At 39.8% G+C, this 249,083-nt stretch overlaps 6 protein-coding genes across 15 annotated transcripts in view; all 6 read left to right on the top strand.

Annotated features, from left to right (window-relative positions):
• Nucleotides 1–4,726: 4,726 nt before the first annotated feature.
• On the top strand, nucleotides 4,727–64,017 carry kif21a (kinesin family member 21A). 9 transcript variants are annotated; one of them, XM_035157979.2, is made up of 36 exons: nucleotides 4,727–5,117; nucleotides 31,890–32,112; nucleotides 34,636–34,818; nucleotides 36,219–36,359; nucleotides 36,718–36,849; nucleotides 37,350–37,520; nucleotides 38,080–38,195; nucleotides 38,649–38,844; nucleotides 38,978–39,167; nucleotides 39,328–39,394; nucleotides 39,782–39,985; nucleotides 41,479–41,550; nucleotides 42,724–42,811; nucleotides 42,908–43,022; nucleotides 44,746–44,934; nucleotides 45,426–45,625; nucleotides 45,825–45,932; nucleotides 46,023–46,091; nucleotides 46,668–46,801; nucleotides 47,162–47,306; nucleotides 48,207–48,401; nucleotides 48,767–48,868; nucleotides 49,624–49,789; nucleotides 50,165–50,185; nucleotides 50,957–51,014; nucleotides 51,125–51,179; nucleotides 51,271–51,467; nucleotides 52,102–52,227; nucleotides 53,794–53,925; nucleotides 56,151–56,287; nucleotides 56,770–56,944; nucleotides 57,223–57,387; nucleotides 58,157–58,274; nucleotides 58,439–58,609; nucleotides 59,301–59,500; nucleotides 61,895–64,017. In XM_035157979.2, exons 1-36 carry the CDS (start codon nucleotides 5,074–5,076, stop codon nucleotides 61,983–61,985), a joined length of 4,896 nt encoding a protein of 1,631 aa, XP_035013870.1. In that variant the 5' UTR covers nucleotides 4,727–5,073; the 3' UTR covers nucleotides 61,986–64,017. The 9 variants fall into 9 exon arrangements, with proteins under 9 accessions (XP_035013870.1, XP_035013871.1, XP_035013872.1 ...); XM_035157980.2 differs by lacking the exon at nucleotides 50,165–50,185; XM_035157981.2 differs by lacking the exon at nucleotides 41,479–41,550 and having other exon boundaries at nucleotides 4,728–5,117.
• A 15,176-nt stretch (nucleotides 64,018–79,193) lies between these two features.
• Nucleotides 79,194–150,344, top strand: LOC118109002 (copine-8). Its single transcript, XM_035155781.2, has 20 exons — nucleotides 79,194–79,420; nucleotides 94,312–94,352; nucleotides 101,961–102,007; nucleotides 103,915–104,018; nucleotides 110,100–110,139; nucleotides 114,887–114,963; nucleotides 119,932–119,995; nucleotides 122,445–122,548; nucleotides 123,260–123,364; nucleotides 125,214–125,255; nucleotides 126,066–126,141; nucleotides 128,157–128,213; nucleotides 129,054–129,115; nucleotides 129,386–129,432; nucleotides 131,074–131,255; nucleotides 135,450–135,577; nucleotides 138,621–138,723; nucleotides 140,600–140,657; nucleotides 141,455–141,528; nucleotides 142,669–150,344. The coding sequence occupies exons 1-20, from the start codon at nucleotides 79,338–79,340 to the stop codon at nucleotides 142,879–142,881; spliced, it is 1,707 nt and encodes a 568-aa protein (XP_035011672.1). The 5' UTR covers nucleotides 79,194–79,337; the 3' UTR covers nucleotides 142,882–150,344.
• Nucleotides 150,345–157,275: 6,931 nt separating this feature from the next.
• Nucleotides 157,276–168,278, top strand: cpa4 (carboxypeptidase A4). The gene is made up of 12 exons (XM_035157718.2): nucleotides 157,276–157,382; nucleotides 160,577–160,775; nucleotides 161,769–161,850; nucleotides 162,627–162,761; nucleotides 162,879–162,977; nucleotides 163,443–163,544; nucleotides 163,950–164,051; nucleotides 164,627–164,737; nucleotides 164,978–165,068; nucleotides 166,116–166,315; nucleotides 167,144–167,228; nucleotides 167,983–168,278. Exons 2-12 carry the CDS (start codon nucleotides 160,711–160,713, stop codon nucleotides 168,168–168,170), a joined length of 1,260 nt encoding a protein of 419 aa, XP_035013609.2. The 5' UTR covers nucleotides 157,276–157,382; nucleotides 160,577–160,710; the 3' UTR covers nucleotides 168,171–168,278.
• Nucleotides 168,279–170,738: 2,460 nt separating this feature from the next.
• Nucleotides 170,739–187,137, top strand: smc1b (structural maintenance of chromosomes 1B). Of its 2 annotated transcripts, XM_035157716.2 has the most exons (25): nucleotides 170,739–170,911; nucleotides 171,306–171,494; nucleotides 172,974–173,086; nucleotides 174,379–174,582; nucleotides 175,258–175,496; nucleotides 175,671–175,929; nucleotides 176,373–176,513; nucleotides 176,667–176,749; nucleotides 176,935–177,142; nucleotides 177,339–177,524; nucleotides 178,330–178,521; nucleotides 178,621–178,767; nucleotides 179,017–179,154; nucleotides 179,668–179,784; nucleotides 179,995–180,101; nucleotides 181,401–181,542; nucleotides 181,757–181,902; nucleotides 182,653–182,806; nucleotides 182,963–183,061; nucleotides 183,187–183,343; nucleotides 183,565–183,719; nucleotides 184,816–184,967; nucleotides 185,350–185,419; nucleotides 186,220–186,330; nucleotides 186,412–187,137. In XM_035157716.2, exons 1-25 carry the CDS (start codon nucleotides 170,803–170,805, stop codon nucleotides 186,553–186,555), a joined length of 3,762 nt encoding a protein of 1,253 aa, XP_035013607.1. In that variant the 5' UTR covers nucleotides 170,739–170,802; the 3' UTR covers nucleotides 186,556–187,137. The 2 variants fall into 2 exon arrangements, with proteins under 2 accessions (XP_035013607.1, XP_035013608.1); XM_035157717.2 differs by lacking the exon at nucleotides 179,017–179,154.
• Nucleotides 187,138–188,332: 1,195 nt separating this feature from the next.
• Nucleotides 188,333–193,505, top strand: borcs5 (BLOC-1 related complex subunit 5). The gene is made up of 4 exons (XM_035157656.2): nucleotides 188,333–188,824; nucleotides 189,702–189,845; nucleotides 191,213–191,370; nucleotides 192,268–193,505. Exons 1-4 carry the CDS (start codon nucleotides 188,767–188,769, stop codon nucleotides 192,499–192,501), a joined length of 594 nt encoding a protein of 197 aa, XP_035013547.1. The 5' UTR covers nucleotides 188,333–188,766; the 3' UTR covers nucleotides 192,502–193,505.
• Nucleotides 193,506–214,668: 21,163 nt separating this feature from the next.
• The window catches only part of LOC118109797 (alpha-1,3-mannosyl-glycoprotein 4-beta-N-acetylglucosaminyltransferase C), a 41,664-nt gene continuing 7,249 nt past the window's right edge, over nucleotides 214,669–249,083 (top strand). Inside the window, exons 1-2 of the mRNA XM_035157185.2 lie at nucleotides 214,669–215,057; nucleotides 218,723–218,814. The gene's annotated coding sequence lies outside the window, so the exon portion shown is untranslated. The remainder of the gene's footprint in view (nucleotides 215,058–218,722; nucleotides 218,815–249,083) is intronic.

Raw genomic sequence — 249,083 nt, 5'->3', positions numbered from 1 at the left:
AGATAATCATGGGCTCTTAATTAACTGATACATTTTTTTCTCTTTAAATGTCAGGAAGCAGCCAAATATTTAAACTATATTTTTCCAAAGCCAAGTACAGTGTGTCTTGTTTTATCTGACCAGCAGTCCAAAACTTAAAGACATTTTGTTTTAATGTTGTAAATGTTTGCAGGAAAGCACCAGATCTGCAGATGTAAGTGGCAGAAACGTGAAAAAGTTTTTCTTGAAAAATAACTTCAACATTGAATCAATGAATAATTGCAAAACATTTTCTCTCCCACCTCTAGTTGTATCACGTCCTTCTGCTATTTTTCTTTTGACCCAATTTTTATTATTTTATAATTTTCCACTTTTGCATTGGTAAAGAACACAAAAAATTATTTAGATATAGTTGACTAGGTCTATCTATCTATCTATTTATCTATCTATAGATATATCTATCTATATCTATAAATCTATATATACATGCATTTAAATACAAATGCGCAACCTTGTGAAAAATGCCACATTATGAGGATATTGAATATGTACAAACATGTATATAGTCATTCGTACAGATACAGTAAGTATCCAGAAATAACCCAACATAAGTGTATCGTGTGGTCAGACTATTTAAAGAAAATTCTGTTGGCATTTTATTACATGCACATATATTTCTTTGGAATTGTGCAATTTTAAAGATTGTAATACAATGGAGGCGAATGGAATTTAATTTGTTGCATTAAACCTGGACTAAGACCTTGTTAACCAAGTGAAGCTGCAATGGTATTTCTGACCACAAGGAGACCCTCAGCCACACATTGTCCACTTAATTGGGTCAGTCTGTGTTTTCTGGCCCAGAGTGAGGTCGAACTAGTTTGGACATAAATGTTTCTCATATTCAGTAGTGCAGCCACCATGCAGTCTGTGGCTTCCCTTCACTGTACTACACACTGACGTGTCTAGTCATTAATAGAGCTAGTAATTTGCCAAGCCTTCCAGTCCTAGTTACTTGATAGGTCTGTCACAGGACACCTGTATTGATGTTATAATTACCCATGAGGATGTGGTACAGGGTGTGGTGCTGCAGGGTTACTGAGTCGTGTCATGCAGTTTTGTCCTGATTCATGTCCAGTAGTGTTCAGATTAGACAGAGATTGAAATACATCAGGGTGATTCTGTAAAGCTACAATATACACTCCACTTACACTTCATTAGGTTACCAATACAATATAATGCAATTCAGTCACATAAGTGTGATTTAATATGATTATAGTAAAAGGGTGGAAAACCTGAATATGTATTTAAGAGGAAAGAATAAAGATTGTGTGTGTGTGTGTGTGTGTGTGTGTGTGTGTGTGTGTGTGTGTGTGTGTGTGTGTGTGTGTGTGTGTGTGTGTGTGTGTGTGTGTGTGTGTGTGTGTGTGTGTGTGTGCGTCCTAATTAAAACATAAATCCAGTTCAATAGCTCTACCACCCCCTCTAAACGATTTTAGTTGAAACTTTCTAAGAGATGTTTCCCTATATATGATTATTACTGAGGTCACAGTTAGTGGTAGTGTGTTTTATTAAAATATGTTTCCAATATTATTCTTACTTTAAATGTTGGAGCAAAATATTAGAAAACACATCAGTGTTATCCAATATAGTCCAGTTCAACACCACTGCAAACTATAATCACAGCATTAAACATATAATTAAATGAATACCTCTCTGAATTTCAAAAGCGCATTTGGCTGAGATTACATTAACTTTTACAGGTGTACCTAATAAAGTGAACACAATGTATTTGTGTTGTACGCAATCAAACAAGTAATTCTGTGTCAGCTCCTAACAAACGTCCTAAAAATACAGTTAAGTTCCTTGTGCTTGAGATATTGTACAAGCTGTGCCAACACATTACACCTTTCTGATACTTTCATAAATTTCCATGATGGTTCAAAGCGCTCAGAGGACTATGGTCTATGAATGCTAATTTCTTAAGATTGCAATAACCTCCATGTATTTACTTCGGAGAAGAGAGGAATACAGTTTAAACCAAAGTATATAGGTAGTTTTTTTGCACACTTAATTGTGTTTTGGATTAAATATTAAATAGAATAAAGTTACATTTTTACTGATTTATTTTATTATCACATATTTGAATCTAGAATAAGACACAAGCTTCGCACAGACGTCAGTGGATTGCTTAATGATTTTGTAAAGTTTTTGTAGATCCACCCTATTTACCAGATGAACACATAAATGACTGCAATTCATTACATTTAAAACAAATGATCTAATGTGTTGTAATCTATGGTTGTAATCATGGACGTTGTGATGCAGCAGACAGATTAGTCCTATGGAGCTGTCCTGGGAGAACTGTAATACCTCTATATACCACTAGATGGGGCTTAATGCTTTGTCTTCCAACTGGTTTCCCCTTTATAGTTAACAACTGATGCCACTAAACACACTATCGCTAAATTACAGTAACTACAGAAGCTTCCATAGCCACGGTAATGGAAACTAAAAGAGGATATGTAAAGGTCCAGTGTATAATATTAAGGTGAAAGGGATCTATTGGCAAAAATTAAATATAAAATCATCCTTGTGATGTTTTCACTAGTGTGCAATCACCTAAATTGAACAAATTGTTGTTTTCTTTACCCCAGAATGGGCCCTTTATATTTAAATACTTTATATTTACATCAGTAGCGGGTCCTCTCTACGGAGGCTGCCATGTTTTCACAGTAGCCCAAACTGGACAAACTAAACACCTTTTGAGTTTTTATGACAACTGAAGGCTGCCACAGGTTCTCTTTTATGTTCGGAAGGGGAAGGTGAGGTGAGGGGTATTCAGCTGCAACATGACACTTCACCAATAGATGTCACTAAATTCTACACACGAAACCTTAAAGAAGGATGACTTTAAAAAGTATTTATTGTATTAATGTTCTAATAAAGTTAGTCTGTGATCAGAAAAATTAAAATTTCTACCTTCTTTAATCCTGTAGTTCTCTCTCTAAAATGCATACGATTCTGTTGCTATGGCTTTCTGTCTATAAGGAGAGACATTTGACTTGATTATATTTATTTATTGTTACTGTGGGCAGCATTTTTCAATATCTTCTTTTGAAAGGCTAGTTGCATTCAAGCGTCATTAATGAGATATTAATGAGAGCCTGGGGGACTGTTCTGCCTGTGGAGTGTCCACATGATGTCATCCATTGTGCCATAGCCAAGATCCATGCTGCAAGGCCCCAAATGTAGCAAACAACGAGACAAATATGCTTTGTGTTTTTTCAAAAAATGAGATTAAACTGACGATATAACTCAATGAGTATAAAAAAGAAATGAGTAAAACCATAACAGTGTAAAATGCATTATAATAAATGAACTGACACGTTGCCAAAACTTGTGAAAATAGGAGCAGATCCAAAATAAATTTCCAAAGTCTTCAAGGCTCTGTGGAGGAAGACCTTGAAAGGAAGGATAACACGGATGATTGATCCTAAATATGCATCTTTTACCTGAGTAGTAATCAAATGTTTTTGTCTTTAGAACCCTCACTGCAGCTCCAGAAGATACTAATAACTACTAGTGTTTTTTCCTTACTGTACTTTTTTTGCTAGGTAGAATTTGTAATGCAGCACTCCCACCTAAAGTGTGGTATTCAGTTCCGTTCAGTTCAATTCAAGCAACCTTATCAATCCAACGGGGGAATTCATTTGGAATAGCTTTTACAAAAAACATTCACAGATAGGTACAAGGGAGCCAAATGAAGGATAAGAAGTAAATAACAAAGGTAATGACAATAAAACATGTGGATTTAACGTATAGGGTTTAAGATTATATGTAAAATATGGATTGTAGATTGTATTAACAATTTGGAGTCATGGGTAGTTTTATAAGCAGGTAAAACATATTGACATCTGATAGCAACAAGGACAAGTTATAACATGTTCAGAAGACAATGGGCTTTCCAAAGGATTTACTGGTATTTAGTACTTTAGGGCTTCACCTTACTTATTTTGATGATCAATTAATCTGCCATTACTTTTTTTTGTGAGTAACTGTTTTATCCACAAAATGCCACAGAACAGGAGAAAATGCCCCGATGTGAGAAGGTGACATCTAATGTCTTGGTTATTCTGATCTACATTGTAAAAAATCTGAAGATATCAGTATAACTTTATGTTTGACGAGTTAGAAACAGCAAATACTGACGGGTTTGCTTGAAAAAACAAAAGGTATTATTGATTTTATTCTCTATCATTAAAATAGCTGCTGATACATTTTTTAAGTCGATCAACTGATGCATTAATTGACATTTTTGCAGCAACGGTGGAAATTAGTTCATTTACCGAAGTAAACATTATAAACACTTCTTCCATCACTGGGTTAAATAATAAACTTAACTAGTTTTGAAGACTACACTGAAAGATAGAGACAGTACAATTTGTCACACAGGTTCTTTTAAAGATTTATGAAAATAACTGTGTAGCTCCTATGCCCAGCAACTACTCTACAGTATTCTTTCTTTCTGTTTTTCCTTCTTTCTTTCAGTCTCTTAATTTCTTTGGATCTTCCTTTCCTTCTTTCCTTAGTTTTTTTCCTACTTTCTTTCTTTCTTTTTAATGTGCATGGTTACTCTCACGTTGTGACGTCACCAGGCAGCCGGTGCTTCGCAGTGGGCGTGGCTTGCTGACGCATTGCGGTTTCCTCCCCGGTGCGTAAACGGAGCGGAGAGACACGGCCGCGCGCGCGTGTGTATACGCTGTTGATCCATGTGTGTGCGCGCGTGCACGTCCGCGGGGCAGCTCGCAGCGGTGTGTCTCTGAAGTGAACCCGGCGCTGAAGCATCCGGGCCCGGACTGCGCAGAGATGCACACACGCAGCCTCAGCTCCTCGCTGATGTCATGGTGAACACACCGCGGAGCTCGTTTCTGTGCGCGTTGCAATGGCGGTGTTGAAGTGGAGGTGAGCGGCACCGTTGCTCGGGGGGAGTGCGCACTTTTTTTTTCCCTCTCCGGTTTTTCCAGGGGAAACGACCAAGACAGATAAATCCGCTTTTTGCTCTTTCTTTCCCTGCTGGTTCTTGTACGAGGAACCATGGCGACGGGACAGGATGACAGCTCTGTCCGTGTGGCGCTGAGGTAAGTCCCGGTAACATCTCCTCATTCCTATGTGGGTTAATTAACCGGTACCACCTGTCAGTCAGGGCTGCGGGCCTAGAAGCTCCATCATCTGCTAACACACACACGCACACTAACACACACTAACACGCACAAACACACGCAGTCTATATATCATCAGCCTCACGTCATCTTAGCAAGCTGACCCAGCTCCAGCACCTCTTGATGCTTCTCCCGACCATAAAGGACATTCTCCTCTGTCCTCTCTGCATTGTCCTAAAGTGGAAGCACAGTATGTTTCCTTTGCATGGACACAGTCACTGCACAGGTGTACACACACACACACACACACACACACACACACACGTGCCTCGCCGTCTCCACGCTGGCACGCATCAGCAGGGATGGCAGCCTTTCTAAGGGCCGAGCAGTCAGAGGAAGAGACAGATGCAATCGGCCTGTTTTCTCTCCTCTCCTGCAGGGAGACAGTTAGTCGATGAAAGAGGAGCTTCACTTGACAGCCACGTTTCACGGAGAGGGCAGTGCAGCTCCTCTAACACCCTCAGAGTCTCTCTTCAGCTTGTGGACGTGTAGTCTGCAGCCCCTCGCAGTGATTAAAGCCTGGGAACAGACACAAAATCCGTCTCTCTGTCCTCCAAGTCCATGCATTTAATAAGTGTGTGCTATTGTGCTGAGGTGGGCCGCTCCCACCCAGCTGGTGAGGTGGCACAATGAGGGATGATGGCACAGTGTGAAACCAGTCTCTCTCCCCGTCTCTCATTCAAGGCCATTCGGAGAATATTATAAAAAAAAAGGCTAATTGTCACATACATCTTTCCTATTTCTTCTACATGTGTGTTTTTTCCCAGTTGTCCTTCCTTGCCTTTTCTCATTTGTTCCTAGTCATCGCTGTCACATGCACTTTCTCACAAAAGTGCATCATCATTGGGTGTGAGGAGTGTTTTTGTCCGGAGCTTCCTGATTCTATTTGGAGAAATCTGCATTTTGATCAAATGCAGCTGACATTTGTGGGCTGCTGCTGTTGTTTGGTAGATGGCTTGTTGTGTTGTTCCAAAGGTAATGTCTTTATGCAGACTCTACATGTGAGTGTGCAGAATCTGTCGGGATCTGAGGGACAAGATTTCAGGGTTGGACGCCCTCACGTTTGAAGGCTTTGGTTGCCCACAGGCAAACAGTCCATGTGGAGAGCAAAAGAGGTGGAACACGTTGACCAAAATGCATCGGCGAGAACGTAAGGCAGAGTTTTGGCCTAAAGGTCCAAAACACAGGGGTTATTTTGTGGTCAGACAATAGCTGATGGGCTCCAAGGTTTTCCAACGGTGGCTTAAGATAGTTACAGTAAAGCTTTTATTGCACAAAATAATAACTAATCAGGAAATGGTAGATTTAGGTGACATACCTCAAAAATCAAAGAGCGATTGCTCTTCGCTCTTTATAGCCAGAGATGAGATTTTGTACAATGATTTGAAGCTCTGAAGCTGCACGGTCAGAAAACCCCTTTTAGGACTGAGTAACCAGAGAAATAACAGCACCTGTGCTCATGTGAGACTACACAATACCACTGGCCTGTGATTAACATAACCACACTGAAAGTTCAGGTTATGCTCAGACTCCCCTGGTGTTTTAACCAGTTCTGGGCTGTAATGTGATGTGTGGTTGCTGTTGTTGTTGCACTGGACTGTAATTTAGAACACACACTCTTGCCAGTAGTGCTGGGAAATGTCCTCAAATGATTTATTTGAACAAAGAAAATGAAAATATTCACAGTTCAGAATCTGAAAGCAGAGAATATTGACTTATTTTTCTTTTGATTAAATGTGCAACACGTAACTTCAACCACTAGGTGTCTTTCAATCAAAACATTAACCAAAGACCCAGTTTGATGACGTTGTGAATCGCAACATGTGCACAAATCATGTTCATTTTTGATGGTCAAGTTTTATTCATGTTACGCAGCAAATGGCAGGGAAAGATCGCAATCCATTACGTGTGACCAAAACAAACAGTGGAAGGAAAGAAGTGCCGGCTTGCATACTGGCTAGCAGTGTGTATTTCCGTCGTCATAGGTCATTTCCCCCGGAGGTTATAGCAGAGACAGACAAAGTCACAGGTAAAGTGGATATGATGCAAATAGAAGGCGACCATAATGAAACGTCTTGTCACCTTGAATAGAATTGGGGTTGCTCTAGGTTTCAACACCTTCATGAAGCTTGTAATGTTCAGTTTGTATTGCAGTTGTTTTAGGGAGGTGTTGCTTCAACTGTGCGACCATTGTGGAGGATGTTTGCAGTGCTGTTGATTTGTATTGTGTTGTACAGAAAGGTTTGTCTGACATTCAGTCTACAATTAAAGCAAGGTGGACAAAATAGATAGACAAACACCTGTGACACCTAAAGTAGAGACACACGTCACCTGGGACAGCAGATTCAACAAAAAACAGAAAATCATATAGAGGTTCATAAAGGTTGTTTTTCTTTGCATGGCTGCTTTATTAGACAGCTTTAGTTTTTGCCAGTCGTATCAGATAAACTGGCAACTGAGTGGACATTGCAATACAGTATAACAAGGCCACTAACTGCTGCCACAAAACTGATCATTGAGCTGAAATCTCACCAGTCTGATTCCAGGTCTCTAATTATGTCAAAAGTACACAGGATGTTGGATGTGAAGGTCGAACTGCAAAGCTCACACCATGGCCTCTTACTAAAAACGGACAAAAAGTGTATAATTATGGGTTTAAATGACTTGCACTTTCTAAAAGCGTCTAGCAAATTGCAACAAAAGTGTGGACAACATTCATCCAGTGAGAGGGGGATATTTTGTGTTCAGGAACTAAAATGTTCAGCCTCTGATTTTAGCACACTACATTTCACTTTGTCATATAATGTTCTAAAATAAAAAGCACATTTTATCTCTCTCAGTAAAATGCATGTAGTAATTTAAGGCTTTGGACCTCTACTAATAATATTTTTTGAAGCATTTTGGCTCGGGTGATGCCTGTAAAACCAGTGTTGTAATTAGTTTACACGTTGCTTTTTATCTGTGAAACCCGTTTTGCAGTGGCATGTTATAACTGCTACCAACTGGTAAAACACTTCATCAAGACTGTTGACAAGTCTCACCGTGCACGTGTACAACCAGTTCAGATTGGGCGTGACACTTCATTCTCTCAGCTGCCTCAATTCCACGTAATCCCAAATAGCTCCCAGATATTTGGGCATGCTTATGCTCCTGGCTACACAGGAGTTGCTGTGTGTCAACAAAAAGCCTCACATGTAAATGGAAAAAATCTTTAGCTAATCTTAGAGACCAGCAAATGACCTTAAATAGGGTCGCCTTAAGGACTGAGGTGTCTGGCTGAGGTTGTTGAATTGGTTTAAGACCCTAGCTTATCTTAACAGAGGCCGTCCTGTACTCACAAAGGAGCACAACGGTCAACACATTTGCTTTAATGTGCCTTTGCGTCAACAGCATGCGTTTACCCATTCACCGAGCATGGTCGGTACATTGAGAGAGAGTCACACGGTGAACCTCTTAGGCCACAGTATAGACTGCACTCTAGTCGGCTTATTTGCACAGTGCGGGATGTCACAATGACTGGTTTTAAATGGTAGTTGTACATTGAGGGGAAGGGCTTAGGTGGAGCTAGAGACTTGTTGAACCTGCCTGCTGAGTCAATTACTGCATTTCAACAAACATACGGCTACCCTTTATTCTTAAGGTGGTGACAGATGAGCGTCACGGATCAAAGCATGGCGGAGCAACTTCGACTTTGTTTATATCTGCAGTTGAGCTGCTGTTGCCAAGCTCATTAACACCTGAATAACGTGAGGCAGCCCACTTTATCAAAAGACACATCTCATCATGGAAATTCAGCCTTTCTTCTTCCCTGTGAGGACTTGTTGATTTCACTTCTCAGCTGAGGGGCATAACAATCATGATAATGAGATTAAATGGGTCCCTAAACCTCTTTAAGGCTTAAGTTACAGGCGTACCTTAATGTAATGGCATGGAGGCATGCAGCAACTGGTCTAAATCTCTAAGATTGTCACTCCTGAGCCAACTGTAGAGGCAGGGTTAATGGTGGTAGAAGAAGCTTGTTAAAATGAGCTGCACAATTAGCGCAGATATCTTCTATGACTTAAAGAGCAGAGCAGGCTGTAACTCAGCTGACAGGAGACAACAGGTGACAATAGCTGTGGGGGTTTACAGTGCAAACAGAGGCAAGGGGGCCTCTCAGCTGAGAGGATATGTGAGGTGCAGATTAGAAAACTGCTGAAAACATGGTCATATAGGGAATTGTGACTGTTTTTAAGCAGTCACAAGGAGCAGCTTTTAACTGCACATAGCCATAACATTTAGAGTTTTGAGTTTTTTACATGTTGAGTAGAAAAACCTGAAGATTTGTCACAATATATTTCCAGAAGTTTACACTTTGAATGGAAGGCGAGTTTATTTTTATAGCACATTTCAAAAAGGGAATTCATAGGGCTTTATATAAAATATAAAAGGCATCATGACAAATTGTAAAAGCAACAGACAGAGAATAAAAAGACAAAATGATAACATTATGAATACAAGAGTGAAAGTAAGATGAAGTTTAACAGTAGAATAGTTATTTTTTGCCGAAAACATGGGCACGGCCAGTGGGAGACTGGCAGAGAACCAGTGGGAGCTCAGATACAGGACGTTTGAGATGCACGCTCGTCACCCATGGCAGCACCATGCAAACACAAAGCCCCAACAGAGTCTAAAGCCTTTCCAGACCCTGTGCTTTGTTCACATCCACTGAGCCAAGTCAGTCTGGAGTTCGCTGCTCACCCATGCCCCTGTGAATCTGTGTGTGTGTGTCACTGTGTATATAAAAGTGTGTGTTGGTCTCTAGCTCCTCTCTATTTCTTCCCATTGTTTTACCTTTTAATCAGTATTTATACCCATCTGTGGTGCTACAGATGACACTTTAATACTGCGAACAGTTTTTAAGCCAATCCCTGTGTTAAACACCTGCTGATGGTATGAGGCAGGAATGTGAATTCTGCCAGTCCACATGTAACCCGACACACAATAACGTTTTCATGCGGCCACAGAAACTCAGTCTGAACTGAGCAAACACAAATCCTCCTTTTATATCACTGCATATGACTCAGGTGTCTTCTACTGGATATGACAGAGATGTTATTTAAAGAAATACATGTTTACTGTGTTACTCTGTGTGTCCTAAATGTGCAGGTGAATATGAATTAACCACCCTATGTAGATGTTATTTTGGAAGTGGAATGATATTAGGATGATTGTAAACCATTAGAGGCCATTTAATTGTAGTAAACCTGAAAACAAAACTAATCCAATTATTTTGATAGTTAAAAGCTTAAGTTGATTTAAAAGCAAATAGGATGAGCATTAGCTATTTTGAGTTTTTCAAATACGAGGACAGTGTGTTTTTCTTGTCTTGTACACAGGCTGGCTATGGGTCCCTAGAGGTATTTGATCCCCTGTTAATTGCATCATATCCGTTTTACCCATGTTTTTGCCCTTTTCTGCTACAACTTCAAATAGCATGTGACAGAGGAGAAACACACTGTAGCTAGTTAGGTGTCTGTTTATTCCTTCCATTATTTGTATTGTTCACTTGTATTGGATCTAGATTATTTATTGCAGTTTTTTTTACATAACGTGAATTAAATTTAATTATATGACCTAATCTGTGATCAATATTTGCACCTGAGTAGATTTTTCATCACCACAGGTGAAGACATCATCTCCAATGTTCCCACGCGTCATGACCTCATCAAACTAGGTCTTTTGTTACTGTTTTTGATTTAGACTCCAAGTGGCCGAAGTTACATATTGTATATTAAGAAAGTCTTAAAATGATTTATTTATTTATTATTTTTTACCAATAAATCGTATTTTAAAGTATTGTCTTAAATTCAGATTGGATGGGTCTTAGTTTTTTCTAGGCAAATCACTGCCAAATAATATTTCGAAAATGTCTTTGCTATGCCAAACCAAAGAAGAAAGATTTATTAGTAATTAGTTCTGGTGTTAGCCAGCCTGCTAGCTATGGGGGAAATGCAAGTTTGATGATAAGTGGCTTGAGAATGACGAGAACGTGTAGTGGTTAAAGCTGGTGTCTGGAATCGCTTATGAAGCCAACTGTGCTGTGATGAAGATCAAGGCGGTGAAATCTAATGGAAATAAATGTGTTTACTTTGAGCATATTTTCATAGAAAAGTATATTTTTACTAGTAAATTCAATTAAAGTTATTTTATTTAAATGTTAGAAATGTCATGTGCATACAAGCATTAGTATGTATCGTCCACACTAATTGCAACAAAATACAGCATACCACATACATCATACAATATCCAGAAAACAATCGGCAGTGGTAAGTGCAGCTTATAACTAACTAAGTAATAAATATACTAAGAGTATTAAACTTATCTATAGATATAGACACCCTGTGTTCAATTGTGAATTAGGTTTTTTTCTGTAAGACAAAACAAGCTAGCAAGCAATTTGAAGCTCTGGGTTTTAGGAAGTTTGGACTTTTTAGATTTTGTGATATTTTATAGGTGATTAAATGATTAATCAATTGATTAAAGAAAATATCAGATATAATTATTTTATTTTTTTAACCCAATCCATCCATTGTCTTCCACTTATGTGGACTCTGGTTGTGCAGGTAGCTGGCTAAGTAGGGTATCCCAGACGTTATTCTCCCGAGTCACCCTTTCCAGCTCTCCCTGGGGGAACCTAGGGGTTTCTCAGGCCAGATGGGATATGTATAATAATTGTAATAATACAATACAATTATGGCAATGGCTCCTTTCTAAACATTATAAGTCCTCGGTAATGACTGTAATATAGTTCTCTCTTCTGTAAGGTGATGCCTCTGGTATTCAGCTGAGGAGATACCAACTCACATCAATTTGTCACTTTACTTTATTTGCATTACATCACTGAAAAGCTCCAAGAACAACATTATTAACTGCATTGTCGATACAATATGAATAAAATGATGAATAACATAACTTCTGTCTGCAGTAGCAATGGAAGATGATCAGGTGCAGTAAACTGCATTTAAAAAGCACACACAGCAGGAACCACTGTTCATGGTTGTTTTACAGTATGTGGAGTGACGACCTTTTAAAAAACATTGTTCAAGCATAACATCAGGGTTATTCTTTGTTGCATTGTGTGGAGCGATGCTTGTTGGCTGTGACCTGCGTTGTTTCCTTCCAGCTCTGTGTACTCCTGCCATGATCTCCATTCCTTTGTGAGAGAAATAGCCTGAGGGGAGCTCACACCAAGCGGTATTACTTCTCTGCTCATGCTGCTTGTCTTCTTAAGCACTAGCCAAAGTGTTAAAGTGCTAGCCAAGTAACACAGACGGAAGCTATGAATAATACCCACTTTGCCTGAGGATATGGCTGAAAGAGGAGCGGTAGCTCAACACAGGCCAGCTTTTAATAGACTGCTTATTACAGTGTAACATAGCTGACCTTACTTCATTTGATGGTGAAGTCAATATATGTTTATAGTGTCGCAGTTAAAGTTCCTCATTGTAAAAGACTTGTGTGCTTTCTGTACCTTTGATCAAGGCATTCGGGTGATATACTGTCCTCAGTGAAACAGTTAACTAAGTTTACAGTCCAGTCTATAGATTGTTAAGAAATATTGTCAAACATCCTTTACAAGTATCCAGAGCTTGAGGCGATTGGTCTTTGTATGCTTGTTTTGTCCAAATGCCAATCCAGAACCCCAAAATATTCAATTTGGAATGATACAAAACAGATAACAGCAGCAAATTTTCAGGGAGTAAATGTTTACAAATATTTTGCTTAATGAATTGCTTTAATTGTTTATCCGCTTTGTTAATGAATCCTCTATTATTATTATTATTATTATTATATCTAAGCTAACTAGCTTATGAGCAGCTATAACTGAAACAATCAATTAATTGATGCAATTTTTATAATTACTCAGCTGTTTAAGTAAATTATCAAAGATCCTAAACATTATCTGGTTCCAGCTTGTTGAATGTGAAGACTCTGTGTTTTCTTATTTTTTATTTTGTGAATTAAATATATTTGGGATTTAGACATACTCAAACAAATCAAGCAGTTTTAAGTCATTATTTGCGTAATCATATTAATAATCAATAGGTTATTTCATAAAAATAAAAAACAACTGTTAGTTGCAACAGTAGAGTAACTCAAGGAGAGTAAATCTAGGCAATGTAGCCGGGGTATAAACTTCTTTCCACAGCTAGACTTAAATTTCCCGACATCGTAAGTGTTAGACTTAGGTGACCGGCCGCCCTGTAGTGCCATAGTTAAAGTGGAACTTCTATGCGTCTCCACTGTTTTGCCTTTGGGACCTCTTTCTAGACAGAAGGCTCCTCCATTCCAAGACGATTCTAAGCATAGCCTACACTTAAACTCAACTTCCCCCAGAATAGATTCATGTCGGCATTGCTGGAAGACCTCAGTTATCTATATCGCAACCTCTAAGGAGTCAGCACATTTCTGCCAGTCGCATCTGTACCAGTACCGAGAGCCCTCGACTGTGGAGCCGCATGCACCACATGTGGACATGTTTATGACAAGGACTAGATTTCCTACCACCACCACCACCCTCTTGAAATTATGCAGCACTTATGAAACAAGCTTTTCATGCAAAATAGATTGGATGTACTCAGTAATTATACAGCAACTTACATGCACACCACACCCATTGTAATGATGTTGTTCACTCTGCTGCTGTTATTTGCACTCTACTCAGTCTTTTGACATTTTCCTCCACCTTGCTTAAGTTTCCACCTAAGACTCCAGCATAGCTCTGCTTGATGTCGGCCCCTTCCTCCCTGCACAGACGCGTCCAGTTAAGGACTAGAGGCTATAACGGATTAGGTCTAAATGTGGAACTGGTGCCACAAATACGATTTGGATGTAACTTAACTTCTATCATCAAACTTAACTTCTATCATCAAACTGCCAGTGGAAAGTCACGAATAGGCCTCAGATAGTCACAAATAGCTCTGTTTGTATTGTGAGCTGCCACCTTGTTATTTATGTCAAGAAACTGTCACTGCAGTTAATGGGAATGGATGTATTTTCTCTGTTCAAGTGAGCTGCTATAACTTGTGAAACCGTATCTGTCCATAAACATGATATGTGAGGTTATATCTGTAACATATCAGACATCAGTGGCTGGATTTGTATGATACATTTCATTAAAACTGGTATGTTTAAAACTAAGGGGGCTTTCACACCTACCTTGTTTGGTCCGAACCATCTGACTTGTCAGTTTAGTCCGTACCAAAATAACAGGTGTGAAACAGAACAAAATTCAGTCAGACTCCAAGAAGCCGTCTCCGTCTGGATCAAACTGAACTGTGGACCTATTCGTTTGCAATTTCATATTTTTGTGTGGATACTTTGGACTTGAGGATAAATTAAAAAGTTGAGAAAGAATTAAACAATAGAAGAGATGGAAGCCGAAGCAGCTCGCAGGGTTGCTTGTAGTAGCCTCCAACAATATAATGTTTCACTGAAGAGGATGTTCATTTTGCTGGTTGTAATACCATTATGATATAACAGTGGCAACCAAATTAACAAAGTGACCTGGTCCATTCATTTTCTCCATTCAAATTAATAGACTACTTTTTTCGATGGTATATAGCCAGAGGCAGCAGATGTAGGTGATGTGAATTGGCGTACGTATGTCATACAAAAGTCTTCAGTCCGTTTCCTAAATTACAATGTGAAACCAAAACTAATGGGATTAAATGTCAACAATGTAACAAAGACATCTTGGTTCAGACTATGGTCCAGACTTTAAGGTGTTAAAATGGACTTAATTTCAGACAGGGCTGCAATCAATGATCATACCATACAATCTTTTCTTTAGTCTATAAAATGTTAGAGGAGTGTACGCTACATTCAATTAGCATTTTTCCTGGTATGCTAATATTTTCTCAATTTACAATTTTATTCTAAATTATTCTAATAATGTCAGCACAAAGTTTAGAGTGCACTACTGCCTCACTTCGGATGGAATTTAGAGAAATCAAATCTGGATTAGTAAATGTAAATCATAAACTTTCAAACTTAAAAAAAATATATATTATTATTCTGCACTTTTAAATGATTAATCTAAAATCTCGGTTTGCCAAACATTTTCAAGTTATAGCTGCTCAAATATAAGGGGTTTGCTGCTATTATTTCTTTAAAGTGATAATTCAGTATGCAGTTATTGGTTTCTGCAATAAATCTGCAATAAAATGTATTTGTTGAAATATTTATATAGAGGTGTTGATTCAACCGTGTGGCCATGTTGGAGGCTGCAGTTTTTGGCGCTGGGGAGTGTCCGAATGAGCTCATGTGGAAAACAGCAAGAGACCCTCTGGAGTGAAAACTTTGAGATCATGATGTGTGCAGGCAGCCACTTCCTTCACACACCTCAAATTGTACAACGAGCTTGTCAGAGTGTGTCTTGCGCCTAAAATGCAGGCGTGGATAAAACGCCTCTTAAGGAAGCATATGCAAATGACCCCTCACCACCTGCCGGAGTCATGAAGCAGCTGTCTGAATCTGCATATATATGAGATGTGAGTCATTCGAATCTAGCGTTGATCGGCCACCAAAATGGAATTGCATATCTGACATGAGATACAAACGGTTAACTGCAGAGCTGAACTGACTTCCACTCGACCTCGACTGGTGTGTTTGCCTAACCTATTATCTGCTATCTGGCTGCCTTGAAAGCTGCAGATGGCGGCGAGCTGATGTGTCCCTCACTTTCCCCCACACCCACACACACACACACACACTCCATATTTTCAGGGGTAGCTTTTGTGTAGTTGGCTGACACAGCGATGGGACTCCTGTGTCAACAATTCATGGTTGAATGACACTGCAGTCCTGGCATGACTCGGTCATACGAGCCCTGTGGAGCAAGTGGAATTATTGAGGAAACTTCTTCCATGTCACCAAATTTTGATCTGTAAATTGCATTGTATATTGAACATTTCTGGAAGATTGTTTCTGAACATAATGTGACATTATTATTTTCAAAACTCAATTTGAGGTAGCAGTTCTTTTTTTTTAGGGACAGTGAGCGACTCATTTATTTAACTGCAGAGCTTTAAAATTACGAAGCAATGTGCAATCACAGTAAAAGACAAGTGTTTTTTGGTTTCCATGCAGCTGAGGACCTTTGTGGCATGTTGTTGTACATCTCTCCCCCTACTCATTCACTGGGCCCTCACTATTGTGGGCTAACTATTAAAGCCCAAAAAGTGAATATTGAAAACAATACAAACAATTAAATATATTAATATAAGGAAAAGCCTGTGTAGTCTGTAGCTTTTGTCTGAGAGAAATCCCAGTTTTGAATATTAGTATTGAATAATACATTTGATCCATGTTTTGAAATTACGTAGATGCTCATTGTAAGCCTGTGGTGTATAAGATCATCTCATAAAGTAAGAATATTGTGAAAGAGTTCCGTTCTTTAAGAAAATTAAAATGTTATATATCCCAGACTCAATAATTACATGCATTTTAATTTCAATAGTTACTGCCTCCAAAACACCGGATGATTTGGGGTGCCGTGCTATATGCTGGTGCTGGTTCGCTGTGAGTTATATGTCCAAAGTCTATAAAGCTGTCTACCAGGAGATTTTAGAGCACTGCATGCTTCCGTCTGCTGACAAGCTTTATGTAGATGCCGATTTCCTTTTCCAGCAGGACTTAGCAGCAGCCAACAGTGCCAAAGCTACTACTAACTGGTTTGCTGACCATGATATTACCGTGCTTGACTGGCCAGCACACTCGACTGAACTGAGCCCCATAGAATTTCTGATGACAGCCTTTAGCTCGTCTCTATTGTCAAGACAATACAGACGAGCTAAAGGCTGTCATCAATACTACCTGGGCTTCAGTAACTTCTCAGCAGTGCCACAGACTAATCCCCACCACATTGATGCAGTCATTTTAAGTAGCACTGACCAAGTATTGAGTGCATAAATGAAAATACAGACGGTAGACTGTAAATTCTTTATTTAGGTTTACTTTAGGAAATCTTTGAATATTTTGAGATGTGTTTTTTTTCATGAGCAGCAATCAAAATCAAAATAAATTATAATTAAAATATTTCACTTTACATTGAATGAATTTTGAAAAAAACTACTTTTCCACAATATTCAAATTTTGTATGAATAGGCAAAGAGACTCCGGATGAACATGTTATCTTATTGCCTTCTGAGAATGTTTTCCACAAATCTGCTCTAACAAGAAAGCAGCTGCTGGCTATACATCTTTAACTAATGCTTTTTATAATGTGTTTAGCAAAGATAATTTATTGTTAAACTAATGTTTGAATGACTTTGAAACCCCTTAAGAGAAACAGAGAAGCCAGTGGCAGCTCTAGATGGCTTTGTTTAAATGTGTCTTCTTTGCCAGCTGGTATTTGTATCCTGGTTGTATTTACATGTGCAGTTAAACATTCATGCAGGATCTAAAAAGCCAGAAGATTTGGGTCTTGTCGCAATAAACTCCTTGCTCATATTTAATTCTTCTACAGCATCAGCATCATATTCAAATAGCGATGAATCAGCCATAATAAGGTTGAGTGAGATGCTGACTGGTTTAACTGCTAATGACTGTAGCTTTTAGGCCATGCTGCTGTTGTATGAGCTGCTTGGCTTCATTATGTCTCCAGACCTGCTGTATATTACTCATATCAGATAACTGTATACTGTGTTAGTTTATTTGTTGTGCTATGGTCCAAATTGTGTGTGTGTGTGTGTGTGTGTGTGTGTGTGTGTGTGTGTGTGTGTGTGTGTGTGTGTGTGTGTGTGTGTGTGTGTGTGTGTGTGTGTGTGTGTGTGTGTGTGTGTGTGTGTGTGTGTGTGTGTGTGTGTGTGTGTGTGTCACTCCAGAAAAGGATGTCACATTGATAGTACACTGATGTGTCCACAAATATAGTGTGTAGCCAGACTACAAAAAGGGGGTGGCTTTAAAAACATCACTGTACCATCAGTTTTCACTAATGTGATGATTAAAAGTGAAAGTCTGATCTATCTTTTCTTTGGCTGCACCAGGCGTTTTTAAAATTTGTTTATGTTTCAGTCCGATTTGATGTCAGGTGTGAACAGAGCGATTTCAAATGTAACAGCATTGAGGTGACCTGTCCTCTTTCAAAACTACTCTATAGGTATAATCAAACACTAAATTTAGGAAACAATGACTTTTCATCCTTAATATTGTTCTTATTGCAACTTTAGCTTGGGCATCTGAGTTGGGAGACAGAACCTGAATAAGAAGCTATAGGGAAGGCAAATTCAGCAGAGCGAATGGTGCTATTTTTTTAATTAAATTTTTTTGCAAATAAGCATTATTAAAATACAAAACTGGCATAGCACTCAGTAAAGGGCGTACCTTCACCAAGACCCAGCAGTTCCCTGAAATTCTGCATGAAATCCATAAGGTTAATTTAGATCAAGTTTTTGTACCATTGAAGATACATAGAAACTGTTGATTTTCAGCTACATGTTGGTGGTAGTTACAGGTTTGTTACCATACAGCAGCAGAAAAATTCCTATCCCCCACGAAACCACATCAAGATTAACCAGATCCAGATTTTTATTTGGATCTAAACCTATTTGCACCCTTAATATGCCTGATTTTCATCAATGATTTCATTGGGAAATAGACAAAAATGTAAGGTCTTTGGTGGAGGTAACAAGGTCTCAGCGACCTTTCCAGTCAAATATGTGGTAAATTTGGATAATCTGCCTCTGACTGTGGTCTATGTTCTGTAATACTGGGTGAAAGAGGCCCAAAAAAAGACAATGAATACTTAGCGAAAAATAATTAAAAAATTTTAAAAAATGGACCTAAACCACAAAAATCTTCGACACATGTAATTTGGCTACCCGAAGATGAAATGCTGTATGTATGTCTGCATACAACATCTGCCAATGAGCAATAGAAAGGACTAATGTTCCCTCAGACACTGGCCCTGGCCTGCCTGGTGGTGTTCCTGTTCCATGTTGACAGCTACAGATGATCCCTTGGTGACACCTCCTGTTGCCTGACCTCCCCCATCCCACCCCTGATAATGATGGGCTGGTCTGCTGCCTGACCCCTGACCTGCAGGAAACCGTAAAGCCGTTATCAGTGTTCCACAGGGATTCACTGCAGCCTTGTTTGTTTTTCAAAGCACATTTTCCAAGATCAGTCGGATGTCCATGCGTATCCACAGCTTTATTATTACAGCATGATGAACCAATGAGCTCAGGTCAGACAACAGGGTTGTCTCTGCCTCTGTGAACTTCATGTGCAGATTATGAAACAGGCTGTGTGCCCTGCCAGACGTCTGGGTGTGTCTCTTGTTGTTGCAAGCTCTGGCCTTGTGTTAGATTATGTGATGAATTTGTTCTCCAACACACCCAGAAATAAGACTACTTTGATAAATGGGTTCAATGAAGAGCTTTTTTTAAGGCTTTTGCCCACAAGAGGGTAATCGGGCTAATTTTAGACCAGATTTGCCCCTTCGGACAATCGCAGGGGCGTTCCCGACTGGAGGTCACTCGGTGCTGATTATCTGCTTTACAAGTACAATACTGCGACCTAAAACAAGGATACAATTCCAACTCACCTCCAACTCGAGCTGCAAAGTGTATAAGCCTTATCAGCCATGACTACATCCATAGTTCTTTTTTGCTTTTTTGTTTTACTGCAAACAGAACACACGTCTGCCCTCCTCCATGTTTGTCTTCTTCTGAATTCACATTAAATTACGCAAGTGTTCCACACTCCAGTTCAGAAGGTGGCAGTAATGCACCTAAAAGTTATTTGCCAAGAGTGGAAAATCCTCTAGTGTGCTGCAGCCCTTAGTAATCAGCTGGTGGACAACGAAGTTAACTCACCCTGTAGGGTTTGGATAACTGATACATTGCAAAATCGTAAAACTTTTGAAATTGGTAGATTTTGCTTATATAATAGATATGTACACTTCACATCAAGAAGAAGACTGTTTGTGGCAATGTACTGTTAGATTTACTGGGTCTTTGCTTCACTGTATGGAAACACCTTGATTTAACATCTCCGGCAAGGAGGTTGTTTTCACATCTGTCTGTTTTTGTTGGTTTGTTTAATAGTTACTAAGATTACACAAAAACAACGGAGCAGATTTCCATTAAAGTGTGTGGAAGGATGTGGTATGGGTCATGGAAGAACACATTATGTTTTGGTGCCGATTACATTTTGTCTGATTTCTCAGGGAATAATTAATGGATCTTGCAGAAAAGTTAGGCACATTTAGGGAACTAATATCTATATGTGTGAAATTTGGTGCATCTCGATTGAATTTAAGGAAACTAGAGGTATGTGCTCTAATGATTGCCATTCTAGTTATAAGGTATTTAATTCACTGTCTCAGCTGAAAAATGAAATTTATGAGAACTTAGCATTCAGGTTCTTCTCAACTCTGACCATTAAATGACACAGCATTTAAACATTTCCTTTCCATTATTTTAATATTAAAGATAAGAGTAAGCCCTTTAAGTGCATATGCTTAATAAAATGGTATGATATCATTAATATGCTGTCATATTTATCTTCTGATTATTATTGAGAAATGTAAGTGCGTTTAGAGTTTTAATAAAGGCATTAGTGTCAGGCCCACTTTCTCAGTAATTTCACATTTAGGTGCAGGGGTCTTCTGGTCTCAATCCTTCACTGCAGTCTTTAAGCTTTGCAGGAAGGATTTAAGGAGCAAGGGTTCACGCCGTCTCACTGCATAGGGATACGCTTTTACCTGTTTGAGGATTAGGCTCTAAACTGATGTCAAAACAGCCTTTGTTTCCATTGATTTAATGGGGAAACATACTGTATGTACTTCTACATTTGTGTTATGGGTTACACAGATCCCTGATTCTTGACATCTCTGATATTTGGATGTTTGAAAGTTTTAGAGGCAGATTTATTTCCCTTCTCTATCTGAATGAGGGATGAGCATGTGGCCAAAAAATTGATCAATATAAAAATAGATAGTTGATAGGTTATCCCCAGTAAAGGTTATGGTTTTAAACATTTCTCTAAAACAATTTTTTTTTTTTCAAATTAAATTGGTCATTGTCATTTTACCAGACATACAACAGTTGTGCAGGCAGAATGAAATGGTGTTTCCCTGGCATCACTAAATAAGATAAGAGAGTAAAGGAGCTCACACAAAGAAAAACACATTGTCCCAGAGTCCCATCTATTGTTAATATAAATAAGCATTTAATGATATACAATGTACTTTTGTTGTCTTGCTATTGATGACAATTGTATTGCGATAATCATTATTATTTTTTAACATTCAGCCCAATGTTTAACAGATTTTAAAACCCAATAACACAAATGTCCAAAACTGATTTTTCATTGCACATGTATATTTTTCAACCAGTACCTAAAGGAAGGGTTGGTAAGTCTTTTCTGAAACACTTTTTATCTTATTTGTTGTAATCCTGTTCAAGTCACGATAGCATTCAATAAAAAAAAAGAAAGGAAAAAAGCTGGTGGCTGTGGCTCTTGCAGAACTTTAATAAACAATTCAACGAATCATTTCATTCGGTCTGAATGAAATGATTTGCTCGTGTACCGGTCTGTCACTAACCGACCTGCCTGCCTGCGCCGGCCCTCTCACTGCACATGACTGTTGTCTTCACTAGCTGGAAAGACATACACTGCTGAAACAGAGACGATAGCCGGAAGTTAGCAAGTCGGCTTTTAGTAGTTGTCACAGGGCCAAATGCACAAAATCAGGTTCTTAAATTGACCATTAATTGGCTGCAAAGTTTTACATTTGCAGGCCGTGCATTTAACGCTGATGAGAAAATTGTCACGCATAGTGTCCTACCATAAAAACATCTTTAAAACTGTAGTATACATTTCTACGCTGAATGTTAAGTATGCATGTGGGCAGAGAATGACACAGCGCCACAAAATTCCCAGTCTTGCAAATGAGTAGTCAGCTATGGAACTGCCATGAGCCCTGTAATGCCTGATAGTAATGTCTCTCCATGTCAGTTGTAGTGTGAGTATCATTCAACAGCAGAGTTTCTTAACACATTCAAATGACTGCAAATTTAATAAAGACGCAGTCAGACACAGTGATGTATCATATATTTTCTTTAGGCTATACACTAGTTTTAGAGAAAACACCACCGTTACACAGGAGAAAAAGATCTGCCTGTTGCAGGCAGTGCACAGATGCTACTAGCTAGCTTCTATGGATACTAACGTTACCATGGCACTTCTAGTATGTAGCCTGTGTTCATCACTGCCTGCGGTGGCAAATCAGAACTTTCTTCTGTGGTTGTGACGTGTAGGTAAAGGATAAGTGAGCACTTATCGACGTAATAGTTTTGTATGAGAAAATTTGTTTTATGTTCAAGTTAATGAAGCTTTATGCAGCTTTGTGCACGTTCATGTCTTTTGGGGGTGTGGCTTTGACCAGAGAGCCGGTGGGAGGGGGTGAAATGTACTCCTCCTGGATTACCAACTCTAGCTTTAAATAAAAATTGACTTCTTTGTCAACTTTGTAAATGGGCTGAACAGAAACTGCTGACATGTTGAGTTAAATGTACTCGCAAACCTTGGTCTAACTGATGCTGAATAAGCACAGGATACAGGCAGCAGAAGGCCATAGCGCTTGGACCAAGGCTAACTCTGTTTATGACCTCAGTTAATGAATTTGTCACATCCTCTAAATGAACGTATGACTGCTGTTGGCTCTTTATGGAACAGAGAGGATAAATAAGGTCTGTTGTGGTTGACTTGAGATCAGTAACAATGATCCCTGTGGGTTAAGAATAATTATATGATAAAAGACTGAGGAAACGTCGACTTACTCAGAAGTTGGGTCTGCACTCTGCAGTGAATTAACCTCATCCTGGAGTATATTACGGGCAGCAGTACACTGAGCAAGTTCATCTCTCCCACATGCCCCTCCCCCTGGCACCCTTTATTCTGCCAGACCGGCATTATATCCTGCTGGGATCGGATTATGACGTTAACTCTTCGATTCCATTACCGCTTCTATTGCCAGTCGCCATGGCAACCCCATCCTTTATGTCACACAGAGTGCCGAGTGTTTCAGGCCAGCATGAACAAAAAGACACGATGATACAGTTTTTCGGGGAAACATTGAATGAAAGCTTTGATAAGTGCTGGATTTCTTTTTGACTACGACACAGATTGCTTGTGCCCATGGTTTTTCCTGCAGCTCGTCTGTGGCCTTGTGTAAACGCTGCTCTGAGCTCTTTGTCTGGGGCTGTAGGTGGTCCTGTCTGGCTCAATGGGCATAGCATGAAACCACTTGGACCTGGGTTTTTGATACTAAAAATGTACCCACACACACCATTTTAGCTGAGTTGCTCTAATCCCTGTCCTGCCGAGATTCTTAGTTGCATTTTACGTGTAATATGCAGCCACTGTTAGCGTGAAGCGTCTTGACATGATTGGAGTGGAAGTATGGTAGAGTACGTGAGCATTGTGGATGTTCAGAGAAGACTTTCGCTCATGTATTTCCCTGTCCATTGTTACTCTTTTTTTCTGACAAATGCTTAAATTAATGATTGAATAAACAATTGCTAATAATTAATAAAAAAACAAAACGTATCTAAAATATTGTTAATAGTGTTTATAGTAGTGATAGAGTGATATTGACACCATCTTCTTACATGGAGAAGGCAGCGTTTTAATTGATATTACAGCCACCAGGGTGTGATGAAGATGACCTGGCTTGACTTTAGTGGAGCTGCCATGTCATCCAGTCTTATATACAGGCCATGGTGTCTGTGTAAGAGAACCGATGTCAAGGATGATGTTGTTTCCTGGAGTTGTTCTGTCTTTTGAGTCATGTAGTCTCCCTTGTGATTTTTTGAAAGAAATTTTGCTAATGGACCTAAGTCAAGTTGGTTTTTCAAATATTTTAAATAGCGCCATGATGCTTTTTTTTGTTTTTTTGTTAATGTTAATGTTCAGCAAAGTGAAAAAGCCCAAGGTCTGCGGTAAAGGCGGATCCTGTAGTCTGGCCGTTACTTCTGCATCGCTGTGAGTGACATCACAATATCTTGTATTTGAATAATGCACGCCGAGTGGCTATAGTCCGGCACACCCTCTTAACAAGGTCAGGTAAAGGGAAAATGAAGGTAATTTCCTACATGCGAGTGGTCCAGCTGGCCACTCAGAGCAGACTGGGCTTTATCGGGAGGGGGTATTTAAAGAGAAAGGAGCTAAAACCAAGTGTTTCAGACAGAGGCTGAAAAGAGAAGCTGCAGCAGTGGACAGTATGAGGGAAATTATGTTTTCAGAATTTTGGAGCATGTAAAGCTTAAATGTTAAAACGAAGAACCTTAATATCATGAGCAGAATAAGTCTCCTTCAAATGGTCTCGTGGTTTGAAGTTTCAGAAATGATTTTCAGGAAGATTTAAAATATAGTTAAAAGCTGCAAAGGCATTTAAGTGCAGGCTCCTAATTTGCAAAAAAATATTGTGCTAGATCTGAACATGTGTTAAACAGAAAAGGTAAACCCCACCGTTCTGACGTGTTGTGACTGATCTTCAGATGTCCGTTTTTATAGCGAGTAGGTAAGAACAAGATGTGTGTTTTAAAGTGATCCCCTGTGCTCTTACACTTTCGAGTTCTGCCTCCCTTTCAGACAGGGGGAGGCATGTAGATGCTGGCCTGCAGAGTCTGGCAACGAGCCAAGTGTGTGACAGAGACACAAAGCCACACACACACTTTCCCCCTTATTACTTTCTCTCTTCTGCACACCCTCTTTCTCTTTGTCCTTCACTCTGGCTTATCAGTGATTGTCTCCTCTATAAAGGACAGTGAGTTGTTACACTTAAAGTTGAGCGGACAGCCCAGTGGCAGCACATGACGTCATCTCAAGCAGCCACACTGCTGCTCTCAGCATATCTCCACACAAAGATCTGTCCTGTTTACTCTCCAGTCTACAGAAACCACAGGGAGTGGAGCCTTGCTTTTGTGTGTGTGGCTTTGATTTTTGGCTGCGTGTGCATGAACAAAGGTTGTTCTCAGTCTTTTTCTTTTCACCTCATTTCTATCTTGGCACAAGCCTCTGCTCTACAGCTTAGTCCCTGCAAACACAAATGAAGCAGAGCACAAACATGTATGGTTTCATTCATTTACTTAGAATTTATATATAAGGGTAGAAACATTAAACTGAAAAATGCAAAATTTACTTGCATATTTAATATTCACCTGAAGCACATTTTTATGTTGCATCATTTACACCATCATTTACGTTTCTTTGTTTCACATTAAAATAAACTAAGCACCTTGGGTCCTTGAGAGAAAACATTTAAAGACATCATATTGAGCTGCAGGAAATTCCAACACGTTTCACTATTTTCTGTTGTGTTCCAGACTAAAAAGAATACAGGAGAAGATGATCAGCAGATTAATTGATGATGAAAATGATCATCGCTTGCAGCCCCAGTGGCCATGTTTCACTGGTTTGAGAAAGTAATAGGCAGATAATCAGAAGTTGCAGCCTTATTGCACACTGTGGCACAACCTAGAAAAAATGTAATTATATTTGTTCCTTGCTGAAATTCCATGCGCATCCACTGTTTGACATTCTGATGATAATCAAGTTCACCAACTATGACAAGGATACAAGTTTCCTGATTATTAATCATTTCTTCAAATACTTATGTTTTCAATGTAACATCCACTTACTTCATCTCCTACATCACCTCTACATAACAGCTGAATGGGATGTGTAGCCTCGGGTGAAAGTAAAAGCATTTCACAGATTGGATCATACTCACACCTCTGTATCCTTCACACCCCCCTCTCAGTGATGTGCAGCAGTGAGGAGGTGGTTTTAACACTGGGGCAGGTTCTAGTGTGAGCAAGAAAATAATACATTGTGAATAAAGAAGCAATTCTTGATGATTCAGTTACATGAGATAAATATGGGATAATGTTGTATTAAGTATCTCTCAGAATTTATCCTGACATTTCTTCTACTTTCAACAAGTGAGCAAAACTGTTTCCTGAAATATAAAATCGTGGAAACTTGCACAAATGTTTGCCTGTAAAGTATTCATTTTCTACGACTAAGACATGACACATAAATCTTTAATCTTTATTTGTACAAGAAAATAAAACAAACCACTCACAACAGCATTCATATTATGTATATTTATTAAAACACAGACTGTCAGCAGCAGATGCTTTCACTAACTACAGACCTTCACTTAAATGATCACAGACAGGGCAGAAACTGAGTGTGTGCTCACTAATCATCTGCATTATTTGTGTTGACAAGACATCAGGCTGATATCTGAGGGCTGCTCGCTGGTGTTCACTCCTCGGCAGGGACCGACTGAATGAATATTGTATCTAGAAATAATGTTTCTTCAACAAAGACAAACAAAACTCCGATCAGTGCGCAGAGATTTCTTTCACTTTATCACTCTCCAGATCCACCATGAGAAAGTCAGTCAGCCATCCTGAGTCACAGCAGTCCAGTGAACTGTAGTTATTTCTACACAGACTGTAATTATATACCTATCATCTTGCTTCATATAGAGACATGAAGGTAATACGGCTGAAATCAATATCTCTTAACTGAAAAAACATCCAATAACTCATAGTTTGCTCTCCATCATTGATTTGGACAGCAAACATTTAAATTTAAACACTAACAAATGAACATGATACACGATCTTGTCTAGCTCTAATAAACACTATATTTCTGTATAGCTTGTTTCTGGTTGTGTGTTTTCAAAGAGGATTATCTCAGAAAAGGAAGTGGATAGTGGAACTAAATAGTTTAAGCATCAGTGTTTGCTTTAACAAGAAACTGATCTGCAACAAAATCCTGACAGTACAATACAAAGTCTTTAAAAAGTGAAACGTGTGTATACTTTGGATTTGTGCATGTGTGTGTGTGGGAGCATGTTGAAACAGACAGGATTACACACCCAATTAGTGCGTTAAATGGTCTGAAACAAAGACCCCCCTTGTGGTTTGGGGAAAGGATTAGATTTCTAGAACATTCTAACAGGCCAAGAAACCATAATTGGTTAAATACTATGGATTTGACAAGGAGGATAATTGATTTCCTGACTGGAATCACGTTCATTGTGCGTTACAACAGTACCGTGAGATCCAAAGAATAGAAAACATCAGCTCTGTAGATTAACGGAGAATTGTTCTATAATCTTGTTAGGATTTGTCTTTTGAGCATATAAATAACATTGTGAATATGATGGAAACAAACTCGAACCTGGAGGTTGTTCGGCATTGTTCCAGTTGATTTGTCGTGTTACCACTAAGTACCTCTACTGTGCTGGTTTGCTCACTTCTACCAGGGATGTGGAGTAGCAGCAGGGGGCAGAGCGTGTCCCCCTGGAGAAAAAAACTGTCCTTAAAAGCACAAATTGGGTGCACACTCGAATGCCATTGCCATTTTCACCCAATGAAAAGCATGTTATTGTAAAGGAGAGTCAAATAACTATTTATATTTAAAGCGACACTTATTCCTGACTGATCTGCACATTTGAAATTAAGAATCATTAGACTTATTGTGAATGAATTTAATGGGGAATAAGCAGCTTTTATTTGAAAATAAACATTCACTATGTTCAACATGCAAATTACTCAAGATTTAACTCTATTAACATAACCCATAGGAATTACATTTCATTTAGCTGACACTTTTTTCAAAGAGACTTACAATAAATGCATTCAACCATGAGGGTACAAACCCAGAACAACAAGAATCATTTAAGTACAATTAGTCTTCAAAAAAGCCAAACTACAAGTGCTACATGTAGGTGCAATATATAAGTGCAACTAAACTTTTTCATGTTGTTTTTTTTATATATAAACACCAGAATTGACGATGGGTATTAGACATCATCTTCTTAACCAAGATGTAGTTGTGGAATATGTGGTTGGCGCCAGATTTCTAATATTTAATAACCTATGATGATCAGTATCATTAAAAAGCTGATCTCCATACTTGATTCTTCTCAATCATGTCACACAATTTTGACTTGGTTTTGGCTATAATTTACCTTTATAGCCATGTCATTTACAGAGCAGATTTTTATCAACATATTTTAAACTGTGGATTGTTTATATCCATGTTTGTGAGCATGCACTCTTCTTTGTCCTTGCCTCCCTGCATTGCTAAATCTCTTTCTGCATCAATGCCACCAACTGTTAATCAGAGGAATGGCATGAAACTGCCAGAGGAAATATATAATTTATAAACCCACATGCAAAAACATGGCAGTGGTCAAAAACTCCTCCTCAGGCCTTTACCCGGCCTTATAGGCCTTTTCACTGAATTACATTTTTAGTGAAAATGGTCAAACTGGTCATTCTCAGTTCCCGATAAATGCTGGATTTTTTCCATTAAGATTAATTCAGTATTTCTTGTAAAACTGTGTGCAGTTTTGATATGACCTCAATTATTAGTGAGGCTGCTTCATGAGTGTGAACAGTTACTCAACTGTACTTTCTCACTAGATTTACTATTCTCATATGTTTATATTTTTACTGCAGGACTATCACCATACATTTATTATTATATTGGAGGCAGCCTCATGATGGTTTACAAGACAAACACATTGTGCATCTCTCTGTGCATCTTTACAAGCAAGCAGAGACTTTGCATATTCCAAACACAAGCGGCAGCCGATTGAAGAATAGTTTGCATTTTAAGGTTGTTTCTTTCATCTTTGACTTCACTCAGTGACCGTTATTCACAGTTATTCACGGACATGTCATGACCTCCAGGCAGGACATTACCTCTCCTCCCTCGCCTTCGTCCAGCCGTGTAATCCTGCAGCCGTGGCGTTGGTGTCAGCGCTGGGATCCAGTGTCACAGAGACGGACACAATGGCCGCACTGTACTCGGCTCTCAGTATTGTTCTCCCCTGATCTTTGGGGGCACAATGAGGCCTTTATCCACTCAAGGCAGAGAGACTGGCAGTCTTGCTGTCAGGTGCTTTTCTTCCAAGCTTAATTGTGAGCTGAACCCATGAGGAGAGTTTCTTTAAAGTGACAGAGTGATGTTTCCTGAAAGACTTGTCTGTTTGGTCACAGTTAACCACTGATTGAGGACAGCATAGATGCTGAGATCATTTTTTTGTATTATTTGCTGCTGTGTTCCATGTGGGTTGGAGAGTTAAACAACGAGCTGAGGCTGAAACTCACTATGTAGCTGTAAAGTGGAGGAGAGCTGCAGATTCAGGCAATAAAACAAACATAAAAACGGATTCCTGTACATCAAACTAATGTTTTGGCCCCTGCAGAGCGTTTTTGGGAAAATGGGTCTTTGGGCTCTTATTATTTCTGACTCATACTCAATGTCTGATGGCACTGACACATTAGTTTGATGTACTGGTTCAATAAATGTCTGGATTTTTATTTTCACTTCAGCCTCCTACTCCTGCAGACTAATAGAATCCTGCCTTCTAAAGCTGTTGGTAGAGGGTTTGTTCCATCAGTGCATCTGTCGCTGCACAGTTGATGCTTGTGCTTTACAAGTGTTTAAGGTTTTTAAGTCAAATGGAAGTTTTCCCAGAAATGTTGGGTCACTCTGAGATCAGTACAATCAGTACATTGCGCTCCTGTTTTTGTAAAATCTCTGCCATGTGAAATGCGTCTGCCATTTTTGTTGGACGATTAGTCCTTCTGATCAGCTTCTGATTCCTCGTCTGAGTTGTCCTCATCAGAACTGTAGGACTGTAGTTGTAGAGAGAAGAGGCTGAATGGTCTTTTCTTCTGAAAAATTAATCAGTTGTTGCTGAGCAAACAGAATTGTCGCCATCCTGCCTTTGTTGCCTAAGGCGACTAATGTCACTCACTCACTCACTCCGGATAAATTCTAGTAGGATAAGGTCTGTGCTGCTTAGATACAAATGTGGTATAGTTGGGCTACAATAAATGATTTTCCCCCCCGTTATCAATTAATCTTTCGATTTGCTCTTATAGATATGAGTTGTTGGGTTCATAAAATGTCATAAAAGGATAACAAATTTGGAACTGTGTTTATTGAACCCCAAGATGGCCTCTTAAAACTCTGATTTTGGGAGGATTTACTTTGAAAATGTGGTTTTAAGATGTTGGACACTTGCCTCAGGTTTTCATCAACAACCGTAGGAAACCAGAATTATCCAGGATGTTCTTTTTTTAATGTACAGTAAATATATCTTTTAATGAAGGTTGTTTCACTTATATAACCTCTAGGCTGACATTCAAAAAGTGCTTACGTTTGTATACACACACACACACACACACACACACACACACACACACACACACACACACACACACACACACACACACACACACACACACACACACACACACACACAGAGAGAGTTCCTATGTCTCTCTCCTCTTCCTCTCTTACTTCCACATTAAACCAGTTAATCCCTGGCAGATTTCACCAGCACTAACATCCAGTATTTCAGCTCTGTCAATCTGACAGACAGACACTAAAGCATACAGCTTTACATATTAATCCAGCTGCCAGCTTTTAGGGGATAAAGTATTGGGTCAGACTCTGATGTTGACCTGGTCACTATTGTTCTACATTAAAACACATCTGCAACTGAAAATCTGCAAAACATTTTGTGTATAATGTTTCTAATGTATGTTTACAACAGTTTTATAATTTGCATGTGGATTCAGTTTGTAGATTGTTGGTAATGGCTGCCTGCCAAAATATGCAGCTATAAAACTGCTTAATGAAGCAGCTCCTGGAAATGTGCTGATAACTTATTCACCATCATGCAAAGATTGACTCACAGGTTTGATCCCCACAGCAGCTACAGGAACTGTGCATCCTGTTATTATATGTCCTTGAAAATAAATAGGGGAAGGGATACACTTTAATCAACACTCTGCAATGTAAATGTTAGGAGAAGTAGTTTCCAGTTGTTGGTAAGACCCGTTTGTAGGTCTGTAGACTGTTTAACTATTGTGGCATATAAATATTTTGGTGTGGCTTTTTGTAAATTCTCAATGGCCATAAGGAGGCCCTACCACATTTATACGATAAACGTGTGTGTTTTAAAATCCTTTTTTTATATAAAAATAAAAGGCTATGTGGGTTACGTATTTTTTTTACATTGAATACAGTGGCTTTGTTTTTGACTGTCTTCTTGGTTTCAATGCAATAAAATGCACAGATAGAAAAAAAAATTGTGTTATTGCTCAAGGCGGCAAGTTGGAATAGTAGGTAGCACTGTTGCCTGACAGCATGAAGGTTTAGTCGGGGTGTGTATGTGTGGAGTTTGTTCTCCATGAATCTGTGTGGGTTTTCCCCAGGTACTCTAGCTTCCTCCCACAGTCCAAAGACATGCAGAGTTAAGTTAATTGGAGCCTTTAAATTGACAATAGGTGTAAATGGTGAGCATGAATAGTTGTTTGTCTCTGTATGTTGGCCCTGTGATACAATGGTGACCAGTCTACCCCGGGTCTCGCCCAATGTCGGCTAGGATTGGCTTGAGCTCCCCCACGACCCTCAAAGGATAAGAAGTTTAGATAATAATTTTAAAAGTGCATTTATTTATATCCTTCTTAATTTCTAATACTAGTAACTTTTTGCCAGTTTTGCTAGAAGCATCTTCATGTACTGTACACAAAAACAAAAAAAATCTCATCTTATCAACAAAATCCTCATCCCTTGTATCCGTCTTTGCCGCAGGATTCGTCCACAGCTGGCCAGAGAGAAGATCGAGGGATGTCACATCTGTACGTATGTGATGCCCGGGGAGCCTCAGGTGATCCTGGGGAAGGATAAGGCCTTCACCTACGACTATGTGTTCGACATGGACTCCCAGCAGGACGCCATCTACACCGCATGCACAGAGAAGCTCATCGATGGCTGCTTCGAAGGCTACAACGCCACCGTCTTTGCATACGGACAGGCAAGTCTTTGTCCTATGTGTCTCAGCTGCAGCGCTGACGGTGCTTTATAGCTGTGTGGATGGAGAGAATTTGTCTCTCTGCATGGGTGTGTTTGAAAGAGAAGGGGTGCTGGAGAGATGGAGTGTTGACATTTAGGTTCAAGGAGACTGTTGTGGAATGTTTGAACCTCTGTGACCTTGTATTTGTCCAACCATATTTTTAAAGGAACAGTTTGAAATTTAGGGAAATACTCTTGCTTTCTTACAAAGGAGTATACTAAAATACCAAGCTATAGCCAGGAGAATGTTTACATAGCTTAGCATAAAAGCTGGAAACACATGGCAACAGCTGCCCTGACCATGTCCATATATGTGGGGGAAAAAAGCTATTTAACACATTACTTGTTGAGCTTTAGAAGTGTTGGTGACATTTGGATGAGGCCAGGTTAGTTGTTTTCCCTCTGTTAAACTCACTATAAAGACATGAGAGTCCAATCTCAACTCTCAGCAAGTAAGCGAATAATAAGCATGTGGCATGATAAGCATCACAGCCCCCCCACCCCCTATTTATCAGTCCCCTAAACATGCCTGGATTTTTTTCATCAATAATAACTCTTTAATTTGAATTACCCTCTTAAAAATCAATTGAAGAGTTGAAAAATGTCTTATCTTACAACGTTAAAGAAATATAAGAAATACTGGATCCAGATCCACACATAAATGTAATATTTTCTTCCCTGACTATCCCTCCACCACGTTTTGTCAAACGCAGATGAAATGATAACCTCCTTGGTGAAGGTAACAAATCTAAATCATAGAAGTATGATTCTACTTATTATCAGTACTCAACGCTGGTTCATGTGTTTGAGTTTCCCAGTTTGTTCTGCAGAATTCAGTTTATTTATGTATCTGGTGATCATGTGAATCATGTGAATCAGTGGGTTAAGTCACCAAGGAGCTCATCCTATAACATTCATGTGTTCCCATAGAAACGGCTGTTTCCCCTGCACGCACACCAACTCATTAGTGACTCCGCACATCGAAGAACACAGGGATTTACCTGTGGTATCAATAGTATTATTTGCATAATCTCACTGTTTTAAGATGTAAAAAAATGTGCAGGTTATATATTTTTATGTCGTGATGAAAGTAAATCTTAGGTGAATTGATAAATTCTGTCTGATGAGTTGAAAAATCTTTCTCTGCATATTTTTCAGTTTTTCAGATTTATTAGAACAAATAAAGAAAGATAAATAGTCTGCAGATTATTGCACACTGCAGTTAATCACTAATCGCAGCCCTTCTCCTCTCATTCTCCCGCTTAACGCACCATCTTTATTTCCACCGTGTTCATTGCGTGCACGTCTGGTCCTCTTAACCCTCTCCTCCACCCCTCCTCCTCGCTGCTCAGGTTGCCGTGGTGACGGAGCTTCTGCTGCGTGGCACTGGCACGATTCAAAGACAAACCTTTTAGACAGCTATGCATCTTTAATGTGTGTCCATATGAATCCACATTTCCCTGTTCCTGTCTCTATCACTGTTGTCCTACTTCGGATGCTTTGGCCTGGATCAGACTTGTTTGCCTCTGTGGTTTTACAGGGACTAATCTAGATTTAGACCGACCCACTCGGCTTCAGCACAAGAACTTAACCCAGTTTGATTGCAGAATGTAATGATGTGGACCGGAGAGAGAAAAATCTTATCAGAAGATCAGAGCCTGGATTTAGTTAATTTTAAGAAAGATATACGAAAATAGAAAATTATCTTTCTTGTTTTTGTCAAACATGTCGGCTCAACTTTCTCAAATATAATCAAGACATTTTTTAATCAAATGGCAAGAAAGGAATTAGGAGGAACATTTTCCAATCTCTCCACTGTCAGTAGCCTTACTTGACCAAAAATGCTATGTAGTGTGGTGGCTGAATTCATCCTGAAGAGTCACTTATTTTATCTTGAATAATTCCCCATCTGCATGTGTAGCTCCCCACTTTACTCACGCCCCTTGTTATATGTGGTATTAAAAAGAAGTTTGGGAATTATAGGTGTCTAAGGGAAAAACTGGAGAAAAGTACATGACAGATTAAATTAAACAATTATTTAATAAATGACAAAAATCTTAGTAAAACTGAAAATGACAACAAACAAAAACATGGTAAATATCAGTTTTCCTTTGTTGACTATTTGTAATATTGCTGAGAAGTAAATTAAGATCAGCCACGTGTGATGGTAATATGTTATGATAGAAAAAAGCTGATACATTTTTAATGGGTTAAAATGATTAAATTACCATAAAACCAAGTTAGAATAATCATTCAATTAAAATTGATAGCTGAGTTTAAGTAAGTTTCAAAACATTATTTTTGAATTTTAAATACTGAAGTGAAATTGGTATCCTGATCCCAGGAAGGTCATTTTAAATCTTTGGTGCCTCTTTGTCAAAGTTATTTTCACACACTTCTCCGATTTTGTTGAGGTGCTGGTGGAGTACAGTGACCCAGCATTGTGTTCAGTTCTTTTGAATGATGTTTTCATTTCCCCATACAGACGGGTTCAGGGAAGACCTACACCATGGGGACGGGATTTGATGTCAACTTTGTTGAGGAGGAGCTGGGCATCATCCCCCGCGCCGTCCACCACCTATTCAAAGGCATCGAGGAACGCCAACAAGCCGCCCAGGAGCAGGGAAGCCCTGTACCAGAGTTTAAGATCAATGCCCAGTTTCTCGAGGTTCCACACCCATCCTACTGCATCATAATTAATAATGTTTTCTCATTTTACCTGCTGCTTTGAGCCAAAAGTGGTTAACTCAGTAAAACAGACAACATATAATCTGTCTCTCACTTTGCATGAGGACAGGCCTTACAGAGATGTCATGGGTCAGGCTTATATTGTTGACACTGTTCGTTTAACAAGCCCTGACACTGGTGCTCCATCACTCGGAAATATCCACCCTGACAATTGAACTGCAGCAGCTGTCTTCGGGGGGGTTAGGAGGTGTGTGTGTGGGGGGGGGCTGTCTCAGTCTGGACAGGAAGAGTTAACAGGAATAATGTGAGTTGACAGTTGTGCCGCTCCATCAGGCTGTAGCACGGTTTAAATTCCTCGACTTGGAACTGGGGATGTGGAAGATTTGTTGGGGCTAAGACTTTTTGGATATGAACAGAATTCACACATAGGCAGGGAATTATGAGTTTTCATTTCACACATGAGGCTTAAAGAGGTAATATTTAGCACTGATTGTCGGTGTTGACATTTTGTTCTTACATGTCAATGTATCATATTTCCCACTTAAAACTAAGACATTGAAACTTAAAATAAAAGTACAGACAATTACTTAAACTGCATTACAGAGAAAACTATTTGTTATTGGCAGTGGATGACAATAGAATATTAGAGGATCATTGCCTGAAGTTCATAGATAATTTAGTCATTTATTTTTTTTACCACCATTTCTTGTCGAATAATCTTCTTGGGTCACTTTGTTCCCCTGTGCGTGACAGCAATGCAAACAACATTTAAATATGTTTTTTACTTTATAGTAGACACTAATATTATAGTCTGTGCGTGGCAGGCTGTACCCCTCCTTCAGTGTCGAATGGGGGGGCAGCGCCTCGTGATGACTATCAGTCATCGTCTATGGACAATGGCATTGTGGAGACGATAGTCAGAAGTTAGCGAGCGAGTCACAGCAAAGTCGGCTTCTATTGGTTGTCAGTGTGTGTTCATGGGTTTTGGGGGCGTAGTTTTGACCTCAGGGCTGATTGGAGGTGGCAGAATGTATTAGTTGCATTTATTTAAGTGTAGCCTGCTCATGCTGAGCTTTTCCTTGATTACCGAACCCTAGCTTTAATTTGATCAAGGCAGACATCATCAAACACAAACTTCAGTCTGATACTAGTGATGTGCTAGAGCTTGTGATGTAAACCATCTCAAAGGGGCATTGTGGTGATTTCAGTTTCACTTTCTAAATTCACAAAGTTACACACCGCCTTCATTGTCATAATGAAGCTCCAGTTTTGAGTCTTGCTTCTTTATTTAGTTTTTTACATTTGCTCATAAATTGAATTCAAGGTTGAGAGATTTTAAAGTGACATCTCCTGTGTTTCTTGTGTTTTGCCTCCACGCAGCTTTATAATGAGGAAGTTCTGGACCTGTTTGACACAACACGAGACATGAAGCAGAAATCTCACATCAAGATTCACGAAGACGCCACCGGAGGAATCTACACCGTAGGAGTGACCACACGCACCGTGTCCACCGAGGCTGAGGTAAAGGAGAGAGACAGTGTGTGTCTGAATCAGTTATTCAAAGACCAGGACAGGGGGTATCTTGAGTTAGACTACAAATTAAAAACCTTTTATTAATAAGATTTCCGCTATTCCACATACTGTTGCTGTCTCTTTCTCAAGCACTAGTTAGTTGATTAAAATGTATAAACATCTTTTGCATTATTTAGGAAATGAATTTAATAGATTTATTCTGGTTGTGAGTCTGTTTGCCAGCTAGAGGTGTTTACAAATAACCTTTCATGAATTCATTATTCATTACTGCACTCATGTTTACTCTCATGAATGGCAGAGAGTATTTGTTGCATTAACAATTAAAATTGTTTGTTTGCCTCTTCAGATGATTCAGTGTCTGAAGCTGGGTGCTCTGTCTCGCACCACAGCCAGCACTCAGATGAACGTCCAGAGCTCCCGTTCTCACGCCATCTTCACCATCCACCTGTGCCAAGTCCGCGTTTGTGCCTCTGACAATGTTAGTGCCCTGTAACACTGAACAACATCTGAGCAAGCACCATGAAGTGCCGCTCTTTCTCAGGGCAGGCAGACGTGCAGGTTAAATGAATATATGCAGCATAGATGCTCGAGGCTGCAGGTTTGTTTTATCAGCCATCTTCAGCTTATTTTAGAGCAAGAAAAAAATACACCTTTATTCAACTACAAGGTTCTTTTCAGCTCTTAAAATTGTTCTCCAAAGACTGTACCCTGATTTAGGTTACTGTTGTTTTATGCTGTTGAACTCAGTTTTCAGCTGGAGAACGTAAAGCTGTAAGTCCGAATGTAAATATAGAAGATACTTCAACCTCCAATCCCTGTAGAGTGGACATCATATTTTCCAAGTAGCTGGTGCCTCATATTGCAGAGTAATTCTTCACAAGATATAAGAAAAAAACCTTGTTGGGACAAAGACGCAGGAATCACATTTAATATAATGCTGGGTCACGACTGGAGTTTGTGTGTGTTTCTGTTACTCAGCAAGAAAATGAGACTGATAACAAAGTCTCCAACGGAAACTCTGAGCTGGACGAGTACGAGACGCTGACGGCCAAGTTTCACTTTGTGGACCTGGCGGGTTCCGAGAGGCTGAAGAGAACCGGAGCAACCGGCGATCGAGCCAAAGAGGGCATCTCCATCAACTGTGGACTGGTGAGTTTCTTCCTTCTCGACCTCACACAGGCACAGAGGCTGGGATATTCTAGAGTTGTACTGCCATCTAGTGGCAGAAGTTCTTAACTCTAGTGTGCAACAAACCAAGGTTATTAGGGATGATTCACTACTTAAAATTCAGTTTTTCGGTAAAAAAAAGCACAACACCTTATTCCTGGAGTGCTACCAGAATTTATGAATTTGGATAATCTGAGTGACAGACTAAATTAATTTAGCACAACATTTTCTTTTAAGTATACATTTAATTTCGCAAGTATTCACAAGAATATAAGCAGATTAACAAACATTTTTTGTAAACAAAACATTCTCTCTAAATCTCCAAAGTGATGTCATCTTTTTTCCATGATGAAAATGTCTTGGACAGTTTCCAGCCATTGCTCCTGACTTAGGGAGTTTGCATTAAGCCAAATTCTGAATGTATACATCATCTTCAACCATTATATAGGATTTTATTTGTAAAGACAGAATACAGATGTTCTCAGATAAATTCCTGATGTGTAAACGGCTGCATCTTCTTCTCCCCTCTGTTTTGCTGCAGCTCGCTCTGGGGAATGTAATCAGTGCTTTGGGCGACCGGGGCAAGCGGTCCGCACACGTGCCTTACAGAGACTCCAAACTCACCCGGCTCCTACAGGACTCGTTAGGAGGAAACAGGTTTGTTTTTTCGCCTTTTTCCACAAATGGCATCTCTATGATTTCCTTGTTAGTTATGTTGTCATGGCGGCAGAAGTCTTGCTTGGTTAAAGGTTTCAACTGGAAATCAGGAAACTGTCAAAACAATACGACACAATAATCAGATATAAAACCCACAACTCGTTGCTGTAATATCAATGCAGGAATTAATTGGAGATAAAACAATATGTTCTGTTTGCAAATTGAGGATTATTCAACAAGAATGAGACGATTAATAAATCTGCCAGCTACCTTTTACTTTAAAATCTAAAAATGAGAAAACAGGCAGGATTTTATCAGAAAAGTACCTTTACTAAGTTTAGATCTAAATAAATATTATATTAAATTCTAGCAATAGCATCAAAAAGAATTGAAGCCTTTTTAAGTATTGTGCTTCTGGACCAAGCATAACTATTATCCACCTCCTTCTCAAAGCCAAACAGTGATGATCGCGTGCAGCAGCCCATCTGACCGAGACTTCATGGAGACGCTGAACACATTAAAATATGCCAACCGAGCCCGGAACATCAAGAACAAGGTCATGGTGAACCAGGACAAAGCCAGCCAGCAGATCAGCGCTCTGAGGACAGAAATAGCTCGACTGCAGATGGAGCTGATGGAGTACAAGTCGGTGAGGAGAGAGTATTTGATGTCAGAGATGTCGGAAACATTTTTGAAATCTTCCATTGTACTTGCTGTTTGTAGCAAAAGCCCTGAAATACATGCCACAGTTTGTAAACATGTTCCTTCTCCCCCCGCTGCAGGGTAAACGCATGGTGGGTGAGGATGGTGTGGAGAGCTTTAGCGATATGTTCCACGAGAACTCTATGCTGCAGACAGAGAACGGCAACCTGAGGGTGAGGGTGAAGGCCATGCAGCAGACCATTGATGCTCAGAGGGGGCGGCTCACCCAGCTGCTCAGTGACCAGGCCAACCAGGCCCTCGCCAGGGCGGGTAGGAGTGCTCAGTCAGACTCTTGGATTTATTTAGGAAAAGTGTTTCTCTACAAGATTGTTATTTTTTTTATTCTTTTGACTACAGTGATGATATGTTGTTTTTAAAATAAGAAACAGTTTTTCTCACGCAGCAGAAATCTGTCTTGTTTCTCTCGTAGGTGAAGGAGGAACAGAGGAAATTGGAAAGATGATTCAGAGTTATATCAAAGAGATTGAAGAACTAAGGTAAACACCAGGGGCCTCATTTATAAATGTTGCATAAGCACAAAACGGGGCCTGAAAGATGCGTACGCCACTTCTCACTCAAACGCATCTATAAAAACAAACTTGTGTGCACTTGTACGCTAGCTCTGACCCAATGCATACGAACATTTTGGAGACGGAAAAATGGCGATGCTACATACCTTACTTTTTGATCAAGACTATTCTTGGGTTTTCAAAGTTAGACAAGTGTTTGTGTGAAGGAAGCAGCAGAGGACCTGGAAATCCAGAAATGTGCTCATCTGAGACTTGCCACACATACCAAAAATAAACGTTAAGAGCATTGGGACTACAAACAGTGTTTATCCGTAGTCTGATGTGAGTGTTTGTGTCCCTGGACTTCTTCTTCAGAGCCAAACTCCTGGAGAGTGAAGCTGTCAATGAGAATCTGAGGAAGAATCTGTCTCGTGCCTCCAGCCGTCAGACGTTCTACGGAGGGTCCGGCCCTTTCTCCTCCTCGATGCTGGCTCCTGAGAAGGAGACGTCTGACATCATCGAACTGGCCAAGAAAGACCTGGAGAAACTGAAGAAACGAGAGAAAAAGAAAAAGAAAAGGTAATACGATTAGTTGCGGTCATTAATTATTAACAATAAATGTAATTTAGGATTTGGTAGCTCATCTGTTTTTTATTTCTTGTTACATATTTTGTTTACATATTTTACACATTTATTCTTGTTACATATTCTTTTAAAAAGGCAAGTCTCCAATCAGGTAGAACTCTTCCACTTAGAAGAGCATCAAGGCCCAACAGTCCCCTTAAAGTCAATAAAGCTGCACCAAATTACACACTCATAGATACAAACAACAAAAAACATAACAGACCTGGCCCTATACAGAATCAGAAGGCATCAACCACAGCAGCTTTCTCTATGCCTGGTTTTTCAAGATCCATCAATTATTCCCTGGAAAATCTATTTAGTACTTCCAAGAATCTCTGTCTGTCTGTGGCTCACAAATCTCAAGAACCGTTTATCTTATTGGCTTCACTCTTGTGTTAAGGCCCAATGAAGTACGTTGTTGAATTAGGTGCGATCGGAACACGCTGTATGTTCACAACTGACTTTGTCAATCACGACAACAATGGGATTGTCCGTACTGAGTCGAGCTTCACTGAACTTTGAATAAAGAGGTGAACAGCTCTTTGTGCAGCAGCTGCGGTGCAGCTTCAGGGTTCTATGGAGTGAGTCCAGCAGTCTGTCTTGACTGGCTCTCGCTCAATTACTGCAGGTCGCTTTTACAGTTTCCGAGAGAAACAACCAGCATTACCACAGGCCAACCAAACAGAACATTGCAATGGTTAGAATGGCTACTGCACTAGTTAGTGAAAATGTCCAAAATTGATAAAGATGGCGAAAAAAAATTAGCCCTTTTGTTCGGATCTGCCTCAAATATGAGTTAAGTTTATTTGTACAACAATTTTGACACACACAAGAGTCAGAAAAGTGCCTGTTAAAACAGTTGTGTCTTTACATGCGTTTTTAAACAATTTCACTGAATCTGCAAACCTTAAAGATGTGGTTAGGGCATTCCACAACTTAAGTGCAATAGGTTGCAATTTAATGAGTTCTCTCTTGGTGCATGTTCCATCCATCCACCATGTATTGTGGAAATCCATTCAGTGGTCCTTGTGTAATGCTGCTGAGAAATAAACCAAAGGACTAGCACAAAAATCGAACCTTCTTGGCGAAGGTTTATCATTTGGTTAATGGGAACATGTATATGTAATGCATGTATATTAAATGGCTCTCTGGCTTGTCATGTAAACTGGGGCATCACTAAAATAACAGATAATGAAATAACTTATGTTTAATAATGCATTTTCCTATAAATTGATTCTGATCAAATATAATATTATGAAGAATTTCACTGCAATTCTGTAAACCAGCAGTAGAGACTGGTCAGAGGCTCCAGATTGAAAATGATCAGACTTGTGCTATTCAGGCTTGTCAGTGCCGAGCTTCCTCTGACCAATCTTCCCTCCACTCTTCCTTCCTTCGTTCATCTCTTGCTTCCTTGTGTCGTTTGACCCTTCACCCTCCCCCTGAAGACTCCAGCTGCTGTTGGAGGAGAGAGAGAGGGAGGAAAGGGAGGAGGTGGTGGAAGAGGTTGGGGATGCCAGGTTTGTCAGAGCTTCCACCCTCCTGTTGACACTCTCATCCCCTCGCTTCCCCTAATTCAGCTTTTATTTATTGTAGGCACCCGGAGTGAAACACGCCTCAGTAGCAGCACTTCACTCTCATAAAACAACATTTTTACCATTTAACTAAACTGTAATCTCTCTTTGGATCTTCTGTGTGAATCCCATTGCTCATCCATCTATCCTTCATGCTACATCCCTGCCCTCTCTTTCATCTTTTGTGTTAGATTTACTGACATTGTGAGTAAGATTTTTAGACTTGAAGGTCTGAAACATCCCAAAATGTCTTGAAAGTACGGAGCTCGCGAAAGTTCTTTGCAAATTGTTTTTTGGAGAATTACATTTGTGTTCCCTCACAATATGTTTAGCGTTCTCTTGCAGTACTCCCAGTACTTTCCTTTTTTTTTAAAGTATTGCAAGGTAACGCAAAACATGTGTGCAAATGTAACGTTACCGTTCGGGGGCTCGGTATGAAAGCCCCTTATCATTGAACACACAGGCAAAATGTATATACTCATCATTTATGACTGTGTTGATCAGTCTTTGTGCAAAATGTTTTAAAATAATGTCAAATCCTTCTTTGTTATTCTTTCTGTCCAGATGTTTTTTGTGACAAGCCACCTAAACCCTGCTACCCCCTCTGTGTTTGGATACAATATTTATCCAACACATCTGCTTTGTTCACAAATTTTCTGTTTTGCTGCATTTTCCCTCCACCCTTTTTTGCCTTTGCTGGTTTTTTTGAGACAAAAATGTCTTTCACAAATCAACTGGGCAGCAGTCACCTTTATATTTGGTTTTGATATTTCACTATTCTGCCTCTCTATGCATGTTTTATGGTTCATGTAAAATATGCATTATCTCATAAGAAAGTATCTGTAAATTAAGTCCTAAACTGTTTTTATTGCTGCACCAAGGTGACGTCCATTAAAAAGCCTATTTCCAAAAAGAACTGGTACCAAGCAAAGACATGTCACTATTAGCCACAGAAGTGTTGTTACTATCAAATTCTGCTTAATGTACTTGTCTACTTGTCAAGCTACTTACAATTCACTTGGGATAAACCAAGTGTTCTGCTCAGAAAGTGTTTATGGCACAGTCACAGCAGATATATATATAACGTGTTTGACTCGTCTCCATGCTGGAATCTTTCAGTGTCAACAAGGAGGAAATTCCTGACAACGAGCAAGAAAAGGGAACGGAGAAAGAAATGTCAGAGCGAGCCAACGAGGACGCAGAAATTGTAAGACTGACAGCTCTTGTTTTATCTTTATGTTGAATCAGCATTAAATCACATTTAGAAGAGCATTCAGATATTGTTTGTTTGTTTGTAATGCAGGAGGTCCAGGAGGGAAGCGACCATGAAGAAGGAGAGGAGGAAGAGGATGAGGAAGAGGAGGAGATGGATGTGGAGGAGAGCTCTGATGATTCTGACTCTGAGTCAGACGAAAAAGGTATCAGTGACATCATCGGATTCCTCACTTTCTCTATCTCCCTTTTTCTTTCCCCTCTTTCTCAAAATGCAGAACTGTCTGTAAACAACTTCCAAACTCACTCAAAATTTTGTTCCTGCAATAGTAGAGGCTACAGTTTCAGGGTCACGTTTTAAGACCCTAGTTTTCTAGATTTGAAAGGTTTATTTCACCCAAATACTTCTTTCTACAACCACTTACAGTTTCAAATGTTTATTCCACTCAAAACCGACTGTCAGTCTTGCAATTCTTGGTTGCTGAAAGTTGCATGCTGGGCAATTCACATTCAGTTATCACACTCTCATTGTCGTAGATTTTGTCTTGAAAAAGCAGTCCTTGGTTGTCCAAGTTGGTAACAGCAGGTGGCGAGAGAAAACCATATGCTCCAAGAAATGCAGTCCTGAAACAGCAGCCTCCTGTATTGTCCTACTCAACTCACTCACATTTAGCAGGCTGCAGGTTGTCCACATGGGGGAGCTGTGAAGTCACCAGCTCAACAAATAAAAAAAAAACCTTTCACAATATCACTAAAATGTTAAATGATTAAAAATGTACAATCTTACAATAATTTATTGTTTTTTTAGTCAAAGTCTATGGTATTTGATTTAATGTATAATTAAAAACTAAGGTATGATCGGCCGCATGGAAAATATAGTCACTGGTACAACCTCAACACAACAAACATAATAAGACCTGTGATTTCCAAGTTAATTGCATGAATGAGGTTATAAAATAGCTTCCTCAGTGATGGCGTGGGTTGTGTCTGATGCAACATGGCTCCACATGGTGAGGAACTGTAAGGGAGAAGAATAAGAGACTGAATAATGATGGAAGTGCATTAGTTAGCAGAGTTTAAGCAAGGTTTTAAAAAGTCTAAAACTTAATCATCTGAATTTTTGTCTTAAAAAGTCTTGAATACATACAAATATTACATAGTAGATTAAATGTTTAAGTAGGTCTTATGTTCATGTTATTTTAATGGTACTTCCATCATGCTTTAAAGTAGTTTTTCATTTTAAGATAATTGTTTGCATAGTTTGTAATGTCTGTGTGTTAAAGGTATTAGTAATAGAGATATGAGCACGCTGTAATCAAAGTAAAAACAAGTCAATGGAACTGAAATGCACTCGGCTTGACTGTGGGAAAGATTGTAGTTTGAGAGATGAACTGGCATTTTAAGGGTTTTTCCACTTGGCTACTTTACCTTATCTTCAATTATGGGGAAATGTAAATAATTCTGGCAATGTGATATTTCTTCATTTCTGTTGTAGGCTAAGTGACATATATACATTGCTTTTCAAAGGGTCTTTAAAAGTCTTAAATGTATCCTGTTGAAACCTGCAGAAACCCTGAGTAAGTTACTGAACATGAGCAGAAACACAGTTGTGACAGTGTGTAGGAGGCACAGGAAGAAGCATGTGACCAGTTTTTGACTTTGCATGAATTCAGCCTCTACAGACGGCTTCAAATAAGAAATGTATTCATCACAAAATGGAAAAAAACCCAGCTAGTTTCAACTTTGCCAAAGAAATTAAAAAGGAGCCAGATGAATGTTGGCAGCACATTCTTATTTGGATCAGGTTCAGTGTGATTGACGTGGAGCCGGCACCACCACATTGACTGCACAGAAAATACTTCCCCAAAGACAAACATTGTGTAGACATGTGCCTGTTAACACCATTCTGCATTTGATTGTCTGTCTCAGAGAACTTCCAAGCAGATCTGGCCAACATCACCTGTGAGATCGCCATCAAGCAGAAGCTGATTGACGAGCTGGAGAACAGCCAGCGGCGTCTTCACACGCTCAAGCAGCAGTACGAGCAAAAGCTGATGATGCTGCAGTGCAAGATCAAGGACACGCAGCTGGAGAGGGACCGTGTCCTCCAAAACATGAGTAAGACAACTCTGCCAGAAGGGGGAGTCATGTATCAGTGGAGGAGCAGTGTACTTCATTTATCCATCATGCTCAGGCAGTTTTGATAAAAATCTGTTTGGTTTTTAATATTGCTGCCTTTTTCAAGTATATTTGAGTTCTTACTTGTGGGACTTTGGAAGAAATGATATCTTAACCCACATATTTGATCTCAGATTTTGTTCTTTTGTAATCAAAGACACTGCCGACACAGAATCCTTTAAATCCAGTTTTAAATGTTATCTACTGATGACAGTAACTTTCACATTTGTCAGCACTGATGCATCAAAGCTTTGTATGATGCAGCTTTTTAAATGACACAAGACTTTCTGTCAAATACAGATAAAGGTTTCTGAACAGATCAACCATTAGAGATAAATGCTTCTGAAACTCCTCTAAGTGAAAGTATTTGAGTCATGTACGATTTTAAAACGGTTTTCAATTATTTTTTGTTTGTGTGTCGCATACTTCAGGTTCTGTAGAGAGCGGCACAGAGGACAAGTCTCGTAAAATTAAGGTTGAATATGAGAAGAAGCTGAGCGTCATGAACAAGGAACTCCAGAAGCTCCAGTCTGCTCAGAAAGAACACGCCCGCCTGCTGAAGAACCAATCACAGTACGAGAGGCAGCTGAAGAAGCTTCAGATGGATGTGGCGGAAATGAAGAAGACGAAGGTATGACGTGTTTGATCATGGTAACTTTGTGCCGTAATGCATCTTTTTCTAGAGTTGAGTTTGGAAGCTTTGTTTAACAACACAAATTGCTCAAAATCTAGGAATTCAACGTCAAAGGAAGAAGAAGAAAAAGTAAATCCAACATCTTTTATCGATATTTGTGTTTAAAATTTGAATGTTTGTGATTTGATTACACCAGGTCCGTCTCATGAAGCAGATGAAGGAGCAGCAGGAGAAAAATAGGATGAATGAATCTCGCAGAAACCGTGAAATTGCCACCTTGAAGAAAGACCAACGCAAGCAAGAGGTAGGTTACAGGCTGGTCCTCAACAGCCTCTTTAGCTTCAGCTGGCCATTACTATTCTTTTGTTGATACTGTATTTATTTTCCTGCTCAGCATCAACTGAAGTTACTGGAGGCTCAGAAGAGGCAGCAGGAGCTCATTCTGAGGAGAAAGACTGAGGAGGTGAGCAGCTTTATACACTTTCATCTCAACTTCACAGGATTTGTTTTTTTATGATTGAAAAAATCTTCTACTGCTCCTGCACAGGTACTGCTGCCTCACAAGTAGTTTCACTTCATGCCTGTAAAAACAGATCTTTGTATGCATCTGTGCTAGCGATAGCCAGTGGCCACAGGCTTATGTTTTCAGGTTGTCCGTCCATCTCTTTCTTGAGAACACAACATGTCAAGAATGCTTGAAGGGAATTTCTTCAAATCAGTTTGAATCACAGATGAAGTGATTAGAATTTGGTGGTTAAAGGTCAAAAGTCACGTAATCTCACAATCTTGTAAACATTCACCTAGAATTTGGTGTTCAAATGTCAAGGTCACTGTGACCTCACAAAACCTTTCCATCCTAAACATGTTATTTGTATTAGAGTGAAACTGCACTGTAATCTCTGTGTGTGTGTGTGTGTGTGTGTGTGTGTGTGTGTGTGTGTGTGTGTGTGTGTGTGTGTGTGTGTGTGTGTGTGTGTGTGTGTGTGTGTGTGTGTGTGTGTGTGTGTGTGTGTGTGTGTGTGTGTGTTGTGTGTGTCAGGTGACTGCTCTGAGGAGGCAGGCCAGGCCTACCTCTGGTAAGGTCATCAGGAAAGAACCAATCCAGGACTCCTCCTACAGACCCCCATCTGGACGCATGTACTCCTCCAGCGTCACTGGTCCCAACGGAAACCGGTCAGTCTATATGTGTCGTAGTGCACATTGTTTCCAGAAAGACAGCTACTGAATATATGGCGAAAATACTCCCGCTCTTATTCTTACAACATTAAATACTGTGTTCATATGTAAGACACTCAAAATCTTAGAAATCATAAGTAATATCCTCTTAAATCTACCATAAATTTGTCCATTCTCATGGCTTTTTTCTGTTGTGTTTTGAATTGATTTTCTAATATAATTCTGCACCAGGAATCAATGTAGTCTCCTTATCAACCACCTTAGAAACTTATTTATTAGCTTGTTTACAACCTCTCAGATTTGCGTAGATGTTTTAAAATGAATCAATAACATTATTGATCCATACTCTGTGTGCAGTTTTTCCTACAGGCGTACAGTCGGTATTTACTCCACCAGAGTGGCTCGTAATAAATGGCAGTCCCTGGAGCGGCGAGTCTGTGATGTCATCATGCAGAGGATGACCATCTCCAACATGGAGGCTGACATGAACCGCCTCCTCAAGGTAAAGTTCTGCACATTTACATGGATGGTCCCTCTAGGATTTCTATCAAGTGCAAAACTGCCAAAGTTCTTCAAGCAGCGTAAAGACCCAGAGGTCTGCTGCTGTGTCTCCCAGCAGAGGGTTTATCTGTTGTCCTAAGGGGTTTCTTTCTTGAACGGGAAATCAAAGGTGACATGTTAAATAGTGGAAAAATAATCCTCAATATTGAGTGGCTTTATTATTGGCTATATTTATTTTCATGTATTCACTTTATTCACTGTTAATTCAGAGATCAGTGAAGTTAGACTCAGGACTCAGAACCCCGAACTGGAGAATCAGTTGTCACCGCCATTGTTGTGAACTCACACTCACTATTATGTTGATGTGTCCCAGCCGTGGCCGCAACCCTGGTCACCTTTTTTCTTCTAAGTGTATTAATATTGAACGTTCTGCAAGTCCAAAGTTCACCAAATTCAACTTTGCACTTCATTGAGCCCCTAACAATGCACATGCCAAGTATGAAGTTGATAAGATAAATTGTTCTGGAAATATTTGTTCCATATACAGACAGACAGAGGTTTGTGGAAAGATAAGTCGACAGATGTCTGTTTTCTAATTTGTTATTAATAAAAAAATACAAAATAGACTTGCATTTTAAATGTGTTCCATTTAAATTAAAATAGAAATGAGATTAAATTAAATTAGGTTTAAATAACCTAAAAGTTGGGGGGAAAAATCCGCTAAATCCCAAAACATTGTGCCAGGGGGCAATATTTCCTTCCCTGTGGTTTTTCTTCAGGCTGAATCTTACAAAACACTAAAAGTCTGTGCAGGTTTTTGTTGTTTTTTGTTACTAAAGTCTATATTTACATTCCATGTCACTGACTCCTCATCACCATCATTATCTGGCTGTGTTTATAGCAAAGGGAGGAGCTGACCAAACGTAAGGAGAAGGTCATCAGGAAGAGGGAGAGGCTGGTGAGGGAGGAGCCAGAGGCAGAGAAGACACTGCCCCCCCTCAATGAAGAAGTGGACGCCCTGACGGCCAACATCGACTACATCAATGACAGCATCGCAGACTGTCAGGCCAACATTATGCAGATGGAGGAAGCCAAGGTGAGAAAGCCTGATGAGTAGATCACAGTTGGGTATGAACAGTTTATTTAGCTATACTGTTTGATCAAATAGATTAAAGATTAAAGTCAAATCGGTAGAGAAAGTGAATTAGCTTTATCTTATTATCAGCTTATTTTGTTCTCTTAATAAGAACCGAGAAATGCTGGACCAGAACCCGGCCGGGAGACACAGACTCCATTGGCTTCTCTGGTCCAATTGGTTGTTACACATAATGTTAAACAGACCAGGGAGCCGTGGTAATAAATAGATGTGGTAAATTTACCCTATGGTTCAGGTTGACCTGTGAACTACTGCTGACATTTATTACAGTTATACAAATGACCATTACTGGTGTTTGTTTCCAGGAGGAATGTGACACAGCGGATGTCTCTGCTGTGATTGGCTCTTGTACCCTTGTAGAGGCTCGTTTCCTCCTCGATCACTTCATCTCAATGGCCATAAATAAGGTACGAGCACTAATAATGATCAGGTGTCCAAGTCTGTTCCTTCACATATCACCGACCTACTCTATACATACCTGTGACAAAAGGCATTACTATCTGTGCGTTTGGATGCATTACAACAAACAAGAATAAAGAAAGCCTGTGGAGAGTAACGGCAACTTTGCTGCCAGATGGGACGACCAAAAGAACGATTACGTTTTTCAAACTTTTACAAAACTTAATCTACTTCAACTTCTTCCAACTCTTGGACATTAACAATATAATGACATTAATTTTTGTCCGCAAAGGAGATTATGTTTTCATCCCTGTCAGGATTATGCAAAAACTTGTGGATGGATTTCAACAAAACTTGGGAGAAGGATGCAATATGGGGCAGGGAGGGACCCCTTAAATTTTTGTGTAGATCCGAATTGGGGTGGGGGGGGGGTTTAATGAAAAAATGCAGGCACATGCACAAATTTATCTATAAGTGTGTGAAATTTGTTGAGGCTTGATTGGATTTAAGGGGACTGGCCCTGGCAGAGGTTTGTGCTCTACTGAGTGACAAATGTGAAGCTCATTTTAAGTGTTTTTTAAGATTTTTAAGTTGTTTTGTAACTAGAGTAAAAGTACAGTAGAATACTAATATCTACATGATGATTACCATGTATTATCTCTCAAATCCAACCAGAAGTGTCTTGTACAGACAAGTTGTAGGTGTGACTTTTAATGGCACAGCGAACACAAACACTATTTAATGTGAGTTCTGACGTGTCCAGGGTCTGCAGGCGGCTCAGAAGGAGTCCCAGGTGAAGGTGATGGAGGGCAGGCTGAAGCAGACGGAGATCACCAGCGCTACACAGAACCAGCTGCTCTTTCACATGCTGAAGGAGAAAGCCGAGTTCAACCCAGAGTTGGACGCCCTGCTGGGGAACGCCCTGCAAGGTAAAAAATGGCACATGTTTGGGTTGAGGGAGAGTTACTGATCAGCTGCATGACAGGGACTATTGAGATGCTCTTGCCTGTTGCCTTCTGCTGAATAGAAGCTGAATTTATTATCATATACAATCATTCTGAATGAATTCCACCTCAATGGTATGGCATTAACATTCAATATTAAGTATTGACTCTCTTTTTTTCAGCCTCTGTTCAGTAGGATGCTTTGTTTACAGTAGATGCACTTTATTCTTTTTTTGTTTTATCTTTTTATTTATTTAGAATTTTGGGGGAATGTGTTTTTGATTTGTGCATTGCCTTTTTTCTGTTCCCCCATGTTTTCTTTTTTTTTTTCTTTTGTTTTGTTATCTTATATTTTCACAGAGCTAGGTAACATTCCAGCTGGTAAGTGAACTCATATTAGACTCTTACCTGTGTAATGGATGCATGGTTCCTTCCCTTTGCACTTTGAAAACTAACTTAACGCAACATGAGCAGGCGCATGAGGTGCAATGCAACCAGGCTTCCCTCCATCTGTCTGCCAGCCCTTCACTTCCCTTCATCTGGACACACTCTCCCTCCTCCTCCTTCTCCTTCTCCCAGCTCAACATGTGCTACAGCCTCCATGCTTTAGCACCCTGATAACCGCAGACCTTTCCACAGGAACCATACAACATCTTGTAGCTCTGTTGGACCCCTGTAGGTCAGCCGACCCGTTCAGGAGCAACGGACTAATGATTCCTCTCACTCCACCACCTTGTTGACTCATATCCAGTCTTTTACTTTTGCCTCAAGCCGCCCACATGTCTCTCTTTATAACCATCTCCCACCTGACCGCTGTCTGACCTCTGACCTCTCACTTTTTCAATCCATCCGATCTCATCGAGCTCAGTGAGGACCAAGTTTCTGTTGGTTGATAAAACAGCATGGCACTGTGCTGATATCATCTGCTTACCTTGACCATCTTTTCTACAGCCAGCTATTGGCCAGTTATTCATAATCACATGAAGAATATTGCTTCATCCTTTCGTGAAATAGAGAACAATTATAAATGAATCACTTGAAGGAACGATGTGCTTGCTTAGAACTGATAAAAGACATGTAGCAGTCACTCAGTCTTATTAGTCGAGAGGTTATTTTAGTATTCTAATGTTATTCATTGATCTGATTTGACAGAAAATGGGGATGATAGCAGCAGTGATGAGTCTGCACAGAGCCCTTCAGCAGAGGGAACGTAAGTATATAATGTTATCGTTATTCCATGTATCTAAGTATCTAAGTACTAAGTACTTTTATGTTTACTGATACTCACTTATGAGGCTCATGAAGACTTATTCCTTCCAGTACTTTATCATCAGACCTCATGAAACTGTGTGGCGAGACCAAAACAAGGAATAAGGTATTAAACTGTTTATTGTTCATTTTCTACATCAACCATTTTCTCCCCCGATTCTTTCTTGTCCTAATTTTCATGAATCTGTCCTGCACAGGCTCGTAGGAGGACCACTACTCAGATGGAGTTACTGTACGCAAACTCTGACTCTGCCCCCGACGCACCCACTGCGGACTTCTCCAGTCCGATGCTGCCGTTAGCTGAGGCACCAGATGGGGACATGGACACGTCAGGCTCATCAGTCAGGGACTACACCGCTCTCTCCCCTGGCTTTTCCTCTAAAATGGGCAGCATGTAAGTCCAGGCCCCGCACTCTTTGTCTAACACGTTTATCCTCACTTCCTGCATGTTTGATGTTGCTGCTTTATCCTGTGCTTTATTTAATTTTGTTTCAAATTATTCATGAGGCACCTTACATCAAATAACTAACTATACCTTCCTCCCACTGATGAGTCCTTTGAGGTGAAACCATGTAGAGAGGAACAAATCATAACATTTGCATGGCTTATTAGATACTGCTCCTGCATAAACTCTCCTTCTAATCCCTTATTACATCTGAATTACACACTGATAGCAAAAATACTAACCAGCTCTAACTGGTTGATGAAAGGCCGTGCTTCCAACCTGTGAGTGTACACTGACAGTCATCCATCAGCAGATAAAGTACCTCAATCATATTTTAGAGTAGCACAAAACCTACACAGTATCTTCAGTAGTTAAACATGAGCTTGGCGAAGAACCACCACTGTTTTGGGACTTTAAACATCAGGTAACTGTGTTTCTGTGTGTACTGCATGCTCATGCCCCTATAATTGTTGCCATTATTTGTTTGTTTGTTTGTTTTTCATCTTTCTGTTGTTTTATCATTATTTTTCTGTATACTCTCTTTGTGTTGTTTGTTGATGAATTGATGAAACTGAACATTCAGTTCTGGCTCCAGAACTTCGCCAGGGGTGGAAAAGCGAGCTCCGGAGCCTTCGCCGCTCTCTCGCAGGAAGACCTATGACAAGGCGAATGCAGCAGCCGACAGGGCAAAGGTCAAGGAGATCAAACAGTAAGAGCTGGCAGCCGACATTGTAGCTGCAAAGCCCAAAACAATAACTTCACTTTCGCCCCACTAATACTTCTTCTCTCAGTTTCCTGCTTTGAAGAAGCATGTGGCTTCGACTGAATCAGTGATGCTCAAAGCCTGGTGTGATAACCTCTGACCTTCCAAGTTCTACACTGAATTTAAAGTCTTATTTTTCCTGCCTTACTTGGCTCTTCTCCCAGACATAATAATTGGTCATGTTCTTTTTTCACTCCTGGTACTTTTGACTCAAATTCAGTGTTCAACTTGCTCATGAATCCGTCTGCTGCTGGTACTGATGATTGATATCATTTAACTAACTGAGAAAATCACTGTCCTTTCTCTCTCTTCGTCTGATGAGAACATTATTGTGAGGGATAGACAATGTGCTGAGTGAAGTGTCTTTAAAAAACTGGCTTTGTCTTTTGCAAAATTACATTTAAAAAAAAAAAATTGTCCAATCACCCTTTCCACACATACACAGATAATATATGATTGTATAAAGATGATAAATTTATGTTATTTCTTTGTAATTGAAAACTTTTGTTGGCATGACGTGCACAAGGTTTACCACTGTGCTGTGTGCACATTAGCTGTTTGCCAACTTTAGAGACGCATGGTCAGTTTGTGAGTGCATGTGGTCAGTGTGAGTCCTGAATATCACTGCATTCATGTCATATGGCAAAAATAAATGATGCCATTTTCTTAACTTTAAATATGGATCTCATATTGTTATTTGTTGATAGTAGAAAATAGAGACAGACAGGAATAATGGCGGCAGAAGGATACAACAAATTCAAAGAGTCCCTGGCCAGACATGAAGCTGCTGTTGTGTTTAGACCACCATGCTACCAGAGCACCCCACAGATTGATGCCTTTAGGCGACTACATGACATTTACTCTGCCACCACCCTCAGGCTAAATGCCACATTTTTAATGGATGAGAATCTAAATAGCTTTATTTTTCTTAACATAAGCTCGGCTATTAGTAGATTTAAGCAGCAAGATGCGAAATGCGGCATGCTAGTATTATTTATACGTCTTACTATTATTTTCACATCAAACACTGTGTTCTGTACAGATTGTTTTCTCTTGATACTATGAATAGGCTCAAAACAAATGCTGCAGCTTGACAACATTAATGGAGGGTTTGTTTGATAGATTATTTGTAATTGGGCTTTATATTAGTGAAACCACTCTTTTATATCTATGGGATATGATAAGATATTTTTAACAAAACTATTGTCAAATATGTTTGTGAGGCAGTAACCTCTGTTTGACAGAATGATATTGGCCTCAAATGTCCAACCTAACAAACCCAGTGAACCACATTGAGCAGGACACCACAGTGATGTCATGTGTACAGCTTCCGATTAGTTTGACCGCGTGAACACTTTACTGCCGCTCCCCTATGACATGAATGCAGCATATGCGCCTCCCTTCTGTCTTCATGCAGTCCTCCCACACTTTCAGCATCAGCGTGTAAACAGCTTAGCACACATTTTAATTATGCCGTAGCTTAATTGGCAGCCCTACTGTCTTCCTTCACAGCCCAGTCATCAGGAAACTGAGGAGCGGCCCACCACTTCCTCTCTCCCCTACCGCTCGTCCCAGTAACCACGTCCTCGTGTTTAGCAGTATGACAGGGTATCTGGGGCTTACGGAACGTGTCCTGCAGGATAAGTAAGAACCCGAGATAAGTAGAATTGACACTAGACCGCCAGAGAGTGAGATTAGAGCTGGGGAGAGATGCTCAGGATGAGTGAGGCCAATCCACTCCCAAATCTGTCAGTTTGGTAAATGCTGCCCAATTTGCATAGTTACAGTTAATTTGTCTTAATGTAGCTTTGAGGCATACATGTGAATCTGAAGAAGAACATACACATTTAGATTTTGCACCATATTATTATTATTATTATTATTGTTGTTGTTGTTGTTGTTGTTATTATTATTATTAACTTTCTTAGCATTTTGCAATTACCAAGTTCACACTGTATCAGTATCATTACCCGATTTATGTTGCAACAAAACAATCAGCCAGTAGTTTACTCTGTCCAGTAGTCCAGTATGTTGTTTGATGCAGTTTATAGAGCATATTTTGTAGAATTCAGACCATTCATTTATAGGAAAGAGGTTGAATATAGTGAAATAGATTTTAACAGTTAAGAAACTTTTGTTTGGGTGTCACCTGAAATCAGTGGCTCCATATAGGTAGAAAAGAGGCTAAACCACAGGAATGCCCCTTTATTATGTACTAACAGAATAAAGTTACATTATCAGTGTACTTTTATGAGGACGTTACAGGCTCAGAAAAAAATAGGCTCTTCTTGAATTTAATGCAACACTATGCAACTTTGTACAGATTAATATAGCAGCTTCAAAAATGAATTTGATGGTTCACTGACCTGGGATAGAGAGAATGTTTCTTCTTTCATTCCCACTCCTCACTCTGAATGTCTGTTCTTGCTCTACGGGGTTTGATCTTCTGTTACAAGTGTGTGAATGACTGTAAGAGTAATACTGAACTGTAGAGCAGTTAAAACGATTTAGAGACTCATTAAAACTCATTAGAAACCAGCGTTTATCTCCAATATTCCGTGGGGAAAGTTTTAAAATATATACGAATTCTTCCTTTCCTAATTTCAGAATGAATCACTACGTGTGGCTGCAGAGGGCACTGTTGCTCAGTAAAAGTTGCATAGTTTTGCTTTAACTTGAGGAATTTTTACTGAACTTGATGGGAATAGGATGAAGTTAGGGTTTTAATCAGCTAGTAGCTATATACGATATTCTCTTCCACTCCAGGATGGATCGATGCCTCCACCTGTGCTCCAGCCACATTGTCCATGCTGTTTCATGTCCTTGCTCCGACTCACCCAAGTACAATTTTTTTTTATTCGTCCTCTAAGATCCTCTAAGATCCTGTAAGATTTCACTTTTCACCTTTGGTGTCCGGGGCACAGGTGAATCTGAAACACAGACACACATGGTTTGAGGTTCACACTGTCTGGTGACCAGAGCCTTCCAGGCCCCCTCACTATACTGTGGTGTCCTTGCACACACAACCAGACACAACCAGTTAATGTGGTTAGAAACAATGACTGGATAACCTGGGATATCTGGGATCAATAGATGACAATAAACCCAGAAAGTGTAATCCTGTTAAGCTTATTACTGCTATCGAATCAGAACCCTCGGTGATCCTCTCTGTTTGTTAGTCTTTTTTACGTTGCAGCTGAGCTTTTATTTTTCACACTGCAGGCCTTTTGAACTTCATTCATCGGCAACTCGTGAATATCGACGTGTGGATCTGTGGTGCGCTCCTGCCACGTCACTGATACTAATAGATACAACTGTTAGAGAGCAGTCATTGTACAATAACACTATCAGCTGCCAGTTTGTCAACATGAGCAGCCAATTAGTGATCGATCAAGGTTCCTGTGATGCTATTGAACTTGTGGGCCCTGAGGATGCAACACTGCTGCTTTCCAATGATCGTCTGTCATTGTCTCCTCAGGTGTTGTTTATCTATTTATACTGGAGAAGCATTTAGATGTCAGGGGTATTTTGGGTGATTTTCTTGAGCTTGGTGACTGTTCACAGTTGTCTCTTTACTTTTCTTTGGACTGTTATTGTCATCTTTCTCTTTCTATTTTTGATTTACAGCTTCATGCTAATCAGCCATGAAAGCTGCATGCTGCTCCATGACTCTGGTTGTGTGGATGGGATTTACACCTCTCCTGATAAACTTATTTTAAATGTTGCACCTGTTGGGGTGTGTGTGTGTGTGTGTGTGTGTGTGTGTGTGTGTGTGTGTGTGTGTGTGTGTGTGTGTGTGTGTGTGTGTGTGTGTGTGTGTGTGTGTGTGTGTGTGTGTGTGTGTGTGTGTGTGTGTGTGTATTTTCCAGGGGCGTCATTAACCCGGTGCCGTCCACTAAGAGTAGCCGGTCAGCCACGTTGCAGTGTGTCCACGTGGCGGAGGGACACAGTAAAGCTGTTCTCTGTGTCGACTGCACCGATGACCTTCTCTTCACTGGATCCAAAGGTTAAACACAGTCCTCCCTCCCTCCTTCCTTCTCCTCCCTCCTTCACTCTAATGGGTCTGTCTCTCATCATCAGTATTAGATGCGTGTCTCCCTGTAACAGCTCTGTTCATTTATTACACTTTGACATGCTTTTATATAAGAGCAAATACATCCTGACAGGGATTAATTAAGATTGTCATATGCACAATATGTGGATAAATGAGGGGATGCAATAAAGGAACAGGCACATACAGTAAAAATTGAAAGGCTTGTTAAACTTAATATATTGAGGTAAATGCACTCAGCTGGACTCTAGCTCTCATTTATGTCCACACAGCCACTTCTTTTAACAGGTAAATTAGCCGTTCTTTCTATGTTCTGCATCTGTTTCTTATTATAATGTTGAATATGTTGTACAGTCCGCTGCAAGATTTAAGCTCCCTGTATTTCTAATAATGTAACAAATGCCACTGGAGATGACGAACTGTGTCTCCTCCTGCAGACCGGACATGTAAGGTGTGGAACCTGGTGACAGGTCAGGAGATAATGTCCCTGGCCGGTCACCCCAACAACGTGGTGTCGGTCCGCTACAGCTCCAGTTTGGTCTTCACCGTCTCGACTTCCTACATCAAAGTCTGGGACATCCGCGACTCGGCCAAGTGCATTCGTACGCTGACGTGAGTGTGACTGTCGTAACGGATTGTACGCTGCAGTCTGAAATGCCTAAGGTTCATTTTTGAATCCTAGAATAAGATTTTAGATGTAATAAGTTCATGAGTGTGCTGCAAAGCTTTCTGTGAAAGAGTCAACACTACATCTGAAAATCAGTTTTTAACGATTTCATCAGGACATCAGGTAAAAGATCAATCTTGAAAAGCTGTCTGATTGAATGTGAGAAGGTTTTTCCCAGATCATCTGTTGCATATTCGTACAAATTGTATCCATGTGTCTTCAGGTCGTCCGGTCAAGTTAATGTTGGGGAAGTCTGCGCGTCTAACACCAGCCGAACTGTCACCATCCCAGCAGGAGAGAACCAGATCAACCAGATCGCCCTCAACCCCAACGGGACGGTTCTGTACACCGCCGCCGGAAACTCCGTCAGAGTCTGGGATCTGAGAAGGTCAGCAAAGACAATAAGTACAATGTCGTCACAATTTACAAAAAAATCCTTCCAAAATGCAGCTGCATGCCTTTTAAAGTATTGCGAGAATTCCTGTGTACATTTAAGTTTTTTCCAACTTTTTCCAATAACTATAATAATTATTTAATCTTAAATTGATCACTTTTTTAGTCAAAATCTAATAAGCCAATAGGAAGCAACATTTTAGATGAATTTGTGTGTATCTGCAGTGATGTGTATATAAACCTGGACTTACATGAACCCTGCGTGTGTTTATCATCCCCACCTTTTCATCCTCATTTCCTTTCCTCTTCATCAGTTTCAAAAGCAATACACACACACACACACACACACACACACACACACACACACACACACACACACACACACACACACACACACACACGCACACTGTGAGGAAACATGAAGCAGAGTTTCTCTTTGCTGCACTCTTGGAAGACTCGATATGAAAACCTGTCAGGTATCCAAACCATATCTGTCATCCATCATTGGCAGCAAGCTGGTGTTTTGATGAATTGCCTCTAAGCAAATTCAAACCAGTGATAACAGGCAGTCTGGACGGTTAATGTAACTTTGGATCAATATGACCTGAAGGAACGCATTGTAGTTTAAGCTTACATTAAACAATGCAACTTTATTCAACACTTTGTTTACCCACATGTAACTTTTTAATACTAGTGCATTATTATTTCAGTAAAAGTCTACTTTCCTGGGATATAAATTGTTGATAAACTCTTTACTCTGTCAGATTTGCTTCCACTGGGAAACTTTGTGGTCACCTCGGCCCAGTGATGTGTCTGACTGTGGATCAGTCTGGAAGTAACCAAGACCTGGTGATCACCGGCTCCAAAGATCATTACATTAAGGTGTGATTCCTTTGTCTTTACCCTGTGAGCCCATTCACAAGTTCAATAAAAGGAACTAGTAAATAAAGATATTCTGTAAAATATATATATATATATAGTAGATAAGATAAAGTATTTTCAGGATGTATATCCCCCATTAACATGTGGCGTCCTACCCATTGCAGCTGTTCGATGTGACGGAGGGCTCTCTGGGGAGCATCAGCCCTACACACAACTTTGAACCGCCACATTACGATGGAATCGAGTCACTGGTGGTGCAGGGGGACATTCTCTTCAGCGGCTCCCGAGACAACGGCATCAAGAAGTGGGACCTGGACCGCAAAGACCTGCTGCAGGTACTGGATGATTCAAAGGGTTCATTTAGAAATAGAATTTCTCCCACGTATCTTTCACTTTTTACTCTGTGTACCTGTTACTCAGAATCTGTTACGTGTGAAAGCAACCTTCATGCAATGTGCATGTGCACTCCTGCTACTGCCATAGATTGAATACATTTTCTGGGAAATGCTGCATAGAAACAATTCCTGGATCCACTCCAAAATTTGGTAATTCTTAATCACCCCTCCACAAAATGTAATGGAAACCAGTTCAGTAGTTCTTGTATAATCCTGCTAACTAAGAAACCCAGCTGAAAACAAGCTCCTTGGCAGAGGACATAAAACGAATCGTAAAAGTAATCCCCCACATTAGATATACATGTATGTCTTGTGTGTAGCTCATCAGGAAATGCATTTTATTGTAATTTCTTCATAACTTAGTCACACAGTGACTTGGTTCAATGGATGCCAACACTTACCATCACCTGCGTCATGCACCTTCATGTTCTTTTTTTTCTCTTTTCAAATATTTCCAGCCTGGTATATTTGTAAATTTTGTGATTTAAATCTACTGAAAATAAGAATTCTAATGTCTCATAATGACTGACATGCTACTGTAAAAGCTATTCTATTATAAATGGACCAAATCACATGTGAAACACAGATTCTATTGCACGTGTTAACCCTAAAATGTTTTTCTCTCCATCAGCAAGTCCCCAATGCTCATCGGGATTGGGTCTGTGCACTGGGCGTTGTCCCCGGCTCCCCGGCCCTGCTCAGCGGCTGCAGAGGTGGGGTGCTCAAGCTGTGGCACACAGACACACTAGGGACCCTGGGGGAGCTCAAGGGTCACGAAAGCCCCATCAACGGCATCTCTACCAACAGCAGCCACCTGTTCACTGCCTCAGAGTGAGTCTTTCTCACACACACACACACACACACACACACACACACACACACACACACACACACACACACACACACCTTCATATGTCTCCACGTTTTAAGTACATTTTCTGAACTTCCCTATACAGTATATGCAAAACATATTCTGGATCTGGTCGATCCCACAGAGCCACAGACCCTCTACTTGCCACTTTACCACTTTGGTGAAGCTGCCTTCTGCGGTTCTGGATATCTTTCCTGATCTGATGACACATCAACTGAAGCTCACAGATCTTTGCTGTGTCGCAGCTGATGTATTTCCAGACTCATAGGCTGTTAATGCACAAGTGGATTAACAATGAAAAATGTAGTTGTTTTGCAGAACACTTTTTACTCCTACTCCACACACTTATCGCTGCTTTTCCATGTTCATGATTTATTTATTCAGCTGAGTGGACACAGCGATTTTCCGACAGTGGGCCACACTGGCTGCATTAGCGTAACAGCTGCTCCAGTGGATCTGCTGCGTGTCACGTTTTTCTGCTGTTCAAACAGGCAGCGTGTTGTGCTGTGTGTCTGCATCAGAGCTGCAATGTGAGGTTTCTGGTATGATCACTGTATTACCTTGAATAAAAGTACAGCTATATAAGCAACTAATTGCCAGGAAACTACGCTGTAAAACCTGCATCTTCCAGTACTGCGATAAAACTAAACATCTTGTTCAAACAAAACCTTGTTAAAACAGCAGAAACCCTGGAGTGCTTTTACTTTGAAAGGTGTACAGGAAGTGTAGCAAATATTTGTTTGTTGTGTGTTCAAACTGTGGTGAAAGATCATTTTCACTTTCTATTCTGCGGTGAACCGGCGAGACCTCGATTCTAAAGATGGATGTTGTAGAAACAAGTGGACTATTACTGATAGTCTACTGAATATTTAATGCCTTAATTTATGCTACATATTTTAAATTGTAAAGATTTACTTTATTTAGTGGAATAGGTTGTTTTTGAATGACTGCATCTGAGCCACTCCTCTTTATCTTACGACCTAGTTTGGAAGACGTTTATTATGGCATAGAATTATTTTGAATATTATTTTATATTTATTATATTTTATTATAATTTTAAATGTCCACGTCTTCCTATCTTGCATTTTGAAGTTAAATTTCAGTTTGTTTTGGAAACTGAATGCATGTGCACACAGTGCAGGCTGCATCCAAGCCGATCCTATGAGGATTCAGTGAAGTTATTTCTCTATGTTTAAAAGCAAACAGTGCTTAACAGCTTGTATTTTGGAATTTGCCTAGTTTTGAATATGTCACCTTATTAATTACAATCAATGTGCACTTTACATTGTCATTACCTCTCAATATCTTGTTTGAACGCAATAATAAAGTTACTCACTACATGAGTAGTTTTTCTGAGATACTTTTTTACTCTTACTCAAGTACTTTTACTTCTACTTGTCATTTTAATTATAAAGTAACAATACTTTTACTTGAGTACTGTTTCTGATTACTCTAAGCACCACTGCTACCCACGCGGGAAACTCAAAAACTAAATTAGGAGTATCAAACGATGGTGGCTCCTCCCCTTCTATGTAGCCAAGATACCATCTGTTAAAGGTGAGAAGTGTCCAACATGTTTTCAAACTTGTGAAAATCTGGAAGACACATCGTCGACACCAATTTCTATGTGGTGAGAAACTTGGAGTACACACAAGAAAGAATATGTTTTGCAAGATGGATATTAGATATTATTTGTTGCAAGCTCTTTTTGTGCTCAACAACTATAATTGATTTGGGACAAAAATAAAAATAATTCTAAAATAAGTCACATGTTCCTAAATCTGAATTGAAAGCAGTCAGAAAAATATATGGGATGTTAAACAAAGAATGGTTATCATTTATATTCCATCATTCCATCATCATCTAAAGTAGTTTCTCACTACTAATACAAGCTTTCTTGTGTCTGTCTTTTCTACTTTGTTGCCTTTCCCTTTCTGATGCATCTACAACTGGCAGGCCAAGTTTGAGACCTGCCTTCTTCCCAAAAATTGGACAACTGAAAAGCATATTATATACTCAATGATTTGTAAATAACCTGCATATACCTGCTAATTTGAGTGTAAAATAGTCAGGACCTTGTTTCATCTGGGCAGTAAAAGTCTTGAGCTTGAGCAGTTCCTTAAATTCAATCAAATATCATATCAGTTCCCTAAATGTGCCTAACTGTTTTCCTCAAGATCCATGAATTATTATCTGAGAAATCAACAAAAATGTTAAAAAAACGCCCTATCTCACAATGTTAAAGAATGTGAGACAATGATTCCTGGATTCGCCTCCTGATCTGGATCTGAGTGCACCTGCTTTATGATGTCCTTTACTTTTCTTTGACATTACTTTGTGTCTCTCTGTCACAGTGACCGGACTGTGAAGATCTGGCGTGCAAGCGGTGGACTGGACAGCACCTCAGAGGTGGTTGACAGTGTGGACGAGGTGGCAAGCATCTGAACAGAGCGCCACCTGCTGGCTTTGACTATGGAAGGACATCAACAGCATCCGGTGATGCTGCCTCCCTGCACTTTGACCCCTTACCTCTGAATCCCAATGCTCAGCCCTAAAACACACCTTCATTGCTATGTAACCTTTATGACTGCGCCAAGAGGAAACACTAACGCCAATAGCTGTTTTGTTACACTCTGTATTCTCAGAGGCTTCTGCTAATCACATTTACTTCACTGTATTGGAGTTTGAACGTTGTCCTTTCTCTTCTGCACTGTAGACAGTTCTCTGCCATGATAATAACTCACAAAATGCTTAAGAGTTTAACACAGCTCTGCATAAATCCAGTGCTGTGCCAGGAAAACCACACAACCACAGACACACAACTACCCAGGGGAAGGGTGGCAGTGTGCTGTGGTAGAAATAAACAGGCGGAAGAGAAGAAGGTGGCAGAGCTAACAGGTTGGTAGCTGGTCTTCACAACCCAGTTCTCCAGTGTCTTTAGATTGTTTCTCTGCACTTGAAGCAGGACCAATGTCCCCATGCTTTTTTTACCCCCACTACTATCAAAAGTGTCTTTACTTTGTGTGGAAACAACGAATCCCCTTAACGTCTCTTCCTAACTGGTTGTCTTTGCTGTCCTGCACTGCACTCGTGAACAGAACACACTTTACAGTCACAAACCTGCTTCGAGTTTGACATTATGGGGGATGTGATTATTTGCTTGCCTGCTGAGAGTTATCTGTCTGCAATGGGAATGGATTCAATTAGCATTCACTCCTTGGCCAAATGACTCTGTATTTGACACAGGTTTTATTCGCCTCCGAGATGAGAGAGCACCTTTGTTTTCTGTGCGTTTGTGACGTTGAACGCAACGCACCGGGGAAAAAGACAGAAAGGCAAATGGCAATGGAAGATGAGTCAATCGCCTTTTTTGCAGGTTTACCTGTGTTTGGAAAAACCTGCGTATACCTGCCAATTCCTGCTTAAGAGGTATGTGATGAGAAAATCGCTACCGTAGTATGTCTGGTGAGGTCATGTGTCTTTCTGTCAAATGGAAGGCTACGTCCCTTTTTATTCTCCGAGCTTAGTTACTTCCTTTTCCAAAACACTGTGGTTTTGGGCAGAATTTTATTTATGCTAAGCTAAGCTGACTGGATGCTAGCTGCTAGCTTCATATTCACTGGCATTGAGCTTGTCGTCAAACTCTGCGAGCAGGCAAATAAATGTATTTCCCAAAATGTCGAACTGTTCCTTTAAAATCTTGAGCACTTGTGAAAACAGACGTGATAAGTATTTGACATTTCCTAAATATGAGCAGGATATTGTACACCTGTTTCTTTGTAAGTAAAAAGTTGTATGTTCACTCTTCATACGTTGCTGTTAACAATCACTGAACCCACACTACTGAGTCTACGTCTCCTGCTGCTAAGTCATGTGCTCACCTCCCTTCACCCTATGAGAGGGCTTCTTGTCGTGGACTCCAGGTGAGGTCCACTCGGTACCGTAGCAATGTGTATGTATATATATGTAATAGTATCTTTTAGTTTCTCTGAGAGGAGAGACCTTCAGACTCTGCCCAAGTAGTGAGCCTAACCCCGTGTGATCGCCACGCTCTGAGACACACTCCCTGTCTCCATGATCTGTCTCTGTCACGATTGTGTGCCGTCACTTTTGAATGTTCTGTGAAACAGCAGCTGTAGACATTATTCAAACTACATATCTGATGTATGTAAACAATGTGTTTTGAGAAGAATCTGACTGAATGTTAGTTTTGTGGGACCACCGATCTGAACACAGTCTCCCGCGAGAGGCGAGAGTTACACTTTGGACGGAGCTTTTCCTCCAGTGAGGTGGCAGGTTTGGTTTAGTCGCTAAAGGTTACTGTAACTTTTTTTCTTCTTTGTTTTGTTATGCTGTCCTTGTTCCACATTTTGGGCCTTCCCCCTCTGGAGTTTCAGTTGCCAATCCCAAGCGGCGGACTCTAGCGATTCTAATGTCAGATGCCTGGTGAGAATAAACGCCATCTGTCAAAAACAAACAACTCTGTGTGGTTTTTAAAGTCTTATCTCTGCCATTAATAGATCTGCAGGTTAGTTAGTATAACAAATATCTATTGCTTAATGTGTTGTATAACTTTTAGAAGGAATTTCTTTGAAGTTGTTGACCACCACTAATTAGGAAAAAAATACTGTTATGTTTTGACACTTTTTTTGTGTTTTGTAAGAGACAATGAGAAAATCAACCAATCCTCAAAACTTGGTGGAGCATATATTTCTACAGCTGCTTCATTGCTGTCTTCATGTCGTATGTAGTGCTGGACAAATCGGAATACATGCTCATTAAGTAATCCATCTGGTTTTCTTTTCCAGGCTTCAGATGAAGTTAGAATCAAAACTAAAGAACCATTTCAGTTATTGATCAACTTTACACAAGAATATTTCAGCCATAATTTGCCATGTCAGGGAAAATAAACTCAGTGCGTCATAATTTGGACATTGGACATTGTTACATATTTCAAATATGAATGAGACAAATCCTCCAACACACTGTAGCTGCTCCACCAAAGAGGCATTTCCCCTCTAGACTCATCAAACGTTTCAGTTAAATTACGCTCGACATTTTCAATTTGCAATGTGTAACATCGTGTACCTTCTATCCAATAAGTAAAGCCAGGAAAGGAACATATCTTTAAATACCTGCTCTGTTCTCAGAAGAAAGAACAGTAATTGTTCACCACATGCTACAAACAGCAAATCATTTACAAATAAAAGCAAAGATAAGAGAATAATACCCCAAAATACAAATGCAGCAGAAGGTTTATTCAAACTTGAATGACAGACCTTTGCTGGACTAAACTACCTAGTTCCACATCTAACAGCTGCTTACACATTTATTCATCAATAATAACTACCCACCATTATCTATAGCACTAAACCTTTATGGGTTGCAGTAGGGGGGCTGGAGCCAATCCCAGCTGACATGGTGAGAGGTGAGGTACACCATGGAAAGGTCAGTAGGGCCATTCACATTATCTATATTAAAGTTAATGCGGAAGATGGATTTTTTAAAACTTCTTAGTTGTGAAAATGAAAACTGAGAGTCAGGACGACATCATTTTACTGCCTGTGAACCACTTTGGGTCGGTGTGGATCGAGAGCTCCAACAAGGTTCTCTGTGAACTGTGCCCAAGATCCAATCAACGCCTTGTCGCGCATGAGGGACATTAATGACATTAAGAGTTGTTTTATATTAGGGTACTTTCCGAAGTACTAGAACAACTTGTCTTGGATGGACTTCAATAATATGTAATAACCACTGACAATCAATTTGATAATAAAAAGAAACATGGCACAGATTTGTGTATATAAGATAAGATAAGATAATCCTTTATTACTCCCACAATGGGGACATTTGCAATATTACAGCAGCAAGAGTCAAAAAGACATCAGCAAGTAATAAGTAACGTGAAATACTTAAGTGTAAGGAATAGCAAAAATATATAGAAATATATGAATGTAATTAAACTAATATGTACAGTGTAAAGACAGGAAGAAGTGTATACAGTGTGAGAATATGTACAGTTACTGGATTGCAAATGAACTGTTGATATTACACAGACAGATGAATATAGCATAGTCGATGAGAAATGTTAAAGTGTTAAAGGGTGGTCCATAATGGGGGTGCATGTAGTTTTTACTGGGAGCAGAGCTGGTTGTACAGTCTCACTGCTGCAGGAAGGAACGCCCTGTGATGCCCAGTGCTGTGATGGTGTCCTGCTGGTGGTGGGACTGGTTGTCCATGAGAGAAGACAGCTTCGCCATCATCCTCCTCTGTCCCACCACCTCCACTGGGTCAAGCTGGTATCCCAGGACCGAGCTGGCCCTCCCGATCAGTCTGTCCAGTCTCTTCCTGTCAGCAGTGGAAATGCTGCTGCCCCAGCAAACTACTCAGAGTCATAAAAGGTCTTCAGGATCAGGGTGGAATACTGTCCCAGTTAAAGGGGTGTAAGACTGTGTGGTGGGGGACAGGCTTGTCAACCATATATTATGGTTTTGCAGTTTGATATTAAGTTTAACCCCAAGAAGAGCATGGTTATAATTGCTGAAACCAACGATTTATTTCCCAAATGTTTTTATGTTGGACCAAGCAGCCACTGTGGTGGACAAAGTCAAATATCAGGGTCACGGTATCAGGGAGGATTTGTCTGATGATGACGATGTTCACCGTCAGTGTTGTATGTATGCACAAGCCAATATGGTGGTAGGTAACTTTCACATGTGTACAGGTGATGTTAAACTAGCCCTTTATAGCCTACTCCGTTCTATACGGCTCACTTGTGGTGCAGTTACAGTGGAGCTAAAATGAAAAAGCCTCAGGTGGCATTTAATTATGCATTTAGAATCTGTCTTAAGCTCCCAAGATGGACCAGTGCAAGTCAGATCCTTGTGGCCTGTAATGTTCCTGCTTGCCAATGCAGTTTTATATAGAAATGTATGTGTCGATTAACTGATTCAACAAATGTCATCCCAACGTGGTTAACTGAGCCTCGACAGAGTGAAACAGGTATCCCTCTGGTTTCTGGAAACACTGGAACAGTTGTATTTGTGAGCTGCTGATTGTATTTATGTGTTTGTTTGTATTTAGTTTTTATTTTATATAGTTATGGACCTTTTTTCTCTGCAATAAAGTTGAATTGAATCACATAGTATTTTATTTATGAGTCAATCACAAATACAGCTTCTGAAAGGGTCTTTTATACATATATATATATATATATAATACATATTTTTTAGCTTGGAAAAATATGTTTAAACAAGTCTCTTTGGTTAAATGTGTTTTCAAACTGCTTAAAGACATTTCTTAACAGTATTTTCACCACCCAAAAAATGTCAGGTGGCACAACCAAATATTGAAGATATATATATTTTCCTACAATCTGTTTTAAGCGACATCTTTGGCAACTATCCCAGAGAGGGTCTACATTGCGTAACCCATTATTAATATGTGGTTGTGTTTTCCCTTTACATATACATTTAACCCTATTGTTCCGGAGGCTTGTAGACATGATACCACCTTACACTGAAACAAACTTTCCTTCATACTGCACGACGTTGCATAAATACGAGCGCTGCAAAGACAAGTGAAGAAAGTCAGCCGGTGTCTGTGGTCCTCACAGGACTGTGATAAACATGACCAGTAATTGCATATGGACCAAAGTAGGTTGTCACTAAAGCTGCTTTCAGACATGCACTGAACTCTGGTTAATCTGACATTATCTGGAGGGGCTGCATGTGATGTCTAACACCAGCCAAGGTTTGTCAAAGCCAGTCTCTGCTTTTGTCACACTCCAACACACAGCAATGTCCCTGCTCGTCACACATTCTAAGTGGTTTTAACATTAAATACTAAAATTAACAGAAGTCGGATGAAAATGTTTTAAACCAAATTGTATCTAGATAATTAATTGATACATATATTCCCCAATAACTAACTCTAAGTCTAAGTCTATCCAATAGCTTTGAGGACATTCCACTCAGAAAACAAGTCAATGTAATGGGGGCACTAGAGGAGAAGTCGAGGGGTCCCCAGGTTCACTTGGATTCATCCCTTCGGGAATGTCTGAACCAAATGTAACGTGTATCCTTCAATTAGCTGTTGAGATATTTCAGCAAGGACTCAACTGGTGGATTGACTGACCAACAACTGGCGACTCAATTTAAATGTGGGATATGGGACTTTGTTAAAATAAGTGAAAAGATATGGATTTGGACCTCCTCGGAAAATGTACTGAGTTACAATAACTAATGGTTTTTCCAGATTTTCATTTAAAGGTGGAAAATAATTACACAAATACTAATGCATTCATTACAACTATTTCTTTTATAGTTATCAACCACTTGTTTACTTTACTCCTTTTATTGGATTATATGTGATATAGTTATATTGTATATCAATTCAATCTCATATGTATAAATAAATGTATATATATCATGTATAACATTTAATATGTATTATCTGTATATGTATACACTGAAAACAATATTTACTACAACTAATTTCCTACAACTGGAGTTTACCTTGGAGTTGTGGTTTTGGTACGTTTACTTAAGTACAGGATCCCGGTACATATCATGAGACAATATAAGTAAAAGGCACCATTACAGTATTAAATCAAAGTACGCTGTACAGAGTGTAGAGCCCATATTTTGGTCTATATAAAGAGACTTCATCTTACAAGTGATATTGTGTCACAGTAACACATAGATGTGATGCTGTCACAATCCAGTGAGATCACTCACACACTCAGACTTTGTTCAGAGGCTTAATGAACGACTTGGGAGGCCATCTGGTTTTGTCCGTCATGGATCTGCAGGACTGTTTGACGGGCGTGACAGTGACGGCGCCTCCTGATGCGAGTGTGACAGTGTTGAGTGTGTGTGTGGATGTCACTGACGAAGTCTCAAACACGCTGAATGCTGTTTTAAATCACATGAACTGAAGTGCATCTTGTTGAAACAAAGCTACGACCTTCAGTGCTCGTCTGCTGGGCTGCAGCTAGAAACTCTGAGGTTATCCACCTGACCTCTTCCCAGAGAGAAACACAGATGCTCATTGGTCAGTCGCCTGTTCTTTTGATGTGAGTCTATTAATCCTCATTAAAGACAAAACAGCACAACCAGCTGTTTCTCAAGATGCAAGGATGTGCACATTTAGATCACTGCCCTGCTGCTGCTCATTGCTGAGCAGATCTCTGCCCCTCAGAGAGAGAATTTGACCTGCCTCAGCACAAACTAGATTTCAAACAGCCTTTTACACTGTGCTAAGCACCATGGGAACAGGTGATTTTTACTGAGGGTGCTGACATTTCCTTTATGTGGCCACTTTGTTCAGAAAATCCTATTCATCATCATTTATACTGTACTACAACAAATATTATACTATTGTTTTGGGTCCGAAGGCTTTACATTACATTACATTGCACCTTACACTAGAAACAAACCTTCCTTCACACTGCATGACGTTGCATAAATACGAGAACCAAAGATAAGTGAGGTCCTCACAGGACTGTCAACATCACCAGTAATTGCATTCGGACTCAATGAAATGATTGTCACCAAAGCTGTTTTCACACATGCACTGAACTCTGGAGGAGCTGCATGGGAAAACACAAATGTCCGAGTCAGAGGCTCTGGACTCTCTTGTGCGTGTGTGTGTGTGTGTGTGTGTGTGTTAAATATGTTGAAAACGAAATGGTACAACTTAAGGGGTTAATCCTAATAACAAATGTCTCATATAATCGACTGCGTAGGTGTTAGAGAACAGCAGGAGATCCTCAGCAGGATTTCCCAGAGGAAGTGGGTGGGTTGATGATGTTTCCGAAACATGACAGACGCAAAAATGAACAAAACGAATACAATAAAGGATGAAATCAATTAGGATGAAAGAGCGGAGCCATACACAAATATGACGCCAGTGGAGCTTGGTGTCGATGAGATGTTAACAAAAACACATGATCTTTGCAGCAGCATTTGTGCGTTTCATCCTGCCTCTGCCTGCTGCACCCCCCCTCACCTGGACGCGCCGGACAGTTCTATTTTGTTGTGGACACATCTGAGCTGAGAATCTCCTGCTGCGTTGTTCATATGAGGAAGACAAAACCCGGAGAATACATTCTCTGGAGTTCATATCTGGAAAGGGCTGTGATGGAAATCTGGAAATACAAGAGGCTGGAACACCAAATTTGTCTTTGTGTATTTTAATAGGGGCTTTTTGCAGAAAGGATCAACACAGAGAGTCACAGGGATCTCAGAGTGAAGATGCAGGACAGTCAAATGCAAAGATCTTATATAGGAGAACTAAGGCTGTGTGTCTGAACCAGTTCAGACTGGTTCTGTAGGCGCAGGTTGAGAGAGGAATCTAAACACAGGGAACTGATTTACATATGTTTCCTTTGGAGATAGAGCAGACATACATTCAGTTCTTTGGAGAGTAAATAAGTGATGAAAAGGTCACAAAGGTTTCAGGTCATAAAAGTATTTAGACATGTTATATAGGTTTCAGGTCACAAACAGTTCAGGTCATAAAAGTCTTTAGACAGGTCTGCAAAAACTTACTTTTCAACTACAAAATAGTTTTCAACCACACTTAATTTTTCCACTACAGGGCTTAACCGTCTTGCCTCCCGAAGTGCACCCTGCCCCTGCTCTCACTGCACATGACCAGAGTCTTCAGCTGGAGAGACTTATAGCTCTGAAGCAGATTAGAAGGTTAGCGAGCGAGTCACAGAGAGTGGGCTTGTAGCAGTTGTCAGTCAGTGCACGTTCATGCGTTTTGGGGCCGCAGCTTTGACAAGAGGGCCAATGGGAGGGGATGGGCATTTAGCATAATTTCAAAGTGTAGCCTGACCTTGTTAGACTTTCCAGGATGACAAGCCCGAGCTTTAACTGGTAGATCATCATCTGTTATTTTGACAATCAATTCATTGTATAAGTATATTTTCCAGCAAAGATGCCAAAACATTTGATGGTAAATTTGATGACATGATGTGTGGGCTCAAGGAATCTCTCTGTCCCTGATTTCTGATGTGTAGATTAATTAGGAAAAGAATAATTTGAGTAATCAATGATGAAAGTATATAGATGTATTATGTATGTATTATTCCATATTTTCCTAAATAATAACAAATCAAAATATAATTGAACTACATATATGTTCATTCTACCTTTATATATTTGGGAGGTTGGTAAAGTTTTGGATGTTTTTCTATGATTCAAAATGAAGTTGTGTGTGCGTGGGTTGTGGGTTTGAATGATTATTGCCTGCACAACATTAGTCTTTGACTTGTATTCAGCCGTCAGGCAGGGGTGAGGAGGATAATGAAGTTTGGAAGGACTCCATTCATCTATCACAGTCTCAATTTGGCAAATTAAGGGAAGGGGAGATTCAGGAGAGAGCAATTAGGAGCAGTCAGAGGGGTTTCACATTCTAATAACTTGGAATCTATTTGTGGCACTGGAGCATGAATATAATACAACATATTTTCAGTCTGAGAGATTAAACACAAACTTAATGTCATGAATGAACTTTGATAGAAGATATTTGCCATTCCACAAATAATAACATTGTCTTGATTGAATTAATCCGAACATTTTTAAGGGTTTTATGACCAATAAGAATCTCATATGAAAGTATGCAGAGAGATAATTAGAAATTACGTTGGAGGAAGTAAAGTCGTAATGAAACGATATTAAAGTTCATATATCAGGCAGCAGCATCAAGGGGTTTGTCTCTAAATCACCAACACCTTCATTATTACAAATGATCCAAACCACCACTTCCTCTGCATGGCTCCCTCAGCTGCTGTATGAGCTAACATTGTGCTAATACTGTGAGGGGCTGAGATGAATCTGGCCCAGCATCGCTCCCAACAGAACCAAAGTCTACAGCCACACTCTGTAACGCTGCTCTCTGCCACGTTCGCTGTTAAGATTTTTAATTATAGTGAGGCTTTTTCAGAAACGCTTTAAGACCTTGATGTCTCATTGTGAATATTGTAAGTTTTCACCATGGCAGCGTGTGGAATTTTAATTCTTTGCCACGTACTGTTATCGATTCTGCACTGACAGATCTTTACCAATGTTTGATAAGAGTCCCGTCCTGAAGAGATCTACAGGCCAATTTTGAAACAGTCATAGCGCCTACTTGAAGAACCAATGAACCCATAACTAGTGATGGAAAAAAAAGGCATATTTAAGGGACTGTCATCTAGAAAGTGTGTGAAAGTTGGTGCAGCTTGATTGAACTAAAGGGGACTGTTGGGCCTTGGTGAAAGAATGCACTCTCCCGAGTTCTATTCTAGTGTTTGATAAAAGTCCAGACTTGAAGACATCTACAGGATAAATTCAGTCTTGGTTATAGCGCCACCAGCTGGCATGGCTGGAAATGTTTTTTTATTATTATTATTATTCTCCTATCTTCCTTTTAAAAATATTCTCCCATCAGATTAAATAGATGTGCCTGTTTAAACTGGTCAGAATTGTCCTAAGACCTTGCTGAGGTGACGGACTGATTTTGATTTTGAACCCTTGTGTTGTCCATGCTTCCCCCGGCTGTTTGCCCCCTCACATAGCCACCCCATATTAGGACGTACACGTAGGGCAATAGACAAGTGAGCAGCCCTTGCAGATGTATTTGTTACACCCGCGGCACACGGTGTGAGTTTTACAGTCCTTTTTCCTGGGGCATATCTGACACCTCTCTCTCTTACTCGCCTGAGCGGGCTGCTGCTAGGGCTATGGAGGAGGCCGGACACTCGGGTCGCGCAGCCGCATCGTAGTCAACAGCTCTCTGTGCAGCGGCGGCTTTACAGCCTTCACAACCGCGGCGGACGCCCAGGCGGGATGCGCTCCCTTCGCGCATGAATGGAGTCACGAGAGCCTTTCCAGCTGCTCTAGGAACACCCTCCGCTTGTTTCCTTGCCCGGCATCCAGTCTGGGTTGATCTCTCTCCATATCACAAAGGCGTTGTAGGAAGAGACGCGAGAAAATGTGAAAGACGACGAGGGGCCAGCGCGCGGTCATCCTCCTGCAGCTGTACGCTCCGATCACCCTTGTCTAGGTTGTCCACGCCACCTTTGTTGCAGGTGTAGTCCAGGACGATGACCGGTTTCCCGTCCTTGCGGTCGCTGATGTCGGCCTCAGGGTGCCGTGTGCTCAGGAGCACCACGTTCCTGTTTTTCTTTGGGATGTAGGACACCAGAGTGGCGGTGGACGAGAATGTGAACTTGGATGAGAACACCTCTCTTCCCTTGACCGCGAGCAGCCCGGTCGGGAGCTCGGGCTTGTTCTTCCGACGACCCTTCCGATTCGTCATCTCCAGGATGATGTTACTGTCGGCGTGATAAACAGGCGGAACGTCGAGGCTAGGTCACCGGTGCGGGACGTCACGTGGATCGTGGGGCCCGGGGACCCCGCTTTGAGCCGCAGCGAGAGGAGGGAGGAGGAGGAGCAGAGCCTCCTCCGCCGTACGCCCGAGGACCATGTTATTTCCGCTTGACAGGAAGGTCTCTCTTTCCACGAGTCCGGTGGTGGTGGTGGTGGTGTCGCCGTGGTCTTGTCCTTCTTCTTCTTCTTCTTCTTCCAAGGATGACGAATCTGCAGAAGCATCACCCACTGGGTCGTAGTCTTCGTCGCCGCCGCCGTCGTCTTCGTAGTCACCGCCATCGTCTTCGTCGCCGTCGTCGCCATCATCGCCGTCCTCTCTGTCTTCTTCTCGGCCTGCTTTTCTGTCTGCTTCTCGGTCTGCTTCTCCATCTCCTTGTCCGTCCGCTTCTCGGTCTGGCTCTTTCGCGTCCTCTTCGGGTTTAGAGGATTGTTGCTGGGAGAATAGCTGTTGGAGAACCTGTTCTCTGGTGAAACGCACCTGACGTGACATTGTGCCATGGTCCGGGAGGGTGGCACACAGAGAATGGCGCGCCGGCTTCTATGTGGGTCCAGGAGAATCGAGAATGACAATCCATTGGTCTCAATTACCCCAGGAGAATTGGATAATGACAATCCTTGGGTCACCCTAACCCTGACCGGCCAGGGCTTGCGGATGATCACACGCACGCACGCACGCATGCACGCACGCACGCACACACACACACAGACACACACACAGACACACACACACTCTGGGTCAATCCGACCCAGGAACAACACGAGGGTTAAATAAATTGTCGTTGCCCTATTCACCGTGACACTTGGAAAAGGTTCCTCACTAGAGCCTTTCTACAACATTTAACTTTAACTCGTTTTCACATCACATTTCACCTACATTTGATGGGTAGATATATCAGGCCAAGAACAACTAAATAAATGTTGTTGTTTTAACCCAAATATACATTGTCCAAGAGTCCCAGCTTGAGGACTTCTACAAGCCAATATTGAATCATAGTCATGGTGCAACAGAAAGTCAGCCCAGTATATTAATCATCACTCCAGTTACTTGAAATGTCATGGTCTGGTCTACATTTCACAGTGACAAAATGTAGGTTTGGTACATGCTCACTAGCGCAATATAGTGGACACAGGATTTGATACAAAATGTGCATGCCTTATATCTGCTGCCACACACACAAGAAAGGACATCTCACTTATTCGCAGGTTGTCTGATGGTCGCAACAGCTCTGTCAGGTGACGTCCAGCGTGCAGCCCGAGAAGCACCGGGAGTGAGGGCCCGTCCAACTCTGCTGGCAGCTTTAATTACCTTGATTTTCTTAAAAGCCAGACAGACCTTCGCTAGAACACAGTGTACTGTCAATGACAGAAAAAAACAGCAATTCAATGTGTGAAGCTGTTTTTGCACTTGATTCGTTTTTCAAATGTCGACTTGTTCTTGACGCAGTATCAGCAAATGTTTTAATTTTCACAGGTAAGGTTCTTCCAACAGTCTTTACGCTCATTCTCTCTCTGTGTTCACCCTGAGATGAAATTCTCATAAAAGGAAAATACTCTGAGATGTAGCCTGAAAGAAATGGTTGATTCATATTGGCCATTTCTTATCCTCTTTTGTTTGTATCGTCTCAGTAGCAAAAAGGAGTCATATCATCTTGCTGTCCTTTGTCCTTTGTGTAAAAAGCCAGGTGCATCAATTTGCCCTGAAAATTACTCTGAAATTTTGGAAGCCACATTAAGCTCCCTCATCCAGAAGGTGACTCAGAGATATGGCTGCAATACTAACATGCAAAAAGTCGGTGTCAGCTCGGCGAAAAAGAAAAAATCAATACAGCACTGAGAGGCCCTTTTACAATCTTACACAGAAATGACTGAGTGCAACAGCTTACAATAGTATTTGTCCAAATGACCATATATTTTTGGTCACGTAAGGTGGAAAATACGATACCATATGGATAGACTGTATGACATAATATAAACATACTATTAAATGTATAATTACAACAACAAAAAATTTGAAATCTAGATCTTTGCATTATACCCTGGAAAATCTGTGGGAAAAAAACGCCCTATCTCACATTGTTCAAGAAAGTGAATCCACCTTCATCCATATCTGCACTAAGATTTCATGGGTTCTGCCCTGAACCTACTGAATCCTTGCTGAAAGTTTTATGGTAATCTGTCCAGTAGTTTTTATGAAATCCTGCTAACTAACACACAAACAAATGAATATACATGAAAATATATAACCTCGGCGGAATGTATCAGAAACATTAACCCTGGGACTGAACTGCCTAAAATGACAGAATCCAGCGTTGAGAAAAAACTATCTAACGTGACCTTTGGCTTTTTTTAGTTTGGCCCATGTCACTAACGTTAAGGAGGATTGGGTTTATGACCTGTACTGCAGTCAGTCACCAGGGGGCGATCCAGATGGTTTGGCTTCACTTTTGGGGAGCTGTCATGTCGACCATTCTTAGTCAGTCTTCACCTCTGACATCAGTGATCCCCTGATTTTCCTCCAGCCCAACAGTTAGGCTATAATGTGTGGTTTTAAATCAATCATCTCAACAGTTAATTACAGGCTGGAACATACATGTGAGTGAGACCCCAGAGAAAACACCCAGCCACATAACAGGTGTTTGACCTGCAGAATAAACCTTCTGTCTGTTTCTTCAGACTAACTGAGGCTGACACATATATTTCTATATTTAGCTCTGTGGTTCATGCTGGGCTGGTAAATTGAGTTTGTTTTGCTCAGGTGGTTTTTGTTGTCTGTCCCCAGTGCAGCACTCTTTACAGCTGTCCAATCACAGTGTTATCAACCCTCTCAGCTCTGGTACCGGCACCAGCTCCTGCGACACATGTTTCATACCTGACAGTTGTTGAAGGAAGCAGCAAACTCCAGGTGGGTGGGGATTAGAGTGTGTTGTACTAGTTGCAGGTAGACAGAATTATGATAACCCACATCTAGTGTGGTATGATCCCTTGGGATTTTTCTGCTAAAATAGACTTTTTTTTGCTGTAATGAGTGGAATTGAGGTCAAAATATCAGAAAATGGCGGGGTTCAACTTTTCAAACCCCTTGATCGGGGCGCCACTGCTTTTAAATCCCAGCGCAGCCCAAACATCCACCAGTAGCTGTTTTGTGTCATACAACACTAATGAGCTGATTTTAAAGCTGAATTGATCCATTAATTTTGCTTTATTTTTGTTTTATGTCCCATGTAAACATTTTTAAATCTTATTTTAAGACACGGCATCATTAATCATTTCAAACTTTACTTTGTTCCTTAACATATTAGGATATTTAATTCACACTGTTTTATTTCTTCTAGTCATACTCCAAACATTTATAATTGTATTGTCTCCCACCCACAGTGCTGACTCAGCTGGTTCTTCTCTGGATGATCATACGATTCTGATGGAGGGAACAACAACATTCTTTTTACTACTTATTTGTTCACCTCAATTACCTTAATTGAAAAAAATGTGTGTGGTAGAAATCAGCCTTTGAATAGCTCATTAATCTGATTAGAAAAGATCATAACATTATTAAATATAGTAATCAAATAATAAAATAGCGTTATTTTTCAGCAGTTATTGTCAAAATACTGCTGAGAAAATAGATAATTTCATTGTTACCACACGGGGTCTTCTTATAGTGCCTCCAGAATTAGACCAAAATAACTGTCTCATTTTCATGGGAAGGGAAGAAGTAAAGAGGAAAGTTGCTGCCGTTAAACAAAGGTCCCAAATGTGTGTTTTAAAAATGCATGAATCTCAGCTCCCAGCAAAGTAATCAATGAGCTTATTGATCCAACAACCTTTTCAACCACCTGCAGTTCTATTGTGGCTATTTTGTTCAAGTCTGCACTCTTGAACTTGCAATACACGTTCTCATCATCTGTTTGATGGTCGTCCACTTCTGCAGGGCCTCTTGAAAGCACTTTTACTTCACTGGCAACGAACCAGCACACACACTGGCTTTTACACTTGCAAAGACTATGGATTGATTTCCTTTGTATCCTAGAGGTCTACCACAACCTTAACCATGAATATATCATACCCAGTAGTCTTAGTCTAAGCCTGAACCTGACGTTAAACCAGAAAACTTCTTAACCCAAAATTAAATGTTAAACCTTGAATGGATCTCATGTTATCCCCTACTCACAAATGGTGCTTGCATTTATATAGACTACTTAGGACTACTAATTATCATTGCATTTTGTACACCCAGCCCTCATCCCCACCTCAATTTAAACCCTAAAACCAACTCTTGAATTAGCCATTAGCCATTATTTTTCATTGTATCAAATTTGGGTCTTTACACAGAATTCACATTTTTGTCTTCATGTATTTTCAGAGTTCTGACATTTAACTAAATACATTTTTTGTAATTCAGTGTTTTTGTCCCCAGAGCATGAAGGTGAGTGATGTTTGGTGATACCCTGAATTTACATCTAGCACCACATGCAAGTGGTTTGGGGCCAAATGTTTTGAAAATTCAGCCTATTGGATAGTTTTGTTGTGTAATTTGGTTTTGATGATCATGTTATGAACCATGAATTGTAAAAACCTTGGTGACCCCTTAATTTTGTATTTCTTATCTTGATCTGTTGAATTCTAACAATAAATCAATAATATTACTTTCATTTATACTTATCTTGAGTTTGTAAGTTGACATTTTTTGGTTGTTTTTTGAAAAAACAAAGAGATTAAACATGTTATGGTTTAGATGTTATTGTATTAGATATTTATTAATATATATGATACTATATATTTGAAATATAAGCATGACAACATGCTAATTGTCAATGTGCCTTTAGCTCTTTATGTTTCTGTCATGTTTTGTTTCTCAAAAATAAAAATTTAGACTTCTCACAATTCACAAACATTCTTGTAAACATCTGGATGAAAAATATTGTACGACTTAAAAAAACAAATAAAATATCAGTTTTCTAAGTTGTACCTCCAGCACCTGAATAAGAAACAACATGGCCGCCAATCAGCTACCTGTAGAGGAAACTGACCTCAGTCCTGGAAATGTGTTAAAATCTTTCTTTTTTTAATCTATGGTGTAGCAGATATAATATTTTTCATCCAGACTGATCCGAGTATCTCCTGCAAATACCGTCAGAGCAGCGGTAAGTGTTTAACTGAGCTTCTGTTGTCCAAACATGCTGGTTAGCAGCATAGCTAATCTAGCTAGCCTTTCGCAACAACGATATTTGAATAGAGCGGCTAATATTTTGAGTTTAACGGCTGTTTCTTCTTTATTTATTTGATTTGCACGTATTATTACGCACCACAACCTAAAAGACAACACACAACACTACATTATAGTACAGGCTAGCACACTGACTATGCTTGCAAATTAGCTGCTAGCTAACTCTGGTGCAATACACCTTTTTCACGGCAGCCATTTTGACATGAAATAGTTCAACACAGGGGTTACTTATCACATTATATAAGGCTCTATCTAAATAGAGCACAGCCTTAATTATGTGTTAATTATGTGATAAGTACATTTGTACATTGTCCCTGTAAAATAAATAAATGATAAACAATCTTATTATCAAGGTTAACATAATAATTGTAATACAAATAATTAAAATGTTATTTCCAAAGACAAAATCAAATCAAAACATTGAACTAAACCAGGTCCTGATCTTAATAATAATGACAGTGCTTTAAATGATAATATAAAAATGATGATGATGATAATAATAACATGATTTCTATAGCATGTCATACAAGGAAGTGCATTAGAAGTTGCATTCACATGAAATACAAGAAACCAGTCAGAGACAAAATAGCAGAAATAACTATAACTTAATGTGGAAAATAAAACCTGCCTGATAATAATAACAGTAATATGAATAATAACAACAACAACAATAATAATATTATTAGTAATAAAATAAGTAAAAGTAATAATATAATATAAATGAGATAAAATAAAGATGAAAACAGGGTACACTAAATGAGGTAAAATACAGCATGTTAAAATAAGTTTCCTTATGGATACAGAGATACACTACTTTGCTATTAGCTCTTTAAAAGTAGATTCATAAGCTGTGTGTATAAGTGTGTGTGTGTCTCTCTCTCTCTCTCTCTCTCTCTCTCTCTCTCTCTCTCTCTCTCTCTCTCTCTCTCTCTCTCCTCAGGAGCACTGAGGCGCACAGAGAGGCGCGCGCGACCCCGACGCCCTGCAGCTCCTGCTCGGTTCTCTCTCTCTCTCTCTCTCAGTCTCTCCCTGCCTGTCTCTCTCTCTCAGACATCAGGAGGCTCGTCGTGCTCGTCTCTCTCTCCCTCTCCACGCGAGGCTTCCCGTTCATTCATCCATCCTTTCCGCTGCTGTCGGCTCCTCTCATGCCGCCGTCAGGGCGCTGGATCCGGGGCGCTTTGTGATCGACTGATGAACATGGCGTGCATTGGGGACGCGGACCCGTTCACCGCTGCCATACCTGCCACCAAAGTTGAACTCACGGTGTCTTGTAGGTGAGTAGAAAGTGCTGCTGCCTCACTTCAGTGTGGGCTCAGCGCGGAGGTGTTGGTGAGAGGCAAAGTATCCACAGGATCCTGCTGATTGACAGAGGAACTGTTGTTTCACTGTGGCTGTAAGGATGGATGCTTACGCACCAGATGGACGCTTTTATTAGTGTCATTGGATGTAACATGAGCCGCATCATTCGTGGGGGTCCCTCTCATCTGTGTGTCTGTGGAGGCTTGATGGTGATTTAGGGACTGAGGTGGAGACGTGCAGGGAAATGCAGCTGGATTTGGTGCGTCTGTTGGCAGCACTGTGGCTCTGGGTGATCTCCTGACGGAGGTCAGAGTTGCCAAGTCTCCCAACTCTGACACAAGTGAGAGCTGTGGGGATGTAGGGTTTTCTTATGACTGGAAATAGTCACTTTCCTCTCTGAGACAGACTTTGTTTATATATTTCATATGTTCATGCTTCTTTCTGAGGATTGTGTGCAGAGACTGGATGAAATGTGCATGAGCAGTCGGTGTGCTTCAGTTTTACTACAGCAGCAGCTATCTTAAAGCAGCCACACAGACAATTTATCCCGTTTGTTGGTTAATCAGGCTGTATTTTACAGGCAGTCCTCAATGGAAGACACCAATCAGCTTCTCCATTGTGAGGATTTCATGCTTCTTTATATTTAATTGTAAAGGAAATACCTGTATTTTCCCCATTCTATCTTCCATCAACTCACATATTTGTCGTCTTCTGTGCATGCACATTATTCAGCCTCCTGCAAAGAAAATATGTGTTAATATTCATTAATCAGCTGATTATCTTTCCATACTGGTAAATTGTTTGCTCAACAAAACGTCACAATAAAAGGAACCACACCAAGAGTATGGATGTACATATTGGTGATATGATCACAAAAGACAAAGACAAGCAGATAAGTGAAGCTGGAACAAGGGAATGTATTGGGAATTGTTTTTCTGATTAACTTGCTGTTAATTGACTTGATTATTTGATTAACTGTTTTAGCATGTAACATACATTCTGCAGCTCTCTGGAGGGGTGACTGCTATTCCTCCGACAGATATCCCCCCATTCTGTGTTTTGATGATGGAGGTGGAGAGGGAAACAGAAATGTTTGTTTTAGTTGATGCAGTGAGCGGGATTAGCCATAATATGGATTTTACTTTATTTGCATTGTGAGTTGACTGATTATGTCTCATTATTAATTAGTCGTTAAAGTCACGTTTTCAAAGTGAAAATCAAATTAAGCGTTGTGCTTTTTAAAAATGTCGATGGAAGTTGGAGGTTCACTCTTCCATAGTAACTGTTCTAGAGCTTTAAATAGTATCCAGTGGTCTTCATCAATAGACGTCCTCTTATACAATTCGGATTTCCTTCCAGACGAGCGGTTCAGCTCTTTATCAGAAATAAACTCTGTCGACCCTACACCAGAAAACGCATATCACATGACCATCCATGTACACTGGTCGTGCATGTGCCAGTGTAAACAAACAGTAGATCATCTTCTCTGCAGTTGGTTGCCTAGTTGCAGAAAATATATGAACAAGGAACAGCAATGGCTAAGGATTTCTTATTTTGGACCAATGATGATGAGGTGGTCCATTAGTGGTTACGAAAATGATTTATTAGTCGCAGCTTTAAATATCAAACATCCAATGGAGGCATCTGCACTCATAATGTTTCTTCACTTAATTATTCAGGAGTCTCCTTGACCCATCATCCACCAGTGTAATACCAACAATGATATCTGAGCTCTTTATATTTTAATGTAGAGTAGGTAGTAATCTGTCTTTTCTGGTAATAGCTGCATCACAGTAAATTGTTCACTGCACTGTAAAACCATCCTATTTTTCCATCACACTTTATCCATCTGATAATTTTCAAGTTTTGTGGGTCAGAAATCAAAATGTCCATCACAACTCCTCAATATTCAAGGTTTTAAATTCAAATTATTATTGTTATTTTTGATATTAGACAAAGAAAAGCAGGAATCTCATCCTCACATTTGAGGGGCACAAAAAAAAAGTATTTTCGATAAATCAATGAATCAACTAATAATTTTAGTTCTAAAGCAACTGTAGTTCCCAAATATCATTGATATTATAATGTTAGAAAACATTATCATAATATATATAATAGGATATTATTAATGTAAGGGTATTTAATACTAGTCATAAATATTGTCATTTTTGTTTAGCCCTATTGGGTTGGAGTAAATATTCTTTTACTTAATGAATAATTATTTATTTCACATTATTCTTGTAAATCCTTTTAAAGACATATAATGAACAGAAGAACAAAGACTTTGGACTGAATTATGTTTCCTCTGACCTTAAAATCCGGCAGCTGATGCATGGAACTGAGCTTTTGTTGCTGTTTCATGTCGCTCTAACATAAAAGCCTGATAATGGCTTGACAAAAGGAATCTGCCTGGTAATGACCTTAATGATTTAGAGATCAAAGCCTGTGATTTATCTTCCAAAATGAGGAAGCCGCTATCTTTAGAAAATAATCGTTCTTTTAAAATTATGACTTCAAAAAAGGAAAGATCTTCTAGGGTCATAGTTCATCTTTGTTTTCTTACAAAATGCAAACACACCCAATGCTTACACATGCAAACACTAAGTATGAGCTCTGGCCAGGGCTGTGCGATATGACAATGTTGTGTGATGATAGAATAATGGTTCAAACGCAGACACTGCAAGAGGCGTTTGCCTGTGGCACTGCACCATACGGCAAAGAATCATGAAGATGGAAGGAGGTAACAGCTGTAATGTGGATATGAAATGACCTCTACTGAGATATGAGATGTGGTCATATTGCACAACCTTGGCTCTAGCCCATGTTACCTCGAAAGGAAATAAATAATTACAGAAAACAGATGGAGTTTAGTATTAAATTGCTCTGTTTCTTTAATGGGTGATATGGAGTCTTGAGTCTTAGGATTATTAAGCAAGTAGTGCAGTGTCCATTGTGAACCTGCCTGTTTGGAATGGGCTGTTTGTTCTGCCTGTGGTGATGCTGGTTGCAGCTTTCTTTCTGAATATTTAAAAGTGACTTCCAGTTATTGAGCTGCAGCGAGTAAAGAGCAGCTGCAGGACTCGGTCCACAGAACCCAGAAGCCTAACCCCTGCTGCTGCACAAAGAGCTGTTCATCTGTTTATTCAAAGTTCAGTGATTCTTGACTCATCAGGCAGAACCTGAACTGGATAATCAGTTGTTTCCGTGTTAATGCCTTGTTGGCGTGATCAACAACACCACTTATAGGGTCCCATCTGCCACTGAGCGCTGGTCAACTGTTTAAAATGGAACCAAATGCAACCCTGCTTGTCCTCGGGCACTTAACAATACACATGCCAAGAGAAGGCCTATAAGATGAATGGTGTCTGTCAGTAGGAAACACCATAGACAGTCCTTTTGTACAGTTTAACCTGGGATCGACAAAATGACACCTCTGACAAAAAGGATGAGTTAAGTGCTGTGCCTTTATTTCAACTTGACAACTAGTATTGTGGATCTTAACCTTCCCTGAAATGTCTTAATGGAACAGCTCGACCAAATCACTAAAATCAATGTTTGAATCAGTTGCCAGTTTATTGACACACAGCTAAAACCAACCACATTGAGTATTCATGTTAATCTTGCTGCTGTCAAGCTGATACCCAAATGTGTTTGTTATATTTTATCCACAGGATTGTAGAATTAAACTATGCCAATTTAGCTATGTGTACACAATTAACTATTCACTCAGTGATTATATTCACACTTATGTGTTGTTTTAATTAAAGAACCAATTTGCATTATGGGAAATTTGGTATTCAGAGTGTTTGGAGTATGGTTTAGGACAAGATGGTGAATATTCCTTATACGTTTGAAGGTCTTCTGCACAAATGAAATGACCAACTACCAGTAGATGTTAGCAGGTGTTAGCGACCACATGCGGATGTTAGGGACATAACTTCAGTTGTGCACCTTAGCATTATCAGTTTTGGCCTTGTAATCAACGATACAAGCTGAATTTGAAGGTACACTCAGGCTAAAGGTAAATCTGACTGGCTACTGGCTTGTATGGCATGTAACTATGGTCCAAAAGTCCGGGTATCTTGGTCTCTGCTGCTATATTTTCACAGTTTCTTTTTGTTTAACCAGCCTTTCTATGCATTCCCCCACTTTGTGGAAATGTAATACTGAATCACCGTAGTATGCTGAAGCTGAAAATGAAAATGTTGGCAGCACATCAGAGCTGTTTCAACCCAAATTAAAATCATGTCATTTGTTTGAAAAGATACAAACATGACTGCGAGAGATAGTGAACTGTCACTCAAACATGTGTGGCCAGTGTTATATCCATATAACTGCACTATTTGGCTTGAGATTGTGATGCAACTTATGTTTAATTCTGTCATTTACGACGTAGAACCCACTTGCACACAATGCTTCTCCCATTATCCAATTAGCATAGCCTTGTTCTGACTCCCTCCGTTTCCTGATAGGTCAACAGGACATGCACTAGGTCAAGTCAATTTAAAGTCAGTTCAGTTTCAGTTTTGTATGAACTAAAATTGTGTCAGAGACACAAAGCAGCAAATTTTCATAATTGAGTTGGTGAAACTGTAAAATGTAAAATGTCTGCTTCAAAAAGGACTTAAACCATTGATCAGCTAACAAAACTGACTAAGTTTCATACATGGTGTAAAAGTTTCACTAAATTCATGTCTTGTTAAGACAATAACCCTGAATACCAGCGCTCATGTGTCCATCCACAGATGAAATTACAGCTATAGTTTCCTCCATTTGACAGATGCATTCTTTCCTCCACCATTTAGTTTGATTATATTTTTAAACAGAACCATAAGTGGGTTTCATTTTTCAGCCATTTGCTCAGGCAGAGTCAACACCTTCAGCAGTCTTCACCAACACAACATTTACCAGCCCTGAGCTGGTGGGCGGTGTGATTTTCCCACTTTGGTGTCTCTGCATGTCAGCAAAGCTATTGAAACATTCAGTCTAGATAAATCCCACCTTTCAGTGAAAGCCCTCCCTCACTCAATAAGGCCAAACCATCACCAGACTCATCACGTGTGTAGTCAAGCAGAAGAAGTGACAGATTGATTAACTCAAGTCCAATATTGTGCGTGAGTGAGAGGAAAATGCAGTCTGCGTCACCAGCAACAGCAGCTGTCTGACTGATCACCACTGATCAGAAGGCCTTGATTATACACACACACACACACACACACACACACACAAAGTTTATTGGAGGTTAGTTTTGTGCATGGATAGTAAACAGCGAGCCGAGCAGGCCTTTGAAGCTGCAGAATCAAATGAACCCTGCAGATGGTCGGTCGTCTGCCAATGTTTAGGCACAAAGATGGCGGCATTCATGTCGGCACGGCTGTCCACTGATCTGCGTGGTCCACAGTGGAGAGATAGCTGTGACCTTTGGGCACAAAAGGTAGCAAGTGTATCCCATCGAAGAATCGACGCGTTGCTATGTGGCTCTATTGGAGCCGGACGATGACCTGCTGAGAGGCCGGTCGATGTGTCACAGCCAATATTGCACTTTCCATGAGGAAGGTGAAGAAAGAGACAGAAAGATCTTGTGTCCATGTTTTTTTTAATGTTTCAGCTCTGTACACACACAACCAACATTACTCCAATAGTACAAAGGTTTGTCAGGCAAATACATTTAGCCTGACAAGGTCAGAGTTGAGTCATTTTTAGCACTAGTGATTGAATGCTATAAATTTTAAAGGGGACATAGCATGCCCATTTTACCACAAGTTGATATGGTTCCTTGGGGTCTTAATGAAATGTCTGTAACATACTTTGGTCAAAATACCACAAGGATCATTTAAAACAGCACCCTTTTTACCCTGTATAAAACAGCCCTCCACAGAGCGACCTGTTTTGAGTGCCTGTTCCTTTAAATGCTAATGAGCCAGCTCCCCCCTCCCCCCTCTCCCCCCATGATTTTAAACGATATAAATTACATATTTTATATGATATAAATTATCAAATATGCATCCCATACTTTGTATTCCCCTTGTTGTCCTGGAGTTTTAATTTTCCCAATCACATAATTAAATGTCCCCCTCTGCCCATCCACTACAAGCACACAAGCAGACAGACAGAGAGAGAAAGAGAGGTGGGGGGCTATGAAGACCATCATTTACCCCCGAACCCCGACATTCAACGGGTACAACAACAAGCGGAGAAAGCAGAATCGCGGGCTGACCTTATATATACAGTCTATGGGGCTGACCAGCGCGGAGAAATGCTCGTCCCGTGTGAACAGCCAGGCGGCTGCGCGCTTGAGAACGGCGCTGCGCTGCCTCGCAGCTGCTCCAGGTCCGGTGTACCCCGGCGTAACTACTGTACCCGGCGGAACTACTGTAACCCGGCGTACAGTAGAGTCGAACACTGCGGAAGTCTTCCACACAGCTGAGACCATGTAGGAGACTTCCAGTTCCTTGTTACGACACAATACCCAGGAAGCGCAATCGAGTCGCTCAAGCATGACGTTTCTGACTTAGAGGAACTATAACAAAACGCGCGAGTGTTTTTTCCCCAGAGTTTTTGGGTTGGTAGACATGCCAGATACCCACATTAACCTGTAGAAGCACTAACAAAGTGGAATTTGCATGCTATGTCCCCTTTAAGTAGGGTAGCAAACATTGGATTTAATTTTTATATAATCTGCTGATTATTATTTTAATTGACTGATTAATTATTTATTCTACAGGAGGGGAAAGGATGTGGGAAAGATGTTGAACTTACAATAATGAAAACCAGCAAATATTTATAAATTATAGATTTTAATCTTAATAATAATAAAACTCTGATATTAGTTGAGAATTCTCTAGCTTCAACCCTTTTAGTGGCTACAATTCCTCAGTTTTTAAGATTTAAAAATTGAATACAAAATTTATGAAACTGCAAATAAAATATGATATGTAAATACTATGTTTAAGAGATGATAGATTCTGACGTCAGTGAATATTGGACACTCTGGAACAATTCGAACAGATCCAAACAGGGCACACTGATGCTTCCTCCACTCATACATAGTCTTGTCTTCTTTCTAGAGCTTTCTTCTTTTTTTCATGTCTAAACTACCATGAAATCCATATTTCTGAAGATGTTCATAATGCCAAAAACCTCTAACCTCTAGAAAATACCCATGTAATAGTCCACATGTTCAGGCCCATAGAATAAGACTAGACAGAAAAGAGCACATGCACCCCACCTATTTCCCCCAGGATTGTCTAATTAAATATGAGGAAAAACCTTTCTCACCAGAAAAATTTAAAAGATGCTATAATCATGTTTAAAAATGTGAACTTTTAACTCTAGATTTTGTTCAATCTGGGCTAATGTGCCTCCCTCTCAACCATCTTGCACCCAAATGTTATATTTCAACTATAAATAATTTCAGTCATGTTAGGAGACACCATCAGGCTGCTATCAACGCTCTCTCGGGAACATTCAGCTTCACTTCGTGTGACGCTGTAGCCTCCAAGTGCTATTGTGGCTCCCCAGAAACTTAAATCCGCAAAACACATGATTTTTTCTAGTGGCTGCTGCAAGGTGACAGAATCAGCTTTTTAGTCTTTTACAGTTCATATTTTTATATTGCTCTAAAAACTAATATCCATCCATTTTCTCAGATGGCATTCATGATCTCTCTTGTCTCTAATGCGTCTCTTACAGTTGACTCTGACCAGTGCTGCATTGTGCTGCCAACAGTGTAAACTGTTCATTAATTAATGACCATGTATGGCCGCTCTGGGGCTCATTCACATATTCAAAAGCAATATATTTTATTCTTGAGCAGCCAGGGGAAACACAAACCCTGTAGTTTGGGATTTTTTCTGTTTCTTCTTGTGTTGCTGTGATGGTTTATTGCACATAGTGTATTTTAAGTTTGTCTTGGACTAAAGTGTACGTTCTAAATATTGCAGTGTATTTGCAATGACATATGTTCCCTTTACACCTGCACAATCTATTGTGCAACACCATCATAATCACTATGATCTCAGTGCTAAAAATAACTATTGAATTAACAAGTCTTTGACAGCGTCCACTAAGTCAACATTATTGGAAGTTGTATTGGATTGCATTGGATTGCTGGTGGACTTAATGGTGGCTGCTAAGTGTATTGTGACAATGAAGAAAATGGATAATTAATTTCACAGACAACTGTATAACACACAGCAACAACGTACTATGTTTTATTTTAATACTGAAATCATTCTTGTTTAGCCCACCACATGTATTTAAATGCAAACATTAGAAATGAGCATATAACAGCAGCAGCGGTAACTCTAATATATCTACATTCTGCACAAGTTAGTGTCACTAGCTTTTTTCTTCTGTAATTTATTATCAGTGCTGCTTCTTTATTGTGCTCGTTCGTCTGTTGTTTTCTTTCTTTTCACTGTAATTATTTTCAAAAGCACTCAATTCAAGTCTTGAATTGACGTGTCTTACAATTTCACCTCATGAGCTAATTTGCCCAAAACTGTACTGTAAAACTTTTTAATTTTAATGAAGGTTTTGTTTCTCCTGGTCTGCGGATTGTTTCTATTAGTTTATGGATTTGAGTCTTGAGACAGTTTCTGAATGTTAATGTACAAAATCTGTAGAGAAATTTGACTTGTGTGATGAAAGAAACTTGTCAGACTATAAGCAACATAAGCAAACAGAAGACAGGGTCCGGGTATCTGCTGTAAGAAGCCCCTAAATATTAGCAATACGCTAATTCACCATCAGACAATATCTGATGGGCTCTAAGAGTGGATGTAGCCTGGAAGCCAGACCAATCAGCAACCTTGGTCTAACCCCCGCTTTGGTTCAAACTGATTTACATCCATCCTGAAACTGGCTGCACCAATCACAACCATTTATCTAAAATGTGGCAGATTTGATTGGATGACTTATGTCGTGTGTTGCTGGGAGTGTTGCTAAACCAATTTTTTTTTCTTTTGTGATCCTGTTGACAGTGTGACCACGTCACTCTGAATTTGAATATCTCCTTATCTCTCATGTAGAATACCATCTCAAGTTGTATGTATTCCTCTCATGCATCAAATCTGAATGGTCAGGGTGAAAGCATCACACCCCACTACTGTATCATATCTGCTGCTGTGAGAGAATGGGGACGACTTTTAAGTAGTTCCAAAACGGCAAGTGCACATGCTTGCACACTCACAGTCACATACAGTGAACTTATGTTAGGTTAAGAGAGTCTAATGGCAGCTACATCAGATTTCATTTTCATTTTACATACAGTGCGAGTTACAGTGAGTTTTCAGACCCTTTCAAGTTTTCCACATTTCATTATGTTTCAGACTCATCTTGAAATGAATTCAATTCATTTTCTTTCTCATCAATCTACACACAGCTCTCCACAATGACAAAGCAAAAACAAGTTTTTGGAGTGTTTTGTAAATTTATAAAAAATAAAAGACTATTCATACCCTTCAAATAGTACTTGGCTAAAGTACAATTGGCAGCAATGACAGCCTCAGGTCTTCTTGGGAATCATCCTACAAGCTTGGCACACCTTTCTTTTGGAAGTTTCTCCCATTCTTCTTGGCAGAATCGTTCAAGCTCAACCAGGTTGGATGGGGAGTGTCCGTGCACAGCCATTTTCAGGACGGATATTGGGTTCATGTCTGGACTCTGGCTGGGCCACAGGACTTTGACAGAGCCACTCCTGCGTTTTCTTGGCTGGTTGCTTCGGGTTTTTGTTTCGTTAAAATGTAAACCTTCACCCCAGCCTGAGATCCAGAGCACTCTAGAAAAGGTTTTCAGTCAGGATTGCTCTATATTTTTCTGCATCCATCTTTCCCTCTATCCTGACTAGTCTCCCAGTCCCTGTCTCGGAAAAGCATCCACACAGCATGATGCTGCCACCACCGTGTTCCAAATCCCTTCCATTTGAGAATGATGGAGGCTACCGTACTCGTGGGCACTTTCAATGCTGCAGAAATGTTCTTGTATCCTTCCTTAGATCTGTGTCATGACACAATCCTGTGTCGCAGATCTACAGACAATTCTCTCGACCTCATGGCTTTCCCTCTGACATATACCATCAACTGTGAGCCCTTATATCCTCGTAAAAATCTGTTAAATCCATTTTAAGATGAGTTCTGAAACATAACAAAATGTGGAAAACTAGAAAGGGTCCAAAAATGTTCCGAATGCACTGTATGTCGTCATGTATGAAAAGACCTAAACTGAACACTGTAAGCAGACAGCTTGATTAATATATAATAATAATAATAAATAGCATTAAACTTTATCTGTATTGCACCTTTCATTCAAGAAATGCAGTTTAAACTGCTTTACATACAATGAAAAACATATATGAATTATATAAGAAATTGAGCATTTGTGTAACAAGCTTTTCGAGCCATGTAAGAGGCTGACCAATGTAATAATGAATGTAATGATGATCCGTATAGGCGGTTTCCACTGAATCTAATAAACCTTTTTTATCCGTGTATAACTTCTCATACATTTCCAACAGATTATTATTTGCTAATAACAAAAACTAAACAAGTTCAACTTCAGGTTCCATCTATGTTAATGAAAAGCTACTGGGCAGACACTCCTGTTTGCTCTCTCAGTATTGCAGCACCTTGCAGCTTTCCTCTTAAGTGTATTGGTTCTTGTTCTACCAATATGGCACAGTTTAGATGGAACTGAACAAAGACCACAAAACCAACGGATCAATTGGGCCTGCTGCAGGCTGCATTATTAAGTATTTGAAGCAGTCATTTAGCCTTAATGAGGCACCGGGCAGCTACTGAGACTCACCGCTGCCACCTTCTAGCTACTTTCCTCCACTGCTGGGATTACTGTCGACAGCTTTGAAGCCAACATGTCCATTAGAGTCCAGGGATTTCTGCCCAGCACAATATGACATTTTCATTTAGATTCTGTGTTTTAAGCTCAATATGTGTGTAATGAGTAATATTTAGAATTTCAGTGTTAATAGTAAATTCATTGAAGATACAGTATTTAAAGTCAGCATCTGTTATTCTTTCCAGCTAATATATATTATGTAGTTTTGTTATATGTAAGTATGGTTAAAAAGAGTGGGATTTTTTTCTGTTCTTAAATTGATACATTTGATCTGGCTGCACTGGAGCTTGGATGACAGGGCCTGTGCACCTTTAGTGTTCACTTTGTTGACAATATATTTACTGAAGCCCAACAACGATGTGAAGCATTCTTTTTTTTTTTTTTTACAAAATATGACGAGCTCCTTTCCCCATAGAAAACACTGCTCTTAAAGTTTGGCTAGTACTTCTGAATAATCGTGATGTGATAGGGTAATTACTGATATGTCATGCGACATCTGGATGCCTAGCAGCTAGTCTTGCACGCCCCCATGTAAAGCAAGAGCGGATATTTTGCAAAACAAATGTCTTCCTCTGCGTTTGGGCCTCTTGTTTACATGCAAACACAGTTTTAAGTCAATCAAACTGATATTTTTCCAAATGCCTTCCAAAGGATAATGTAAAAAATGTTTATTTTTCTGTGTATTCATGTGTACATAACAATGCATTTGGGAAACTACGACATCAACAATGGCGGCCATATACCAGTTTCTCTACAATTGGTTAGCATGTTTTTACAGAGGGGAAAATATCTGTTCAAAAGGTATCGACAGTAGAGTAGACAAGGTCTAAAACATTGTCAGTGGTCTTAATGTAGAAGACTGCTGAAGCCATACTGGAGTCATACTGTATTTCTGTTGTGAAATGTTTGTGTGTTGCTGATTCTGTCACTTTCCTTCAATAAAGTAGGATTCATTGAGTTCATTATTGAAGACACATCACTTTGTAGTTGAACACAAACACTCACAGATAATCTGGGAAAAATCATTGGGAGTTCAGAGAGGGTCTCAGGTGCTTCAGAGGTGGATTGATCGGAGCAGCTCACAGTCTTCTTCCGACTCAATTGACCTTATTGATCTGCTGTTATCCTCCCAGCAGGCCCAGCTTGTGTTGTTGTTAATTAGCTAGTTTATTGCTCCACAGAGGAAGGCCACTGCACTGACAGTAAGCTTACCTGCACTATGGCTGGTGGGGCTAAACGTCAAGCGGACTTGCATGAGGTTACTCAATGGTAGTGACCACCAGCTCTCTGTCTTTGAGAAACATGAGGGTGAGTAGGAACTGTTGCTGAGGATGAACATAAGTGATGGAAATAAAGTAACATGCAAGATATAGCAGAACTGTAAATGAATATACACAGTGGCAATCGTCGTTTCATGACCTATGGACAGCAAGCATATTCAGTGTTCTCTTGTTTTTTTTCAAGAGAACCCCCCCCTTTCTCCTCTCCCCTCCCCCTCCCACACCGACAGGTATTTAAAGCTCCTGCTGCCATGTTTCGGCATGTGTGACGTAACTGGTGGGATTTCAAATGTAATTCTGGTGTCGAGGAGGGACCGCTCTCATAAATGTTTGATGAACCACGAGGCTCTCTGCTCGGACCGCTCCAGACGTTTCCTGGGCTGCCCGCGGTGGAAAGGGCTTTTTAAAGAGTCGCCTGTCTCTATCAGGGCCAGGTGGAAGCCCTCAAGTGCACATGAATCAGGGGGCAGTTACCATATCCATATGAGTGTGTGCACTTCTGCCTGCAAACAAACGTACAGTTGCGTGCTGTCTTTTATACACTTACTTTTTTCCTCCTCTTGTCTTCACCGCATCTTGTTCCCTGCCTCCTCTCACACTCCTCTGGGAGCCATCAGGGAACAGTATTTCTATTTATTGGACATGTATCACATTTGGCAGGTGTAGTCGCCCACTTCTCACTCCTACACAATCTCTCCGACTTTCCGCCAGTCATCAAACGCAGCCCCGATATGACTACACCATCGCTTATTATCATTTATTCAGGGTTTCAGAGCTGGGGTAGGGCCAGTGGGTGTGCCCCGACAGCGAGGCAGCAGAGCGTGGTGTTTCACCATCTGGGCCACACTGGGATCAGGACAACACTAGTGCCTGATCTAGATACATCACTAGCCATCAACAGATTCCAGACACTCGCCTCTTGTCATACAGGACAGGATGGGTGACAGAGTGCTCGCCCTGCAGCCAGCATGATAGCAGGCAGCCTCATCCCACTCTGCCCCCGGTCTCTCTCTCTGTGCACAATATGGACAAAGTCATGCTTCTGTGGTTATTACAGCTTAAAGTAAAACTCAACACACAGTCTCTTGTAAGAATCACAGCCTGAAGGCTTTAAAAGTGGCTGTGAAATGTTTAGGTTTCTTATTACATGGAGAGTAATGGCTGAGGTTTACTCCAGGTCAGTTACAATGGATTCTAAAAAAATCACCTTCAAACTGTCAAGTGTCGAATTTATTCATGTTCCATCAGTATGCTTGGTAGCAGTGTAAGGCTACTGTATATCCATACACTTTAGTTTCAGAACTGTTTTTAAAAAGAGACCTCAGTTCACAAGAGCGTTTTAGCTTCATATCAGTAATAATAACATTGTAAACAGGAAGTGGATTGTCTAATCTGCAGTTGGTTGCTTAGTTACAGAAATACTACAAACGAGAAACAACAACGATGAAAAGAATTGTAATGAGGATGATGTTACTGAGTCATGGGTTGTGACTGATATGAACCAATTATTGACGACTGCGTCATTGTTTCCAAACATCTCTTTTTCTGGAATGATTCTGAAACCATGACACACAAATAATATTTGTGTTATCCAGCTAGAACAAGCTGCATGTTTTGAAAAACACAACAGTCCTATTTTATTGTCGTTCAACTGCATGAGCCATGTGACTATTTTGGTCCAATTATGACCGAGTGATCATATCTGCAGTAAAAGTCAGGTTAGTTTAATTTGAAATGTGAGGTATGAGCCAAACTGTAGATTTGGAGAGTCGTTTACAAAGAGATAGTCCATATTCTTAACATCACATTTCAGAATTAGGACGAAAGATCAAAAGTCATATTGTGGATAGGATTTTTTGTTTAGAAATGCCTGCTGCTATGATCCAGAACAGGTTCAAGTTTATGTTTGTATTACCTTCTGATGTGGTATAAACAGGAGCCATAAATTAATAGTTTTTAGGATAAAGTGTCCCACTCTTCTCAAAGACCAAGCCTCTCATATTATCTGGTCTCTCTGGGTTGTAGCTCTGTGAAAGCTTTGTGGAGTTTTAATGTAGGAGTACAAGCTGGGTGAGTGAAGGTTCACTTCTGGTCCTTTGGGTGTTGTCAGACTCGTCCCTGTCCTTCTGGCTACCTCCCCCTGAGACCTGGACACTGTAAACAATTGACACAGAATGAAAACCACAAAGGCCCACCACTGGTGACGCAACTGGCCGGGTCTCCCTTTTCTGAGCCCGAGCCGCTCCTCGCTTTTTTTTCTCCTCAGGTCTCAGGCAGCTGTAACTTGTCATCTTTGTGTGCATATTTAATTCCTTCAGAGCTGTTTAACCGTGGAGTGCCTCGGTGGCGCTGAGCATCTGCTCTGCAGTGGGGCACTTCTGTGCATTTATCCCTCCCCATGCAGAGAGGGAGGACCCGAGTGTCATGTAAATTTCATGGCAGCTTCCACTGTTGTTGCTGGCACCCAGGGAGTGCAAAAAAGTGAAAAATAGGTCCTCCGTCTGCTGTTTTCTCTGTACATTTAAAATATAAATGGGCCCCTGTTTAATATTGCTGCCCCAATGACTTGAAGAAACAACTTCTCTTAATCAATTTGGATGAGGAGTATGGGTAAACATGTTGTGGGGGCAGTAAGGGAGTTAATTATATGCTCAGGTTTTTTATGTAATAACTTTCTTTGTTGAAGTGGGAATCAAATTTTTTATGTCAATGTGTCCCCTTGTTTTTTGCAGAAATCTCCTGGACAGAGACACATTCTCCAAGTCTGATCCAAGTAAGCTCGCCTCCTATCACACAGACACACACACACACACACGCACGCACACACACACACACACACACACACACACACACACACACACACACATATGAACACATACAGCCGCTCCTAGCAAGCCAAACAAACATGTATATGCACAAACCCACATTCACATGTATTTCTGGTCCTTAAAAGTCTGCAGACAAACATTCGCTGCATTCAGGCATTTTTTTACTGAAGAAACACACGGACACACACACATGCACATGTGCGATCTTCCTTGTTAGTGTGAATCAGTAGACATTTGCATATGTCAGGGGTCGTATTCGTCACTGTTCTCAGCTCCCAATGTGAGTGAGGGGAGCCAGATCCTCCTCATACACAAACCAGCACTTCCCGCCTACATATTAAAGGACACACACACACGCACCAATACACACATTCGCACATACACACTTCCCACTCCCTTGACAGCAGGGGTTCAATTTGGTAACTGGTCCAGTGGTTTTTAAAGGCCCAGTCTGCAATCTAACAGTAATTTGCATGGATAGAGAAGTGTTTGGACTGATGACATTTTCTCATTTAGAGAATGGCTTTGAGTTGAGATGCCATATAATCATCAGTTCTAGGTATCAAACCTTGAAAACTGTCATGTGCCTAAACCGGTGCGGTTTGAACATATTTATAATCTATTATCTTTTTTTATTTGCCAGGATCAGAAAACATAATATCAGCCAGATAATAAACTCACAATATACTGACAATAAAAATAGTTGTGTACATGGAGAAGTGAAGGAGAAATGACACATATCTCAGTAAACCTGTAATTAAATCTAACTAACACCCATGGGTCAGGAGTATTGTCCCGAATAAGTCCCATCAGTCTTACCTTCACAATCCCATGAGTGACAGACAGCAAGCTATGATTGGTTTGATTGCAAGTCACCGCAAGAATTTAAGACACTGTGATTCATCATCACGTGACACAGTGACCATCTCCAAAATTAACATCATCTAATCTGAACCTTGGATTATTATTCTTTCCTATGTAGCTTTTGATTTTCTTTCTTCTGTGGCTGTTTGTGTTTTGACAGCATTTGGGATTGGAGTTTTTTTTTGATTTTATAAAAATGAAAAAAACATTTGCCCATTAGCCCTTTAGTTGAAAATGGAAAAGAAAACCCAGCCTGATTAAATGCTGAGAAGAGATCCTCTTTTACTCACATACTTGAATTTTAAAGTCCCTCCTGCTTTGTTTTCTGTAACAGTCTGTGACATTTCTCTAAAAATACTTGACGAGAGGAAAACACTCTGAGTTATGCTGAAATCATTTGAGAATATAATTATGTTTGTTTTTTATTTTTATCTCTATTTATCCAGGGTTTGGCCAGCATGCCATTGTTTTCAGCATCACCTTGCTTTATTCACTCAATATAGAGCGCCTTGCCACCTGGCTGCTGTACAGCGGTTTTTTAGGGTTGGTGATTGTGTGTGAACCCATAATTGATTAGCTCCACGAAATGTGGATTGAACCTTTGAGTGTCAGACGGTGGGAGAGGAGGATGAGCATCCCTGCCCGCCCCAACATTTATGCAAGGAGGCACTTGTGTTGCGTCCATGTCTCTGCTCTGCTGACAGCACTGGCCCCAGTCACACAGCATTAGATCGCCTCAGCAGAGCCACACACACGCAAAAAGTGCACACAGCCAAGGCCTCGGGCAGGCTCACGTACCATATTCATATTAGCTTATAAAGCTGGACAATCCAGTGTTTCTGTTGTCTGTATGTTTGTGTGTGTTTATGTGTGTGTGCTTATACGTGTGTGCATTGTATCCATTGTTCCTGTGAGGCATGAACCAGGATGTGCTTTGATCAGTGTGCTTCAGGAGATTGGAGAAGGTCATTACGCAGACAGTTATCATTATCACAGTATTTACTGTCACTATCTCCTACATTCCACACAGAAATGGTTGTAGCTCCTGCCCTCATTATCAGCACGATGAATAGGAAGAGTTGAAAGTGCACTGTTCTGATGCAGGGATGCATCGCTATTTATGGGCGATGATTGAAATATCACTTTCGCCCCCGCACAATAATGCAGAGACCATGTGTCATCCGATGCTTCATGGCAGGATTAAAGGATGACTGTATATTCAACCAGCTGAGCCCCTGCCCGCTGCACATCATCCACAACACAGCATATATAACATCCAGACTGACAGTCTGACAAAACACGGCAAGTTTGAAGACTTCTGCCGCCATACCAGATGTAGGGTATTTTGCTCTTTGTGTTTGCATTGAAAAAAAGGGGGGCATTTTAAACACGGCTGTGCGTCAGAAAAATTAGAACATCAGTTTTCTACAAAATCTTATTAACAACATTGTGTATCTGGTCTCTACATGAGCTTCATTCTCATAGATGATATGTCAGTTTTGGGGGAAAAAAACAGGAATTCATCAGATAGAACCGGCTGATTATATTCACTCACAATCACGACCGTTAATGAGTCCATTCCTTTAAAATAGTCCTTTCATCAGTTGGTGGTAGCTCATACATAAACTCAGGCATAAATTTACAATTACTTAAAGCTGTAATTAATGATAATGCTTGTCACTGCAGTGGAAAGTGCTGCCTTCATAATCAGATGTCAAAAGATCAACTCAGGTTCTGTTTTTGTCAGTAGCTCTTAAGAGAGTTGGTTTTGTGTATCTTATAGTTTTTTTCCATGGGTGTAAGAGAGCATGTAATCTTTCAGAAAAACTGCTTTCACTGCAGGGTTGAGCTTCAGCCCTGCAATTTTTTGCTTGACACCAGTCATGTGGACAATTGAATTAAATTAACATCAAAGATTGAGCAGGAAATCATTCACCACACTCGCTACAACAGGAAACAGTGAAAAAAGCGATGACCAACTAACCAAGCATGATGTACCATTGTGCATTATGCATAACCTCTTGTGTCAAGTGTTTTTCTTCACAACTCACACACAGAACTCTCTATGAAGTGAATAACAAATGAACATGGGGCGTGTAAATTGCCATGTGACAGACATGTGTGAAGACGGTCAAATCTGATAGCATTCACATTTCACCTTAGTGCCATATGTCGACATCACGCCATCGAAATTATTTTCCACATCACGGATCTCTGCTACACCTGTGCTGTCTGTCCATTTCGTTAACGTTGGACTAACAAACAGATACACACTGACCCAGATATGAACCCATAAAGAAACACACACACACACACACACACACACACACACACACACACACACACACACACACACACACACACACACACACACACAGTAAAATATACTAGAGTACAATATAATAAAACAATAGTGTTTTATAAGTTCAACTAAAAATATAAAGTGTATATGGAGTAAATTCAGAACCAGTGCCTTATAGAATTAGCAATAGAAATGAAAATAAAATAAGTAGCGGGAGGCAGTAAACGTGTACTTAAGTGGCAAAAGAAGCAGTAATGATCATGATTATAGGAGTAAGTAACATGGAAGTAATGACATTAAACTTGAAACACCATTCTTTCTATTTTCAGAATTTGTGCAAGCCTATTAATCCATGGATTAATGGAGAAAATCAGAAGCACATTAATTCATAATAAAATGATCATTAGTTGCATTTAGATACAAAATAGTTGAAAAGAGCTCCACCAAAACCAACAATTAAAGTAAAATCCTACTTTTACATGAATGCATAACTAGTAATAATCTATTGATATAATATACAATAGCATAATAAAATATAAGAAACAATAAGACAATTATTACTGAAAGTATAGTGTGTGATATGAGTCTATGTTATTAAATGACTCTGGGCCAATGACAGTGTGTGACCACTGAGCTGCCAGCTCCCCCAGCATGTTGTGGGTCCCCATGGGTGGTCCACCAGCCAGGCAGACCATCTTAGTGGTTACAGTACTTATAGCACTCACTCGACACGAGCTAAAAGGCCCATCGAGCTGTTTTTTTTCTCTCTCTCTCTTCTCTCCTTTTTTTAGCGCTTTTGTGCAACCACATAGACAAAAACAAGGGCTGACAGAGGTGGAAGTTGTAGTCTTGGAAAAGAGGTTCCCCTGCCTTTCTTCATGTGCTTTGAAGATTGTTTTTGAAGGATGCTGCTCTGGTTACAGTAGTAAACAGCAACCATGTTAATTTGAGGTGTGTTTGAAAGGTTTGTCATTCTCGACATCTGTATTATTAAAGAGAAAAAGAGATAATTATTGAATTTATAAAATATTAACTGTTGTCTTCATTACTGTATTTATGTCAGGTTTATCAAAGTGGATCAGATTGCAGCGGCTAAATCCAGTATTCATTTTGTGCAGTGCTCATGTTGTGTTAGTAATTGCTAAAACGTTTCAAACTAGTGATTAAGCTTTTAAGATATTACTGGGTAAAATGACAGTTTTACTGGCCAGGCTTGTAGATGTAGTTATTATAGATTTTTTAAAAGGTTTTTTAATGGCGTTACCTGTTGTAATTTGAGAAATAGTATTTTTTTATGTAATTAACATAATTACAACAGTGTTATTAAGAGCACTTTGATATGTTAAGGCAGATATATTGACCATATTCTAGTACCACTTTAATTCTTTAATCTAATTGGATTAGGTCGTTGCTGCTGTGTCTATATCAGCAATCTTCTCAAGCGCAAGTTTCTTTTTTAAATGTAGGTAAGCAATTCGATTTTTCTGATTTCATATGTTTATTTTGTAATATTAATTCAATTCAATATTAATTAATTAATTCAAATTAAAATACATTTAACTAACCTAACCACAATATTTGGTCATGGTACTAGTTAGTTGGCTAGTTAAATAAAAAAACAGAACATTTGACTGTAGTGGATGATGTTGAGGACAATGGACAGAGTATTGTCAAACAACATGATTTAAAATACAATACAATAATATTTATTATTAGTTTTTTTAAGTAGGAATAATTCAAATTATTAGCTAGCTAGTTAGCTATTTTCTATTTGTATCTAACTGAAAAGATACCGTTTACATCATTATAATACACTGCTCAAAAAATTAAGGGAACACTTAAATCACACATCAGATCTTGATGAAAGAATTATTCAAGTTGAAAATCTTTACTGATGTACATTGTATAATTTGTTGAGATCAAATTGATGCAACATCGGTCAATGGAAACCAAAATCATCAACCCATTGAGGGGTGGATTCAAAACCACAGTGAAAACCAAGGGTAAAAATGTTTAATCACAGGCTGATCCAACTTGCATGAATTTCATCACGCAACTCATAATGTGACTCAGTAGTGTGTATGGCCTCCACGTGCCTGTATACACCCCCGACAACATCTGGACATGCTCCTGATGAGTCAGCGGATGGTGTCCTGGGGGATCTCCTCCCAGACCTGGGTCAGGGCGTCAGTGAGCTGCTGGACAGTCTGTGGCGGTACTTGATGGCGTTGATACACTGATACATAACGTCCCATAGGTGCTCAATTGGATTTAGGTCAGGGGAACGAGAGGGCCAGTCAATGGCATCAATGCCTTCGTCATAAAGGATCTGCCTACACACTCTGGCCACATGAATCCAGGAATTGTCCAGCACCAGGAGGAATCCAGGGCCCACTGCACCAGCATAAGGTCTCACAATCGCTCTGAGGATTTGATCCTGGTACTTAACAGCACTCAGGTACAGTTGGCTATGACATGGAGGTCTGTGTGACCCTCCAAGGATATGCCTCCCCAGACCATCACTGACCCACTGCCAAACCGGTCATGCTGGATGATGTTACAGGCAACATAACGTTCACCACGGTGTCTCCAGACTCTTTCACACTTGTCACACGTGCTCAGTGTGAACCGGCTCTCATCTGTGCAGAGAACAGGGCGCCAGTGGCGGACCTGCCAATTCTGGTGTTCTCTGGTGAATGCCAATCAAGCTGCATGGTGCTGGGCTGTGAGCACAGGTCCCACTAGAGGACGCCGGCCCTCATGCCGCCCTCATGGAGTCTGTTTGTGACAGTTTGGTCAGACACATGCAAACGGTTTCCTGGTATCTCCTGGAATATCCTGCTGGGAGACACAGCAAACCTTCTTCTGCGGCACGTATGGATTTGCCATCCTGGAGGAGCTGGACTCCCTGTGCAACCTGATTGGGCTGCAGGTACCTCCTCATGCTACCAGTAGTGACAAGGACACGAGCAGAACACAAAACTAGAGAAGAATCAGTCAGGAAGCATAAGGAGAGAGTAACTGTCTGTGGGTTGTCTTGATTTGGCCTCTCCACTGCACCTGTTGTCACTTTCATTTGCACCAAAGCAGTGAAATTGATTCACAATCACTTGTGCTTCCTAAAGAGACAGATTGATATCCCTGATGTTTAACTGACTGGGTGTTGTACTGTGACGTTTAAGTGTCCACCTACTTTTTTTGAGCAGTGTATATGGTTATTATTAGTATTAAAAACCATGTTTCTATGATTCCTTTTACTCTTATATAAATGTATCGACTGCTATATATTATCATAAAAAGCTAACAATTGGCAATATATTTGTTAGCTATGTAATTATAAACTTGCTTGAGACCAATTATTAACTTTTTCTTGCTCGTATTAGCTTCTTTTCATTTAAATGCTTGTATGGTGGTTGTATTTATATCTGCATTTATTGAGTAATATGTATGTTTCAGAGTTAATGATAGTATGAGGGAAATGAGCAAACCTAACTAACACCATTTGGTAATTTAGTCAATATTGGTAGAATTGAGGTGTAGTGTGTATTGAAATTCCTCTTTTACTTTTCAATCTGAGTGTGTATTATATTAGCAAGCTCGCTTTCTTTAGTTAAACTAAAGCCAATACAAACAATATTTAACTACTGCTTGTCTATTTAGTACTAACATATCTGTATTTCTGGTGTGCTTTATTTCCAAAGACCATGTGTCCCTTTTTAACTCAAGTATATGTGTATACTTAATAAATACTTTGAGATCAAGATCTCTGTAATAGAGACCTGAGTAAGCAAAAGAAAGAACCGACACAAGAAGTAAAACAAAACAATGTATTCTATAGTAGTGACAAAATAATAGCTGGTTCTTACACAGTTTTAATCTACAGTTCATGAATGATTCATAGTCCATGTCCAAGATTAGTATTTCAACCACTCCCCCACTCATAATGTGATCGTCTTACCTTAAAAAGATTTACAAGTGTGTAGTCCCAGGGGTTTTCAGAGTGGCTGCCATGTGACGGCGTGTGTGAATACAGTAACGGCTGCTAGAATGCAAATGAAATGTAATTTTAGTGCCAGCTGATTGCCCCGCTCTGTTGCTGCTAGTGGTCCGTCATCTAAAAAACACGTCCACACTCCCTCGGATGGAGATGCTCAGATGTCAATAAGGAGGACATTTCTCCCTCCCTGTCCTTTCTCCCCCCTCTGAAATATCATCATGCTGCAAGGCAAATTTCTAGTGACATTTAATTAGAGAGTTTTTCTCTCATGTTGGGGTCAGGGGAAGAAACACGCTCTCCGCCTGTCTGCATTGTGTGTTACTGTTAAATACTCTTCAATCAGTCTAACCCTCTTCTGTCTCCCCCCCATCCCTGTCTCTAATTCAACAGTTTGTGTGCTGTACACTCAAGGAATAGCCAACAGGGAATGGAGAGAGGTGAGTACTGGAGTGGGCTGCTATGTTCGGGCTTACACTTTTTTGTCCTTGGAAATACCAGATTAAACCACCTTGATCAATGTTTTGTTTGAAGTCATCACATCTCAAACAGTTAACTCTTGTTGTGTTAATCCACTGACATTTCTTTGTCAGTAAGGGAAGAAATGTTTCTCAACATTACTCTATCATTCATAATTCTTATTCTTATGTTTGTTTGAGACAAGTTAACTGCCCAATAAGCAAGTTTTCATTCGTATTCATTGTATAATATAAGAATGGATAAGATATCGATAAGCAGCAGGCAAGTCAGAATGAGGTAGACTAGACAATTAAAAAATATATAAGAAAGGCAATAGAATAAAAAAAATAATTTAAATAAAAAAATGTAAAGTGCAGTGGCACAGGATGATTGCATGAGCAAGTAAAAAACTGTTTGTACATAAGAAAAAAACGTTTATACATAAGAAGACACGTTTGTACATAAACACAAGGGTGCAAAAAGCTATTTTCCGTTAAAAATTGTGCAAAAAGTACAAGTAGACTGACATGACCACACCAGTGCAGTATTTTATTTTTCATTTCAGATGGTGTTGTATATTTACTGTGTTAGTGCTGTGCCTCTGTTTGGCTTTATTTGGGTTAATTTCCTCAAAGAACAGGTCTAATTACCTTTGGGCCTCCATCCTCAAACCTGTGTCACAAACTCAATTTGTAAGCACTGCAGCTCACAAGTGATCCAAAACTTTACTTTTGACAATGACTCCTTCTTGGAAATGTCAGATTAGGTTGCAAGTCAAACAGGGCTCTGACAAGTATGGAGCATTTTTCCAAGTGACACATGTTCTTCTGGAGAAAACAGTGTGAGGTTGGACTTGAGAAAAGACCCTGTAGAGCTCAACAGCGTGGTTCCAGAAGTAATAATCCCATTCATTTCCTGAATAGACATTTTCATTATCAGCCATAATATTGCAAACATCCAATATAGACTCCCCACAAGCACATTGATTTTATATGCTCCCATAGATGTAAGAGAGATTTAAGAAAAACTTGTTTTATTTGCGATGTCAAGAAGAGGTACAGCACCACCCACAATCCTCAGGTGTAATAGCGACATCACCACAATCTCGAAAATCATGTTGGCCACGATCAGATCCTTAAGCATTACATTAGGTTTACCACTGAACAACCATGATTTCTCTTTCTTATATCATGTGGTTTTTAAGAGATGAGGAAAAAAGTCAGAAGGGTTGAAAAGTTTGGTTGAAGTTTAAATTCAAGAAGAAGCGCTGGAAAGGGATCATTCGTAATGGTTTATGGTATGTGTACATGATGATGTACACAGTCTTGTAATTTTTTTTTTATCTGTTTTCCAATATTATCTGTTGCGCTGAATCAAATGTTTTATGGTCAGCCTCAGTTTTTATAAGGATTTTCTAAAAAGTCAATCGAGATAATTGGAAATTTACTTCTGGAACCAGAGCCATTCTAAATGTGGTTACCTTCATAATAAGGATTTATCATCTGTATGGTGGTCATTTCAGAATCTGCTAATCAGACCCAGGTCTTTATAGTGGTTGTCCTTCTCTAGTCAAAACTTCAGGGGAAGTCAGGATCAGCTCTGATTTGAGCTAAATACTCTTGTGCCAATAATTATCATGTAACTGTTGATACTGGATATTAAGCATTTGGTATTTAGATAATTAGTATGTTACCATGATTATACTGTCAATTAATTTGAGCAGTTTCATTTAATTAATGCTTTTACAAAGGTACTGTTTATCATGTGACTGCAACCTGGAGTGTATTATTTTATTGTACAAGGTTTCTATATTCTTAGTCACTCAGTCTTTAGTTAGTTGAACAAGTATTGATGGCATCCATTAACCAAGTATTACCTTCTTGTCTAGTTTGGTAGGACAGAAGTCATAGACAACACCCTCAACCCTGACTTTGTTCGCAAATTCATTCTGGACTACTTCTTCGAAGAGCGGCAGAATCTACGCTTTGACCTGTGAGTTAACATTTGACTTATGCGCGTTAGTGTGTGTGTATTTGTGTTTGTGTATCTGTGTGTGTTGTGCAGGCGTGGGTGAGAGTGCTGCTCTGTGTGCGGCGAAGTTAAGACTGAAATATTCATGACATGTGCAGAGGGAGATGTAAGTCTTCTCCCCTTTAAATAAAAGACAAGTTTTCGTGCCACTTTTTCACCAGCGTTTCCATTTGAATTCATCCCATTTATACAATACGTTGAGACAAAACAGGGCCAGACGCCCACATGAATCACACACTTGGCATTTTATGATGAATACGATTACTTTTTTGGATTTGCTCATTTAAACCTCGGCCTCGATTGAAGTGCTGTTACAGTGTTATGTGAATTGAATCATTAAGCCAACATTTAAAAAACCTGCAACCACAAAATAATTTTAAGTGATTTAATTTTTTTAATTTGTCAATTTGTTTTTTATAAAATGTTCTTCTGAATTTGAATAAAAGTGAGTAATATTAATGAAAAGTTATGCATGAAACAGTCAGAACAGATTACTTTTTAACCACAGATGCAGGAGATGTTCTCTGTTTTAATCTTTTTAAACCTAAATGTGGCTTTAGACACAGTTGATCATACAATTTTGATTTACTGCCTTAAGCACTGAGTGTCTCTGCATAGAGTTTGCTGAGACCTTACTGCTCACTCAAAGAAAGCTTGCACTATTGAGAGACCTGACTCTTCAGCTATCATACTGTAAGTCCCTTAGAGCTCATTGTGAGGCTCATCATATCCTCTATGAATATAATTTTATTTTGTAGCTTCATGGCAGCAGTGACAGACACACAGTCACACGGAGACAGGTCAGAAGCTTAAGTCAATATTCTCATCAAATGTCAGGGAACCGGGGGAAAAGATTTGTGTTCTCTCTGACTTGGACTAAACTGCTGACCACCTGAGATTTTACACACATCAGTCTCTAGAGGTTTTAATCAGATTGGAGATCCTAGGCCTGTGTGGGCTGCATACGGCCCAGAGGCTGGAGGCACCCTTGCTTTGCTATATAACCAATGTAAATTGCATAATAATAATTCATTGCTATGTTTAATCTCTGAAGCTGTGTCACTGAAGTCATGTTTAACTCATTAGTAGGAAAGAGAGGGAACTGGCATGTAATGTGACTGTCATACAGTATAATTAGAAATGTGTCTGATAAACTCTGGTGTATGATAGGAAAGTGTTTATTGCAGATAATAATGTATAATGTTGAAGTGAGTCATATTTCCTCATGCAACCCTAAAAGTCAACCTGTCTAAAGGATTATGAAAATCTGGATTTTTCTCTATTGTGTTCCAGCCTTGCGCATGTTCTTTGTAATTTTTCCGATGATAGCTCATGAAATATGGAACAACTCTTTAGTTTGTTTTCTTGTTGGCCTGTCAGCAGGGCCTCATGCTGCTAACAGACTGTGGGAGGTTGCAGTGAAGGTCAAGAAGAGATGCTAGCTGGTTGATTTTGTGTGTGTGTGTGTGTGTGTGTGCGTGCGTGCGTGCGTGTGTGCGTGCGTGCGTGCGTGCGTGTTTACTAGTGCCTGTGAGGTTGTATGTGTGTGTTTCTGTGTGTGCGCAGTTCATATATTTTTTATGTAAAGATTGCCTTATAAAGTGTTCGTATACATTGAGGTGTGTTCAGGTTGTTGTTGGTTGGAAGTAAAGTGTGTGTGTTGGTTTATGTTGTTCTTATATTAATCTGAGCATATGTGCATTTGGACCTTTTATTTCTGTCGAGTATGCCTATTGAGTTTTTTGGGTGCTCGGCAAGACAAATATGAAAAAGTGGTTTGTTTGTGTGTGTGTGTGTGTGTGTGTGTGTGTGGGTGGGTGGGTGGGTGGGTTTTTACTGTGTGTGTGTGTGTGTGGGTGGGTTTTTACTGTGTGTGTGTGTGTAATCTCATCTGCTAGAGAAATGTGGTGCGAGTATCATGCAAGGTCTTAAAGTTGACAAGAAATAGAGAGGTGATACAGGATGATTGTGTGTTGCGTGTACGCGTGTGTATGTGTGAGTGTATGTGTGCGTGCATGCAGCCGATCCGACTCCCTGCATGGCTTATGGGTGAGCATCAGGCCCCATTAGTGTTTTCTGGGCTGATGACCCTGCGATCACTTGCAGCGAGGACATGGCTGCCACACACACTCAAACACACACACACAAACGTGCTCACTCTGCCTCACACATGCCTGCCCTAAGAACAAAATATAACTCCAAAAACACACACACATTTGCTCGCACACATAGACACACATTTACACTTTGCTTGTCAGGCATTCTTTTCTGATCATGTTGAGCTGTAACATGCATGTGCACGTACACAAACACACACACTTCCACCAGTGGCTACTTCTGCTCTCCTTCGCCTCTGTCCTGAGTAACTCATAGATTTATTCGATTATATTTGATTATGTAAATAGTAGGCAACTGATTTAGTAGTATCTATCAGTCAGGTCTATTGCGCATGGCACACACTATGGCAGTGTCTCCTGAGGTGGGGGGAAAAAAACAGCCAATCCCGTGCTTCGTGTAGCTCACGTGACGACGCTGTCTCCTCTCTGGTGTAAATGTTTGAAAAATGGCAGAGACGAACATGGCTAACGATACCGCGGAGACAATATTAATTTATATATATATTTTCAACACCATACTGTCTTGTTCAAACGGATTTAGGTGAATTTAGGTGAATTTAAGATATGTTGAACTTGGATTATGAACAGTCAGAATTAAATTGAGGTATCTGAAAGTGGGATTATAAACTAATTAAATTGCAGATGTCTGTAGTACATATAGAAACAACACTGTACAGGTAAATGAAGTTGCTTTTCAAATTAATTGCTGGAAAGGGTCAAATGCTTTTGTCTTTTTGTTCGATTAACAATCGATTAATCAATAACATAATTGACAGATTAATCGATTATCAAAATAATCGTTAGTTGCAGCCCTAGTCCTGAGGTGTGGAAGTCTTTACAGTGTAGCTCCGGCAGCCCATCATTACTTCCACCTACCTCCACTGGCTCCACATCCCTTCAGGACATCCATAGACAGACAATGCTGAACTGGCTGCAAACCGCCAGTTTAGCTGCAACTGAACCCACCCACGCTCCTTTTTACCCGAAGACCCCAGAGCCACGACATACTTTGCTTCCTCTGCTGCAAATCCTGTTAATCCTCATCACACTGCTGGCCATGTTCAGTGCTCCTCTTATGAGGAGCTCACTTGTGAAGCTCACTGAAGCCAGTGGAAGCTCCCTCCTTTTGGTGGATGCTTGTCTAATCAAGTGTGCCGAGTGTTAGTTGAAGAGGGGCTGCTATAGCTGTATTTCCTTTTTATATTTTCTGGATTGAAGACATGTCCTCTTAAATTGGAATTCAAGAAGTCCTGAACTGAAACTATATTACCGGATGTGCACATGTTCATTAAAGGTCTTTGCACACCAAGTTCATAGTTTTCGTATGCGTTATTTTAATGCGTCATCCAATAAAAATCCTCACGCACAGAAACCTTGCACATTGAGGCTGATGTGTTTTTGTTGTATTATTTGTCCTAAAATGTCGTTAGGAACAGGGAGAGTCTCATCTTCTGATCAAAGAGCTGCGTATTTATCCCGATCGCTTCCCAGTCTATTTCAGGATATTAGTCGTCCAGTTTAATGCACTACTAGCAACACATGGGCCGTATGTTAAATAGAAGACAACACATTTCTGTAATCCAAGTGATCCTGAACAACTCTCTGGAACATCTTAGACTGATATAAATAGCAAATCGTACCTGATCCTAAAAGTTTCAGAGTCGGTGTGCAAACGTAATTGATGCAATGTATGGTCCTATTTATTTTTAAACATGCAATTAAACAAATTTGGACAAAAATAAGGACTTGGTATATAAAGACCTTAAGTGTCTACAATATTGCGGACTGAATAATTTCATGCCACTCACAGAAAAACACTTGCAACATTTTTGTATAAAAATGTGTTATTTCAGTTCAAGTAATAATACCTTAGAATCAGGTAAAACCCCAAATCAAATTTGTTCATTTATGAATGAGAAAGAAAACACATTCGTTATCACATCTTGTTATTGATGTGAAACTATTAAAATCTGATTAAAAAAAAAAAATACCGGGTTTCGTGGTATTTAGTTTTTTCTCCTTGGCAAAATAAAATTCCAAGAATAGAACCTCATTTCAATAAGAGCCAAAATCAAGCAGGATCAGAGAATATAAAATCTTAAATCTAATAGCCAGCCACAGTTTCCTGTAATTCCTCCCTGTAACAAAGTATGACAGACACCACCAACATGGACACATCAAAATGTATATCAGGCTACAAATACATGATTTACATTTGAATTGTTGAAAATCATGTCTTTGTTTGTTTGGCATCATTAGTCATCACTGTTCAGTTCAAACAGAGAACTGAGCAGGCTTCACCCCCCCTCACATAAGAAAGCAGACAGCAAGCACAGGAGCAAGAGAAATCCCTTTGCCAACTCAGAGTGATGTCATCGACACACACACACACCCACACACACATTCAGTCAAACTCAACAAACGTGCATGTGTCAGGTCGTTGGACGTCTACTACTGCAAAATTCTCCAGTGTGTTTGTATATGTGTGCGGGTGAACATGTGCAACCGAATCATCCATCATACATACATTAGTAGTATGTTCCCTCTCTCTCCCCTCTCCTCAGGTCTCATTATTAAATAAGATCAAATTAATCTTTTATGAACATTTGGGAGTGACAGAGGCAAGGGGCGAATAGAACATGAAGTGCACCTGTGCATTTTGCCAGTGGCACGTTGCGTAACAGCAGCGTGTTTCCTTGCTCTTCTGGGATTACATTAGTAAAAGCACTTTATTGGAGCACTAGATTATCTGTCTTCTTCTTCTGATATCCTAAATCCAAATTATAAGTCTATTTCCATATGAACAACTGTCACTATCACATCAGTACTTGGAAAGTGGAATTTTTTTATATTTCTGGATAATAATAATAACTTTATTTGTATAGCACTTATCTAAATACTGTTACAAAGTGCTTCACAAAAAATATCCAATGCAAAAAGAAGAGTAAATTATAATAAAAGGTATTCAGTTCAGTTCACTTTTAAGGGCCAAATCATAACATAATAAGGTCACGACCATCGATGAATTGTGGTTGCAATAAAAGTAAGATGAAAGGAATAAAGGAGTTAAAACAACACAGTAGTACCAGAATTACAAATCGAATGTTAAAAATGCTTTCCTGTAGAAATATGTTTTGAGCAGTGATTTAAAGATAGGTAGTGAGTCGGCGAGCCTAATCTCGTCAGGCAGGAAGTTCCAGAGCCTCCGGGCGCTGACAGAGAAAACACGGCCACCACGAGTAGTCAGCCTTGACCTAGGGACAGCCAACAGGGACAGGCTGGCCGATCTCAGGTTAAAACTAGGATTGTAGGGAGTCAAGAGCTGTGAGATGCCCATGTTGAGCTTTGAAAGTTATTATAATAATCTTAAAATGAATCCTGAATTTAACTGGCAAACAGTTAAGGGCTGCAAGGATTGCCGTGATATGAGACGTACGGTTTGTGTTAGTTTTGAATTTAATTTTAAATTTTGAACAAGCTGCAAACGAGTTACTGAGGTTTGACTAAGGAATGTTAAAGCTTTTCTAATTCAGGGAGAGATAGAATTGATTTAATTTTGGAAATATTTTGTAGATGGAAGTAGGAGGATTTAATGATTTCATTAACGTGTGTTTTGAAATCCAGGGTAAAGTGTTACGATTTTCACAGTCATTAATGATACTGAGGCCAACGATGCTGTTGTACCGTCATCCATGAAATCAGATCAGTGAAGCCTTTGGTGCCATAATCATGAGCCCACTTTAAAGTTAAACAGATTCTTTGCAGTGATTACTGAAGAAGTGTGTTGCATTAATGACAGGTGATGAGGGAGAGGAGCTTGTGTAGATGACTAATTTGTGTTTTGGCAGCTTTTCAGTCACAGACCTGCTGCTCCAATCGTACAGCCTTTCATTCGGATGTGTCTTCTCTTCTCTCTTTTCTGCAGGTATGATTTAGACTGCAAGAGTGACAACCTCTCCAAACATGTAAGTGTCTCCTTCACCTCAGCCATTAAAAAAATCAGTCACGCATTCATGGAGATATTATACAGCCAAATGTTTACCCTTACAGTACAATAGCAGCCTGATTTGAATCTCAATGTCAAAGGTAAGAGTTGCCTAACAGGAACTAAGCAGTTGTTATGACATTTGATGGATTTTTTTATGACCCATACCACAGATAGTCAGCCACAGTAGAGCAAGACAACTAAGTATGAAAGTTAACGATCTTAACAACAAAACACAAATAATTAATATACAGTTACTGCAGTGGCAGATCTGGGATTTTTTCTTAATCAGGGGTCATAAAGGAGCCACAGTTTAGACTGAGGGTCAATTATATGTCCAACATTCATGCACAATTCCTTATTCACTAAGGTACACATTTAAGTCATTCCTTGTTTACAGTTTACAATATATTGAAAATTGTTTCTTGTTTAAACACACATTAAACACATTTAAGAAATTCTCATATTTATTGTTAGTATTGTTAGTAAGTAAGCAGTTTATTTTAAAAAAGACTACTTACAGGACAAGGGCTAATCACGTAGGGATCCACCCCTGAATCTCTGTCATATCAGTACACAGGCAAACCTGCCCACAGTTGAGCATTACTATGGAAACTATTCGTGTTTAACAATTTTTTCGACCTCAAACTAATCCTCACAGTGGGAATAAGGCTGTTTATGATGCCCCGCTGCTTGACCCAGGCTAATATCGAAATTTAATAAGTAATTTAATTTTATCGATATTCAGCTGCTATGGCTGAGCCCACTGACTTGATAGACAGAATAGTCTGAATGCCCCTCTCAGTAGTCCAGCACTTCTGTCTACCTACCGTCTACCTTCACTAGTTCTATTAGTCTCTAGTAGTCATATAAGAACATGTTCACCAGTTTCTGGCTAAGTGCACCTGTAAGGTGAATCCAATGCTCACTAAAGCAAAGAGCAGATGCGTTGTGTCGTCAATCAGCCTCATATCTGCACTGCGTTTGCACAGGTTAAGCTGCAGAGGTCGGTCCAACTGACTTGTTAGACAGCTTCATCTGAGAGCCAGGCTCCAACCGCCTACACTGTATAACACGTTCCACTAATCTTATCAATAGCCACTACTCAGCCTTCTCTCTGAATGGATTATGGCCTTTGGATTTTCTATTAAAATTACCTTTTTTGAGTTGTGTCCATGACATTGAGAATGTTCACGATTGTTTTAAAGGGCCCTAGAATAACTCCTTTTTACCTGCACCCATACACTCAACTAAACCCTCTGTAGCAGGTTATACTCAAGCTACCAGCATGCTAACTGTCTATAACTAGCCACGTCAAGCTTGTCAGCATGTTGCTCAACCATTTAAACACCAGCCAAGAAGTCACTCTTAGCTACCTCCTTTTAGAAAGTAGCAAAGCCTGCTAAGGTAATTAGCATGCTAACAGAATACTAAGCCTACCAGTATACAGCCGGAGCCCTAGGACGGAAAGATCTTCTACAATCTGCCAGTCATGTTCTGCTTATGCTCCTTTGTCAAGTGGGTGCAGATATGTACAGGTATGAGTGGGCCGAACGATCTGCCAATTTTAAATCCTGACTGATCTTGATGACGCCCACAATCTAATTTTGAAATGAATCGTAGAGATTGTGACATTTAATGACATTTACATTGAGTCTACCCTGATAATATGGATCCATGCTACACTGGCATACCAACAGAATGATTGCCTACTAGATAACACGTGCCTCTATCACTGGGTCTCTTTAATGTGTGATGAAAAAGATTTCAACGTGAGCAAACAGCTTGGAGGATGAGGGGCTGGTCCCAAAAAAAGATCTCAGTAGTGTGGCAGTGGTTTGGCTCTGCATGTTCAGACATTTCCCAAAGTATATACTTACTGGTCAGCACACCTATTCAAGATTATCAAGAATGTGGTACAGTTCATATGTGGACAATGTGAGATTTAAGACACTTTAAGACATGCAATGGTGCATGTCCGTAGGCATAGTCCGTAAGTGTGGATTTTCTCAAGAGAACATTTCAAAACTGGACAGATAGATCACAATTCAGATAAATGGATCACTATTCAAAAACGATAGAATTTTTTTAGGATGATCTCCAACTGCGAAGCTCTTCCTCCATCTTGATTTAATATCTGTTCCTTCAGATTTCACAGCCCTACAGCCACATTCTTCACCTTCCTTTCAAACTGAATTTTCAGCAGTGCCCTGCTCCAGTTCTGTCTATTACCCGGGCTCCATCTCCACCCACGGCCCCTTTCATGTTACCCGTCCTCATACTCATTGCCAACTGCAGGTAGAGTTCTTTTTCTCAGATCCAACCCCAGAGTGCCCCGGGGCTTCTTCTGAGAGCGCTGAGCAATGTGAGCACAGCGACTCACTCTCAGCATGAAGACTGAGGACGCTTGGATGCGTTCTGTCGTGGCTGTGGATGTGTGGGATTGGAGATCTGGCACACAGTGATGGCTCTATTGTTCGGGCAAAGTCCATCCCCAGTCTCAGTCGCTATAAATAACCGAAAATGGAAATAGTGCTCACAAGTACAGTATCTCTCTTGACAGCTTCAGTGCCACCGTTTGAGGATGACTCCTTCCCCCCATCAAAGCAGATGTTGTCGCTGTGCCATATGGTGTGCATACCTTGTGCCGATATGGCTGCAGGGGAAGAAACAGAGAAACAGGGTATACAGTAAAACCTAATTAAGGGCTGGATGTTCTGTTTCATATTAGATGATTTTTCATGATGACAGATGCTTGTCATGTCCTCTACTCTCATGATCCCAATCGGCTTCAGAACATCATCAAACTAAGTCTTTTGTTATTGTTTGGATTTAGAGATCCCGTAGGGGCAGAAGTTTCATATAGTACATTTAAGGCAGAAAGTGTTGGTGTAAGAGTTTTGTCAAGTCCTATCTAACAATATGGTCAGAGGGACTTTATGAACAATAGACATAGATATTTGTCTGTGGATGTCCTATATTAGAGGCCACATGAGTAAAAGAACTTTAAGAAAGGATGTTTTGGGAATTCAGCCTGTTAATCTGAGGCGCCTGAGCCTCTAGCCGTAGATTTATGTGGCGTAGCTGGCACGAGGCGGTGGCAGCTAGCTAGCAGCACAATTATTTTGGAAGACCAGAGGGTTTTTGTCTTCTTCTTTCAAGACCTTGACTCGGGGAGAAATTTGTTCGGCACCGGCAAAGATCTTTGGAGCAGCTTTCTGCCCCCCAGACTAAACACAGCTCATCTGTCAAGTATTTACACACATGCTCGCACACACGTACATGCATGCTTACACATGCACACATTTATACACAATCTGGTAGGGGAGACCTCAGTATCAGTGTATGAACAATAAGTCCAGGTCTGTTTTGAACAGCCTGTTTCTTTTTGTACACCTTCCTCTTTCTCTGCTTTGCTGTTCTTGTCAGCCAAAGGCTCTTCCTGCCTGAGCTGACTCCTCTCTCATGGTCGCCCTTCAGTGATCAACAAGGACACGGCTCTCTCTGTATTAGATTTCAATGTGTATACTATACATGGGACACAGCAGGGAAGCTATGGTCAGTGCAAAAAAATTGACATTCAACATCTCAACATGTCAATGGACTGAAGTCTGAGTAACTTAACAACCAGAGTAGCTGCTACTCCAAGCCTTCTTTTTTGTGATCTCTTTATCTCTGTAGAAATCGGATTATGTGCACAGCAAATACAATGTTTTCCCTTTTTTTTGTGTGTCCCTATAATGGCAGATTCCTCATACGGAGCCAGTCACCTAACTGGCTCTGCCTTGTGTCCTTGATGGTCCTTGATACTGTAGATAATGTGATGAAAAGTGACAGGAGGCTTGCAACTAACAATTATTTTCAATTTAGATTCATCTGCTTGTTATTTTCTTGATTAATGAATGAATAGTTTTGCGTATAACATGGAAAACTATGTATATAGCTATAAATGATATAAATATATAAAACTACCTATTGCAATTTCTCAGAGCCCAAAGATGAAAGCCTGCAGATACTCAGTTTACTATCACATAAGATAAAGAAAAGACTGAAATCTTCCCTTTTGAAAAGCTGGAATCACAACAAAACGAAATCTCTGTTGTGTTCAGGCGGGGGGTGACGCAACATGCAGAGGGAGGACGTCACTGATTAATTCTGCTGTAGAGATTTGGCGTTTTTTGTTTATAGCACAAGGATACCGGCGTTGGCCACTTATCACCAAAAGCTCTCTTGACATCTTCGTTGGTATCTTCTATCTTTAACTTTTTGTCTTTTTTTAGTTTTTCTGTTGTGTGTTAGAAACATCCTATAGAAAGCCACTCGCTCAAGGTGAATCCTGCAGAGGATCTCTTTTCTCACCTGGACTTATTCGGAAATTATCTGGAGATTTATTAGGGGCGTTCTCACCTACAGCCCCTCATCCGGAGCTCAATGCATGTCAGAAAGCAGCTTTAATGATTAATCAAATTTCAAAATAGTTACCAATTAACCAGCTTTCCAGCAACTAACTGTAGTTGCTGTTTAATGTCAACAGCTGTAGTTGACATTAAAGAGATGGTGTGAAATAAAATGTTTTCCTTGAGCGTGGTCTATTTGGAACAGTGGAACCTTAACTACCAAATGAAGAAACTCTTAATGAATGTTTCTCTCTGCAACTTACTGTCCTGCTTTATATTTTTCTTTATTTCTCTCTCATGTGTTTACTTGTTTGCGTCTCACACATGCAGGACTTCCTGGGCCAGGCTTTCGGTACTCTGGGTGAAATCGTTGGTTCCCTGGGAAGCCGCTTGGAAAAACCTTTGATGTAAGTAGCACATGCACTAACAAACACACACACACACACACTGTCTTCTGCTATTCTAATTAGACACTAATAACCGGAAGCAAAGGTGCAAAAGGCTCGCATGGAATCACTCTAATCGGGTAGTCAGTATATTGAGTGCAGCAGAAAAGTTGTTTGGGTTCATGCTCAGATTTTATTTATAGATTTCTGTTCCTTTCAGATGATGAAGATGTTGATGAAAGCGTACGCTGTCTCCATCAGCTAAATGAGACAGATAGTTAAACAGCAGCAGGCCAAATGACAGACTGTGAACATGTTGAGGTGGTAAACAGCGTGTAGTGAAAAGGGACAGTACACCCTAATGGGAAGATGTCAGTGATGAGCGGAGCCCCCAGCTCGTTTTCTGAAGAAGCTTAAATGGAATGGAAGCCTCGACTCGTTGAATGATCTGGGACTATTCCCTTCGACTAAATATATGATATTCTGCTCTGTTTCTGATTACGATAACAAAGTAGGAATACCCGTAGCCAGCTCATGAAACTTTTTACACTTGCTGCTGTATGTGTGGAGGGTTTTACTTTTTTCTCCTCCTCTCATTCTTCTCTAATGCAGTGGTGGGAACCTTTTTCCTATTGAGGACCATTTCAGCTTTTATGACATCATTTTACCTTCATGCTACTTTAATACTATCATAAAACACAAAACAGAAGACCGTTACCAGTATGTTAGTTGGCTGAATATATCAGCCTATATGAGTCTTTTACAGGCTAATCAGTATCAGCATGTTTGTTTGTATGTGCCCATATGAAAATGTATATTGTACTATTACATCGGCGACTTTGAGAGCTTTGAAAAGTGTTATATAAATATGATATTATTATTATTATTATTATTATTATTATTATTATTATTATTATTATTATTATTATTATTATTATTATATTTTACAGAATTAACAATTTAGAAGAGATGTGCATTTATGTTTGTATTTTATGTAAAAGTGTATTACTTTTAGACTGTAAAAATATTACATTTCTTTTTCACAAGGGTTTGATAATGACATCTTAGGAATCTTTGCCTATTTTTTCTTCTCAATATTGGTATCAGAAATAATTGAATCCCTAATATCAGTATCCGCAACAGCCAATTTAGGCCAGGCTCTAATGAACAGTTAACACCAAAAATAAAAATATACAAATATACAGAAGACTTGAAAAAGGCTGACTCAAATATATAAAATCAATGAAGCCTTTAAAAGACTCCTTTAAAAAGAAATAGGTCAATGCATAATACGCTGCATTGGTAATACACCTTCTCTTAAACCCATGTACGTCTCCTAAGGCAACGCTCTCTGAAAGAAAAGACACTTCTTTGTTGTGCCACATTGATAAAGTGGGTTGGAGTGTATGATATCGTCTCAGCTGCACTGAAACTGTCCTCTAACTCACAGAGCTGAGCTGCAGCATCTTCTCCAGCTACTGAAGAGAACAATTTGTTGTTACTTTTGTTTCCCTCCTGAGGCAACGAGCCGTCAGATGTGTGACCCTCGCCTTGTCCCCTGTCCTGCAGTGGTGTTGTGTGTGTGTGTGTGTGTGTGTGTGTGTGTGTGTGTGTGTGTGTGTGCGTGCGTGCGTGCGTGCGTGTGTGTGTGCCTAAGATTGAAGACAGTGACTTCACTAGTGTCTACATCCATGACCGTCTGTCTGTCTCTGTCAGTGTGTTAATGTTTGTGTGAGTGCGTGTGTGTGTGTGAAGTGTGTGTGTGTCAGAATAAACGAACAGTTGCAGCTGTATGGATCTGCTGAAGAATGACACACAAGAAATACGATGTAAGAATGTGTTTCTGTCACTGAGTTATGTAATCACCTCTGCCTCATTCACTGTTTCATATCTGTGTGTGTGTGTGTGTGTGTGTGTGTGTGTGTGTGTGTGCGTGTGCGTGTGTGTGTGTGTGTGTGCATACCTACACATATTATTTCAATTCCTTTTATAAATATTTATAAATATTCTTTTTTATTTTGTAATGCTTGTTTGTGACTGAACGTTTGTGCAACTGTATGTGTGTATGTTTTATTCATTCAGGTGCTTCCAACACCCTCACCCCCCAACAAAACATCTTAAGTCACTTCTGCTCAGTCAAGTGTAGGCGGATCACAAACACAAAACAGACAATTGACAAATGACAATATGCTCCAAACACGCACTTACTGCCACAGTAAGATTTTTTCACATTTTTTTGTTTGATATATTCTCTTCAGTGACTGAGACAACATTTTACAGCACAGTTGGTGTCTCAGAGGTCTGTCACCAATGTTTGGTTTCTGCTTGATGACTTTGATTAAAATGTTTTTAACAGTCACTCAAGTATCTAGGTACCTCTTTAGCTTTTAGTAGATCATAATTGGCTTTCCAACCACCAAGGGTAACCTTGAATATTTTTGGCTCTTGAACTATTGCCTTTATTTTAATGAAAGAAACTCATGTTTAAGACTGTATTGCTAGAATGTTGATATTGAAAAATTCTCCCAAACCCCAGTTTAATGTTTGACAATAACAATGGTGGTGGCTAACAATATGGAACACATTGTTTGAACTATTTATTTATACAACATTTGTGTATTATGCTATAGTTGTTTTTTTTCCTATTTCCACTCAACAGTGTGCTCTTTCATTTTGAGAACAGGACTTATTAATTTCACATTCCGATTTTCTTGGGCTTTCACTCAAATACAAGGGATAGTGGTTGAAACCTTCTCCTACGAATTTGGAGAGCACTTCAAGAAGCCGCTACGTGTCATTGCGAGCAACTGTTACATCATCAGTAGTCGTCACGGGTACCCGAGACATCATCAGTAGTCGTCGATGTAAATAGACGCGACAAAACGTTTTGGGAATGTCTTTGAAATAACATTGTTGAGATCTTAAATAAACCAATGCTATTGCTAGCAGTTACTAAAGTGACAAAGCTGGAATATCCTAATAACATCTATGCTAATGCAGGTGAATAAAATTACGAGGTTAATGCTCAGGACATGTCTTCCTGCTTTCCCTACGTACTGTGACAATAATGGTACAGCACAATGACATTTGCGATTCATCCAATGGAAATTGTAAAGCTTGGATGCTCTGCATTAGTTCACGTATAAATCCAAAGCACACAGCTTCAGGCTTCTAGCTGTGGTCTGTAGGCAACCCTGCCAGGATGCATTGTTATTAGAGGAGCAGTTCAGTTCAGTAACATCGCTGCTATATGCTAGTTAAAGTGCATTGTGTATCTTCAAAGGGGGGGGGATGTGACATTAAATTATGAATGGTTTTTTTTAAGGTTTAAAAAATGACCATAATACATTAAAACGATATTAAACTAAGATATTACAATTATTATCGTAATTTTTAAATCTGTATTTATTTCCTCTGCTCTTGTATCTGTCAAAATTCCTCAACCAATAGAATGCCAGATGTAGTGTTGACATGTGAAGTTGTCCCGCCCTCGTTATGGGTATTAGCTTTACTTCTTTAGGAGTCCCGTATGGGCGGTCACTTAAACCGCGATCATACACTCACGCCTGCCACAGCTTTATTTGCACACTGAGCTAGCACACCCACAACAGCGTGAGAAATCTGCGTGCAAGTGGTTGGTTTGAGCGTTAGCAGGGCAAATCCAACTGCAAGCATGGGGCTATTTGAGTGCGAGCGCGGTGTTTTGAATATAAGCATTACAAAATCTGAACCTGAAATACTGAAATATCACACTTGAAAAAAATGTACACTTTAACACTTTAAGGTTTGCTTCATTTCTGCAAAAGATCTTCAATCAATCAATCAATCAAATTGTATTTGTATAGCCCATATTCACAAATCACAATTTGTCTCATAGGGCTTTAACAAGGTGTGACATCCTCTTACTCTTACTTACTTACATCTTACTTGCTGCTTTTTTGGAACATTTGTGCTTTTCATTGATGGGAAAGAGGAAAGTGCCACATCCTGACATGTTCACCCCATCATCGCATAATTTTGCAGGTTGTCAGTTACCGAACAAAACACTGATGTAATACAGACAGATATGTGGGTATATGCTATATGTACATACAAAACTCAGACTACTGTGATATGCACACTTCCAAAATACCAAAGTAAAGAATTAAGTTTGTACATGATGCAAATAAGAAATTCAGATGCTGATAAAAAAGTATTCAGTACTTCAGTCATTTATGCAATGCAATTTTAAACATGGATGTTTTTGGGCTCACTCTGCTTCCACTCATCCGACTCACCTCTCATCTACCTCTCTGTCCTTCCTCCTCTCCCCTGTGACTTTTCATCTCTGTCTTCTCCTCTCTCTTTCTCGCTGCCATTTTTCCATCTGCCCCCTTACTGAGCAATCTCTCTGCTCGCACAGCAAATTAATCTCCCTGAATGCTTCCCTGTGCATCAAAAGACGGCAGTGTTTGTCTCAGGTGACAGAGACTGGCTGGGGAGGGGGGTGCTTCACAAGCCTTGCTTCAATTTGCCTTCAGTTTCCCTCCACATGTGTCATCGTAGGCTCTCTGCCATTACTGGACAGTACATGGCCAAATTAAATTATCTCTGCCCTGCCTCCTTCTGAATCTGGCCCCGGGTCCGTGGCATTCTTTTGGTCTATTTTTAGTGGTTGGTCTCCCCTGGCTTTATTGGCTGAATGTTACGCTTCGCCAGCTCAGGATGTAAACAAACGTCACTGTGAAATGTCACTGGGTGTGGTTTCATTACTTTGATGTTCTGTTTCCAAGGCTTTCATTCAGCAATAATTAACAGTAATTTAGCCCAGGTCTGGTCGGCTGAGTGTTGAGCATTTAAGGTTATTTAATTTTGCTTTATTCTTTTATCTTGGATTAGGTTAGATTAGATTAGATTTGACTTGTTGAACACGTCATAAAGCCGTTTCTTAAAGTGTCAGGCTACTTGAATCTAACCGAAATATTCTGTTCTTCTCTTTTTTACTTCAAGTGGGATCCCAGGGAAGAAATGTGGAACCATCATAGTGAGAGCAGAAGAGCTGAGCAACTGCAGGGTGAGAGTTCATCATTTGTTCCCCTGTTGAAGGTTTTGAATTAAAACATCAGACATTCGGAGACCTTTCTCCTCCTTGTTTCTTCACTCGTCTGCAGTGATGACTCTGAACCCTCTAGTACTTCACACAGCTGAAAATAAAAACTCTATTTGACACAAATCTGGTTGTTAATATGGTAATGAATATATAAAATAAATATTCTCAAAATGCTTTTTTTAGGTTTACATACATTTACAAAACCATTTTTATACAATTTTAACACATACACAGGTTCCCTCCAGCACTAATAAACACACAAATACAGTCTAACTGCCCTCTAATAAGTCCTACCCTCACCCTCTTCACTGTATATACCTCTGCCAAGGCCCAACAGTCCCCTTATAAAACCACATTTAATTTCACTATATTCAAGTCTGTACCAAAGTGCGCACAGTCATAAATATCAATCAAGATCCTTGATCCATGATGTATTCTTTGAGAAATCAGGAAAAATGTTGAAATATGTCCTCTCTTGCAATGTTAAAGAAAAGGAAAAACAATTTGCATCTTCCCCCTGATTTGGATCCAAAATATAATTGAATGGGTGCTTTCCTGACCCATACCACATCCTTCTTCCAAACTTTGTGAAAACCCGTCCAGTTTGTGTGTAATCTTGATACCAAACACTCCAACCAACCAACAAACAGGCAGACAGGGGTGAAATCATAACCTCCTTGGTCGAGGTAAAAATATGATAAGCTTGTAATATACAATGCTTTGTTAAGTTGTTCCCAGCCTTTCTCACAGACAATCATGCAGCTGTGACCCTTTGCAGTGGATCCAGGTTGGGAGCCTCTAAAATTACAATAAGGATGCAGCAAAGATATTATTTGTTAGCAGTGGCGGCTTGTGATAAATGTAAATTCGGGTCGGTCCGGACCAAGCTCCTTTATCCTCTTTTTTTCTTGTTGGAGAGTTTTTGAAAAGAAATGAATGGATTTGCTGCAGTTCCACTTGAAGTCGTCATATCTTTGCCGGTCTGCTCGCAGCAGACGTAACTCAGTGACGGCGGACGGACCTGAGACGACGTCGAGGGTCGACCAATCACATTAGATTAAAATATAAATCAATACCTATTCGTTGTAAATAGAAGTGGAAGTGTCCGTGGAGCAAAGAGCTGCATCCCATGGACAATCTGCAACAACCAACTAAAGAGCAGCCTCAGGACCCGTGGTTGCCAAAAGTATAGGGCCCCCATTCACATCCATTTGGCCGGCGTCCCACACCAGGAAGTAATATGAATTTAAACAGAAATTCACCAAAATACAATTTGAAAACAACTTATATTGAATGCTCACAGGGGTTTATGGTCAACCAGGAGCATTTTAAGAGTAAACTATTATTATCTAATAAACTTATGTTTAACATTTTTATATAGGCTTTTTTGTCTCTAGTATTGTATATGTAACTAGTATTGGCTCCAGTTTGTTTAGAATTTTTGTTTACTTTGACCCAGTTTAAGAGGAGTGGTCTTCTGTTCAAACCTGTTGGACACTGTAGTTAGATCTTCAATTGAACTTTGTGCTGAGCCAGACTGTGACTTGAAACCTTCTTTCTCTCTAAGTTAAGAAAAAACTTTTAGAAAAACACTATAAAATATCTTTTTGTTAAATGTAGATACATGTCTTCACAAGATATTTCTTCTGAGTGTGATAGTAGAGTGTTTTTTCTGAGGTCAAACCCTCAAACAGAAAATATTTATTCATGTATCACAACATATTTTGTTTTCATTCCTTCAAAATCAAAGAACAAATGTCGCGACGTGTCATTTTGCATCAAAACCACTATAAAAGAGGCAGAAATGCCCATTTCTTTTCTGGCACTAGACAATATACCAGAATGTTTTACAGCCGTCAGAGAATTTGACCAATTTGATTTTGTTCCTCTTTCAGTTTTGTTTTCTCCAAAAACAAACTACGGCCAAATGAAACAAGCTCACATCCATTTTTCTGGGCGCATTCCAAAGACCCACAGGGAAAGAAAAGAAATGGCCTCATTAGGAACTAGAACACTTGCAAAATTATTTAAATCACTTAATTGAAAAATAACCCCTGAACATCATAAATTATAGATTTAATATGATATCATGGTAATAATGTACAAGCACGTTAGAGAGTGGAATTAAGGCTGATAATCTTGACTCAGTCCTCTAGTTTCCCTTTTTTGGGGCAGATAAAGATCATATATTAATTTCAGCCCCCAGAACTCAGTGATGAAAAGATCCAGATTCACACAAACACAATGTGTTATTTCCTTTTTCATTAATATTGATGCAGTACTGAAATAGAGCCAGTGCTGCATTTAGGTGATAAAACAGAAATATAGATAGAACAAACACAACTAGAGAGTCTTTGTAAACCTTACAATTTATATACAGTACAACATTTTTTCCTCCATCTCTCCTTTTCAGGAGTCGGTGATGCTGCAGTTTTGTGGCAACAAGCTGGACAAGAAAGACTTTTTTGGGAAATCTGATCCTTTCCTTGTCTTCTACCGCAGCAACGAAGACGGATCGTAAGTTGACGTGCCGCATCCCACGTGGTATCTGCGGACATCCATTTTCTCAATTTACAAAAGCAGCTATCTCAGTTTTACGCACAAAAGCGCACACACACAGAATGTAAAGATGCCTGAAATGAATATAGACGCTGAGAGTAATTTTTCATGCTCCAAAAAGCTCTCATACACAGGATATAAGGTCTAAACTGCCTATGTGGGGTTACGTAATGCTCGCTGTTGTATACAGTATGTGACTTATGCCATCCAGCCGTCAACCGGAGAAAGCAGCAAAGGGAGGGATGAGCAGAGATAACAGGACAGCGTTGACAAGAGGGAAATAAAGGGAGAAAAAGATGGATAAGATGGAGTTAAGTGAAAACAGTGTGTGAGGGTCACAGTTTCTTTGCCCTGCAGATGCTTTTATTCAAGTCGACTTCAGCATCTCGCACTTAGCACATTCTCTCTTTGTGCAGCTGGGTATTTACTGATGCAGCCTAAATGTTCAGCCCCGGGGCATAACAGCAGCACGCTGCGGCAACAAGGAGCCACACTGGTTACTGTATAAAAAAGAATGGGAAATAAGTTATTTCAGCAGCGGATGAAGTAAATGAAATACTTCTAACGAAACACTCCCCTTTGTTACGAAGAGACGAGGGGCACAAAGGCTTTTGTTTTTACCTTCGAGGTAGATTTGTCATCTGTTAACAATGTTGTGTTGTCTTACAGGTATACCATCTGCCACAAAACAGAGGTGGTGAAGAACAATCTGGATCCAGTGTGGCAGGCTTTTAAAATCCCTGTCAGGGCGCTGTGTAACGGAGACTATGACAGGTACAGTGAGAGAGAAACACTTTACTGACAATGTTCACAGTCAAACTTCTAAATTATTCTTACAAAGGACAGACATAGGAGAAAAATATTTTTACAGCAGAGTTTGAAAAGTGCACGAGGATCCAAGTGAAACAGCCGTTTGACTATAATATTTGATATCCACTGCACCTGATGTCACTTTCATTTGCACAAAAGCCGGTGAAATAGATTCACAATCACTTGTGTTTCCTAAATGGACAGATTGCTGTTCCTGAGGTTCTAACCATCTAATGTAGCTCATAGTCCCAATATTTCTGTGGCAGAGAGAGCTCAATGCAACTTAACAAAACACATAAAGAGAAAACAACTTCATTTGGCATCACATGCTGCAAGCACAAAGACAAGAGGTCTGTGACATCTGAAGTTAATGAAGTTGGCTACTCATCAGAGGTGTTATGTTTTCATCTGTGTTTTGATTAGTGTGTTTGTTAGCAGCATTACACACAAACTACTTATGTATTTCCATGAAACCTGGTGAAAGGATGTGGTATGGGTCAGGGAAGAATTTCATTTTGTTGCAGAAAAGTTTTTGTTTTTTTCACTTTCCTTCAAATTGCTTTTGAATTTCTCAAGAAATAATGCAGAGATCTTTATGAAAATGATCAGACATCTGTAGAGTTCAAACATCTATGATGGGGAAATTTTGTGCAAATCCAGGATAATGGTCCAGATTTAGTGAATCAAAAATACATTTTTAGGAGGTTGATTTGTATTCACAGTATGTCAACAAGTATTCCTTTAAACTCTATCAGTGAATTGATATTTTGCCTAATTGCCTGCAGTTTGTAAAATAAATTCTGTGTACATGGTATGTTTATCTGATGCAACATATGTAAGTGCAATATGGTGATAAAATGCAAGGTCATTTTATTTATGAAGCACCTTTCATACACAGAGTAGGTGTCAGAGTTGGTGGAGGTGTGCTGAGTGCCATTCTAGTTTTAACATTGTGATGGCATGATTAAGATTATATCTTAGATACAAATTTCAGCAGGGCTTATACTTTGTTGTGTTATGTGTATTTGCAGAACATGTGTTTTCAAATTGATGATTGTTTTGTTTGCTTGTGTTTATTTAAGCCGATCTCTTAGCCACCATATATTATCCATAAATGTGACAAGCCATTGCCACCGGTTAATTACCTGTTCATGTCATGTTGGATTTAGGTTCTGACATGTTACTATTCATGTGAATACCCAGGTGCAAGTAGGGCCTCTGAGAACACATTGATAGAAAGAAAGCACATTATTACCATGGACACACATGGAAGCCTCTGTCCCTTTCCTCTATGGCAAAATGTGTCTTTTGATATAGTTAAAGTTAATTTAATGAATGTACTCCTATATTGAACCTGCGCAGTACTTTAACCATCACACAACCAGTTCTCAAATGACATAAGCACTCCCAGGTTATAAACACACCTTTGTGACATAGGACTTGTCTCTTCGTTTGGTTTATTGGTGGGTGGCAACCAACGTCAAGGTGCATTACCGCCATCCACTGTGTGGTTCAATATCTCTAGTCATGATACAGATTTAAAAGACTGGGCAGCCGTGGTGGGATGCACTGTCTGAGTGGTTCCTATATATATGTTTATCTTTTTACAATTCTTTTTTTATTCGCCTTCCACCTAGGTATACTGATAAGTAAGTTTAAGAAGAAAAAACATTCTGCGTGACATAGGCTCATCCACTTAGGACCTCAGCCTTCCATGGACCAGTTACCAGCCTTTTCTGCAGAAACACTGTAAATCAGTGATGCTAATTGGTTTTTTAATAGGATTTCCCTCTCTCTTCCTCTTTCACTGCAGGAGCATAAAGGTGGAGGTGTATGACTGGGACAGAGATGGAGGGTGAGGGAACAATGCTCTTTCTTTTGTGTTATGAAATGACTTCATTGTATGATATGATGCTCTATCCGTCTGTATCTGTGTAGTTATTATCGTGTCACTGACATCCTGCTGTGAAAGGTATCCCTCATGCATATGCAATAAGGCCCCGTGGCAAAGTAAATGTGTTAATTACCTATGAGAGTTATACTGTGGAAACCAGACTATTACCTTTTAATTTTCTACATTAAAAATTAAAGAGACCTTTTCTCCTTAGGGAACTAATAATGTACACCCCCTTGAAAATAAGGACTGCCCTGATAATATAAGTCTCTCAGTTAGAGTGGATACTGTAGAAAGATATCACCACAGAGTCCTACGTGTGACAACTCACCATACTGCTGTAAATACACATTAACTGTTAAAACTGCCTGAGCAGTCCCTCCTGCAGATAACTTCATACAGTCTGCCGGGGATAAATATAGTGCTTATCTTTTGAAGCGAGGGAATTTACACAGTTTGGCCCTTCATTGTTAATTTCCCAGGCAGTTTTTGACATTTCAAGGACATTTCCCCCGAGCTCCCATTAATTCCTGACCATGATTCTAAGTGTACTGATTATCTCCATGAAATTATGAAAAATTAGAAGCAGTGCCCACGCCTCCGGTAACCAAGGAGCTTGCAACACTTAACAGACAATGAAAAAGAAATTAATGAAGTCTGTGATACTTGAGCAAGTCTTTTTAATATATTTTGATGGGTTCTTAGCATTTTCTGAAGTTGCTTCACTACAGTATTAACATGGGTGGAAATGTGACTGTGTTCGTTTTACAGCCACGACTTTATCGGCGAGTTCAGCACCAGCTACAGAGAAATGTCCAGAAGCCAGTCACAGTTCCACATCTATGAGGTGAGTTTCTTCTCTCTCCCAAACACACACACCTGTACACTCTCACATACTCACTTACTCTTCCATTAATATAAGAATTTCTGTAGACCAGAGGACTAATCCTAAAATTTTGACAAAGCGCCTTTTCTAGCCTTTACGGTACTGGTCTAACAGCCCTGGAAACTCAGACCAATCATCTCACGTCACGCTCAGCTAAACAAAGCTGGTAATTCCAATCAGCATTCTGCCAGTGATTGAGGGAAGACGTCACAGATGAGGAGGAAGTCACATGGTCTAAATAGAGAAAAGTAGACAATGAAAGCAGTGTTTTCAATCAAGACTAGACTGTCTTAAATTTCCCATTCGTCTGACGGGCAGTTAAAAAACAATATGTCTCATATGTAACGACACCGTGGCGATTGTTAAAAGCAGCAATGCTAAACAAAATTCAACCAATCCTGCCCAGACTTTAAAATCCTGACAAGACAAGCTTGGGCTCACTTCTCTCACTGAACCATACAAGTGGGGCTGGGATACAAGAGGAGCTGTTAAAGCTGTTCAGTTGTTAAGATGTGTGGAAATTGTTAAAAAATTGGTTGAGACTGTTAGAATTGAATATGAATTGACAAAAACAACAACAACCAAACAAGCTCAAAACAGTTTGTATTAAAATGAGTGACAGACTTTGGCAAGCATAAACTCAACTGGCTCCAGAGACACAGGTAGGAATGGGATTAGCCAGATATGGTCACAATTAACTTTGTGTGAGAAGTGAATCTTTGCCAAACCTTTATTTACCGAACAAACAAACCTGGTTGTTACATCTGGATGCAGATATGTTTTTTGAAGCAAATGTTATTTTCAACTTTTGTCTAAATAGGTGTTTATTTCTTATTGTGTGATATTGCTTCTGGAATATTACAAATGCACATTCTTAAATTTCCATTCACACACACACACACACACAACAAACATATTAGCAGGCCTGCCTTATTATTTCAGTGAATTCTGTGTTTTCTCTGTTTGGACAAATAAACATCAGAGCTGATCCACTGCTTTACAAACTGGATCTGGTCATTTAAAATGAGAGTCTGTCAATCCCATTCTCATAAACTCAATATCCCAGGAATGCCTTGACAGTGTTGTCATGGCAGAATGTGGCCCTGGAGACACCTACTGTAGCTGAGTTTGAGATTTGAGTGCTTTCAATACTTTCTGTCTGTCTGCCTGTCAGTCTGATTTTGTCATAGCATCACAACTGTGAACGATACAGTCATGATACTTTACACTAGATCAAAATGAAACCTAAGTTTGAAGAGTGGTGTGGATGGACCCATGAGTACCGACTTCCCTTTGTAATAATGAAGTAATGAATACTGTGTAATCGAGGGTTGGAATGTCAACATGCTGATAGGCTTGGTAGTTGATGGGCTCCAATTTAATTTCACATTTCAGTCCACATGTAGTCCACATTTTCCAGATGCTTCTGCAGGGTGAGCTGGTTTGACCTCATTTGAGAGGGGGTTTTCTCCAGTGGGACACATCACCTCCTCATTCTTATTCAGCAGTTCCTCCTGGTTAATATTGTGATTCACACACACTATATGCACACTGACATGGAGGAGTACACCAGTGATTATATAGTGGCTCTTATGATTAATTAACAAGATTCTTCCCTTCCTTGAAGTGCACTTCACTCACTGGTCCATGAACATCTTCAGCAGTGGTGTCTGAGCAGACCATAAATCACTGACAGGCAGGAGTCAGTAAAGGTGCTTATGAAGTGTAGCTTGAATCAGCTTGTTCTCACTCCCATCTTGTCTCTGCCTTTTTTCTAATCAGCTCTGTGCTGGATTCTCTGCAGTCGGATTATTCCAGTTACCAGGACGCACATTATGAAAGAATAGATTAGTGGTTTAGATATAAATTGTGAAGAGAGAAAATAAATAAATCTAGTCTTCTAATTAATGTGGCGATAAATGTTATCTCTGCCAACTCATTACACGGTATTGACTAAGTGTGTGTTATCTCCACAGGTGCTTAATCCAAAGAAAAAGGGAAAGAAGAAGAAAAAGTACCAAAACTCAGGAACGGTGAGTTTGTGCTCTCTGCTCGCTGATGTTTTTGCACCGTTACACTAATGCTGCACTTACACTTGATGCCTTTTGCAAAGTTTAAAGTGGCTATTCAGAGTTAACGTGACTTCAGATAGAAGACAGTGTCAGGGGAACGAGTTGTATTAGATAAACTTACAAGACTCATAGACATGCATGCGTTTGAGTCTGTGTTGCATATTTTATTTACAATCAGGTCAAGTTTATGTGTTTGTTTGTTTGTTTGTTTGTTCGTTGGTAGAATTAAGAAAAAGAATACCCTGATTACCATGTCATTTTGTGGAGGGGTGGGGCATCAGCCAAGGAAGAGCGTATTAAATTTCCACAAATTTAATTCACTTTCTTTAACATTACGTTTTTCAACGTTTTCGTTTTTATTATAGTTTATTGTGAATCATGATGCAAATAATTAGGCATGTTTAGGGGATTGATATTTGTAAGTGTGTGCGATTTGTTGCAGATTCAAAACAAAATCTAGGTGAGTGAATTTGAATGTGGTTTCTTGAGTGGCCTGTCGGCCTTGGTGATGGTGCGCTCTACTGAGCGTTATTCTGGGAGTAATTGTGGCTCTGCAGTTTGAGGAACCAGCTGCAATGAAGTTAACGTCATTAAGTTAAAGTTAATTTATTGCTGTAGCCCATTAATACAAGTTTGTAGCCAGTGGCTTTATAGAGAGGAGAGGGGTAGCCTTTTTCACTAATGAACAAGTAGTCAAAGTAAAAAAGACACAGCTAGCTGAAGAAACTTAACAAGGTATCTAACAATCTGAGAATCAGGAGCTACATGTTAAAGTGACTCCTTCTCTTGTGTGGTTGGCAGGTCACCCTCCTGTCCTGCCTGGTGGACACCGAACTCTCCTTCCTGGACTACATCAGAGGCGGGTAAGTTCACAACAACAGGCATCATGTGATTCTCTAAAGCTTCAGCACCGGCATCACTCTTATCATTGAATCCAGTTGCAGTTAAAATGCAGTGTAGACTCAGTTTAGAGAATTACTGCACAGTGTTTATCTCTCAGCTCCAATATTAAGAGCGACTGCTGCCGATAGCCCGCTGCCTAATTGCTCGCTGCTGCATGCTTTGAAACATGCTGTGGTATAATCTAGAGTGATTCAGGATTCCTGGAATGATTGATTTATTTTCTCTTGTAGGACTCAGATTAATTTCACAGTGGCAATTGATTTCACAGCATCAAATGGTAAGTGTGTTTAAGCTTTGCTCTTATCAGTGTAATCCATTAAGTGTGTCCAACAACTCAAACTTCGGATCTTGATGTGATGTGAGCTCTTGACTCATTACTTATAAGTCCATTTTCATTGACTTATTCTAATGACACTGCTTTTTTATTAGAAAGACAAAAAGGGCAAAGCAGCAAAAGGTTGGACAATTATTTGAACATCATCTATAGATTTAAACTTCATGGCTAAGTTTGATCTTATTTATTGACCACAGTTTGTACACTATGTGCCTCAGTGTTTATAATTGCAATTCAGACAGTAGTTTGCAGCTGCTTCACGGTTGGTAGTAGCGTTAATGCTCAATATTAAACCAATTTGTTCTCATTAATAATTAAGACCCAAAACATGGAAAAAATAGGGCTCAGATTTAAAAATAACGTACTTATCCTCCAAGCATATATACACAATACTTCTGTTTTTTGTTTTAGTGATGGGTAAAATTCTCCAGTTTCTCATTTTTTATTTAAACTACTAACACAAGTTGTGTCATTTCATAACATTGCACAAAGAGGTCACTACAGTTTATATAATTAAGGATAAGGCCAGAAAAAGACCAAAACCAACATCCTTCCATATCCTTTACCATTATGGAGGTTGGGATCCAATTGCCCCATTGCTGTAGTTTATTTACAATTCCACATAGACCGTCCTGCTACCATAAACACCAATTAGCACACCAAAAGTGTGTAAATCTGCTGCTGAAAATAGACCCCAACATAAGCTTTTTACTGTTCCCCTGTTTCAGTGAAGCCTGCTTAAAACTTTTATGAAATTAATAAGCCCTAGAAAATATATATTTATGACCAATTTAAAATCTCTACATCGTCTAATAAACAGAATAGACTCTGGGCTGAGTGCCTCAGTGGGAGTATATGGGAAGTGGGAACATATTTAATGATGAACTAAAACATTTTACATTTTGATTTTGACATCATGTTTGATGGCAATAACAAAAAAACCTACAACACCAGACTTTTCTTTGAATGTCATTATCCATTGTGTTCCCAGTTTTTTAGGTGTATTTTCATGCATTTATTTGATCTGTTCTCCATCTGTTTTGGTGAGAAAAATAAAGGAAAGACTATTGAAGCTGAAATTTTAATTTTCATAAAAAATGTTTTATGCCTTTGTTGTATTTGAAATCATCAAAAGCAGTTTCTCACCTTATGGACAGGAAAACCTTTTTCTGCAAAAATAAAAATAAAAATCGATAGCTCTGCATTATTTCTGTGTAATCACACTGATTTCATTTCATTCATGAGCAGTAGAGAGAATATCCTGAAAGGTCAGCAGATCACTGGAGCAGCACCATCCCATTAGTGTGGTAGTTTAATTGCAACAGCGGCTACATAATGTAAAACTGTGGCTCCTCACTCCAACCACTGAGGATTAAGGCAACCACTGAGGTTATTTCTGCCTCCAGTGCAGCTGTGCCACAGGGAAATAATTGTGTTACTCAAACTCTGGTCGGCTTTTTAACCTCTTTCCACCCCCTGCTCTCCTTTTTATTTTAATATGACTCACAGCCCCAGAGGGGAGCTGGCAAAATTACAGATTGATGCTGAGGTGTGTTGTATTGTGTTTAATCATTTGGGTCCCAGGCAACCCGTCCCAGCCCACCTCACTCCATTACATGAGCCCGTACCAGCTGAACAACTACGCCATGGCGCTGCGGGCGGTCGGAGAGATCATCCAGGACTACGACAGTGACAAGATGTTTCCTGCACTGGGCTTTGGTGCCAAGCTTCCACCAGACGGACGGGTCTCACATGAGTTTGCCCTGGTGAGGAAACAGCTTTATTTCATCATTTGCTTCATCCAAACATCCAGCCTTCCAATCTGTCATCCATTTATTCGTCCATCTTTTTATTTAAGGTACATATGAACACTGTTAAAAAACACTTTCATTCATTTGAGTATCCATCTCCCTTTTACAAAACATACAAAAATTATAATTTATTTTTCATTTATGTAATTTACACATAATTACCATCACCAAATAAAGCCAAACATTGGAGAACTCTACCTCCTCATTAGTTTTCACATTAAGAGCCTCTTGGTCAGTTTAGCAGAAGTTGCTGGTTCGATTTACAACATGAAAATATTTTTCCTTCATGGCACAAAACAAGAAGGCAGCATTGTGTTTCTCGTGCAAACAAAGATGACAACTTTCTCAAAGGGATGAATAATGGAGGTAATACAAAATTAATTAATTAAAACAAAATTGCCAGTGGCAATTCTGGGTTGAAGTCTTTTTGCAGTCATCAGAAAAATGAAAGCTGCGTTTTGTAAGATGCTGGCTTATGCAGAGCCTATGGTGATGAGTTACTCTGTGTAATAGTAATAATGATAATAATAACATCTAGTGTGGCAGCACTGGGGTACAGTTGTTAACACTGTCGCCTCACAGCAAGAAGGTTCATGCTTTGAATCCAAGCTTGACCGAGGTCTTTACTCCCACAGTCCCATGACATGCAGATTTCGGTTATCTGAGACTTTAAACTATCCATAGGTTTGAGTGTGAGCGTGAATGGTTCTGTGTCTCTGTATGTTGGCCCTGTAATATATTGGCTAACTGTCCAGAGTTGGCTCCTGTTCCCCCCACAACCCTCAAAAACATTTAAAAAATATGAATAATAATAAAATCTGTCCTTTGAGGCTTGAACTTGAACATGTTCAAATAGTTAAGCTTTGTGATGTTACCATGCTAATAAACACTAAACACAAAGTAAAATGAGGCTTTTACAGGTATTTGATCCTAAACCAAAGAACTGGAAAAATGATTGAATTGAATGATTCATTTAGTTGATGTGGAGTTATTTGATAATGGATACAGGGAAAAGTCAACAGTGTTGTTTTTTTGTTTGTGTTGGTTTTATCCTCTGGGAAACATGAACATTTTGGAAATGTAGGTTTGTATTGTGGGGGCATCAAAGATAATGTTTTATTTGATATATATTCATCACAAATGACAGATTCCGTGCACATCGTTGTTCTCTGTATCGCTCGGTTGGATGGACTTCAATACAAACAAGAAGAGACATCTCATGTTGTTCATCTATAAAGCTCTGCTGTTAAAACTTCCAAACTACCCAACCTCTCTTCTCTCATTTAAAACCAGTACATACAGCACACGATCAAGTAACCACTTAGCCTCAGACATCCCTCATGTACGCACCAATCTTGGCAGAACTGGTTTCAGTTACTATGCACCTTTTAAATTGAATGAGTTACAAACTTCCTTCTTGTGTTCCCCTTGGGGATTTTATATTTTTAATATGTGATGTTTTTTATGAATCTTGGATGTTTTTTATTGTGTAATGAAGCAGGACGGCTCATGTTAAAAGTTGTTCGTAACATTAAGATAAGAAAATGGCAGAAGACAATACATTTTTTTATATCTTTCATGCCCATCAGAGTGAGAGCCCAGATAACACAAAGTTTTACTCTAACAATGTAAAAACTCAGTAAGTAAAACTGAAAAACACACAGCCTGCAACAAACCTTGTTTGTCTCATACACACAGGACCAATTACAGGCAACAGTCTATTGGTGGGTGGTGGATGCTGTTGTCCAAAAACAGGAATACAATCCGCCAACCAGCCTGCACACACTGCTGATGAAAGCCAAATGAGCTGTTTAGTTTATGGCTGTAAACAAGTCATTTTAGCCGTCGCAACACTTCACATCTATTTATTCATTTTTGCTCTAAGCTGCCAGTGAAAGCTCTTCTGGAGTGACAATTTGTGGTTTCTTCTTGAATATGTGAGTGTTGTTTTGCAGCTCAGACATATGAAAATCATCCACTTGTCCCCATTAAGCATTAATAATCTGTGGTATCCGAGTCTGCATTTTCAGCATTCAACTTGTACCTCTTTAAACTACTAGTGTTCAACCAGCTGAATACCCCTTACTTCAACACTTTAATCTACTGTAGCCTAAAAAGACAACAATTCTTAATTTCAGTTGATCGTACGCTCATGAAAACTCAACTGTGAATATTATTTGTAACTTCTGCCAATACATCCCTCAAAAGTCTACCCACTGGTCCTTTTTCATTCTCTCATCCTCCTTCAATTCATCTTTCCCACTTTGCCGATGTTTATGGTAAATGGTTTGTATTTATATAGAGCTTTTCTAGTCTTGATGACCACTCAAAGCGCTTTACACTACAGTTTTACATTCACACACACATTCATACAGTGCATCTACGTGCAGCACTTGGGGTTCAGTATCTTGCCCAAGGACACTTCGGCATCCGTCAAGCACTGTGGGTCTCTGGACGTCCTGACCTTTCCTCAGCCACCCATTATCCTCTCCTTGCTCTGCTGTTGTTTTCAGATGTTGCTCCAGAGGCGTTTAAAGCCATTACAGCTGCTCAATGTTGGGTAACAGCCTCCCCGAGGCACCAAAGCCCAGAACAAGGCACATACTGTATGCATTAATGTAACCATTAAGGATTTAACTTAGTCAGCTCCTAAAGAGGACGAATACAGCTGTGTAGTCACAGCGGGATGAGGCCACCCCTGAATCTGTATCATCTGTAATTATGCAAGCTCTATTTACAAAGCAAAGGAGTCTCATGTGCGTTGTTCGTACTCGAGGCCAGCCAAGCACAGTCAGTCAAGATGGTTTCTTACTGAGATAATTACAAAGCCCAAACATATGGCACAATATAATGTACTGTTTCCTTTTTCTTTTATTAAACCTAGTCAAGCAGAGATCAATTTTAATACTTTTCAAAGGTTTTGGGATCTGCAGAGAAACAAAAACACCACAACAACTTTGGTTCTTAAAATGAGAATTTACTTCAGAAGCCAGGAGTTGGTGAACTTCTCCTAAACCTCATTCTAAGACAAATTATCATCACACCTTTTTCCAATTGTAGCCTCTCGTTCAGACAGATTGCATATCACCCGTTGGATTGTACCAGAATGCCTCTCCTGCTCGCCATTCCTCATGCTGAGTTAAAATGTGAAATGGCTCGCCTCGGGATATTCTTTACTGAAATCCTGAAACAGGAGAATTAAACTGTCGACATTTCCCTAAAATATGTTTTATATATTTAATATAAGATTGGATTGTGTATCCTTTCGGGCTTGCCGTCTTCCAGTGCCTCTTACACTAGGTAATATTTTTTGATAACATTCAAGTGTTATTGATGTTTTGGCCCTGGGGAGGACATTTTTGATGTCTCAGAGAGTGTATGTAATCCTGTTATCCTGCAATTTGCAGCCAAAACATGCCGATAAAATTAAATTCCATCCCATCCTTTTTCCCATAAAGGGATATAAAATCTACTAATACTTTATCATTTTCTCCTTCGGGGTGATGCTGCTATATTATTCGTTTTTGCCGCACTGTCTCTAAATAACAAAACTATGTTTAATTAAATTTTAACTTTATATAGTTGTGTGTGGGTCTCAGGTGTACCATAGAGATGTAATGTAAGCAAGTTATTCTAATTTCCCTTGAAGATACAGTATTTTACACATTTTTCTCAATATTGTTTGGCTGAAATCATTATAAACACATGAAAGAAAAAGACACAGACGAGCAGCATCATCTTTGTACATGAAGTTTGTGTTTTTAGAGTTTCTGAAATATCTTTTAAATGTCAACAACTTCACACAAAGAAATTAGAACATTTGTCAAGCTTCTTGTCAACAAAAATACTAGAAATGTGTTGCAGCAGCTGTTGAAATTAGATGCAAATACTATGTCTAGCCTCTACTGACACAGGGATTATCACACAACAACATGCAGGAGATTTAAAATGATCCTAAAATAACCTTTTTTTAAGCTTACACATCCAGCATCCACAACATTAGATATTTATATACTTAAATACAGTTGCAAAATGATGGCCGTCATGAATTTAGATCACGTTAAAACTGAAATATGCGTATGAAATATATTAATGAAAATAATTCTAATGTTTGCTTATCAGTAGCTTTGTCTTCTTGTTTCTGTGCAGAATGGTAATCCACAAAACCCCTACTGCAATGGTATTGAGGGGGTAATGGAGGCCTATTACCAGAGTCTCAAATCTGTGCGACTCTACGGACCCACCCACTTCTCCCCTGTTATTAACCATGTGGCCAGGTAGGTCCACTATAATCACAGCCAGTGATCAGGAACATGTAGGCAGACACACAATAACACACACACAACACACACACACACACACACACACACACACACACACACACACACACACACACACACACACACACACACACACACACACACACACAAACAACTGTCGTCAAGTACGGCACTTCAAAATGTATAGTTGTGCAGCTGAAACTCCTGTAAGTCAGTCGATTTGCTGAAATTGTGGTTGTGTGTGTGTGTGTCTGTGTGTGTGTGTGTGTGTGTGTGTGTGTGTGTGTGTGTGTGTGTGTAAAATGATATGGGAAGCAAAGGGTGGAGATTTAGATAAATATGCTAATATGTTATGTCATCTGAGAGGAAGCAACATTTACTGCGGTGAGTTGGATCATGAACGATGTTTTAGAAGATGACCAGTCTGCATGATGACTAATGAACTTACATGAAGTAATGAAAAACTCTGTCTAAAAAATTTTTGAAAATTAAATAAAACATTTTGTGAATAACAGTGATTGTCAAACCTCCTACCATTTCACATCAGTCAATACATTCGCATAGACTATGTTTACATTGAAATCAATATTCTGACTATTGAACTTATTAGAAAAGACATTGCTTCAATTATTTGCTAATAGAATATTCCATTCCCGTTCCTGATTACATGTTATAGAGCATGGTGTAATTATGACTGGTATCATCATCACATTTAATACATCATACATCCGATGTTCCTGCAATCTTTTTATTGCATTTTCAATGTTTGCGGCCATCCAAACCCTTCTTAATATCCATTTCCCACAAAACGTCTATAGGACGTTTCAATGACATTTAGATACATGTCTACATAATGAGACTAAGGTCGGGAAACTCCATATGTATAAATTAGCTTATTGCTTATTCTAAATATGTGTCATGACTTTTTGGTTTATTGTCTTTTACCTGTGTTTCCTTGTGTTAGGTTTATGTTCAGTTGTTTCCCCCTAAGTGATCCGCTTCCAGTTTTATTTTTTAAATTATGTTTCTTGTGTGTCTGTAACTTTATTTCCTGCTTTTGACTGTTTCCTGCCGTTGTCATCGTCTGCACCTGTTCTTAATGGTTTTCCCCTTTGTTCTATTATCCCTCCCTCCATTGTGTATATAAGTCTCTGTGCTTCCCTTTGTCTTTGTCAGTTCGTCGTTCACTCGTCACCATCTTTAGCTCATCATAGTATTTCGCTTATCATGTTTTCAGTGTCATCTCGTTCCTAGTGTTTCTATGTTTTTTTCAATTTAGCCTTGTTGGTGTCTTTTCTGGTTTCCAGTGTTTTTTTCTGTTTCTGTTAATCTAGTTTTTAGGACTTTGTTTGTTTTCGTATCTTGTCTTTTGTAGTTTTATATTTCCCTTATTAAAAGGACACTTTTTGGTATTTTGCTTGCTTCTGCATTTTGGGTCCACCTGCACACCTCATTTCTGACAGTGTGACTTTATTTAGGTTAAGGTAATTAGACAATGCTGTTATACTTTTATTTTGACTGTTTTCATAATCAGGTTAATATCCGTGTAAACGTAGTCAATACATTCTTATAGACACAAGTGGAAAATCTTTCCTCCAGTTTTAAATAACTAAACCTGATTAACATGACATATGGCTGCTCAGTGTAGTTAATCTTTTATTGGAGCCACAAATTATAAATGCAAGAAGCTGCTCTCCTGCTGTTTTAAATATTCAAAGAGAATAATATACACTTCCAGACGAGACTCCATGGATTCTCTGAAGCACTTGCCCAATTTTAGCCACTGATAAAAACCTATGTAGTGTTATGTAGTGCAGTATTTTCTGACTTCCACCTGACATTCCCTATCGCCAGATCTCCTCACCTGATCATACAGAGTGAATGTAACAAGCACTTTTCCCACCTTTCATCATCGACTTTCAATCCGCTCTATCTCTCTGAGTGCTGTCCGCCCACTCAGCCTGAGAATAGGTGCATGGTACCACACTCACGCCTGTGGAGCATCTGACTAAAACCCAGGAATGCATCACAAAAAAAACATTTCAAAAAGTGACACCATATTATTTAACATTTACCCCAAATATTGACATCAGCTCAAACATTTTACCCTGGTTTATGTCACAGAAAGGAGCTGTATGTGTTAGTGTAAAGCTCAAAGATGTACCAAGGTTTCTCAGTAAGTCTATTTAAAGCATAAACCATACTGTATTTTATTAGATCATGATTATGTTTATCCTGTAATAGTTCTTTCGCAGTATTAGGATTTTCTCCATGACATTTATTGTACTTAAATTAAATTATACGTTATTTAAAATAATATTTTACTTTGTGCTTTAAATGCAAAAAACTTTTCAAAATAATATATGCATCCAAGAACTGGAAAATGTCATCGAACATTTTCCATAACATACATTATTTTGGACAAAGAATGGACACACACATTGTTATTGGACCATTTGTTCTCAATATGGTCCATCTTGGTCAGAATTGTATTAATCTCTGAGGGATAACAGCCTAATATTAATAATTACTTAGCGATTAGTGAGATTTGAGACAGAGGTACGTTCAAGTCAGCATTTTAATATTGTACTTTGGATTAGTTGATGGACATGAGCAAGACTGATGAGGAACAAAAGATTAAAGTAGTTGCAGCAGTGGAGAGACTCTGTAGTATACTGACTGGTCTCTAGTCTGTGCTGAGCTTCAAACACACCCTTCTGGTTGGACCTTTCCTATCTTTTAAACCTTGTATCCAGATTCTAACCCAGACTGACTGTTGACTGGTGACTTTATGACGAGTTACAACTGGAGCCACTCCATCTGTAGAAAGCTTCCCCAGAGCCACAAGGACATTATACAACAGATTTCACAGGCTCAGTAGTAACAAGCAATCTGGTCACTGGAGTTCTCCCTTAAATATATACTTATAGATGTTAGCCTAGAAGACAAAAGCTAATTAACTAACTAGTTATGTAGCCTTGTGTCAGTGTTTTATTTTTGCTCGTTAGTCCTCTGACATCTCTCTCTCTCTCTATGCCAGGTATGCATCAGCAGTGATGGACGGCTCACAGTACTTCATCCTGCTCATCATCTCTGACGGTGTGATCACGGACATGGCACAGACCAAGGAGTCTATAGTCAATGTACAGTACCAGAATCACATTTAAACTCTATCTGTGTATATTTTATTGTTTGAGCTTCAGGTTTAAAGAAGTAAACTTTGGGATCTATTTTGATGATTTAGGTTTTTGTTCTGAGGCACAGGGAGCAAGTGCATTTAGTTATTTTCCCCCTATCTTATCTTTCTTCAAGAGCGTTGTCTTTCAGCTTGAGAGCAGGACATTTTGAGATGTCTCACTCCAAACCCTGTGCTTGCATTGAAATAGCCTCTGCTTGTGCTCAGACTGCGCTTGCACTCAGATGTTTTGTTGCTTGGATGGATTTTCTGTGCTCCAGGTTCAGCTGTTCTCCTCGCCTTCACACTGCTTCTGTGCTTGTGTGATTTCTCCTCTGCTCTATGATTTTTTGTGCATCAAGTCTATCAAAATTATTTTAGAATACCAGGTGAAGTGTTGACAAGTGAAATTGTCCCACTCTTGTTGTGAGTTCATGAGCTTAATGTCTTCAGAGTCCCACACAGGTGGTTGGTTTAAAGCCGTGGAGGGTGGGAGCGCTGGAACCAATGGTTGTGCTGGATGCATGGTTCAGAACATGCATTAAACCAATAAGAGTGCCGTCTTCCATTCCCTTTAACAGCCAGATATGTTTGCACCAGCCTCAAGATAACAATGCACATACAATGCATCTGACCACAATTAATTTGAAGAGCAACGCACCTATGGGTTCTCAGGTTGGCAGTAAAATGACAACAGCAACCATCTGAAATAAGCAAAGACAGATTCCACAACATCTTAACCAGTAAGCATACAGTGGATTGCCCAATTAAATTAAATTTATCATGGGCAGCAGCAGTCCTTGCATTGTTTGCTTTTATTCATGCGGTTAATTTACTGTCAAACGTGTGAGGGCCCTTGGAGGTCCAGCAATGATTAAACTCAGAAATGGAAATCCCAATAAACAAACAAACAGGCAATATGAAAGAGAGAATATGAGAAGCAGTCCATCAGGTGTCTTTCTCTCATTTATTATCATCACTAATGAGAGGAGTGAGGGGAGAGAGACATCGACCTGGTCACTTCCCCACCCATCACCCCCCTAACACACACACACACACACACACACACACACACACACACACACACACACACACACACACACACAATGCGCCCACCAACCGTGCTGCACTCTAATAATTTTGCTTTGTAATTAGAGTGATCAGAGTTAATGTGTGTAATGATTTTGGGTGAGCTCATATATTTGGAGCCTTGGTTGCTTGCACTCACTGCTCTGCATCGCCTCACCACCAGTCGTCCCCCCCCCCCATGTGATGTAATGTTATTGTAAAGTAAGATTTGAGAGTAATTATTTACTGGCCCGCGGAGGAGCCATGCCCCTCATAGCTCAGGCAATTTGGGCGTTCATCTAATAACTACAGGAAGTTATGAAACACTGGAAAAACCATCCATCATTCATCACTCAAACTGTACTTTGTTGTCCTGCTCAGCTAAGATTTAATAAACAATATAGTGGGAGTGGGGCTGCAGCACAGGGCAGAGGAAGATGTAAATGGGAGTAATTTTTAAGCTGTCAAGCTTTTGAGAGATTTAGACAAAGTTGTAGATGCATGAAATTAGAAACTCCAGAACTGGTGGGACGAGAGGCTTTATGAAAGTGGCTGCAGAGTCCAGAAGGAACTGGATGAACTCATCTGTCTTAACAATGGGAGTACATTTTTTCCATTGAGCTTCGGTTGTACGGACTGTGAACTTACTGTTAGTAATTCGTCGGGGTATTTCACTGACGGCCTGCTGTGTTAAAGATTGCGAATAGTGAAAAGAATGAGCGCTGCTTCTTCCCTGCTTTTGATTCTCATATTCTGTCTCTTTCCACCCTTTGTAGGCCGCATCTCTGCCCATGTCAATTATAATAGTCGGGGTTGGGCCAGCAGAATTTGATGGTAAGCTGGGTGAAGAGCATATATACGTTTGCATGGCTTTGTGTTCATATGTGTGTGTGTGTGTGTGTGTGTGTGTGTGTGTGTGTGTGTGTGTGTGTGTGTGTGTGTGTGTGTGTGTGTGTGTGTTTATTTGCATGCTGTAATCCTTTGCATTCATTCCACTTCCTATCTCGCCTCCCACATGGTTCAGCTCTTCCTTGTGCAGATCCTCTTTTCTTCTCTCCTCCATGCTCCTTCCCCTTAATTTTCCCTCCAGAATCTCAGCTTAAGTCGATGGTAAAATTCTCATTTGTCAGACCAGAGGTGGTGTGTTTTCTTTTTTTCTGTTTGTAAAGCAACAGCAGCCACGGCCCTCACCTCTTCTGCTGTGTTGTTGCAAAGGCATTCATGTTTAACATTCACAGAGCAGTCCTCTGTAAAACCAAGCTCACTCACAATTAGCCTGCAAAGTCAACAAGATTCAACAATTATCATGGCTGTGAAGTCAGTGTGCATGGTCGCATTATGTCCCTATGGTGCACATCGCTGACTCTGCTTACACATATTCTTGCATGTCTTCCCTATGTTTCCCCTGTGTGCAACTTGGAACGATGGCTTCACACTCATCGACTCAAACTCTGTGTACTCACGTCGCATTTGGCTTTGTCAACACTCTGAGGCAATGTAGCCCCAGTGGCACGCTAATGGCTTCAGCAGATTATATCGCACAAACTGCGTGTCATGTTTGCTCGCCGTGGCTGCCACAGTGGCGGTTGTAGTCTCCTGACAGGGTGTGATGGATGTGCTTCCCTCCTCAGAAATGATCGAGCTGGACGGAGATGAGGAGAGGATCTCTTCCCAAGGACGATATGCAGAGAGGGACATTGTTCAGGTACAGACAGACACGGCTGAGGGGCTGAGGGGCTGTGAAGCTGAGAGCTCAGCACAGTGTTTCCAGAGAAATGTTGGATTTATGATGAATGAGAAAAGGTCATGGTGTATGACCTGCTGTGCTCTTGTTCTCAGTCTGCCATTTATCTCTCCTTCCCTCTGAATCACTTCCACAAACTACATCCCCCTTTTTTTTCATGTGTCCTTTTCATTCTGTTCTCCTCTCTCACCTTCTCTCAACTGCTATTTTACATATCTTCTTCTCTAGTCCTCTCCTTTCTTTGCTTCCTCTTCTCTTCTCTTCCCTCCTCTCCTTGTATCCTCCTTATTTTTGCTCCTCTGCTCTACTTTCCTCTCCTCCCCTTGTTTTCTTCTTCTATGGCCCTGTTCAGACATGGTATTAACATCCATCAGGAGAGATCCAATCAAAAGTGGATAACTTTAAGTACTTTTCTGCACACGGACATTAAAATGCATCCAGAATGTGTCTCATGTGACCAATGTGATCAGATCTCATTTCCCTGCTCTAAATGCAAATAATCACGACTGTCGTTTGTGTTCATGAAGCCCAAATGATGTTGTTTTTACTCAGTCTGACATTTCAAATGTGTCCGACATCACTGTGTGTCTGTGTGTGTCTGCACAAGCGAGTGTGAGAGAAGAAGCGAGAGAGAGGAGTCAGGAGCGGCTAAATGAATCTGGTGCAGCTCTGCTTTGTAGAAAGATTTGACCAATTTGAGTCATTATGTTGTGGTTTGTGTTGATAGTGTTGCCACAAACAAATCACAAGTGGTCTGACTGATGGATCTCAGGATGCATTCAGGATGCATTTGGGTGCGTTCACTCCATAGACTGTATATATAGACTGTACTTGGTGCTGATTGGATCACTCAGGACGGATTTTAATACCATGTTTAAAGTGAATCTATTTTTCTTGCTTCCCTCTTCTTCTTGTTTCACGTGTACATATAACTGAACTTGTTTGTGTTTCTTGAAAATGTTTCATTTCTCATCCAAAAGGGAGAAATAAAGAAGCCTGTTGATGTGGTGAAACGTTTACTAGAAACATAATGAGCCATGACCTGGATGACTGAGAACCTTCACAGATCTTTCCTCCTCTGGTCTCCTTTCCTCCCCTCAGTTTGTTCCTTTCAGAGACTACATTGACCGGCGAGGAAATCACATCCTCAGTATGGCTCGGCTGGCTAAAGAAGTGCTCGCTGAAATCCCCGACCAGTTCCTGTCCTACATGAGGACCAGAGGCATCAAACCCGGGCCCTTGCCACCTCCTTACACCACCTGTCCGCCACCAGCTATCCACCCCCTTCTCACCAGACGGGTAAGCCGAATTTAAAAGCTGAAGCCTCACTCCAACGCCAGCCAGCCAACTTCGTTGGTCTCTACTACTTCTTCTCTGCTTCTTCCTCTTCTTGCTCTTCACCGGAAGCTTTTTGAGCATGTGGCGAACCTCGCCTGCTCTCTCATGTTGCACTTTCGGGAACGTTTGGCCGCCAGTGGTGACGCAGATAACCATGAGTGGGACACTAGCTTCCACTTTTAGAAGGAGGCACTTTGCCCTTACTGGAAGAAGGTGCGGTTTCTGAAGGGTCGTGGTGGAGGTAGAGGGGGAGGGTGTCACCTAACTGCACCACAATGAACTGAACAGAACCGTAACTGACCACTTGCAGCCGTCAGACTGAAAGGGTCCAAACTGTCGGAGACTCCTTTTCGAAACACTTTTCATCTTTTTGCTGTTTCTATTTCCACTTCCTCTGTCACAAAATCATGTCGTTCTCTGATATGTAAATGTTTACAAAATCGAGGTCTAGAAAGGAGAGATTTTTCAGGAAGAACTTTTTACCGTTTAATGTGAAAACCTTTCAGATTCCTATTTTTCGGTTGCAGAAAACTGAAGGTTGTGAATTTGTACAATAATGTTTAGGCCCTGGTGCCACATTCTTCTTGACAGTGTGTATTTTTTTTCTTTTTGATAAATGGAGCATGTGCTAGTTTAAGATAAGCATGCACTGTTGTCCTGCACTCAGGGCTTTGTCCCTCCCACACAACCCCCCCACCACCACCGCTGCCATGTTCCATTAAGAACAAACCCATCACCCGCCTGAAATCTTCCCACGCTCCTACCTTCTGCCCCGTCCACCTGCCTTGACTCAAATGGAAGCTGTGCTCCCTGGGATTCTGGTCAAATCAAATGCAGCAGGGACTTGAACCAGCCTTACCAGATAACATAAACAGGTACGGTCTCGTCCCTGGGTTCTGGAAATGTGGATCTCTAAGCCCAGAAGTCAAAAACACACTCACATCTCACTACCGAACCTGACTGTGTCTCTTTATTTTCATGAAATGACATCGTATTTAGTACTGTAGCATTTATTTTGTTTGGTTTTACGTCTCTCTACCTCACTTTGTTTAGTATTGCCAAAAACATTTGATTTGATGACAAAGTGTTGGTGTGTCTGTGATTTTTTATAAGTCTGTAGAGTTCACACGTTCACACTGTATCCACAAAACATTTGCCAAACTGCAGGCAGAGAATTACAGCACTTCGGTTCAGATCAGGTGACTCACACCCCAGTGGTAGCATCGCACTGTTGATATGTGCACTGAACATCAGTGAACCTACAGAACACAATGCAAAGATTATTTTTGGATAAAGATCCAATTAATGACTGTGAGCAAGGTTTTAGCTCCATGTTTTCAAACAGCATTGTGACTAATAGTTGAAGCCAATAATAATCAGTAGTCCCTAATGTTTAATAGCATGTAGCTAACCATGTCCTTCATGGTAAACTCCACAGAAAACTTCTGTCAAATCTGATTATGACAGCAGCTGTCCTTCCCTTCGACAGTTACAACAAACTCCAGCGGCAATGTTCTCCTTTTCAAACACTGGCTTATCCCCTTTTTTGTAGCCATTCAAATTAATTTAATTAATTAATCAGATTCATTTTTAAAAAGGAAATATAACCAGTCTAACCTGTCAGATGTCTGTAGGAGCGTAATGAAGCAATGAATAATCCTGTAATATTAAAATAGACAATTAAGGGTCAGGTCTGTGTCTCCAGTTTAATTACAACAGTTCTTATGATATCCTAAGAAAAGTTTTTGCGCATAATCCTGCAAAAATGTCCATCAATACGAACAATCAGCACGCCAGCGCAAACCTGTGCAGCGACATTCTCAAGGCAAAGATACAAAATGGCAAAGATCCCTTTATTCTTTGTGGAAACATTTATATTTAAAATTATTTTCTGCATTAAACCAAGTTTTGATGATATTTGATGAGCATTTTATTTTCACAATTTTGGTTCAGTGAATTTGTACGATGTTTAGTTAGTTAGCTGTTATGAAGATGTTCAGCTGAGTGTAGGGAAGATGGCGTACACAGATAGAGTTACGTTGGAAGCCAGAATTGAAGCTTGCCTCACAGTGGTATTAAAGGATGTCCCCTTCCTGTCCCATTACTTCACTAGAAAAATAACCACAGAATTGGAGACGTGTGGTTTAAGTCCACACAGCTGCACATGAACAAATAGAAACATCATCATGCAGAGCTTCCATTTAAGTTTGTTGTTGAATATTTTATGTTAACATACTTGAGTTTCATGGGCTTTGAGTTCATGGCTCCTAGCAACCACCAGCTTCTGTGTGGACTAAAATCCATGTTGACTGATCCGTAAAGCACCATAACATATCCTGCTAACATGAATACGTCAGATGTGTAAAAGAAATCTCTTTTGTGTAAAAGTGATTATTAAGTTAATGGCAATACAATTTCATTGTAAAAGAAAGTATAATGAAAACCATCAGAGGAGCAATGCATACCCTGCATATGCACTGTATATACCCCATTCAGGCAATGCCAGCTTTTTACATAGTTATAATGCCATTTCATAATGACTGCAGAGTTTCTTATATCTACCCTGCAGTGTAACGTACTTCTACTCACTTGTTTCAATAAAATGTGTCACGAAAGGCTAAATGCACAGTTTCTGTTAGTTGCTAACATAGTTTTTGCCAGCAACTCTCAACGATACTTCCTTGTTGATTGGTTGCAAAAAGTTTTTGAAAGTTGTTGATCTTAAAACCTGTAACAATGGAATTGTTCTTAATCTCAACTGAACACAGCTGCTGTCCAAGGACCTACATAGTTTTTACAGATTCAGTATTTGGTGATTAAAGCCTCAGTTTTCTGTGGAGTTTTCATTAAAACATATATAAAATCACACTTTAATCTCAAGCAAGTAACTGCACTGTCACTTTTAGCCACGTTTCAGGGTGAAGCTCGAATGCAGCCCTGCTGTATTGCCCAGCAAAGTGTACATGACAACTTTAGTATGACTCAAAAGCACAAATCATTTCCTATCAAGCGACAGCCGTTGTATCCAGAGGCCCTTTTCACCTCATGAAAATATGTGAGGAACTGCGTTTATACATTTGACTGTGTATCTGTGTGCTACAAAAACTGTAGATCTTATCAGAACTTTTTTGGGCCCTATTCAGTCACGTTTTACAACATTTTTCTAAACTCACGCCTCTAAATCATCATATACTTGCTTCAGTTAAATGTCTACTTTAAACTGCTTGTCAAACATTTTCATAGGTATTTATACACTGTCCAAATTTTGGCCTTTTTTGTGTATTGCTCATATACTGTATGTGTGATGCTGCTTCTTAACTGCTGATATAAGTATTACATTTTATACGGAGGCCTGTAATCATATTTAAATCATGACTAACAGGCCTTATTCGTGTTTATACATACGTTATTCATATTTAAATCATGAACGACAGGCCTGTATTTTTGTATGTGACTGGTTAGATAATAATGTGGGCAAGATGTTTTAAAGTAGACCTGGTGATCAAACACACTCTGTAGCAACATTCGTCTGCCAAATTGGACATATTGTGAAGTGTAGCATCACTCAGTTGGCTGAGACTTAACCCAGAAAAGCTGATTTATTCAGTTTGACTGAATAGGGTCCCTCAGTGTGGGGTGAACTGGTCTGATAGATTTTGTACTCTTGTGTATTGTTGTATAATTGTGGGGACCCCGTACAGCAGCGGGGATGTCGGGTGGCACAATGTAGCACTGGTCTCAAGTCTGACTTCAGACTGGAGCAACACCAGACTGAAGCAGATCAGGCAGGAACAGTCTTTTTATATGGCTATGTAAATATATATATATATATATTCTGTATATACTCTAGTAGGTTTTCTGGAAAGTTGACTCGCAGCAAACAGCTGTAACTCTGTGACTCCTTAAACACAAGGCAGGGCCTTTCATTTATTTATCACGACAAGATGTCACCCACACTCTCATATATACTGTGCATCCAGTACATGTATTTGTATATGAAACATGCATGACACTTACATAACAAGGGGAGGGTTGAGTGAAGATTAAGGGTTTCTTGCTTGTCTACTGTGGTTTTAGTGATAAACTTACGTGGTGTTTATATAAATGTCAGTACCTTTGCATTCAGGGTTTCTCAGCCTTTTATTATACACTATAAACGTAGAAAAGGGGCCAAAACAAAACTCCCTGCCAAGGAGTCTGAATTTGCATGTTGAATCCTGGAGAATGTTTACATGTAAAATAGCACATAATACACATACTGATAGACAATCATAATACACATGAATCTATTTTGTTGGAACTGCAGTAGATCATGAGTGACAATAGTAGTAATAATCAAATGTTTTTAAAAAGTAAATTCTCCTGGATGAGGATCCACCAAAAGCACGACAAAGCTGAGATAATGGACCCAACTAACCCAAGACCGGCCCCCATTAGTTACGGAGGTTTCTCCCGCTTTCCTTTCTCACATACCTACAGTTTACAACAATGGTAGCAGATATATAATCTAAATTCATGGTAATTTTTAAATCAAAAGGTCCTTTATTAAAACGGATATTACTGTTATGATTTGTTTTAAAAAAGGCCCCTATGGTCAAAGCTTTAATGCTTACAGCTGACTTGATGATGGATTAAATAAATAAAAAACACGTCCACACTGATTATCTATGTTTTGTACAGTTGGGCTATTTAATACGGGTTCAATAAATGAAGATAACAAAAATTAACAGTTGTTATTTTTTAATATAACCCTGTTTGGCTGCTTAGCTCACGTACCAGATAGTTTTTGTTGTCATCACTTTTAAAAGTACGAGAGTAATATTAAAAACTAGAATGGCAGTCAGTAGACCAAATTCTTCTTCCACCGAAGCCCAACAGTCCCCTTAAACATCATTACTGTATTATTTCTTGAAATTCACAGAAATGTGGGGGAAAAAGCTTCATCTTCCAAGAATAATGAAAGCAAAAAATGAATTCCAGGATCCATCCCTTAATTGAATCCGCTCCAAAAGGCCCTTTATGGCCCCTACCCTGTGAACAGACAGACATTCAAACATCAATAAAAACATTAACTCCTTGGCTTGGGTAATCAGCTTGTTAAGTGTGATGACACACAAGATGTAATATCCATATCAGGGTCCAAATCCTCAGGTCACAAACAAACAACAAGGCATCAATTAGGGTAAAAAAAAATTGAAGAAATCCTAGCCTAGCAGGAACTCACCTGACATGACTCATTCACACAGCTTTTGCTTCTGTACTGCCCAAGTAAGCTAGCTAATGTTAGCATACCCCAGCAAAAGACAAACTTTGATTCCACCATCTGAGATCCACGAGTACAGCAAGAGACAGCACACTGCTACCACAGCTTGGACCCGAAAACAGATAGCACATATCACAACTTAAATCACAACCGATTAGTCCTAATGCTAAAGGCTAACAATTTAGTTGCCATCTGTGATAGCGATAGAGATCTCTAATCTAATGTTAAACAGTAGGACTGAGCTGCTAACACTTATAGAGACTATGACAGCACATTGTTAGGAACACTTCACAGTGGATGTGCTTCTGAATAAAAAAATGTTTCTCTAATTTTAGTAACCTCATAAATTAACATAGTTTGTTAAATACATAACTCTGTAAGCTGTAAGCCAGTCAGCTTGACTATGTTATGATTGCAGCTCCGATAAAGTAAGTAGTAAGTAACGTTTATTTAATATAGCACCTTTCACATAACAGAGTCACAAAGTGCCTCCTAAAAGAAAAAAGAGCTGTTAAAAATACACATAGAGCCAACACAAAACTAAACAGCAAGCACTAGACATTAGAAGGTGACCCAAATGCATACAAATCATTCCTCAACTCCTTTTTAAAGGCGTCAACAGAGCCTGCTGAACCTATGTCCATAGGAAGAGTGTTCCACACGGTTGGAGCTACCACCTCAAAGGCACGATCACCTTTTGTTCTCAGACGAGTGTGAGGGACCCACCTCTGTGACTAACTGGTGATGTAAGGATGGAGCAGGTCAGGGATGTATTCAGGTACCTGACCATGCAGAGCTCTATATGTGAAAAGCAGAACCTTAAACACACCATTTGCAGCTTTTTTTACACTTGTGTGTCTTGTTTTGCGAAAAAACAAGACACCACCCCTCAAAACCTTTACATGCACATTAATACTATTACTGTAGCCACATGCTCTAACCCTAATCCTAACACTTCAACATGTGGGGAAAGGTACTCACAAACTGCACAAAAGATAAATATATCAGCATGAAAATAATATATATCAGCATGAAACCCTGGCTTCATATCAAGACAACACTATGAGGGGCTGAGAAACTCTTACTGCAAAGCTACATAATACTCCATGACTACCGTATAATTCTATAATGTACAGTATGAAAGCATTTGGCCCTTGTGTTGGCATGCATGGATGTGCCCCTGGGAGGAGGAAATGAAAGCTGTTTGTATAGGGACCCAGCGGACATTCAAAAGCATTTCTTTTGTAGGAGACTGTGAGACGAAAACAAAACAACAACAACAAAAAAACTTGCGCTACCAGTGGACAAACCAGCTTTAATGAAGGAGGTTTGACACCTCGCTGCCTCCCACCACTCATCGTTGCATCTACAGTGTGTCACTCTGCCAACGCGCTACCGTGTCAGCATGCCAGGCCATATGAAGTCCATGTAATCCTCACACCTGTAACATGAAAGTGGTTTACTGTACCTTATAATATTAACAAAGTGGTTTAATTGAATGCTCGTGATGAATCTCCCGTTTTATCCTGCTGTTTTTTACAGCATGCATTGACTTTGCATGTCTTTTCTAACAGAGCTGCACCCGTGGGTTGAAAACAAATTGTAATATGACATCTTTGCGTGTTATTTCAGAGTATTTTAGAATAACTTTTTTGCCTTAAAATCTCACTGATCAGTCTTGGAATTGTGCAATGCCTTCAGATTTTTCTTTTGAAGACTGATTCTTATTCTCAGATATTGTTTTTGTATGTTAATGCACAGCCAGTCTTCTATCAGACTCATCTCAGCATTGTTATCTCAGACCCATCGGTTGAAGTGATGTGAGTAAGAGGGAGGATGATCCAAACAGAGACAAACTGGGCTGCCTCGCTCTCAGCAAAGCGACAGAATCATTGAGCTGGAAATAATGTTGTCCGGCCTCATACAGCCATGTTTAAAGTCACCACCGATCTTATCTTATCTTATCACAAACTGACAAACAAATTCATCAACTGTTCTCTTTTCATCAGCCCTCATTTTGGATCTCAACAGGGTGGTTCATGGCTTTTGCATGATTTTTGTAATTACACTAAGGAAGCAAGAAATTATATTTGTTCATTTATACATGGCATTTACAATCATTTTCTGTGATATTACAAGACAGCACAGTTTTTACTGTTCTAATTGGAAATATGGACGCCACATGACGTTGATCTAAAATGATTATTTCTGTAAGAATTAAAGTCTTTCAATAAATATTCATAACAAACCAACAATGCTTGTTCTTGATTTTATGCTTCAGAGAGAAACTGATTTGGGGTTCCCTCGAGGCCCATAGGGAGGCGATGGGTACATAAGGATTGAATCTATTATGAGGAGTATTAAAGTCTTCAAAAAAAATATCCATAGTGTTAATTAATACATCAGTAACATGTTAATCTGTGTGGTTACAGCTTTCTGCTCACCATTTTGACAGGCACCACACCTGTTCAGGGCAAAGATGCCAATCTTCAAACCGCCATCACACTGGTATGGATGTGCTTCACACCATTACACCTTCAAGGTGTGCATCTCAAGATCTAAATTGTTGACAGGATGCCCTGTTCCATTTAAATGTGGCTGATTACAGCAGCCTCCTCTTGCCTGAGTCTTCACGATGATGTCAGTGTGTACTTTGCAGCCTATTATAAAGTCTGTCATACGGCACTCTGTTATTTGGAAAAGGAGGTTGGTAACAGTCTGAATTGTTCTTACTTCTTACTGCAAAACAATCTCATGTAGAAAACCAAGAATTTATGTATCATCTCTAAATACTTTTTGCTTACTAAAGACAAAAAGACAGAGGGGATAACTGTGTATTTCCAAAAAGCAGATGAGCAATATCCTGAAACAGATGTGGTTGTTAGAAAATGTTACTATAAGAGGGATAAATCCTTTGTGGGGACTATTGTCAACCCTTGTGAGTAGGATTGTTTGGGGTTCTTTTCATGGGGTTTGTTAACCATGAGAATATTATAAGTATCCACAGCCTTATATTTCAATCTATTTCTTCTGTACTCAAGAAATGACACATGACCAGGGGCCAGTTAATGATTTTTTTCCCTCCACAGTCACCAAAGTGCTGCTCATTGTGGGAACTGTTGGGTTTCTCTATAATTTTTAAGGTCTCATCATGTTATGACTTGGCTCTTAAAAAGATTTTTGTGAAGCACTTTGTAACCTTGTTTAGATAAGTGCTACACAAATAAAAGGTATTATTATATTATTATAGAAAATGCACACACTCATAGATATCAGTCATTTCTGGTTTCTTTCATCACGATCTCTCCATTATTTCCTGAGAACTCTCATAAGAATGTTGATGATCTCTCAATGTTAAAGAAAGAGAAAAGAAAATCCTAGAGCTGCTTCTTTAATAATAGAGTTCTTTGTTGGCCCATGTCCCACCCTTCCACCAAGTTTCAATCAAATCGGTTCAGATGTTTTTGCGTAATCCTGCTGACAGACAAACAGCAATAAAAACATATCCTCCTTGACAGAGGTAATAATGGAGATTAAAGAGAAGTTTTCATCAATAACATGTTGCATTTTTTTACCACTTGTCCATCATGTGCTGGAGTTAAAGTGTCTCAGGTATATTATAAACTTATTGTGGTGTGTATCTGTGTTTAAAGGACTAAAGGGTGAATACAGTGTGCATGCAGCCCAGATGTGCACCTGTGCTCAGGGGCAGGACAAAAAAACTGTAACAAAGGTAAAGGAGGGTTGTCACCACTCTGACCAGTCCAGACCCTGAAGCTTTTATTAGCACAGCATTTTGACCTGCAGTGTCACTGTCAGGCAAACATCATGTGATGTGACTTGCAGGTCCAAACATTGCACCAGTCAAAAATATGGGAGCCTGGAAAATTCCGTATGTGACATCTTTCTCCATTTACCCCAGTTTACCTCTGTTTTTATGACTTTGCTGTTTTAAGGGAACTTTGTGGTGATGGAGTTGGAAACATATGAGTTAATTAAACAAGGATCGCTCATTGTATTTGTATCGTAGTGGGAAAAAGGCTCCTGCGACAGTCAGCAGCTTCCTTTGAATCAAAGCTTAAAACCTACCATATTACCCTATTTTACCTAATTGTACTTTTTGTTATTATAACGGGTGGTCATGCTTAAAATTCAATCAAATCGTGAGTGTTTTTCCTATTTTATTTATTCTTGTATGACTGTTTACATTTTTTTTATGTTATTTTTATATTTATTTTACTTGTGTGTTTTTTATTTTTGAAAGCACTTTGTAACTATGTTTTGAGTAGTGCTATTTAAATAAGGATGTTATTATTATTACTTATTATTAGTTTCTCAGCGGCTTAATTAAGTAATTACTACCACCAACATATATAAGAATAACTAATGCAACCCAAATCTGTTGATGTTACAAATATCATAAAAATTTAGTCTTTATTTATCTTTTATTTACTTTTATTATATTTTTTATTTGAATTCATCAATTCTATTATTGTTGTTTTATACTTTTTGGAAGCACTTTGTATCTTGAGCTGTACAAGTAAAGCTTATTATTGTTATTTTTATTGTTATCAACTAACAATTTGCAAAGATATAATGCTAGTTTGTAACTATTTGCAGGTTTTATTCTATTAAAAGTAGTCTCATCAATATATTGGGATTATGTAAGAAACCTTTTAGATGAATTCGAAGACTATTATTTAAGTTTGATCTGAATATGACAGTTGCGATTTTAAAGGTTCATTCACAAAAACTACTTATTATACCATGCTACTCATTATACGTATTATGCTGTGCAACACATAAAATACACAATAATGCAAAAATGTGCACAAAAGTTGTTTTAAGGTGGCTTTCAGGTCAACACACCTTCATAAAACTGGGTTTTTCTCTTATGTTGGAATCCTAAATCTTTGTATTGTTATTCATCTCAATCTTCCTTGGAGCATTTAACCAGTTAGTGCTCTCAGGATGTTTTGAATAACAGGCAGGAACACGAAACAACCATGATAGGTGAATTACCTCCAGCTGCTTGTCGGTGCTTCAGTTCAAAGTTTTTGAGAAAACTTTAGATCCACAAAATCTCAAGTGTGATAGAAACTGATAGATATGAGCTTGTGAAATTCTATTAAAGGGTTTTCAAAGGTGTTTTTGTTCATGACGTTTTCACATGAGAACAGCACCAGCCATGCGTTGGTGGAAGCTCCATGTGATACTGAGGGGCTTCTCTCTCACTGAGCCATCTGGAGTTTACGGCTGAAGGATTCTTCAAGGCCCTTTCACTTTCTACGTTATATGACACTTACATTCTTTGTACAATCACATTTTATGGAGTCCCTGCTTCATTATTTAGCACCGTGAGGTTACACAAAAAAGCAAGTAGATGGCTTTTGGAGCACAGAAATATCAGAACATTATGGTATCATCTGCTTTAAGGAAAGGAAATCAGACCTTCAAATTCATCATCCTTATAAACACAAAAACATTTTTTTTTGTGAGCTGTATAAAAATGTTTCAGTGGTTCGATGATCTGACCATCGAGTAAGAGTTTCAGAGGCAATGGTGTTTGCGTGTTGTAGCTGCCTGCCTTCATTAATACACAGTCCAGTGTTCCAGGCTTTTCTGCTTTATTATCTGGCACAGTTGTTACACGCTTTAACTCAAATGTCCGATGACAGATCCACTGAAAACGTCCAACGGTTAGAGACCGCCGGCCTTGATGGATATAAATTGTTTGCCTCCTGCTCTTCAGAATAGCAACAAAACAATCAGTGGATAGTGTGGGGAAGTGATCTGACATGCTAAGAGCGTGGGCTGCTTTGTAACGAGTGACAGTGTGCTAATTACAGCCAGTAGACTTTTATCCCTTCCTTGTTCCAGTCCTGTCCAAGATTTTAATGAGCACTCATTTCTATCTGCTCTCAGTGTTTATCTGCGTGCATATGACTTTTAAGTTCGTCTTGAGTTATCATTATTATTATTATAGTCGCCTCCCACTTGATGCTATAGAGAAACTTTAATTGGCACTGTAAGCCCCCACACACACACACACACACACACAAAGTATGCTAGGTTAACGTTATGAAGCTTAAGCACAGCAAAGACAAAGAAATCAATGTGTGCAGAGAGTGGAGAATCTACAATATTAGCTGGGCTTCTGTGACAAACTGTTTTTCAAACTTTACGCATGTTAAAAAAAGATCTTTTCAGTGTTTTTAATCAACCGAAGAACTTTTTTGAACCGTAGCTCTTTTGCTAGGCAACGGCTGTAGGGGCGAGACAACCTGTGATGCAATAAGAAGACCAGACCTTCTCATTACAGTTGGGCCAATGCAGTCTACACAGCCGAAAAGAATGCAGCCGACGTTGGCTGCGTAGATCAGGTCCTCCGGAGGATGTGGCCCCTGAATTGCCATTATGTCAACTTTAGCCCTTAGAACTTGTGATATTATTTTATTGTATGTCTAACTTAGTTTGAAGATATATCAAGAAAATGATCAACAGGACACTTGGACATGACTTACAATACTGATTATTCTAATCTAATGTCATTATACGATTCATGAAGCCAATTCAAGGTGGTACATATTTTTCTGAAATGTAGTTCCTCATAAAACAGACCAGTGAACATGTCACAGGGCAACATCCCCCGTAGTGGGACTAATAAGGATTATCTTATCTTTTACATCATTATCTCATACATCATTTTTTTTTATAGCTCCATCAAACCCTGCTTCATTTTCTCTGGGGAAAAAATGAACTTTTTAATCTGCACCTCAGGGAATCACAGGTCCTAGCTTTTGTCAGTGCAAGGACCACCTGCATCGAGTGTGGAGACTCTGAAGCAATAAAGCAGACTTGAACAAGCTCAGCATGAATCTAATATCACTTGAGCCGTACAGGGAGCTGCTTGGTTCTCCGAGCTGCCATCTCTGCCAGTTTTATTTCCCTCGCTCCCCCTTATAAGCTAATCAACGATGCCTACATGCTGAAATAGGTGGTGATGAGTAATGGGATAAGGAATAGTGTGTAAGATTTCGATGACACACACCTCAGAAACCCTGCAGGCAGCACAAAAACATACACCAACCCTGCAGAAGGCAGCCTCTGTCCACTCGACTCAGGACGAACAGGGAAAGAAACGTTGTGGCAAGCACAAGGCACAGTCTTAGGACGAATATGAAACATTGCTCCTGCTATTCTTAGAAGCAGAGGGGGGAGTGTTGCTAAATATAACCGTATCATTTTGTGCTTGCCATTCTATTTTTACACAAGCTGAGGCCTTTCTGGGCAGATGTAGTCTTTTCTTAGACTATTATGTAATAAACAAATCTAAAGATGCAACGAAGCAGACACAGAATGAAGTATTCCATCATCAAATGAAGATGGAGAAATCCGTGTCACGATATAAAGGGTAAGAAGCACATTTAGAAAGATTTGGATGCAGGGTGTGATGCAGAGGTTTCTGTGAAGCTGTGTGGCCCATTTTGCAAAAGCAAGTCTAAAGTGCGCTGGAATCTTGACAGGGTTAAACAGCCCAAAGGACTGTTTGTCAACTCGCTATTAGGTCGGATGGTTGACAGGGAGGGAAAGGTAATGAGTTAGTCTTCAGGGTGACATGTCATCTAGACTATGCAAAAGTAACAACATAAAAAGAGGGAAAACGCTGATTTTCAGCATTAAAATATGCCCCTTGGGACAGTTAACATTCACTGCTCGTCCTCGTGTGATGCAAAATAAGCCAACAAGAGCCTGTCCTCTCTCTGCATCTGTGATGTCGCACAGATGTACGACTCCATCAAGGCTCAATTGACAAAATTGGAGAACGTAAATGTGACAGCGCCATGGAGGATTTTCTCTGGACTCGGCTCTGTCTTAGAGCTTATGTAATCCTTATACAGATCCATGTAAACGCCTGAGTGCATATTTTTAACAAAGTCAATGTGAACGGGGAAACTGTCAACAAGGCAGCTTAATGAAAAGTAGAGTTTAAATATTGTATTCCCTGTTTTTACAGAGCATATATGTACAAATATTGGGCTTGTGCTTTACACATTTGGTTGACTACTTAAAACAAATAATATTCTTACATTGAACCACGTAAAGACATCCTCCCACTTGTGGGACACTTAAAGCCTTGGTAGTTGTATTCAGGAGCTTTGGTCCTTACCCGACTTTGACAAATTAGAGAAGTTTTCAGTCTCCTGATTCTGTCTTTGCAAAGCACTTTAGGATCCTCAGATCATTGCGAAAGAATTTCCTCAGACTTTTGGCCATAACCAAGTCTTTTCCATATAAAATGTTCTTATCCTCCCCTTTTTATTGTTCAGAGATAAATGAGCTCCAAACAGTTTTTGCCATGTTTGTGCCTCTATATAACTTTGGTTCAGTATCTCTTGTAAAATGTTAAGTGTTACCTTTCAAGGTATAGGCCAAAGTTATGACTCCAATCAAAAGGGTGAAGAACAGTAACCATTTTATTTTGGCTATATTATTATCTGGCTTATGTAAAAAGATGGGCTATCTGATGACAGGTTAAAACAGAAGCTCCACTTTTAAACACTTAAATCTGCATCAATTTTACATGAACGATCAGTTAAATGTGTTATACGAAAAGACCAACACACAACCTATCAGCTTTCTACAACTTTGAGCCTATGTTAGCTTAGTGTGATCTTTTTTGGTTCAAAGCAGCTGGGTTGAGTCTCACCAAACCCACTTGACACTATCAACCCACCCAAGACAAGCTTGTGAGCCACCAACCCTGCTCTGCATGGCAGAGGAACAAAGTCAACCAGCATCTAGCAGCTACACAGGTAGGTGTTAAGGGTGTTGACCAAAACAGAGCCAAAAAATCATATCTGCCTTTTTTTATTAGAATTTTCAATTCAGTTCAGTTTTATTTGTATATCACCAAATCTCAAAATAGAATATCTGAAGGCATTTTCATAGTAAAGTCAAGACTTAATAATATTATAGAGAGGAACACAACAGTTCCCACTAGAGCGATCTCTAGGTGACAGTGGAGAGAAAAACCCTCCAACAGAGGCAGACTCAGGGTGGGCGACCATCTGCCTCAACTGGGTGGGGTGAGAGGAGAGAAATGGTGGAGAGAGCTGAGGTGGGATAAATGGGGGAGGGGGCAGGAACAGTTGTGTAATAGTTCTACTGAAACTGACTGAAACACAGATGTTGCTTTGTATCTGGTGGCTGGGTAAGTTAACTTTTGCACCTAACTCTAACACCTATCTGAGGTAAGGGTTGTTGGGATTCATTTTAAGTGTCAGAGCCCCAAATTCCTTTAAACACTGTCTTATATCTTCATATTTTATGGCTTCATGTCATTGCTTTGCGATGTATCTGTTTACAAATCAGTGGCTCAAGACAAATGTTAAGACGTTTTTATTATGTCAGCTTTGCTAATTTTTATTGTCAGAATTAATCAGAGCACCTTTCTAGACCCAGTCCACATAACGTATTCAGTACAAGACACACAGGCAGCACTTGCGTGCTAAATAGATCAGAAAGTTTAGTGGCGCCTCTTTATGCATTTTAAATCAGCGGTCTCACTCTTCACTTTTTCACTAGCAGAGAAACTGTCACCTTCTCATTCTCACTCCCACCTGCTGTCGAATGTTAAAGTTAGTTCTACATAGAATTTCAACTCTAACTCAATAAGGGAGCTCGTTGCACATCATAGACTGGTATCCAACAGTGTAATCAAATCAGACGGGATAGTTTTCCTCTCAATAGGAAGTCACAGATGACCCACTTCTCCGTGCTTCAATCATCTGACCACCAGACTAGACATGAGTCACATGAGGGAGATGTGCTCAGGTGACATGAAAGCATGCAGCGCACAACTCTAGTCATCTTTCCTCTGCCGTGCTGCAGCGTGTCGACAGAAAATATCAACAAAACAGATAATAAAAAAACTAATCTTGTTCTGGCAAAGGCTCTGCAATATCTACACATATGCTATGTGCAAAATGAGAGGAACAAGTGAGTAATAAATGATTAATGGTCAATTTACTGGTGGGCCTCTGAAATATTGAGAGGGAGCTCAGCCATGAAATGCAATGTAAATGGATCTATTTATAGTGCAGCAGAGGAAGTCATGTGGAACAAGCTAGTCGGAGGTGCCTTGTTCATATAGCTTTTAGAGGCACATGACAGGGGAGGAAAGAGGGAGGAAAAACACACACATTTGCATGTAAAGTCACTTTTTATGGGGACATTAAACTTTTAAACTCATGCAGCAGGAGTAGCAATAAATAATTTCCACATTGAGAAAAATGGAAAGCCCCAGCTCAGCTCCCACGTCCCCTGTATCCTACCCTACCTATTAAAGCCCCTTCTCCCACTTTGGCTCGTGGGATTGTTTTGCAGTGAAAAGGAAGGGAAGTGACATGTTAAAACCTCTTTTTATTAATTCTGAGTGGAGGGGTCGGCTTTGGTGGGTTGTCACGGCAGCTGATGGAACATGGAGGCTGTGAGATGTACTCTCTAGTATCAACCAGCGGATATCTGAATGAATAATGTGACACAAACCTCAGGTCCCCCTGCTAACGGTAATAAAATATGATTGTGTTTGCGTGATAAAACATGATTAGGATTGTGAAGATGCTGGGAGGACATTACATACCAGGTGCTTATGGGGCTTTATGGAGCAGTCATTGTGACACATTCTCTGTCACACTGTCACACGTGAGCTGCACAGACCCACCATCACTGTTCAATAACACCTGTGCTCTTCTACTACACATGTCCACATGCTATTATCATCAGGGGCTGGAAGCTGGTGTAACAGTCACTTGTTCACAACAAGACTTATGACCTTCCAGATTTTGTTTGTGGATATTACTGTAGTTTAGAATCTACATATGATATATATGGATGTTAGTGTTCAGTATAGTATCCTGTGTTTGAAAGGTGTGTGACTGTCACAATTTCCTTAATAGCCCAAGATAATATCTTTAAACATCTTATTTTGTCCAATCAACCATCAAAAAAGCCAAAATATTAATTTCACAATCATATAAAACAGAGGAGCAAACCTGTTACTCTTATTCTTAATCAAGAAGCCACCTAGTTTGATGTTTGTGATTTAAAGGGAATCAAAACAATTGATCAATTGTCAAAAGCAGCTCTAGTGATACTGCAGTTTTAAAAGATGCCCTCACACGTCCATAAGCAACAACTCTAACAATGACAGTGATTAATACACTGTGTGATCAATAATTGAAGGTTATGGGTAATTCCAGCCTCCTAAATCAGATGTCACTCAGTGAAGACATAAATGGGAAATAACATTTCCTGTGCTGTAATATAAATGTGATGGTGCACTGCCACCTACTGTTTTTTTGTGAGTATTTCTTGCAATCTCTTAGTTACATCTTATTATTATATGAGCACATCTGAACATTATGGTCATTTGTTATTGTGGAATATCTCATTTAAATTCAATGGGAATTTTATCTTCTGGTTTCAGGCTTTCAACCAGATTTTGGTAAAATGCTTTACTCTCATTCGGCCACAGGGTCTGACTCACAGTCAGCCCTCGGCTTCATCCCACTGCTGTTTGACAGGGTTGAGGTCAACTTGTCAAGTTCTGAAACACAAAGCTGTGAAAAGAATGTCTTTATGTCCCTGGCTGTAGACAGTAGAAATAAATAAGGGTCTTCACTTGCTGACCTTGGTGTTCCGATATATGGGGGCATATTCCTCAGAGACAGGGACGGCGTATAAAAGGGTTTGATGAATTGTGCTTGTTGTGACATATTTTGTGGTTGTGGATTTTTTCCCCCCTCCTCGTCTCAGGGCAGTGCATTGGTCGGGGGTGCAAAATGAGCCCACAGACGTGCTTTTTCACCAAAAGTCTGCGATGTTGGTTGAAATGATCAGGGAGAGGTATAGGGCAGAGCAGAAATCCACCTGATACTGACGGAGCCGTCAACACAGAAGTAACCACTCTGTTGGGACAGGACAGGCTAGCTCATTCATGCAGATGGTTTCCTGTTGCCATTCCCCCAGTAGAATAGAAGAAAAACTATAAACTTAACTCAACTTCATAGTAACTGCAGCCTGTCATCACAGTCCATGCCATAAAACCAATGACTTCATATTCAACCCAGGAGTAAATCATAGATTTAATGGATTTAGGACACATATAACCAGCTAATGCATATTATATTAATTTAATAGACCAGGAGCCTATGGGCTGATCCATGTTTCTCTTTCACCTTGAAGACACACAGCCCTGTAATACTCAAAGTTATTGCATCAGAGTTCACTAAAGTCAGTAGAATATCTGGGGAAACTGCCACTATCAGCAGCTGAGCTCTGGGCAGATTATACAAAGCTCATTCAGCACATTCGTCCCTCAAAATAACCTTTTTTTCCACACAGGGGATGTGTCATCAGCAGCAGAGTGAAGTAACTCTGTCCTGCATCGTGGGAACGGTCCACCTGTCTGCTGGTGGTATTAAGAGACGAGGAGATCTGATGCCTGAACACTCTTGTGGTCTGGACACACAGACAAGATGAGAGGTCTCTGGTTGGTGTTGGTGCTTGTGGCTGCAGCTGCAGCTGAGAGGGTTTTCACTGGGTGAGTTTATCTGTGAACACTGCTGAAGGAACGATCATATTGATTTCATTCTAGGGTTATTTTCTTCACCTCAACATTTGACTTCTAACCTTTCTTGGCACAGAGGTCGTCAAAGTTTTACTTTATGTGACCATTGATATTTAAAGCTTGGCAGGGCTTTAAATATTTCCCCCTATCATTTAACCTTTCTTTTCTTATTGATCTAAATACTATGTTATTGATAAGATAAAGGATATTTCAATCAGGCCAACATGCGGCACCTAACAACAATTTCCAGTTGTCAGAAAATCTAAAATTTAATTCAAATGTAATTTTGCTATGAGCAACTTTGCTGATGATCAATAGAAATTTAAAAATAAAATGTTGCTACACAGTAAACATATGTGTTTCTGCAAATAGAATAACTAGTATTCCAGAGATTAAAGTTACAGCATCAATTATAAGAATACACTTTCAGAATCCATTAACTCTGTCTGCAATTTACAATAAGAAGATTCAGTCTCAGCTAATGAATAAAAGTATGAGAGAATTGGTTTCCTGTCAGCTACAGGATTTTAAAATTCCTATATTTGTGTACAAGGCACTAAATGGCCTCGCCCCATCCTTTTTGTCTCGTTTATAATTTCGCTGTTATTTATGTGTTACTTTGAATCAACAGTGTTGTGTTTAAACTGCTGTATAGATGAAGTTGAAGTTAGATAATGTTTCCTCCCTGTTCAGCATGAAAAATAAAACCCATTGGTTTTCAATGGGTAGAACGTGATTCTTTTTGAGGTGGATCAAGTCATAATTACACTCTCAATAAAGACAGCAGAGTGGGAATCATGAGTCTGGGTACAAGCTGTTCTGCACAATCTAAACAAAGCAATGAATTCAATATCAACCTCTATTGTTGAACTCAGTAAACTGTCATGACTACGAGCATCATGCAGAAACATTATAAACAATTTAATATATAATAAAATCGTTCACACTGAATTGATTTTCTTCCAGAGATCAGGTCCTAAGAGTCAATGTGCGGTCGGAGGAAGATCTCCAACTCCTGCGGGCCATGGAGACCCAAGAGGAGTGGGAGGTATGCACACGCATGCACACACACACACACACACACACACACACACACACACACACACACACACACACACACACACACACACACACACACACACACACACACACACACACACACACAGTAATACTGCAAACACCTATGCTCAGGTTTTCTCAGCTGCTTGTGCCAAACAGCTTTCCCACGAACTTTCAAAAGAGCCGAAGGCAAAAACCTCGTTCAGCTTGAAATAATCCACTTGAGAGTTTCTGTCTGTTGAAGGTTAACAGAGTCATGTTCCTGTCAGAGACCTGTTCACTGCTGGCTGTTAACCTCCCCTCTTTATGATTGTGTGCTATATATTAAATGTTTAGAAGATGTAAGTTTAATGTGGATTCAGAAGCAAGCAAATATAGTAAATACATATCATACATATAGAACAGCAACTGATTATGAATTTAGAAACTGTTTGTTTTAGTTGACTTGAGCATTAGATCATTTAGATTCATATATGAATATAACTTGAATCAAAGGAATAACACGACACATATGAATCTAAATCCCACTATAGCCAGAGATTCTCTAGTGAACTTCTATAATATCTCAGATTGGATTTTTTAAATGTGGAGATCCTTAATCAAGAGTATAATATAATATCTTTATTTACCATTTGCCATTCCATGCTCACTGGATCTATTTGAGAAATTAAAAAACAACAACAACATTCTGCTCAGCGCACTTCACCTTCAAGCCAATACCTTGGTGGTGTCCAGTCTGTGACTCCGTATTGTCTGTCTGACCAGCTGGACTTTTGGCTGCACCCAGTCTCTACTGAGCTTCCTGTCGACATCCGAGTGCCACGCTCCAGTTTGAGCTCCGTGAAGGAGTACCTCCAGGCCCATGCCATCCCTTTCACCGTCGTGATTGAAAACATGCAGGTTTGTCATTTATCAGTGCTGTCTTGTGGCTACTTGTCTCCTAGGTTTTAAGTTGACCCTGATAATGAAGTGATTATGATGCTGATCTTTTTAAAATGTCATACATGGCACGTTTAGGAGGTTCTTGATGAGGAGAAAGCTGAGATGGAGATGAACCGGATGCAGGAGCGCAGCACCAGGAGCTTCAACTTTGGAGCCTATCATCCTCTTGAGACAGTAGGCTATAAACACTATTTTATTATATTATATTATATTATATTATATTATATTATATTACATTATATTATATTATATTATATTATATTAGTCTAGTCTAGTCAGTTATATCAAGTCAGATATTGGGTAAAATGAAACTTATACGAATACAGAAATTTATCAGAAGGTTTTACTTATCTTTTGCTTTTAAATAATTATTGTGATAATTATAATATAATTAATGATTCAGTGAATATGAACCTAAGCTGTTCCTCATCAGGAAGATCATATACAATCCTAATAAATAATTTAAATGAATGAAGACAATTAAAACATAATAAAAATATTCAGCCCTATATTTTCATTTCACCTGTAAAACAATGCCCCACCCCCAGTGAACAGCACTGAAATGAAGCCCAGGATTTTACTGACCCCTGACCTAAGTACATGTCTTCTCATTGCATTTTAATGCTACTTCCCTCACAGATCTACAGCTGGATGGACACGCTGGTGGCTCAGTACCCTCAGCTGGTCACCAAAGAGGAGATTGGGCGATCCTATGAGAACAGGCCCATGTACGTGCTCAAGGTAAGATAATAATAGTATTAACACCTCACACAACTAAAATAATTAGATTGTAATGTTTGGGACTGCATGTCTGTGTTTTTTCATTATAACAAATAAGTTAAAGCACAACTGAAAAATCTGATATTGGAAAGTCAATGTTGCCCACAGTCGATACAATGAAGGTGTGAGTTTGACACTGTAATTTGTAGGTTCATCAGCGTCTCATCTGTGCATACGTCTCCTGACTCTTAACCAGCTTCTTCATCCGTAGCTCATAAGGAGAGATAAAAACCTGTTGCAGACATCATGCTTCATTAAAACCACTGTATATCACACAACTGCTGAAGGGAATTCAATGTCCAAGATAACAGTTCTATGGCTGCAGTAAAACAGTGGGGTTTTAATCCGAATTTCCTCTATGTTTAGTTCAGCACTGGAGGCACCAAGCGTCCTGCTATCTGGATCGACACAGGAATCCACGCTAGGGAATGGGTGTCACAGGCCACCGGAGTGTGGACAGCTAACAAGGTACCACAGCAGGATGATGTTATGTTTTTGAACTGATTTGTGCTTAACAGAAGAAATACATCAGAAGAAAAAGGGCTGTACAGATACAGTTATAATATGGTAAATAGAGTTGAAATGATTTATTAATTTACAAAATAATTACTTTTTGACAGCTGATTGTTTGTGTTATTTTCATTAACTTTTATTTTATTTTATTTATTTATCTTATTGACTTTCACTGCTTCCAGCTTCTCAAATATAAGGATTGAACACATTTAATATCGCTGTGTTTTAGTTTTGTTGGACAAAACATTTTTTCCACATTTTAGACAATGTATTGATTAATTGAGAAAAGTAAATAATATTTAGTGACAACCATATTAATAATTGTACTTTAATTATATGTAAGTTAATAAATCTCCTTTTTTTAGTGCATTTGACTTTATATTTCTCCTCAGTAGCTTCTTGATAATAATCTTATTTTCCTTCTCTGCTACATACACTACAGTCACATAAAATGCATAACATATCAAAGTTTTCTTTCTGTTTTTGAGAATATTGTTTTTTTAAATTCAGTGCCCTGTGTTCTTGCTCAGATTGCCAGTGAATACACCACAGATGCTTCCCTCACCTCCCTCCTGAACACCATGGACATTTACATGCTGATCCTCACCAACCCTGACGGCTACGCTTACACCCACACCAACGTATGTCACCAGCACTCAATAGGAGTGTGTTAAACTTGTATAAGCTGTCATCTTTGCACTGACTTTGGTTTTTGTGTAAGGTGGACATTTTGAGAGGGGTACATGATAACAATCAGAGCAATTTTTTGGACAATTGATTTTCTCAAGAAGTAGAACTTGACTTATATTGTTCTTCTTCATGTTATATTGAAATCAATATCAAATGGTGATAGATACTAACTGAAGCTGTCTGACGTACAGGACCGTATGTGGCGTAAGACCCGCTCCAGGACCTCAGGCTCTGCGTGCCGTGGAGTCGACCCCAACAGGAACTGGGATGCTGGATTTGGGGGTAAGTACAGAAAAACTTTGTGTACACTTTGTTTTGATGGTCAGCCCACAGAGAATTGATATGGTATTTGTGACATTACACTAAGTTTAAACAATATATACACAGATTTTCAACTCATGTAACATTTTAATAGTTAGTCATTCAATCTCAACCTGTTAAAATGTGACATATACTCGATATACTCTGTACGTGGTCTATCCAAACACTAAATTCAACTCAGAAACTATGTCATATCACTAAGCAGACAGAGAACACCCCTCTGTCCTCTTATCTCTTCCTTTTTAAAAAAAAATATTTTAATACAAACATACAGTCTACATTACACATATGAAAAATAACAGTTCATACTCCCAAGACAACAAAAAAACATATTTACTACCTGGAGATGGTGTTTATACAAAAAGAAGAATATTTCTTTTGCAGACACAGTTATAGAAATCCCCTGCCACATTCCTCATCATGTTTCAGGTTAACACATGAATGCCTTGGTCTCTGATATGAATTGTTTGTGTTGTTGTTATTAGTTCCCTGATAATAAGAACAACCTGAGCAAAACTCATGTCGGAAGTATTTATGCTTTGCCTCATCTTACAAGGTGAAACAATGAACATTTTTGGACACGAGAACACAGCCAGTTTGTTAGGAACATGTGTACAAGCTGTTGTAATCCAATACAACAGCTCTGCCACAAATGAGACCTTTGCAAATATAATATAAGTTCAGTTTTAACGGATTGTCAGAAGAAAGGGCAGAGTATTAGAAACATAGCTCCATGAATTAAATTATATGTATTAGAATTAGTCAGTTAGTGCTGGCAGGGATGACAATGTCAACAAAAACTCAACATTACAGGCATGATAAAATAAGACTTTATGGTAGAATGGAACCTTTTATGTAACTGAATTAAATGTTTTTGTAACAGGTACGTTATGGACTGTGAAACTCCAATGGGGCCTCTTGGATCGCTCATGAAATTCTGCTGATTTCTCCCTCTCTGCAGCACTTTTATTCATCATGATCCGTCTCCCTCTCTACTCTTCCCTCCAGGTCCTGGCGCCAGTAAGAGCCCCTGCTCCGATTCCTACCACGGCCCCTCAGCTCACTCCGAGATCGAAGTAAAGAACGTGGTGAACCTGATCAAGAGCCACGGCAACTTCAAGTCCTTCATCTCCGTCCATGCCTACTCCCAGCTGCTCATGTACCCCTACGGTTATTCCTGTAGAGCCGTGCCCCATCAGCAGGAGCTGGTAAGAGAGCCGAAAATAGCAGATAGGGAGGGTCGGATCAACAAGGCTTCTAAATGAGAGGATGTAGGATATTGAAAAATGCCCTATTCTTTTGCCCCTAGCTATAGAACTGGGGCTTACAGTTTATTTCCTAATTAAAATGTTATATCTGATTCAAATTCAAATTAGCCGCTCTGGGGTTGTTAAAATATAAACTCATCATTACTACCTATGAATAACTATCTCCTTTAAGTACGCCTGGTTCACTTTCCTCAGCCATATTCTGCTTCATGTTAACACAGTTGTACAACTGTCCGGCAGTTACTCATATGTTATGAAGGCCTTGTTTTTTTTGGAATATTCAAATTGATTACCTCTGCCATGGAGGTTTTTTTTCACTTTCACATTATGAGATTGGTCGTTTTTCAAAGTGTGTTTTGGGGCTGACACACAAAAACGACATTAAATTCAGAGAGATGGTGGCTGCATAGTTACTGAAAGTCATTGCTACAGGAACCCATGCAGATGGGTTGGTGGTGTCTTAACACACCAATCTGATCAATAGTAAATTACTGTGCGTTTTGAAAACAAATCTTATTTGTCTGCAGTCTGAACAAAGCTTGACCAACCTTTTTGAGACAAATTTGTGGACAAATAAAAGAATGTCTACATCTACAGCCTTGCAAGTTGCCAAGGTTGTCTCATTTATCATTTTTCCATTTGACTGAGCTTTTAATAAATAAATAAATAAAAAGAATAACTTCATAGCTTTTTCCTTCTCTTTCTGTCCCACTGTTATCTTGTGGTCATTTCCTCACTTCAGTATAATGTGCTCTTTTCTTCCTGTAGGACTCTATTGGCAGAGTTGCAGTGGAGAAACTCGCTGTTCTTTATGGCACCAAGTACAAAGTGGGAAGCATCTGCAACATCATCTGTAAGTAACTCTCTCATCCTTCTTTACCATATTATGTGATCTCAAATTCTTAAGTTAGAAACCTTACAGAAAGCTGATGTAGTACAATAGTGTACTTTTTGTTTTTGGTCAGCTACATTAATTAACTGTGGACCTAAAAGTAGTGACTAGCCATGTCGCAGGTAGAACATTTACATACAAATGACCAGCCTTTAGAAAATGATTCACTTCTCTAAAGTATAAACTAAGCAACAGTATGAATAGAAGTTAAAATTCCATATTGCATATCAACATTAATAAAACAGTAATATGATTACCTACATTCTTTAGTATTCTTACTTTCGCTTGTGTAAAAGATTTGGAAATTCCATATAAATAATAATAAGTTGACCGCACCAATACTGGTATACTTTTTACTATTATTTATTATAATGTAATCAAAAGTAGTTAGTAGTGACATCGCAAATTTTACATGCAAATGACATCTTATGAAATATAATACATTTCTATACAGTATTTACTCAACAGTAATACAATTATCTTTATATTGCCATAATAAACCACCTAAATGTTTCTAATAATACTCTAATAATACTCTGAAATGTATGACTTTGGCTTTCACGTAAGTAAAAAAAAAATAAACCCATCTTAATTAATTAAACAAAACTTCAACTAAACAAAATAACAGTAATATGCCTGACTAATATCAGTATTAATATTGATATTAGCGCTGTTTCCATTAACATGACTATCATGTGTCTTCCCCTCCGCACAGATCAAGCCAGTGGTGGCAGCATTGACTGGTCCTACGATGTGGGCATCAAATACTCCTTTGCCTTTGAGCTGAGGGACACGGGTCGCTTTGGTTTCATTCTGCCGGCCAATCAGATCATTCCCACCGCCTCCGAGACCTGGCAGGCCCTGAAATATATCATGGGATATGTCCGTGACCATCCTTATTAATGACTAATGTATGAACATGAATAGAGTATACATCATTACTCAGTATTCTACACGGATGTATGACATCTGACTTCAAGACTGACCAATAAAGTCACAAATACACTATAATTTTGTCTCTGTGTCAATCTACAAGTGTTACTTTTATTTGATTTTCTTGAGATTTGACTTTATATCTGTAGAGAAACACTGCACATGATATGTGACTTGAGTTTTAAATCACTTTCCACCTGATATAGTTTTGGGATTTTTACTTTACTTCTCCTTTAAAATATATTTCTGCTTTGTCCATTTCAATATTCCATGATATTATAGAGCAGTTATTTGCTCAAACGTGAGACTTCTAAAAAATAACCAAATAAACTCTTCTTATGTTGTAGGGGTTTGATCTAAGGATTAAATAGGCGGGGTCTTGAAATAGGCCTTAACCTGGCATTCCACATTTACAGTCAGGACTTGAGTTGAAAGATGGGATATTTCGATATAAACATTTGCCTCTGACTTATACAAAAGCAAATCTGTTCACTCTCCTTTGGGCTTTGTTAGCCACATAAGTCAAAACCAAAGTTAATTAAATGGACAGGACTAGGATTTGAAGATACAGTTGTTAATACATATACAGTGGGGCAAAAAAGTATTTAGTCAGCCACCAATTGTGCAAGTTCTCCCACTTAAAAAGATGAGAGAGGCCTGTACTTTTCATCATAGGTATACCTCAACTATGAGAGACCAAATGAGAAAAAAAAATCCAGGAAATCACATTGTAGGATTTTTAAAGAATTTATTTGCAAATTATGGTGGAAAATAAGTATTTGGTCAATAACAAAAGTTCATCTCAATACTTTGTTATATACCCTTTGTTGGCAATGACAGAGGTCAAACGTTTTCTGAAGTCTTCACAAGCTTTTCTCACACTGTTGCTGGTATTTTGGCCCATTCCTCCATACAGATCTCCTCTAGAGCAGTGATGGTTTGGGGCTGTCGCTGGGCAACACGGACTTTCAACTCCCTCCACAGATTTTCTATGGGGTTGAGATCTGGAGACTGGCTAGGCCACTCCAGGACCTTGAAATGCTTCTTACGAAGTCACTCCTTCGTTGCCGGGCGGTGTGTTTGGGATCATTGTCATGCTGAAAGACCCAGCCACGTTTCATCTTCAATGCCCTTGCTGATGGAAGGAGGTTTTCACTCAAAATCTCACGATACATGGCCCCATTCATTCTTTCCTTTACACGGATCAGTTGTCCTGGTCCCCTTGCAGAAAAACAGCCCCAAAGCATGATGTTTCCACCCCCATGCTTCACAGTAGGTATGGTGTTCTTTGGATGCAACTCGGCATTCTTTCTCCTCCAAACACGACGAGTTGAGTTTTTACCAAAAAGGTCTATTTTGGTTTCATCTGACCATATGACATTCTCCCAATCCTCTTCTGGATCATCCAAATGCTCTCTAGCAAACTTCAGACGGGCCTGGACATGTACTGGCTTAAGCAGGGACACGTCTGGCACTGCAGGATTTGAGTCCCTGGCGTGGTAGTGTTACTGATGGTAGCCTTTGTTACTTTGGTCCCAGCTCTCTGCAGGTCATTCACTAGGTCCCCCCTGTGGTTCTGGGATTTTGTGTGATCATTTTGACCCCACGGGTGAGATCTTGCGTGGAGCCCCAGATCGAGGGAGATTATCAGTGGTCTTGTATGTCTTCCATTTTCTAATAATTGCTCCCACAGTTGATTTCTTCACACCAAGCTGCTTACCTATTGCAGATTCAGTCTTCCCAGCCTGGTGCAGGTCTACAATTTTGTTTCTGGTGTCCTTTGACAGCTCTTTGGTCTTGGCCATAGTGGAGTTTGGATTGTGACTGTTTGAGGTTGTGGACAGGTGTCTTTTATACTGATAACGAGTTCAAACAGGTGCCATTCATACAGGTAATGAATGGAGGACAGAGGAGCCTCTTGAAGAAGTTACAGGTCTGTGAGAGCCACACATCTTGCTTGTTTGTAGGTGACCAAATACTTATTTTACCGAGGAATTTACCAATTAATTCATTAAAAATCCTACAATGTGATTTCCTGGATTCTTTCCCCCCATTCTGTCTCTCATAGTTGAAGTGTACCTATGATGAAAATTACAGGCATCTCTCATCTTTTTAAGTGGGAGAACTTGCACAATTGGTGGCTGACTAAATACTTTTTTGCCCCACTGTACATCTGGGCCCTGTTCATGTGCCACCTCAGTTCTTTATGCATGGAAAACATTTGTAGTCATGCCTACAAATAACAAATGTATGCATGCATATATATATATATATATATATATATACATTAAATACATGTATAATTGACATTGCACTCTATATATTATGCACTCAAATATTGTATTCTTTATGAATGTATGTATGTACAGTATGAATGTATGTATGAATGTATGTAGTACAGTATGAATGTATGTAGTATGTATACATGCATATATATCCTGTGTATATATATATATATGAAATGGATGAAAAGCCTTTCAAAGAAAAGAACCCGTCAGTTTCCCGCTTGTTGTGGGGGTGCACCTGTTCCCTTCATCCTTTTTCACTTGGTCTCTGATGCAGACGGCAGCGTCTCCATTCAGTTTGCTAAAGAGGTCTTAAAATGGGTTATCTGAAACAAATTGACATTGAAAACTTCAAGTCCTGGCGAGGGAAGCAGGTTATCGGCCCGTTTATGCGATTTAACTGTATAATTGGCACAAATGGTTCAGGTAAGTAACTTCAAACGTCAGTTTCTGCTGCTCTTTAGCCAGCTAATGCTAGCTGCTGATGCTAGCAGACGATGCTAGCTGCTAATGCTAGCAGACGATGCTAGCAGACAATGTCCTTCATCGGTGTTTCAACTAGCCTAAACTTCTGAAGTTTTGTTAAGTTAATTATTTTTAATTCATGCTGCTAGCATCAATTTATATTGACAGTTAGCTTATATGTTTTAATAACCTTTATGCTCTAAATGAACAGTGTTGTTGATCCAGACTTGGTTTGAATATGTAGAGAAAATGCTCAGCATCGTCATTAACCTGGCAGAAGCAAACTCCACTGTGTCGAACTTTATCGATTTGTATTATTGAAGCAGGACATATGTAACACGTCAATTCAAACTAGGCAAGTCCAATGTGATGGACGCCCTGAGCTTCGCCATGGGGGAGCGGGCTGCCCTCCTCCGGGTGAAGCACCTTGGAGACCTGGTTCACGGAGCCCACATCGGCCAGCCCGTGTCCAACACGGCCCGGGTCTCCATCCGGTACCGGGACGACGAGGAGCAGGAGACCGTCTTCCAGCGGAGCATCACCGGTGGGTTCAAATCACTTCACAGCAGACTGCAGTGAAGGGAAAGGCTGTCAAATTCAGGTCACAGTAATTATTACATTATTATTCACACAGTAACATGTGTGTGTTGATGACTGAAGTGGAGTCAATTTGAAGTAGTGTAGTTACTTTATGACACTGTATTTAATTTGAGTTAAACAAGCGTTGTATCCTTTGACATAGCACCTTTATACCCCTGCAAGCTTTCTGCCTTGCAGTTTAAATAAACTTTTAACTTAACTGTCATATTTCAGAAAAGAGGTTGTCATATTTTTAATATGATAACAGTTATTCTTTAATAAGAATAACTTTGCTCACATATTTCCTTCTGCTTTGTTCCTCATTAAAAGTGGTTGGTATTGATAATAATAGTGATATCTTTATTCAAAACAGTGATAGCCCTTTTCAAAACAGCCGTCACAAAGTGAAAATTCTGTAACTTGTATAACAAATAGTTTAGGATTTAATATATGCTGATTAATACTTTTGTCTCAAATTTAGGTAGCAGTGCTGAAAAAAAATCAAATACTGAAAACTCAGCATTAGGGTTGCAAAATTCCGGGAATATTCAAAGTTGGAAACTTTCCATGGGAATTAACGGGAATATACGGGAATTAACTGGAAATTTTGTGGGTAATTTATACTAACTGTATTTACCTTGTCATATACAGACATAAATATAAACATTTTGTTTTGTCATAAGCTGATTTGAGCCCTGAGGAAACTTTGGGCACTTGACTATATGCTTCTGCATCTTTGTGGTATTCTTAACATAGGTCTTTGCACAGTATTTGAAAATGTACACAGCCTTTCCTTCTACATTGGCTGGGGTGAAATGTCTCCACACGAGATAGTGCACGTAGCATTGTTCTGTAGAATAAGATGAGAAAAAAGCTTGTAGAAAACACTAATGCAATGCCAGAGATATAAATAGTTAGCTAAACAATTGGAATCGTCTTTAAAAATATTTTACAATTGATGGATAAATGAATAGAAATAGGCTAGATGAACAGATGAACAATCCTCAATCAGCATGCTAATATATTTTCCCCAGTAATATCATCAAAACGTACCTGACTAGTCCTTGGGCTAATGCAGTAGTGTGGCCTCAATAGCCCTGCTGTAGTGTGCAGGATACTGGGAATTATCTGTGCATGTGATGGAAGAATGCACTGCGCATGTGATGGAGAAATGCACAGTGCAGGGTTGAAATTCAACGTGCAGCGTGTGCTGCATTCCATACATCTTTAAAATAGAGTTTTGAATGACGTTTTTATTGCTCAGCGTTTAATTTGCGGTAATTTTTTTTTCAAAATTCCCGAGCTTAACTTCCCATGGAAAGTTTCCGGAAATTTACCGGAAATTTTCCGCCCCTTTGCAACCCTACTCAGCATTAACATCTTCAGAGTGTTTGGGAGTTTTTGTTTACAATCAGTCTTCACTGCTTTTCATTGTATTGTTCAGGAAACACCTCTGAGTATCGCATCAACAGTGTTCAAGTTAGTCTCGCCAAATACTTGGAAGAGCTTAAGAAGATTGGCGTTGTGACCAAAGCCCGAAACTGTCTGGTGCTTCAGGTAAACTGCCAAGAGACTGAAATGTGTAACAGTGTTGTTATATTCACTGTAACTTGTATATATGGGTGTTGTTTTGAAGTAGTAACATGAAATTATGCAGAAATTACATCAGCAATATGATGTGGAACATAAGTAAGACCAGCTCTAACACTTATCACTCTAAATCCTCCTATTTAGCTTCTATAAGCAGTATATGAAAATTGAATTAGCAATTTCTATTAATTGATAACTTTTCCTGTAAGCACCTTCTGTATGAACAGATGATAAAGGAACACACTGAACACAACACAGTTGATGATGATGTCTTAATATTATGAGCTATAATTGTTGATAAAAACTGTGCAAAAAGAACCAAGTGTAAAACTTGTTTATACTGCTTACAAATGCTACTAGGGGACTGTTTATCGTCAGACAATATTTCATGCTGTAGATGCTGGTATAAGTGAATATATGTTAAAAAAAAAAAACTGTGACACAATATATTCTCCAAAAAGTAAACCCTAACTCTAAAGTGCTTTATTTGTAATAAAGTATAAGAAGAAACCTTTTTTAAATTTTTATTATTCCGATAACGAATTGTAAGCTGATAAAAAGAGCCGATAATTGCAATGATGTTTTTAAGTCAGTAGGTGGCAGCAATGCACAGCACTTTCCTGTATTGAAGGGAAGGGAAAAGGACTGCATGTTTTAACAAAACCAATCTTATAAGTCACCTGAAAGGTCTGTACCGTACCAACGCGGTACCAACGCAAGTTTTCCAATGGACCTCTGACATAAGTCAAATTGGTTTTGCTCAGGCTCAGTAGCTGGATGAAGACTTTTAACATGAGAAAGGCATCACTGCAAGTACAGGAGTGCTCCGGTTCACATTCAGCGACAGTGGTCAGGTTATATTCAATTCATTTTTTTATTAAAGAATGTGAGATTATTGGTTAATCGTTATCTTCATTGGCCATGAGAAGCAGGTAATTATCTGTTATCGGCATTTGTTGAAAAAATCTATTTCGTGATTCCCTAATTATTTCTATTCAGAAAATAATGAAATATGTTATTTTCAGTGTTATACAAAAAAGAGAAATTTATGAACACGGTTGAAAAGATAACAGAAATATTGCCATCGGAAACATTAGGAAAAAGCAAGACACAATAGTTGAACATCACTACATTAAGAAAGAAATACATTAAGACATAAAACATAGGGGGTATTTTAGACACAGGCACAGTTGGTAATGGCTTGTAATACAATAAAAGCCATGCAAAACAAGTCTGTTAAACATGATGCTTCTCACCAGGGGGCAGTGGAGTCCATTGCTTTGAAGGACCCTAAGGAGAGGACGAAAGTGTTCGAGCTCATCAGTCAGTCGAGAGAGTTTGCTGCAGAGTACAATAAGAAGAAAGAGGCCCTGCTGAAGGCCAAAGAGAATACACAGTTTCAGTTTAACATGAAGAAGTCTGCCGCCGTAGAGAGGAAGCAGGTGTCCCAGGAAAAAATTGAGGTAAAAGCATAAGAAGCAAATATAAACATCCTGTGTCAGCATAGGAGAAACATTGATTTTAAATGGGAAACTGATGGATTTTTCAAACAAACGTAAACTCTGGGTACGTTTGTTTTAGAGAGGAGAGCACCTCTTGGGCATGCCATAATGCTGCCACTCCCTTCTCCTGAATGTTCTAGCAGCCACCACCTTAGGCAAAAGATTATCAAACTGGAAGATAGAATATCAACCCTCCATCAAATAACAAATTAGCAGAGCGCTCTGAGAGTGCATACCTCCACCATGGCTAATGCCCTATCTGGCAATGTCAAAGCACTGTTTCCCATTCATTATCTTGACCAAACAAAATATACACTTCTCACTATAACATTAGAGATCTATAACTCTGTGTTTTGCTCCATTGATGCATTGTATGACTTTCTGCTGGGCTATTTACAGCATTATTTGGCACATGCTTGTTCTTGCGCTCACGCTATCGTTCCGTAACGTTTTTACCGTCCATGCAGACGGTAAAAACGGGCCATGCAATGCATATGGACTGTTTAGCACCAACTTAATTTGATGACCTTAGTTTCTCTTGAGCGTGGACATCCGACAATTAACCCCCTCCCCACACATACACACATACACACACACACACACACACACACACACACATCTCTCTCTTTTCTCCAGGCCCAGAAGTACCAGGCACTGGTTGACGACCTTCACCAAAACCGCCTGCAGCTAAGCCTGGCTGAGCTCTACTACAATGAGAGGGGTATCAACACTCTCTGTGACATCCAGAAGGAGAAACAGCTGGCTGCAGCTGCAAAGAACAATAAAGTGGTGAGCTTGGAGCACATGGTCAAAACCGACAAGAAGGAACAGGGACGTCTTTCTAGAGAGCAGCAGCACACTGAGAAGGAAATCCGGTGAGTTTGTGTGTGAGGGAGAGTTTTGTAAATAGGTTAAATGTAACATTTTTCTGAGGGTTTCTTGAGTTTAATTTTAGGGGTGTCTCTTTATATTTCAATATATGGGGGGTCTGTCAGAAAAGATTCCATTGACTAGAAATAACCAAATCCTCCTCTGTTGCTTTCACCCAGTGCCCATGAACATATCCTGTCTCAGGCTCGGTCTCAGTACATCAAAGCCAAGGTTAACACCACCCATCACATGAAAAAGGCTGAGGAGGTCAGTTATGCCCTGAAGAAGGGTCAGAGTGTGCTGGCCATCCAAAAGCAGGAAGTGGCAGAGGGTCGACGGGAGATCGCTGAACTGGACAGGACCTGGAAGAATTACGAGGAGCAGGCCCAGCAGCAGGGAGCTTCCCACAGGAGGGACATCGAGCTGGAAGAGGATCAGGTAAGTGTTTGTCAAACACACGCCATTTCCTTTCTCCGCAAAGTCAGTTACCAGATTTAATTTGAGCAACTAGCAGGTTGGAGGCCAGAGTTATGCAACATCCATTTAAACATGGTAAAATCAGGTTGGAACACATCCCCCCGGTTTTAGCGTCTTTATATTGACTTCCAGTATATTTTAGAATTGAATTTAAGGTTCTTTTAATTACTTATAGCTCCTCAGTTAAATACAGATTTGTATCCCCCATACAACACTGAGTGCACTTTGAGATCCTCTGGCAGGGGCTTCTTAACTGTTCCAGATTCTCAGCTGAAGACTAAGACCTAGATTTTGAAATAAGAGCTTAGACCTGCAGCCAACTGGAAAATACCAGGAAACAGTAAGCAAAAAAGTGACATTGTCAGACCATCCTTATCATGTTTGTGCATGTATATCTGCTTCAGTTAGAGCGATACAAGGACCTGAAGAAGCTGGCTCAAAAGCAGGCAGCTGTCCTCAGCCAGCAGGCAGAGAAACTGCACTGGGAGATGAAAGCTGACTACGAAAAGTTGGCCTTTGACCAGTGCAGAAAGAAAGAAGTGGAGGTACCGTTGGAGACACATTTCTACTGACACAACACATCTTTTCAAGTTTGTAAACACAGACTGAACAGCTGCTGAACAATACATGTATCGCACTGTTTGTCACCACTGAATCTGTGATTAATAAATTATAATACTACAAATCACCTGCTGCAGGTTGGCATCAGGAGCAACCGCACTCAGCTGGAAGATTTGACACGTAGAACAGAGAAGCTGGAGGAGTACACCAGGACCTGCGAGTATGTCATTAGTGTACCTCATCAGCACATGTCCTGCACAATGTCATGTCTTCTAGTAAGACTCTCCCTGGCTGTCAGGGAGATATTACTCCATGGTGATTTATCAGTGAAGAATTAAATACTTTGGCGTAAGGATGTGGAATCTCAAAAGGAAACATATGTTACAAAGGCACTGTATGTCGCAGGTCGTCCCTTGAGGAGTATGGTCAGCAGGAGGAGCGCCTTAATGCAGAGCTGCAGCGCGGCCGCCAGCGCAGCGAGGAGGTGAACCAGGAGATGGGTCAGGTGCTGGAGGAGCTGGGTAATGCCCGTCTGTACACACAGGAAAGCCGGCGTCAGCTGCAGCGCAAAGAGATGCGAGAGAAGCTACGCAGACTTTACCCTGAATCTGTGGTAAGAGACCAACTCATATCACTCAAATCATACTGTATCATTCACTTCCTGCTAAATTTAGTTTTCAGAGAGCTGGCAGTAAATTCTCACAAATAAAGTCTGGTTGTATAATATGAGAGAAACTTCCTGTAACTATTAGGTTTATTCTTGTGAACCCACTGTGTCATTCATCTATTCCTTTATTTCCCTGTACCAGTATGGTCAGCTGTTGGACTTGTGCAGTCCAATCCATAAGAAGTACCAGCTGGCTGTCACCAAGGTGTTTGGCCGTTACATGAATGCTATTGTGGTGACCACGGAGAAGGTGGCCCGTGACTGCATCTCTTTTATTAAGGAGGAGCATTATGAACCTGAAACCTTTCTGCCCATCGACTACTTGGATGTAAGTTGAAACCATTTCCAAGGTGGTTTAAAATGGAAAACCAGAGCTGCAGGATATTAGGAAAACATGCAATATCATTGTTGAATATCACGATGACGATATGCTTGCGATAAATAAACAAATGTTTAAGTATACATTGTCCGTTTTGGTGCGTGGATGCCAAGTCTTTCTGCTTTGGTTTTGATGCTAACATAGACCCCACACAGTAAGTGGTCTATGCAGACAGAATGAAAAGCATTATTTCCATTCCGACAACATGGTTTTATTGAAGAAATTCCACCTGGCTACGGTCGCAGGGGGAGGGCGCACAGCCCGGCCACAGCGCCTCTGAGTCCGGGGCAGACACCCAGGGAGCCATGCACAGCTTCACTAAGTCCGCTGACAGTGATCATTTGTGGTCTTTCCATACATTTGTGGACCGTGAAAGTTTTTTTTTTTTACAGTTTTTACCGGCTCTGTCAGTAATTTACTGCTCTTCTCTGTGTATCTATCATTCCCGCTGCCCACTGCACCAACCGTGTCAAGCCAAACTGAGAGACACGCCATCTCCGGCTCTCAATACATTGACTAAGTTTACAAAGTCTTTTGATTTTACCCAGACCGAGTTTACACGTGGTTGATCACACTGTTTGTGTGCGTGTGTGCGCGTGCGCGTGTGCGTGTGCGTGCGTGCATGCGCCGTTACTTTTCCCTCGGGTTCTGGGATCATAATTACGCTACTCAATTCTTTTATATAATCAATCGCTCATTCTGATGAATTTGACCCGGGACAGACGTGATCAGCATCACTATTGTGTTTGCCCAGGTGAGTCCTCTGAATGAGCGACTGAGGGAGGTGCCTGGTGCCAAGATGATGGTGGATATTGTCCAGGTGAACGCTGCTGCAGGTGCCGCCCAGCTGAGAAAAGTAGTGCAGTTTGTCTGTGGCAATACCTTGGTGTGTGAGACGATCAAAGAAGCTCGTAGCATAGCCTTTGACAGACAGGAGCGGAATAAGGTAAGCTTGACTGTCAGTCATGGTTGTTTGAGTCGGGATGTGTCAGGATGGACATGTTTGCCTTTTCTGGCAGCAGATGTTTTATTCAGTTTTCCTTAGACCGTAGCGCTGGACGGGACACTGTTTGCAAAGTCAGGCGTGATCTCTGGAGGCTCCAGTGATCTGCGGAGCAAAGCTCGCTGCTGGGACGAGAAGGACATGACACAGCTGAGGGAACGTAAGGAGCAGCTTACAGCTGAGCTACGCGTGAGTCACCACGTAACCTCAACAGCAGTATCCAAAATCTTTGATTATTTTTGTTTATTTTCTATTCAGCTATAGAAACTTTCATCATTATTTAAACAACATAAGTTCTATCAACGATACTGTAGACTTTTGGTTGAATTTCCAAATAACACATAATGTAACGTAATGTGCAAGACAGTGTGTAATTGAGCTAAGACTTTTCTTTAGGATGCGGATGAACAGTCCTGCTGTGTTTTTTGTTTATGGCAGACTCTGATGAGGCTGAAGAGGAAGGAGTCAGACCTGAACCAGATCATTGCTCAGGCTCATGGTGCTCAGACCCGCCTCAAATACTCCAAAAATGAGCTGGCAAACATTCGCAAAAGAAACATCCTTCACTGCCAAGCGGTATGATGAAAGTAAAAAAAAAAAGGGGGGTTATTACATTATTTTACTGTAGATGTCTGTATAAACCAATGCTCCAGACATATCATATTCAACTTGCATCCACAAAGATATATCATGATAACACTGAAGCAGATCGCTCACACATACAAACAAACGAATTAGCTATGACTCCAGTAGCAGCTCACACATTTTTGTAAATATGTCATATGAAGCTGAGGCTTATCTCCTCCAGAGTCTCCTAGCAGCCAAGACCACAGTCGTACAGTCGAACCAATTGAACAGATTGAACTGATTGGCTGTCTCAGCCACCGGTTCAAACGTCGTATGTGTGAGAGAGACAGACAGCCAAGAGGCAAGATAGGATGGGGAATGTATCTAAATAGTAGAGGATATTTAGGGAGGTTTAGTTTCAGCATAGATTTAAAAATCAGTGCAGCTTTCTAGATCCCAACTCATGAGCAGTTGTACAGTATCTCTTTTAAGTGTCTTTTCCTGTCTACCTGTGGTTTTCAGGAGATTTCTCGTATGGAGAGTGAATTAGTGAACCTGGACTCTCAGATCCAGATGCAGCAGGAAAGTGTGGAGGCAAAGGATGCAGCGATGAGAAGGATCAGAGACCAGATCGATCAGGTTCCTTTGTTTGCAGCATTTTCACAACCTGTTGCCACATGCTGACTTGGACTAAAATAGATTTTTCCAACACCACTACTTTCTACATTTCCTATATTACTGTTAAGATGAAAAAAGCTGTAAAAGTTAAAATTACATAATTGTACTCAATAAATCCTGATAATGTTATAACACCTCATCAAATTTGAATGAGATGATGTTTGTATTCAGATCGAGGACCTGGTGTTTGCTGACTTCTGTGCTGAGATCGGTGTGGACAGCATCCGAGAGTATGAGCAGGAATACCTGAAACAGCTGGAAGAGCTTGACAAGAAAAGGTACCACAACCACTCACCATTTTTAACTGTGTGATGTGTGCTAAATTTTACGAGCCAGGTCTGTGATGAATGATTTATTATAAACACCTCATAAAGATCCGATAAAGATTTCATTTGTGATTTTGAGTGAGGAATTGTGTATGGCTTTAAAGTTTCATAAATGTTTTAAGTGGGCCTTTTTATACAATCACAATAGGACTTTTGTCGTTAATCCTCCAGTCTGTCGATAACAATCAAAGCCCCGTTAGAACAAAGGAATGGATTCAGAAAGTGAAACGCTGGAGTGCTTTTACTTTGAAACGGATTTGGGAAGTGTTGGAAATACGTTTGTGACATTGACAGATAAACATTGTAGTTGACTGCAGAATAAACAGAGACAATTATCTTTCACCTCATAAATATGACTATTTATCATATTTGTCATAGTTATGGCCATATTCAAGGCAAAGCCTATGTAAAAACATTGTTCTGCATAAGCTAAATATTGTGCATTGAACAGATGCTGTAAATATGAATTGATATTAATGTGAACTTTGTGCATTGAATAGATAAAGTTGCATCACTGCCTTTCTTTGTGTATATTTATGCTCGTACATTCAGCCTTTAACAGAAATTGCAAAAATAATACATATGACCTTCCTAAGTGTTTTTTTTGGAAGATATCAGGGTGGTAGATCTCAGCTTACGTTTAGAATTAAAAAGGGATCTTGGGCTCGAAAAAGGTTGGTGACCACTGTTATACACTGTTATCAGGTGGGTCTACTTATGACACCATCAATTAGTCAGTCAGCCAGTCAGTAGTTAAGTTAGGAAGCGTTGGCCTTCTCTCCATCGAGACCAGCAACTCCATCAGTAACTTAGCCAGGGTTATAAATAGATCCAGCATAGTGATCCTCCAGCTGACTCCAGAGACGTCTTCTTACCTTGTTACTTCTACAAGTAACAGCAATGCACTGCACGCGGTCTGATGCTGAAGTCAGTATTTCGGGACACTCTGACACACACATGCAACTTTTTCCCAGGGTGAATTGCTTGAAGGAGATGGGATTTGATTCATGAAGGATTGTGGGTGTGAACTGTCAAAGCCGTGAATTAACTCTAAAACTAATGGAAACTTCATTTTATCATGTTTTTAATGTAATTGTATGTAATTTTCTTATAAATACAGATTTAGTTTTGTACATGTTTTAGTACTGGGTATACTTGTTTTATAAAGTTACAGTATTTGCACGGTACGTCTGAAAGACTCCATGTCATTTGCAACATAAACACCTTGATGCACCATTCCTCTCCGCTAAGGCTGGAGTTTGAGACTCAGCGTACTCGTCTGAATGCACAGCTGGAGTACGAACAAGACCAACTGAAGCAGCAGACGGAGAAACTTCGCAAAATGGAGGCAACTATCAACAAGGAGAAGAGGTCAATGGCAGAGCAGAAGAAGGTAATCATCTCAGTGTTGGACTACCTCTTGTTATTTGCCAGAGGGTCAAATACTATGCAGAGTGACAATTTTAGTTTCCAATGAGCATGGCCAAAAATAACGGCCCCACTAACTAAAAGTTGAATCAAGGGTTTAGTAGATTCTTGGACTGGTGATGGACATACTCTGGCTCAGATCAAACTTTTGGGCCATTGCATGTTTCATTCCTCTGCAGGATGAGGAACAGCTGCTGCTGCTGGTGGAGGAAGCTCAGAACAAACTGCTGGAGGTGAACAACAGGCTGCTGTCCAAGAAGAACCAAGTGGCTGCTGCCAAAGCTGAGCTGGACCAGAAAACCCAAAGCCTTCAAGAGATCAACAGGTAAGAATTACACTAATATTACTAGTGAAATTGCCACTGTTTCTATTAGTTCAGCAGCAGATGCTTATACAGAGGTTTCTCCTCTGCAAGGTAGTATAAAAACGACTTGTCCATTGTGGTAGCTCATATACTTTTTCACGTAATTGTAACTGAATTTATTGAAGGTGGGGCCTCCTTAAGTAAAATGTTTAATGTAACATGTGATGTTAACTTGTGCAAACCATAGAGAAGCAGTGACTGCCCACTTTTCGACTATACTGGTTCTGGATGTAAATTTTCCATTAACTTTCTCCATTGACGTTTCAGAAAATCCTTAATAAGGTTAAAGCGTGGAACCATTTCCATGGTAACACTGAGCCCCACCAATCAAACACATCACTATTACACTTGAGGATTGTGGGTAGTGGAGTATTTCTCCTTGAAATTGTATAATTGAATAAAACACATATGCAGTAGATATACAGGCTTCTACAGGAGCATATAACACAGTTTCACAGTCTCGTAGTAGACATTTTGAGATCAACCTGGAATTTTATAAAATTCTGCTTCTACCATGTGTTTCTGGTGACTGACGGCACTAATGTTGAGCAAAACTGGTAGGCTGGTACGAATACGAATGACTCTTATTTTTAAGTGTCCCCTAACCTTCCACTTTTATGATGACGAAAAATAAAATCCAGCTCCAAACAACACCATAAGAAATAGCCATGTTTTTAAAAGGGCACTTTTCTCTGTTTCTCTTTCTGTCAGAGAGTTGGTGAAGCTTCAGCGGGAGGTGATGTCTGCAGAGTCGGCTTTAGAGCAGAAACGCTTAGCCAGACACAACCTACTGCTGGCCTGCAAGATCCAGAGTCTGCCCATCACTCTGCTGTCAGGGAACCTGGATGAAATCAGTCGGGTGCAGGTAGGATACAGAGAGACACAGGAGAAGTGCAGGTGTCTGTTTTAAAGTCTGCAGAGATCACTCGAACCAAAGGGATATGCATAAAAATTTACTGTAAAACTTAAAGAGTTGTTTGAAAATGACTTTTGGTGTGACTGATCTGTGTTTGTTGTGCAGATGGACACAGAATCTGAAAGCACTTCAGCTACCATGGACATCTACGAGAGAGAGGCACAGCTCGTCATCGATTACTCTGAACTGGAGGCTGAGCTCAGGGTGAGACTTGAAGCTTCATCATCTCCCTGATTTTATCTGAGTTCTGTTTATTCATGTGACCAGCATGTACCACAATACATTTGTACAGCACATGTATGTATTGAATATACTGTATGTTTATACAGAGTCTGCAAGGAGAGAAGGAGGTAGAGGCTTCCCTAGAGAAGCTGAAGGAGTCAGTGTCCTCCATAGAGTTAGAACTGCATCGCACCACGGCCCCCAACCTGAAAGCTCTGGAAAAGATGAGTGAGGTGAAGGACAAGTTTCAGGGAGTGACCGAAGGTATTTCTTTATTCAGGCGTTTCTTTTAAAAATGAAACGTTTGACAGGTGGAGTATTGAAATCTCTGCATAAAAATGTTTGCCATTGAAAAGCACTTTTTGAAACATTTAAGTCATTTTGGATTTCTACCTGTTGCTTAATGTTGTAATAATACTGAGTTGTCATGTGATAACTGAAGTACCTGGACTGGTTATTAAGCCTTGCCCCCCCCCTTCACCCAGCCTTTGAAGCCAGCACCAAAGTAACCAAAAAGTGCAACCAGGAGTTCGAGCAAGTCAAAACCCAGCGCCTCCACCTCTTCAACCAGTGCTTTGAGCATGTGTCTGTCGTAATTGATCAGATCTATAAAAAAATGTGCAGGAACAGCAGTGCTCAGGTGAAGCAACACATGCACATGTTTTCCTCTGTCCTCCTCTGTCTGTATTTGTCTATATGCCATCCTCTACCGTGTACTGTTAACGTAAGCTGAACTTATCTACACTCAACTGATTTACGCCCGGGCCACACTGGATGTGTGAAAGGCATGTGTGAGACACGGCGCCCACGTTATCAGGTCAGAGCTGCCACACTGCCTGTGTGTGTTGGAGTCAGTGAACTGATCTTACTACAGTTTGGCATTTCTGCCGACTGAATCCATTAATTTATTTCAACAAGCATTTGATTAGTTATTGCAGTAGTGTTCTGGCTTTTAGTTGAGTACATAGACCTACTTTTATTCTAGTTAATATAGTAGTCATACCAGCAGACATGTTCCCTGTGTGACTGATGCAGACGCAGCAGATCAGCGACGCAGCCGTCACGTGCTGCACACACACCCAGTGTGGCCCGGGTGTTATACATTTTTAGCCTCATAAGTAGATTTTGTTAACATTTGATACTGAAAATTGAAGTGTATCTTCATCCACACTGAGTCCAGAAGGAAGTTCAGTTAAACATAAACAAAAGCTTGATGAAGGTAGGAAGGTATGAAAGGTAGGGTTGATACGTTTCTGAAACACGTCTCAGTTGCCATCAATAAATCACATTGTATGAAAAAAAGAAAGCCTGTGTCTGTGGCCCTTGGAGGACTGTAATAAGCATGACATACCTGTCTGTCATTAACCGATCTGCCTAGCTGCGCGCACCCTGCCTGTGCTCTCATGTGCATGACTGGATACTTCAGCAAGAGTCTTACCCTGCTGAAGCAGAGACGATAGTAGAAGAATAGCAAGTCAAAGAAAAGTTGGCTTCTAGCAGTGCAGTGCGTGTTCATGTGGTTTAGGGGCATAGCTCTGAAGAGAGCATTAAAGCATGAGTATTTTTTCATACTTTGGGCATGAAATGGGTATTAAATTAAATTTTGCATGGTATTAAAATATTAAGTTAACTAGGTAAACTCTGTGAAGAATCCCTTTGTTAGAAACAAGGACAAGGTGTCTAAAAGGAGAAGTTCCATTAAAAGAAGTTACAATACAGTGCTGTATGTGTTCCAGGCCATTCTGACTCCAGACAATCCAGAGGAACCGTACCTTGGCGGCATCAACTACAACTGTGTGGCGCCTGGAAAATCCTTCATGTCCATGGACAATCTGTCTGGTGGAGAAAAGTCCATTGCTGCTCTGGCCCTGGTGTTCGCTATTCACAGGTAATCCTGGAAGTTCAACAAAACTTCAAACCAGACAATAAATCACATTCACAATATAGCAGATTGTTATTCAATTTCAGAAACCACTTTGCATAGGGAACTTAGCAGCTAAAGACCATGAGTTTTTAAACTGACGAAGTGAGTAACAAAATATATATGATGTAATTTGAAGAGCTTTTTGATACTCTCCTCTTCAGTGTCATCAACTCTATGTAAAGATATCACAAAGATTTACTTGACATCTCCGCTTAATGCATCAATTACTGCTGCTTCTTTTTCATTTTCTTTTGTACTGAAGCTATTGATCTTAGGTTCATTCGACTCATGTGGTTTGTGTAGCTGTGCTGCTGTTTGACACTGGTGCTTGTGTCTTTTCTCTCAGCTTCCGCCCTGCTCCTTTCCTTGTCTTGGATGAAGTGGACGCAGCCTTGGACAACACTAACATCAACAAGGTATGTTTCCAGTTTCACCCAGAGTTTACCTAGTTTCCTGCCCACTCAACACCAAACGTTCACAAAGTTTCTCTTCACTTACTTCCATTTCCATATGTTTTCTGCATTGGGCCTGAGTAAGGCTCAGAAAACTAAAACTGAAATCCTACAGTTATGGTTAGGCTTGGTTAGTTTCCTCTCTGGCTTGGATGGGTTCCGACAGAAGAAAGCGACTCGAACCGCTCTCTATTGCATAATACTGTAAATAATAATAATAATAAACATAGCCAGCTGAGGTGCCCCATTTTGGGAAACGAGTCTCCTCTCCTGTGGCTGCCTCTATGTCCCCGTCTTGTTCTAACACTCCACTCATCTCTTTAAACTTAAGTGGCTACTTTTGACGTGACCTCACCACACTTTTAATTGATCAGTTTGACTGCTCCTTTTTATCACATACTGTACCTTGCAAGGCAACAGCTGATGAAGCAATAATGTTTTATCTTTTAATTTGATACAAAATATAAGGAAAAGTATTCGGAACACAACTGATAATTTGAAGAAATAAAAATGCAGTATTTTTTATAATTAGGCTGTTGATTTATCACTGTGTTGAAGGCATTGTACAATCCATGTCATGGTGCACTATCAACAGTGATGACTATGACACTTGTGTACCGTCCACCCCTACTGGGTTATTTGCTTGATTTGAACTACTTAAATTTCAATAAACTGGGAAACCTGACTGGTAGTGTAATTGTCAGTGTTGTATCGGGTTTTGTGTGCTTACCTGCGCACTATGTTGGTATTTTGTTCACATCCAGGTGACCAGTTTCATCAGGGAGGAGTCCAGAAAGAACATGCAGATCATTGTCATCTCCCTGAAGGAGGAGTTCTTCTCCAAGGCAGATGCTCTGCTGGGAGTCTACTCAGATGTAAGAAACATTTCTAACATGTTGGAAGTTTCTTTATTACATAAATGCAGTCACTACATTGTTTGTCCCTTGTTGTCACAGTTTGCTGAGTGCATGTTCAGCCGCATGCTGACCCTGAACCTGCAGCAGTACCCTCTGGTTGAAGAAAACAACGGAAAACCGACCGACAAGGAGGAAAGAGTGGACCAAAGACAGGATTCCAGAGGCCTGGAGTCCTCCGCCTAATGCCTTCATTTGTGTTTCTGCTGATATGTTAATGACAAAATCAGCTCTCACTGTTTTCAAATTTTGACTTAATGTAAAGGCATAGTAGTTCTTTTATAACTAATATTAAGACTTGTGTTCCATTTTAGACTGTTTTCCTACATTGATTTTAGTAAACCGTTCTTGGTAATTCGTTGAATAGGATTTCTTCCTTCTTGGGTAAAAGTTTAAACCTCAAGGCATTTAGTGTTTTTGTTGGATTCCTGAGCCTCTTATTTAGCAGATTGTTTAACAAGACTGAAACTTAACAGGGAGAATAAACCCACCAAGATTGTCTTGAATAAAGAGGTGTTACTCTTACAAATTACAGCATTCAAATGGTTATGTATCAAATGCATCAGCTTTAAATGAGAACTATAATGTTAATGGCTGTTCTTTATCCTACAGGATGTTCCACGTCATTAAAGTTGACATAAAACCTATAAGTTAATACATGTTTGTATGTTTGCTCTCGTTTAAGTCTTTGTGACTTGAATTGTTTTGTATTGAAAGTTAAGCTTTTCAGTATGACTTGTGCCTTGTTTATTAAATCTACAGAGCTTATGATGCTTTTTGTACTTTTTCGATCTGTGGTATATTTTCTGGAGGTCTTATTTGACCACAAAAGAAAATACTAATTCTCTCAGATGATTTAGTCATTATTTCCCCTTGGAAAGGCCTTGAATATTTTTTCTTGCCTGCCAAAGATAATAAAAGGTAATGCTAATTATAGCTTGTGGCTTTCGGCTGATGGGGATTATGAAGCTAACTGACTTGTTATGGTGTCCGTTTTGGAAGATATTACTGTTTTTTAAATATTGATTAATCTATCCAACAGTTTCTTTCCTTTTATTTTGGTGCGTGGGTGGATGGATTACGAGATGACGGGTCTCTGGGCTTAGATTGGGTAAAAGCCCACCCCACCCCTCCAATGTTGGGCCCCAAAATGAAAGAGACACTGCAGTGTTTGTGTCGTTTTGTGTCCCTTTGTGGTCTGTAAGCATCCAAATGTGGTCAGTCTCTGGTCATTTTATGTCTCTGGACGTTATCTCCGCCAAAGAGGTTATTCACCAGTGTAGGTTGAATGGTTTGTTTGTTTGTAAGCAAGATTACGCAAAAACTACTGGACAGATTACCACGACACTTGGTGGAAGGATGTGGTATAGTTTAGGGAAGAACACTTTTAATTGGTGCAGATCCCGGGCATTTTATCTCTTTTTCTTTAACATTGCCAGAACATGGTGTTTTTTAACCGTTTCACTGATGTCCCATGGAATAATTCATGGATCTTGATGGAAGAAATGAGGCACATCAAGGGAACTGATATCTGTGTGTGAAATTTGGTGCATCTTGCTTGAGTGTTGGACCTTGGCAAGAAATGGGCGATACTGAGTGATATTTCAGGGTTTTGCTTGTGAGCTCTGTGGGTCTTGTGGTAATTGTATGTCTCTTTGTAGATGTGTTGCGTCTGCTCCTCATTTTTGCTTCTTGGGGATAGTCCTGCTGGTTTTAGTCGTTTTCTAGCTGAAATATGAACACTTCGTACAGAGGCTCTGGACCAAGGACACAATTATTAATTATATAAGACCTGGAATTATTGTTATATAGATTTGGTAAACACCGACAAAATGTTATCTGAATTCATGTAGAGAAAAGAGTCATGAAAACCCTGAAGTGTGAGTGGTGAGCTGTGTTTACGTCAGACCTCAGGAGCAGCAGGCGGCGGTGATGTTTTGCTATGGAAACAAGCACAGGGCAGTCCACGTGATCAATGTTTACGGAAGTAAGCTGCTCTGTCAGCTGCCTAAGAATCGTGAACAGAAAGTCAGTCATGTCGGGTGTGTCATGTGACGTTGATGTTAAGATTGTTTAATGTCTTCAACTACATGTCTCTCACTCATCGCCGGGTTTACAGCTCGTGTAGCTTCCTCTATTAGCATGTTAGCTAGTAAACTGTAGCATGAACGTTTGAGACTGAGGCTAACCGTTAGCTGACATAGCTAACACTGCTGTCGCAGCGCTGCCAACAACACCCCTGGCCCCCAGCTCCTCTCCTGCGGTCAGGGTGGCCTCACTGCCAGCCCCGGTGTATGTGGACCCTCCAGCATCAAACGTATTCGTGGGTAATTCGCTGCAGTTTGTGGAAACTCTAACGAAAGCTAACTGCTAGCGCGTTAGCCAGACGTTAGCATCATGGGAGCCGAGCAGAGCGGAGAAGCGGAGCACAAACACTCGGACTACAGCTCGTCAGGTGAATCTGTGCTCTGGTACATCACACCTTGTGTTCTGTCCACTTGTATCCGCCTCTAGGTTAACCAGCATATATTAGCTTGACTAAATAAAGTGAGTGCACCTTTGCATTGTCACTGGCATTGATGGAGAGTAAAGTTACTGCAGTACTTTCAGTATTTCTTTACTTGTTTACCCCTCAAATTTAATGATTACATTTTTTACTCCATTACATTTACTTTGTAGTTACAGATTCCAGTTACTTCTTCAGAATACAATTATACTCATCTTACAACATGTTCATTCTTCAGTAAAAGCAATGCTAAATCTAATATGGAAATAAAAGCTATTGCATACATTTAGTCCGAAATGATTCGTTCTGCATAAATAATACTTGTTTACATTTGTATATATGTCTGATAATATTACTAATGATTAAATCATTTTCAATATTTACATGTGAGAAGCTGAAATTAGAGGATTTGACATTTTTTCTTATACGGCTGGGCAATATGGCAAAAATTATATCAAGATAAAAACTTTCATATCAGTCGATATCGATGATTGTCATGATAAATGTCACATTATTATTTCTAAGTTTAAAGATAAATTTGTACTTTCACATAAATCAAATTTTGGATCCAGTATTTTTTACCTTTGTGACAAAACTTGTCTTTTTAAATAAAGGATGCAAGTTTGTCTTTCATCATTCCATCAAGTTTCAAATGGATCAGTGTAATCCAAAGTACTCTTACATCTACATCTACACTGTCGTACATCTCAAACACATTTAACACATTTTCTCAGATTAGTGTTGACAGTTAGCAGCAAGTGATTTGATTGTGACATGGTCAAGGGATTTGTGCCTGTTAATATTAAGAGTATTGTTGTTGTTGCAGTGGTGCCGTCTCCAGCAAAGCAGAAGGCGAAGATGGATGATATTGTGGTTGTGACCCAGGGGACCCAGTCATTGCGGAATATCCACAATGACCCAGACGTCATCAAGCTTCAAGAAATACCCACATTTCAGCCACTTTTGAAAGGTACCGTTCAAGTTCCCCAGCTGCTGACATCGATTTTCATCGTTCAGACAGTTTGGTTCAGCAATTCAAAAATAACCCAATGTAATACAATTTACAATACAATCATTATGCTTTGTTTTTTATGAACCTATTTTGAATAGTCTCTGCTTGCTGGTCATTTTGTAGACTGTGGCTTGTTGTTTCAGTGGAAACTGCACATTTTAACCATCATTTATTTATACTTTATTAGTTAAAGCTACATATAACTAATAAACACATTAATAAGCATACATTTTACAACCCTCTTCAGTCTCCAAGTGTTCACTCACAACAGAAATCCCAATAAAGTATACAGTATCTGGCAGATAATGTTTATAAGATATGTGTTAAAGGTAGGGTTGCAATGTTGTAACTGAAACACTTTTTATGGCAACATAAACACAACCAATCATTTTATTGGGACCAGATGAATCGACAGAATTGCTGGCGCACCTGTCTGTCTGTTCGCACCCTGCCTGTGCTCTCATTGCGCATGACTGGAGTCTTATAAGGTGCAGAGATAAAAAAAGTTGTCTTCTAGCAGTTATCAGTCAGTACACATTCATTTGTTTTGGTGGCGGAGCTTTTGACAAGAGGGCCAATGGGAGGCAGTCGGATGTATCCCAGGAAATGTAGCCTGCTTTGCTAGTTTTTCTAGGATTACCAACCCTATCTTTAAGTGTTAAACTATCATCACTGATTTGGATCAGATCTCCATTTCTGGGTAAGTGTAGAGGGCAAATGCCTGAAAGAAACTTTTACACATGCTAGATTAAAAAACACTGTCAGACAAAAACACTGTCAGACAAAAATAGTACAGCCTACACTGTCTCTCACCTTCTGTCAGCTGGAATTGGCTCCAGCTCCCAGCGACTGTATATATAGATATAGATCATGGATGGGTGGATGGATGGATGATATGTATAGCAATGTTTTGGTCTCTCTGGTAAATCTTGATAATGTCTGGCAAAGATTTGTTTGTCAGATTGAAATGTAGCTCTTATAAATGAGGGTCTTTGGATACATTGTGCAGATCTTTTGTCAGGTTTTTAGATTTTCAGTTTTCAAATGAAGGTGGTGACAGTTTCATCACATCTTACACAAGTTCCCAATGGTCTATTTTAACATTCTGTGCAGCAAAGATAATTGTCACTGCAACTCATTAGCACTGTATTAGAAGGAAAATTAGTCAGGTTTCCTGTGTAGGCACACTCCTGAAATAGCAGGAAGGGTAGATTCGTCAGATCCAGAGCTTAGCTAATTAAAATAATTACCAAAAGCTAGGTTTTGTCAAGCATTACCCTGTTCTAACATGTTTATGTGGGTCCTCTGCTCGTTTCTCTCCACAGGAGTGCTGAGCGGCCAGACGTCACCCAGCACTGTGAGTCTAGAAAGGCTGGATAATGCTCAGGTTCTGCAGCTCTGCATCCGTTACCAGGACCATCTACACCAGTGTGCAGAGGCCGTGGCCTTCGACCAGAATGCCCTGGTCAAGAGGATAAAAGAGGTAAAATTGCATGGAACAGAATGTTACTTCACCCCTAAGTTTAGGTTTTGCTCTCTGGAAATTAAAAAAAACACACCAATTAGCTTGTTGAAGAGATGTCCTAGTTGAGGGATTCCTGCCTAGGGAATTTCCTGACGGCTAAGACTCCAGTTGTCCTGAACCGGCAAAGGTGGCCAGTGCTGAGAAAGTCGTGGCTAAACTGTCTGAGAATAAAAAAAAATTCCACAGCTACCCACAGTCTACAGGAAACTGAGGGAAGTTTGGATAATTAATTAACTGTTCAATTCTTATAAATACTCATTTATTCCAGAATCTCAGATGTGAGAATTTGCTGCTTTTCTTTTTCCGTCTTTCTTATCAAAGGTTTTGAGTTTTTTCTTGGCGAAACAAGTCATTTTAAGTCATTTAGGAAAATTGATAATCTTTTTAGCTTCTTTTACATTTTAAAGACTCAATAATTGAAAAAGTTAAAAAAAATCATTGAAACAAAGATAGGCAATGCAAATATTAATAAAGTGCAGTCATATTATAAAGACAAAAAAGCTGACAAATGTTCTATGTCTCGGTTATTATGACTACATTTTGGTTTGATAACATGTTTAAATAATAAAAAAGATTCCGTTTGTGATAATTACATTAGAAAAAGCTTTTTGGAAAGGCTATGCTAAAATTTCATATTTATTAGACATTTGGTATTGACAGGTTTTTTATTTTTTATTTAACCAGCACATTTTACATTAGGAACATGAGTAGTTGTAAACCAGAAGTTTTATAAATCGTCTCAGATATTTCATATTTTCTCTGCTTTGCTTTGAGATGATTCAAAGTGTCATCAAAAGTCACAGACTATCTCTCTTTCTAAATCTTGCTCTTTCTCCCTCGTCTGTTTTCTTCCAGATGGACCTATCTGTAGAAACCTTGTTCAGCATAATGCAGGAGCGCCAGAAACGCTACGCCAAGTACGCTGAGCAGATCCAGAAGGTCAACGAGATGTCCATGATCCTGAGACGCATCCAGATGGGAATCGACCAGACGGTGCCTCTGATGGAGCGCCTAAACAACATGCTGCCTGAGAGCGAGCGCCTGGAGCCCTTCAGCATGAGACCCGATGGGGACGCTGCCACAAAGTAGTGGAAGTGCGGGTCTGTCCAGCTGTAGGGAGATTAACTCTTTACACGATTCGAAGTCTTGATTCATTCAAGTTATTTTTTGTTTGTTTTCATAGTAGATGAGGAGCTCAGGTGTAAATGTGGGAGTCTAGTCAGATGTGTCATCATGTTTTGAAAACACAGCATCCAGCTTACTAAACACACATTCACACCTGAATTTGACCACATCATTCTGCCACTGGAGCTGCTCTGTTCCTGTGCCCGGACCCTACAAGACGATGCTCTGGAGGATTGTTATTTATCCCTTCACTGCAAATTTCTTGTCCAAGGGTTTTCTTTGGTAATTTAAAGGCAAAGGAGGAACAAACATGAAAGAGACAGAAACAACTCCTGCATACGTGTAGCAGGTTTTACAGACTCCAATGTGGATGTGAGCTACTAATAAACATCTCAAAATATTTCGGTCAGCTTTCAAAATGTACATCTGATCTTGCAGTGGTTGGCGATTTTGGTTTTCATCTCATTTCCACTCCCAGTCACTGTTTGAATATCCCTTCCAAGCACTGCATGTATGCAGACTGACTGCATTAAATTCTCTGATCTGTATTGGTGTATCATGTTGGGTCGTTAAGACGAAGAGACTCCCGGAGAGTACGCATGAAGAAGGATTACAGACTTTAGATTGCACAGAGAGCATGGATGTGCTGCACATAGGAAGGAAAGTGAGAAGCTCCTTCGGCGACAGTTTTCTCAATGTGACGTCTTGAAGTTCTGTTTTGTCTTTGGTGAATTTGACTTTAATTTATTTGGACTCTTTTGCTCGAGCAGTTGTCTCAAGACCTTTGAATTTAAACCCCAAAACGTTGGGGAAAAACCGAGCCTTACACTAGATTCACAGTTTTCATGCTTGGGACAAACAACATTGCCATTCTTCGTGCTAACATGTCATGCTAGCTGTCAATGCTAAGCTAAAGAGAAGTACACAGGAAATAAAATCCATAACCAGATGAACATAAAGCAGGTTCACTAGCTGCCTCTGTCTCCTCTTTCACATTGTGTTTTTGTGTTTGTCCAAACATGATTAGATTGGCTGGTATCTCCGGGCCAGCATGGTAAATTGTGCTCAACTTCTTCCAAACACAGTGCAAGCAATGCGACACAGCGGAACAGCAATGCAGTTCTTCAACGTATGACGTCGCCCCATTCAAAGTGAATGAGCAGAGTTACCAACGCATATTAAAGAGTCCTGCATAATTCTTCAGCTCGTCCCAGATCTCCATCCAAACCACGCTGTTAGGTCATTGTACCACATTTTAGAAGCAACTTTGTATCTTGTATCTTATCTTTTCACAATGATAGCAAAACACCAAACATCGCTAAAAAAAAGCAGATGTCAAAACCAAATAAATATCTATATACTTATTATTGTAAACAAAATTTAAAAAAGGAATTGATCACCAGTTACTCCAATTGTATTAGATTCGGCTGCAACACTGTTTACCCCTGAAACTCCAAAAGTGTTTGTGGACTCAAACACTTCACCCACGGTGGGTGACCCACTCCTCCATTGGGATAGTGGTGAGGAGATAATGAGTGAATTTTCATTTTTCGGGGTACTATCCCTTTAATATCTGCTTTTTCTGCCTGACCACTGACTGTCGGAGGAATCAAACCTACATTGTCGGCAAATTATTAGCTATATCAGCATTTCTTTGAGTTCTGTTTACAGCAACACATCTTTGCTTGAGAGGTGCAACCATTAGTCCATTAATTGTTTGTCTCTTGAATATATCTTATATAATATTTTTTTAATGAAAAATATTCAAACCAGCAACCATGAGATGTGACACGTTATGTTTTTAATATGGTTATTTCAACATTTATCACTTATGTTTGATCATTTTATTTTGCAAATGTTCCTTTTTTTTTGTTCTGGAATACGGAAATTAATAAAAATATGTTGAGCCATTGGCCAGTTCCTAAAACAACATATACAACATACAACCTATTGCGAGCCCTTCCTGAATCAAACTCAGTTTCTCTAGTTTCCCTCTTGTGAATCCTTATTTCTTGTGTTTGTACTCGGCTTAGCTAAGTCACAGAAATCCATGGAGTTAAAAGTAATCCTTAAGATCAAATCAGAATTAGGCATTAAAGATTTTTCCTCGAGTTTGCTGCTCATGGAGAGTTGCTTCTTTTCTGGGTAGCAGTAGATATTTTTTCACATAAGTCGGCGTATTGTCTGAACTTGAACTGGTGGTGTACGTTGTTGAATTTTGCACTGCTGTGTAAACATGCTGAACTCAATTACTCGTACAAAAAGATCTTTCCCTGGTTGGTTTGCTTTGAGGCACAGAATTAGCCCGGTTCATTGACATGAGGGACGTAGGGCAGAGACAGATTTTCTTTTTGAGTTTAAAGAAAAGCTCCTTTGATATGTTATCGCCTTTCATGTGTAAATTAAAACGGCTGAGAAACGTCTTAAACAGCCTTGGGGGTATTGTTTGAACATTGGAGCAGAAATGGAAATTGTCATTGCATTCTCAGCAACGAGGTGTAAAAGTTCCTTGGAGCCTTTATAATGAAGAATAGCTCTCGACCCTCAGAGCTGGATATTAACGCTACAAGATGATACAATACGATCTGCCACCAGGAAATTCATTCTCTGAAATGAAAGAGGAAATCTAATTTCCCCTGTACACTTCTCATTTGAATATAAATCAAAGGCTGGGTTCCTTCCTGTTTTGCCCACACAAAATTGGAAACTTGAAAATAAGTATAGATATCTTATCACCGTCATCTTTCAGGGTGAAACGGAAACCAACACCGGTTGATTTCCTGCAATAAGAGTTCAACTTTGACATTCCAGACAGTGAGTCACAGAAATGTAGAACACATTCAAGGTAATTACTTCTCAGTTATTTCATTCAAAAGCAAAAATGGCACTGAGGTCAAATAATAGTGGGAAAATGTAATCTGTCGCTGAAACAGTTGACTAGATGATTGACAGAATATTAATCAGCAACTAACAACATGCCCTTGCTGCAGATAATGATTGATTCATTTTTTATGTTATTTGATTAAAGCTTAAACATCCAGTTAATTAGCTGATCAACAGAAAATTAATTAGCATCAATTAAGACAATTGATTTTTTTGAGCAGTTTCCAGCAGTTAATAAAGATATTACTGTCTGAAGCTCCGAGACAGTGAGAACTTGCTGCTCTCCTTAAGCCAAATATCTTTGGATTGGTTTGCAAATGTTGGTTGGAAAAAACATTAAAATATTAAGGGCTGCGGGAAAATGGCATATTTAACTGTTCCACTCTCATCGCTGCAAACTCAATATATACTGACAGGCAGAAGCCAGTGAGCTTATCTCAGCATAAAGACTGTAAGCAGTAGGACACAGTTGGCCCGGCTCTGTGCAGAAATAACTAAATCCACCTCTCTGCATTATTAAACCCACTTACCCACTTAGCCCACTCTGTCACAGAGGTTATGCTTTCTTTGCCATTTTGTTGTTGTTGTTCTTCTGTCTGACTGCAGGTTTACTCAAAAACTACATAGGTCATTTCAATAATATTTTTGATGGGTTGGGCCTGACCCAAGGAAGAACCAATACAATTTTAGAGCAGGTAAAGGGGCGGATCCAGAATTCTTTTCCACTGTGTTTAACATGGCAAAATAATGTGTTTTGTGAATTTTAGAATATGTTTGGTTATCTGATGAGAGACCTGATCTCAACACATGTAATATGGTGATAAACTGGCCAGTTAGCCTCGGCAGAGGTTTACTCCTAGTTAGAACATTAAACCGTTTGTTCAATACGTACAAAAAGTAAGGTATGAAAATGTGTTGCTTCATTATTTGTTATATTCCAGTATGTACTAGCCCAGAGCCCTGTTCAGACCTGGTATTAACATCCTTCCTGAGAGATCCTGTCACAAGTGTTCAGCCCTAAGTTCGTCTCTTCACACCGGAAATCAAGATGTGATCGGATCTCACTTCCCTCTTCTATATGCAAATACACACGTATGTAATTTATGCTCACAAAGACCAAATGATGTTTTTACCCAGGTCGACAATGTCAGAAAGAGAGAGAGGAAGTAATGATCGTGGCCTCATGCATCACACACTACATCCAACTGAGGTCTGAGGGATTGGATCTAAAATCCGGCCTCAGTTTGTCTCGGGAGTATTCCCACCTCAACCTAGAGCTGTCCATGTGTGATCAGATCCATCAGGAAAGACGTTGATACCAGGTCAAGGTCTTTCTCTTTGCTGTGCCAACTTAACGTTACAGCTCCTGGACAAGAAGTAGTTTCAGAAGATGTACGCTGTTTCAGACGAGGTTAGGTCAGCGACCGATAAAGCATTACAATCTGTAATTCCTGTAAAATAGTGGTCTGCCTCTTGGAAAAACAATGTTCAAATGTCTGTTTTGAAATGATAGTGTATTCACTTATTTAATTTAATTTTAAGTGGAAGATTATAAAGATCCTTACTGTTTTTCTTGCCTAAGAGTGGATGTAGAAACTCTACTGCTTTGAAATGACTGAGATTTTTAATTACACTACATTCCTCCCTTACATGTGCCAAATCTAATCTGTTTCCTCTGTGAGCAGGTTAAAACCATTTGGCCCAGCACAGTTGTAAATACTGTGCCAGTGAGTAGCTTCAAGGGAAAGCGAGAGGCGTGTCTTAGATGATTGCCTGTATTGACTTTCATCCTGTAAAATTACCCAGCGCTGCTTTTTACTTATTTTTTATTTGACACCCAGTCTCCTCCAGTGATAGATACCCAGTGGGCCCTCCCTCTTGAGCTGCAGCCAAACGTAATCCTTCTTACTGGAGACACCCTCCTCAGACCAGATCTACCAGGGCACATTTAATAAAGCACTTTGTTGCTTCAATGCACAGTTGTGTTCTCAAGGACACCGAGCCGCTGCAGCAGAGCAGTGACATGTCCTTCCACTGAAATACCACTGCCCCAGTCGTGTTTAGGAGGATGACAATATGTCAACTGTCTGCCTATTAGTGCATGTGGAATGTGCCGTGTGATTAGATCCCATACACACGTGGAATGTAGACTTCCACCTGGAGGTCCTGCTGTGGTGTGGTAAACTGACAATTTAGTAGCACTTAAATGGCACTTACTTATAGCACTTTGTAGTTTGGCTTTCTTGAAGAAAATTGTACTTTTTTGATTCTTGTTGTCCTGGGTTTGTACCCTCATGGTTGAATGCACTTATTGTAAGTCGCTTTGGATAAAAGCGTCAGCTAAATGAAAATGTAATAAAATGTAATATAATGTCATCTTCAGCTGTCTGGATCGAGTCAAACAACACGATACACACAAAACAATGCTAGGAACACAGCTAAGGGAAGCAAAAAAATCAAATAGTGTTCATGTGTTTGCAAATTAGGTCACTCCCCAGGCAAGTCCCCCCTCAAACACCCAGGATTCACTCAAAATATGTATTTACCACTCATCCATAAAGTTGAAGTAATGTGTCCATATCATTGTTGTACAAAAACAAGTAATCCGGCCCTTTCTACTCTTGCATCTCCTACATAAATATGTCATTTCTAAATGTATAACATTCAGTTTTAATGTAGTATAATTCTCACTCTTTTGCAAAGAAAGTGTGATGTTGTTGTTATTATATTGCAGACATTTACTTACAGGGGTTTTCAAAGAGTGAAAATCTGCTAAAAGCTAAATGGCTGCTTGCACATTATTCACACAGCAACATACATGAATGAGAATTTTATTTATATACAATTTATTGGCAAAGTATATATATGCACACAAGGAATTTGATTTCAGTTTTACATTGGATGGGATTGAGATGCTGTTTTCACCCTAATCCCTGGTGTAAAAATAACAGTAAACATATGACTCAACATATAAGTAGCACAACATACGTGTAAAACATATTAACATTTTAAGTACATATTAAGGACTCAAATGAGATATAAGTACACAACATAGAACACAGTCTAAAAGTCCAAACCACTCTCACTCTCTTTTTTCATTTTTGACACAGACACTTGTTTCCTTTTGAATGTGAACAACCAGCTGCAACACGATGGATGTCTGCCAGGAGAGTGTCTGGAAATGATTATCCCCATTTTGAAACATCATCACGCCCCCTGTTCTCTGTGATGCTTTTCAACCTGACAACACATTGTACAAACAACACATTGTACGACCCTCTTTCTCTGTGACCCGACCCCAAGTCCTGAGCGGAGCCTGTCAGTGCCCAAATATCATGCTGTGTCATAAACCAGTCTGGAAACGGAACAAAGCTTTTGTTAAATTAAATAACCCCAGAATTCATCCCCTCAACCAAAAATAGAGTTTATATATCAAACAGAAGTGATTATGTAAAGTCACTGTTCAGTTTGGTCTGTGTACGTACACCAATTTACTGTAATCAGTGTTTGGGGTGCAACGAGGGACGACACCATCGTACAAATGTCCACAATCTAGTATGGATGACAAAACCGTGATACCCTGACCTGCTGTTTAGTAATTGTAATAAAGCTTTTTGCCTTAATATTTTGGTAGAAATGTTGCGTATTATATTTAAATTGTATATGTTTTAACGGATTATTGTATGCTCATAACAAAGGTGGTAGTGGAGTTGCAGTATTTTTCCAAGTTGAACATTAAACTCTCAGGTCCTTGTACAGCTCCAGTCGGTCTGGCCAAAAAACTGATTTATGTGCCTTTGAGCAGGGCACTCTGCTCCCAACTGCTCCAGCAGAGTGACCGTCAGCACAGAATCATTGCAGATGTGAATATTGGCAGAAGAATAATGTGTAAAACATCCTTCCCCCCTCAAGTCATCGTTGTAAAGAAAAACATTTGCACTTGTCTGGATATATAAAGATTTTACAACAGTAATAAAAAAGAACAAATACAAGCAGGATAATGAATTTCTACAGAAGGGAAATGGTAAAATTGCTGAAAAACTTGTGTTTGATGGAACGTGGGGCGGTGAGAGACTCAGATGGTGATTCAGTGCCATCGGGGCTGCTGCCATGAAATCCAAGTGACAGCATCATGTCTCATCGGAGACAGCCTGTAGCCAAACAAACAGCAGCTCATCAGTTTGGATCGCCTGCTCTGAACAGGAGAGGTGACATTGGCTCATAACGTGGAGGAGGGGAGCAGCGTGGCCATAAATTGTTAAATGTTTCTTTACGTCTCAGCAATCACAATGTCGAACCAGAGGTACTTGAACTTTGGATGCACTGGCTTTTGTTCAGGAGCAAGTCTGTGAGAAGCTGCAGCCAAGCTGTCTGTTTGGTTAGAGACAAGAGCCAGACATGCAAACCACAAACTGAAGAGGCCCAGTTTACCACAAACATACTGGCCCTGCTGCTGACAAGTGTCGTGACCAAAGAGGGAGCAGAACATCTTAGTGCTGCCTTCTGTTGTGTTTGTGCCTCCACGCTGCCAAACAGCTGGGGCCAGAAGTAGAATGTTTTCAGGTTGTCTGTACATCCGTCCATCTGTCCCATTCTTAAGAACGCAATATCTCAGGAACCTTTAGATATTCCAGGAACACCTGGAGAAATTTCATTCCACCTGACTCACTTGAACTGAAAGATGAACTGATATTACCCGGGTGATTAACCAAGTCAGCATTTGTCCCTCATCCTTTTGTCTGTTTGAACTCTCACCAACGAGTAAATCTTAACTGTGGAAAGCATGTTGCAAATGTTCCTGCATGTTACACCAGAGTGACACAGAGCAATTACAGGCGTACCAGGAGCACCGTGGCTTATTACTGGTGGTGTTAAAACAGCATATGAAAATGAGGTGGCAAGTCCGGTGACGTGGTGTGAGGAGAACAATCTCACCCTCAACACGGACAAGACCAAGGAAAGGATCGTGGGAAAGGAGAGGAGAGCTCATCGGCCGCTGATCATCCGTGGGCTTGAGGTGGAGAGGGCGAGCAGCTTCAAATTCCTGGGCGTCTACATCAGCGCCTGCAGAGAGTGGTAAAGACTACTGAGTGGATCACCAGGACATCACTACCCTCTCTGCAGGACATCTACCACCGCAGAGTCCACAGAAGAGCCTGCTCCAGTGTCAAGGACCCCCATCACGGACTGTTCACAACTCTGAAGTGTGAAAAGCAGGACGTCCAGACTGAGGAACAGCTTCTGTCCAACAGCCATCAGACTGTGAAATATGTCAAATACTCACTGGCCCTGACGCCACCCTGGACTACCTCAACACACAGATCCTTCAGATGAAAAGAGTGAGCCATAGAGAAAAGTCCAAACCCTGCATACTTTTGCTTCACCACACACACCCGATTAACACAGAGTGGAATTTGTGCAAAATTGTTGGATTATCTGTTACAAAAAATGATCAAACTCAGTCCCTCTGACTAAAACACTGGTAAAAGTGATTTCAGATTTAGTTAGCGATATGCACATGTACAGTAAGAGCAGTGTCTGACCAGTATGTGACCTCCAGCCTCACCATGTTGTTTTGTTTTTAGAATGCAAATCCAAAAGTTCTATACAGTCTGAGTTCTGTGGTGTGCCCTCTTTACTCAGGTAACGTGTGTAGTCCACTCACAGAGTCCACAGCAAGTGTGTCAACAATTATGCACATGACGCACTTGGTTGTGTTTGCGAAGGTGTGCTGCATTTCCATTGAAATTTAATAGATTCTTTTTTTCCTCTGTCAACCGTTTTTTGAATGCACAGCTTTAAAGGCTAATAAACAAGCTACATGTGAGTCACACTGAGGCCTCTACACTGTAACGTGGTTTAAAAAGACAGCACCTGGCTGTGTGTGCTGAAAGGTCTTTTCCGAATGACCATTTTTATCTAGGCTAAATATTTCATCCATTATTCATAGAGTGAAGGAAACCCGGTGAGGCAGGAGCCTCGTCCATCCGTCACTGCTCAGTTCTGCTTGAATGGCTCGGATGAGTCAAACAAGCCACTGGGAGTAAAACTACAAGGTTTTGCTCATCTTAATGGTGCTTTAAATGTGACATACATTAAATATTTATCATCGTCACTGCCAGTAAAGTAGAAAACCTGCTTATCCTACTGTGTATAAAACATAATAGTGTCAATAACGTTATCATATAAACTGTGTGTGTGTGTGTGTGTGTGTGTGTGTGTGTGTGTGTGTGTGTGTGTGTGTGTGTGTGTGTGTGTGTCTGTGTGTGTGTGTGTGTGTGTGTGTGTGTGTGTGTGTGTGTGTGTGTGTGTGTGTGTGTGTGTGTTTTAGGCGGATGCAACATAGGCCAATATGTTTAAAAGAGTGTTCGTCTAAAATAGTAAATTAGCATCTGTATGTCAGTGTAATCTAATGGTGATGCATCTACAACAAAACCAGTGAGCACCATGCTGTTCATCGGGATATTGTTGTAAAGGGAACATGTGCACTGCTTCACTTCAAACAATAATAAGTGGCAGGGTTTAGTATTTGCTCTTATTCATATGCAAATGCCTATCCTGTACAACTTCCTCCTCGTGTTCAGCCTCCACTTACCTGGGTGCTCCTGCTCTGTGTATATGTGAGTGCTCGAAGCAGAAAGAAAAACATCATCACATCCCAGGTCAATTATGTTGAGTGGTCTCTCCACATTGATTAGCAGATAAGAGGCTGAGCACGATGCTTTGTTCTAATGCTTTGTTGTGGGCAGATGAGTTGGTGTGTGTCTGTGGCTGTGAGGGGCCCTCAATGTTTGTTCAGGACAGAACTCTGTGAACATGTTGTCCTGAGGGCACATGTCCTCTGTGTTTGGCCGTTTTTGTAAATGTGGACAAATACTCAAATCAATAAAAAAAAAATCATTATCACCTTCTGTGCAGCACCACATTATCTGCAGCCTCTGGTTTTCTGTTGGAGAACTGTCCAGTGTCGGTTAAAAGGATCAAACGTCACTGGACAGTCAGGCTCCGTTTGAGAGTGGACCAGAGTCCGTTAGTCTGTCCAGGACGTCTTTGAGGGACCATAAGAGGTTTCTTCCCAATGTTAAAGTAGAAAGCTACCTTTTTTTCGGTATAGATAATACAATAGTTTGGACTTAGAAATTTCCAACAATCTAAAGTACAAAATGGAAATTGATCAGCAAGGTTCTTGCTTTAACCAATGTTGGATTTCTTCTCCTGTTCTTAAGTTGAATGAAGGAAAAGCCAATTTCCAGACGTCACTCCATGTTTTCTTCACACCAGACTCCTCTACAATGTAAAATCTCATAAAAAGTCATATCATTTTTTTTTTTTGTGATCAAGTTAGTGTAAATGCATTAGTTTCAAGTTCAACTGAACTCATGATTATAAGAACTTATAATCACGTGTTCAGTAGATTAAATGTCCAATAAATCATAATACTTGAATCAAGTTATTTAGAAACATCATTAGCACATTAAATATACTTAGACCTTCCCTTTAAAGTTTTTTAATGGCGGTTTGTTTTAGCTTTCTTCTTTAAAGTTGACTTTGATTATAAAAGGGTGGAAATCTGATTTAGTGAATGACTAAGCTCATACATTTGTCCATCTACTTTTTGTAACTTTCTGTTACTGGAAATAAATAAACTGTATCTTTAATCATCACAAGAGGCCGATCTCCCCTGTAACATCTGGATGATCTTATGATTTTTATTTCTCTTTTTTTGTAAAAATCATTTGGTAAAATTGAAGAACCCTTCATGTTCCATTAAGCCACTGGTTTCATTTTCAAATAGTGTGGAACCAATAACACCAGCAAATACAATGCTAGTAGTGCATTAATGATATTGATCTTGAAGGCCAATTTGGAAGTTGGTGCTGTGTTTTCACACGAGGTGAACACATTGACATAAACAGTGATCGTTGATTTCAGCAGTATCCTAAAATAGAAGGAAACCACTTCATGTAGTAATGTAGGAGGGCAGATTTAAACGCCTGGCATGCCCTAGAGAATTGTTGTCAATAATCTCAAATAAATGTCTTTTGCAGTAAAAGGGCTAAAACCAACTATGCTACAAATGAAATAATCTATAATACACAATGATGCATGAAATCAATATAACTGTGTGTGCAGTGAGCTTAAAATCATCAGCAGCGGGTTTGAGTTCGTCATCTTTTTACTTTATGAGGAAAGCCTCCGATAAATGACTCACTCAACAAAGAGAAAGCTGATGTTATGGAGACATTTATTTCAGGTTATTGCACTTTAGAGTTAAGTACAGCTGGAGTGTGTCTGTACTATGTTGTGGAGCTGCAGCATCTTTAGTGCTACAATGCAGCACTGAAGCCTGTTTACGATTTCCTGTTCAGCGTTACACAGTGACAGACACTGCTGCAGCAAATGTGATGAAGAGCGGTATAGTGTCTGCTGCGTTAGAAAGAAGCCTGTGTTAGGTGTGGTGTTTACATCAGTAGGTGGCGTTGTATGAGTTCATGTGGTCAGAGCAGAGGTTGAAATGGTTCAGGTGTTAGATTCAGGTCTGGGTTTAGTGCTTGGTTTAGTTTAATTTATTTTGTTCATTTCAGTGGAATTAAATGCAAGTTACCAAAAAAACTATAAAAACCACTTGTACTTACATTGATTCCATAAACGAAAGAGAAGCAGGAAGAAGAAAAATCTGCTCCTTTATTTAAAAAAAACTTTTCACATATCTGGCCAGCAGAGGGCCCTGAGAGTGAGAAGTAGAACATCTAAATAAATACAGTGTCATTACGAACAGGCTAGTTGTTATTAATTGTTAATGGAACCTGAATCAGCAGCTGCCTTGGACCCTGGACGTGTCGGGTTTACTGTCACTCCTCTGGACTTCACACATCACAGGTGCAGGTCAAATGACACTCTAACTTTAGGAACATAAAATCTGTCTGGCCAAGACATAAGAGCCTCAAAGAAGATGAAGGTATGTCAGTTTACAGACTCCATTTATCTTGAGATAATCGCCAGGAAACCACAGGAGCGCATTAGCATCGTTTGCCTTCGCCCCGCCATCTTGTATTAGCAAGAAATACGTATTTAAAGATACAAATAAATGAAGTCATTTTATTCATCTATTTCAGGCCCATCATCCACTGCTACTCCTGGTGCAGACCATGGTCATTTGACACGAGGTTAAGCTGGTAAGGCATGTGTTTTAAACCTATTGAGATGAACATATATAATAAATCCACAACAAATTAACAATATTACCTCTGCCTAGGAGCTGCAAGTGATCAATAATGCTGTGTAATCCAATAATTTATGCATTACTTTGAAACTTTCAGTTTTGGTAGTTTTAGGTATATTTTGATACTACATTTATTATTTATTTTATTAAAGTGAAAGATTTGTGTCCCTTTTCCACCGCCGCACACAGGTACGTCTTACTGTGGAGCCACAGTGTTAAGAACAAGACTGTTGTTCCAGTGCAATAATAAAGTGGGACTTGAAGGGCAATCTTTTAAACAATGCATTTGACTCTGTTGTTTGTAGTTTGTTTTGATTTTGTGTTTGGTTTTCCTATTGGATTATACTGAGTCTATCTTCATTAGTTTGAATTTAGTCATTAGCTAACAAACATCACTTAGGGCAGTGAAATTACCCATTTCATTATCACTATTATTATCACTCTGGGTGTCCTGGTGGTCACATCTCCCCGGTTCATGTCCGGCTTGGGACCTTTAGTTTGCTGAATGTTGTTGTTGTCTTGTTTTCTGTCAAATCTCAACTGTTGATACAATGCTCATCCCCAACAACAGTTTCCAAACTCTGAAAAACAATTTACATGAATGACTGGTAAAACTTGATCCGGATGTTTGAGAGGCTGAAAGTGATGCCTCAAATTTCTGCATTACAATTCATTGATGAGCCGAACAAAAATTGATGTAGATCAATTCATAGATTAATCTCTCTTCTGCATATCAAGAGGACCTCAGGGTCCCTACCCTGAAGGTTTAGAGACTCTGGTGTGATGTTGGCTAAGACTGTTAAGTATCTGTTTTCAGTGATGTGTTAAATTCATCACTGAATAATTTATTTCATTTCAGAAAATGTGACCCCGGGATTGAGCAGAGAGGGATTTCTGGCCGGTCCTTCAGGTGCAGAGGAGAGTGTCACGTCACGCCACCTTTCATCTGGTTCCACCGGGTTAAAATGTGAGGAGCAGTTCACTGAATATTTAGTCACACTGTGAACTCTTGCAGCCCCTCAAATTATAGGTCATGAAATATTCAGACCTCCCGTCTGTGGGGATGGAGCAGAAGCGAGGCATCTGACAGTTGATTGGATGACAGAATTTCCCTTTTGCATTGCATCCTGCATTCACCTTTTATACTGGCGAGGCTGACATTAATGGCCACCCTTCACGCCTTCCAAGCATGTAATTATGGTGCAGGCAGATAGAAAACCAGTAATTGGCAGTTTTGAGAGTGGAACAATGTAAATTAATGAACTGTTATTCATCACCTGTGATAAAAATACCAGTGAAATAAGTGGGATCTTGAAAGTATAAGTCTCTATTTGACCTTTTAATCAAAATGGAGTTACCCGATGTTTCCGTCCATGCTTATCTGGTGTTATATGTTATATATTTGTCTATAAAAGCAACTGTCAAGTACACAAAATAACAGCTTTGCCAGCTGGCAAGTAAATCTTGGGCGCTCAAAATCTCATTGCTGCATCCAATGCATAAAAATATCATTATCCCGAACCTGCTGCTCAGGCAATAAAAGCTTTACTGATGTATACTATCTCCGCCAAGGAGGTTACGTTTTCAACTTTATTTGTTTCTTATATAAGCGGATTACGAAAAATCTACTGGAGGTATTACCAAAAACTTGGTGGTCAGTGATGGATGGTTGGTTTTGTTAATGGCAGCTTGTGGTATGGGTTAGGGAAGAACCCATTAAATGTTGGTGTGGATCAGGAGCAGGGGCGGATCCAGGAGTTATTTTTTCACTTTATTTAACATTGTGACATAGGATGTTTTGCAACAATATCGTTGATTTTCTCAGAGAACAATGTCGATGAATAAACCAGGTACATTTAGGAAACTGACATCTATGAGCATGTGCAATTGAGTGCAGCTTGACTGAATTGTAGGGGACTGTTGGGACCTGGCAGAGGTATTTGTGCTGAGCTGAGTGCCATTCTAGTTTGTTGGTTGGTTTGTTTACAACTCAACTGATTTCCATACATTTTGTGGATAGGTGGGGTATGACACAAGGAAGTTGCAGATCCAGGAATTTTGCTCACTTTCTTTAACATTGCGAGGCATTTTTCAATATTTTCAATGATTTCTCTGAGAATAAATCATACATCAAAATGATACCTATAAGTGTGTGAAATGATTTAGCTTGATTGAATTTAAGCAGACTGTTGGGCCTTTGCGTAGGTATGAGCTCTACTAAGAGCTATTCTATTTAAACATGCAAATAGCAGTTTAAACAAAAAGAAATGTGTAAATACAAATAAGGTATTTTTGCTTTAATATCAACACGTAGAAATATTCAAGAACCTTGAAACAGGTTTCATATTCTCACATCCATCCAGACGTGCAAATCCCTGTGTTTGTAACCCACTGTCCCACTATCCTATATTTAACATACAATGATGATAGAAATTAGGCCTGTTAAATGTCTTCTTAGTCCCACATGTCAACAGTGGGTGGTTAATGGCAGCATCAAATCTGTTGTGTTTATTTTAGAGTGTGAAACATGCCGGCTAAAGATAGAGAATGGTTCTTGAGATTTTACTGGCCTGTTCTCACAACCTTTGATTACTCATGTTTACTTACCTCCCAAAAGTTAGCTTCATCTTCATTTTTCAGACTCCCAACAGTGTTTGAGGGAATTTGTTTTGTACTTCACATTCTGCTGTGACTGTAGAGACATTTTTGAAGTGGATCTAAAAATGTAGCCTTTGTAACAGTTGTCAAGATGTCAGGCTGTCAGTACAGCCTGTGCACTTGCATAGGAAAGAGAAGGCAAGTGTTGAAGCACCAGCATTTAAATTAACCTCCCTGTATGGTCCCTGGATTCCAAAGCACCTCTTGGATGATTCACATGTTCTTTCATGCATTAATTTATCCATCCATTCATTCAGTCAGAGACTCTAGGTTAGTCTGTTAGGATGCAGATAAGTTAGGATACCTGCAGTGGCTTTGTCTGTGGAGTGAACATTCACTCTTCCTCCTCCTCTGCCGTGCTGCTGTCAGTGTCGGCCGCTTCACCTTCATGACACCCCTTGTTTACGCATGCCAGTCATTTCATTTCTAAACACCACTGTTTTATTATTCCTAGTATGAGATGTAAAAGCTCACAGTCCCCCATGGAAGCAGCCGGAATATACTGCCATACATGCTGCCGTTCAAACACAATCCATCATAGTACACATATAGCTGCTGGACTTTGTCTTTATAATCAGTATTATATAGTTTTTCCTGTGACTCACATAAAGTACAACCACATGTTGCCTTTAAAAACTGTTTGCTGGTACTGCTACAATGACAAATAACAAAAAATCAAATAACTTCTAGTACATGGTGAAGTTTGTGAGGAGATGAAATCCAGACACAGTGCACCACTGACGTAAATGCATTTTAAATGGCTGACTATGCTCCAGCTGTTCTAGACAGATCTGTATCCATTGTTTCAGGAGCAATTCACACCTTCATCTCAATTTAAAATTCTGCACCCCAAAAACAATCTTAACACCCAAGACAAAAGGACCAACAAAATTGTCAGAACAATAAATAATCAAGACAGATGAATAATTACTGCAAGGTGAATCAATTCCAATTCAAAGTTTCTGACAAGCTAATGGATCGAGCTGAGGTCGTGGTGGTGATGTAAAGCGCTGCCAGCCCGGCGGAGGTGAGGAGAAAAATCTCAGCGCTGCTGCTATGATCCACTATGTTCTCTCTGTGATTGGAAATCTCATGATGTATGGAGGAGATGAGGTGAGGTATTGACTTTTTTACCTTGCACAATCAGCGCTCTTATTGCAGGTCCCATATTAATCATTCATTGCTTCGGGTTTTGAATTAATTTTATTTTCTGAGGTAGATGAAATACTCAGATCCTTAACTCCAAACCAATAGCGCAGTGTAAAAATCCTCAATTGCAAATCAAAATCCTGGATTCAATGGGGGTCCTCTCTTCGGAGGCTGCCATGTTTCTTGTAGTAGCCCAGACTGGACAAACTAAACACCCTTTGAGTTTTTATGAAAACTGAAGGTTACCACAGGTTCTCTTTCATGTTTGGAAGGGGAGGATGAGGGGAGGGGTATTCAGCTGCAACATGACACTTCACCACTTGATGTCACTAAATTCTACACTCTGAACCTTTAACTCAGAGGGGAGGGAGGGGGAAAGCGGGCCTGTGGTCTGCAGTCATACGGGTCTAACCCTAACCCACCTACAACAAAGCACCTGGTTAAATAGTCTGGTAAGTAATCACAAGGCAAAGGAAGGGTGAACGTACCAACAGCGTCAGGGGAGAGCTACAACTATATATAGTGTCCCTGTACTAGTGATTGGCTGATAAAGCCGAGTAATCAACAGCACAAAACACTATTCTGCCACACATAAAATGGAAATACTCAACTTAACTAGAAAGGCACACAGATCGCATTCCTGCACCAAGGCCCAACAGTCCCCTTATGAAACCACATTTAAATTCACTAGATCCAGATTTGTATCAGTGCCCTTAACATGGCTGTCTTTTTTCATCAAGCTCCATGAATTATTCTCGGAGAAATCAACGAAAACTTTGAAACACACCCTATCTAGCAATGTTAAAGACATGAAAAAACAATATGTGGATCCCCCCCGCTGATCTGGATCAACACCAAAATTGTATGCGTTCTTCCTTGCATCATGCCGAGCCAATATTATGGAAATTAGGTCAGTTGTTTTTGCACAATCCTGCCAAATAATAAACAAACATCCAAAGCAACAAACTAGAATGACATGCTACAAAAAGTTAGCTTAAATGACTGTACTTAGTTCCTTTTCTTCACTGATTATATGTGAAAGAAAGAGTGGGAACAAAGTGCAACAGAAAAGAGGTTTAAAACTTTACATTAGACTTGTGTGTTTTTAACCGTGGCTGTTATTATTTCTCTATCTGGCTGCATAGCTTACCATGCACCAAGTTGTCATCAGAGGTCTAACTTCGTTTGGCAGCTAAATATAATAAGATCTTCTTTCTAATGTTTCTTAGATGGAGGAAATGGCAATTTGCAGCAGCAAACTGCTTGAGAGAATCTCTTTCCTTGTTTCCACCCTCCTGTATCTGCAATATTCTTAAGTGTCATCTGTCATCAACCCCAAAACGCTCACAGTGCTACTTGAACTTTTGAAAGAATCAATTAAGACTAATTCTGACACATTCACAGCAGATTTTTCAGGCAGGAAAATCCATATTCATATTTCAGAGAGAAGAGGTCATGCAGCACAATGCCAGGAGACCACTCACCCGTGGATGTCTTTCAGTGGGACTTTACATTGTCTCATACATTTTTAATTGATTTATTCATCCATTCATTAAATTCATTAAATTAGCTTTACTTGTCTCCAAAGCACACATGCATATCTAAAGTACACACCACGCCCCTGATGTATAATTACATTCCCTTGTTGTATCAATAGTCAGCTGACTATCGCTCATCATTATGGCTGCCAGAGGTTTCAGGTTGCTTCTCAGAGAAGCCGACAGGGAACTTTTGGCTTTAATGAAGTCAATCCGGCTTGTTAACATTTGCTAATTAGCACCAAACAGAAAGTCCAGCTAAAGCTGATGGGAATTTCATCAGGTCATAAACCAAAGTACTGGAGAAATAATCACCCATGATGTGAGTAGAAATGTGAATGAAGCGCAAAGGTTGTTTGGATTGATCCACTGGAGAAATTAAATGTGCAAACCAAATTTCATTGCAACAGATAAATATTTTAGACATTACACTTTAAAAAAACAAATTTTAACCTCATGGTGGCGCTAGAGGGAAAGACAGGAGATCACCAAATTCATTAAGAATCATCCTGTGGGGACCATGACACTTATTTGCAACCAAAATGGTGGAATCAACTGACTGATATTACCATCGAGAGCCATTTCTGTAGCATTGGTAAAAATGTAATTTTGGATTTGACTCTTCAATTCTTAAAACATAATAACTCAGTTGGAGTATTGTCCCTTTGTCGCCTCTTTGGGATATCAGACCCCAATTAAAAACTATAATAATATTTTTGATCACATTTTAGCCCATTAACTACAGACTGTATTCTCTTTACAGTCCACCTGATCATTTCTTCAAACCATACCTGCTCACTGATCATTAACTACATTCAGGTAGACACTGGTTTCAGCTCCTTTCACAGTATGAAAATCATCAATTTTTCATCGATCTTAAAACTGAGATGAAATATTGAAAATAGAACACAGAGGCAACAGAGAACAAATAATCCTGAAGTGTATTGATCAAAATCTTATGGTTTTAGAAGTAGAACATTAACATTAACGGTACAGAGCTCAGATCTGGTTGTGGAGCGGCGGAAAAAGGAAATCTGACCAAAATATTGCAAACAAGTTAAGTTGTTTGATGCTGAGATCAATGAACAGACAGCAGACATAGTATAAAACGTAACAAGACGATAAGATGACTCTTGGCTCGAGGAGACTCTCTAGTTCCCAGTGAGAGCAGGATAGAATTTCCACTACTCCTCTTTAATTTCCGCTTCATATCAAAGCTGCTGCACTTGAATTGGGCTAATGCTTACAGGAGTATTGTAGCAGCAGGGACTCGGTGTAGGCTTGTGGTGTTACATGGTGTGATCTGAATGATTTAGGACTCTTACATTTTAAAACAGCTGCAGCACAGTTTCAGATACCCAAACACGACAACACCGAGAGCACTTCACGCCTTCAGCACCAGCGTCTCTGGTTCTGCCATTAATCTGTTTCTTCATGCCAAATTAGACTGAATATCGCACGAGGACATGGCAGCATGGAGAATATATGTAATCTACATTTTAAGGAGCCTGAAGGCTAATTATAATTGCAAATTTGAAACTTGACTCCTGGCCCTCTTTCGGCGCAGACCCAGTTTGAACTGATCATTAAAGGCTGCATCCACTCAAAATTCACAATCCTCAGATCTTCTTAGTGAGAGCAGCTTGGTGTTGTGTTTCTATTTTGATTTCTGTATCTTACATAGTGCAGTATAGTTTTACATTTGCTGTCTTCAGAGAAAATATTTTGACTAATAGTGACTGGAGGAGAAGAAGTAAAATATTAACTAGCCCCACTGTATGATAGGACTCCAGCTGGTTATGAATTTAGGTTTTGTGGGGGGGGGGGTACTTTTTGGGATATATGTATAATATGAGATATATGTATAATTAAACACAAATATCAGCAGCCAGTAGCATATATTCCATAGACTGAATAAAGATGGACGACCAGACTGCCCCTCCAAAGTGAAGCCAAAGCATCTCGATCACCACCTGGCATTAGTATAGGTTATTAACCCCGCCTCCTCCATGTTTATGGATGGATTTTCCGTAATAATGGCTTCTGTCATTTTAGCTAGTTGTTATTACACTGATGTATGTTTGAGTGCAAATTTTCCCAATAAGTAACATTTTAATTGGTTATTTGATCCTATAGAAATGGGGTGAAACATCATGATTGACGGACTCGTGATTGGTTAAATGTTTGTATAGTCGGTACATTTCTACCAAGTCTTCATCCCCTGATTGCTACCGTGAAGGCTCCAAATGCGCAAGATGGCAGCGCTCGTTTACAAGATATTTTGGCTTCATTTCTGGATAGTGGGAAGAAGTGGAGAAGCGTCGTCCATCCAGTCTATTATCTGAGCCAAATCTATACGAGGTTCTCCTTCTTCTATAAAATACTTTTTTCAAAAGTGGTTATACTTGAAAAAAAGGCTTCCATCAATAACTGTTCTGTCACACTTTTGGACAAAGTGTCGTCAAATGCATTCATGTTTCTTTATTCAACTGTAAACATGAAAAGTCATTTTGTGAGTGGAAAACTGTTTCTTAACATTGCATTTAAAAAATGATTGAATCGATGATTCCTCTGCAGGTGCTGCTAGATTCTTCCATGCTCATGCACTGGTCACAATTATGACATGGAAGTAGTTTAGTGAAACTTAAAATGATCAAGAAGAAATTACTTATCTCTGATTCAGGGGTCTGACAAAAGAGATAAAAAATACATACACTACCGTTCAAAAGTTTGGGGTCACTTAGAAATTTCCTTATTTTTCAAAGAAAAGCACTGTTTTTTTCAATGAAGATAACATTAAATTAATCAGAAATACACTCTATACATTGTTAATGTGGTAAATTACTATTCTAGGTGGAAACGTCTGTTTTTTAATGAAATATCTACATAGGTGTATAGAGGCCCATTTCCAGCAACTATCACTCCAGTGTTCTAATGGTACATTGTGTTTGCTAATCGCCTTAGAAGACTAATGGATGATTAGAAAACCCTTGAAAACCCTTGTGCAATTATGTTAGCACAGCTGAAAACTGTTTTGCTGGTGAGAGAAGCTATAAAACTGGCCTTCCTTTGAGCTAGTTGAGTATCTGGAGCATCACATTTGTGGGTTCGATTATACTCTCAAAATGGCCAGAAGAAGAGAACTTTCATGTGAAACTCGCCAGTCTATTCTTGTTCTTAGAAATGAAGGCTATTCCAATGAGAAATTGCGAAGAAACTGAAAATTTCCTACAACGGTGTGTACTACTCCTTCAGAGAACAGCACAAACGGGCTCTAACCAGAGTAGAAAGAGAAGTGGGAGGCCCCGTGCACAACTCAGCAAGAAGACAAGTATATTAGAGTCTCTAGTTTGAGAAATAGACGCCTCACAGGTCCTCAACTGGCAGCTTCTTTAAATGGTACCCGCAAAACGCCAGTGTCAATGTCTACAGTGAAGAGGCGACTCCGGGATGCCGGCCTTCTAGGCAGAGTGGCAAAGAAAAGCCATATCTGAGACTGGCCAATAAAAAGAAAAGATTGATATGGGCAAAAGAACACAGACATTGGACAGAGGAAGATTGGAAAAAGTGTTATGGACAGACGAATCAAAGTTTGAGGTGTTTGGATCACACAGAAGAACATTTGTGAGACGCAGAACAGGTGAAAAGATGCTGGAAGAGTGCCTGACGCCATCTGTCAAGCATGGTGGAGGTAATGTGATGGTCTGGGGCTGCTTTGGTGCTGGTAAAGTGGGAGATTTGTACAAGGTAAAGGGATTTTAGATAAGGAAGGCTATCACTCCATTTTGCAACGCCATGCCATACCCTGTGGACAGCGCTTGATTGGAGCCAATTTCCTCCTACAACAGGACAATGACCCAAAGCACACCTCCAAATTATGCAAGAACTATTTAGGAAGAAGCAGGCAGCTGGTATTCTGTCTGTAATGGAGTGGCCAGTGCAGTCACCAGATCTCAACCCCATTGAGCTGTTGTGGGAGCAGCTTGACCGTATGGTACGCAAGAAGTGCCCATCAAGCCAATCCAACTTGTGGGAGGTGCTTCAGGAAGCGTGGGGTGAAATTTCTACAGATTACCTCAACAAATTAACAGCTAGAATGCCAAAGGTCTGCAATGCTGTAATTGCTGCAAATGGAGCATTCTTTGACGAAAGCAAAGTTTGAAGAACAAAATTAATATTTCAAATAAAAATCATTATTTCTAACCTTGTCAATGTCTTGACTATATTTTCTATTCATTTTGCAACTCATTTGATAAATAAAAGTGTGAGTTTTCATGGAAAACACGAAATTGTCTGGGTGACCCCAAACTTTTGAACGGTAGTGTATGAGGACAACTAAACTGTGAATTCAGTTTTATAACAAATCCAGTATAAGCGATGAAGAAGAGTTGGGGGGCAGAACGGTGATTTAATCAGCTGAGACTCAACAGAATAACTATTGCTGTGTGTGTCCCTCTTTTATCCAGATGTTGGCTGTGATCTTTATGTGTCAACTTAGATTGGAGGAGGAAGAAAAGATTCGTTTTCCCACTGTGGACTGAGATCCTTAAGAAAAAAGGACCTTGAAAGCGCTTGAAGACACTGTTGGGTTGTGCTACACAGATAAGCACCTTTAAATTCAGCGTGCTGCTGCGTCGTGCATCTGCCGCTTTAAGGCAGACAATTCAAATTAAGAGGCAGTGGGTGCAGACACGCTGTTTGTGACACCTTGTGGTGGAGAATGAGGGGGTAGCGGAGATGGAGAGAGGGGAGGCAACACTGGAGAGAGAGTGAGAGAGAGAGGAAGAGAGAGAGAGAGAGAGAGAGAGAGAGAGAGAGAGAGAGAGAGAGAGAGAGAGAGAGATCAAAGCAGAGGAAGAGACAGAGGAGGAGAAAGGAGGATGAGAGATAGCGGCTCTGCAGCGAGAGCGAGCTCCCTGCCTCCCTTTGCAGTGACTGTTTACTCCACTTTCTCTGAGAGCCGGTTATCTTCCCTCTGCGTGAGTCATGGAAGTGATTTAGGTGAGTGGAGCAGTGCGGAGCAGCAGGAGGAAGCAACAGATCTGCCTGAGTGTCTGCGCTGTGGCCAGGTAAGCTCACTCTGCATCTCTCTGGGTGTCGTTTTCACTGCCCCTCTTGTCTCCTCTGAAGAGGAGCAAACAACTTCTGCAGAGTTTGGCTCTTGCTCAGTTCACCTCTTCTGCTTCTCACCACACAAACACCCCTCTAATAGACTTCATCCTCCTCATTTGTGCTCTCGGTGGATGGCTAGTTTGCTCAGGCGGGCTGTACAGTAGGACTGTGCAAAGTGTGAAAGCTGTGCTGGCAGTCTGAGCAGCGTTTACTGTCTCTGTATTGACAGGCGGCTCAGAGGGGCTGTGGGCTGGAAGAGGATGAGAGGGAGATGAGGCAAATCTCTGCTTGAGGGACCAGGAGGGTACCAGCGTCAGCGATAATGATCCCGATCTGCATGAGAGAAAAGATAATCCTGCACAAGTAAGCCCTGGCTGCTTGTCGGATTTAATGCTGCATATTTTTTGTTTGTTTGTTTCATTTTTTTTTTTTGGGGGGTGGGGGGGCTAACAAAGCCAAGGTAAAATGTATTTTTCCTGTGTATCAGGATGAACAGGGAGCTGGATCTTTCCCTGGCCACCCCTCCATGCCCATGCCGACTGAGGCGTGCAGGTCCGTGGTTTACAGAAGTGTAAGAAGGCAGGTGATGAGAGATTTGTGGCTCAGCCCTGTCTGAGTGACAGCTGAGCTCTATCACAGCTTTTATCATGACTCAGCTGGTGACACAAATCCCCGTCCCCTCAGCGATGTGGGAATAACCTGCCTGGATTAGAGTGATTTACTGTTGCTCCCCAGCAGCCTCAATGTGTTTGTGTGGGGTTTGACCTATAATGGCACCTAATGGCATCATATGTTATTTTCCAAGAGGACACTGTCAAACGGGACACTGTCAGCTGACACATCCACTAGTAATATGGCAGTTTTTATTAATGTTAGCTCTCCTCATGACCCCCTCAAAACTACTACTGGCAGGGGTTCTGGACAAGAATTAATGGACCCTTTAAAATTAGAAATTACATTTATTGCCAACTGGATTTACCGTCAGCAAGGACCTCTATCACTCTCTATAAAGGACAACTGCTGAGGTTATTTCATCTTTGTTGGCCCACGATATTGCCCTCAACAAAGCCCTTGATTGAACGTACAAAATATTAGGGCCATCTGCTTGGTATTGATCTCCAGCCCCTTTCTCCACCTCTCTGTTGTCTCACAGCTTAAAAATCCTTCGCATTGATTTGTCTGCTTCTCTTTACCTGCTTCTCCTCTGTTGTGATTGGTATAGATTTAACAAGGGGGAGTCGGTAAAGGAAAATGGCTTTTACCTGGATTGACCTTATCCATGTTCCTCTTGGAGAGAGAAAGTGTCGTGTTTTTAGCTTCAACATAATGATGTTCTCTTTCCCTGTGTGACTCTTCACTACTTGAACCACCTTTTTTTAAGACCTCATATTAAAGTTTCAGTGTTGCAGCTGGGTGAAACAGCTCACGGATCAATAAACAAGCAGCAGCAAGAATTCAGGGGGGGAAGCAGTGCAGCCAGTTAACAAATGTAACAGCTTCAGTTGAGTCAGGTTCACTTGAAAATCATTGTCTTTTTGTCAATGTCAAAACCAATGCATGAACACAGGGCTAAATTGGGGGTCAGAGACTTTAGAGAATGCTTCTCACGTTCTCAAAGTGAAACAAATTTTGACCAAATAGTCCAGATTTCACGTGCACCTACCTTAAAATCTGCTCATGCTCTTTCCAGATCACACAGATATGACGATTGCAAGCAAAAGAAGCCACACCACCGACTTTAAATCTCTCCGGGTGAAAAGTCAGCTTTTTTTCTCGACATCTTGAAATCCTGCACATTTCTGATATGCTCATCACTATAGCACCAGTACTGATCTTGTTAAATGGGATCAGGTATCAGCCGAAATGTGACCACTAGACATTGAATAAAAAATGTTGTCATTGTTACAAAGTAAGTCATTGTTTCTGTTTTCAGTCCAGTCACGGTGGGTGACCAACTTGTTTTTAGCTTCACAGATCGAACGAAATTCGAAATAATGAAATGACCTATGCATTAAGATTTACAGATTTATTCAGCAAAAAGACGGCACTGGTTTTAGATCGATCCTCATTGGCGGCAAATACCTGGAGTTGAGATATTTAAATCTGTATGAGGCCAGAAATAGTTGGAGCTGTGAATCTCAATCTACAAACTATGGTTTTAACAGAAAGGTAACATTGTAAATGCTTTAAAAATCAACATTATATGAATGGACATAACTACAAAATCACAAAATGTTCATACTTATCACATCTGATAATATCAAGGTTAATATACATTTATTCATAGTTTGTACTACTGCATGCTTTATACACTTGCTTACAGATTTGTTGGCTATAGGCAAGTATGTTGTGAGTGATGTAGCCCAGCATCACAGATGCGTGTGAGTGATTGGTTGTGGTTAGAAGTCTGCACACTTTGAACAACACTCAACAGTGATATCATGTATTGACATACACTCGAGTGCACCTCTACATCCCTGCAGCAAGACGAGAAGTGGCCAGTTTCTTGCACACAAAAACGTTGCCAGTGATCACAGACAACACACACATCACATTTCCTTCCAAACATATTCAAAACTAAATAGACATTCATAATGAGACAGGGTTGTAGATTGAATTCTAATCAAACTTGCTGTTAGTCAGCTTTAGGCAAAACCATGTTCATGGGGTTGCTCAAGTTAAAAGGTGCAGGAATAAGTAGTTTAATGTCAGCAAATTTACAGCTATTATGTTCCTCCTGGTTATTTAAAAAAGAATACAAAAAATGGTCAAAAAGAACCCATTGACATCAACATTATAACAATGGAGAGTGTTTTATTTTTTTATTTTCTGGCCTTCAGTTGTCTCGTCTGTCCCCTTTTCAGTTTTCCCTCCGACAAAGTAAAGTGATTAAGTGTGAAAAATATGGAAGGTGGGTGGACTGCCTACTTTTAAACAAGCAAGAAAAGCCTGCATGGCCATCTGCTCACAGAAGAATTTTATTTTAATCAGGGCTGTAGAACTCCCTCCTGCAATTTAGCATCTTGTGTTAAGAGCGAGCAGAACACTCAGCACAACATGTTAGTAACAGCAAATCCAAGCTGAAATCCCAGTGTGGCTTTGGGGCCATAAACAGATGCTGCATTCCACAAACTCGTCTGAGGTTTGTTGCAGGTTAATCTGTATCACACTTGTTACACAAAGAGACTTGTTTTATTTGAGATTTTTTTCTTACTCTCTTACAAAAAGGAAACATAGCTGTATAAATGACACAGTGTGTTGTGCAACTTACATTACATACACTTACATACATATACATTGGTTGTAAGTCACTCCATAGCATTTGGTACTTAACTGAAAATGTACAAATATGCTGTAAGAAATTCGCCTACATTTGGACTTAAAGAGATCAGTTTTGTATATCTGGTCGATAATGAGCCGGGTTTTTTTCGGTCTAAACTCAGATGTAGGGAAAGAACATTTTCACTGGAGGGTGCTCTGTTTGTGAGAAGCTGAGGCTGGAGTCTGCTGAACATGCAGTCCTCCGTACTCTCTATTGGCCGCGCAGTTCATTAGGAGATGTGTGGGTGAAAATGCATTACAGTCTTTTGAATTATAATAACTAAATGCATCATTTCCTCAGGCTGTCTCACGTCACGATAAGGAGTCCATGCCAATCTCCAGAGCCAACACAAGAATCCCCACCCACAACATTCAAACTGATCGCGTCAGCAGGTAAGAGTTTTAGATTGATAAGAAGAAATGCTCAGTCGTCAGATTATGAGGCCTTTTCTCACATTTGGGTCCTATTTGTTGTGATTTCACATTTTAATTATTGCCACCAGCAGCAACATGTCTCATCTCATAAATATATGCAAACTCCATAAACACACTTTGTGCTAAAATGGTGATTTATGCGTCACAATGATTATAGAGGAAGAGAAGAGATTAATTTATTGAAACTGTAATCGGACTGTCTTTTGCTTTCCCAGTGATTCTGACCCAGCTGAGGTAAAAGGAGTAAATGTTTTTAGTTTTCCAAAGGAAGGTTACAGAGACCTAAGAACCAGTAAGACTTCTTTGAGTTTGTTGGAAAATTCGACAAAAAGAAGTTCATAAAAGTAACAATAGATCTAACAGCAACTTCTAAAACTAAAAGTTTCCCATGGTTTCAAACATGGGTCTGTTGTGGAGACACCCCAATGTATTATAATGAGAAAAATAATAATAATCTTCAGCTGTACCTTGGCGTCATCAGGTGTTTCGGCTTTTTAAACGCAAAAACGCTAAAAGCCGAGCCTGAGGTTACGCTGAGGCTGAAGATAAATCTGAGTGGCTACTGGCTTGTATGGCAGTACTATGAAAGCCATGTAGATCAAACATCATTACCTCCATGCCGTTTTAAACTAAACCAAATACCTACTTTCATAGGCAGCAGAGTCAAAAGCTGTCATATTGACGAAACAACATAAAATGTGGTTGCAATAAAAGTACGATAAAAAAAGAATAAAAGAGTGAAAACAACACAGTAGTACCACAGTTACAAATCGCATGTTAAAAATGCTTTCCTATAAAAATAGGTTATGAGCACTGATTTAAAGACAGGCATTTTGAACAAGCTGCAAACGAGTTACTAAGGTTTGACTAAGGTATGTATAAAGTGCATTGCAATAGTCCAGATGGGAAAAGACAAAGGCACGTATTAGCTTTTCTAAGTCAGGGTGAAATAGAACTGATTTAATTTTAGAAATATTTCGTATCAGGATTTAATGATTTAATTAACACGTGTTTTGAAGTTCAGATGAGAATCAAATGTGACACCTAGATTTTTAGCTGTTTTAATATTGGTTGCCAGAGGACCGAGAAATGGTAGGAGTTTGCCTTCTAGCTGATCGGCACTGAAGATTATTATTTCTGTTTTATTTTAACTGAAGGAAGTTAAGTGACATCCATTCCTTAATGGCAGTGAGGCACTCTATTAGAATACTCACACGGCTGACGTTGTCTGGCTTAAAATACAGGTAGATTTGGGTGTCCTCGGCATAGGAATGATAGTATATCCCATTAAAATGGCTGATGACATCTCCTAATGGGAGCATGTACAGCGAAAATAGGATGGGACCAAGAATAGAACCTTGTGGCACCACGGACATCAGTGGAGCCGAGGATGAGATGTTATTTCCAATGGGAATATTTAGACACTGTTACAGTGTGTGATGTTTAGTTCTCACCCTATTTTTCATTCCTCCCTACTTTAAACTACCTCACTTCCTCTTCTTCTTCTTCTTCTCTGGTAGCAACAGCGAGCCCACATGTGGCAGGTTTTCAGGTTAAGAGTTAAGATGTGAGTACGTGGAGAACACTATAGCTGGTTGTACGCATGACATGAGGCAAGAGCTGTTGTTAGTGTCAGATTGGTGGTTTCCTGTAGGTGGAACATTACACAAGTGTAAACTCAATTTGTATGAAACACAAAAAAAGATGTGGTCACCCTGATGAAGATCATTGTAATAAGTACTCCAACATCACAGGAAATAACAGCTGCTTTTCTGACCAAGAAAACCCATCCTGTAATTATTGAGCACACATGAAGAGCTCAGGTCCAAAGTAAGACACTAATACCTGTGCTCCAATGGATAACAGGAGCAGAGAATAAACAGACTTATTTCCTATAACTACAGTTCTTAAGAAATCCTTCTGCTACCTTACCTATCTTAAACTGCTTTCTTCCACCTATCCACTGTGGTTGTGCTATTTATTACCAAAACATTTATCAGTTAAACAGTTAAGATGGGGAAAAATATGAATGTGTTGTGTTGCATGTCGTTGTAAGTGTTGCACCATAACATTTTCAGTAAGGAGCACCACTGCTGCCTGTGGAAAACGTTAGTCTGGAGCCCTGGAAAGATATCTGGGGTTCAGTGCATGACTGACAGCTGCTCAAAAGTCTAATGATATCAAACTCTGAACAAAGTCTGAACTTTTATTTTGAAGTGCAGGATGAGGGTTAAAGGAAGACAATATGTTTATGGTCTCTTGTAGATCAGCTTTTTATTTCCGATGTGTTTCAAAACTTTGTTCTGAACTTCGTTTGATCTGCGTCCCTCTAACGTTTGAGGAGGAAGGCCTGCAGCAGTCCCACAAGGCTCAATTATCCCTCAGACTGATAACAACCTGGTAAGAGTGGAGGCCGGGAAGGGAACAGGAACTAAAAGGGAGATGGAGATGGTAGGATTATCGTAGATTGCTTAATATTACCTGGCCTCTGATCAAAATACTGTGTTGGCAGGCGGAGCACATAATCCTCTTGATTTCTCTTGTTGATGCCAAAAACTGCTGGTTCTGTCTGGATGGCTGGGCGTGGAGAGACTGCTCCCAATGGAAACACTCGTACTACTGTAAATAGAAACGTGACGGCATGAATCACATTACAAGAAAAAAGCACAAGATGGGGTCTTACAGTTTGTTATTTATAGATTTTTTAAAAATATTGACTACAATTCTCAGAGGTTTGTATTTCATTTCAATAGCCAAATCCATCCTTACATTTTTGTCAATTGTCAAATGGTGGATGTTCTCTTCCATAGAGACGTATTCTGGACAAATGTTCTTCTTTCATCTTCTTTTTCTCTTCTGAATTGCAGCTGTCTGCAATGAGCCTGCTCATAGTTATCAGGGATGTAATTAGAATGATGTCAAAGTAAAAGACAAATTGGAAAGAAGTGCTGAAAAGAAATTTTGATAATTTTGTCATATTAAGATTTGTACTAAATTATTAAGTCACAAATGTGCTACATCTAGGTATCAATGTTTTCTGATAGATTTAAACTTTGTATGTTTTTTTTGTGTGCAATTTTTAAAAACATATTTTGATCATTTTTAGATTTTGGTTTGTTACCAGAAAAGATGAATAGAACAGTGACAGTGGGTACTTGAATCTGAAAATAGCAGATGCATGTCTGCACAGAGGAGCATACACATGATGATCAGTGTTTCCATTTTATATTTAGAGGACACTCAAACCTTGTTGAGGCAAGAGACAAATAATCACTCTGCTGTAGCTTCCCTCTCAGATAAAAGCAGTCTGTTGGGCCAGCCAAACAGCCTTGAGAACGCACAATAAATACATCCTGTCTTCAAAATCAGAAGCTCACATATCTTTATATCCTCCATTAAAGTCACTATCAGCTCATATTGAATGTTTTTTTTGCTGCTGGATGTATCCAATAGTAACACAGTCAATAAAACCTGACAGAACATATTGTTTGCAACCCTCTCAGCTGCCTGGGTTTTAAAACACTGCCCAAACAACACCGACATTTGACTGTGTTGACAACAGTCTAAAACAGGTAGGAACTAGAAGTGTGGTCATTGAGCGCATACGTCTGCCAAGGCTGATCAACATATTGCATATATTTAGGAAGTGGAAAAAGAAATACTGTATCTGCTCATTCATCTGGACCTGCTGCAAAATGCAGTGGGCTCTTCCTTGGGTCATGTTCTACCCCTCTACAAAATTTCATGGAAATTGTTGAATAACCGACCCACAGACATATACGACAATAAAAAACATAACATTCCTGGGAGGTGGCTTTACTTTCACAAGGTAATTGACAAGTTCAGATATTTCAGAAATTCCGTGCACCTAGCTTCTTTCTTTCTGGCACAGTCTACTAACATTTTATATCCCCATTCAGCACCTCCACCTACCACACATCATAATTGTCTGTAAATGGATATTAACATTTTTATTATACACAAACAGCAGGGACTTGGGTTTGCAACTAACGGCACTAATTGGGTCCCAAAACAAATCTACTTATACTTCTGTGATATAATCAAAACTAAATATGATATTCAGTTATTTTATCATAATTGATATTTATGATATTTGGATAAGTGTCTATCATACCACAGGAAATTGTGGCTGCTGCACTGTGATGCTTCTCCTGACTGAAGGTGAACTTTTAGAGAGATATCAAATGGTGATATATGATGAGATCAGATATGGGATGAGGTGAACCGAGTGTCTGTGTCTAATGACTCAAATATCCGCTTTCACCTCTGTTGGCAGAAGTAATTATGACTAAGTCACATGAGGCTAGAAGAGGGCGAGTGAAGGAAACATCAGAGAAACACACTGAGGAGGAGATGAAAAAGTGCTGCTCAAACTCAAGTCATTGTTGTGTTCGCTACTTTTTAAAATTAAACAATTGTTATGCCTCCGCACTTGTGACAGCCACGAATGACCTGCTTAAATGTTGGTAGTTAAAGGTCAATGTCCCCGTGACCTCACTAATTGTTTATGTTCCTTGATATCTTAAGATCGGTCTTTAAATTCCGTACGAACATTTAACTGGACTTAAATATGAACTGATTATATTTTGGTGGTCAAAGGTCAGCGTGACTTTACATAAACGTGGGAAAACAATTTATGTAAACAGAAACTGCAATGGTTGGCAGAGGCATACAGCAGCGCTGCTGTGTTTCTAGTTTATGTTAATATTTAGAACAAAATGATGTATCAGAGCATCCAGCTTACTGACAGTGATACTGTTGAAACTGGATGTTGGGGCAGGGCAATGCACAGGGAGCAGCCACTCCACAGCGTAAGCTAATGGGACATTGTTTAGATTTGGAAAAGCTTTTTTCCAATGGACGAGCAGAGACTATTGTTCTGTAACATGTAATGTATTTATCATAACTGTCAGTTTATGACCTATACTGTCCAAGCTGTTGTTGGACAGCAAAAAAATAATAAACCACAAAATTGAATACAACAGACGATGTACTTATACCTCTACCAGTACTGCTAGTCAGTAAGTATTCAGTCTTTTATTTAACTCCTTACTACTCTCTGCTCCAACTGAGGTCACTTACACTGTGCAGTACAAATATAAACACGAAATAAACATATTTATATAATATATTCATCTTCTTTATGTGTGTAATTGTGTTCATTTTTAAATGGATTCCCCTTTCAGATACATAGTAAAACTCAAACTTTAAAACTAGAATGGCTCTCAGTAGAGAGCATATAACCGTCAAGGCCTAACAGTCGCCTTAAATTCAATCAAGCTGCACCAAATTTCAAAAATGATTTCTGTCTTTTGGTTGATATGGGTTGCACTTTAATCATTATGTAATAAACAGAAACTAACTAAGTAATTACTGCCAGAAAGATAGATGTAATGTAATGTAACTGTGACAGTTCACCAACATAAATACATATAAATAAATGATAAGCAGTAATAATACTTTTCAAAATGAGCAATAACCAAATTGGCTACTTAACAATTCAGTAATCACTGGATGTGTGGATTTGTCACGGGAGGGACAATCAGATGGGAGCTTATCAAACCTTCGCTTGATAAGTGAACCGTGAAGAGCACACCCGTCAAAATTCTCAACACATGCTCTGTGCTGCGCTTGTGATGGGATGCTGATTCAGATCAGGGATTATTTGACTAATTAGCAGGGATATTCTCCTCTTTTTGACACAAACCGAAGCCCCTCAGTGATTGGATCAGATAGGCGTTTGACATTCAGGGCTTGGTTGCACCCCTCCTTTTCGTAAATCCCAGAGAGGATTTCATCACAGTCTGCCTGCAACTCAGCTCTCACATTCTGTTTTCTTCCTTCCCATTTCTACCCTGCGGTTGTACTCTGCTGTAGCAGCCCTGCTCTGGCCCAACTATTGTTATGCTACAGTGTCGTCATCCTTTTGTCTTCAGTTGGACTACTGAGCAGTATCACATGGGCGTGATTTCCATGCATGTTTCATTTGTGATGCAGGTGGAGTGCAGCAGATGCTGGTAGCGGACTGATATGTTTCCAGCAGTGGTGAATGTTACAGAGAGGCAGGCAGAGCAAACTACTTCATGCTGCCTGTCTCTCCTGTGCTGAAAGTCTCTTCCTGCTTCTTGCTGCTCTCTGTCAGGACGTCTCCACCTCTCTGCACTCCTCCATGACTTAAGAAGTATTAGGATTATTCCTTTGAAATGACAGTAAACATACTAAATGTGCAGTATAGAGGAAAAATATGTAAATAAAAATCACTTCTATGTTTATCTTCAAAATATTCATGTGGGATGGGATTTTTTCCTGGGGATTTATTTTGCACATCAACGTTTGTTGAGAATCTATAGAACTACATACATACTGATATCCTGTTCTTTAAGTGACATGAGACCCTAATTAACATGGTGCACTTTATGTGTACATGATGTGAGTGATGAGTCAGATATGCAGAGTGACATGATCTAACAGAGAGGTGATGTATCACCTTTGTTGTTAGTTTTCTGTTGTCATATTGTTGGAGCGGACATTAAAGTGATTGATTGAATCGATTGTATTAAATTAATTAAAAGCAAGATCATAAAAACAAGTTTTTTAAACGTGGATAGCACGACAGTGTCACATTATAATATATTATGTATTATAAGATGGTATTAGTGTTAATGTTGCATTACTATTTAAGCACCATCATGGTCATGTTTTGTTTGTACTGTGCGAACTATCCACGTAAAAAGTAAATCTCACAAGTTTTGTCTCATAGACCCAACCACACGATCGCTTATGTTGGTTGCTAATGGGATTGATTAATGATATCATCATGCATGTTTACCAAAGCTGAAACTCATGTGAAAAAGTAGATCCACTGATTGCTGTCTTTCCATTGAAGTTTTGCTGTTTTAAATTGCTGAGGCCTCTAGGTTCAACAATATGTACAAATCACAGGTCTCCTGTTAAAATTGTATAGCAGCAGACCCAATGCACCATTTAAACATAGCACAGTCGTAAAACTATAGGTGTGAACAATAAAATGATGGCTGAATTCGATTTAGTTGCTTTTGATATTGCGCAGTGTCATACTCTAACAAACCATAATGTCTGCTCCACAGTTTTTATTATATGTGAGTAGGTAGAACAGTTGGAGTTAATCCAGCTCTACTTTGTAATTCACACTAAACAGAGAGCTGGGGATTGAGGATTTTTTCTGCATTTTGTCCTGTGTAGTTCTAATTTGGTGAAGACGTTCCTGCCAGCAGCGTTTAAATTTGGCTTAAATCTGCTGACATCTCCTCCCACTGAAACATAGAGAACTGCTCAGTTTCAAAAAGACTTATAACAGCAGCAGACAGGTTTCATCTGTCAGCTTTAGCAGACATGCATAATATGAAGCATATTCTCCTTAAACTGACAGGGACTGGCTTGTTAGCTTTATTCAATCTTTTTTTTTTACTTATCTTATGTAAAATGAAAGTTTGAGTCTTCTCAATTTCAAAATGTCCCAGCAGACAGCTACATTGTACACAGCTCCCCAAGTCTTAATAAGCTCAGCCAGTCTGCTCTGAAGGTGACAGGATTGCCAGACACCCCCCCCCCCCCTTTTGGAGGATCCAGTTTTACAGTTTCCTGACAGAGTCCTTTGATTACAGAGGATGTTAGAGCTTCAACATGCGAAAAAAGTATCCAAGAGTTTTTTCCGAATAGGACAGTTTCTGGCTGGCCTCTTTCTTGGAACTATTTGAATGTGGAGGTAAAGAAACAGCCGAGAGATTGTAAAAACACCATGTTTGGAATTGTTCTAAAATGATTGTTCTTGTGCCAGTTGTGTTGGTAGGCATCCAGTTGTGTTACAGCAGTTCTCAGCAAAACAAAGGTGAGTGAGAAAAAGTTGACATGTAATTACATAAACAATATGTTAAGATGAGAAAAATGGGAAAATATCAATATAAATATGATGTCAGTGTTTAGCACGGTTGCCTCAAAAAAAAAAACGTAAAAATTCATAAGCAAAGATGGAGCAGAGATGGTGGGTGTAGGATAACGCAAAAACTACTAAACTGATTTTCATGAAATTTTGTTTTGAAGAATCCGTTAGATAAGGGGATGGATCCAGGATATTTTTTTTAATTGTAGTTTCTTTAAAACTACGAGATAAAGCATTTTACAATGATTTCGTTGATTTCTCAGAGAAAAATTAATGGGTTTTGATAAAAAAATCTGGCATATTTAGGTGACTGGTATCTATGAGTGTTGTCTAATTTGGTGCAGAACAAAATATAAATCCAGATCTAGTGGATTTAAATGTTGTTTCATAAGGGGAGTGTTGGGAGTGTCGTTTTAGTTGCTGTCATTGCATTCAGTTAAACAATATATAAGTCTTTTCTGCTCGTGGCTCCTCATTGTGTTTTAAATGTTTCCCCCAGTTAAAGAATACCAATCCTCTCTTTTTCAGTAACTCTTCAAAATTCAATGTTGTTGTTTTATTCTGACAACGTGCACATGCTCCTGTGGATGTTTGCAGTGGGTGGAGAGGTCAGAACAAAACATACATTTTAAAAAAAGTTTTGTTGAGCAGCACAGACACAAAATACTCATCCACGAAGCTGAGGTCCAGGGTTCACTGTCTGGCATGGGCACCTGGGCGTGTTTGTGCGTGGGAAGCCAGTGAGGAGTTGTTCCATTGTTGCTGTGTAAGCTTCTTCCACAGGTCTGTTGGGTGTCTGCGTGGAGGTGGAAGCTGTCTTGGGAGGGATCTCTCTGATACCACGAGTCTCATTGTATACTACTGTATGTCCTTTCAGTGAAGATATGGTTTCACAGGTCCTCTCCGACATCCAACCTGGGTCCAGTGTTTGGCTTTTCAAAATCATTTAGTCCAGGAAGGGTCTGCTGGTTTCATGATTTTTTTAAATATGTCTGATATCCAGGTGTCTTTTAGTTAGCAAGTTTATGCAAAAAGTTCTTGGTGGATTTCAAGGAAACTTGGTGGAAGGATGTGGTATCAGTCAGGAAAGAGCCCATAAACTTTGGGCGTGGATCCAGGTCAGGGGTGGGGATTTTTTTTTATCACTTTCTTAAGATAGGGCTTTTTGCAACATTTCTGTTGATTTCTCAGAGAATAATTCATTGATCTTGAACCAAAAAATCGGACTCGTTCAGGAGACTGATATTCATGTGGTCTCATGAGAGGACTGTTGGACCTTGGCGGAGGTATGCCCTCTCTGAATGTACTTCTATTAAAGACATGTGTTGGTTCTGTTCAGTTAAATCACATTTTGGGATGAAGACTCTGTGAAAATAATTTTGTACTCATTGGTTTTGGGTAGATTTCAAAGCTGTTTCAGATCAGGTCCATATTGTTTGCTAATCAGTGGAATCACATGTCTCCTGCCTTCCGAGACCCAAAGTTGGGACTTAGCCTTAAAAGCAGCACAGGCAGAAGTGTCTGTGGACAAGACAGATGTCGGTTCCAATTGTACAATCAAAGTGAAAAATCATACGTTATGATTTCAGTAAGAAAATGAGATTTGATCACCTTCTACATGCAGGCAAAAGTCTGATAAACATGGTAGGTGAATAAAAAGAGGGACATGAGAGTGGTATTGACTTCAGGAACAAAATTAGAATTGATCTGTTCAGCAGTGAGAAGATGGTTTACACTTCCTGCAGTGAATTGTTATGCTGGTAGACAGAGTAAATCTCTGGCAGAGTCAGCCTCTCATTATTCCTGCAGGCATGCAGTCCTCAGATCGGAAATGAGCATGACTTCAGATGGTCCAAAAAAATCTCAATTGATGAGGCTGAGGTTGGTGCGGAGGTCCTTCTCCAGTGTCACATTCTCTTCTCATCAAAACAGCTCCTCAGTAAAGACAAACAGTCACGGAGCGAGCTGCTGCTGCTGCTGCTGCTGCTGCTGCTGCCGCCGCTCTTAGCCACGAAAGAGATTCAACAAACAAAATGAAGAATGTTTTGTTTTCTCCAGCACATCCATATCTCCACTTTAAAGGCTGAAAAATAAAAGTGTTAGACTGAGCACTGTCCTCGGCTCCTCATTTTAAGAACACAAATCAAATGTCTACGAAATTCTTCAACAGCATAACTTTTGTTTTCTGGAGCAGAGCGGCTTGCAGGAGCTAATAATGTTCTCGCTGACAGATAATGTAATAAGTTGCACAAATTAAAATGTTCCACTAAATTGGCTGGTACCATGGCTCTGTGCAGTAATATATGCCAGATAATTAAATACCACTTGTACAGTGCTGCCTTATCAATTAATTGCTCATGTTTTACATTATCTTCAATTGATTTTAAATATTGAGCTAAGTTTTGAATATTGGAACAATTTATCCAGTGCCCGAGTATATTTTGTGCTCCTTTCACTGTCTGTGTATTTTGTGAAGCATGGCATGTTGTTTTTATCTTTGGAGATCATTGTGCAAAGGATGGAAGTTTATCATTTTTACTTCTTGGATAAATTAAGACTTTCCCTTTTTGTCCCTAAGTCTTATTTTTCTTTGTTGAATCCCATTAAATCTGATTTGTCTCGTCCAATACAATCTAATCACATCCACTTCAATTCAATCTCATCTAATCCAATCCATTTCAATTTACCCAATTTCTATTAAAACAGATAAGTCTTAATGTGACATTTTCTCAATGTAAATGTGCATTTTGTAATATTTATGATATGTTATGATAAGATCTGAAAGTGAGGGTTATAATAATTTAGACACAATGAAACTCTCTTTTGGATCAACTCCGACATGTTTTTCAAGTCAAGATCTTGACAATGGAAAATTGTACCTTAAAGTCTAGTCTAAAGGCAGAGTTTTTCTTCGTATCCCACTGTCTAAGTGCCCCTGAGCAAGGCACCTTACTCCCCTCTAACATCTGCTCCCCGGGCGCTGTCCAATAGCTGCCCACTGCTCCGTGTGGCCACTGCCATTGTGTGTGTTGTGTGCCATGTGCTGTGTTCACATACAGATGGGTTAAAAGCAGAGGGTGAATTTGATTGTGTGTGCATGATTGATGCGGGAGGTATAAAGGAATCTTAATCTTAATCTTTTGTCCATCTGCTGAGGAAGACATGTGATATGTCTCTGTGCCTGGGCGATGTAACGTCGTATAGATGCCTGTAGTTTCTTACCAACTCGCAAAGTCTGTCCTCAAAAAGTTTGTATTGTTGAAATTTTTCCTTGTCTTATGGTCGTCTTGTTTGAACTAGTGGCTACACTGCCCCCCACGATTTCTAGCGGTACTGCTCTTTTTTGTCCATATACGTAAGCTTTCACAGGAGTACTAAGAGTATGGACAGAGGGCTGTGTCCATCTCCGTATTCGCATATGAGCTTTAACATGTCAAAGAAAAGTTGAATGTCCTTATGTTGCTTTCTTGTGCACCTAAAAGCCTAATGAGCTTTAAAAGGGAATATATCACCATACGATCATAAGTACAGAATATTATAATATAATATTCTGTAAGTTAAAGTGGTCTATTGAAGATGAATGAGGATAACCCTGAAAGTACAAACTTCTCAAGCACAATAAGACATAACCAGACTCTAACCAGAAGGTTGGCGGTTCGATCCAAGTCTTCCCCATTCCTAATGCCGAAGTGTCCTTGGGCAAGATACTGAACCCTTTCATAGAGAAAAGTGCTGCGAATAGATGCACTGTATGAATGTGTGTGTGAATTGGTGAATGTAGAACTGTACTGTAAATAGCTTATAGTGGTCATCAAGACTTTACAGACCATTTACCATTAACGGGAGAAAACAGGACGGACTGAACAGACCGTAGCAAGTCAGAGGCTGGAAGTGCTGCCAGCTTGAGTAACAGTGAAGTGGTAAAAGATTGTAGCATTACTCATCAAGTGACGGTTATTTACATCATAGTGAGATATTACAGAAAAACACAAGTGTGGGTTGTACTCCAGACAAAGCGAAGCGGTGCAGAAACAGGACGCCATCCAAGAGCAAGTCAGCCTCTTGCTTTCCTGATTGATGAGCATTCTGGGAAGCATCATTTAAAGTCCCGGTGATCTCCAGAGGATTTATTAGCATCCTATTATGTTCATCTTATAGTAGCAGCTTCACTTGTAGACTGTTGGCAGGCAGCTGAGGAATGATGGTTTCGCTACCCTGCACTCTCGGGCTACATTCACAACATGGGCTTTCAGGCTTGGTTCCAAATTACCAGATTTTTTTTTTCCTTTGGAGAACTGTTCATGTCTCTGCTTGGGTGTTATAAATATCTGATATCAATATGAGCTGACAGTAACGCCCGCTAGCGTTCAGAGGGTAAGAAAAGCCAACCATGCTTTAACTGCTGACAAATTTACACCCAAGTTGGTGATAACCAAAGTTATGACCACATCTCATTTGCAAGATGTATGAAGAGCCATGAAATGCGGACATACACATATGCATACTGTACATATCGAGCACAAATTGTATGAAAACTATGAAAGATGTAATCATGAATTGGACAATGTTTAGCACTGCCTTAAAAATGTGACAAGCTGCATTGGTGTGGGTATGTTGACCCGAGGAGATGAAAAACAAAGCAGGAACGTTAAGCTTAGAAATTGTATCAGATGTTTAAATACTGCACAACAGAGAAGGATATAAAAACACTTGAAAGCGATCACAGCATAATTTTACCCCCATTTACAGCATTTGTGAAAGTAAACGATAGAATTAAAGCGTTCAAGTTACAAAGTTATCCACCACCAATGTGCGTTTACTTGTATTTGTCCAATAAGGGATGTTGCCCGATTAAGTCTGTCTGCTTTTGTTCTCCCTGCTGTGCCAATGCAACGGTCTTATCGAAGTAAAGGGACTGCATTTTCCTTCACCACACCATTTTCACTTTTCTGTGTTTATTTTGCTAAGAGTTGCCCTGATTTCTTTGTATACAGTCTATAGTAAAACCTGCATATGCTGCTCATGGGTAGTAACTTAACTCAACCTGCATGTGCATCATGACAAGGACGAGGCTTTAACAGGAAGACACTTACATCCAACACTAACCGTGACCATGTCAACATGCAATATTGATGACTAAAATGTAGTTTAAGCGTTATTATAATACGTGGATAAATGAAATCCAGTAAGTTTGGACGATTGTTCCAGGTGAGATCTGTGCTGGGTGCACAGCTGAGGCCAGTGACTCCTTCGTTGTGATATAACAGAATTCTGAAAGTCCTGCAGTAACATTTTTTTATAATCAAAGCAGACATGGAAATCTCACTTCCTACAATATGGGCTCTTCAGTCATGACCATGATCTTCCTTTATCTTTAACCAGTGCTTTTTGTGCTTATGCCCACTTGTGCCGCTCCAACTAAAAGTGCTCAATTACGTTCAAAGTCCTGTTTCCTTTAAATGTAGCTTTTGTCAAGAGTATTTCTTACATCGGTCTCTCCGTCTCTACATTGTCATGCTGTTCACATGCTGCTTCGTATCATCACCATCTCTGACACTGTAACACAAAATGTGAATCCGGGCATGCTCAGCTTTAGTGTGAATGGAGCTTGGTTTCCCTCAATTATGGTATTTCTGAATCATCATTTCTTGGGGAAAAAAAGGATGTAAGTGACGGAGCGAGCTTCAGAGCAGAGCTTTGTGCGCTCTGACACCTCTCCCTCCTCCTCTTCTCTGTGGAGCTGTGGGATGATTTTACAGCGAGCTGTGTCGTCTCAGAGTGACAGAGATAGAGGCCATCTGAGCGCCACTATGCCTCTGAGTTTGCACTGATGTTTCCACGACACACGTCGCCATGGAGACCAACTTCTTCTCCCCCATATTCCCCTGGCTCTCTAAATCTCCTTATTTCCCATATATGTATATTTTAAACTAGGGGCAATGAGACTGTGCCCTTCTTACTGCTGTCTGCCTCGGTGTAGATTTCCTCTGCTCCTGCAGAGCTCAGAGAAAGTGATGGGCTTGGAGAATACTTTCCCGTATTTCTCTCACAGACAGTTTCATTTCACATGTGAAACCTCAGCTTCCCCTGCGCATATTTTGCATTGATGCAACACATGGTGTCATGCATCCAAAGTGACAAGTAGATAGCGCCTCACCTTGGGGCATTGTTAACTTCTCACAGGAGCGTTGTTTTGTTATTGGAAATGTGTTTCAGACTAGCTTGACACTTCCCAGTACCCCTGTGGTGCTTCTGGCTGATATGAATTTATTATTGGCAATTCCTGGGTGATATCATATCCCTTCGCCCTATTGCCCCACAGCAAGTGAAACGTAATAACAGGAGAATTGATTATATTTGGACAGAGCAGCAGAGCAGCACTCAGAGAATGTGTTTACTGTAGTCTTCCTCTCGTCTAAATGCCAAGAATCAGCTCTCAGCAGGCGCTCCTCTGCCCGATGAATGATTAATGAGAGAGAGTGCTTCCATAACTGGCCACACAAACAAATTTCCACCCAGATCAGGACTTATTTTCAGAGAGTAAAGGCAGAGGTTTGGTTTAAATCCCTGGTATAACTATTAAACATGTGTACTAGGAATACACTCAGTTGCCAGATTATTTATTAGTCTAACAGGGATGTCACGATACCAACAATTTTGTAATCAATACTGACACCATGGAATTTCCACGATTCTCGATACCCAACTCAGTACCACGGCAAAAAAAACAAAAACAAATCAGTAAATCCCATTTACTTCAACACACACTCCTTTATAAAAAAAGATTTATAGATTTAAAGAAAAAACTATTAACATAACAGAACAGTTGCATTAGGAAAATAATGAGATTTCAGTTATCAGGTAATAGCTCAATGACTGTCAGAAACTGCATACGGAATGTACTAATTAGAGATGCACAGATCGGCTCTAATCACATCCGAATCAGCACGTATATGCTAGACTCATCTGACCGAAATAATTATTTTCTCCAATTTAGAGACCCGCACCAGCATCAACATTCCACTCCAGCTCTACTCACTGCCGACACGTCCTTATAGGCGAACTATGCAATTTTTTTTGCATCTTTTGCAATGGCGGCGAAATGTGAATTGCTGAGGAACGTGTCGATCACGCTGCACCTGCAGCCGCCTCTTTCACCGCCCCCGGCTCTCAAGAGCCAGTGGTCGATTCAGTTTCACTTTATTTCACTTTATCAGGGATTGTCTTTGAGAAAGAAAATCCACTGAGAGGATACTGCAGCACATCTAAATGACCAAAATTATCTGGTTGCGAATCTTGAAGTTCGCAGTGTTGTGCATGTTCATCATTTTTGTAAACGCTGAACTGAACAAATCAGTTAACAAATGATGAACGTGAGTGGCGTTCACTCGCTGCTCACGTTTTTTTAGTCATCGCCATATAGGCCACCATGTGAAATACCAGGAGCGAGAGAAAATGTGTGTGTGTGTGTGTTGTTGTGATTATTATACCTTAAGCGTGACGTGAGAGATGTGTCCAGGGGCAGTTTTAACACCTAGGTGTGAAGTTGAAGCACCCTGGGAGACTGAGTTCTGGAGGCTCTCCTTTGTCTCCAGAACAAAGAAACATGTGGTTGCAGGCTTTGGCTTCACATGTGGGCCCAACTATTGTTCACAAATACTAGGTCCCAACAGTGTCCTCGACATACACACGCCCAGAGTTGTGCCAGTTCACACTTAAAATGAACTAGTTCAAAGTTCAGTTCATGCAGATGAAAATGAACTAGTTCACGTTCATAGTAAATTTTTTTACATTTTAAACTGAGTTCACGGTTTAAAAAAACAAAACTAGTTCCCTTTCATTTTGTTGGATGATTTAGGTGACAGACTTACGATCATGTGTTTAGTTATTAATCGATGGTGTCGGATAGTGTCAGCCTCATAAACTCTGGAGCGAATCAAACAAACACTAAGTGACTTCATGTATTGATCAGGTCCTGATAACTGGTGATGAGTGTTTATTAGTTCAAGTGAGAGCAGAGTGGAGGAGGACACAGAAACTCCAGCTCTGTACAAACCACCTGCAGCTTCTGCTCTGATCACTGAGCAGCTGTGACCAGACTCTGTGTTCTCACTGTTTCCACTGTTCCTCAACAAAGTCACTGACCGGCTGCTTCACGTGAACGAGCTGTGATCTCAGTGCTTGTGTTGCTCTGAGCGAGTGAGGGCCCCAGGGCCTGTGTGTGTGTGTGCGCTGTCTGGGAGCACACACACAGACACATTTTCTCTCGTTGGCATTTCACATGATGTCCTGATACGATGATGATTTAAAAAATGAATGTCAACGTAAGTGGCGTTAACTCTCGCTGTTTACATCGACGAATAATGGTGACGTTTTGGGTTTTCGCAACGAATACTGATGATCTCATGGCTTCTTGAAGGGCTGTCCCAATACGTAGGGGAAGATTTCAACTACTCCTTGTGACTCCTTTTCAAGAGGCAAGATAACCCTCGAAAACGAGGGGTAGGGGCCGGGTTAGGGAGAAGGGGTGAAATGGGATTGGGCCTAAATGTGGTTTTCTTGGCAGCAAAGTTTCCTGATTTACTCCCTGAATGGACTCGTGTCCAGAAGTGGACAGGTCAGCATCTCTGCTATGACAACACCCAGGCCAACTGTTTCATCGCCACTGATTAAATTCACCGATTTGAATCCTCTGGTTTTATGCTTACAGAGGCTGGCGTATATTGTTACGTTCCCTGGAAGATCCGATTCTTTTGAACACCACTTTGGTCGAAACAAAGGGAACTACTCATCACTGCCTGCCCTAAATCATGTCCCTTACATGCAGGGTCAGACGGAGAAAGAAATCCAGTTCATTCCTGATAGTCACAGTACTGGGTGTTTTTCAAAACTGAGAGTCTTGAGACATCATGCTATTTTTATAGTCTCCACAGAATTGTTGAGTAGCTAAGTGGCACAACTCACACCTGCTACTCTTTTAACTTGGTTGTCTTTTTAAATTAAGAAAATCCTGGTGTCAATTTTTTTTCTTGTTGACAGTTGTTTAGGATTTAAGAGGTCCATGTAGCCAGTCTTTGCATTGCAACACTGTGACTACAAATTAGTGTCATAAAGACGATATCCCTGATTTGGGCGCTGCCCTGCTGTGTGTTTGACATACTGTATCACTGGGAGCGAGCCTGTCAAGTCATGGAGCGAAGCCGTGGAATCGAGATCCTGCAAACAAACCCACTTGATCAATTGTGAGTCAGCCTCAGCCGTCAATCACGACGTTTCACTCTAATTAGAACTAGTTAAAACCGAAGTTATCAGAAACATGAACAATTAGACATACATCAGTGTGATAAGAACTAAACCTATAAATTATTTAACATGTATTTTTTATTTTTAGTTTGGTCCATATCAAATCCATTAATATGGAGGAGCCAGGGTTTATAAATTACAGCCAACCACCAGGGGGCGATCAAGATGATTTGGCTTCACATTTGTGGAATTGTCATGTTGTCCATCTTTATATGTATATGTCTATGGTGTCAACAAATATTAATATTGGCAACAATCTGTCCACTCCACAGGTTCACAAGACGTTTTCAAGATTTTTGTTTGAACCTCATAAAACAACATCATGGTAATAGTTTAGCTTGGTCGTGGTGTTTAACTGGTTGATTTTGTTCTAAATCAACCAGTTAAACTAGTTAATTAGACCACAGTAACTGGTAAATGTTTTTAGATCAAAATATAAACATATAAAAAGCTAAACTGCATCAATCAATCAATCAAATTTTATTTGTGTAGCCCATATTCACAAATCACAATTTGTCTCATAGGGCTTTAACAGGGTGTGACCTCCTCTGCCCTTAACCCTCAACAAGAGTAAGGAAAAACTACTAAAAAAACCTTTTAACAAGGTAAAAAGAAGGTAGAAACCTCAGAGAGCCACATGTGAGGGATCCCTCTCCCAGGACGGACAGAAGTGCAATAGATGTCAAGTGTAAAGGAGCACATCACCAAGAATGATCAATTACTGGCCTTAACCCGGAAATGTTTTATCACGAGTTTTTTTAAATGTTATATAAATCTATTAAATCTGCAGCAGACATGATCTCAGGGTTCCATCTGTGGACTGAGGGTGAAATGTGTTTCATGTCATCGCTGTGGTGCGAACTCCAGTCACAAGCATAATGAATTTGTGACCTCACCACCAGCTGTTGGAGACATGGTAAACCATATTTCTCTGCCAGAATAAACGTCCTTAGTTCTCAGATTTACACGTAAGTCGGTCTCATGGAGAATATAAAAAAATCTGTGATGGGGGTGTTTCAAAATATGAGGTTCATCATGTTTTTCCCCTGCTCACTTTACCTGAAAAACACAAACTCTGTGTTTTAGGAAGCCAACCTGATAAACCCTCCAGCTTCAGTGATTAATGCTGAAGTGCCCTTGAACCTGGCAGCGGCCCAGCTAAGCTCATTGAAATTGAACATGAAACTGTGAAATATTACTGAAGCTCCAGCGCTCTGAAGCTCTGTTCTCAAATACTGTTCCTCAGTGCAGTTCTGAAGGACTAATGTTTATGTTGATGATTAATGATTCATTTCTGCATTAGGTTAGACTTTTTAAAAATCTAAATAGTTGAGTTACGAAAAAATAGTTAAGATTAAGTCAAAATATGTTTATTGTTAGGAATAATTTTTAATTGGTTGCTATTGTGCTTTGCCCTCCTTCTTTTCACACTTTCTTCCTTCCTTTCCTTCCCTCATTCATTTCTTCCATTCTTCCTTCCTTTTGTTGTTCCTTCCTTCCCTTCTTCCTTCCCTCCTTCCGTTCTTCTTCTTAAACATTTCTGAAAAAGTAGTAACCATAAGAACTTAATTCACATTTATCACCCTCTTCCCTCCAATATCATTCATATCATATCGTATTCATTGCAGTTAATGTAACAATATTGTTACGAGTTTTACACTGGAATTTATTGTAGCACTAAAACAGGAAAAGAAAAACATTAAGGCCTTTAATATTTGAAATGACTCAGGTACCCCTTCCTGCACACTGATGGACACTCACATGCCTGTGTCTCAAACATATAAACAACCTTTTTCTCTCTGTCACAGCACGTTGAGTGAAAGCAGCAACAATAAAACTAAATGGAGCTAGAATCATTACAGTAGACAGCAGAATGAATCTGGACTGAATAGAACATAAAAGTGCTAATTTCAAATGTTCTGATGTGCCTTTGAGCAAGGATTACTCTAGTCACTGGTCGTCCTTGGCCACTCCCACAATATGTCTGCAGCCGGCTGTTGGGAACGCAGCGTGCCAGCCAACTTTGCCTTGATAAATCAGAAGAAGAAAATGTGTTATCAAAGGCTATTAATGTTTCCAAGGCGAACATTTTTCTCAAAATGACGCCACTCACCATCACACCACCCACCTCCTGTCCTCAGCCTCTCACCCATTCCAGTCATTTTCAACCACTCAGCCTATGATGTCACACAGACCTGGTAAAAATGAGGGCTGACTGAGTCACCATGCAACACCGCTGATGCTGAACGCTACATAATAATCTGACAAGCTGTTTGAATCATGGAGTAATACTGAGACAATCACGCTACGATATGAATCAGTCAAAATAGAACATTTCACCACCTCTTCCATAACAGAGCAGTTAAAAACTATTATATCAAATATATTATATAAAAAACATTTCACATTGCAACTGACATATTTCTGCCGAAACTTTAACGATAGGGAACATTTCCTTCACTCATCTTCTCTCAATCTGCATCTCTTAGATTTAAAACACTGTCAGCGGCGCTATGCTCACTGACAAGCAATCAAAGCAAATATATTACAAAGTGTCTGTGAGACACCAACAACAACAATGTTGCAATCAGTGTAATGCTTTGCAGGAGATTGATTTATATTGAAATGCTGCTCTAAAATCCACTTGTTTCCCTGTTTAGCTGCAAGCGTAGAGACAGCTGTTTGCAGTTTGATAGCAATGAATAAAACAAGTCAAAGATTTATTTTAGAAAATTATATTGTAACGCTAAATGCTGGTGGCAGTGGCTCTGGAGGTAGAGTGGGTCGCCGACTTACAAGAGGGTCGGCCATATCGTCTCCCCAAATCTGGGTGCTGAGTTGTCCTTGGAGAAGACACTGCACCCAAAATTGTAGAAGTGTTGTGTGACAAAGTGCTGCACATAGAATGTGTGTGTGAATGGCGAAACTGTAGTGTAAAGAGCTTTGAGTGGGCATCAAGTCTAAAAAGTTCTATATAAGCACTATACCGTAAAAAAAAAAAAAAGAGTGACGTTTGTGATGCTTACCTCCAGTAAGTTCACATCCCTGCTGCAAACGTTCTCCAGACAAACAGAATACTTCACCTTTATGCTTAATTTTATACTTGTCGAGTGTGTGAGTGACTGACAAGAAGCTTCACTTCTTAATGCAACTTTACACAGTGTGAGCCATCATGTGACATACCTCACTTTCCACAATCACCTATAATACACACCCACCTTATCAGGTGGTCTATTTAAGCAGAGAAACTTTCCCATCACTCCCTTTTCTTGCCCCACTGCTGCAGTATTGCTACCAGTTGCTTCAGCACCTCCACCACCCCAGCATCCACCTGTAGGCTCCGACAGGGGGGTTAGCAAGTATTTGCTCATCACTCCCATCATATCTATGTGGGGGAGTGATTAAGTCTGAGCCTAGACGCCAAACACTAACCTGTTCTACTGTTGCAATAAACATTTGAACGTGAGTTGTCTGACTCAAATGCATTTATGCCACAACTGTAGCTGAAATGATGAGGTCTGACTGCCAGTGAAAATGTTATGGCCCATCGCACAAGCACGTAGCTCGTAGCAATGCAAGTATGCGCTAGCCTGACGCAGCAAATAGCACCGCAAGCAGCGCTGCTCACACCAAGTGAGAGATGCCAGCAGAAATTGTGCTGGTTTTATTTGATTCTTTGAGTTTCCATGTTGCTAAAACCACTGGTTTCTTTTCTGTTGTGACTTTGAATCCACCTGCTTATGTCTTTGCAAATATTCACGCGAACATTTCACAAACAAAAAGAGCTACGTGGTTTGTAGTAAATTGGCTTAAGTGTGCAAATCTACACTGCATCACAGACTTGGATCTGCTGGCTGCTAAGAGAGTCCCATCAGCTCTGCATGCTGACAACCTTACATGCGTGAATATGTGGTGCAGGTCGTGCAGCCGTGCCTGTTCCCATGCATTTTTAATCTGGTCTGCCCCTGCTGTCCAACAGCAGGAGGAGGGTAACTGCCGGAGCCTGGAGTCTGTGCAAACTAACTGGCCCCCTCCACCTTGATGAATAAGTAAACACATTGAACCAAGCAGAGATGCAGTCGGTGAAACTCCCAGCTGGAAGCAAGAAGATTTGCTTTCTTCCGAAAGAAATGCTGTTTACTTGCTGATGATTCCTCAGCTCGCTCCCTCTGAACTCTATTAACATTTCCCTCTAGAGTCTGGATTCATGCATCAACTCTAATTCTGACCAGGAGATTGCATTTCTGTGCCTCAATCAAACTCGCAGCAACTCTTGTTTAAAAAGCCTTGCCTCAGGTGTTACTCAGGAAATTCTTTTGTTTGTTAGTTTTGTAAAGATGGGGAGCAGATTTTTGTCTGCGTTAGTGGTTTTACTTTGCACTTTGTTGGTGGCTGTGTTGGAAAAAGGTGATATGAGGTGTTTCCGTGCACCAGTCAGAAGGAAACAAGGTCTGTTCAGACAGAACAGGGAGAGAATTTTAGATGCAGCCCGATTGCATGCAAAGTCAGTAGAAAGATGTGTTCACGAATATGCTTCAGGCAAAGTGAACAAATGCAAATGTGTGACCAAACAAGATGAAAATGTAAGGGGAAATGGCTTACCTGGTTCGGCCCAAAAATAAATTCACCAGCAGCTCTAACCCTCTCTCATTAACACGGTATGTCTTGTTTGTTTAATCTGTAAAGTTGACGGTTATAAAAGGGGTTTATGCACTGTAACTATTTTTATTTTTATTTTTTATGCTTATAGCCTCCTGGCATTAGTTCACTACTTAAAACATAGATATTGTATAGCTGCTTTCAGATATGCACTAAACTCTATGCATGGTAATGCATACACGTTGCAGACGCTGACAGATGTCAAAATAGAAAGACAACAAGATTTGAGAGCTTTTGGTGATAAGGGCCGATGCCGAAACAAAAACATGTGATCTCCGCTGTTGAATTTATATGTCACATCCTGCCTCCTGCCTGCTGCGCTACCCCTTACCTGAACACTCTGGAGATTTCTGTGTTGTTGTGTGATGCGTCTGAGCAAGAGAATTACCTGCTGCGTTCTTCATGTGTGAAAGGCAAACTCAAATGTTAGCCTTATTCCAAGTTATAGACTACATTAGTATTAGATAGGAGATTGACTTAAAAAAACTCATATGAACATCCATCCTTCCATGATCTATACTGCTAATGCTTTCAGGGTCACAGACAGAGTTCACGCCCACATTCAAAGTCTCCATTTAACAGTTTTTTACAGTTACACAATGAAGAACACATGTAGCTACTCCAGATATATAAATGAAACCAATAAAATAAGAGAGAAAGGGGTGGAGGGTATAAAATGTGCAGTTATACACAAATATTCATGTTTGGTTCATTATTCACATTATAAATAGATGAAACTTCATAAAATTTCACTTGGTAATTATGAGTGCTTACAAGAGATTGCCTGACTGCAGTGGAGAGGAAATGAACAGCCAGTGCACGTCTAAATGTTGATTTACCTGGTTGGAAGAGAGACGTGTCTCTTAATGAACACAGCTGAGCAGAACCTGGCTGCAGTTCATACAACCACCCTTCAATACTTTTCACTACTTCTTTCCAAAAAAGGAGGAAGAACAACAACAACAATCCCTGATTAAACCAAGAAAGGCCTGCTTCCTTTCAACCCCTCCCATAGTAACTGTCATCCTGTCATTCTTTAGTGTTGCTGACCGCCTAGCACCAGCCTCTATCTTTCTCCATGTACTATACTATGATCGATTGAAGATCTTTTCCAGACTTCACCTAAATGTTACCACAGTTAGCTAAGGAGTGTTTGCCATAATGTTAATATTAAATAACAGAATGTGGCTGATTGTGTGCACTCTTCAAATTGAAACAGAATAATAGTTTGTTCTTCTTTTCATCTCCTTGTCTCCTGCCTCACACACGCAGCCACACACCAGCTCAGCCTGGTCTCTGTTGGCTCATACACTGCCTGGATGTCAACAGACAAATGAACAATAGTGTTTACCAGATGGCTTTGTTGTTCAACACACAGGACTATTAAAGGGGCATCTCATTAAAGGTACTCAGTAGCCATTTTATGAAATTAATAGCATTTTTTTTAAAGCACTTTCTCTTCATTAATATTCTGCATTGCATATGGATTCGCTGTGACCGCAAGAACCCCACATATTCATATTACAGGAAGCTCAGAGACGGTTGGGAAATGAGCCAGTGTGGGAGCAGTGTTACTGTATACAATGTCAAATTCGGTTTTCTGCTAAAGAAATGTCCATGAGGGTATCTTCCTCTGCCACCTCCGCCTGTCCTTTGGTACAGTAACACTGTGTGACACATTTTAATGACAAAACAGCTGTTGACAAGGGGGGATCCCGAGGCATTCCCAGGCCAGATGGCGTATGTAGTCCCTCCAGCTGGTTCTGGGTCTACCCAAGGGCTTCCTCCCGGTTGGGCGTGCCCGGTAACAGCTCAACTGTCCCCTGTCTACGTAAAGGAGCTGTGGTTCTACCATACGAGCTCTGTCTGGATGTTTGAATTCTTCACCACTAAGGCCGAGCCCAGCCACCCGACAGAGACAATTATTTTCGACCCCTTGTATTTACGACCTTGTTCTTTCAGTCCCGACCCAAAGCTTGTTATCGAAGGTAAATCAGAAGCTTTGCTTTGCGACTTAGCTCTTTCTTCACCACAAGTTTCCAGTACAACATCTGCAATACTGATGACTCTGCATCGACCCGCCTGTCCATTTCACACTCCATCATCCCCTCATCGTGAACAAGACCCTAAGATACTTTAACTCCTTCACTTGGGGCTGTAAATCATCCCCAACCCTCATCTCACATGAGCTTTAGATAAATGTAACTGAGTGAAACAAGAACGACAGCAGTTTGGAAATGTTGTAGGAATTCATCAAAACGTCTTGCTGCAAATCAAAGTAATCAGCAAATAAAATATATTATATAGGTACAATATATATTATATTTCAAATCTGTTGATGTGTGAAGCACTTCACAAATTTTTCTTTAAGTCATTGGTGGAGACTAAGAGTCCACTATTGGGTTATTTTTACTGATAATATTTTGCCATAGATGTATAACAAAATGAAGCATCTTGACAAGGATTCCTTATAAGCCATCTTGTGCTTTTGATGTCTTTTGGAGCCAGGGTAAGTCTAATTCAAACAAACACTTGAACAAACATCAGTGTGATAAGAACTATCTAAAATGGCAAAAACCTTATTTAGAAAAAAATCTTCTAAAATGTACCTTGACTTCTGAGTTTGGTTCATGTTTCATCTGCTAACACAGAGAGTTCATGACCAATACTGCAGCCAGTCAACTGGGAGCGATCATCCATCATGTCGTCCATCGTAATATACAGTTATTTCAACAGTGATTTAAAGGGATGGTCACAGTAAATACTGATTTCTGTGTTTTTTGTTAGCTGCTATTTTTTAATTTTAATTATTTTTGAAAGTATCCCTACTTCACTTTTACTTTTCGGTACTGAATTTGACCATTCCTGTACTTTACAGAACTATGTAAATTATATACCTTTGACAAGTTAAAAAGTAGTCAGGTAATATCAGCCTACCTTTTTTAGATTATCATGGTTTAAAATAATCACCTCTCTGTGATCAGTGATCATGATCATGTAATCAATAAGTATAGCTGCACAGTCCTCATGATTAAAGGAGGCGTTAGCCCTCAGTAAGCAAACATAATACTCTACTTCTAAAGCTTGTACAGCAGGCCTGCAGTGCATGTAAATTACAGCTGGAGTGTATTTACCTTTCAGGTCAAACAGGAACATGAAAGGCTTCTTGGGTCCCAGTGGTGGCGATTGTAATGAGGATAGACTCTCGACGACAGTCAGTGCTTTGACCCACATTAGTGCTTTGCCAGAAGCCCGCAGAGGCCGGATGGAGATAGAGAATAATAGCTGGATATAGTGTCTGAGACGCGCATTGTATATTAAATTATATTCACAGAGTTCCACAAGACTGTGTGAAGTTCATAAAGTGGAGAGGATTAAAAGAAAGCTATTAACATCCCTTGGCTCAGATTCCTGTTATGATCTCTTGATTTAAAAGGATCTTAAACAATCTGATTAAAGACAAAGTCATCATTACTGTTCTGGTTGTAGCGGAGAGATGTTCCTTCAAGTTTTTTGAAAGTTAAGTTTTCCGTTTATTCTTCAAAGTGACACATCCGGAGAAGGCCTTTACTTTAAGGCTGTTTAAAATATATCTGAAAGATCTGCCAAAAAACTGCAGAAACTTGAGATGGTGAAAACAGACGAAGCACCAGCTGGCCGTGTTCTGTATTTTTCTTGCTGTCACCAAATTCCATTAAAAAAACCAAACCAACAGTGATGTACTGTCTGTATATCCTCAGCATGATGCACAGTATTCACTATAGTCAGCGGAGAGCTCGACTGTCTCTCACTGTCTCACAAAAACTCAGCAGTGAGTCACATTGTTCCTCTACAACCATGAACATACACTGTAGTTAAATCAGTCATACGTACATCGGCCTGCTGCTGTCAATACTTACTGGAGCCAGGAAATATGTATTATTCCTCAGCTGAAAAGACCCCAGAACCACTTTAAGGGGGAAAAATCTCAGATTTCGGGAATGAAGTCATAATATTATGAGAATTAAGTCATAACCTTATGAGAATGAAGACATGATATTGATATCAGAGTAAAGTTGCAATATTACAAGAATACAGTTGTAATAATACAAATATTACAAGACAAAAGTTGTAATATGAAATTTAAGTCATATTTATGCCTGCGTGGGCAAAAGCCAGTAGCCAGATGTATTTTGTTTTCATGTTGTCTGTCCAGCCCATTCTTGTGAATGCAATATCTCCAGAACACCTTGAGGGTATTCTTTCAGATTGGGCACAAACAATCACTTGGACTCAAGGATTAGCTGATTTGATTTTGGTTGCCAAATGTCATGCTCTTTAAATCTCCAGATTTTTTTTCTTCAATATGCCTTAATACTCTGTACTTGTAAATGATAAATGAGTGTGGTGAGGGATAGAGATTCTTACTTGAATTACTTCTCATGAATTTGCAGAATTGTCGTAATTATGAGAATATTTATCAACGTTCTCAACACTATTGCATCATCTACTGGCTCATGCTTATTTGTATTCATAAACTCTCCAAATTAACAGCTGCTCGACACCATACTCCTGCACATGATTCTTGTATTTTTACTGAAAGACTCTTGCTTGAATGTCTTTTCTGGAATCATGTGGGATATGAAAGCATCTGATTCAGTCAGTCAGAAGCAAAATGTGGATTCTTGGTCATAGCTGAGTCATGAAATCCTTCCTCAATGAGGAGTGTCTCTCTTGCTGAGCTGCTGACAGGGCTGTCAGTTCACAGCCTGCCACAGCGCTGCTCTTGCACTGCTCTGTGTGAAAACGTGTAGTGAGTCAACTCAAAAGTTGACTTGTTGACTTCTCAACTGATGTGTCGACTCATTGAATTTCAAGGGAGAGACCTATATTGTCCAATTTCTCTCAAATCTGTCCCTCGTACAGATTCAATTATACAAACACAGACTGTAACGTTTTTTGTCGACAGTGTCATAGTTAACCAATGACCTAAACTGGATCTAGAATTTAAAATGCATCCCAAATGTGTCTCTGTTCATCCCTTGTTGTCCAATTTGACTACGACTTGAATTTGATTTGAGTTTTTTGAGTATGAGGTGAAACTGCACAACAAGAACAAACAATGAGTCAATAAGAGACAGAACAAAATGATAACAACCTGAGAGACAAACAGGACGGTGACTCACCTGGACTGTTAATATGTACTGGGAGCTTCAGAGTTGAAAAGACCACACTTCAACACAGTGATGTGTTTTATTCTACTCTGCACTCGAAAATACAAAATAGATCAGTGAAAGATTACTTCATAACCAATTCCTAAGATGGCATGATGAGGAAGTGCATCCCCACCTCCATTAATATTTAAAACTGTCTGATTAGATAACCTAACATTCATACGAAATAGAAAGTGTCAACTGTGTGATCTTGGAGAGTTCTGAAAATGAAACACAATATTCGTTTTATAGTCCCTTATATTATTGCCTTAGTCATAGTCTTTTGTGTAAAAGTGTCTGCAGAAGGTCTAGTGCTCTATGTCTGAATGTTGGCTTCAGTTCTTGTTTATACACAGTGTTTGAAGTAGCTCATTTTGTGTTCAACACCGACCGACAGCTTGAAGTGTTTACGTTTTATACGTTTCGGGCAGAGTCAGTCATTTAGTTATGTTTCATATGTTTAATGTCCAAGGAGAAGGATTGTGTTTTAATGTGGTGCTTGTGACAGTCTGACATACATGAAGGGGTATCTGTTCTTCCGCTGTGATTCTGCTACTGCACTTGTTTTTGTTCTGTTTATCGAGTCTTGTAAGTCCATGCGGGTCGGGCACATTTTGGTGCATGACACATTTGAAAAATTAAGTACCAGTACAACTTCATGTTTCTATCCCGGACTAAAATGTGCTTAGGGAAAGTGAAAACATGGCTAAATGTCTTGTGTGATGGATTTTCATTTCAGAGCTCACAGCAGCGGCAACATGAAGAAAACATCACACGGTCAACACAAAGTAAATCCATTCACAATTTCAAATCATCCGTGTTCATGGAGTCAATAATGTGAGCCAGCTGGTGTGTACATTCATCACAGTCGAGTCTCACGGCGCTTTGTCTCTGCAGCAACAAGTATGCCATCCATCTTTCTCTGTCTTCATTTATTCAGGGATGGCTGCTTTGCTGAGGCAGCATTTTCTGCCTCAGCATTTCATACACACACATTCCCACTTGCGAGCCTCCCAGTACAACCACAGTCTCTTTTTCTGCAAGCCGACTTTCACATTGGTCCATTTATTGACTCTGCAGCCTGTTTGCAGCCTTTTATCTTTTGCAGGCCTTGTATTTTCTAAATTATTGCTTAAATCAGACTTTAAGGAGGCTTCATTTTATGATCTGTTACCAACTCACAAGAATTTTGAAGGTGCAGACCAAGCCAGCAAAAGGTGTTTTTTTTTTTAATGCATCAGTGTTGTCCTGGTCATTATTTAATCCATATTTTTCAGCTGTTGTTTCTCTTTTTGATGCACTAAGACAACATTCTCAGATCTGAGGTTTATGTTATAATGGGCCAGAAATGTTGATATTACATGATCCTGGAAAAACTGTGGATTATGTCCACATGTCAAAGCTTTAAAGCGCAACTCTAAAAATCAGTTATCTCATCATGGGGAGTACTACTCAATTTTTGAAAGAATTCACATCATAATGATCTTTTGTGGCTCCTGAGGTGCTTTTTAAGGTCCTAGAAAAGATTAAATTGGAGTGGTTTATTGCAAACTTATACTATAGAAAGCCTGTGTTCCAAACCGGAGCACAGGCTTTCTGTGAGACCACTGCCCCATTTACTTGAATGGGACGGATATATATTTGCTTGTTTTTTAGCAGGATTATGCAAAACTACTGGAAAGATTACCACAAAACTTGGTGGAAGGATGCAGTTTGCGTCAGTGAAGAACCCATTACGTTTAGCTGCGGATCCATGATTTTTTCCCCCCTTTCTTTGAGTGTGTGCAATTTTATTTCAAAACAAAAATCTGGATCTCGTGGATTTAAATGTGGTTTCATATGGATGAGGCTTTTTTAAATCTGCGATGTGGTAACAAATAGGGCTTGAAATTGTGGCCTTAGCTATAAGGCTTGATTTAATTTAAGGGGACTGTTGGGGGTTGGTGGAGGTATATGCGCTCTACTGAGTGATATTCTAGTTTTACATTTACAGAGTTGTTTGGGATGTGTCCATCTTTCATCAATAAGGTGACTCAGAGATCTTTACAGAAAACATTAAAAGGCATTTAAGAAAAACAACAAATGTTTAGCCATGTATTTTACACAGTTAGCTAAGTTAATTGACAGAGGTATTTGGGAAGTAGTTGACTTTGATATCAGCTTTTCCTCCATTTTTTCATTGCTCAACCACTTCTCAGTGACACCATTGTGATTGTTGAGGTTCACTCCACAGTGAATGGCAACTAGTTGTATCTGCACTGCTTTAATCTACACTACCGTTCAAAAGTTTGGGGTCACCCAGACAATTTCGTGTTTTCCATGAAAACTCACACTTTTATTCATCAAATGAGTTGCAAAATGAATAGAAAGTATAGTCAAGACATTGACAAGGTTAGAAATAATGATTTTTATTTGAAATATTAATTTTGTTCCTCAAACTTTGCTTTCGTCAAAGAATGCTCCATTTGCAGCAATTACAGCATTGCAGACCTTTGGCATTCTAGCTGTTAATTTGTTGAGGTAATCTGTAGAAATTTCCCCCACGCTTCCTGAAGCACCTCCCACAGTTGGATTGGCTTGATGGGCACTTCTTGCATACCATACGGTCAAGCTGCTCCCACAACAGCTCAATGGGGTTGAGATCTGGTGACTGCGCTGGCCACTCCATTACAGACATCATACCAGCTGCCTGCTTCTTCCCTAAATAGTTCTTGCATAATTTGAAGGGGTGCTTTGGGTCATTGTCCTGTTGTAGGAGGAATTGGCTCCAATCAAGCGCTGTCCACAGGGTATGGCATGGCGTTGCAAAATGGAGTGATAGCCTTCCTTATTTAAAATCCCTTTTACCTTGTACAAATCTCCCACTTTACCAGCACCAAAGCAGCCCCAGGCCATCACATTACCTCCACCATGCTTGACAGATGGCGTCAGGCACTCTTCCAGCATCTTTTCACCTGTTCTGCGTCTCACAAATGTTCTTCTGTGTGATCCAAACACCTCAAACTTTGATTCCTCTGTCCATAACACTTTTTCCAATCTTCCTCTTTCCAATGTCTGTGTTCTTTTTGCCCATATCAATCTTTTCTTTTTATTGGCCAGTCTCAGATATGGCTTTTTCTTGCCACTCTGCCTAG

The sequence above is a fragment of the Hippoglossus stenolepis genome, chromosome 5, assembly GCF_022539355.2.
Source record: "Hippoglossus stenolepis isolate QCI-W04-F060 chromosome 5, HSTE1.2, whole genome shotgun sequence".
NCBI classification, from domain to species: Eukaryota; Metazoa; Chordata; class Actinopteri; order Pleuronectiformes; family Pleuronectidae; genus Hippoglossus; species Hippoglossus stenolepis.
Note: the sequence above shows the minus strand (reverse complement) of the source record. Positions and strands in the feature narration are given on the sequence as shown.

Bases quoted from the DNA above. Each gene is read 5' to 3' on its own strand.
- kif21a (XM_035157979.2), top strand. From the start codon at position 5,074: ATGGCGACGGGACAGGATGACAGCTCTGTCCGTGTGGCGCTGAG. The intron at 46,802-47,161 runs GTCAGTCTATAT...CTCTGTGTGCAG, and splicing joins ACTGGTCCCAACGGAAACCG to TTTTTCCTACAGGCGTACAG. The intron at 51,015-51,124 runs GTAAGTATATAA...TATTCCTTCCAG, and splicing joins AGCCCTTCAGCAGAGGGAAC to TACTTTATCATCAGACCTCA.
- LOC118109002 (XM_035155781.2), top strand. From the start codon at position 79,338: ATGAACATGGCGTGCATTGGGGACGCGGACCCGTTCACCGCTGCCATA. The intron at 119,996-122,444 runs GTGAGAGTTCAT...TCTCCTTTTCAG, and splicing joins AAGAGCTGAGCAACTGCAGG to GAGTCGGTGATGCTGCAGTT. The intron at 122,549-123,259 runs GTAAGTTGACGT...GTTGTCTTACAG, and splicing joins CGCAGCAACGAAGACGGATC to GTATACCATCTGCCACAAAA.
- cpa4 (XM_035157718.2), top strand. From the start codon at position 160,711: ATGAGAGGTCTCTGGTTGGTGTTGGTGCTTGTGGCTGCAGCTGCAGCT. The intron at 161,851-162,626 runs GTATGCACACGC...CTGTCTGACCAG, and splicing joins AGACCCAAGAGGAGTGGGAG to CTGGACTTTTGGCTGCACCC. The intron at 163,545-163,949 runs GTAAGATAATAA...CTCTATGTTTAG, and splicing joins GGCCCATGTACGTGCTCAAG to TTCAGCACTGGAGGCACCAA.
- smc1b (XM_035157716.2), top strand. From the start codon at position 170,803: ATGGGTTATCTGAAACAAATTGACATTGAAAACTTCAAGTCCTGGCGA. The intron at 170,912-171,305 runs GTAAGTAACTTC...AATTCAAACTAG, and splicing joins AATTGGCACAAATGGTTCAG to GCAAGTCCAATGTGATGGAC. The intron at 175,930-176,372 runs GTAAGTGTTTGT...TATCTGCTTCAG, and splicing joins TCGAGCTGGAAGAGGATCAG to TTAGAGCGATACAAGGACCT.
- borcs5 (XM_035157656.2), top strand. From the start codon at position 188,767: ATGGGAGCCGAGCAGAGCGGAGAAGCGGAGCACAAACACTCGGACTAC. The intron at 189,846-191,212 runs GTACCGTTCAAG...TTCTCTCCACAG, and splicing joins ATTTCAGCCACTTTTGAAAG to GAGTGCTGAGCGGCCAGACG. The intron at 191,371-192,267 runs GTAAAATTGCAT...GTTTTCTTCCAG, and splicing joins TGGTCAAGAGGATAAAAGAG to ATGGACCTATCTGTAGAAAC.